Here is a 255,064-nt window from a genome sequence, read left to right as displayed (position 1 = left end):
TGCCACTATTCTCCTAACCAAACTTGTGCTTTCCACTCATATCATCCTATCTTCTACCTCTTCTTCCTTCCTCAGATCGCTGAGCTTCTTCATGAGCAAGCAAATACAACCAGTCCCTGCCCTGGCCCATGGCTGAACTCAAATACTCTCACATTTCCCCACAAAACCCCCTGTGATCTCAACAGCTGGCAGCTATCTGACACCAGGTCCCAGCATCACAGGCTGCACAGTGCCCTCAGGAATGCCCACCGCATATCTCCTCTGCTTTCCCTCTTCCTCCTGCTATTACCAATAATTATGGCTGAGGGTGTGACAAGGCCATCATTGTCCCAGCTCTCCAAGGACAACACGAGGGAAATGCTGTACAAACTCACCAGAGGTAACCAGTCAGAACAGGTACTTATTTCTACAGTTTAGCAGCAACAGGGAGAGCTCTTGCCAGTTTTACACAGCTAAAAAATGGTTTGGATTCTTAGGAAAGTGGTCACTTTAAAACCTAGGAGGGGAATAAGATTTGACTTTAGCACTCAAGAACATGCCTACGGTGAAATCAAACAGTGGTGTCTCCCTGAATTATAGACAGGCAGTGTCCTACTGATGCCCCATCCCTGGAGGTGCTCAAGGCAGATTGGATGCCCCCTGGGCAGCCTGATGTGGTGGGAGGCACCCAGCCCATGGCAGGGGTTGGGGCTGGGTGTGCTGTGAGGTGCTTCCAACCCAAACCATTCCGTGATTCTATTAAGTGGGAAGTACTGCAGCTCCATTGGCTCACTGAGACAGTCTTTGAATTGCAGCATCTCGCCCTGCAACAAGACGCTGTGCAGGAAGTGGTTCCATAGCTTTTGTAAGGCTTTAACAAATTGCTATGGGTTGGTAACTGGTAGAACTCGAGCATTTATTAAACTGCTATAAGGTAACTGTTCTAGAACTTTACTGCCACTTTAAAAAAAAAAAAAGAAAAAGCTCTTAAACTGATTGAATAAATGCTTGAAGGATGGTGCTTCAGCAAACCACTACAAATGCTGTCACAAGGCAGTGGGAATACATCTGTTTGCTGCAGGAATGCTGAGCCATCTTTTCTCATGATAACAAAAGAAGCATAAGCTTTTAAAGCGCTGTCAATATTAGATAGCACTTCTTAAGTTGTTTTAGAGAGATTTGATTTGTGCTTCATATATTTTCCACCATAGTATTCCTCTGACTTCTTACATGATGCTACTGCTATGTTTTGCAGGAGAGAACCATCGTTTATTTCAGCTAAGGCAGCTTTTTGACAGACCAACCTGCTCTGTAGATAATGAGCCTTTCCAGTCGTCCATGATTTATTGTGAAAACAAAATGCTGGATAACATACTGGAGAAGCTCAGAAGGAAGACTTGCAGAGTGTTTGTATTTCCAAGGTATACAAGGGAACCTGAGGCCAATGAGGTTAAATAAATGCTCAGAGTCAGCGGGGCATTGGGCAAAAGAGGAAACCCAAGCCCTGCACGCCCCTATATAGAGCAATAGCAGCAAGTGCTGTCGGATGGATAACCTGGGTTAGACTGATTTCTAAAGGACCTTTTCAACAAAAGTCTTCTGTCAGGAAACAAATGTCAGGCACCCCCCCCTGCTAGCTTCCTAAGCTTTCACACTGCCAGAGAGAAATTGTTCTCTTTGACAAAGATTTCAAATCCATTCAGGCTGAATCTGCTTTCCCTTCTGGATTTCAGTTATTAAGCATTATTTTTTTTTATCTCTGGTGCATCCAACCACCATATGTTCTTAAATAAAGCCACTTTCCACTTCTTCCCTTTGTGCTTTGAGGCAAGTAGAATTGCTGGAAATGTAGACACGCAGAAGGGTGCCCCTCCTTTGGGAAATGCAGGATTTCTAGGTAAATCTTCAGCACAGAGTACCTCTCATGCAGTTCTTGAAGTGCATGATGTACTGTGGAGTGTCTTTATATACCATTTACTTGCAAGCGTGTAATGAAATATCCTTTCTTTGTCCCAGCCTGGTTCCAATTGTGTCACAAAGACATAAAAGTATTCTGATAATACACCCATCTCTTATCTGGCACAATAGCAAGGTTTTAATTTTGAATGGGATGACTAAAGGTGCTTCATTAGCCAAAAGGAAGAGCTGTTATATGTCCTGGAGAAGCTGAAATGGAATGGAATACTCCTACAGCATGAAATAAGCATTTATAAATCTATCATAACCAAACACAGCTCCAGTCTGCTTCTTCCAGCTTCAACTGGCAAGAACTGGCTGCCATAATGGGGATGTTTTAAAAGTGGGAAGAAAAAAATCTCATTTTTCAGTTCCTCTTTGCTCAGGTACCAATGAGCCACCCCAGAACAGGCTGCTCAGAGAGGTCATAGAGTCGCCTTCTCTAGAGATATTCAAAGCCCACCTGGATGCTTTCCTTTGTAACCTCCAGTGGGGAACCTGCCTTGCACGGGGTTGCACTGCAGGATCTCCAGAGGTCCCGTCCAATTCCTGTGATTCTATGAGGAAAAGTGAGCCTTGGAAACACAATTTCTGACTACTTAATGCTGTGTCACTGTCTCAGTTCTGTTCAAAATTCTTTGGACACCATTCCGGAGAGAACTGGGACTACATGAGAGGAGGACTGGTACAAAAGGCAGAAAGCTGCTGCTTTTGTGGCCTAGCTTTCCACTATTTACCAATCAAAAGGGCAGAAATCAATGGAGTAGTGCACCGAGCACTTGACTTTGAGACTGCATTTATAGGGTCTCTCTCGGTGTTCTTAATAACATTGAGACCACTGAAACTCAGCAGCTGCAGCCCCGTGCTAACAGTCTGTGCCCAGTAACAGTGCATGTTAAGAAGCCCAGCCCTGCTGAAGCTTTTGATACCGCTGTTGCACTTGACAACTCAGACACTGAAGTGGCGCAGGAAATGTCTCTGCCAGGCTCGCTAATTCACGAACTGCCTCCTTGCACTTAGAGAAATGCCTCTTGCAAGCACATACTGTGCAAACACGTCAGTGTTTATTAACTCGGGGCCTAAGATGTGCAGCAGCCTCAGCCTACTCCGACAGCAAGGAAGATGATGTTCCACCCCCTGCAGGGTCAGCTCTTAGCCTGTAAATCAAGCTATGTTCTCGTCCCTCATCAAGTAAATTTCCTTTCTCTGGCAATTGCATGCCCTTGGAGTGGTGCCAGCCTTATCTGAATGTGCCTCATCCCCTGGGAAATTTCCTTGTAGCATTTTCTCTCACAGGAATGGGAAAGCTCGGAATGATGACACGCTGTATTCATACAAACGCCATACAACTGTTAACAGCAAACCATGCACCAATCCAGGGAAGAGCCCCACCATGCAGCAGATGGGAAATGGTTGGAATAGCAGTAGCTCTGAGAGGACCTACAGCCAGAGGTTTCTGGTGCTCAGCATCTTCTTGTATCATATCAAATGGCACAGGTTGTCCTGAGAGGTGGTGGACGCGCCATCCCTGGAGATACCCAAGCTCAGGCTGTACGGGGCTCTGAGCACCTGGTGGAGCTGTAGGTGTCCTCCTTCACTGCAGGACTGGATGGCCTCCAAGAATCCCTTCCAACTCAAATGACTCCATGATGGTATGATTCTGTGATTGTATTAGCTGCTCAGTGTTCTGAGGATTAAAAGATACAGTTAGGAAGTTAGGAAGAAACATAGAAATAAGACAACAATCCAGGGGCAAGCAAATAATCTCACCAAGCCAACAAAATATTTCAGTTGAAGTACAGACACTCAGTGCAGTAAGGATCTCAGTTTGGACTGGAATTTCACAGATGGTTTTTGTATCTTTGGTCTTGCACCACACATGAGCCCCAGATGATCCAGGCTTTGGGGAACCTTGGAGAAGATGTTCCGTATCTCAGCCCTCAATTAAATATGTCACTGTATGAGCAGTGGAAGTTTCCCGTGGGTTTGGATTCTGCATCTCCACATTCCACTCCCAGCTCTCCCATTCCCCTTTGCCTGGCCAGGAGAGTGGCAGCATCTTCTGTGCTGTGTTGAAGTTACACCTGGGCTGGCTGGCCAGCAGTTCTTGCTTCTTTTTACACATAAGAAACTGAAAGCCGTATTCCCCTTTGCGAGGCTGCCCTGGGAACATGGAAGATAATAGCTGCACATGCCTTTAGGATGATATATCTGGGGGATCTCTATGTCTGTCAAGCAGAGTCGAAAGCAATCATTGGGGTAAAATCGTTCTTAGCAGGTCACTGAAACAAGGTGACTGCATAGGTGTTGGTTTTCTTGGAATGCTGCAGTGTTATAGAAATCAGCTGGATCAGCTTACCACTTTTTTAGTACTTTATTAAGTATATTCTGCATCCAAGACCTTCACTCTGAACACAGGATGTGATTACTGAATAGCAGTTGTTCACATTACCCTTCTGACAGAAGCAAAAGCAGCAAAACCCTTGCCATAGGCAGGGCCACCAACCTCCAGATCTGGTACTAGACCAGGCTGCCTGGGACAGGACAATATGTTCTCTGTTACCCACTATTTTTAAGGCTATCCGGAGAGCTTCTGGAACTAATTTGGGGATATCTTGATAACAAATGAAATGTTAAGAAGACAGTCAGAAAAACTGGGCTTTCCTAGGAGTAAATCCTATGACCTAAGTTCTAAGTTCTCCACCTCCTTTTGTCCAACCAGGATGGAGAAAGATGATCTCTGAGACTGCTGCTTATTCCCTGCAGTCATGCTGGGAGGACGCAGTCCCATTCGGTGTTCTCTCTCTTCCATCACCAGAGAAAGGTGGGGAGAGCACAGAAAACCCCTCGTTCACATACTCTGGGTCCAACTGCTCTATGAATGACAGTTAAAATTCAGGAATTTAATCACTCAGAGGCAGCAACAGTTCAGAGAAGACGCAAAGAGAGACAAGAAAATTCCATTCCTTTTCCCTGCTGGATTTCTCCAGCACAGAGTGGAAACCTGGATGATCCATGCACTCTGTTGAGCACCCTCATATTATGAAGAGGTCTACTATCACAACTACACCTCCACTGTATCACATTGCAGTGATAAGGAAAACTAAATTCTTTGGGACATTTTGAGGTAACAAGTGATAGAAGAGCGATGAGATATTGTTTTCTCCCCTGTGGTGATAGATTCAAAAGCCAAAGAAGCAGAAAGATAAGCTGTAAAAAAGGTTCACAAGCTGCACTGTTCATTCAGATAACGTTAAAAAGCTCTGGATCAATGAGTACAAAAGCAGAATGTGCTTCTCTTGGCAAAACTTGCAATGAAATTAGATGTCTACTTTATGTGGTAATGGCTGCCAGAAAGCAGGCTCTGATCTTTCAGCTGTCATATTTTTGCTTGAAACTGATGGATGTATTCAACATCATCCAAAAGGTGAAAAGAAAAGGTAAAAAGAAAGAGGAGCAGGCAACAGGTGAAACGGTGCTGAACAATTCTGACCTACCAAGGACCAGCACCCAAACCAACCCCAAAGGCTGGCACTGCTCTTTGACACTGGCTGCCAGTGCTTCATTTTAAGGATTATTGGCAATCTGCAAACAATGGAGGCAGAAGGCAGAGGAAGTGGGCAGCCTCAAAGATCACAGCTTTCAGAGGCACAGAGAACCTGGGCACAGGGCACAAAGCTGCTAGGACATGCAGGGCTGGAAACCACGAGCAAAGAAACTGCTGCTTGTGTTTTTCCACCGCACTAGGGCTCTGTGGATAAAAGAAATCACACACTGGAAATATTCTCTTCACTCCATCAGCTCACCAGCAAAGCTCTGACTGCATAGCTTAACACCTGCGCTGGAAGGTGGAAATTGGATTTTCTTCCAAAACTTCAGCTGGGATAGTAAACTTTATCCTTCATACACATCATTATTAGTGATAAAAGCAAGGTCAGGGAAGGTGTGTGCCCTCTCTGGAAGGAAAATGGAGACGTGGTCATGAGGGATATGGGGAAAGCTGAGGTGTTCAATGATTGGAGCTGCAGGAGCGAGTCCAGAGGAGGGCCATAAAGATGATCAGAGGGCTGGAGCACCTCCTCTACAAGGACAGGCTGAGAGAGTTGGGCTCTTCAGCCTAGAGAAGACTCCAGAGGGACATTATTGCAGCTTTTCAGTATCTGAAGAGTGCCTACGGGAAAGCTGGGGAGAGACTTTTTATAACAGCACATAGCGACAGGCCAAGGGGAAATGGCTTTAAACTGGAAGATGGCAGATTTAGACTAGATATTAGAAATTCTTTACTGTGAGGGTGGTGAGGCACTGGAACAGGTTGCCCAGGGAGGCTATGGATGCCCTCTCCCTGGAGGCATTCAAGGCCAGGCTGGATGGGGCTGTGAGCAACCTGTTCTAGTGGGAGGTGTCCCTGCTTATAGCAGGGGGGTTGGAACTAGATGTACTTAAAGGTTTCTTCCAACCCAAACCATTCTACGGCTCTATGATTAAAGATTTAGTAGTTAGTTTGTCAAAACTGCTCCACTAAATCCTGAGCTGCTGTGGGTTATGCTGGGGGGCTCTTCCCCAGCTGCACTCCAGCAATGTGCAGGAACATCTTTCCTGCTTGCAGGTGTATCCCATGCTCTTGTGAGGATAAACCAAATTGCACAGTCTTTATCAGCTTACTTAGAGCCAGTGTGCAAAATGCTTTTTTGTAACTCTTCTAAGAGGCAACAATATATTTCAATGCAAAAATGTAACCCAGCTTTGCACAGTGCAGCATTACTTGATGTATTTCAAAGGCCAGGTCAATGCCTCAAAAACGCAGATGTTTCAAAAAGCCACCCATCAGAAGAGGCTGGAAGAGCTTATTCTGAGGAAGAAAAAAAGGGAATCAAAGGAATACTGGGGGAGAGTTGCTGAATGCAGTAGGCATACATATTGTATTTGCCTGTGCAGCCTGCTATAGGGAGCTGCTCTGCAGGGGGGTTGGACTACACGATCTCTAGAGGTCCCTTCCTACCTCTACAATTCTGTGATTCCTGTGGTAAGAAACAGACTTTTGTTCCATTTATTTACTGAAGTATTCTTGAGGAAAATACAGTTTTCTCTATTTGTGTTACTATATTCGTTGTTGGTAAACTCAGCATAGCACAGCAGTGTTCCAGCATTGGCACTGTGAATGAGCACCCAGAAATCACATATCTTCATGGCCACATTGGTTACAAAATCTGGGTTCCTCTGAAATATCATTTTCCATGGCAGATCCTCTGAAACAAGTCCCTCTGCAAGACCTCTGTGCTCACAGCTTTATCAAACACATTGTTTAAGAACCAGTAAGAACTGCGCAGATAAAAAAGCCAATAACCATAAAGCTGTAAAGGTTGTAAAGCTAATGAAATAAAGTTTTATTATACAGCAGGTGAGACTGCTTTTATTTTGCTTTAGCTTTCTCTGCTTTACATAAAGTTTATTTCAGTTGAAACATCTGGCTGTGAAACAAATTCCAGAGGAGGTGAGGTAATACTGAATGTGGTCATTGAAGAACAGCCCACAGTCCTTTGCTTTACAGGTAGGCCTGCCAGCAGAATGCTCTGCTTGCGTCATCCCACCATGCAACCAAAAACTCCCTCAATGATAGATCAGCAACCTTATCCCAAGAAGGCTTTGGAACCCAAGTGCCCAGGACCCCATGAAGGCCATCCAGAAAGGTGATTTCAATGTCCCCTGCATGCGGAAGGAGCTCAGATGTTACTGTGCATGAGAACATATGCTGATGAGAAGGCACTCCGTTTGCTGTGGTGCTGCATCAGTGCTGGTTTGTAATCATGGTGCTGTTGCTGTGAGACCACAGGCAGAGCTCTTCTATGAGCCCCCAGTGGCTCCCGAATGCTTTCTCAGACAGCACTGGGATGTGAGTTCAATGTGTTGATCACGGAGAGGGGCTCTCACCGTGATGAGAACCTTTGTGATCACACAGTGTCTGCATGCCGTATCATCCAGCTGTTTTTCACTTCTGTGTAAGTACACATTTGCCTATGCCCATACACGTGCATGTTCACTTTCTTGTAGAGAAGGCTTTTAGAGAACAAAATTGCTATTAAAATGACAGATTGTTGGACAGCAAAGACAAATTAGTGCTAGCTGCAGAATAATTATGTTGACAAATTCCTTGAGTTGTAAAACGTTGATTTCAATGCAAAGCCTCAGGGCCTCTGCACAAATATAACCATGTAGGGGAAACTGACAGAAAGTGAGGACCCAAAAGCAATTTTTGGAAATGTAAATACAACAATCATTTGGTGAATGGCAGCAGTTAAAGAATGATGGAGAGCAGAAGGATGGCTTTAACTCTTATCAGGCCTGCCATGCAGGTGAGTTGCTCCTTGGATTTCAGGATATTACTAACATTAATATTAAGTAGCATTCACAGAATTGGGAATGAAATGCATAATTAAGAACCTCTTGAAATCAAAGAAACCATAAATTGTAACCTCCCTGACATAGAGACTGCTTTTTCAAGAACAGTAATAACTAAAGATTGCTTATTTTTTAATTGCAGTTATAACAATTGTTCAGAACTGCACTAGTTTCAGCTGGGATGGAATTGTTTTCTTCAGAATGTCTGGTATGATGCTCCATTTTGGTTTTAGGAGAAAAACTATGCTGATAATGCACCACTGTTTATAGTTGCTGCTAAGCAGTGTTGTACACAGCTAAGGCCATCCACAGCAAAGGACCCAAGAAGCTGGGGGGGACAGAATTAGGACAGTTGACTTAAATTGGCCAAAGGGAAATTCCATACCATATAGCATCATGTGGAAGGAGTGTTGAAGGGGGTGGGAGTTCATCTCGCTCTCTTCCAATGTTTGGGGGACTAGCTGGGCACTGGTCAGGAGGTGGAGAGCAATTGCTTGTGCATCACTTGTTATAAACATACATATATATATATATATATATATACATACATATTTGTCATAATTATTATCATTTTCTCTATCTTAGTAAATGATTTTATCTAAGCCCACAATTCTACTATTTTTCCCCAGTTCTCTCCTCCATCCCACTGCAAGTTGAGGAGTGAGCAAATGACTGTGTGCTGCTTAGCCACCTGCCAGGTTAAACTCCATCAAGTAATACAGATACTTTAGATCTTAGATGTGTATGCAAGAGAAGACCAGCACAAATACTGCAAGAGAAGACCAGCACAAATATTCCAGTGAAGGGTAAAACCATATTGAGTTTTCCCAGACATTGTGAAGGCAGAACTTAAAGGTAACTGTGACTGATAGGACTGTCCTCACAGATTTTTGTTGACTTTATGCTTTGCAGATAAAACTGCAAAACTACTGAAATACAGCTGGTTCAAAGGAAGTTGTGTGAGTGCACTGCAGCACTCTGTACTGTTTACGTAGTGAATTTTCATAAATGTTGTTCCTGGAAAATTCGAATAATTTTAGTAGTACAAATAATTTTTCTCCCTAAAGAACACTGAAGTGTGATGCCATGCTTTGAGTTAACAATGAGGTAAATTAATGTTAGTTTGCTCAAAAGACTGGCTGTATTTTCTTAGGGATGAGGTTGAGCATTTTAAATAATTTAATTCAAGTAAAGGTAAGAAATTTGTTTATATGTCCTCACAGCAGTCAAATTAATTTCCTCTCTCTTTTGCTCCAGTTCATATAACCTTCAGACCCACCACCAAGCTGGTAAGTTCATTTTTAAAACAACCTACTGGCTCAGTCTAATTGCAAGTTAAAAAAAAGGTGTGGTAACTGAGTGCTGCTCAAAACCATAAAAGTACTTCATTTTCCTGTATTTATTTGCAGATTGAAAAAAAGACCCTGGCCTCAACAGTTTATAAAAACTTTCTGTTCTACACTGCCAATTGTCTTTAACACTGAAAACTAAATTTTAAAAATTATATGGATGATCCTTATTTTTGAATAGTGAAAGGAAAATGTATATGTTTCTCTGATGAGAGTACTGGAATTAAATGCTGTGGTGACAGACTAAGCTGACTTAGCTGCTGTGCAGTTGAGTGATTTAACTATAATAGTTTATCATAATAATGCTTTTTATCTGTAACATAGGGGATAGAGACACTGACAGCTGAGACCATGTGAAAATATAATTCTGAAGGGAAGCAAAAGCTGGCTGTGTATAGGTCTGAAATAAGACATGTCAACATTTCAAATCAAAGACACACGCCCTGAGAATAATTCTGTGTATTGAGATGTTAAGAAGTCAAATTTGAGTTCACACTACAGGGCCTAGAATTTATTTATTCATTGCAAAAGGCTGCACACAACTGTGTGAGCATTGCGTGACCCTATGGTTGGTCATCCTGCAATTTGCTGCTCATACAGCACTGTGTGTTTATGAATCATAGAATCATGGAATGGCCTGGGTTGAAAAGGACCACAATGATCATCTAGTTTCAACTGCTATGTGCAGGGTCGCCAACCACCAGACCAGGCTGCCCAGAGCCACATCCAGCCTGGCCTTGAATGCATTCAGGTTCAGGGCATCCACAACCTCCTTGGGCAATCTGTTCCAGTGTGTCACCACTCTCTATGTGAAGAACTTCCTCCTAATATCTAACCTAAACCTCCTCTGTCTCAGTTTAAAACCATTCCCCTTGTCCTATCACTATCAACCCTTGTAAACAGCCATTCCCCTTCCTGCTTATATGCTCCCTTCAAGGATATTCAAGCGGGGCTCCTCCAAAACTCCCTGGAACACCTTCAGCACAGATGGAAGCTATCTCTGGAGCTGCCAGCTCCTGAGAAGAACATGTTGGAATCAGAGCTTTCTTCTGTTTTTCTTCCCAAAGTCCTAAGACATTGTTTCTGTGACCTTTTAGACGTTTTACAGCCTTTGTGTCTTTCTGTTGCCCAGCTGTGCTGCCTGCTTGCAGTGATGGGAAGGACAACATTCTGGTGCCTGAACATGTCTATAATGTTACGTCACACCACCAAATTGCATCAGAGTGGAGTGCTGGAGCATTTCATCTTTTCTGGGTCTGTCCATGCAGCACCACATTGTGCTACAAAGGGAAAAAACAATCTCAGGAAACGATGCTGACTGCCACTCCGGATGGAGGTTTGCAATCCACAATGAGAGGTGGCTATGGCAAATCCAGGTGGCTGTGCATGCAGTTTGTGGGGCGTGGTGTTGAAGGAGTGTTCGGACATCGGCTCTGATCTTTCTGTAGTCCCATGTGGAGCCGGGAGTTGGGATCGATGATCTGTGTGGGTCCCTATGGTGGGTTGGGTTGGGTTGGCCAAGCCCTGCTGGCAGCCGGCTCACCTCCCCACCTGGCCGGGGCTGCAGTGTGTGAGAAACAGGGCCCTCTGCCTGCAGCCCACCGTGCGTAACCTCCATTTTAAGCTTTCTCTGCGGGGGCTCGGTGCCTCCCACAGCCCGCACCCACGGAGGACAAAACGCGGCTCCCGCACAGCTCTTTATTAAGAGGAATCGGTCGGTGGTGCCGCTTAAACCCGGCTCTGCGGTGCTTATGTTAACGAGGGGCGGCCGCCATTCCCTGCATTAGCCCAAGGCCTCCGCCCGGCTCGCCTCGGCGGAAGGCGGCCCCTCGCGCCTCAGCCTCTGCGGGAGTGCGCGGCCGCTGCGGTCCCTTTAAGACGCGGGGGCGCGCGTCACGTGGCTCTCGCCGGCTGCTGGGCGGCGGTGTAGTCCCTTGACCGGAGTGGCAACGTCGGCCGGCGGGGCTAACGGCGGCGGGCGGGACTACCGCTCCCAGGCGGCCTCGCGGCGGTGGGTGACGTAAACGGCCGCGCCCAGCGGGGTCTCGCGATGCACGCTGGGAGCCGTAGTCCCCCGACCCACGCAAGGCGCGGCGACGGGGCGCGAGAGAACTACGCTTCCCGGCGCGCCCCGCGGGGCGGGTTCCCGTCAGCGCGAGGGGGAGCCCCCCGACGTAAGGGGGGATCACTTTCCCCTTGTGTCCGCCATATTGGACGGTAACTCTGGTCAGCGGCGCTGGGGCCGAGGGAGTCCCCGTTGCCGTGACAGTCGGTGCGCTCCGCTCCTCGGCGCCCGGGGTGCCCCGTGCCCCGGCCCCGCCCGCCCCCTCCGCACCCGGGAGCTCGCCGCGGCCCCGCGCCCCTTCCCCTCCTCCTTCTCCTCCTCCTCCCCCCCGCTCCCTCCTCCCCGCCCGGGTGTCAGGCGCGATGAGTCCGGCCGACGCCAAGCGCGGAGCCAAGCGCCGGAAGAACAAGCGGGGCGGCGGCCTCGGCAGCAGCGGCGGGCCGGGACCCAGCGGCGGAGGCGGCGCCGGAGGCCTGGGCAAGGCCGGGGCCGCGGCGGGAGCGGTCCCTCTGCGGGCTGCGAGCCAGGCGGCGGCCGGCTCCTCGAGCGCGGTGGGCGGCCTGCTGACGGCCCCGGCCGCCGGCAGCGGAGCTCTGGGCGGCGGCGGCGGGGCGGCGGCGGGACACGGCGAGGTGAGGCGAGGCACGGGCCGCCGGGACGTCCGCGCGGCCCCCGGGTGCGATGAGGGTTGTGGGGGGGGGAAGGAGGAAGGGGGGCTCGCCGTGCCATCCGCCCTCTCCTCGCCGCTCTTCGCCGGCCCGGGGGCGGGGGGAGCCGGGTGAGGCCCCTGGGGGCCGTGGGGATGGGAGAGGCCCCGGCCGCTCGGCCTTTGTGGGGGAAGGGCGGCGCGGCGTCCTGCCGAGAGCCCCCGGCTGCGGGGTCCGCGCCTCGGGCCCCACCTTCACGGAGAAGCTGAAGGGACGGGCCTCGGGGGAGCGGAAATCGTGCAGGAGGCGGCAGGGAGCGCGGAGCTGAGCCCTGCTGGCGGTGGGCTGCTCGGTTGGGCGTCGAGCTACCTTGGGGGTCGGACTGGGGCCTCAAAATCGTGTAGATCTGGTCCGTTATTCCGTAGGATGGTGACATTTACTAGGAGCAGTGTAGGGTATAATTGGTTCTTTTTTTTCCTCCCCTCGAGAAATTGCTCGAGGATTAAACCTTTAGAAAGGTGTCCGATGGCTCGAGTAAATAAGAGTAAAGAGTAAATAAGTTGACGTGCCTTTCCCTTATAAAGGTTACCTCAGGTTTTTATGTTGCCCACACAAAGGTTGCATTGAGGTATTATACTGACAAAAGGATTTCCTGCTGACAGCATCTTCAGCCGGCCATGTGTGTCACGCAGCCTGCTCTGCTTCCTCTCTCGCCCTCGTGAACTTGTACACATGGGGGGAAATAGAAGAAATGGCTTTTGTGCTATGGGGTGGTTGAAATGCCACCAAGTAACTAATGCTATTTTTCTTTTTTTTAACTTTCTATGTAATTTTTCCCACCTATTTTGCTGGGTCAATAAGCAATTTGGTAATTGTAGCTGGCCATTTTTTTTTTTTCTTCTTTAAAGCTTGTCTTTTTGTGCCATCATATTTTAGTTACCTGGGTCTTGCAGAGGTTCAGAGGAACCATCTGTGTGTTCTAATCCGATGCTTATTTCAACTGTCATTTCTGTTTGGGACAGTACCACTAATATGACTTCTTCAGAATATCATTATGCATAATGATGAAGACATATGGAAGTTCTTTGTAACTATGCAAATTGTCACTGAACTGTGTTTTGGTAAAACCTCTTGCCAGGAGATGTATCTTATTGTTTGATGTCTTAGAATGCAAGTTCTTCCTGGCACAGGTTCCTGGTTATCACTGGAATAAACATGATAACGGCGAAGGAAAGAAGCAGTGGCGTGATGAGCAGAGCAGCACATGGATGTGATTCAAATGGTGAAGGCTCCACTATCCCTGATGTTTTGATCTCTTTGTGTCTTGTGGTTAAGATACAGTCCAGGACTTTGGTTGGCAGCTAATTGTACTCCATCAGATCTTCTGCTGAAATTTGCCTTAAAAGGCAGCAGCACTTCTAGATTTTCTACTTCATGTTTCTTCTTCATTTTGGAGTAGGTGGTTCTTTATAAGATTTCTGAGTCTTCAGGGGTCTTTGATTGAAGAGTATAAGTTGCACTTCCCAAATTAAATGCAGTATTTCAGCATTAAATTTCTGGAAAAATGAAAAATACTTTTGTCTATTACTTCTACTAATACGTTATTCATTCTCTTCCAAGTACGTACAATGTTACTTTGAAAACACTTGTCACTTTGTCCTAGTTTTTAAGGTTTTTTTTTTTGTTTTGTTTTTTTTTTTTGCTCAGATGTGCACATGATTTCATCAGATGTTTCTGTCTTTTAGTTGTTAGCATGGTAGGAGTGATCCTGAAGGCTGGTGGACAGATGAGGAATTAAGAAATTTGTTAAATAAGCCATTTAGTTAAGCTAGAATAAACCTTTGGCAAAGATCATTTTTGATCAAACACTAAACGTTAAAATTGGTTCATAATGGGAATAGGTAAATCCCTGTGCTCAGTTTCCAAAGGGTAAATGCCTGTGCTTAGAGATGCACCTTTAAAGTTGGCATTACCTTCTCCATACTTGTTGCAGTGGCTTTTTCCTTGGTGTTTCCAATACCTCTCCAATGGTGCTGAGGCACAGGAGTTGCCAATATTTAACAGTTAAATGATGGTTTTGTTTCAGACATGAAATCTCAAATCGCCATTAACTTGTTACTTACTTGTAAATGTGATATCCTTAATAGTTAATAATTTGCTAATTAAGGGCACGTGGTCAAAACAAGAGCGCGTTCTGTGAACAAAGGACTAGCATATGTTGCTTCTGGATGAAGTTAAGAAAGAAATCTGTGTATTTTAGATGACTGATCACTTCTAAATTAGGTGCAATGTTTGTTTTGGCTGGATGGAAAGTAAGCAACCCTCTAATAGCTGTGAAGTAGTAACCAGACTTGCTTTACTTGCATCTTACACAGCACATTGTAAGGTTCCTGTTAGTGGGCAAGAAAACCAGCAGCCAGTTCTCTGCTGGACCCGTGTATTTGGAAATATAAACAAATATATGTATATGTATATGTATGTATATAACATGAAAACAGAAAACATGAAAAAAGAAAAAAGGAAAGGAGATTTTCATATTTTCTGCAATGTTTTTTAGTCGTTTGTGTGCTTTTCTGTTCCATCTTCCCTGAGCTTAGGGCATCTGTTCTGGGTATTGTAGGCACATTCTTCTATTGAAGTTGCATTAAATGTTTCTCCCAAAAGTTATCTAAAATGTGGAATGAAAGAAGAGGTTTAAGAAGTGATCCAGTATGTGTTCTATGTCCCTCTCTATCCATAATTGTTTAGAATTAAGTATACATTAAGTATCTTTTATAAAATGGCTTTATATGACGTTGAAACTGGAGGTGTGTATTCCAGAATTGACATTCTAGCTGAGGCTGTTGTAGCTAAGTAATATATTTCAACTGAGCCTCTTATACATCATCTTTGGAGTATTATTTTTAAGAGCGGAGGCCTAATTGTGTGTTAGAGTATGTGCTAAGTCTTGCTCTGAGCTTCAGGTGGGCGACACCTAATGGAACCTAACTGGAAGCTACCTTGCCCCGTGCTTAAGAGCGTTAGAATTCACTCTTTACAGCACTAGCAAATGTTTTAGAATGATAGTGACATGAAAGATGCTATTGCAGTGTTTCAGTCTAAGGGAGTAGCTTCGTATTGGGAACCTGTAGCTGTGTCTAATGAAACTGGAACTGGAAACCAAGTTACTTATTCTGGTGTGGTGCTACTGCAAAGCTTCCCTAAGAGTTGTGTTTCTTCTTGCAGAACTGATCACAGCAGCGTTAGGAAGAGTCAAGTGTCCTATCAATGATGGTCGTTTGTAATCAGAAGATGAAGTATTTTGAAATTTCATTTATGTATTTAAAGAAACGGGCTATCCTGTCTGTTTTGAACTGTTTTAAATTCAGTAATACGTTGCATTAGGTCTTCTTAATTTCTTCCTTTATGTTTTTGGACGTTGGTTGGATTATTCATGCTGTAAGGAGCACTGGGCTGTCTTAATCAACAACTGCACAACCTGAAGTACTGCTGTGGGCAGGTGGGCTGTACTCAATGTGCTGAGGCACGTGGGGGTGAAGGGCTGCTGTCCATGGCTGCCCTGCTGTGATGGGATCTGCTGCAGCCCTGGCTGTCTTGTATTCAGCTGAATAATTCAGAAGCCATTTTACCATTTTCTTGTTTCCTTTTCTCAAAGTTTATATTGTTTATATCTGTCAAGTGTAGCAATGATTAAATCTTGCATTTGAGAGCGGTCATAATTTTCATAACATATTTTGCTGGACTTTTCTTGTCTTGTTTCTTGAACAGATATGCTATTCATAGCGGACTGTACGTTGCCGCTCTTAGAGCAGGTTTGCTCATCAGCTTTGTAGTTCAGTGCTCCAGTTGATTGCATTTTACAGGTATCTGTGCTTGATTTGTTGCTTGAGGTTTTCCCTTTTCTCTCTTTCCCCCTCAGTGATTCAAACATTCAAAAGAAAAGGTATATAAAAGTGAGCTTTGTCAAGAGCTCAGAAGTTGATTGAATAGCCAGCTTTTGTACTTCTATGTAGCCCTGAAAAAGGCAAATGTATTTTGATCAATTTTTATTAAGGTTCAGGTAAATTAGATAGTTCTAATAAGTAGTGTTGTAACTTCAGGTTAAGGAAGCAGATATTTTTATAAACTCAAAATACTTATTTTATGAAAAAGAGTCTTTGGACAGTCCAGGAGCACATTTATTCCTCTAAATGCAATTCAGTCTTTCTTTTCCTTTAGTTTAAATGGAGGTGCAATCTCTGCCTTGAAGAGCCTATGCTCTGCTTGCTCCTTAATAAAAGGAGATACAAAATAGCAGATGAAACTATTAGGATTGGTTTTAGGTGGTATGGTTGAGTTAACTTGCTAATTTAGAAGGGGACTCTATTGCGACTAAAAGTTTGAAGTGTTCTAGTTAGATTCATTTAAAACAAGCTTAATGGTTGCATAACATTCACATTAATAGCTCTTTCTTAGCGTCTTCTCATGATCAGTCGAGGCATTTTTCTGCTAATAGATGTGAGGCCACAGGCATGCCTATTAGCTGGTGGTTCAGATCGTGTAATGCCGCTCCTGGGAAGCGTGTGCCTGCGTGTGCTCGTGACCTTGACGTATTTCCAATCCCCGATGGCTCCATTTCTCCCCCACCTCCTGCACCTGCTGTATCATGGTCAATTGATAACGAGAGTAATTGGTTGTGAGCTGTGAAATGAAACGTGGGGAAAGTGTGTCCAAAAAAATTGCATCTGGGCAGTGGTGCCTAATCAGTACTAGAGGAGTGTCCTACTATGGCTTTGTTATGAAGGCAGTGGATTTGTCTTTATTGCTACATTGGTTACAAAGTGGTTGAGAGATTAAAAAGATAGCTTTGACTGTTTTAAAAAAAAAAAACAAACAAGTAACTCCATTCCCCTCTCAACTTTTGCTTCCTGACTGTAAATGAAACCCTGTTGATTTAGGTCAGAGTTTGATTAGCATGAGAAGTTCCTCTTGAAATGGGTGCATATTGGTGACAATATCCAGCGTTCAGTTCAGTCTTGCCTTTTTTAATTGATCCAAAATAGTACCTGAAGTTTCATTTTTTTGTATTTAATCTTGTATTTTTTTTTGTTACTGCGTTTATCCGTAGTGGCATCCCACCATGAGGGGAGTCCTCAGATCCCTTCTTGTTTCCAGTTCCTGTATGGAAGGGATTCTTCTTCTTCTCTGGCATTGTTGAGTGCGTGTGGAATTTCACTTTGGTGCCACTTGGTGCCTAAATGGGTAATGTTTACTCCCTGGTGTGTATTGAGCAAGGGTGGTCCTTAAGAAATACAGATTTGCAGCAGTTGTGTTGTTAAGAAGTTATTAGGAGAAATAACTGGAAGTCATCTTGCATTGCTTAGGATATACAGGGCTTCTTGTGTGTGCCAGGCAGGGTTCTGGTATATGGATCCTGGTAATCAGAGAAGATGTTGTATTTGTTGGGGCTTCTTCAGTGTAGGGAAAAGAGGCCGCTTGTCATCTCTTACTTGAGTTATGAAAACTGTTCCTACACTTTCCTTTCTTGTGGTGATTTTTTATTTTAGTGGTGACCAAGGTAGCTTTGAACAGCTCTGTTCTGAGGAGGAACAGTCTATATGTGAAAGCTTCATAGGGTATTTAAAATAAGGAAATATTTGAGTTAAATGGATAGATGAATGCTGCAGTCCAATTCCTTGTCTCTGTTAATAACTTAATCTACAAATTTCTCATGCTGTAAATGAAGAGTACAGCTGGGAGATGACATTTATAATGCTGCCCTTAATGTTATTATGGGAACTGCCAAAATTGAGGCTTGTCAGGGGATGCAATAAAATAAATACACCATTATTTTTTTGACATGAGAGTTATTTAATTTTATATTGTTAAGATTCAAGGCAGCCTATGACATTATTGACCTTCACCTCATAGCCGTGTGAGCAAATAAACCAGAAATAGTATGAAAGCTATGTCTGAGCAGCATAGTAATTCTCCTGAAGTATATTTTCTCAGGGCAAATAATTTGGTATAGAATGTACAACTGCTCTAGTGGTGCAGAGCTTAGTCTGAGCACCACCTTAGAAAGGGGAACAAATCACTGGGGTTGCTTGTGAGCTGTTTGAGGCTCTGGAACTGGAGCTGTTTGTGTTTGGTGATGGTGCTGGAGAGAGACGTCCTTGGAGTGTGAGCTTTAGCCGTGTTCTTATTATAATCAACTTAATTTCTTTTGTACAAGCTATGTAACTTAGGGAAAGTGTAGTTCTCTCCATTCCAATAATAAGAGGGGACACTTGCATACCCGAGAGAGAGGCGCTTCAGAATTGTGCTGTGGAAGAACCATCTCTCTCCACTCTTTGTTATAGAAAGCCCTAAGGGAATTTGGTACAAGCTGGGTGCCCGGAGTTGGAGAGGGTGAAAATCTCTGTAGGAGCCTGTATTTATCCTTTGTCTCTTCAGTTATGGCTTTCTCATTAAAAATAAAATAGAATTGGAGCTCAGAAGGGTTGAGATCTCGCTCTCATCTTAACCTTGGTTGTTTTTTAAAACTGAAAAAAAAAACCACCACAAAAAAAACAACCTTTGTTCACTTTTAAGAAGTAAGAAAGGAGTTCACTGGTCTGTGAGCTGTGAACAGATGGAGGATGTGATCAGCTGTTGGGGCAGTGTTTGCTGCTCTAAATAGCTCTTGCTTGTCTTCTCCAGGGAAAAGGTACCAGGCTGGGTAGGTGTGTCCAGTTGGCAGCCCAGGGGACTTTGCTGTTCTAGATCTAAATCTTGAGATACACATCTTTATTCTTCTAGATGCTAATTGTGCCTATGCTATCCAAAGTGTTGGTTAAATGATGCCTTGCAGCACAATGTCAGTTATGGCAGTGTTTACCCGTAAGTCAGTTGTTGCTCATTTTGGAAATTAGAGCTTCTCTGCTTAAAAATTAAAGCAGAATCAAACAGTGTAGAGACAGTGATTGGTTTATTTCCCAGATCTGTGCATATGCTGAAAAGGTAAGTTTTCTAAATACTGTGTATGAAATCGTGCAACTCTGCTGATTGGTATTGGTTTACTAAACACTAGTTGCTACATTCCCCATAGTGAATAAATACAGTAGTCATCCTGTGAGTCTGTAAAGCCCTGTAAAGGGCTCCACGGACCCATATCAATGTATAGCTTCTTAATTAGGAATGTAAACACTACCAGCTTAAGTCTGCACTAGGGCTTTTAGCACTTAGACTTCTATGGACAGCAGTGAAATAATTGAGAGATGTTTTTGTTTTCTTTTTCCTCCACCCCCTAAGGTCTGTTAACTCACCTTCTTTGGAAATCTGCACAGTAGAGGTAACCATTGTAATTATTCCCCAAGCAGAGTATTGGAGATTAAAGGATCGAGTAGTAGGCATGTTCCTCTGTGGAAGCTTTAGGATGCTGATAGTGGTGGGAATCCCATTTAGTTAATAATACTCAGCTCTCGGGGACAAGAACAGATGTGGCACATTGTGTTAGGACCATCCATTTGGTGAGGTGGCTTTTGTATAAAATTGGCCACTTGAGGTAAGAAATGATCTGGGTTCGTGGTACTAATCTGTCTCTCAGGTGGACTTGGCACAGGTTTGCAATAACATGGCTGTCTAGCTGGTGTGGAATAGCCCTAAATGATCTTCTTGTACTGCCATTACCACCACTAACAACTGTTTAGGAGTTGTGAACCTGGGTACATATCAAAGAGACCAAGTTCTGACCAAGACCCAGAAACAGCATCTTGATGCAATTTGTATATAGCAGAATATTCCCATCTCACGGATTGGGGTTGGGTTTTGTTGGCGTCCTGCTTATCCCCAGCTGTCAGAAGAAATGGGTGGCAATTACAGGTCTGGTAAGTTAAGGGAAGTAAAAGTCTGTTTTGTGGTTAGTGAATGAGGAAGGAAAGAATAAGACCAAAATGGTATTTCTTTTTCTCCTGTGTGCAGTGGGAGAAGAGTTCATTTGGATGAGGAGAAAGAACTGTAAAAGAGCAAACATTATTGATGTTACATGAAAAGAAGCTTAGCCTTTTGAGATACGTGAATGAGTCGAGGAAGGAAGGAAGGACTCTCAAACATCAGCTGGGCACGACTTTATGTAACCTGCATCTATTGAACTTGACTAATAAGGTTTTTTTTAAAACCTTATTATCTTTATCCCTAATGACAAACACTCAAAGCCTACGAAGGACATGACCAAAACTTAATTATATTGGCATTGTAAAGTGACACAAAGAAGGCAGCCCGTTGTATCCCAGCTATGGAGGAAGACCATTAATGCAAGCCGCGAGTCTTCAAAATATGCTTTTCTTTTTTAATTAAAAGATACCTTGTTTGTAGCAGTGGAATTTGGAGAGTGCATTCAAAGTAACGTACGTGTAATGTTTTGCAGAGTGCTGTGAGGCTTTACCTTGACTCCTGTTCTGCGTGAAGCTTTGTACTGTCAGGCTGTCAGCGGCAGCTCCTCACAAACAAAAGCAGCAGCTTTAAGCAGAGGTGCCAGACTTGAATGCACGCTGCCACCCGCTTCTTGTCTTTGATGCTTCTTTCAAAGAGAAGCAGTGCACACAGCTGCGTGTTGGTGCCGTTGGTGTTGGTGTGCTGACTGTGGTCATTGCAAACTTTTTGTTTTCTTCTATATTTTGGGACTGAAGTAGTTTTGCTTTTCAACTACGATTTTTCTTCCTGCTTACAGGAATGGTAGCAGTAGCTCCCAGGGCAGAACTCTTTAAGGCTGCGAAGGTGGTGCTACAACTGAGTCGTACACAAATATTCTTTAGCTATTTCTTAGTATTATGTGGTAGCTGTTTATTTTTCTTTTTATTTCTTTTTCTCCCATGGCCTAGTTGCAGCAAACTAAATTTTAGAAATACTTGGAATTAATGGAGTTACCATAGCGAACTTTGGTTTGGATGTGACTTATAAAAAGTTAGGGAACCTCTTTCAAGTTCTGTAACCTTATAGTTGGCTGCTTCACACTTGTTGTAGGGAGTGTTCCACAAAGTATGCATTTGGATAACCCTAACGTTGATGTGAGCCCACAGGCTTTCATGGACAGATGCATGAGTGAGAGTGCGTGCATGTAGGTATCTCAGCTCTTTAAATATGGCATTCTTGAACATGGATTGATGATGCCGCTCTCAGTGTGTAGTTGTGCTTGTTGCATGGAAATGTCTCTGCATTAGGAGAACATGTATGTATGTGAGTGTGAAGGCTGCTCATAGTCCTACGTAAATGTTGAAGATATTTTCTTTTAACACTGAGTTGCATAGTGAAGCCAGTCATTTAGGAGCACAAATTTGCCTGAAAAAGCAGATCAGAGCTGCAGTACAATTTTGCCAGCCTTTAGTGTTTAATTGGTGTGGAGTTAATGACCAAAAGATTTCTTAATTGCAGTAATGCTTCCAGGCTGCTTATCTTCAATAAGCCGCTACCACAACAGATGGCAGGTTAGTGGTTTAGCTGAGGTTGACTGGAAGTTTTTCACCACTTGATTGGCCATAACTTATGTGTGTGACTATAGAAAGTATGTAGTTGAGAACAGAATCTTCATTGGAATAGATATCAGATGAATTTTGTGGTTTTTTTTTTTTTTTTTTTTTTGTCACAGCAAAAGATGGAAAGCTTCTGTACTGTCAGAAGGAGCTTCATCTGTGTGATCATCTGTATTTCATCTTTGCTTCTTTTTCCTGGCTATTCCCATGATTCTTCTCCACTGACTGTGTTTCTGTGCTCCTTGTTACAGGCTCTGTGGGGAATTGCCCCGGTGTGTGCTGTGATTTGAGGCAGCTCAGGGCAGTGGGCTGGGGCTGATGGGGCTTTCTGTGAGTGCTGTGCTGGCTGAGAGGCTGAAATGAGGAGGAGAGGACAAACTAAAACTTTCATGATGTATAGGTACACATTACTTCAAACAAACAAAATGACAACAACCTACGTTTTCAATGTAAAAAGGTAATTTATTTCTGTCCTGGAAGCTACCGTACTTGTACACTTCTCTCTCCTAGCTTGAATTTTGAAAACTTAAGTAGGAGAGGCAGGAACTTTGTACTGAGGAACACTGCATTGTAATGAAGTTAAATATTAATTACTATCTAATGTTTTAGGAAGGGCTGTTGCTGGCCACCCAACATACTGACTGGTTTTGAGAGTTATGGATGAAATCATGGCCTTAATGATGCATATTTTGAATACTATGTCTATTGCATTTATTTAAACCTGACTGGCACATGTTTTATAATGAAAATGAAGGGGAATAATCTTTTGTAGATGTTTCAAATTATTCTGGGCCTATATTTCCATTCAATTTATTTTAATTTTACACCATTACTTATAACTGTTCCATGTCCACACTTTACATTTTGAACTTCATGGTAGCTAAATAGGCAGCCTTGCTGCTGGTCCGGAGTAGCTGCTTACTCTGAAAATGCTTTGCTACAATCTTACCCAAATACTTGTCTTCAGTCTCACTCGGTAATAAAGATACTGTTGCTGAATAGTTGGGAGGTGCGTGGTTGGTGGGTGTGGGTCTTGGAGGCTTTCTTGTGAAGGAGCCCTTTAGAATTTGATGTTTTGTTCTTGCGAGGTATTTGTATATTGTGACAGAATTCCCTTCAAGTTCCTTTTTCATAATCCAAGCTTATTAGATTCTCAGTAACTCTCAGTGGGAGCTCAGGCTGCTGGATAGGCTTTTGGTTCCTTCTGCACTTCAAAAATTATCTTCCTGTTTCATACCAGGCCTGAATGTAGCGTTCTAGAATCTACCTGTGCTGTAAGATCTTAATTTTGAGTTTCATTCTCTCTTATCTCATTCATTTCTCCGTCTCCTGGCCAATGGAGGCAGCACTGGTTACACTTGTCAGCTGTTTGCCTATCTGTTCTCATAATGACCTTATTGATGGAGATGCCGGAACCTCACCCACCACGCAGCTTATTTTTGTCCTGAAATGCTTTACTGTTAGTTTTCTGTTGTATGATCTGACTCTCCCTTGCTGCAATTCAACTACTTCATTGCTTGTTCTGTTTGAGAACTGAACTGTTCCTCCCTGCACTAAGCTGGGTGTCCCTGCTTCCTTCAAACCTCCCTGACAGGTAATATTGCTTGGATGTCATATTTGTTCTCTTGCAGTGTTTCTCCATGCTGTTCTTGTCTGCCATGAAGAACTGTGCTCAGGATGAGTTGCAGTTCTCCATCTAAGACTTTCTGGAGCAGTATTAGGTGGAAGGATTATGTCGTGTGTCACATAAGCTATTTGTCCCATTGTAGCATTAGCCTTTTTCCAAGTCTGACCTTGCTGACTCTCATGCATATATCATTTAGAAATTCACAGCAGTTCTATCCAGGTCTTGATTTTTGTGTGTTAAACAGTTTCCTGAGTAAGGCTGTCAAAAACTTGATTAATCAAGTCAGTCATGACGCTTTTTTTTTCCCCCTTGTTAAGTCTATAATGGAAAAAAAGATGTACTGATTTGACAGTGCTTGCTTTTGACAAAACCAGAGTGGTGCTCCTCTTCTCAATATCATCAAAGTGTTTAACAGTAATAGGTTCAGTATACTTCCCTGACTTTTCTGGGAACTGAAGCAAGCAGAGTTGTTCCCCAGGTATTTGTTCTTCTTATTCCTTCTTTTTATTTATTTAGTTAGTTAGGTGGCTTGTTCCTTTTAAAGAAAGGGTCTATGCTCACCTTAATCTAAACTTCTGGTATCTTGGGCATCCTCTGAGTTTTTGAAGATGGTGTTATTGATTTCAAGATGACTTGGGGGGCTTCTTGAGCAACTCGGTTGAATGTGATCAAATAAAGCCAACTTGAGGAAGAAAAAAACAAAAACAAAAAAGCCGCATGATATGGCTGTTCCCATAAGCTGACTCTGAGTGGATATTTTTCCTCATTTGTTGGTACTGATGGTGTGAGTCATGCACTCACTACAGTCCTCCTTCTGTAGTGAGGACCTACTCTTCTTAAATATGTTTTTTCCTCTTCAGTAATGGACAGATTCTTTCTCATTATTACTAATGTACTCAGCGTAGCAGCCTTAAACTGAGAATTATTTCATTTTGTGCCTTCAGCCTTTTTGATTTGTCCCCTCCATCCTCTTGCTCTTGGTATGCATGTTATTCATTTTCTCTGTGCTTTTTCTGAATCATTATTCTCTTGCTCTGTTTTCTGTTCTCTCGTTGTGCTTGGTTGTCTTGGCTTTGTATCTTTTATGCCATTTGAGACTTAGCTCTTCTCTGCCTTAGACATAACTTCTCTGAGTTCTTATTTAATGATATTAAATCTGTCTGAGTTTCTCTTGCTGTTCTTTTTTCCTTTCCTCTTCAATAACCATTGCCTTTATTGTTGCTTCTAATGAAACTGTCTCTCAGTGTTTACTGTCAACCACTTCTTTCTTGCTATCTGCAGCTAAAGGGAGACTCTCTGGTTGCTGTATATGTTTTAAAACAAAAAGTCAGCAAGTTCTTCAACTTCTGGTGGAATTCTGTGTTCTGTTTCCAGCAGGTGCTTAAGTTCTTACTTCCTTGTGAGAAGAGGTCCTGTGCTTTTCTTCACTCTGCCTTGTGCTCAGGAGAGGTATCATCCACTCATGCACTGTTTGGGATGGTGTGTAGTAAGCTCACAGCTTGGTAGTGCTCATGTGCTTTGTGATATTTATATTCTTTAGTTACAAGGCTTAGCATACCTGGGCTTTTGGAAATAGTTTGGTATTTGTTTCTTCTGTGAACTGATTGTATCCTCTTTCTGTTAGCCTTGCAGCTGGGAATAGACTTTGAGGCAGTAGATCATAGCCCTGACCATGTGCGAAGAATTGTCTCCTTTTCTCATCACACAGTAGTGTGCACATTGGTAACACTTGTGGGTTGGTTGCTTGTTTCACATTAACTTGGTGTGAATAATTACATTCTCTTACTTCTTTTGTCTTTTGTTGGGTTTCCATTGCTTATCTTGAAACATTTGTGTTTTGCTTGTGTAAAGAAGAAACTTCTTTACTGAAGTTAGCAAACAAGACAGGCTTCTTTTGTCTTAATTCCTTGAAATCTTTCTCATTCTTGCTTTTCAGCCTGCGAAGCCTCATCGTAGGATCAGAGTAAGCAGTTTCTTTCTGATACCATATCCACACATGGGATTGGGGTTATCTGCATGATTAATTAGTTCACATCTGAGTTGTGATATGAAGGGCTGGTTGGGAACTTTCAACTTCAGCCTCTGCTTTCAGATGTGTAACTGCTTCTTACCTGTTCCCGATCTGTGTTAGCAGTGTGACCAGTACCTGCATGAACAAGCAATCAAGAGCAGTAGCTGATGTGATGGGAGAACACTGAACAGACACTGAAGAAAGTACGTATCTGCTTCTCTTAGGAGCTGCTGCAGTGAGTTACTTGGGCTGAAGGAGGGCAGACAACAGCTAGAAGAGTGGAAGGTGAAGCACAGCAGATGTTATGTTTCAGTAGTGTATTTCATTTGGCTATGAGAAAATTAATAAATGGTATGATGTATGAATGTACAGTGGACATCTTGAGCTGGGCAATTTTGGGATAATGAGGTGCAAAGATAAATAGTCTGATATGGATGCTAGCTCAACTTGCAGTTCATTAGCTCTGTGTTCCAAGTAAGGCCTCTAACTGGTTGTTACAATTCCCATGTTAACACTTAGTTGCTGTGTCTTCCGTAATTCTGATGATTGTTGTTAAGTCTGGCTATTATTCCAGGGCTCTGCATCTTACCGATGCTCGTCTTGCAGAATTAAAGAGAACTTTCTCTGCCTTAATTGTCTGTTCCTGTCCAAATACAGCATGTGCCATTTACCTCACAGCTTCGTTTCTCTGTTGTGGGGGGAAAAAAAACATAACTGGTTTCAAATATTGTATTTCATTGGACCTTCTGAAAATGTTTCTTATGCAAGACTTTCCTTCATGTCTCAGGAGATCTTGCTGTCAAGAGTGAGTGTGGTTAACCCTTTACCAGTGTGCCTGATTAATCAGAGAAGGCCAGTATCTTATAACACAGTTCCTGTTCTAGGTTGTATCTGCAGTTGTATCTCTGAAGCTATCTGGTCGAGTAATTAATTCCTAAATCTTTGTGTTTAGTATCTTAGACTTGCATTTGAATAAGTGCAACTTATTTTTTTGGAGGAAAAGGCTGATGTTCTCAGGGGTTTTGTTTTGCATCAGTCCTCTTAGTTTTATGTATTTTTTTGTTTGGGATTGAAGTATGAGCAGCACATTAAAATCTGATAGCTCTGTCCTAGGGGAAAAAAAAAAAGGCATATGCATGGTTGGTTCTTGCCAGCTCTGGTTGAGAGAATTCTATGGTGCTCTTACTACCTGCTCAGAACACTTCTGGCTGTTATTCTGCAGGGTGAACAAGTGCTTGAATCATCGTTATTGGCTTTTGATATTTCTTTAGTATATGCTGCTGTGTATCTACTATGAAACTGTAGGACATCATTCTACGAGAGGGAAGGCAGAACCTGAGAGGAGGTGGATTGACTCTGTTGGCTATTAAGTTCTGTTATTCTGTATTCCTGCTGCCAGGAATAAGGGAATAAGTGAACTAGGGAACAGCGTTTAATGCTTGCAGGGAATTCTTAAGACACAACTAATTAGTGTATTTTAATGAGTAAAAGCCATGATTCTCCTCCTTCTCCTATCATGGCTTGATGTTAAATTTGATTTTATTTCAGACTTTATCTTTCTGATTGTCAGTACTTTTACAAAACTTAAGATAGTGAGCATTTTTGAGGGCTGTGAAGCAGCACTGATACTTTCCAATGTCTCAAAATGCAGCGCAGTGCATCCTGGAATCGTGTTTGCTTTTAGCAGCCTTTGGGATGAGCTCAAACCATTAGTATAGACAAATCCTTTTGCCTATTCTCTTCCAAATCTTGGTACAGAATTCATCTCAAAGTGTTTGGTTGCAAATACAGCAGGAGATGCTTGAAATCTTCTGAGTTATTTAATGCTCTTTTAAGATGAGAAATGTTTTGATTGGAGGGAGTTAGTGACTGAAAAACTTTGACAATTGGAAGTGTGAAGTGTAAGAAATGATGGGAAGAACTTAAGATGAAAGAAAGACAAAGTTATCAGTACAAATGGTAAAGTATGGACATATGCAGTCATAGTACTTAAAAATAAAATAAATGAAAACAATAAATAACCAGTTTCCAATGCTTGCTTTTCAATTTCCATGCAGTATCCCAGAAGGATGCATTACAAAATTTGGAGAAGATAATGGAAAAGGCTTTTAAAAAAAAAAAAAAAAAAAAAAAAAGTTAGGAAAAGAACTAAGATAGAATCACAAACTGGATGAGCGCAAACTTATGACTTATGTCATGGTTTGTGGCCTTCTGGTTTGTATGGCATTTCTACTTCAAAACACAGGGTTTTGATTCTTCTCGTCACTGCAAGTAGCAGTGAACGTGAAGATATCTCATCATTTTGTTCAAGTAAGCTGTAATACTTCTATGCTAAATTCCATTTTCACTTGTTCTCTCTCATTAAACTTAAGCATAGATTTTTATGAGCAAGATTAATGTTTTGTTCTGGAAGTGAGGTTTTTCTTCTGTTTGTGATGCTGTGCGAAAATGGCCCATAGGCCGAGGCTGACCAGTTGCACGGAGTGATGCTGTTGTTTAAAAAGGGAAACTTGGCAGTTGGATAAAACTACTTACTGTTGTCCCCCAAGGGCAATATCTCTCATCTGTTGCAGTGCAGTACGAATTTCACTATGGTAGATAATATTTCGCTAGTACGTGTTTATGGTTTTAAACGTGGTATCAATTATCATTCTGAGACTTCAAGCTCTCTTGTGAGCTGAGGCGGATGGCTTTGGGCTCAAAGGAAGGGGAAGGCAAGACCAGACCTGCAAGCAGGAGGCATTTCTTGTAGCATCCAGGACCTCTCGCTTTCTCCTGTAGTGATCCTTCCCTTCTGAAAGGCAATTAACCATTAACCACGGGAGGCTTGGGGCAGCACTGCTCACTGTGCCATTAATAGCCGTTGCTTGGAAGCCTGCATCCTCCTCTGGGAAGAACACGAACTGGGGCAGGAGAGCTGTGTCTTCTCTATAGCTTTTATCTTTTGGTCCTGGAAAGCTGTTGGTTATTAATTACTGTTGCAGTTGTAAGTGGGTTTGTGCCTGGTGGGTTCAGGGAACTGTAGTAATGTTGTGAACTTGTGGTTCTGTTGCCTTGGAAGAAAACATTTAACTTGATCAGTGAAGTTTCTAAAGAGCATTGTGTCTTGGGTTAAAAAAAAGAATAGTAAAAAGCTTTCAGACGATATAGGATGAACAGACAGTTTTGATGCAAGTGTGGGCATGTATCATGTAACCTACCTAGACAGACCTTTGTGCTTGCTGTGCTGAAAGCACCTACGTACAGATAGATGCACAGAATTTATTTTATTACAATAACTCCATCAAGTAGCCTGGGCCTTGAGTCTGTGACTCATAGTAGTACCCAAAGGAGGACGGTTATTTTGTATCTGGCTGTGAATTCTTCCTGAATACCAGCTCTTCTGACTGCTGGGTAGGAAGGATTACGATGGTGCTCCTGACTTCCAAGAGCCTGCTTTCTAACTTTGCTGCTTCTCTGAAGGAATAAACAGTTCATCAGATGGCAGTGTCTGAATACATGATGAAAGAAAAAGAAGTGATGGAGAATAAACAAATGTAATAAAATTTGGTAATTCTTTTAAGCCTGCATGAATTCTAGTTTATATCATTTACTTCTTGCAATCCTGAAATAGGGTTTTTGCTAGGTCATGTCTTTTGAGAAAGCCTCCAAGCAGGAATTAATTCAGGAAGATCCTTGGCCTTTGTTAGACAAATTTCCCATGGTAGGCAGTACTTAAATATTTTTAAGTACAGCTTATGTAGGCTTGCTTGTATTGGTGGAATTCAGCTTAGATTGTCTACAGATTTGGGCATCACTTCAAGTAGGATCTGGACACTTGATTCTACAATGCAGCTGTGTATTTAGTTTGTATGTTTGTTTGTTTTTTTCCTTAGGACAGTATTTGATAGTGATTAGTTATCACATCAGACTTAAGAAAAAGAGGCTATTGCTGTGCTTGACATGAGAATGAATAACAGCCATCTATAAGTTTCAGAGAGTTAATAGTTCAAGTCTGCATCACTGAGATTAGTTTCCAAGGAATACATTTCTCCTTGCTTAATAAATGAAAGCAAATGTAAAACTTCAGTATCTAAATTTCTAGCTTAGAAGTTAAATGATTGCTGGTCGTGGTATTATGCAAGTCTGATCTATATCCAAGTACCTTTAAAATTCTATATGAAAGCTTCTTATTCTTGTAGATATCATAGCTTTTTTTCTATATGCTAACATTTTCCTATTATTGGCACTATAACTCATGAGCTTCCTAACAAGTGCTAATTTCCTGAAGGATGTAATTCAGATTGATTCAGTTAAAAGAGAAATTGAGAGTGCAGGAGGAAGAACTCTAAAATATGGACATGGCTCCTTTAAAGCTCTGTACAAGATAGGGATATCAGCATTCCTGTGAAAGTACAGCTTCAAAGTTGCCTGTTGTAGATACTGTTTGAGAGGGGGAGGGAAAAAGGAAACCACCAAAACCTTTCCTAGAACACTTCCAGTATTCTTGCAGTGTAGCTCATGCCATTTAAGATGGCTGTTTCTGAGCATATTGTTTTGTCAAGGTTTGATGGATTTGTGGTTGGTGAGTTTAAGAGGTTGCTGAGAGTTCAGTCTGTTCTGATTACTGTGTTTAGAAATGTTATATCTTGACTCTGAAGACCTGAAGGAAAAAAATGCATCTGGTTAATAAACAATTCTGTGTACGTTCACAGGAAGTGTTTTTCAGGGGACCTGCATTCTTAAAGGACTTGAAGTTGCAAGGTTGTTTTAAAACTATTCTGCTTTGTTCAATGCTGTATTTCCTTCCTGCTATATTTCTGAGCTTGTTTTTCTTGTCTATCTCTATGTCATCTTAAAAGCAAAAACAAAACTTTAATTATGTGTATTTTTTACAGTGACTTTTTTAACCTATGTGTTTGATCTGTTTTCTAGCAGTGCATGGCTAGCAGTTTTCCAAGCAATGGAAAAACAAATGTCTTTAACGTTCCCAAATAATGAATCTTTATGCTGTATGTTGAACAGTGTGGCTGTGTACAGTTTGACTTCCACCTCCCCTCCAGCCCAATCTGGCTGGGTAACTAAGGGCTGAGTTTTCACAGGAGTATGGGGGGCTCATCGTTTTGGTTTTGGGTAGCCCTGCAAGGCAAACTCCAACGTCTGCATTAACTTTTCTGCTAAACCAGAGGGTGTTGGTCTCTCCAAACAAATCCAGTGTATGCCTAGTAATTCAATTTTTTTTCTTTAATATTTTCTCTCTGTAGGCTGAACCTCTGCAGTGATAAATGCTTCAATTGGAAAAAGTATTTCCTTTGTAATTATTTCAGCTTGTTGAAAAAATCTCTTAAATTTTTTCACCTAATGTTGAACATCCTAAGGATTCACTATTGGAAAAGAAGCACAAATTGCATCTGGCATCTTGGGGGTGGGAGAAGGATGCCACTTTGCAGGCGTTTTCAGTCATTCATGTTTCATGATCTACATGCAAGGTAGATCAAGTTTTCTTCCTAAATCTGCCTCAGTTTGTCAGCTTGTTTGACCTCTTTTATCATTGACACAAGTTTATTTTAGGTATATTCTTTACAGAGCCACGGAGTTAGTATTATTTACATAAATCCCAGTGACAAGTTTTTAGTAATAGGACTTGTCAAAGGGAAGCCTTCAAAGAACCTGTCTTGCAAGTTAGTCCAATTCTGTAATTTTAATGGCTAGATGAAGCACTGCAGGGCCAGCTGATGTTACTGCATCAGCTGAACAAAAATTGCAATAGAAATGTCACAAGACTGAAGTCTTGCAGAGTTGATAGCGTGTGAATAATGTGCATTTCTGAAGAAATTATAAGCAAAAAAACCTATCATATTGGCTAAAAAGAAGTTTACCTGGGATCACACAAACTGTTTTGGTGGGAGCATAATTTAAACTCGATAAAAGTCACTTTGCTTATAGATATTTGTAATGGAGGTACTTGGGTAGTGAATACCTGATTTTGGGTTAATGTGTGATTATGTGTTGTCAGGTATACTTCAGACATTTAATAGATTGCTTTAATATCTTTTTCCTAACATGCTGAAATGATACCGTGCTTTACCTTTCGAGAGTGAAATGAGTGACCTACTTGGCAACAGCCTTGTTAGCTTCTGGAACTGAGTGTTTGGTTTTGTAATTGAGAGCAGTACTTGAGCTATCTGCTCAGCGTTTTTCTGTCTTCTGCTTGTCTTTACAGACAAAACAAGTGCAAATTCTCTCAAGTTAAATGAATCATCTCTTTGTGATGCCGACATTGTCTCTCTTCCTCCTTTCCCATTGCAGCTGATTTCCCGTGCTTAGTGCTTGGGTACATAATTGCCAGTGGCTAAGCAGGATGCAGGGATCGTACTGCAGCTGGCTTGTGTGCTTTGCAGTCACAAGATGTCCAGCCTGCTGCAGCCACCTGTCTGTTCACAGCGTCTTAAATCACCATTAGTGCCATACTGCTGGTTGTCATGGCTGGATGATGCATCTTGCAGCTAATGTGCTGTTCTGCCACAAACCTCGTTTTGATTCCTCTTGTTTCCCAAGTGTCCTCTCTGACCTCGAGGGGTCCGTGCAGTTCTCTTGTGCTTCTCCTTGGCTGCCAAGTGGAGATTTGGCGATTTGTACTTGAGATCATTGTGGTGAGATGAAATGTTTGAGCTCTCTGACACACTATGATATGAATGATTTCTGTTAAGTACTATAGCTGTTAAATGTAGATGTGCTGTATGTTGGGCTCTAGCATAGGTATGGATTAACTGGACACATTAGCTGTATTGATGTGGAGAGCTTTCTGCCATCTGGAACCGGTGCCAGATTTCTCACTAATGCACTTGGCAGCTGTTCAACTTCTGGCAATTTCTGTTTCTCCCACTGCTTAATTATTTCAGAGCTAAGAGGTAGTTTATCTATATTTGAGAATAACATTGAGATTCGGTGTTTCAGATTTTGGGGTATAACGAGAGTCTCCAAAGCCTTATAACTTTCCTTGGAATGCTTACTTCTCCACAGGCTTCATTAATTGAGGTGGATTCACTGTAAAATTGCAAGTAGTCTGGTAGCTGTTGAAGGAATGTGAAGGGGCTGATGTGTCTCACTGACTGATTTATGGTTACTTTTTTCTTAATTGGAAAGTTTTTCAATCTCAACAGTTTGGACTGTGCTAAAATAAAGCTCGGAAAGGATCACATAGGATGCTGTGAGTTTGTGCTCTAAATACCATTCTTGGTAAAATGGATTAGTGATCTGCACAATTAATCAGTTGGCTGAGTTGATATAGATACTTGAATTTTGATTCTCACCACTTTATCTGTGCTTTCTCTGGTTTCTATTTGTAACTCTGAAATCCTTTGTAGGAACAAAGATAATCTTTTGTGGAAAACCTTCCCAGCATTACTTCTTGGTGCCTTTCAGCTGGTGACTCCTACAGCTCCTCAGAAATCACTTCCTCTACCCCCTGCAATGCTGAGGCTCTCTGGCAAGCCAGTGAGTGTGAACAAGCGTCACTAAAATGTGTAATTATCACATTCACATCAGGTGTTATAGTATCAGTTTCCAAAGCAAAACACTGTTACTTCTAAATCAGTGTTGGATACTGTGATATTTTGTTTTTATCCCTATAATGACCAAAACTCTTTGCAGGTGCTTATTTGTGTACAATTTGCCCCCCTAAAAATGAAGCTCAGGACAGTTTCACTGCTGTGTCATGTTAAATCATGGTTATGATTTATGATATAAATCATTATAATCCTTATGATTCTTGTAGGAAGGAACCTGCAAGCTCTTCACTGTTGCCGGTCACACATTTATACCAATTTGCAAGCTATTCCTTTAAAAGCTCTTAGGAATTAAATCCAAAAGGTTTTCTTTTTGTCTAAAACAAAAATAATTAACTCTGATAGCAATGCTCATGAAACTCAGGAAGCTGTGCTAATAAACCTCAAAGTGTGTTATGCATTGCTGATTACTCTCCTGCTTGTTAATTTCGCATTCACCATGCTCTTGTGCTAGGAAGAATATTTAATCCTCTTTAAATATTATTTTGGTATGGTTTCTTAAAAGGGCTTGACCTCTCACTGCAAAATCTCTAGTTATTTAACAAAGGAAAGCAAAATGAAGAGAAAGAAGTGTAGATATCTACTTTCTGTTACAAAAACTTTGCAGTCAAGAGCTTCTTCAGGATGGGATTTCCATGACTGTGGACAGGGAGTGGTGGTCACCTCAGGGAGGTGTATTGATGGTTTACTCTGTGTGTGTGTGTGTGTGTGTGTGTTTTTTTTCTTTAACAAAATTGAAGATATAGTGCAATATTGGTTAGCTGCAGAGGCTATAGTCACCACTGAGAACACTAAGGAGTAATGTTTGAAATGGATTGCTAAACAAAATTTGCAAACCTTGTTGTGCCAGAGGTCTGCCCAGCACGCTGTCCTGTCTGACAGTGCTTGGTACTGCAGGAATGGAGAGAGGAATGGCAGTGTGTGCATAGAATAGCCCTTCTGTGCTCTGTCCAGAGATATCATGCATCACGTTTGATTTAATCTCACGTTGAACCTATATCTCGTGCACTTTTAACAATCATTCTTTGAGGTTATCTGTGCACTGGGCTTCCATGATGCCCTGTCCTTTTATCAATTGTGAGCACGGGGCAAAGATCTGATTTCAGAAAGTGAAAGTTTAGGATATCTTCTTATCTGTCGAACGCTAGGCACAAAGATAACTTTCTGCATATCCAAAAATCACTTAGGATTTTGTCAGCTCCATTCATCTGCCAGCATTAGCTCAGTGACAGATTGAGCTGTGGCTTGAAGAGGAGGGGAACAGCTCAGCCTGGGTCTGGACAGCACCCAAGGCAGAGCTCTACTGGGCTGCACAAGGGAGGTGTGCACCCAGGGGGCACCAAGGCTGCCGTCTGCAGAATGTCTGCTGGGGGTGGGCAGCGCTGCTATGGGGAGCTGCAGTGCTGGGATGGGTGCTCCCCGGAGAGCTTGGGTGCAGAGCAGCTATGGGAAATGTTTTTGGTACAAGTGCAGGCAGGAAAGCAAGTAAAATGAATTTGATACTCTGATGGCTTTCTGGAGGCTTTTCTGGGAAGTGGAAGGGTGGTCAGGGATAAGAGCAGTGTGTTTCTTTGGTGTTGCTGTGACACTTATAGAAAGCAGAGGTTCAGGTGTTTCAACAAATGCAGTTGTTCAGCTCCCTATAAAAATGCAGGAATACACTGAAGTGGTACAGGGTACCTTTGTTACATTAGGGCATGTAGAATGAAATGTAAACTTAATCTGTGCTCAGTGACATTGCTGTCTCCAGTTTGTGTCATTCCTAATGCACTTGACAAAGTCGATGCTGTGTTTCCTATCTTTTTTCTGTAGGAGAAATTTGATTAAGTGCTGCATTTGGGACAGACTGCCCAGACATGTGATGGAGTCACTGTCCCTGGAGGTGTTCAAGAAACCTACAGATGTGCACTGAGGGATGTGGTTTAGTGGATGTGGTGATGGATTGATGTTTGGGATAGATGATTCTATTGATCTTTCCCAACCTTAAGGTTATGTGTTACTGTTTTTTTTGTTTTGTTTGTTTGTTTTTGTTTTTTTCAGCATCACATTGCTGTTGAATTGCTGAGGGCTCATTGCTGATGAGTTGAATTTAATTTATTATTTCCTCTGCTTTTCTTCTTTTCCTGAGTTTTCATGCGACTTTGCATCTTCTTTTCATGGAGTGTGACATAACCAGGCTTCCACTCCAGGAAAGCCTGGGGTGTGTTTTGAGTGCAGTAATTCACCCCTCAGCTCTGGCTTTGATTGCGACACACTGTTACAGCAGATAATGACTTTGTTTGAGTGTGTGCACTCTAATTGCTCAACCGGTTTGTCAGGGTCACTCAGGTGAGCTTGGAGTGTTGGTCATGACTGGGATTCTCACTTTCTTTGTACTTATCCTGTGCCAAACAGTCTGCCTATTTTCCAGAAAATTCAGGTTTTAAAGGGGTGACTTATAGTGGCAGCAGCTTCCAAGAAAGAGTTTGTTTCCCACTGTAAATAACAATCTATAGAAAGGACAGAAAGATTTTTTTTTTTTTTCAGTTAATGTACAGTGAAGGGTAGATGTGCACAGTTGCAGTTTTCCTGATCCATGTCAGATTTCTTTCTAGCGTTTACTTGCACAAAATAGTTTTTTGAAACAAGTAGTTTTACAACAACTAAAAATGGATATCCAGGTCTGACCTAAAAATATACATGTATGCACACACATACATATGTATCTTTTTTTTTTAAAGGAGCCTTTGGTTGTCCAGATATGACAACTGTCTAGTTTGTCTCTTACTTAAAATTTGTGCACACTGAATTGTATCTGTCAGCATATGGCCCAGTAACTAGGTCTTGTAAGGTCCTTCTGCCATCCTGCAGTGTCTTGAGTAGTGTGAAGAATTTGATGGTATTGGTTAACTTGGTCAAATAGGGACATTCTTGCTACAGGCTTAGGACACGGGAAGTTTCCATGCTTCACTTTGGGAACTTAATAAATATTTTAAAAAATGTATGTCCGTTGCTCCTTTGGTCGTGGTGAAATAGGAAATACGTGTTTTCATATTGTGGTTGTTACTGCAACTGCTAGATCATTAGGCTTCTCTAGGACTCTTGGTTGAATATCATCTGCTTTTGATGGCTAGTTCTTGTATTGCCCCCGCTCCTCTGAGCTGTGTCTTGCATGGAAGCAGGTTGTCCAGTGCATTCTTCATCAAGACTTTCCCTGGGAGAATATCGTTCAGCTCCTCCATAGCAAACATGAAGACCACGCTCAGTGTTTCTGCCAAGACTTAAGCTTGATTTAGCATTACCTTATGTATCTGTTGTTTGTTTACTTGAACCTTACAGGTCCTACCAGCCTGCCTACTCCCCATTATTACTCATGTGTCTTAAAGATGATGGTTGTAGTTCTCACGCTTTTTTCCTCATTTCTTTAACTCTGGGTATGTCACTGCATTTTTATTTTTTTTCCCTATCTGTTTTAAGCTTGCTATTGTTTCAGCCCCATTTGGACTACTTCTACAAGATTCTTCTAATATTTCTTCTAATATGCTATTCAGCCGCCTCCTTCTCCTCCCTATCATGTTATTGTTCCCTTCCTCCCCATTCCTAAGTCTTTGCTGTATTTTTTTTGTATTTTGTCTGTTTCACATAATGTTGTGAATCTTCTCATTGCTTACAGACATTTTACTCTTGATGATTCCCTCTGTTTGTTTTATCTTGTGTGGTAAAAAAAACAAACAAACAAACAAAAACCCACAAGCTTCTTACTTTAAATTCCTTCGTGTTTGTTCCTCTTCCAGATATTAAAATCATTACTAAATTTGGGGAGTTTCATACTAATATTTTGAATCAAATAATGCACAGTGCCTAAGATCAAGAGACACAATATTGTTAATAAAAGAAAAGGCACTCCTGACATCCAATATTGTCTTGCCATTTACTGGATATTGGAAACATCCCAAAATTTTTCTCTTGTCTTCTTGTAACGTTTCTGGGTGCTCTTATGGTCACTGAGCACCAACATGTTTAAATACTACGGCTGATGTTTTTTTGTGTGATTGCAGTCTTGAGTGTAGAGAATGTAAGTGTATTTTCTTAATGACAAAGTGGGGATGTGGGACAAAGTTGTCCACTAGGACTTTCTCAGAAAAATATTTTTGGAGCTTAATTCTAAATTTTAAGCTGGTTTCTGTGTTTCTAAAGGCACGTATAACCCGCTGACCAGTCAGCCTACTGGACTTGGAAGTTTTCTTTCCTTGAAGAAACATTTCTTTATTTGAAAGACTTTCTTTTTTTCTACTTTCCAAAAAGTGAATTAACAAGTTCACCTTGTTGTTGTTGTTATTATTATTATTTACATTGTTTGTTACTGTCATTCCAGACCTTTGTGTTGTGGGAGGCTTCATTTTAAGTTCTGGGTTTGTTAGCAGGGTTACAGTATTGTCTGATGTGTCCATCTGTTACAAAACATGTGGAGGTTCCCAAGTTAAACAGGGGAGTTGCTGTAGCTGTCTTGGAAGGAGTCTTAAAAGTAACATCAGACAGTCGTAGGTAGAAGAAGGGAGAGCAAAAGAGGTTACCAAAGGAGAGGTGGAATGGAAGCATGAGTTAAAGTGTGTCGGAAATTTGAGTGATGAACAAGTGCTTACCAAAAGGGATGGTGGGAGAGGAGGTGGGGGGGAAGAAAATCGACTTCCTGTCAATTTGGGCTCCATCAAAAGAGGGGTGGCCAGCAGGGACAGGGAGGTGATTGTCCCCCTCTACTCTGCTCTTGTGAGGCCCCATCTGGAATGCTGCGTCCAAGTGTGGAGCCCCTAGTACAAAAAAGACAGGGAGCTGTTGGAGAGGGAACAAAGGAGAGCCACAAAGATGATCAGGGGACTGGGCACCTCCCCTGTGAAGACAGGCTGAGGAAGCTGGGCTTGTTCAGCCTGGAGAAAAGAAGGCTGCGGGGTGACCTCATTGCAGCCTTTCAGTACCTACAGGGAGCCTACAAACAGGAGGGGAATCAACTCTTTGAAAGGCTTGATAACTGCAGGACGAGGGGAAATGGTTTTAAGTTGAGGGAGGGGAGATTTAGGTTGGATGTCAGGGGGAAATTTTTTACAGAGAGAGTGGTGAGGTGCTGGAACAGGCTGCCCAGAGAGGTTGTGGATGCCCTGTCCCTGGAGGTGTTCAAGGCCAGATTGGATGGGGCCCTGGGCAGCCTGGTCTGGTATTAAATGTGGAGGTTGGTGGCCCTGCATGTGGCAGAGGGGTTGGAGATTCATGATCCTTGAGGTCCCTTCCAACCCTGGCCATTCTGTGATTCTGTCCCCCTCCCTCCCTTTTTTTTCAATCAGATGCCTTTACATTTCTCTTCACATCAGTGTGGTCTAGGGCTCTTTGCCATCATCAACTTCGGTTTGTATGCTGTCTTAACTTTGCTCTTGTTCTAGTGTCTTCAGATAATACTCTATGAAAACACTCGTGGCTTTTGAAAAGCACTTCATCTCTATCTGGTGTAGTTTCTGTAACACTCAGTGCAGAAGAGATCTGAGAGATTTCTGTATGAATTATAACTGGCGTAGGAGGAAAGCTTCTGCATTGCAAAAGCTGGATGCAATTCTGCGGCTTCCTATGGAAGTCTTCCTTGTTAACATCAAGTGTGTTTCTAAGCTGTATTGTATTCAGCTTTCTAAAGGAGGGAATCTTTGGTAATTGTCTCAATTCACAATAGAAGCTTAAAGGCAGAAAGCAAACAACCAAATACAGAGGGGAACGAAGTTGTTTTGCTTGTGTCTTAGTTTTTCCTAACTATCAGCTCTTTCTGATCAGAGTTACACTGCTAATAAAACAGTTGTAGTGCAAAAGCTTGAAATACATAACTTGTTAACTTTTGCACCTGTAGAAATTTATTACTAAAAGTGAGTTATTCATGTCTGCAGTCAGTCATTGAAATTTCAGAAGCTGTTTTATCAGCCCTCAGATTTGGGGTATGATTATTTTTTTTAATTTTTTTTTTTTTAATTTTAATGCTGTTTTTAGCATAAAAGTTGATTATTGTAACCATTTTGCTACTAATTTTTTTTCCAGGTTTCGCTAAATGGTACACAGTTTACAGACAGTTCTGTTGGATCAGAGTTCACAAGTGTTTCTCAGGTAAGTACAGCCAGATTTTGTGGGTGTGGATAGCAGAATGATGTTAATGGGAGAGAGAATTACAGTGACATAAAGAGGAAAAATCTTGGAAATGATCTGCAGTTCTGTTTGCATTAAGGATTTTGCTAACTGAAGTCAGTTTCTGATCACTTCTCAGTTCAAGCTTTAAAAAGCAGTGAAAGCAAAGTTTTATTGTTATAATAAGCTTGAAATTGGACATGGGTGTGAAAAAAGCTATGCAGTTTTATGGTAATAAAGCTATTCTTGGAAAAAAATCTAAATACATAGCAGAGGCAGTTATTTCTGTTCCAGCTTGTCCTACTTCCAACCTTCCTTTATGAATGTTACATCTGAACATGTTTCAGAGAGAGAAAGTGAGACTGGATGTTTTCTTGCAGAGATCCATCTCTTTTTAAGCTTGACTGGTTGAAAAAGTCTCTTGCTTTGTTTAAAATGTACCCTTATCTCTGATGATGCTAAGGAAAAATACAAAATGTATGCATGACCGAAATCCATGCTAATGAAAAAGTTGATTACTGCTGTTGAAACGTTCACGATTGTTCACTGCATTCGTAATCTATTAAATACAAAAGAGCAATTTGTAGCTTGCTTTTAGCATGACAAAGCTATTACAGAACCTGGTCATCTAAATGATTTTTATCATGGTGTCATTTCCAGGGAGGTGGTTGAGTCACCATCCCTGAATGTGTTTAATAACTGTTTGGATGCGGTGCTCAGGGACGTGATTTAGCAGAGAGGGTTGTTAGAGTTAGGGTAGCATGGTTAGGTTGTGGTTGGACTTGATCTTTAAGGTCTTTTCCAACCTGAGCAATTCTATGATTCTACGGTTCTAGCTATCGATTTTATTAGGATTAAACTACTTAGTGAGAGCACTTGGACATGTGACCATCCCAAGTTCATTCTTAGCAGTTGACTACATCTTGCTTTAGGAACCAGCTCTCTGTTTGGAACTTAGAATCTTTCTTTGAAGTTCTTTGTTGTGAATATCAGCCCAGTTGGGAGACTCTATTAAGATTTTACTTAGTGAGTTAATAGCCATTAAGGTGGTGGTTCCTGCTCTATTTGCCATTGTGTGTTTTTGTTTGCTTAATGGTACTGATTAAAACTTGCATAACTGAAGTTGCAGCTTCTAGAAGTCCTTGCAGTGTATCTGGGGTCCGTTTACCTTGAACCTTACCTTACTAAAAGTGTCAGGTTGCCTTCACTTCTGGATATTTACATTGTTGTCTTCTACTTTTCCTCCTTGTTGGAAGATGTTTTGCTGCTGATGTTTGTAAGATTTTGCCTTCAGAAACTGTAAACTGTTTTCCAGTATCTAAAAGGAGCCTACAAGAAAGCTGGAGAGGAGCTCTTTTTATCAGGGAGAACAGCGATAGGACAAGGAGTAACAACTTCAAGAGGATATGTTTATATTAAATATTACGAAGAAATTCTTCAGAATGAGAGTGTTAAGGCACTGGAACGGGCTGCCCAGACAAATTGTGGATGGTGCCGTCCTTGAAGGCGCTCAAGACCAGGTTCTGTGCGGTTTTGAGCAACCTTATCTAGTGGAAAATGTCCCTGCCCATGGAAAGGGGCTGGAACTAGATGGTTTTAAGATCTCTTCTATCTCACGTTTCCATGATTTTGAGGTTTGCATGGAGGGTGTTAGTAATTAAGGCAGAGCTAGTAGCTGTCACATGGGACAAATCTGAGATTGTGCCTCTATAAGATCATAGAATCACCAAGTATGGAAAAGACCTCCAAGATCATTTAGTCCATATTTTGTTCCGTCAGATATAACTTTGAACTCCTGTGAAGTTGTTTGGCTTGCTCTGCCTGACATGTTTTAGAACATCAGTCTTGATGAGTAATCATAATTTCAAGTCTGCACCGCAATTTCATGCACAGTAGAATCTTGGAAGGGAAAGTAAATTTTTGGTTGCCCCTGTCCTCATAGGTTCATTTTATTCAATAGTTGATAGTAGATTTTAAGGCTTCGTTGATTGGTTTTGTTAAAGCGAAGCTAAGCGTTTCTTTAGCAACAAGCTTAGCTAAAAGTGTTTTTGTTTCAACACGTTTCAAAAGGGAGATGACACTGACCTTCAGAGCTGCTTCTTTCCCTTTCAGTTCTGAGAAAGACAACAGTAAAATAAATTATCCTTTTTTTCACTTAAAAGTTGTTTTTGCTCTTAGGCTGAATTATTTTAGAAAGGAAAGCTGTATCAATGGAAGAATTGCTTCTTATATTGAATTTATTCATAATCACAATTGTTTGCCAGACTGATACTAAGACTGCAGTATTTGATCTTAAGACAATCCAAATATTCACCATTGAATGATGACAATCTCAGGATTGTTTTTTTTTTGAGTATGTGTTCTGTGAATAACCAGTTCTCCCTCCTGCCATTTATTTGTAGACACCATTTACCTTTGGCTTGGGCCAAAGGGCACCATATACAACTGGCGAGCATTGTCTTCTTTGTAGAAGTGAACGAAAAGATAGTTCGCTTTCAGAGAGCGGAATAAAAAATTCTAGCAAAACAGCACTTTCCACATCTCCAAAAGCAAACAATATGCTGCATCTTCCACTGTGGGTGTGTCCAGACTGTAGGCGAACAGTCGAAAAGGAGGAGAGGCATGCTACAATAGAGCAATCTCTTGTGGTAAGTTGAAGTACTTCAATAGAATAGGATGATGTGCTGTGAGATGCTGAGCGCTACTTTGTGCTTTGGAACCACTTCAACTGCAAGTGCAGAGATGACATTTTAGTTGGTCGTGAGTTTTTTTCTGTGAGCTAAATGAAACAGGTGAGTTTCACGTGTTTGAAAAATGGGGAGTTTCAAGTCTGAGATTCAGGTATCTCAATAGAGAAGTTTCTCGTGCTGTCGTTAGTTATTGTTTCTTTTTCCTTAAGAAAGGACAACTTTTTATAGTATGCATGTAACAATAATTTGTTTGCAGCACTGCAGACACTGTTTTAATATCCAGTGTAAATATTTCAAGCTGCGTTACTTGTTTAGTGGTTGGTTTTTATTAATTGTTAAAATATGTTCTCAAAGGAGAACTCAACCTCATAAAGAGTTGTCTTTTCGTGACAAAGATACAGAAGTTTGATGTCATGTCCAGTGAATTCCATTTGATTTGAACTGCAGTACTACACCAAAAACCCAAATCTTCACATATGATTTGGGTAGCCTTACATTTCTGTATAATTTTATTCTGATAATAGCCTGTAGGCATATACAGACTTTATTTCAGTAAGCAAATCAGTGTGAAATAAGATTGTTTTTGTATAGCATATGCTGTTAAACTCATATTAACGTATGAATTCCTGTGGATTATAATACAGAAGATTTAAGAGTATCTTACTTGTGCTTACAGTTGAAGATTGCTAATTTTCTTACTGTTAACTGGTTTATGAAAATTAATCCAAAAAGATTATATCAAAAGGGGTTATGTTGGTAGCTGGATGGTAACATTCTAGAGATGCCAAAGAACAGCTGGACTGAAGCACATTATTGTTCAACTGAGTAAAAAGTTCTGGTGCATTTCACTGTAACTGAGCTCACATGGAAAAGAAATCATCCTGCCATGCAAGCAAGGCAGAACTTGCTTTGTAAAAGTCTTGTTCAGTTAAATATACTCTAGATAAGATCGAAGTGGGTGTTATCTGGCACGAGGAATTTTTAAAAGCAAAGTATCCTACAATTCCAGCAACTTTAAAAAGCACCTAACTGGATGAAATGGCTAGTCACATTTGGAAAAAACAGCTGGGGGGAAGGTGGGTGGGAGAAAGCTCTGAAATCTGTTCAGTCACTGCGAGCCAGAGCGTGAGTGGCTTGCTGCAGATGTTCTTGTGCTCAGGCTGCTGTTGCTGTCGTTGCCTTGATGTTCTGATGCTTGATTTGCCTCAGCACCAGCCAGAGTAGCTGCTCATGCTGTTGGCGGTGGATGTGTACAAGTTTGTTTTAATATCTGTCTTATCCTGGTCCAGGATCTGGGGTGAAGCACAGAAATCCGTTCAGTTCTGCTCCTAATCTGAGAGAGGTTTCTGCCTGGCATCACAGACGGGTGGTGGCAACCTGGGGAGGGTACAAGAGGGGCAGTGTGGCTCAGTGGGTGGAGTGCAGTGGAGGAACAGAAACTGGAGACTGAAATACCAGCAGCCTCTGAAGAGAACTGTGTCATTTGTTAGCAGTGAGCAGCACTGCGCACAGGAGATGGAAAGCTGCTGTTACTGGGAACTGATGCTAACATCCATTATGGTCAAGTAGTATGTCTTGCTGTTATATACAAGGAGATTTTATGCTTTCTGTAGAATGGATTGTTAAACTAAAAGAGTCAAACATACTGTCAAATAAGAGACTGAAGAGATAGTGCTAGTTTATGTGGTTAATTGTGGATGATGCAACCCTTCTTTTAGCTTAGTTCATTGTTTATGCTGGAGTGCATAAAAGTGATAATTATAACCAACGTGCTTCAGTTATTAGAAAGAAACTATTTACATTGCTGGCTTTCTCAGTCCATCTTGTGCATTTATTGGACTTTTCAAAGATAAATCCTTTGAGGCCAGTTGAGTCTTCTCCCCAAAAATATTCAGCACTAAGAAATGCCATGTTATTTGCCTGCATATTAACATTTCACACTTGAATCTTGCAAGCCAAAGTTGCTACCAGTTTTTTTTTTTTTCTTTCAGAGCCAAGATTTCCTTTTGCACATGCCTCTTGGAAACAGTGGATCACAGCAGGAATCTGTAGGAGGAGGAAGGATAACTGTTGGTGCGCAGACAGTGCCTGCTGCCGATCTTAACAATTCCTCTCCTTCAGACATAGCATGCAACTGTGAGGCCTGTAATGAGCGCAGGTAAGAACTGAATTCAGACTTAGAATAATGCCTGTAGTCTGACTATCAGCAGTCTTGTGGCTTATTTGTCAACATATGTGTAAACTACTTAAATGGGGACAATAGCAGTAACTTAGGGATGGTGGCTTTTATTCAATTTTTGATTTTATTTTCTGCATGTACTCTTTGGGCTGTTTTAGACGTGATTTTCCTGAGAAGAGTCTTCAGAATAGTGGGAGTAAATACACCTGTGTGATGTAAAAATTGAGAGGGTTTTTTTTTTTGTCATTGTTTGCAGAGAAATTTCAGCAGAGACTGAACGTGAATCTCAGCAGCTCCAAAATTACTGGTCAGAAGTAAGATACATGGTTCGATGTATCTATCGTCAAGCTGGGACCCCTTTGGCAGACGACCAAGACCAATCTTTGGTACCAGATAAAGAAGGAATGAAAGAGCTGGTGGATAGGTATAGCACTTCAAAAAATCTACTTATTAAATACTAGAAGGTGTTTTTTAATGAGTACTAAGTTAGTTAGTGTATTTCTTTTTTACCAGAATTTTATTTACCAGCTCTAAGTCTGATGGCTTAGAATGATTGTCTCTCCACTAGAATGAGAAGTTATAGAGGTCAGCTGTATTCCATGCAGGATTTTAAAGTGCTGGATTGAGGGCGTGAAATACATGAAAAATGTTTGTATGCATCTGCAATAGGGATATTAGTGCATAATTATGAAAAGATCCCAAAAACCTTAATCCTCAAAAGATATTGAGATGATTACTACCAATAATAAGACACTGGCTTGGATTTCCCCCACGTGAAACACCTTACCTTGCTGAACTAACTTGATTTTATAATAGTGATTGCATTCTATAGTAGTTGTAGCAGCTAGAAGTTAGAGAAGGAAAAATTTGGACTTTGATCATTAGAAGAGGCAGATTATGAGAAGTTTGTTTTCATATCAGAAGTTGAAAGTGCATCTTTTTCTAGATGTAAGTCAAGGATGTGCTTTTGAATTCTTTGGTTGCTTTTTTTTTTTCCCTTGGGAGACAGCCACACTGTTTTCTTAAGTGCTCCAGCATGTTCATTTCATTTTCTGTCCAGTTTATTGTGTGGTCAAAGAGTAAGTTCTCTTATTGACTCTGTACTTACAAATTTACAAAGGTCTGACTGGACTAAGCAACCATAGTTCTTAAGCGGAGTTTCTACTTGAGGCAATGCTGGTAAGGTAGAGAAATTTTTTTTGAAAGATTCTAATCTAGTACAGTTCTTTGTGGCTATATTTCTGAATGAATGTTAATAAATAATTGAATAAGCTTTTTGTGCTTCTGCTATAAAAACTGAATGCTCAGTTTTGAACGTGAGTTGTATAACTGTAGAGTAATACAATATGCCTTCCTGTTAGTCATACTTGGTTTATTTAAACTAAGCGATCAAAACATGCAATATAGCTTTTGAAATCAAAGATTCTTAAATTGTAATGTGGTGTCTAATTAAAACTGAATCACAGCTATAGTTTTCCTTAATGGAAAAGCTTTGAAAACTGTAGTGCTTATTTTGGAGCTTTCTTATGTACATAGGTGTCTTTCTCTAGAACTCCTTGTCACTGTTGAGAAACATGATTAAAATATAAAAGGCAAGAAAAAAGATCCCAAAGAAGAAAACTTTCAATATTGCTATGTTTTTTTCACTCTAGAATTTCTTGTGGTCTTCAAATAACGAAATAAAGTTAGGATGCTTGGATAGTGCAGACACTAGTGAGTCCAGTCTGTGATGCTGATGTCACACAAAAATTGTCAGTGTAGGTACTGAAAATGATTTTTGTTTTTAAAAAGTAATAGTGGGAAAAAAAAAAAAAAAAGATATAGGTAGCATGCCACATATGCTGTGGCTAGTTTAAAAGGCGAATTCCTTATTAATAACTTAATACTCAGCTGTGTTAAATGCAATTGGCAAGAAAAAAATTGCCTACTTTTGGAAAGTAAGCAGGTGCCAAGTACTGTCCCTACTGTACATGGTAGCAGTTCACGACAGCACGGTCGTACTCTGTTTTATAAGTGATGAGGGAGGAGCAGGGACTAGACAGCAGTGAACTTACTCATTTAATCTCTTTGTTCTTCCTCACTTCTCTGTGCTCCAAAAAACCTCTGTGCTCCAAAAAACCTGAGACAAATGCTTAAACCCCAAGCCACGGGACTTTAAATAGTACAATTTCACTTTTAAAGTGCTTCAAAGCAGCCATCGTGTCCAGTGGCTCGTTCTGAGTATTGCTTTGGTAGAAAGCTGAAGATTGCTGACTGAGATCATGTTCCTGCTTTTAACTTAACTGCCCACTGAGATTATGAATTATGAAGCCCTTTTAGAGGCTGGTGACTAAACCTTTGTTAAGTATGAGAACTCTCTTAATGTATAACTCTTCTTCTGTATGCCAGTTTAGGCTTGTGTTATCTCCCCCCACCGAGTAGTTGTGCCCAGACACACCATCAGCAGGAGGCAGCCCTTGTTGGACAGTGTTCGCATGGTGCTTCAGCTGGAGTACAAAATTCTAGAGTGTTGGAACTTTTGGTGTAGTCACCAAAGCACCTGTCCAGGAGCCAGAGAACCATTTTCCTCTATGTAAGGTGGTTCAAATCCAGGTCTCATTTCCAGGACAGTATCAGACAGCTCTGTGCGGTCCCTTGCAGGAGGTCCTGACCCTCTCAAAATCTGTGCCTTTCAATATTTGCGATGCTTCTTACTGTGTGACTGAAAGAATGCATAGAGGGCAGTGTATTTCTAGAGCTTTTATGTTAGTCTTCTTCCTTAGAACAAACAGCCCCCAAGTTCTGGTCTTACCCTGGGTTCAAAACAAAACTGAAATACAGTCACCTATCACTTCTAACGATTGCAGTGTATGTGCTGAGTAGTACCGTAAGTCATGTTCTGCGAAGGACATCATTATGGCCCTGTGAATCCTGTACGTGTAGTAACATACTTTTAATAAAAGTGTAAAAAATGTTTTTGTGCAGAAGATCTGCAAGTTAGGCTAAGAGACTTGATGAAAGAGAGTTTAATGAATGAGTGCGTTAAAAATGTGGTTGTTGTATGAGTTGTCTCTTTCAGTTGAATTTAACAATAGAAGAGTCACACGAAGCATTCACTGTTGAGTCCAGTCTGGCTGGTATGTGTTTAGGCAAATGCTGACTGCCTAATGTGTCAAGCTTCTCCAATGGCTTGAGGTAAAGGAATGTCCTACATACATTAGTTGAGCCCAGATCTGGCTGTTCTAAGTGGGACATTTATTAAGGCTGTATGGAAGAATATGAAGAAGTTCTAAAGAAGTATGTCTGTAAAGCTGTATGCCAAATAAGTAAGGGTTTTTAGCTCACAACTAGTAGTGAAGCAGTGAGGTCCTAGATTAATTTGTTCCTCAGGTGCAAATGTCCTTTCCTAGTCCTAAAGCTACATAGGAGTTGAGTTCCATAGTGTAGAGTTAGGGAACTGTGCTGTGTTTTCCCAAACCCCAGGTAGTTCTATAAACCCTAGTTATTGTTTCTTTTTTTGTAATAATGATGATGATAACCACTAAATGTTTTTAGGAGACTGAAAATTGTTGATTAGATATCTTTTTTTTAATCACAAATATTCTAAAACTACAGGCTTTGTGAAAGAGATCCATATCAGCTTTACCAACGGTTGGAACAGCAAGCTAGAGAATATGTACTTGAAATGAAGGTCCGTCTGCTCAGACACTTGTCACTGGGATCTAAAGTTGCATCAACATTAGCAATACAAGGGCCACCGCAGGCACATCAGTTCATCTCACTCCTACTTGAAGAGTACAGTGCTCTCTGTCAGGCAGCATGCACAATCAGCGCCTTCCTAGTTACTCTGGTAAGACTGAGAAAACAACTTGCTAGGAGTGATGCTAGCTGAGCTGTTTCTGGGTTAAGAAGTCATCTGTGATTTGTGAAATGTAAGGTCTGTGTGCACATGGATGGAAGTGAAGGGCATTCTGAAAATGCAAATTCCATTTTTCACAAATGGAGGTCAGACATGTCCTAAAATGAATGCAATGAAAATTGTGTGAAGGAAAAGGTGGCATGTTGTACTTGTTCTGAAATCTGCAAAATTTTAGATAACTCCATTGAAGAGTGATTATAGCATTTGTCTGTTGATTTTTCACTCTTCTCTTGAGAGTCTCATTTAAAGGATGCAGACTTTTACGTGTAACACTAAATCAAATTGTTTTAATGTTTTTGTGTTATTTTCCTTAAAAGCAAGAATTGCTACTTGGAAAGATGACCTTTTCTCAGGAATTAATATTCTGTCTAATTGTTTTTGTCAGGTGACTGTGCTGAATTGTACTGACAGGTAGAAAATGAGCAGTAGCCTGTTCTTGTTTAACTGTCCATCATGTGCAATTAATACAGTAAACAAATGGTACTGTTGATTAATAACCTTGATCCTTAAACCTTTTCCTATACATCCATTTCCAATAGCTGTGTCCAGTACTTCCTTTTTCTTTTAAGTGGTGAAATTTTGTGTTGCCAATTAGCTAAAAGTGATTGCCTAGGGATGTCAAGAAAGGAAGAGGGCAGTAAGTAAGAGATTACAGATAACAACGATGAGATGGAGGGGAACCTGTGTGTCACTTCTGAGGAGGGACTGTTGTGAAATGGAAGTGACCAAAGCAGGAAGATGTTTCTGTGTAGAAACACAGGCATATTTGTTACTTTTTCCTGTTGTCAGTGGTCTCTATTTTTTGTTCGCTGTATTCTCTTTCCCAACTTTATCACTTGGATGGAGATGTGTGGTCACTGCCATTTCCCATTAATTGGCACCTTTTAAGTCATCAAATCTAGGTGCTGTAGAAAAAGTAACTCTTCAAGCTGAGTGGCAGGGGACCTTACGAATTTTCAGCTGCAAAGCAAATGGATTACAGTACAAAGGTTTGCTTTATCACATTAGATTCACCAGTAATGAATTCAGTAGTGCCAGAATTATATAGCTGATCAGAAAATAGTCTTCTCATATTTCTCCTCTGGTGCTTATTATCAGTCAGTGTTCAAGAAAACTTTGCAGCTATAGGAAAGTGAGATGAAGACTTTGAGACAGAAGATGCCTGCCTTCTCCAATGTTTCCCTTTTTTTTTTTTTTGACAAACTTCAAAGTAAAGCAAAAGGCTTCTTGTCTTACAAATATTTTTAAAAAAAGCATTTTATAGTAGTTGTGAATATTTTGAAGTTAGAGTATTCAAACTGATATGAAGGACCTCAAACTTCTCAATTCTATTTTTAAATCATGATATTTTAGTATTGAGATCTTATATAAATACATATTAATTTTTTAAACCACCATGCTAAACAAAACTTTGAAATTCTGAAGGACTCTTTTATTTCTGTCTACTCAAGGCTGTAGTGCTTAGGCCTTGCTTGCTGATCTGATAGAACAGTTGCATTTAACTTTGCTGTGTGAGAGAGTCCTGCTTTAGAAAAAACTGTTTACTGCTATCTGTGTATGGGAGAACTTAACTTGAAAGAAAAATTGTTCCTGTCTTTAATGATATCATAATAATAGATTTACTTTTTAGGTCTTGAAATTCAAGGCATTTGTATATTAAGTAACCTTAAATAGAAAAACACTCTGCTTATAAAAAGTGATCAGTTGGTCTCTTGGCTATTTAGAAAACATGCATTTTTGAAGCAATTGCACTTCGAAAGAACTCTCTACTTCGCTTATGTTAATTTTAAATAAAAACTAGAGCTTGTCACTGTATGTCTGTTACTAGATAGGTGAAAAGAACTGAGAAGCAATAACTGATTCATGAAATAAATGCATGCAGAAAAGAGTGGAAGCTTTCAACTGCACAGTCTGTTTTTGTTGTTTTTTTTCCCAATCCATAACAATTTAGAAAAGGTATGAAGCTACGTCTATTTAAATCACTGATCATTAAACAACTGTTCCATATTTTGAATATTAAAATGAAGTAATATCTCAACGGGATAATGCAGCCTGTTGGTTGATGGGTTTAATAGAATATATATATTTTCTGACATGAGAAAAGCATTTCTTTACTTTGTGTTTTATGATCTGAGCTTATTTGTGGTTGTTATTCATTTTAGGAAAATGAACATTTGAAGAAATTTCAGGTGACATGGGAATTGCACAACAAGCATCTGTTTGAAAATCTGGTATTTTCTGAGCCACTCCTGCAGAATAGCTTGCCAACATTAGTGTCACAGCTAAGGTAAAGATTTAAACTTCATTTTTGTAATTTAAAGGAGAAAGCAAAATCTATATTTGCAACCACCACTTTAAAAAAGTAAATAAATAAAAATAAAAAACACACACACAAAAAATCAGCCAGCAACAACAAAACAAACAAGTCTGCTACTTGTCCAGTTTGATATGTAAAAAGTCTTGTTGATCTGTTTTCAGTTGAGCAACCTGCTGTCATGACTTGCTTGTCAGAATTACTACTCTACTCTCCTTCACTTTTGGGTTACCTAATAAAATGACAGTGTCCTATTAAAATGCTGATTATTTGTAATGCCCTCACTTGTCAAAAGGCACTGGTACTGTTTCCTTTCCTCTACAAGTGAATAGATGGCTAGAAGAAAACACACACAAACAAAACAAAAAACCCACCCTTGCTTTGTGCTTGTAGATTGGATGGCATATTGCATTTCCTAGGACTTTAGAATGTATGCTTTGTTATCCAGATGGTTCTGTTTGTTTTGTGTACCTGAAAGTACTTGTTTTGTGCAGGAAAAGTATTATTGATGTAAAGAAATATTGTTATTCATCTTGAGTTTTGTTTAATCTTCGTAAAGTACAGCCATGCATTGCTCATGTTGACTTCTCAGACTTTTTCTGAAGAAGGTGTTACTACTCTTTCTATATTTGTCCCAAGTGTGTTGTTTTGGGTATTTGTTTCCGAGCTACGAGAACAATTTGATTTAGCATCTCAATTGCAAGAAATATTCCTTGTGGCAAATGAAGAAACTTCTAGGTTATGCTTTTGCTAGCAATTGTTCGAAAGGAAAGCAGGAAAACTTAATTGTCACTGGACTCAGTACTGGGTTGCTACCAAGGCTCCATTTTTCTCTTTCAGGCAGGTAATTCTGTCACTCTGTTAAACAACATGTTGTTCAGTTGCATGTTTCCCTTTGATCTCTTTGATCTGTGCTTGACTTTCCATTACTATTTTCAGTGATGCTGTCTTCAGCCATCTTGAATGTTTTTTGCCAAGGCTTCTCTGCACTTCTTGATCCATCAGTTTCTGGTTTATTGAGGCTGTTGATACTTTACTTATGGAGATGAGAATGGTCTTAAGTGAAACTTAGAGTCATTTCTTAACAGAAGTGTTGGAATGCTTGTGTTTACCTGTTTACCTTGTTCTCAAATGCTACTGGAATTCAAACCTAAGCTAGAGAAGTTGTTTCCTTACAGATCTTCACTGTAATAACAGCTATCATCAAGTTTTAAAAACAGAATCCTCTGGAATTCCTTTCTGGATATGTCTGTGTTCCCTGGGTAGTCTTAAGGGTGGTTCAGTTAAGAAACAATGGTTTTGCCAACATTGATTCTCTCAAGCCATTTTGAAAGGAGAGATTCAGCACATATTTCTCCTATTCCATGATTTCTATCCTGTTTCTTCTGTAAGCGTAGACTATTGCTGTTACTTTTCATATATCATATGTTTTTTACTCATGAGCTTTTTAGGCCTTAGTCTTTCCTAAAAAATGAAGTAATTTGCTTTCTATTAGGAATTTGGTATCTTATACAATAGAGGAATATCATAGCAGAGACCTCACGTGGGCAAGCATCAGAATCAGTCTAGCTTCCTGATTGTTTCTTCTTGAGTAGCAGATGAGTATTGGCTTTTTTTCACTGTTTGCTGCTGCTTTCAAACTTTTAAGAACCTTTCTTTGAAGGAATAATACCCAGCTTACAAACTGGGTTGCATTTGTGCAGTGGTGATCTGTAATGTGTACACTAAAAATTCCCAAGGAAGTGAGAGGTTCAGCCATTTCAAAGAGGGAAGATGTGAGTGGTTTGTCTCTAACAGATGCCATAGATTTTGTAGCTAAAATCCTTTTATACATGCTTATATTGATTTTTATTTTTATTTTTTTGAGAGCCCTGAGGTTCCTTAATCACCTTGCTGGTCTTATTTCTAGATGTTGCATCTATTAGCATTTCCAGAAACAGGGTCTTACTGTTTTGCTAGTTCACAAAAGAGGAGAAAACTTCTTGGTTGGGATGGATCCTTTCAGCTATCACAGAAATATACCTAAGCTCAGACATCAGTAGTTCTGGAAACTCTATTTGATATGATACAATTACAATAAATACTCACATGTTAATTGTTCCTGTAGCTGTTGTGAAGAGATTGCTCTGTCTGAAATGTTAAAAAATTTCAGACTCATTTGAATAAATCTCTTACTGAATCATTGCCTTAAGCACATAGTTCAATTTAACTGCAAAGCGCTGGAAAAGTCTTTGAAGAGTTTGCAGGAGTATCATGTAGTCTGCTTTTTCTACAAAAAGGCATTTTGGACTTCATGTATTTTCTCAACAGAAACCTATTCCTCTTATGAATTCTAAGAGTAAGGACCTGTTTTCTCTACTTATTGAAGTACAGGTAGTCTTATTCCTTGTCTAGGATGCAAAACGGACTTTTTTTTTTTAACCACAGTCCAGATTCCTGGTTAGGCAGACTCTTTCACTTCTTCCCACCCCACACAAAATAACAAATGGCAAAAAAGTTGTCTGGAAGGGGTATTCTTCTGGTTGTAATCCTAATTGACATGTAACCCTTCTCAATTTTGCCTTGATGTGGTTAGAAAGTCTTTCTTTTAAGCAATAGATAAAGTGCTGCCCGGGTTCTATGACAGAAGACATTGGCTTCCTTGTTTTATTCTTCTCAAGATGAGAAATAGTGTTGTTTTGGCATCTTAGCTTCATTTAGATTTTGAGCATTCACCCCTTTTTTTCATCCCTTAGCTAAATTACTACATCATTTGTACATCTCTGGCTTTTTCAAAAGACTTGGAATTATCACAATACACCAACTAAAATATTTATCGATTATGTTTGACATCTGTAAGATGTTCTCTTATAGGCAGTCTTGGGGGGGAGATGGGTTAACTAGATGATACAAGGTTAGCTGTGCCCAGACTGGTCATCTACTCAGTGTGGACTACCACAAGTTGCAGCATGTTCTGCTGCCTTTGGTTTCTTTAGGAGTTGCGTTGAGTTGTGCAATCTGCAGACCAGCAATAAGAACTGCCTATGTGCTTAGAAGCAATTAATCAATCAGAACTTTTAGATCAGACACTATAATTCAGAAGGGTTTATTTTCAGTATTTAAAGTAATCCTATCACCTATTCATTTACACATGCCTTGGGGATTCCAATACATTCAGTGACAGCGTGTAAATGTGTTGATCTGTACTCAAGAGTCACAGTACAAATTGAAAGTATTAACTCTGCTCCATTGTTAATGGAAATTTTTTAAAAAGAGTTTTACTTGTAATTTTAAATCCTACTTACGTTAGGTTTTGTGCGGAACTGATCTTTGTAAGAATAGTACTATTCAATAGCAGCTCTGAGAACAAATTTGACTCCTGTGAAGCAAGGATCAGAATTTTGCATAATATTATCATATAAAAAAACACAGGCTTTAGGAAAAGGAGTGAATTGTGATCTAGGATTAGGAATTGTCAGTGCTTGCACTGATACGGAGGAAAAATCATGAAACATTGATTCTTAAAATCGCCATATGCTTTTGAAGTGGATTTTGCACCCTATCATAGGAAGATTTCCTGAGTTCCTAGTGTACAGAATTGTTCACATAGCCTTCTAAAGTGGTTGTGTTGCAGGTTCTAGGCAAAAACAACAATATGAAAATTGAGTTCGTTGGTGAAATGATATTAAGGGCCATAATTTAATGATTGCTGAGTTGTCTGTTCAGCTTGTTTATACTTAATTGCCACCTTAAATTTAAGGGCTCATAGGAAGGGTGATAGGTTCTTGTTTTGAATTAGCATCCTGTTGTGGTTGAAATCTGTGACAGATCTTCCAGAAATGCTGGATCTTGGCTTTAATGTCAACTGTTAAGATGTTTGGGGTTTGGTTTTGGCAGTGGCTTGTCAAACCCTTTGACCAATGTACAACCTCTGTGCCTAGTTAAGTGTCAACTGGTTTCTCCTTAATTACCCAGTAAAAGTAATGTTGAGAAGCTTTAGTCTGTACCAATTCATAGGTCATTACAGTTCAGTGTGCTTTAAGCTTATACCTAAAATAATTTTGACTTCTCCTTGTTTTTGTAGTCAAGATTTAGGGAGCTTGCTTATTTACTTGTCATTGTGATGATGTGCTTTACAGCAAATACCATAAATAAATAAATCCATTATGAAAGCCAAGTATTGGAAAGGAAATGAAGTCTTTTTCCTGTTTCTGGGACCCCTTTTGGGGACAGCCATCAATGAGTGGCATAAGTGCATTTTGAAGTTGATGTTGCATCTCAAGTAGATGACTAGTAGATTACTGCATACAACCAAATTATTTCTTTTGCATCATTCCACAGTGTTCTCCCCAACTGGACTTCCTGTTTGTCTAGTGATGTTTTTAGCATTGATCATGAGAGTTCAGATTAATGAGCTCCTGGCTTTATTTTTACAGTAACTATTCAGTAAATAGTCAACAGGTATATTTAGCCTGTAGGATTTGAAAGGATAAATATATCAAGAATCAAATTTTAAATAAGTATTGCTCAGAAAGGTTGACATCTGGTTACCCATGGGAAAGAGGCTTCAGAAAGGTTGCACTTCCCACATTCTTTCTATTATTGCTTATACAACACTGGAACAATTGTTGGGTATTTTTTGAAAAACGACTAAAAATATTCATTTTGAGATGCAAGCAGCTACGTGGGCCTAGGTGTGTCAAAAATTGCACTTAAACACTTTACAGGCTGGTAGAACTATGTGTGATTGTTTTTGTTGGTTTATTATTTTTTTTCCAGTCAAATATCTCGTGTAACAAGTGCTGCTTGATCTTGTAGGCTTGGAACAGCGCACGATTCCTGTAGTGAAGATATGTATAGTACCTTGCTACAAAGGTATCATCAGCTGGAACAGGAAATGGGGCAAGTTGCTGAAGCATGGCTTGAATGCCAGAAAAGAATAGATGATTACGTTGATGAACAGGTAAGAACTGTGTAAACAGTTTCATGACTAATTATGTTGGGAGTGGCCCTTGGAAGGCTGTGCCTCTGGTGATGAGTTTCTTTGGTATTGGTTTCCAGAGCTTTGAAGCTGCAAAATGTAACCTTTTTAGTGAAGTCAGTCTTTCAAAATAGAGAAGAACTCTAATATGCCAAAATGGAACAGTAATTTTACAGAAATACCATCAAGTTATTGAAGCAAGTTGTTATGCTGTGGCTTGGAGATAGTCTTTGAATATTTTTGAGTGGCTTTCGTCTATAAAACACTTATAGTGCATGAATATGAAACTTTCTTCCCCAGTTGTTACTAGGGGGAGAAAAATCCCTGAACACTAGGCTTCAAAAATAATTCCATTGAATGAAATTAATAAGAAGAGGTGGCTTTAAAATAATTTATATTTATACATGTTTTGTAGTGTAACAGTGACCTTTGTACAGCTTTCAAAAGCAGAACTTGTAAGTCTCACTACATAAGTATTTGAGACATCTGTGGTTGCCAGCTTTTTAATTGTGAGTTTTCACAGCTTATTCTGTGTCTATGCTGTGTTACAGAACATGGTGTAAGTATACTGATTTGTATATTATCAAGAGCTTGCTTTTAGGAAAGTTTGCTGTTTATTTGGGAAGTGTTTACGTTTTCCTAAAGTTTCTTGATTTTTGTCCCTAGTTCAAACAACTTGAGTAACTGAAGGTAGAGTTTTATAGATCTATTTGTATTTTAAAGTTTTATGAGCATTACACGTACGGAGATGTAATTTAAGTTTTATTAATGCTATGCTATTCTTATGGTAAGATATTTTCAAGTGTTAGGGTAACACTGTAATGTCCTTCAGAAGCTCTTCTGTGTGATGAAGATTTAAGTAAATTTCTACCAGTAGTAATTTTAGAGCCTTCAAGATGGAGATGGTGCATAACTAACTTTATTTTTGGAGATTGTTCTATATTTAGGGTCTGTACCACTGAGCTATCAGTTACCAAGTTTTCTCTTGGTCAGGCTGCTTTTGTACACTTAAATAATAGATGGCAGCTCAGTGAAATTTCTTATCTTGTGTTACTACAATTCATTTTCCCTATGATATCAGGGTGCTCTGGCTGTCATTGCTGCCACAGTAAGAAAGGGATCCCAATTCAGTTCTCATCATGTTGGAACTTAAATATGAATACATCCTATAAAAATTGATAATTTGCACATAGACAATTCTTGCTGTCTCTCATTAAAACCCATGTTGATGTCATCTGTGCATGGTTATTATACTTTCTTAATCAAAAATGTGCAATTCAGTATGACCATCTTACCTGAATTTGCGGTGATATTTTTGTGAAGTAGAAATCAGAAAGCCCAGCTACTATGGAAACTGTTGATCTTAACTGTGAATGCATGTTCATTTCTTGCTTTTTGGCTCTACAAAACAGTTAAATTCTATTGCTGGTGTATCAAAGGTAGAACACGCAGATCAGCACAGATAAATGATCCTTCTTTGTCTTTGGAAATATACCTCAATGTTTAGACAAGGAATCAATGGAGATAATACAGATCTCTCCTATGGTGTTTTGATGCTTGTTCTATACGAATAATGCAGTTTTTTAAAAGACTTTAAGACAGCTGTATCACACACGGACTTGTAGTACTAATACACTCTTCTTTCATGGGTGTACACTGTAATAAAATTCAAGCAAATCATTTGTTTGTATCAACACCTTTATTTGTGACTTGCTCAGGTCTGAGGAAGATGTTCAAAGTATCTGAAATACAGGAGTTTAAATACACGTAGTCTGTACCTCCAGGTCCTAGTATTTTCCTTACCAAATTTAGATTGTATTTAACTTGAGAAGTCTGAAATATATTTGGATCATTACCATAAGTAATGGCTAGATAATCATATGTACTTTGTGGGCATTTCCATTTTTAATACTGCTGGCTCCCACAGAACAAAGGAATACAGAGCTGCCTTTGCACAGCACCTTGAGAGCGCAGAGTTTCTTGCTCAGTTCTCTGTGTTGAGGTTGTGAGAGTCCTGGTGAGCAGAGTAGAAAATAATTTTTATATTTTACAGGTATATTTGTTGGTGTTATTTTGTTATCTTTTTACTACCTACGTAAATAAAAAAATCTCTTTTTGTTTTTGGACACAGAGTTTGTGATAAGAATTGATTTTTATTTCTAGTGAAACAGGGTAGGAAAGTAGATCAGTTTGACAGATGGAATTTAAGATGCTCAAAGGTACTGTCCAAATGTGATAGATTTTGAAGTATGACAGGATATTCGATGCTTCCAAATGCGTGCAAGCATCAGAGTTCCTTGTAGGAGATCTATTGTTATATGTCAGTTCTGACCAAACTTGGTTTTGTTTTACGATTAAATCTGTTTCAGAGGGAAAAAATACTTATTCACCTGCATGTCTCACTTAAGCTTGTCTGATTGATCTCAAATGCTTGTTAGCCTTTAAATAAACAGGGCAGAAGGAAGAAGCGTGGTAGTGGACATTTTTTTTTCCCATTGGGCAGCATTGCTGGCGTATTTGTTGCAGATGCGCAAGATTGAAATCTAAATTTTTCTTTTTGATACATCCGAATTTGTATCTCCCATGTCCCAAAAGATTTCTTGGGCATGAATCATATGGTTTGTGTTGAAGCTGCTTTTGTCTACTGAAATAACAAATATTCGTGGGTGGAAAAAAAAGATGGTACAAGTGATAGCCTGTTATTCATGGAATTAATAAGATACTTGCAGACAGGGCTGTAGGAAAGACTGCTAAGCTGGAAGTAGGAAAACATTAATTCCAGCTCCTTCTTCCATTAATACTTAAGAGTACTAAGAGTTAAACCATACTATTTTCCTTGTCAGTTTCTTGGCAAGCTTGATTGAGTAGGCAGCTCCCAGTTAATGCACTGGCAGTTTTAAACAAGTGTAGGTGCCTGTCTTTAATGGTAACATGTCTGGGCATCAAAAGCTATGAGTTCTGTTGGTTTTGAGTGGAGCTTTAAGGTGCTCAGATGGTGATAATGCAACCAAGATGAAATCTTTCTCTCTTCTGGTCTCAGGCTCTGCAGTAATTAGTAGTGTCTAAGAAATGGTACCAGTGCTTCAAGGGTATTTCATACATGCTGTTCTGATTAAAAAGGCACATACATGAACACAATTAACTCTTATTTTTTTTGGCTACTCCTGTAGCCTCACAGTACCAAGGGAAATCAAAATTCACAGTAGTAATTAGAATTGCATGCTGCTGATTGCATTACAAATTGATTGGGTGAAACTCTGCCACTTAACGCTGTTTCATATCCCCAGTTTCAGAACTTCAGTTTCCCCGGTAAAATAATGGTAGTAGCAATAACTCCAATTAATATTCTGTCATACAACTTTAGTTCAAGTATGAGTTTTGGGAGACATTTCTGAAGAAAAAAGACTGGAGTGGCGTAACCTACTGAACTCTGATTTTTTTTTCTTTAACAAATCTTTATAAAGGAGCTTGGTATATTCTATTGTTCTTTATTCTCTTTATTAACAAAATAAATGAAAAAAAAAAAAAGATAACCTAAATAGTTGCTTTTATTGACCAGCAAGCTAGTGCTCTTAAACAGATGCAACATACAATAAGAGAAACTTTTGTTCTTGTGTTTTGCTCTGTTAAAGTTCATGGAAATTTTTGGGTTTTGTCAGTGAGTTTGTTCACTAAATTAAAAAAGGTTGTTTCCATACAAAAAGTTATGGACTCTGCATTTACAGTGTAATTCGAGGCCTAGTAATTATAAAATATTTTTCCAGCTGTAAGTAAACCATAGGCATGAAATACACAGAGATAAAAGGAGTAGTGTTAATCGAAGTCACTACTTCATTTTATGTTTACTCTTCTAATTTTTTACACTCGGAGATTAGATGGTTAGTTCTACACGTGGTACATGGTTGGCACTGTGCCTGTGTTGAGGCCTTGCCAAAACTCTTGTCACTACATTTTAATGGATTTCAGTGGATTTGAGATGTGGAAGATTTAATGCCAAGCACGAGTTATGAAAAAATACTATGAAAATACTTAATTTTTGGAGAGGAAGAAGCAAATACATGCAAATCTTTAAGGAATAATAGTGGAAAAATCTGACTTGAAGTGTAAATGAATAAAAATTATTTGTTTAACTGTTCAAATAGCAGGGTTTAGGAAATAAGTATCGTATTGTCTGAGTGTGCAAGTGGTTTAAAAATGATACAGGTAAGTTACATTTCACAAAACTTTGATAAAACAACTGACTATAAGCGTATGATGTCTGAGGTTAAACCACTGAGTTTTCCTTAAATTCTGTTTTAGATGGCAATGAAAACAAAACAACGCATGCTAAAGGAAGACTGGGAATTTTTTAAACAGAGACGTTTTATTGAAGAGCAGGTAGGATTTTTTTAAACATTAAGTAATACTAATGCTCCATGTGTATTTACTATATTCAAGCATTTGCATTTTGGGTATTCTACTAGTTCTATATGATCTAATTGTATGACTATGCCAAGCTTTAAACTTGATCAGCTAAAATACAAAGCGAGATCCAAGAGGAGTACGTAAGCTTAGTTACTAAAAGATAAATGCATCATGGTCTTAGCACTGAATATGCAGTGTTAAAATTCTTGGTGCTATGGAAGGAGAATTCTCTGTGCCTCTGAGTGGAATCCAAAACATTGAACATGGAGCTGCCTTGATGTATGTGATAGGGAGTATTGTGTTTGAGAATGTATCCAATTCTCCTGTGTATGCAGAGCTGCGGATTGAGAGAAACAGCAGCAGGGCAAGATGATTGCATCTATTCAGACTTTGGAGCTGGGAACCCTGGAGATGGCTCTTAAATTTGTTCTGGGGGTAAAGCTTGAGCAGAGCTACCTGCTTGATTTTAAGCTGTAGCCAGGGAAGGGCCAGCTGTTCTTCCCTGCATCTGCTGTTTAAGACACACTCTATTCTCTAGCCTGAAATTGTTCAAATATGTATTATACTTTCCATAAGAGTATAGAGTGACTAGGCTAGAGCTAAGATTGGATCTCTGCTCATGTACCACTGTATGGAAAGCAATGGTAGTAATGAATTAGAGTGTATGATTATACGTTTTAATAAACTTAAGCTTAAATTGCTCAAAACAGTCATCAATACTTTTGTCTATATGGAACATAAGCATTTGTTAGCTGTAACTTTAGAGCATTGGTTGAACAGGGCTCCTCAGAGAACTTGAGGAAGAATCCTCTTTTTACTTGATCCTAATTGGGCTTAAGTGAGCTGTAAGCAAATTGCTGCTTAGGTAAGGGTCAGGTGTGAAGCTTAGGCACATCCTTGCTTAATGTAAGGTTTGTAGGTATCTAATGAAATTAAGTGCTTTCAGGATTAGACTTCTACCAATTGGGGGTTATTTGGATTTTCTTTTTTTCATTAGTGTGGTGAAATCTTGTTTTGGGCAGCTACTTCTTTGCTTGAGTTTATCCAGTTGTGGCTGCACAATTAGTCCTAACTTTTTTTCTTTGCAAGATAAGGATGAGTTTGCATTCTTTCTTCATTTGTCATCTGTGTCCTCTGTGCATACCATGAAACAAGATGAGAACTGCTCAAATTCAGTATGTGTCAGCAGAAATACCATGCAGGATGCAGTTACAAATGACTAAAGGAGGTGGACATGACTACTTTACTTTTTCATAGAAGAAACACATTTTCTTTGAAGTTTGAGTGCCGAAAGTGTGTTGTTTGTAAATTGGGATCTTTTAACTTGTGATTAAAACATTGCTTCAATAAAACTTTCTTTTAAAATATCTTGCCCAAAGAACCCTTTTTTATTATGCCATTTGTTAATGTGCTGTGCTATTGAATTGTTAATGGCAAGACTTGCACTACTAAAACAATGCCTTTATAATTTATTTCAGCTTAATAACAAGAAAGCACTAGCTGGGGAGAACAACTTCACAGATACAATGAGGCACATGCTGTCATCACGTTTGAGCATGCCTGACTGTCCCAACTGTAATTACAGAAGAAGGTGAGCAGATGTTTTTAACTTGAAATCATAATAAATGATTAATTTCTCGTGTTAGAGGAAAAAAGAAAACATTATTGCAAGAAAGAGTCTGGTTACTTCAAATGAATGCTTGAAGGTCATAAAAGTCTGTAATCTTAATTCTTGAACAGATGTACTTGTGATGACTGCAGCCTTTCACACATTTTGACGTGTGGCATCATGGATTCTCCTATAACGGATGATATCCACATTAACCAGTTACCACTGCAAATTGATTCTGCTCCGGATTATCTATCTGAGATCCGCCCACCTAGTATGTCTTCAGCAAGTTCAGGATCGGGTTCCAGCTCACCTATAACAATTCAGCAACATCCAAGGCTGATCCTCGCAGACAATGGTTCTGCACCAACTTTGTAAGTTCTCAGTTTTAAAAATTTGGAATACTGAATTGAACTTCAGAAGGCAAGTTATACAGGCTGACCATCATTAGATAATTCTGTTTTAACATCAGAAAATTATAAGAAAATAAGTTAATCCTGATACTGAATTCAGAAGTCCCCAAGTCCACAAGTATCTATTGTGGAACAAAAAAAATTCTGATTTTTTTTCAATTTTCCAAAGATTTGGACTTAACAGCACTGCTAGACGTACGCATCATATGTACTTTTCTGCTTTGAGATTACAAGGATGCTTTAAAGCATCAGTTTAAAATAACACATTTTCTTAATTTGAACAAGGTAAATTTGAGTAATGGTTGCTTATGATTTTTTTTTTTTTTAGTTCCTAAAAAGCATTTATTAGGCTTGCTGAAGGTGTGTTAACTGGAGAATTGCATCAAGAGTTCTCCCTGTCAGAAGCATTTGCCACCCTTTTTTATTTTATTGAGATCACGGTGAGATTTGAGGCTTTAGTCTAGTGGCAGACTTCTGCCTCTACCATAATTCTGAAAGTATAAAACTGGTTGACTGACTTTTGTATGTAGTTTGGGTGGAACTTGCCATCAGTCCCTCATCAGGTGAAATTCCAGAAGAATGTTTTAAAGAAAGAGGAGAAAAAAAAGCCTTCAGTTCTGGTGGGAATGCTACTGAAGTACATGATGATTCTTCAAGGAATTGTCATTAGAACTGTGTTAATGTAGTGTGATGAATGATGGGAGCACAGATGAATGGATGCTTCTAATTGAGTTTGACTTCACTAAGTTTAGTTTCCTGTTGCATCCAATGTGATGTATGGTTTACACTTCCATAACAGGACTAGAGTTTCTGTATCAATTTGGGTCATGTTTGAAAACAGGTTATGTGACAATACAGTTTGCTACATAAGCATGTGTTTTGCTATTTCTGTGAACTTTCATGAGCTTTGATGCTGAAATTGAAACAAAGAATGCAGAACTCAGAAAATAAACAAGTTGTATCCAAATATATACTGTAAGTAGTCTCTCTCTTTTTTTTTTTTTTTTTTTTAAGGGAAATATCAATGCTTCTTGAGGGAGAGGCATTTCTTGTATTGGACCTAACCCTACTTGTTTTGTTTCCTCGTTGCACATTTGAAACCTGACTTATGGTGCCATCACCTAAATTTTGGCGAAGTGTCTCATAGAATGTAAAAAGATACGGTGCTCAGTGTGAGAGCTGTTTTTTAAGAGCTTTGGATTGCTGTAAAAACATGAATTGAAGAATCTTTGCAACATTTCCCTAGAATGGGTACTAAAACATGCATGTTCTAGCTGTCTATAAACGTGGAGAGAAGACTTCTGTTAAGACTGAAAGCAGGTTAGCAGGAAAGCACTTAGGCGAGGGGTCATTCAGGAACTGATTGCAGTTGAGAAATTCAAGATTTACATTGATATGTTCAAAGTTGATTACTTACAATTACTTGTTTGACATACTGTGTATATATTATATTGTCACTTCACACCTTCTTTAAGCAAAATCATTGGCATTTTTCATCAAATTAAAGGTCATCTGTATCCTGTCATTATAAAGACAGTAGATTTCTTGGTCACAAGACATTGATGGAATAATATCCTACACAGAAATAGCAGAGAATCTTACTTTCAGTACCAATTAGCTGTTCTGGCATGAAGCCACTATATTTAGTAGGAGTGTACAGAGATTGCTTGATTTTTTTTATTTTTTTTATTTTTTTTATTTGAAAAATAAGGTCAGTTAACTCAAAAGAGAAGAGTTGAATTCCTAATTGGGATTTTTATACAAGTGATGTTCTCAACTTTATTTTTGGTGACTGCTTTCACAATAACTGAGGTTACTGAGCACTGGGATTTATCTAAGCCTCTTTTCCTCTCAGTGGTAGTGATGATGAAGATGTCGCACCATTATCAGCAAAGTTTGCTGATATCTACCCATTGAATAATTACGATGATGCAGAAGTGGTAGCCAACATGAATGGAATTCACAGTGAGCTAAATGGCGGAGATGAAAACATGGCATTGAAAGATGAGGTACAACACTTAGATTGTCTTCTTTTTTCTGGCATTTGGATCTTACTGCTGAAGTAAAGCTTGTCCTTCGCTCCCAGGTTAATGGGTTAATGTTATACAGTCTCCTCAGGTGAGCAGTACTAGCAGCAGCTCCTCAGAAGCAGATGATGAAGAAGCGGACGGAGAAAGTAGTGGTGAGCCACCAGGGACTCAAAAGGAGGAAATGTCTCTAGGAAAAAGGGCATTAAGGAAAGATGAAGCAAAAATGGATAGTCCACCACCTTCTTACCCTAGTCAACAGGTATTGTAACCTATGAAGAAAAAGATACAACCTTTTCATAACATCAGAAATTTGACTGCTTGAGTGATAATACATTTATATCTTCAACGTGAATTATATCTTTAACTTTGAATTTATTGAGTTATCAATAGGTAACTGTGATATCTAAAATACGTTTCAGTTGATTGTATATTGTCCTAGGTAATATTCTTCTTTTTTCACAACCTGAAACACATTAGTTATATTAAAGATGTTTTCAGTAGAAGTGATTGCTATCTTTGTGCTTATATGAATGAAAAAAAGATACTAAGAAATGTATCTTGGTGGTTTGAGCTTGGTCTTTGTTAAATGTTGTTATGTGAAACTGCTGTTGAGGGGATTACAATGAGAGCATGTTGTTAATGGGTGCTTTTTAATGTCACATCTGAGGACTAATTTGCCTTGCTGAAACGCTGTGTAGTAGCCTGTTGTATGGATAATGTGTGGGGGGTTTTTTTGTTGTGGTTTTTTTTTTTTTTGGTGTTTGCATGTTTTGTTTTGGTTTTTTGTTTTTGTTTTCTTGTTTTTGTTTAAGATTGTTGCACTCTCTTCTGTAAGTTCACTAAAACACACAGGAAACTTTACTCAGAGTATCTGCTCAGCAAGTAGTGGGGTCTGGTTTAACAACTGAACAAATAGTTCTGTGACCATCAAAATGATTCGTCTGATGGACTTGTCTTCGTGTTTCTTTCAATCTGAGTTATCCTACAGCTATAACATGGGTTTACCACTTTGAGAGGGGAAATATTACTCTAAAAACCGCTCTTATTGTTCAAAAGATTCTACAGCGATGGAAGTCTTTGAGGGGGTTTGATCCTCCCCCTCTACTTTGCCCTGGTGAGGCCACATCTGAAGTGCTGTTCAGTTCTTGGCTCCCCAGTGCAAAAAAGACAGGGATCTCCTAGGAGTCCAGTAGAGGGCCACAAAGGTGATTTAAGGGCCTGGAGCATCTTCCATATGAGAAAAGACTGAGTAACCTGGGCTTGTTCAGCCTGGGGAAAAGAAGACTGAGGAAGGATCTGATAAATGTTTAAAAATATCTAGAAGGAAGTGGGGGACAAATGGATGAGGCCAGGCTCTTCTTGGTGGTGTGATAGGACAAGGAGCAATGACCTAAAACTTGAACATAGGAAATTTCATACAAATATGTGGGAGAACTTCTTTATGGCATGGTGACAGAGCACTGGATCAGATTGCCCAGAGAGGTTCTGGAGTCTCCTCCTACAAAGACTTTCAAGACCTGACTGGATACCTACCTGTGCGACCTATTGACCTGCTTTAGCAGGAGGGTTGGACTTCATGAACTCTTGAGATCTCTTCCAATCCCAGCAATTCCGTGATTAGTTAATAGTCAGGGGGAGCTGCTGTTAGGTGTCTCCTGTGGTTAGCATGTCTGTAAGTCCTTTTGGTGGAAGAATTTTCTAGTGTCTTATGAGTATTAAGCTACGATTTCTCTCAGCAAGCTTGTTGAGAAATCTTTTTTCTATGTATGACTTACTGATGCAGTAATTAAATGTGCTGAGACATCAAGCTAACTGGAAACAGGTGAACAGATTTCACATTTGTGGTAGAAAATCAAATTATGCTGAAATTATATGTCTGCTTCCATTTCACCCTACAGTTTAGCTTACTTCCCTAAGATGTTATTTAATCCTTTATTCTGTTTACTTTGGGGGGAAAAGAAAATATTCTGAAGATTTTTTTTTTTGCCTGATAATTTTTTATCAAAGCTGAATATTTACTTTGTAATGCTGCATTCATGTGATTCATTTCACCAATATTTGAGATCATTTTGTATCACCTATTGGAATTTCTCATTTCCTGACTTCATTAGGCAGAGTATCAGCACTCAAAAGAGGTGATCATTCCCCTTTATTCAATGTTGGTGAGGCTACACCTGGAATGTTGTATCTATTTCTGGGCCCCCAATGTAAATCATGCAGCAAATCTTCCTGGAAGGCACGTTAAGGCATGTAGGAGATGAAGAGATGATCTGAGACAGTCAGCACTGCTTCACCAAGGGCAGATCATGCCTGAGCATTGTGGTGGTCTTGTGCACTGGTGGATTTGTGCACTAGCCTAGAGAAGAATTCATTGACAGCAGCCCTTTGGAGAAGGACCTGGGGATTCTGATGGATGAGAGGTTTGAAGGGAGGGTGCAAAGAGGATGGAGTCAGACTCTGCTTAGAAGTGACCAATACCAGATCAGGAGGCACTGGGCACAAATGAGAGTACAGAAGATTCCATCTGAACTCCGTAAAGTACTTTTCTGCTGTGAGTATGATGTAACATTGGCACAGGCTGTCCAGAGAGGCTGAGGGTTTTCCTCCTTGGACATTGCTGAAAGCTGCTTGGATGTGGGTCCGTGCATCCTGCTCAGGGTGGTCTTGCTGGGGCAGGGCTTGGCCCAGAAGTGTTCAGAGGTCTCTGCCAAGAGACCTCAATGATTCTGTGATTCTGTCATAAATTGATTCTGTCAATTTCTTCATTTCACTTCAAATTCCTTTTTCATACCAAGTACTCAAAGGTTGGTCAGAATCAGATTTTGAATCTTCTTGTTGCTTTTCTTCTTTGTTTTTCCTTTTTAATTTGTTATTAGATTATTACTAGTTGCTTTTGATAATACTTGTTTCAGGAGAAAGTTATATTTGCTCTTAATAGATATAATTCATTCATTTGTTTATTTGGTTTAAGACGTCTTCATATTTTGAAACATGCCTTGTGTCAGAGGCTGTAATACCTCTAAGTTAAGATGAAGTGTTATGCCTTTCTGAGAGGAAAGCACGCATGTTGCAGAGAAATGCTAGCTGTCAATTCTTTTCTAGAAAGCTAAGCTAAGAAGCTATTGTTGCTTCTTGGAAAAGATGTGTAAAGCCTCTTTACTAGGAAGAAGTAACAGCTGGGAGGTGTTCCTGTATTCCTTCTGGCAAAAACTGTCTTCCAGTAAAATGTCAGATGACAATGGTAGTAAAAAGTACTAAGCTGAGAGAAGAAAATGGAGATAGCTCTTTCCTGAATGTCTTTCAGAGTACCTGAGCCCTTTAAAGACTATAGACTCTGAAGATGCCTGAAGATCAGTAAAAGATTCCACTAAGGCATGCATTTATTTGTAAGGTAGCTGCATAGTAATTGAATTTGGAAGGGACCTCTGCAGATGGTCTAGTCCTACCGTCCTACTCAAAGCAAACTCTTTAGGAGGAGGTTGCTCAGCTCTGTGTCCAGTTGGATTTTTGAATATCACCAAGGACTGGAGGCTTCAAAACTGCTATGGGTAACATGCTTCAATCTTCAGCCACCTTCACAGTAGAATAAGTACATAAACACTTGGAGTGAAATTTCCTGTATTTCAATCCATGCCTGCTTCTTCTCATCTTTTCATCGGATACCACTGAGAAGATCCTCTCTTATTTGCTTTCCTCCTCTCCCTGAGTCAGGTATTTATGCCACATGGGTAAGATCCTCCTGAGTGTTCTCCTTGGAGGCTGAACAATCGCAGCCCTCTCAGCCTTCCCTAGATGTGTGCTCTAACTCCTGAATCATCTCTGTGACCCTTTGCTGGACTTGCTCCAGTGTGTCCTCATTTCTTGTACTGAGGACCCGTCAGTCCAGATTTATCTCACAAGCGCTGAGCAAAGGGAAAAAATCCCTTCCCTTGACTTACTGACCATGTTCTCCCTAAGTCTTAGGGCTTTTTCCAACTTTGTCAGCTAATCAACCCTTACCAATACTGTTGTGTGTACTGTCTTTCCATATACTTAGGAAATTGTGAAACATAAACATCCAATTCCATTTTTATAGTGGAATTAACCTAGCAACTATTTAATGTTATCAAGGTTTCCTCTTCCTGTCTGCCCTTGATAATTCAATATAAATTATCTTATTGCCACTGATGGTAGGTATTAAAAATCTGCTATCTAACTGTGTTGATCTTGAGAGCATTCCATGCTTAACTAAGATGAAGATCCTCCATTAGTACTTTTTAATTAATGTTTTTTCATGATGAAGGAATTTTCCAGATGCTCTGGATTTATTAATAGATGTATTCAAAAGTAAATTGTATTTATGATCCTTAAGAAAAAAGGATCTATGGAACTATCTGATTGTATTGTCAAGTACATTGATTGTATTTTATTGTGCACTTACAGGCTGACCAAGGTCCAAATGCTTGTGAATGTCATGTTTGCAAACAAGAAGCTTCAGGTCTGACAGCCTCTGCACTTGCAACTGGACGCCTGCCTGCTGGTCATCAGTTTATGAATCCTGAAAAACCTGCACATCCTGCACTTCATCTTTATCCTCATATCCATGGACATATACCATTGCATACAATTCCCCACCTTCCTCGTCCACTTATCCATCCCACCTTGTATACAGCTTCCCCCTTTACACACAATAAGGTAAGCCTGTCAAGGTAGATGTGTCCTGATCCTAGGAAATTACTGTATGCTGGTATAAATGAGCAGGTGACTGAGTATCAGTAAAACTGTAAACATTGCTTTTTAAATCGTTGTCTGTTTGGATTCTGATTCCCTTTTAGAGGGAATAGTGAAGTGTAAGGAATAGGGCATAGTCAGAACTGGAGAAAGGCTCATACAGCAAAATTAAGAGTAGTTTGCATCAGGAAGACTGATAATTTCCTTGCTTTCATTAGAAAGAATTTAGAGTCAAATGGGTTTAGAATAGTGGGAAGAGTAATGAGACTTTCTTCAGTATAATAGGACTAATTAAATCTTCATTTAATATATAGGAGGTCAAAATTTAATATTCCATTTTGGCGATAATGTTCTGAGATTTTTAGTTCAAAATGCTAGCACTTTTTTATTTTTAGACAGTTAGGTACAGGAGTCTTTTAAATGATTTTTGTGCTTTGAGAGAACTTGGTTTTTTGCAGGTTCTGCAAAATTCTTTTGACTCAAAGCATGTAATTAATGAAAGAGGTACAGAGCAAGGATTAAGACCTGGTGTCTCCTTTTGGAAGCATTAATCAAAAATTAGGAATTGACATTGATGTGGTGCCATTTCACATACTTCTTTCAGTTGAACTATGAGCCCTGCTTAAAGGAGCAAAGTCTGTGGTTATCATGATGCATTCCTCTCACCTTCCTTTTTTGATCCAGAGATCTTGTGGTTGCAAGAAGAGAAGATTAGCTCACTGTGATGACCATTAAGTAATTCTTAGCATCGCTATTAGCATCAGCTTTGTTTGTCCTATCTTGCTGTTATCTCTTCCTTCTCTGCTGTGTTGTATTGACATTTCTTAACAGCTTACAGCCTTTCTTCTGAAATCCCAAATTGTTGTACCAGCTTCTGCCGTCCTTCCTGCAGTCTTCCCCATTCCTTTGTAGCAGTCTACTCAGCTGCCATCCATGAGATACTCGTATCTTTGCTGTCATTCTTTTCAAAAGATCTTTGCATGGTGGAACATCTGCAGTGTATTTTTGAGGCTACACCAGCAGCCCCATGTGGAGTGGCAAGCTGCTAGCACTGAGTGGCTTTGTTATACTGGCCTGATCTACTAGTTCTGGCACAGCACCTGAACCAGCTGGGCTCCGTGTGTTTTTGTTATGTGGGAGCTAGAAAGACATATGTGGAAGCTGAAGCTTTAGGGAGCTTTTGTATTTGAACAGCCAGAGGAATTTGGCAGAGCTGGTAGTAAAGCAGCTAATAAACTCTGTCAGGTCAGGACTTGGTTCATTATATCATGGATAGGCTGTTCTGTCCCTTGGTGTTTCTTTTGTACTCATGTGTGCAAGTTTTCTTTTATGGAGGATGCTTGAGCTGCTTCAGCCTTCCTGATCAGTCAGATAATGAAAATGTCTGGATTAAAAAAAAAAAAAGAGCAACTGGGTGTATGATGAGTTTTCTTCACTGTGTTTAGATGTTAGTGTCTGAAATGTTACTGAACTCAGCTGATACTTGTCTACATCTGTATAGCTTTTCATTGCATTAAATGTAGTGCAGAAACAGAATAGAATCACTTCCCTTTGGCTTTTTTAAATGTGGTGGTAATTGAATGTAATGCTTGCATTGCTCAAGGACTCTGAACCCTGAGCAACAACTTGCCTTTATAAAACAGGAAAAAGTATTTCTGTGGGGTTTTTTTCTCTAGTTTTTGGTTGCTTTTAAGAACAGAAGGTTGCATTCATTGCCTGTGTATTTTTAAGTCAGGAACCTGTTAATACTTCTAGATGAGAAGAGCAGACAAATAGAACCAAGTTGAAAATGGTGCTTTCAGATAATAGCGTTTTGTTATTCTACTGTGCTTGTTTCCAATCCTGAAGTGTTAGTAATCCTTTTATCACAGCTGCTTTGTGTAGTAATGGTTGTCATGTCACGGAGGATTGCTTTTAGCATCTTGGGCTTTGGAAGGTAGTAATAATTCCTGTTAAGTTGTACATTGACGTAAATACTTTTTTAGATGAAAGATGAGGATCCACCAATATATATTAACCCAAACATTTTTGGAGGATGCTTTGTTTTGTATTTATCTGTTATCTGAAGGAAAAGCTTATGACCATAAAATACACACTTGTACATAAAATCTGTGTAATACATTATCTGCTTTTAAAAATCAACAGAGTGATCTTTTTATCATTCTGGGAAATAACGTTTATTACCCTTAGCTTTTTATAATGCCTTTCACAATTGAAACAATTTATGATTTGAATGTTGCTGTTGGAGTGACTGCGTAAGCAAACAGAATATCAATGAGGAAAATACTCTCTATTTTTGTAGGCATTACCGCCAGCTCCAGTTCAGAATCATTCAAACAAGCATCAAGTATTCAATGCATCTCTCCAAGATCATATTTATCCAAGCTGTTTTGGGAGCACTCCAGATTGGAATAGCTCTAAATTTATAAGTCTCTGGGGATCAGAGATGATGAATGACAAGAACTGGAATCCTGCTACGTTTTTGCCTGATACAATTCCTGGTGAGGTTTTGTTATTACTTGACACTGACTAGTTAAAATCCTTATGTCATGCAGTGGAATGTGGCACTTATTTCCAGGAATGATAGGTTTCATCATCATGTTCTTAATGAGATGGGATTCTGGCAGGGATTTGCTGCCATTTCTACTTGAGTGGGACTGAAAATTGGAAAATTAATTCTTACATCTTGAAAATAGAACTCCAAAGGGAAAAGAATAACAGCGTTTTTCACCTCTACTTATTGTAGAAGTATTTTCAGCTTAGAATGTTCAGGACTGCAAAGAAATTGGAAGTCAGGAGGAATTTAAGTTGCCACAAAAATCTGCTTATTTTCTATGAGACTGCAAGAGCACTGGTAATGTGGTACTGCATTCTCCTCCTTACCTTGCACAGAGATAAACCTTGTCATTCCAGTAGAGGCATATGCCTAGGAAGAGGTTGATTTAAGCCAGGAAGCTTTTGGAGATATTAATGGTTGAAGTTAAATAGAAGAGGTTAATAGAGAAATAAGTGTGTACATACCTTTCCATTCACATCATAGCAAAGAAGTAGAAAAACTCTTGTAAAATGTAACTTGTGTGAAAAAGGAAGCCTGGTTTTATGTTTGAATATTTTTCAGAGTGGTTTGCTGTTTGCTTGTATCAAGCTACTGAAGAGATGTTAAAAAGAAAAGAAGTGGAAAAACTTACAGAAAACCTCACCAGTAGTATAGCTTGTCTTTGTGCAAACATGGTTAGGAGTACCTTTTCTAAGGGAGGTTAGTGGCAAGATTCTATGGGAGGTCTGATCACAGAGGTGTTGCTGTAGTTAGCTGGAATCACCAATAATTAAAGATTTATTGTATCACTTTGATTGAAGAATGTGCTACTTCTTCATATGTTGCAATTGTTGCATGGCTAATGTGGACTTCAGATATTGAAGTTTACATGCTTAACATGTAATAAAGTATCCAATGTTAAGTCTTCAAGTATAAATGTATATAGGTCTGTAGCATCTTTGCTACTTGTTTACACATGTAGCAGGATTCTTAAAACTGTAACTTTAAGGTTATTGACTTCTGCTTTGAGACTCTGTAGCACATTTTATTACATCTGTATTCAGGGCAAGAGGCTGTTGGGGGGGAGGGGATCACTTTGCTGAACTGATTCAGCCAATGTGAACGAGGTGTCCTTGTTGGTCTTGTAGCATCGCATCTAAATTATTACACGTTTAATTCTGAGTACCATAAAGACAATTCTATAGTTCTGTGATATTTAATTATTCTGTGCACTTCAATTGAAGGGAATGATATATTAACGCCAGCACTCTCAGAAATAAGACCCGAAGCACTTCCTACCACATCTAGCAATGAAGGATCAGCAGTTACTGATGGCAAAGAAAAGAAAAATGCTGCAAAGAAGAAATGTCTGTACAATTTCCAGGATGCCTTTATGGAAGCTAACAAAGTTGTCATGGCAACCTCTTCTGCTACTTCTTCTGTCTCCTGCACAGCTACTACAGTGCAGTCAAGCAGCAACCAATTCAAAGTATCATCCAAGAGACCTTCATCAATAGGTAAGGATTTGTAATTCACACATTTCTTAGTAACTGTCTCCAGTATGTATCAAAGTTCTATGTATGTTTGCTGTAGTTTGTGTTATCTTTAGTTGGTGTTCTTAATACTCCTGATTTTAATCTCTATATTCCTAGCTTGAAGACATCTTAATATTAAGGTTTGGGACTCCTAGTAGGCAGATCAGGAAGTACTACATAGTTTTTAGAGAGGCTAAGAAAGTCTACCACTTTGAGTGACTGTTTGGGTAATTAATTGGACACCTAATTTCTTCCAGTTGTAATCTTTTTTTTTTCTCCTCCAAATTTAGGTGAAGTGTTCCACAATATTAATAAAGAGGACCATAGACATTCTGCTCCAGTTGCACCACGAAATAGTCCTACCAGTTTAGCATCGCTTCCTTCGCTGTCTCCTGCTGCACTGTCTCCAGCTTCTACACCCCATCTTCCAAACCTTGCTGCTCCTTCTTTTCCCAAAACTGCTGCAACAGCCCCTGGGTTTGTGGATCCCCATTCAGGTCTTTGTCCTACTACGGTTGTACCTCCTACTTCCACCACAGACAGCTCTGTAAGTGCCCCACCAAGTGTCTGCAGGTGAGTCTGGCGCTTGGGTGATAGAATCAGTAAAGCATTGATTTCTACAGAGTTGTATCTGTTGTTCCATAGCATGTGCTGTCTCGCTGTTCTGCTGGGCACTGTAATGCTAGCTCTCAACAGACAAGAGAAAATAGTAGGTGCATTGCTCAGACTGACTAGCCAGGAAGTTTGAGCTAACTAGCAGTTACCTGTTGTGTGTTATGTTTTCTCGTACTTTTCCCCTAATTAGAATACTGAATTTGAACAGTTTTTTTTTTCACTGTTTTGATCACTAATTTTTGATAAAGCTCCTTTTCTGGGGGAGCTGGAAGAGTGAGTTTCTTGCTTCAGAAAGAAGATGACATACGTTTTGGTATGTGAAAGGTTACGGTGTTTTCACCTTGCTAACGTATGAACAAAGAAGTAATAACACTAGATGAGATCTTCCTTTAAATTAAATACTTTACAGTTAGAGCAAGATCACATCTGCCATTCAGTCCTTCTGGAACCACAATATGTTGGGCACGCAGTTATGCAGTCCTTTGGAGGGGATAAAAAAGCAGGTCTCTTCAATAAGCAGTTACAGTTGTGTTTTTTTTTCCCCCCTCTCAAAAAATTAAGTGAAAAACAGCTTGTGGCAGCATCTTGTTTTTAGCCAATCCTGTATTTTTTAAGTTGAGGAAAAAAAAAATATCTGTTTAGAACCAGAGGATTTTAGGAATAAGTGTGGTATGAGGAGAGCTGTGCAATGCACAAGTGATAAGGCAGGTGACAGTTTCAAAACCATTCCGTATTAAAGCTAAAAATTTCTGCCTCTGAAACTATTTTTCCTGGCTTAAGACAAGAAAGAACAGTTCCACAACTCACTTTGTAGGCTACTGATCTAGTGAGTCACCCAATGAGTTTTTCATAATTCACTTTACCATGCATGATTTTTTTTTCTTTCTGCTTAGTTTTGAGCATCTCCATTTGAAAACTACTGTATGAAGGCCTTAGAATTTGATACATCACTGGTGATTGACATCCCAGTTTGAGAATCATTGTTCCTGGTAGATGTACATATAGCTGTATGCATTTTTGTTTCTTTTCTTTCAAACATTATTTCCATTTTTATCCAGAATTTTTTTTTTACCAACTTACTTAATTTCACACAGTGATCCTGATTGTGAGGGCCATCGCTGCGAGAACAGTAACACTTACGATCATCAGCAGTATGATGGAGAGGAGAGCCAAGATGAAGACAGCTGTTCAGAGCATAGCTCAAGTACCTCAACATCCACAAACCAGAAGGAAGGAAAATACTGTGACTGTTGTTACTGTGAGTTCTTCGGCCATGGCGGAGTAAGTTGCTGGATTTTCAATTTTATTTTGCTTTTTTTTTTTTAATGTATCATCAGTTGCATGGATCTTATTAGACTGCAGTTAAGTGGGGATTGTGTTGAAATTGGCTGAAGAGATAAGTAGCAAAAGGAAGTTCAGTGTGTGGGCAGAAAATAATTTTCGTCTTTGAAATGAAAAATCGAAACAAAACCAGTTGAAAGCAAATAAAGAGTAATAAAAATGGCTAAAAGATTTAGCAAGCAGTTGATTTGGATAATAGATCCCATGTTTGACTGCGAAACTGCAAATGGGCATTCTGCCACATAGATATCTTCATGAGTATGTGCACTTATCTTGAGTAGTGTGATTATTTATAATGTGGTAAGTTCAAGTAAAAATGCACTTAATAGAAAATGATTTATAAAAAAAAAAAAAACATTTGTAGCAGTTCTATCTATAGAAATCTCAGTTCTAGAAGTATTCATTTTAACATGATACAAAAAAAAAAAAAACAAGCACCAGCAACTATCCTTGAAGAACTCAGGCAGTGTAAGTTTAAATAACATTTTTATCAAAGGAAAACCCAAACAATACATTCTCTGTTTTTATTATTATAAATAATCTGCCTTACTGGAGCATTTTGGTAAGTGCTGACTTACATTTAAAAGGTATTTTAAAGAAATGAAATGTAAAAGATTATACAAAATCCTTTCTCTTGTGTTCTGTGTTTTAGTACTTAGAGATTTGGATGGAGCATCTTAAAGTTCACTTTGTACTCTTACGTAGCTTTCAATTTTCATAGTCCATTCATTTTCACAAGTAAAATGCTCAAAGCTATTTAAAGGTGCCACATTAAAATTTTTCTCAACTTAAAATTATATTTCATTGCTGGCCTTATTTTACTTGTATGTGTGTAGTCTGCTTTTAATAATCAGGTCACAAATGGAATTTGACTCTCCGGCATTTTTCTGTGTTTGAAGAAAAAGTTCAGCTTATTGGGCATGTATTTGGTTAGCATCTATTTCATCTTAAAGTTTGAAGTGAATTAAAAGGTCTTGCCCTATGGCTGAAAGGGGCGAGGAGGGGATCCCATTGCACGTTCCCACCACGCCCATGTTTCATCTGTTTTTGACAGCTGCCCATTGCACGGTAAGCTGTTTGATGTGCTGAAGTGGCAGAATGCTACAGGATTTTGTAGAAGTTAATAATAGGTTTAGTTTTGCTGGTGTAGTGAGTTGAACTAGTGTTGCCCCAAATCGATGGGCAGGCATAGTTTGGCGCAGGGGGTAATCAACCCAGAGGCCCATGTAGCCCAAACTCTGAAAGACACTTGATGGAAATTGAAAGCAGTAGCAGATGTTTGCTTTTTTAAATCTTCAAATGTGATACACCAATCAATGGAAGATACCAGAGTCTCTTTTTGCACTGTTAAAGGCCTTTGTCTTCTCACTTGTGTACTTCTCTGTAAAATCAGTCATTCTTCCAGTTGGAAAATAGTCTTCAAGCTAGCAACAAGCCTGATAGGTCTGTTGCCTGTTAAATACACCTTCATGTACACCTACAAACAACATGGAATTCAGTGTTCTGGTTTGAACTCCTAGTTTTTTTTAAGGTCTCTACAGTTTTTAAATCTTGTGTTAGGTCAGTGAAATTTAGATTTAGTCACGAAATATTTCTCTGATGTCCTTCAGCCACCAGCTGCACCAACCAGTAGAAATTATGCCGAGATGCGAGAAAAACTTCGTTTACGTCTGACCAAAAGGAAGGAGGAACAGCCCAAGAAACCAGATCAGATCTCTGAAAGGGAAAGTGTTGTTGACCATCGAAAGGTGGAAGACTTGCTACAGTTCATAAACAGCTCTGAAACCAAACCAGTTAGCAGTTCTCGGGCAGCCAAGCGAGCGAGACATAAGCAAAGAAAGGTAAGATAAGAGTGTGTTTATCCTAAATCCTCATACATTTGAATCTGTAAGCATGTTTTGTGACCACCCTGTAAGTATACGACCATGTGCTGACTTGATAATTGTGGCCTAATTGTTTTGTTTTGTTGTGGGTTTTTTTGTCATTTGTGATGGTTCTGTCTGTTTGCTTAAGTGAGGCTTGCTTACCTTTTCCGATGCTGTCTTAGAAGTTACTTAGACTAGGAAGAGTTCTCACAATGTTGCTATCATGTTCCTAGTCTCAGGTCATCTTTATGTGGGAATTTCCCACGCAGTTATGAAGTTTCAGAAATAAAAATCTGATTGTTGTACTGAATGGGCATTTTAGAAGTGCGGGAAATTAGAAAATTAGTGTTTCTTTATTGGAATGATGGTTATGATGGATGACTGTAGGAAGCCAAAAAACATGAGATCAGTGCTTTCATGAAAATGGAAAAGTCAAGTTTTGATATTTGTAGCGTGATTGCGTTGGGCTCCTTGAAAGGGGTTCATGATGACATGAAGAGCCATCATAAGTCAGAGTGAAGTGCAAAGCTGCAAAGGAGTGGGCAATAAAAAAGAAAATGTCACTTTCAAACGAAAACTGGCAAAATCATGTAAAACAAAAACAAAAAAATTACCTTTTAAATTTAATAAAGAAGTTATTTTCCAAAAACATTTGCTGAGTTAACAGAGGAAAATGATTTTTTTAAGTTGAACAAGAGGAAAAATTGCTTTTCTTATTGCAATTTAGTTATCAATTTTAAGTGTGAAGTTTAAACTGTTTAAACCAACTGAGGTTGGCTACTGAAAGTTTATGTATTTTGATACTAATGTTATGTGACTTCACAGTAAATATTTTGTGATTGTGGATTAGTTTGTTGGCACTAAGTCTGCATGCTATAATGCTTCCATAGGTTCGGAAGACCTGGTATTCCCTTAAGAGGGTGATGGGGCTTTTTGCATGACTTCTATAACTATGGAAAAGGAATCATCTGTAGATGCTTTGAAATGTGTGAGAAGAGTGTGTGAATACAATTGTTCTCAGCGTATAGCTTTCATTTTGCTTATCGTGCAAGATAAATGTTGCACAGTTGCAACAGTTGCAGTAACAGTTGGTAAAAGTTCTTTATGTCTTTGTTATATGTGGTTGTGAGCTTACAGGTAACAAAACATCACCATCCTTACTGTTCTTGACAGCTTTTAATGCATCTCAGATGTGCTTGGTGTTTTGTTTTGAGTTGCTTTTAATGATCATTTCTCCTAATGTTAATAAACACTGAAACAGAGTAGCTGCTGGCATACATAGCAAGAGAACAGATAAATGATGCAACATATGACACAAGCTTCGGTTACCTCAGTAATACACAAACAGATGAGAGAATTAAGTGAGAAATTTCATTTTCAACAAGTTCTTGTGATTATAGAAATCTTTGGTATGAAGTTAAGCTTAGCAGTAGCAAAGAGAAGATGAACAGTTGGTACTGACAACAGTCAGTACAGGTGTGTTACAGAAACATAGAAGTTCCAAAAGGATTTCAATGTACTTTAAAAGGCAGCTTTTTCTTTTACTGAGTTATTTATTTTTTGCTGCATGCTTGTGGATCAAATAAATTGGTTATGCTAACATTCTGAGACTTAAAATGTTCGCACAGAAAACTAGTAATGATAGCTAAAACTCGTTTTCAAAATCTGTGTCACTTCCAGTAATCTAATTGTTATTTTGTAGCTTGAAGAAAAGGCTCGACTTGAAGCAGAAGCCAGGGAAAGGGAGCATCACCAATTGCTTGAAGAGCAGAGGCGGCGAGAGGAGGAAGAAGAAGAGAGGCTGAAACAAGAACTACAGCGGCTTCAAGAACTTCAGCAGTTGAGGGCTGTAAAGAAAAAGAAGAAAGAGCGAACAAATAAGGACTGTCAGAAGGTGGACGTGCTTACTCAAAACTGCCAGGCAGCAAAGGAATCTGTCCCAAATGCACCCGAAGACATTCAGAATGGTACACTTGAGCAATCAGAAAAGATAGAAACCTCCTCTGGTTCACTGTCAAGACACATGAATCACACAGAACAGAGGCCGCTTTTGGAGACAGGCTGTGAACCATCCAATGCTGTGAACACTAGAGACTCAAAACTGCTTTATCAGAAAGAGGGGAGCGTAAAGCAGCATGAGCCCCTCTCTTTTCTGCTTGATATTATGCATCAACATAAAGAAGGAAACAACAAACAGAAACTAAAGCAAATAAACAAACCGTGTGCTGAACAAGTGAAAAAGCCTGTTGAATCCTCCAAAGCAGCTGAGATCCAGACTAAAACCAGAAACCAAATAGAATCCAAAGCAAAAGCAGCAGAGCTCCCAGTGCTTGCAGAACCTAAAAAAGAAGAGAAGAAATTAAATAACAACAACAAAAAACAGTTGAACCACATAAAGGAAGACAAAGCACCCATCACAAGTGAATCCCCTTCACCAAGTGAGCAGCAGCAGAATAATAAACTAATACTTGCAGATTCTCCTCAACCGAAAGGCAAGAACAAGAAAAACAAGAAGAAAAAAGGGGACAAAGTCAACAATTCCATTGGTAAGAAAAATGAAGTTGCTTGTTCGTTTTCTTTTTTTACTGTTACTAAATCCAGAAGCTTAAAATCTTTCTTTACTCAATCTGGTAATGTAAAAAAATCCAACAAAAACCCAGAGAAATTGGTGTCTGGAGAAACTCGTGTCGCTGTAACTTCAGTTTGTTTTTCAGGGTGCTTGCTGGTGATGCACAATCTGAAGATAGCATTTTCCTTTTAGGATATGTGTATATACTTCTAGTGAAGAAATGTAGGAGGCTTTAAAGCCTGAGTAAGGTAGCATATGCCTCTGTTTTGTAGGCTTTTGTCTGTTAAGAAAGTCGTCTGTAAAGCCTGTGTTTGTTAAGAAATATTCCATATATTGAAGCAACTTGAGTTCTATTCTGAACTTGTAAAAGCAAGGATGTTCCTCAAATAGAGTTGAATTTAGTCTAAGATTGGTCTTAATCTGTGCACAAGAATTATTGGATTCTGTTGTCAAAGAATGATTTATTTATCAGTGGTAATAATTATTTTCATATACTATTTACATTAACAGGTGTAGTAAACTGATTTACTATTTTTTTTCATTTGCCAGTGTGAAAATTTAGTGGAATGTTGTTTAATTAAATAGAGTGTTTTCTCCATGTGAATATCAGCTTGTGCTGGGAAATGGATTTTATACATCCGATAAGAATAGTAAAAGCATAGAAGTTTGAGTGAACTCGAACAAGTTGCACTGACATAATTTTCTTCCCATTGCATTCTTTTGTTTTATTTTCCTGAAAGCCTCTAAGGCTGATACCAAAGCTGATGAACGCATGCATTGCTAGCTGATTTGCCTTGGCAGCATGCTGGTCTATCTGCTGGATCTTTTCCTGAGTGCACTTGGTCCCTCTTGGGGCTGGTGGTCGGGCAGCTTTGTGGTACAGAAATGTTTGCTCAGAGCAGACAGGTGAGCAGCAGCAGTGCACAAGTGAGGTGTTTGCTAGAATGACTTAACACTGCAGTTCATGTGCTGTGCTGCCTGGTAAGCGTGTAACACCTCAATCCTCCAGTGGCAGTCTGTGCCCGAGTACAGCATTGAACTTCTTTCTCCTATACTTTAGTTCTTCTGAATACTACATTATCATGAGGTTTTGTTTGCTTTGTTGTTGTTTGTTTGTTTGTTTTTAATTTACAGAGAACAGTGTACTCCATTTGTTTAAGTAAGACAAAACTCCAATCTTTTCTGCATAGGGGTGGTATACTGTAGGAGAAATTTAGGTCGCTTCTTGCATCTTCTCTTTTCCTCTGTGTATGTGGATACATACACAGACACATGCTTTTTCTGCTATTAATACAAGTATATTTAACAGTTTCTGAAAGCTATTGTTCAAATGTAGGAAATGTAGGAACGTGAGTCTGATTTTATAAAGAGGTAATTGTGCAACTCTCTGGATCTGGGCTGGGTACCCACTTGGAGTAGTTGTCTTTAGAACTAAAAGAAAGTTGGTGTAATATGCAATTTTTCTTTGGCTGTAATTTCTTCAAGATACTGGGTTGATGGACTAAACTAGCAAAGGCACAAAAGATCAGCTGTGGAAAAATGTACAGGTATCGTAGAGGCAACAAAGACTTTGTTTCCAGAAGAAACATTAAGCCATCAAACACTGATTCTGGTATGATCTCAGTTTCTTGACGAAATAGTCTGGCAGAGCATTCTGACTCCTCTTTTTGAAGAGGTGGGATATAGTGAGCACAGGGCTTTCAGGTTCTTCAGAAGTAAATTGTGAGGCAAATATACGTGATTTTTGAGCTGTCAGGAAAGTCTTTAGGGAAGAGTTATCTGCTCTCATAGTTCCAAGGATTCTGGAAAGTAGTGATGTGTGCTAGGTGTTTTCAGCTGCGTGCTTGTCTCTTGAGTCTTGCTGTCTTTGGAATGTGTTCTGAGTCTGCCTCAGAAAGGAGAATGGTGCAGGATGCAAAGGGAGACTTAGACGAAAGAATTCTCAAATTGGTTTCTGCTGCAAATTACATCTTCTGAAGAATTTATGATAGAAAGTACAAGAAAAAAGTGCTGGGACAGTATAGTATACCAGTAGCTACAATAGCTGATGCTCAATTTTGACCATGTTAAAATATCAGAAGAATGTTTGAAAAAGAATCCTAATTGCAAATAGCGTGACTTGTACAAGCAACCTGTAATGTCCCAGAGGGGATATTGAAGTTCTACAAAATCAGAATTCTTTAAGTTTTTTTTCTTCAGAAATACAATTTCTTCAGTCTTTCTAAACCTGCCTTTATAGTAGCAAGGCTATCAAAATTCAGGCAGTCAAGCACGATTCATTTCCTACCTGATTCATCATGCCTCTTCATATAATTCGATGTTTTTCGTATGTATTCCAGGCTTTTGGCATCTTTTGCAATCCATGTGATTAGTGAATTCTGTTACTTTGTCTCTTCCTTGTTTCCAATGTAACTCCTTAAAAGATTGAGCAGAGATAATAGTATGAGGTTTTTAAGAGCTCATTTTCAATTACAAATTTGTATTAATTCAGCCTAAATATGAATAATCACTGGTCTAAAAAGCTCAGACAGTTCTCAAAAAACAAACAAACAAGCTTTTAATCCAGCTTCTTTCTTTCTCCTCTCTCCTTCCCCCGTGGAATCTAATGTAATGTAATCCTTCTCCCTTCGTAGATGATGTTTTTCTACCCAAAGACATTGATCTAGACAGTGTGGAAATGGATGAAACAGAGCGAGAAGTGGAGTATTTTAAAAGGTAAAGTTCTGTAACTCCTGCATGTAAAACTGTTGTGGTTCTTCCAGTATGCTTAGTGACCAAATCCTGGGTTTGTCTTTGTGTCCCCCACGTTCTCATCAAGATTTTTCAGAATATCCCCAGCTATCTTTTTTTTTTCTGTAAGCAAAATTTGAGTAGTTCTTTTATTATCCACGTGGATAAAATACAGACAAAATACTTGCTACTGTTTGAGTTTTTTTAATGTGAAGATGATAAACAGTATGTAAGGTGTTACTTATTGAACAAGCAACTTTTACATTTCAGATGCTGTTTTTCAATGTTTCATGAGTTTTATTTCATGAGGTTTTTTACATGTCTATGGGAGCTATTACTTTGGAATTTTATACTGCACATAAAATAGAGATAGCCCAACTGCAAATATTAGTTTCTACTAATGATAAAGAGGAGATGCTTATGCTAGTGCAGTGACAATAACAATAAAATGAACTGATACTTGAGACTTTTTTCATTTTGGTTGCTTCTGGAGTTTGTTATTTATGTTTAAGTTCTTCAAATAAGGGCAGACAGCTCATAGATACATAATACAGCGTGTTCTTCCATGGGACTGTAAACTACTCAAATTTATGTTCTTCACTTATTGGCTGTGCTAGTTGTCCATGAATACTTCTTAGTCTTTTGTCATGATTAAAAAAAAAAAAAAAAAAAGAGTTATAAATAAATAAACTTTCAGTAGTTGAATACTTTAGAATCGATGGTTGTTTCACAAGACAGCTAAAGCCCTAAAAAGTAGGGCTTTCTTTGTTTTCAAAATCAGGCTTTCCATATAGGTATTGAATCTTTTCTGAACTTACATACTTTTGATAGTCTGTGTGCCTGGGAAGTAATATACACATCTGAATCTTGCAAAGGACGGCTTCTTCTGTGTGCTGAGTATTTCTGTACAAAATTTGTATGTTATTTAAATCAGTGTTAGTGTTTTAAAATATCCAGAAATACTCTTGAATGACTGACCAGCTGACAGATTTTGTAATTTAGATTGAAAGGTTTTATAGTTGGAACGTGACATATATTAATAGTGCTAGTGAAGAAATGCGTTCTTTACATGTAAAAGTGTGGCTGAAATTTATACAAGAGTTTGCCATACATGATTCCAGATGAACAGCTGTAAAACAGTACAGTTATGAGTGTTAATCAACTCGATACGATCTATTTAACTTTCATCTGTGAAGAAGTTTGTGTGACTGTACAGTTTGCACGCATACCGATTTTCATGTTTAGATGAGATGCCTGAAATGCCCCTATAAATGCTGTTCTAGGCAAACACCATGGAAACACCTTTAATATGTGTCATTTAATAATTTCCAATGTAATCAACAGCAAGCTAGCAATATTGCTTGTTCTTCATGGCAGTAAGCTCCACAGGAATTCATCTTTTTACTGATTTTGTTAATTTATCGCCCTTTCTTGTTGCTTTGGAGCAGAGTGACAGATACATTATTACACCTTGACTTCAGAATTAATTTTGCAAACTGCTTCTAACTTTGGCATGGAAAGAACAAAAGAAATCTACTTGACTGTCCACTGTACCCTTCCTATTTCTCTCCTTCTGTCTGCTCCCCTTATTTGGTTTTCATTTCTTGGAGAAACCATGTAGCCTTCCATAGAGGGAACTCCTTCACATAGGAGTTACCTTGATGCTGTCATGGAACTTCTAGCCCAAACAAGCTACATCAGACCTCGATAAAGGACCTGAGCATGAATTAACAGTCCCTGAAATGCCTCTGTCTTAGTGCATGCCAACCTTTTCCAAAAGTTCTTCCCTAAGTGTTCATTGTGCCCAGTGGATACAACTGAGTGGATTTTTTTGTGCTAAGGATTCTTCTTCTAGTGTGTGGACTATTTGTCTGCTGTATTACAAACATCCTTTCCTGAATTTTCAGTTCAAATGCCACTCTGCTGTAGTCAGACTGGTGTGAGGAAAGAGCAGTGTTCTGTGCCCTTGACGCTTGTGCTTTATCAATTACCTACTACTCATTCTGGTTGTTACAGGGGTTTTGATAAATACAGTTTATTCTGTATTTAGTTCTGGTTTTGGTTAACACCCAACAAGCTTCTGTGCTGATAATTATGCAGTATTCCTTGTTTCTTCTCCCAGTTGCTGTTGCCAATACAGTGGTATTTAAAATAACCGGTTTCTAATCTACATGGGTAATGGGCAAATCATTTTTTTTAATAAATTTTTTTTATGAAGTTTTGCCCTTCTGAATGGGAACTGCCCTTCAGAAAAGGGGTGCCATCAGTGGTGGGTTTTTCTCTTTCTTTTTTTTTTTTTTTTTTTGAAATATATTGGCTTCACTTTATCACCTTTTTTTTTTTTTTTTTTTTTCAGGTTCTGCTTGGATTCTGCCAGACAGACAAGGCAGAGACTTTCCATCAACTGGTCCAATTTTAGCTTGAAAAAAACCACCTTTGCTGCACATTGAAATGACACAATATGGGGAGGGAATCCTGCAGGAATCAATGAACGACAACTCCACTTACCTGTCCTGCTGTGCTGAGAGCTTATCTGGTCTTGAGCCAGTGCTGCCTTGCCTTGTCCCCAGTGCTGTGTGGATCTGCACTGAACCCTTTGGCCTGATAATTCTTGCGGACTGAAAAATTGCCACTTTCTACCTGAATTTGTTAGCTTGTGTGCTTGTAGTCTGTGAGTGAGACTTACTTGATTGTAGCTGTATGCCGTTGGAGATGAAACAATAGCTCTTTTCCATCTCCTTCTGAATGCCTTGGCCTCAAAGACTTTAAATTGCTTAGGCTTGGGTGGAGGCCAAAATACTAGTTTGCATCATCTGCAGTGGCTCCTGTCACTTCTGCATCTAGCTATGTTTTGTCATTCTGACTCCTGACAAAGGAATGGACCTAGTCAGTTGTGCTTTCATCTGCTCCAAAATTCTCCTGACATGACTTCATGAAAAAGAGGCTCTTACAGGACAAGTATTTCCTCAGTTCTTTCACAATCTACTGTTTAAGAGTGTACAAGTTACGCTATTTGTGTTTTGATTTTTTTTTTCCTGACTTGTAGCCAGCTTGTGTAAGAATACTTGCAGAATGAGAAAATTTAAAAAAAGAACAGTACTCACACTATCGAATCTGTTATAGAGTGTATAATTGTATTAACACTGAAGCCTAACTGGCTACTTTTTTAACATATTGTTAAGTAATATTAAAATCATGTCTTTCTTTTTGAAAGATGGAATACATTAGTATGGCAGAAGACCTGTGTCTTGCTTTTTTCTATGTGGGTGGGGTGAGGGAAGAAACAAATGTACTTGGATAGAGTGGTATTCTAAACTAAATCTAACCTTCTCTCAGGATTGGTCAGTGAGTGCTACTTAATTGTAGCATGTTTCTCTAGGAACTCTTGTTTTCCACCTCACATGATGGGAAAAGCTGTCTGCTAGTGCAGCAAAGATTCCTGCTGAATGCAGGAGTTGTTTGTGAATTCTGTGAATTACTATAATGCTTCTATTTTAATAGATACTTTGAGAAACAAGGTAATACAAATATTTCCAATGTAATATTAGTGTAGAAATGAAGTAGGTAGGCTCAGTATTACTACTGTGTAAGTATTTAACAATTTAGTGGTGTTTTACAGATTGCATAGTACTTTAGTCTTGATCTGTGTAAAGATAATGTACTTAGAAACATTTTTCTGATACACTACTATTTAGAATAGAGCTACGTTTCATTTGGATGGCTGTATTTACCTAATTTATAAGGCCAGTCTTCCGTTTTTATTTTCCTTACATAAAATTTATTTTCGTTACAGAAAATAAAACTTCCATTCAATATATATTTGAAAGGACAATGCAGTTCCAGAGCCCACTAGTTTCCTTCTACAGAACCATTCCCATGCCTTTTCTTTTTCTTCTACTTGCTAACATATTTTGTGATATAGCTGCTGAGCTTGAGACTGCCTTGCAAGACAGTACAACTGCACTTGGCTTAAGACTTGAGAATGTTGAATGAATTGTTGCCTCCATTTCCCCTTAAAGGCCAGTATGTAGCAGGAGGGTTGGCTTGGCTACAAACCACTGAGATACCTACAATTTCATATCCCTTTTCTGCCAGTCCTGGAGTTCCCATCCTAGATTGTGCTGCTCATTCAGAATATAGTTGCTCAGTTTACATTCAGCCATTGTAGGTAAATGAGATTTCAGCCTTCCTTATGTAGAGGAGGGGATGATACAATACCCATTATCAAATTACTGACCTGGGGCTTAAAGGGGAAAACTTTTTTGTTACCCTTCAGGTTCAAGATGAGGAGGAAAGTAGTTGCATAGCCTCATTGTTTTTTTAATGGAGTATCATAACATATAATGGAGTAACTTAATATTTTTTTTTTTTTTTACCTGGGCTGAAGGAAGAGCATCTCAAACCTAAAAGCTAATATCAGTGCCATTGAGCTTTTGCTGTCTCTGCAAATACTGTGTACTGTTCAAAATACGTGTAACAATTGCTGGAGAAGAGTGAGCTTTTCTGTTTCTTGGGGCCATTGAGACTTGCATCTGTTGCAGCCTGAGTTCAGTCTTAGTTACATAACAGTTTAGATGCGTTTAGTATGGCACAGCAGCTGTGAAAAATGCTATTAGAACACCTGAAGCTGGATGTGTTGGGAATCCTTGCAGGCTTTCTCAGTTCTAAACTATAACACAAGGTGGCAGTGTATGTCATCACTTATACCCTCTATGTTTGCTCTAAAATTGGGGCATGGAGTGGAAAAATGAGTTGATGTCATGTGACCAAACAGTGATGCGGATTCCATTTTCTCTAGATTAGGAAAGCTTTGAAGAATATTGAGTTATTTTTAATGGGGTTAGAAAACTCCTTATAGTTTCCACTAATAAATTGGGGGAAAAAGTAGTCTTTGTTCTTTGTTAACAAAGATGTTATGAATGGTACATGATTATGACATGCTTTTCTTTATTTTGAAATCCTCAATTAGGAGAACAGAAGGACTCCTTTGGAAGTCCTAGGGAATATATGTCTGCATTTATTATCTTTTTCAAATATACTTGCCTGAAGCTTCATCTATTATCAGAATAGCTGATGTGAGCGCATGCAGTGCACAGAAAGCACGAAGAACAAATCTGAATGGATCTGTTGTTGTTGCACCTTGATGAGAACTTAAAGGCAAGTCTTGTTTTTCGCAATTCTTAATTAAGTGAAGATAAGTGCAGAGCCGTCTGGGAGGCATGAGATTTAAAAGTAATAAACTAAGTTCTTCGGTTTTGTGGCCTTGGGCAAATGAGTTAATTACTGCCACTTTGCTCATTAAATGGTTTTAATAAGGATTTGCTGAATTATGAGCATGTTTCTCTAGTGCCCAAGTAGCGATGTGAAATATGTTGAAATGCAACGCTAAGGCCTCTTATTGGACACAAAAATGCTTTGCAACTTCAGATGTGTTAAATCCAGAGACAGTACGTTCAGGTATAATTTCCAGTAGAGGAGACCTAAATACATTATAATGGAGTAAATTTTTTGCTGTTGCTCTTTTCTGAGGCAACTGTTGTTCAAAGGAAGATGTCTTCTCTATTTTCTTTTCCGTTTTTCCAACTGAACAGAGAAATAACACCAGACCTCTGGCATCATTTCTGTTCTTCACATTTGTGTGTTCAGTTTCAGCTTTGCTGCAGCTTTTAGATGTATTGTTGGGCCTCCTCCAGCCAGTGCTTAGAGATATTGAAGAAAGTACCTGTCGTTGCACTCTGAATCTACATAAGCTGATGAAAAATGCATCAGGTAAAGCTTTGTTTTTCTATAACTGTACTGTCTAGAAGAAATATTATTGTTCTGCTTACAGAGATGGTAGTTAAAAATAGGATTTTCAAGTGGCTAGTGTCCAATTTCTATCCTGTGGTTTATAGAAATTGTAAAATGAAAATTAGAGAAGGTGTATATTGATCATCTATTCTGAGTTTTCCACAGTTATTTTTTTTTGTGAACCTTCTACCAGTCAGAATGTATTTTTTTTATCAGGAATATGTAATAATATTATGTCATTAGCTATTCTTTATGCAGAGTCACCAGGAGAGCAGTTGCTATGAAATCTGGCTCTGTTACCTAAATGTTCATTCCAGTATATCTGCGTGACAGTACAGCAATCCACAAATCTGCATAGGTGCAACATAGCACAAGAGAACAACTTGACAGTTCTTCTCTAGAATCCTCAGAAGACTGACTTCTGATAAGTACCTGGTAATCTTGTGTCAACACCTACATTCATTTTCTTCACCACTTTTCCTGAAAGCTAAACAGAGAATTCAAGCCAGCATCTCTTTGGCAGACCCTAATAACCATAAAATAATCATTTCAAATATGTTAATGGTAAAGAACGTATAGGAAGCTAACATTTTTGCTGCAAAAATAGTTACATTCAGCTTATCCTTATTATAAAAGGAAGCAGTAGGCAGATGTAGTACCTGTGGAGGAAAAAGGGGTGCGTAGTATTACATGGTAAAATTAATAAAATACTGTAGTAATTAACTCATGATTATCTGCAACTTATATTATGTGAACTAGCATGCATTCCACATAAAGTATGTCACAGTTTATACAAGTCTGATTTTTCTGAGGAAAAGATGTCTAGACTTGCTTCCCAATTTTGTTTTCCTTTAAGTAGACAGCCGACTCAAGTTAGTACAACGGTTTGGGATGGTAGTCTTGTGCATGCAAGCAGCATGATGTTGTCTAAGGGTGCTTTTTTCTTATGTCTCAAGTACAGGATTTAAATCCAGGGCTCTGGAGAGTGGCAAGTTGGGATGCTGAACTCATCAGACCGGATAACCTGTATTGCTGCCTGCTGTTGCTCCAACAGATTGCATGCTGCAAACCATTCATCTACATCAAATGATTTTTTGTTAACTGGCAGTATCTAAACAGTAATGTCCTCTTCTTCCATGAAAAGAAAAAAGTGGGAGGAGTCGAGTCACTTGGAATAATGTATTTGGATATATAAGCCTTATCTCACACACTCTGTATTCAGGACGTTTTGCAGCTTTTTTGTCCATTTGTTACTTGACCATTAACTGGATTCTACAGTGCAGCTAAGAGCAATTTAGATGAGGTTTTCTGATGGGGTTTTTTTTTTTTTTTTTTTGGTCTTGTTTTCACAGGATCAGGTTTACAAAATGGCTGAGAGTAGCTTGGGTCTCTAGTTCAACTCCTGCCTCCAACAGAGCCATCCAGGGCAGGGTGTCCAAGCTCCCGTGCCCAGGCAGCTTTTGAAGCTTTTCCAGAAAGAGACCTCACTCTTTGGGTCCTTGTGCCAGCTCTTCATCTGCATAGTAAAGAAGCATTTCCTGATGTTCAGATAGATCCTTCAGTGCTTCAGTTTATTCCCTCTGCCTGTTGTCTTGGCACTGGGCACAACTGAGAAGAGCCTGATTCTGTCATCCCTTCAGGTATTTATAGGCACTGATAAGTTACGAGCAAATAAGAAATAGCCAAATTCTAAGAAAAACAGCTCCTCTTGGACCAACTTTAACAGACTAAGGGGGAAAGACAAATTTTATATAGCATTTCATCACCTTATTCACTGACATATGTTGATTATATCAGGGTATAAGTTCTTTGCTCTAGTGAGTGAGTTTTCATGACTATAAGTGAGACCACAGCTCTGCAGTCCTGCTGTCTGCGAAAGATGTGATTGCTTGAACTGTTTCTTGAAAGTGGGAGTAGTGGTACTCTTGCCTTCCTCTACTCCGTTATGCAGTGTCATATTTTCAATTTCTTAATTGAGTTTACTCTTACTTTCTGTAGCAGCCAGCTGATTAAGTCTTTGTCTCCTGGTTAGCAAATGAACAGACTCTTCTGTTTGAAAAGCATAATGGAAACACGGCTTGCTGTCATTCATCTTATGTGCAGCTTCTACTTGAATCTTTCTTTGTCATCCATCTTACAAGCTTTAAAAGGTAGTCTTCCTTTCTGAGACTGAGGGCATATCTGAAAAGTCCCTTTAAAGAATTGATGAACCTTTTCAATAATGTAACTGGGTTGCATGTTACTTGCCCAAGCCATTAGTGGTCTATATTGAAACTGTTTCAGTCATTCATTCTCCCAGCTGCCTTTGATCTTGTGTCATTTACATTGATCATACTTTACATATTTCACCAGGTGGGGAAAATTTCTGAATGCTTTTCTGTAGAAAAGCTTATTCTTTCGATACCATGAGTTATGTTCCTTGAGTGAGAGGTATCTTCACTGTGTAAAATGGAGTATTGACTGTACATTTTTAAAAATAAAATAAACCTGGGAATGCCTGTTGTTTCTGTGTAATCTGTGATAAGATGGCCTGATGTTTCTAAGTATATAGAGAGTGGGTGAGAACAGAATAAAGGCAAAAGGCTTTAGTCTGATGTGTAATATGTTGCTCCTTATCTGAGCTATAACAGGTGTTAAACACTTTATAGCAATTTGTCAAACAACCTGCAAGAAGTAGGTTTTGAATACATCACTTATCTGCTTAGGACTGTATTTTACTGCTCTGTAAACTGATACAAAAGCATTATTGGTAGCTGTGCACTGATGATGAAAGAATTAACATAATGCACATGTAAAGTTGCAAGAAGTTTCAGATGTTACTGACATTTTCTAATAAGCTGCAGCTGGGGTTGTAATGCTACACAGGGAGATGAAAAGGTGAGAAAGTAAGAATTAAGCAGGTCAGTGTACCGATTGAGTGGTATGAGAAATAATTCTCAAGCAACATCAGAAGTGTTACTCTCTTACAAAATATTTCTTAATTTCAGTTCAAAGACCACCAGTTGTGATCATGATAGCAATGGCTTTTCTGAAATCCTTTTTAAGCCCCTCTTAATCATTGGGCATTCAATGTGCCACAGCTGAGTTACTAGAAAGAGCTGGCATCTTCTTATTTGGTCTGAATTTGCGGTCTCCTGCTTTTGTTCTGGTAGCTGGTGTTGGGTTTTTTCTTCATTCAAATACTTTTTTTTTTTTTTACATCAATCTATGCTTGTGCAATAGGAACATAATTTCTGCACGCTTTGAAATATCTTAGGCATAGAAAGTGAGGGAGTCTTGAATTAGGTCTGGATGGATTAGGTCTGGACAGAGATTCTAGTTCAAGATATTGCCAAAATCTGCATGGTGATGCATGCAAGTAGACTAAACACAGAAGAGGAGTCTTAAAATGAAGTCATTACCCATATAAAGATATGTTTGTCTCTCAATGTCAGTCTTTTAAATAATGTGGTGTAGGGGTTGGTCTGCTTGCCAATTCCCTTTTCTCATACCAGCAGTATGTGAGCATGTAAAGGTATGAGATTGTGGGAGCTGGAGCACAAATACAGTCTTAGATGTTAATTTCTGGATTTGGCTGGGTGATTCAGCTTATTGCTCAGTTTCTTGTTTAAACAAACAAAAACACTTATGCGTTCAAACTGGGAGATTATCATCTATACCTTAGATTCATTTTTGATAGCAGTTGACGCTCTTTATAATGCTTCTGGCAATACAGATTCACCCAAACAAAAGTAGCCCAATGAGGAAACAGTGCAGCTGGTTGAGAAATTGTGGAAGTGATAGTGTTTTGAAATGACTGAGGAGGAGAAAAGCAAAAGCCTAATGCTCTTTGCGTATGGTCTGGAATGCCTTCTGAATGTTAGATTGCAGGAGATAATGCAACATAAATGAGAAAAGCATGCATGTTACCTGTTTCAATTACGTGTATGAAAATTGATGTTCTGTTTCAGTGTGTGATTACATGGTGTAACAGGCCTGTGGTCTTAAAGATAACATTGTTTTAAATGTGTCGACTTTAAACATTGCGCAGAGATGTTGACTTCAGATCCTACTTCCTCTTTATATTTTTCTGCTTGTGGTAACATTATCTTGTAGGCCTAAACTTTATAAAACCCTTTATTTCATGGCTATGTTCAGCAAACGTGCACTGCTCAACTTAATTTTATCTTCTCTGAGAACCAAAATGAGGTAGCTGCGAGTAAATGAAGAAGGGGAAAAAAGATAATGTAAAAATATTTCTAAAATGTATACTAGCGGATTTTTTTTCCATCATGAAGTCTTTAGTAGTTCCTTTTTTTTTTTTTTTTTTTTTTTGCATTGTAGCTTAAATTGTAAAGCATGAAGAAGTTTTTGAGTGCAAGTTTTTATGGCTTGCAGCTTTTTGGAAAAGTTGTGTTGTTCTGTTAGAGGACTGATTTAATCCACTTACTTTCTGAAAAAGCTTTTGCTTCAACCTGCTGACAGTATTTCTCATTTACTGTTACTCCTGTATTTCAGTAGCAAATTGCCAAATTGAGAGTTGGTCTTTCATTATGATAATTACTAATGAATAGTTATATTTAAAATATCTCCAAACTGACTGATTTCCCAGACCAGTGTACAGCTGGAATAACTGGGGCAGGAAAGAGAGTGAGACACTTTCTTCCTTCTCTTAGCAACTCGTGCAAAGCAGCCCTTTGCACCCTGCTTTTTCTATGAGAATTTGAAAGACCAAACTCAGTTCAGCAGAGGCCTGTGGCTGTGGCTGGATTACTTGCCTGACTTATGTTGTGAGAGCTTGTAGAGGGTATGGATTTAAAAATTTTTAAAAGAAAAGAAAGAGGTGAGTTTGCACAGTGTAAAGCATTTGAGATTTTGGCTTCATTGTGTTCTATGTACCGAATGTTCTGTTCTTTTGTGCAACTTAAGCCACGTATCCCAAGCTGTCTCAACAATTGTCCCTTCTTGCTTTTAAACAGACCTTGTGACTGAGGTTCTCTGAAAGTACTTATGAAGAAATTGGGTTGTGTAAGCAATAATGTACTGTGGAGGCTTTGTGGCAATAGAACTTAGGAATTGGTACTACATTTTCTAGTTTCTTTGGTTAAACTGTTATCTCACACGTGCTTGTAAGGCTGTAATTATGCCATAGCACTTCTTATCATGTGTGGACAGATGCTTGGTTAAAACCAGATGGAGCAGCCTCTACTGTAGTCAGACCATGCTGTGTGAGTAAGCTTGTTAGGGTCAAAATGAAGTAAAATTCCTAGCTGTTCTCTACATGGTTGTAGATGAGGTCTGGTGTTTTTTCAGCTCCTTCATTCCAAGCGTAGTAAGGGTATGTGCTGGAGAAGATAGTGAGATATGTAGGAACTGTTGATTTCCTGGTCTTCTGTCATTTCATAAAGATTTTGATAAAGCGGGATGCATGTAACTCAAAGCTGTGACTAGGAAGTAATACAGACCCCTGGGTGCTTTGTTTTTCTGTGCACCTTTCCCTTCCTGCTCCTAGTTTTAAATTTGTCTCCTAGTTTTAAATTTGTCTTTTGTCTTACCACATCAGGGAATCAGGTTGATTTGGTTGCAGTTTTTCCTGTCACCACATTTCCTTGAGGGAGTGGGAACTGTGAAGTGATCTGAAAACTACGTATCACTGTTCTACACAGAAAGATGTTTTAATCATTATTAAATAGCTCTCTTATGTCTCTGAAAGATGCTTGTTTGTAGAACACAGAATGGAGGTATGGGGGAAATTTTCATCTGAAAGGTGTCACGCAAAATTTTAGCAGCAGCAGTTAAATGAGGCGATAGGAGCATTAAAAGCTAATTAGTGGTGTGGGTTGTGTTCTGGGGTCAGTACTGCATGGACTTAAATGCTACAATATCACCATCCTATGTACGAAGAAGTTACGGCTCGCATGTTGAATACTTTGGAAGGAGTTCAGCTATGGTATAAATGTGACTTCAAGCAGTGATTGTCTACTGTGTTGTACAGTGACAATTATATCTACCCACTAGAAATGAATTTCCAAGAAAGCACGTGACTTTTTTTGTTCACCTTACTTTCTCTTATAGAGAGAAACTAAGAACTTTCATTAGAAGCAGTAAGTTTTGTATTGAGTGAGGAGTCTTGTTTCATAGCAGATGTACTCATTTGCATAGAGTGGGCTAATTTCAGATGATCAGCTCAGAATGGATTCATCTAATGCAGCTACTAAATCTTGCCATTTCCCTCTGAGAAGTGTAGAGAGAATTGAAATCACCTATTGCTATGCTAACATGAGGGAAGGAGACAAGGAATATGCAAATAGTGTGGCAAGTGTATGTAGGCCTCCTGGTCTGGAAGGATAACTTTATTCCAGTAGAATGAAAAGTTGCCTCTTCAAGCTTTTTATTGAGAATTCAGTATGAAATTTGGCACTTGATTTACTCTTTAAAAAAAGAAAAGAAGTTTTCTGTTATCTTTGATTTTATGGAATGTTTAGTTGAGGAAATAATTGTTCTTTTATCCAGCAGTACAAAACTCTGGATACTAGATTTCTGCAAGGAGGGTGTGATGCTTTTAGAGAGTTGCCGTGATCTGAACAGAAGATGTGAGTGTACTGACTGCTTTACATTAGCCAAAGTGGGGTTACTGGGATTGCAGAAGCTGCAAGTTTTTCAGGATCGATAAGACCAAGTGGGTAATCTGAAATGTTTAAGTACCTTTTGCTGAAGTAGTGATGCTCATGTCAGTGATCTTCCATTTGCCCAGTGTGTAACCAAAAAAGTTTGGTTACACTGGAAGCTTCATCTTTAAAATACACTCTGTCTGAACATCAGCTGTTGGAACCACAGGAGTAATTGCTGTGGATCCAATCCTTTTGGAGTCTGGAGGTTACGTACTGTTCTTCCCCTAGGATGAATTGCTGAAATACTTCTCCTTTTTTTAGTAGAATTCTTGCAGTCCCTAGATGTAAGAGATGGCCTGGAAAGGAAATGCTCTGCCCATAGTGAGAGTGGTGTGGCCTGTACAGAAGTTCATCTGCTCTGCAGCCAAGTGAGCTTCCTGTTTATGTTCACAGTCATCTTCTGCTGTCTGCCATTGCCAGCAGTAGATGCTTTTTCATGAATAGAGATCAGCATCAGGACTATTTCAAATTTCATCCAGATTTTAAATAACTTCACAGAATCACAGAATGGCCAGGGTTGGAAAGGACCTCAAGGATCATGAATCTCCAACCCCCCTACCACATGCAGGGCCATCAACCTCCACATTCAATACTAGATCAGGCTGCCCAGGGCCTTATCCGATCTGGACTTGAACACCTCCAGAGACAGGGCAGCCACAACCTCTCTGGGCAGCCTGCTCCAGCACCTCAAATAAGTTCAATTTCTTTGTCCCTGTTATCCCATGCATGGTGTCTCAGTGCACATATCTCAAAGGGCAGATAAAACAGTGGATGAGCTCTTTGAGCATAGCATAGCAGCTGTGCTCTGGAGGGAGCAGGAAAAGTCTGACATGTCAGTTCAGACAATGAAAACATGACCAATGCAGTTCGCTGTTCCTGCCCAAGTATATGGGACAGCCAACTGGACATCAAAAAGTGTACTATAAACTCTGCCTGTCTCCTGAGGGCTTCTAGCCAGGAGAGGTGGGAGAAACCAGAAGACAAAATAGAATAGTTTTATGAGTTTGGCTGGAATTCTTATTGTGCTCTCCCTGTGTTAATTAAGAAAATGAATGTTTAGCACAGATCTATGAAGGCAGGTAACGTGCTCTAGAGAGCATTACTAGCTGGACTTGTAGCACAGCAGAGTGATTACAGATGGGAGAGTGGAGCAAGAGCAGCTGTACTGAGCATCCTGTGCCCACTCACTGCCAGCAGGGCTGGGGCTGGCTACTGGTGGTGCTTTTGGGCAGCATGGGAGGGTGGGGGAAAGTCTGCACTCAGCAGAAGGTTTGGCTACTGCTCGTCAGGAAATGGGCATTTTACAGAAGCTTTGGCTTCCCTTTCAGATTTTGAACTTGACTCAATTCTGTATGATTCAGTCTGGTTTGATAGTTCCAGGAGGTGGACTTAAGCCATGCATGCTGCAAGATGCCATGTTGCCACATCACTGCCTACTGGATTTGTAATCTAGCCCAATTGCAAACATGGAGCATAGGCAGCAATTTTCACAGTAGCAGTAAGCCCTGAAATCTGGTAGGGCACAGAAGTGTAACGTGTTAAGCCTGGGCATTCCTTATAGATGAAATCACAGAATCATAGAATATCCTGATTTAGAAAGGACCCGAAAGGGTCATGGAGTTCAGCCCCTGGTTCTACACAGGACCACGCAAAATTCAAACCATATTTCTGAGAGTGGTGTCCAAATACTCTTTGAGCTCTGGCAGCTTGAGGTCGTGTCCACTGTCCTGGGCAGCCCATTCCATGCCCACCACCCTTGGTGCAGACCCTTTCCCTAACCCCCAGCTGCCCCTCCCCTGACACAGCTCCATGCTGTCCCTCGGGCCCTGTTGCTGTCACACAGAGCAGAGCTCTGCACTGTGTTCCCATTCCCTGTGAGGAGCTGTAGCCGCCATGAGGCCTCCCCTCAGCTCCTCTGCTCTGGGCTGAACAAAACAAGGAACCTCAGCTATTCTTCACACATCTTGCCCTCTGAACCCTTCCCCATCTTTATAGCCTTCCTTTGGATGCTTTCTAATAGTTTCTTGTCCTTCTATTGTGGTGCTCAAACCTGCACCCACTGCTAGAGGTAAGGCCACACCAGGTCATCTCAAGCACCTTCCCTGTGCAGACTGTATGGCTGTTGCCAGCTCTCTGCTGCTCTCTCAAAGCTGCTGCATTACCTGGCAACAGGTGATCACAAGATGGCTTCTATTCTGCTGGGGAAAAAAGTTACTTGGTTACAGGGGGAATTTTAACTCTGAATGTTGCTTGTGTTCATGTCTGTATTGCAAGCCTTGAAAAATTGGATGGTCTCTTCAGTCAGAGGCTGAAACCAGAAAAAATCTCAGAATAGGAGCACAGGGTAAGATTTTTCAGGTCAGAACGGACTTGTGGAATTCTCTAATGCAACTGCTCAAAGCAGGGTTAGCTTTGAGAACGGATCAATTTATCTAGATGTTTACTCAGTTTGGCCTTAAATCTTTTAGGATGGAAGGTACGACCTCCTTTTGCAGCCTGTTTAATGACTTATTAGTTGTAATAAATTGGCATTTTAGTAATTATTGTTCATTTTCTAGATTTATCTCATTTTTTCATGTCACTAAGTTTTCTATTTGTATTTAAAAAAAAAAAAGGCACCTAAGAAAGTTCTGGACATGTATTAACTCTTGCTGTTAAAGGATTTGCAAATGAAGCAGCATTCCCAATTCTTCATTTTGTTCTTTCCACGCATATATATATATATATATATATATATATATATATTTTAAATCTCCACTATCTCTACCTACTTATTTCTCCTTTCATGGTTCCTCATCTATCCTTGTGATAATGGTAGAGGAAGGGCGGCTGTTTTTCATGTGTTCTGGGCTGTTTGGAATTATTTTAATACCTTTTATGTATCTCAAACCATGTGATGTTCCTTTTAGTGAGCTAGTTATCACAACTAGTGGTTTGGAACAGTGAGATGAGAACAGAATCCAGATCTCCTGTTTCTAAATCAGCAACTTTTCTTGACAATTTCTGTTTGAATAACTTGTATCTACTAATGAATGCTGGATGGTCACGTTCCTGGGTTAGCTCAGTCTTGAGGTAGAGATTCTGTTCTTACGGGAGGTTACACTATGTGACAAAACAATGTTGTAAGCATTGTGGTAAGTGCTTATTCTCGTCAGAATAGTGTAGCAACTGGCATGCAGTGTGATATGCTTGTCAATGTTGTTGTGGGCTGTTTTTTGTTGACACAGAATACTGTTCCACTTTGGGTACATCATGGTTGTTTCAGGCCTTTCCCTTTTTTGACTTACACGATCTGTGTGTTAAACAAAGAAAATACTAAATAAATGGCATTGGGTTTTCCCTCGCTGAAATTAGTTGTTGACCTTAGGCTACTATAAGCAACATTACTGAAAGCTCCCACTGATTTTCCTGGTGAGCTTAAGGACACCTCTGAGTAGCTTTTTGTGAGTTAATGTTTGGGGGAAGAGTGGAAGGGGTGGTGTGAATGCTAAGTTGCAGTGTGGGCTGATGGTTGCTTGAATGAGTGGACTTCCTGATTCAGAGGTAAAGAATGAATGGTCTCTCCTCATAGTTTCATTTTTATTATAAAAGGTACTTGAACAGCTCAGTGGTGTCTGCAGCCCTACGCAAGTGCTGCCTAGACAATCATTTCCATTGCAGAAAAAGTCCAGCTGCCACACCAATGGGAAGTTGAGGCTTTCAGTTCATTAAAGCAAGCTTCTATGAGTGCATGTACTCAGTTGTGAATGTGCAGTATCAAGAAGGGTCTGAAAGACTTCAACTTCAAAAGCTTCCATTGTCTCAAGACACACACTGTTCCAGCTCTGCTGTCTCCTGTTGTAGCACTGGGTGTAAGTGTGTAGTTGCAGTAGCTTTGCTTTACTACTTGAATTTGGAACATGTACATGGAGTTATCTTGCTGGTGGTTCAATTAAAGGGTCTGAGAACTGATGAGATGCTCCTTGTATTTTTATTCATTTTCCTAGTTTTTGTCTGGTTTGTTCCCTTTGCTGTGCTGATTCTCCTGTATTTCCAGGTTAGCTCCTTCAAACTGGTTATTACTATGATGTAAAATTAATATTATGTAATTAGTTTTGGAGAGTGGTTTTTTTTTTTTAAACCCTGTTGTGCTAATGGTTACTTTGGCATTACATCAAAACACTGCTATTTTACAAAGCAGCAGCAGGATGCTGATGATTTCTACTAAGAAACTTTTTCCAGGCTAACAGTTGCATCCAAGCTTTAAAGGAGGAGGCCCTGTAATACTGGAAAAGCTAGCAAAAACAATGAGTGGGATTGGGTGTCTTCCACATGAAAATTGTTAGTCCCTTTTTGTCCTAAATGAATTAGTTATTTTACTGTATTGTTGAAGCTGTGTACGTGCTTGCTGTAAGAGTTAGGGGCCTTTCAGTGTTACAGTATTATGGGAATAAAATTTAGCCACCAGATCTCTGATGTCAACCCTTGGTGATGGGGGGGAAGCAGTGGTGTTAACAATTTTTCTGATATCAAAGAATGAAAGAATAATGGAATGGCTTGAGTTGGATGGAACCTTCTAAGATCATCCAGTTCCAACCCCTTTGCCATGGGCAGGGTTGCAAACCACTTAATTAGGTACTAAATTAAGTTGCTGAGCACCCCATCCAACCTGACCTTGACTACCTCCAGAGATGGTGCATCCACAGCTTCTCTGAACAGCCCAATTCAGAGAAGTTCCAGTGCCTCACCATCCTCTGAGTAAAAAGTTCTTTCCTCTTAACATCTAACCTAAGTTTCCCCTCTTCCAGTTTAAAACCATCTCCCTTTTTCCTATTCCTATCAGACAGTGTAAACAGTCCATCTCCCCCCTGATTATAAGCTCCCTTCAAGTACTGGAAGGCCATAATGAGGTCTCCTTTGAACCTTCTCTTCTCCAAGCTGAACAAGACCAGCCTTTCTCATAGGAGAGGTGCTCCAGCTCTCTGATCAACTTTGTGGCCCTCCTCTAAACCTGCTCTAACAACTCTGATTCTTTTGTGCAGGAGGACCTTGGCCTGTATGCAGTACTCAGTTGGGCCTCACAAGGACATAATAGAAGGGAACAATCTCCTCTTGCCTTGCTGGCTGCCCCTCTTTTAATGCAGCTACTGTTCTGTTGGTCTTCTGGGCTGCAAGAGCATACTCCTGCTTGCTCATGTATGTATTTTTGCCCACAGATCCCTTAAGTCCTTCTCTGCAGGGCTGCTGTCAAGGGGGTTATCCTAGTCTGTAGGTATACCTGGCATTGCCCCAACCCATGTGCAACACAGTGCTTTTGGCTTTGTTAAATCTCATGAGACTCTTATAGGCCCACTTCTCAAGCTTGTCCCAGTCCCTCTGAATGGCATCCTTTCCTTCCATTATACCAGCTGCACCTCTCAGCTTGGTATTGTCTGCAAACTTGCTGAAGCTACACTCAGTCTCACAGCGTCATTGATAAAGATGCTGGAGACCACCAGTCCCAAGATGAAACCACTGGGGAACACCGCTTGCCATGCCTCCACCTAGATGTTGCACACTGACCACAAACCTCCAACCTTGACCACCCAACTGTTTTTTCATCCATTGAATAGTCCACCCTTCAAATTTTTCTCTCTCCAATTTAGAGAGATGTTTTAAAGAGCAACTTTGTGTTTGGCTGCATTGTGCTCTCAGCTGAGATGCCGGTGTCTAGAAGCATAGTTCTAGATTCTGGCAGTGTAATTTTTATGGTAAGAACTGTGGGTGAACTTAAAATGACCGTTTATAATATGCATTGGTATGTTAGGTCTTCTGTCCTTATGTGTAGCAGCTTTTCAGTTTTGTCACAGCTGTGTTTAAGGTGATAGACTGCCATTATATTAGTACCTTAGTTTTTCATTAGATTATCGAAGAATTTATGATGCCACCTGGGAAATTTTTAACTGGAATAACTCAGATTGGAAGGGACCTTTACAAGTCATCATCTCTAGTCTCCTGTTGTCTTTTAGGATGCCTAGTTTGCTGAAGTAGTCCCTAATCCATTCTTTTTCAGCTCTGGGTCATGCGTTGTTTACAGACTCAATATTCAACAAAGTCTAAGAGCGGACCTTCCCAGCAAGGTGAATATCTCATGTTTTTGGCCTTTTTTTACGCTCCTTATGATTGCACCAACATTGTCCTTGCTGCTGAGATGCCTTTTAATGCCTTCTGCACCCTGTCTGTGTTTTAACTCCAATGAAACTTTCACTTTCCTGTCCTATATGCTCAGACACCATATAGACATTTCTAATCTATTTCTTTCATATTATATGCAGCTTTTATGATACAGAGTGGTTTTGTGTATCTGTAGATTTATTTTGGCCTACCTCTTATGGTTTTGCCACTCTTTAAAACAGTTTGCAAATACACTAAATCACAGATGAAAAGCACATTCTTTCACCTACTTAATATTCTTGCATAAATGTATGTGTGTGTTCTGTTTCTGTGATAACTTTATTCAGACTTCTGGCAGATTTTGCTTTTCTTCAGTGCTTTTCAATGTGATGTATTGTGTCTGTCTGTCATGTAGTGGACTTGAGAATTAGTCCCCAGTGAGGAAGAACTAAAGAAATTTTTCTTCCTCTCTCCATTGTAAAGGAGCAGAATCAGATAGTGTCTGACCTGTCACTTCCTCCTTCTCTTCTCAGAAGCTGGAAGACTGCAGTTCCTGGCTCCCACATCCTCATCTGTACTCAGATATGTGCATCAACTATTGATAATTATAAGAAGTCCAGGGTTCTTCAGGTGAATTCCAGTAAGATTGTGATGGCTCCTAAACTGTGCCCTGACTATCTGAAGGGGAACTATCCTAGAACAATTATTAGGAGCTCAGTGTGCACTTCCCCATAGCACTTCTCCATAGCTGTGGAAGTTACTATGTGCTCACTTGCTGTAGTATCTCAGTAGCTGCTTCTTGTCCTTTCTCTTTGAGGGATGTCTGCTGTGCGTGGTATGAAAGAATCTTTCAAAAGAGAAACCAGCTGACCATTGTGATTTATCCCTTCCTCTTCCACTCCTTAAACTTCTGCCCACTGTTGGATGGAATTTCTTTTGTAAAAGCTTCAGCGATGGGTCCATGTTCTTTCACATCTGTACTTCTTGTGGCACAGCACTTGTCTGTTGTCACACCTATGTCTATGCTGTGTTCCCTGCACTATGCAATAGCTGTTGTCAGAGTGAGCTGCTGTGATCAAATTGCTTGGGTTTGTTCTCCTTCACTGTCCCTGCCTATAGTCAGAAGAACATGTCTTGCAATGCTTGGTTCTGGAAAAAAACACTGAAATAAAATAGACCAGAGACTGATGCAAGCTCTAAACCCTTGGGATGGAGTGCCTTGCCGTGCCATATTATTGTATACAGATACAGCATGAAGGTAGAAATAGTTTATTAATAGTGGAATCACTTTCAAGAAGGAGGTAGACCTTTTTTGTGTGCTTTACCAGAATATCTTACTGTAACTTTCTTAGCTTGTTGACTTGTGAATCAGATTCACCTGCGGGGAGCAGAGGAGGAGCAGCACAGCTGCTGAAGACTGTTTCAGTTTAAGGGAAAATAGGTCTGAGCTAGAGTTGGAAGCTGTAAGAATAAAGAGGCAGCTTGCAGCCAGCCAGTTAGTCTTCTGCAAGCACACTGTACCTGGGCTTCAGCCTTGGTTCGACTTGTCCTCAGCTGAAGGCAGTGCAGTGTTCTACCAGAGGCAGCAGCAGGGTGGAAGAGATCAAAGTATTGGCAAAGGATGAAGGATTTTTGTCATTTCTCTGCAACGTAACTCATAAAATCACAGAATCACAGAATAGCTTAGGTTGGAAGAGACCTTAAAGGTTATTGAGCTCCAACCCCCTCGTGGTTCCAGTTAGGGAATGCCTGGAGTCCATGCTATGCTTTGAGTGAGGCAAGGGTCTCCTGGTGATGATGTAAATATGCAGCCTTAGCATGTAAGCAAAGGAACTGATTTGCTGGAGAGAGCAACTTAATTCTGAGTGTGTTTATACTTGTAACCCTAATAACCTTTCACTGTAGTTTATGCTACTTAAACAAGTATTAAAAAAAAAGTGCTCTGATAAGATTATTTTACACTTGCTTAGCACTTTTCATATAAACATTCAAGCTGAGGGCACGCATGATATTCGTAAGGTCAACTGGAGATAAACTGCTAAGTTAAATGACTTGCTGAAAGTTAGAGTTGCTGAGTATGGGGCATCTTACCTTGTCTGCTGTCTCCTCTTCATGTTTAAGCCAGAGACTCATTTAGTCTTGGACTAAACAATTTTGTAGCAAGTGAAGTTAATGATGAATCAAGCTAGCAGCTGTGTTAGAAGTATAAACTGATTACTGTTCCTAAGAAGAAATTTCCTTCTCCCCCAAAGGCTTTATGGCTTTACTGTTCCACTTGGAGCAAAAAAACTTTTTAAAAGCAACTTTTCTTTGTTGAAGTAGTAGCTGCCAAAAATAAATAAATAAATAAAAATGTTATGTGATTTGAATGCAAAACATGAATATATTTGGAACTACCGCTGAAGAGGATCTGTCACTTGATTGAAAGACTAAAATGTTCAAAATATCTAAGGAATGGATTTATTATGCTTAAATATTCCATTTTGTTTTCTTTGTTAGATTGTCACCTGCTATAGAAAATTGCAGAGCTTTTTCACCTAATCTTGAAAAATGATAGCAAGGGGTGAAAGCATTCTCATAATTTCTGCAAAATGGTATTTTGCCTTTGTCAGATGAAGGTCCAGTTTTGACCAACTGATATTTCTTCATTTTTAGTGTTTGATTCTGCTCTAGCTCTTAGTAATCATAACTGGAAGTTTGTGTGGTGTCCAGCAGTGCGAGTGTGTAACATAAAGCTGGAGTTCAGCCTAATGAATGCAGCTTTGTGTTTCGTCACTGCTAGAGAATGAATGTGAACCATGAGGCGAGGCAGAGGGTAAGATGAGTTCACTGTCATTTGAGAGCCATTAATCTGATACAAATGCTTTCTCTCACCTAGCTGCTCTCTTTTTGAAATGCTGCCCAGTTTTAAGTGTCAAAAGCAAATGAAGTAGATGAACCATACTGCGTCATACTTATGTTCCACAAGCTACATGTTTCTCAATTACAGCTTTTTGAGCTGGAGCAAATATAGAGCATGTTAACACAGGCAGTGTTGAGGCTAACCGCTGCTCTTGACCATGAGGTTTTCAAACCCTTGTGGTAAAGGCTAGTGATGCTCAAAGAGAATCCTGCTAACAATTTCCACCCTTTTGTCCTCCCTGCTATGCAGAAGGCTTGCTTAAAATATCAGCATACCTCAACCACAGTTTAGTTGTGGTGGCTTAATCTTGCAGTAGTTCTGGCCAGCTTGGTGATTCCAGCCCACTGTTCATGCGTAGGTTGCTCTATTATCCTGGGACATTTCCATGCAGTGCTCGCAGGCTAACATTGGGTATCTGTCTTTGTTCCTGTCTTGAAGGATTTGTATCTTTGGCTGCAGACCCAGCTCCATGAAGCTGCTGATTAAATTTCTGTTGACTTCAGTAGGGCTTGGCATTTCCCACTTGTTGCTTCTTTCATGCCTGTGTTCATTCATCTCTGCTTCTGTGCTCAGCTCTCCTCTCTGGCCCTTCCTCCATCACTCATCTTAAAAGATGATAAAGGTGCGTAGAAATAGCACACTCTACCATCTTCAGAAAGGTTAATTTGTGGTTTCCTGGAGAGTCTAAGCTTGTGCCTAGCTTGCTTGTCAGACCTTTTTCATTTTTTTTCTTTCTCTTACGAAACTTGTGTTGAAGGCCCAGCCTCGCAGGAAACCATCTTTTACCAAACCACAGCAACAGAATTGTCACACAGAATTATCCCCCTCCCCAAAACTGTCTGAAAGATCACATAGGTGGCACAGTTTCACAGCCCTGAGAATTTCACTGCTTTGCAATGGGAATGCACACACTGAATAGGAAATCCCAAGATGTTCCACTGCCTCTGCCTCAAAGAGCCAGCCTTTGCTTAGTCTCATATCAATTCCTCTTAGGGTTTTTCATCTATGTGGGGGTGGGGGTGAGGGACTTGACTTCTACCTACATAACAATTAGCTCAAATAGCAAGAGATCTCATCCAGGCTGTGCATGTGCTGAAGAGGTTATACACTGGGGTCATTTTGACTTTTGATTAGATTGAAGTACAACTGAGAATGAATTGGAAACTTTTTCAAGTTATTTGTTGTCTACCTGTCATGATCCTTTTCTTCTTTCCAGTGCCTACTGTTTGGTTTGTTTGTTTGTTTTTACTAAAATGTGAACTCATTTCAGCATCAGAACAAAATCAGGGTTTGATTCATTTGTACTATTGGTGTTGTTCTAGTTGGTGACCAGTTTTGGGGAATTTACAAATTATCTGTAGTTGTGTGTTGTTTATCTTTCTCCTCTGCAAGTCTTAGCCTTATTTTTTTCTGCTAAAAGATAATGCTATCTATTAGACATTCTGCTAACATGCTATCTCTGATTTTAGATATTGCAAACAAATATCGCTGAAAGTATCTGTGTCAGTAATGGTCAGTGAGAGTTTCTTATTTGATTCAACTTGATGATTTTAAGTAATACTTTTTAACAAAAGATGTGAGTCATCAGTGTTAATTGGTAACTGTCCATGGGTCAAGAAAAACCTGTCTTTTACCTATGCAGTAAACTGTTGTATAAGCACTGAAGAAAAAAATCCACTAGTTGTGTGTTGTATTCACTATTCAGGTTGTTAAAGGATGGTAATAATTTGTTAGTTCAATTTAGTGGTACGAAGAATCATTTGAACAAGACCTAAGAGGTAACGTAGGTTACACACAATCAGAATTGAAACTGGAATTTATGTTGAAAAGCCTAGACGCTGTGTTGTCTAGAAGCTAATGAGCATCTGAAGCTATTCAAGTTTTCTCTCACATCCAAGAATTTTTGCACACTTTTTACAACATCCTCATGGAATAAAAACAAATTTTTATGTTGATTAAAAAGAAGAAAGTCTTGTAGATTAAAATAAGAATCTGTGGGTTTGCATGGCGCTGCATCTTGTTGGAAGTGTCTTCTCTGCAGTTCCTTTTGTTTAATTTGGTTGGCTCGGACTCCTCAGGTTTATCTGAGGTTTTCCAGCCCTATTTTTTTGCAATTCATTGTTGGGAATAATTAGGCTCAAGATTTGTAATAATCAGTGAAGGGTCAAATTCTGCTTCTGGTGTTGGTTGGCAAAATAGCCAATTACTACTTCTACCAGTTTTAAGTTAGTATTTATTTTCTATAGTAATTCATACCTTTCTTATAATCTCTTTAGGTCTCATTGCTATACTACATTTTATGTAGGGCTTAGTTGTTGGCTAAGGAAGCCCCATTCCCCCTGCTTCAGGAGGTCGTAACAGTGGCTGTCTGTCAGAATTTATGTGGATGTGGAGCAGGTCTGAAGATGGCTGTTGTCAATACACAGGAACTGCACCCACCAGGTTGCTGTTGTGTCCCCATGCCTGCAGGTGGAGGCTCGCCCATGTGCAGTGCCTGCATGGGGGTCCCCACACTTATCAGTCAGCATCTTCCAAAGGCTCCGAGGTCTCAACCTCTTACCTGCAGGCAAGGAAAAGGCCAAAAACCACTTGGATTTCATGCTTTAGAACTATCATGACAGAGTGAAGATTTAGGTGATATTGCATGTAAGGAGATTGTCATTCCGATCTTCTCTACCTCATCCTTCCCCTTGACTTTTTGCAATGTTGATGTTTGCTGCTGTGTACGTTTCTGTTTTGAACAGATGGCTTGTGCCAGAGTCAAGAGGAGAATTGTTTGAAAGTATTACAAGCAGGCTGGAGTGGGAGAAAGAAGAGACTATTATGGCAAAAAGGTGTTTTGATACAGTGTGAATTGTCAAGTGTGGTCACTTCTCTTTTGTCCATGCACTGCTTCAACATTGTCCTGCCTCTCCAAAGCCTTTACGCCACTGTGTGTCTCTAGGGCTCAGAAACACAATCAGGAGCCTAGTTGTGGTTCATGGATTGCCTACTAAAAATAACAAGAGCAGCCACCATTGTTTGTAAGCTTTTGGCATAGAACTGGTGGCTGGGGGACAAGCAGCATAAGGAACCTGTTCAGGATGGACGATGTGCCCCACATGGCTGTGAGATAAGGCAGAGCCCTGGTTGCGTGACTGCGAGATAACGTCTAGCACACAGCAGCTCTGACCGCAGGTACAGACTGCAGCAGTTGGATGGGGAGACAAGGGGGAAAACCCAAAAGAATTTGAAAATCTATTTGAAAAAAAAAAATGTCGTAGCCCTCTGGCTGCACATTAAGCTAGAAAAAACTGCATACGTAATGTTCAAGTAACAAGCCATAAAAGAGGCCACACTGCAAGATGAAAGATTTTTTTTGACGTGATGTACTAGTGATGAAAACTGCCAGAGGATGTCGCATTTGATGACTTAAGGATGGAATTTCCACATTGCTTCTGAGTCCTCTTGGTTATGCGGTGACGCCAGCCCTTAAGGGTTACTTGAACGCTGATGGTTTTGTAACAGCTTTTAGCATGCAGCCACTGCTTCTTATTTTGGACATTGGCCCTTTTATCTCAGGAGTGAATTTGTATGACGTTTCCATCTTTCTGTCAAGGAAATGTGAGAAATCCTTTCCTGTTCCTGTACGGTCAGAGGAGTCCAGGGAGAGAGAATGGCTTGGTTAGTTCTTTGAATGAATGGAAGTGCCCAGCGATGTTATGTAGTCTGGTGCATTTATGGATGCTCTTTGGAGTCCAAAGATGGACTTCATCTTGTGGAAATGAGAAGCTGTAAGTATCACTGTATGTTTGCAGTTCCCAGTAATGAGGCTGTGATTTTGATTCTGGTTGCTCTCAGCATAGGGGCAAGCAGACTGTACTGGTAGGTAGCAATGCAATAACAGAAAAAGTTGGCATTTCTGCAAGAGATTAATGTGGCTAGTAGTTTGCTTCAACTTAAAGCCTGAAGATTTGCTCCTCCTCTTCAGATGCATTAGGCCAGTGTGTTTAAAGTTATTTAAATGAGGCTGAGGAGGAGGTGTATGTCTTTACCCTTAATTTCACAATTTAGGTTCCTGGTGTTACTGGTTTCTCAAGGGTCAGTACTGAGGCAAGTCACCTGAGGTGATTCTTATTGTCACTTCTTTGAGGACTTGCTAAACTATTCATTATAAAGTAACACTTAAGCATTTTGGTATCACAGTGACACAGGATTCTTAACACTTTTGTTTCACTCCTGGAATGGTTTGCAACCCCTTGTCAAATATTAGATAAGACACGGTGAGTTTCTTTGTTGCATAAAGTTTTGTGATGTGATAAGTTTAAAAACGTGATGTTCTAGGAGGAGTTCATAGCTGGCAGCAGGAATTGCTTCTGTCAGCCCGAGTTTCATGATAAATTGAGGTGTTCTTGTGTGCATGTGCCCCCTGGGTCATGGTTATTTGCAAAACTTGTTTGAATAAGTTACAGCAAAGCATATATCAGACTTTCCTGTGCAGCTGTTATTCTTTGGCTCTGGTTTAAAACGTGTGCTTCTCAGCTTCCTGTGCAGTGTCCTTAGGCTCTGCAGCGTGTGATGAAATCAGGGAATTTCAGCAAGCTAGAGGAGGAAGTGAATGTTCAGTTCTCTTGCATGGTCATGTTCAAAATTACCCTGATAAAGTGTGTGTGTGGGGGGGTGGGGGGGGCAAGTTCAAATAACTCCAGAAAATTACTTTTGCTTGTGAAAATAAGTACAACATCAATGAATTTTTATAAGTAACAAATCTCCAACAGTAGTATTTTGTGAACCAAGTCCTAAGACAGTTACACTGTCTGCATGGGTTTTGAAGCAAATGCCATGGTCTAGAGCTGGCAGGTGGTTAACCAAAGGGAATTTCATTTTGCTATGGCAATAGGAAACCACAAAACATGCATCTTCCTCCAGGTCATGCAGTGGGCATTCAGCGAAAAAATCCTGGGGGTGGAGGATGTGGGGGAGATGCTAAAAATTCAAATTTACTTTGCTCTGGTCTATTCAGAGAGACTAACATATCTCCCAGGTGGGTGGAGAGTGATGTGCGGCACCACAGGTATCTTGAATTGCTATTCTGTCTTGTTAGCCAAACCAAGGTGCATTGTCAGATTGTACTTAAGTCTACCTATTGTAAAGGGCATTTCTAAGTACTTTCAACAAATGCTGTGCTCACTGGTGTGTTTGTTGCAAGTCAGTTAGAATGTCTTGCTCAAAAAGGTCCCTCTTAAAAAAAAAAAAAAAAAAATTGATATAGAAAACTTTTAGGCTACTGTGCTGGTGGTGTACTAGGATCCACTCTACTGAACAAACACGTTTACTTCTCCTGAACAGACAAGCTGAAGATGTCTTGCAATTAAATAAAAATCTAATTGTTACAATTGTCTAATTGTAAGATGTTTTATAATTCATGGGAGAAATTTAAGAGAAGAAAGCAGTGTAAATAAATGCAAGAAGCCAACTATCTGCTTGCTTTGTATCATAGGCATATCTATTCATTCAGTGGAATTGCTGCCTGGATTGGCCCTTTTTGGTGCATATTCTGGGAAAAATTGAGTAGGATCCATAAAGGTATTTTGTAACATCAAACTCTTGGCAATTTCACTTTGTCTTTCAAATAGTTGTTGCTATATGTGCACTAGCAGATAATTCATGGTTGTAAGAGTGACTTAAGTGACCTACTAATCTTTTGTTCTATCAGTTTTCCAGATATCTTGTTAGAATGAGCAGAACTAAAATTAATTACACAAATCGCCAAACGGAGTCCTTGACCTTGCAGTAGGAACCTTCCAGAAACAAAAAGCAGTTTGGACCATTGCTCCCTTTCTGTGCATGCTAATATAGAATAATCAAAGGGGCAATCCTTGATAAAGATCCTAGGGCTCAGCCTCTGGCAGAGGCCAGTAATGAGTAATATGGAGAGGACTGTTTGCCCTGTTGCTAATATAGCTTCCCCGAGGATTCCCTGCTGTTTTTCTTCAGTTAGTGGTTGAGGGACTTCCTCAGACAGATGATACATCCTCACTTGTGCTTAAAATCCAAAGACCTTTCTTCCTTCAATTCATCTATTCATTTTTCACACTACTCTTCCTTTTGCTACTCCAAACATCCTGCTGCAGTGAATTCCCAAATCTAATCTTTCTTGTGCAGTAATTCTGTGGGTTTTTTTTCCAGTGAATGCCAAATTCTTGCATTATAAAAACCAATGACTAATAATCCTCTGTTTACCTTCTTGTTCATTCATGGTTTTTAACTTAAAGCATCAGTCATTTCTCTTCCTACCTAAAAAGGCTGAGCTTACTTAGTCTTTGTTTGGCAACCTTACTGAGTATGTTTCTGTTTAGTTCCTTTTTGTGTGTTTTGTGTATTGTCTGTATCTCATTTATTGGAATGTGACGCAAGCTGTTCAGTTAACAGTGAGAAATGGATTTATAATTACCACAGTGTCTTTGGATTCCAACTCTGATCCTTTGACAATTCCCCACTCCACTTTGTCTTGCAGTGGCATCTGATCCCTGCCTTGATATCTTCAGGGAGCTTAGAACTCAGATCTTGAAATGGCAAAGGATGTAGCATTTCCTGGAATGGCTCATGACAGATATTCTTTCTCTGAGTACTAGTTTAGACTTACAGTGGAAGGAAATCCCAGTAGATAACAGTTAAGACATGGATCTGTGGTTTTTCTAAAGGTGGTTTACTAGTGAGGGAGAAGGTCTTTATATTGTTACTATCACAAGTTACGGTATCCATTGCCTTCAGATCTATGCCTGCTCATTTTCAGCTTTTTCTTTTATCCCCTCCCAGTTTCTGAGCAAAGGAGGGGAAAATCTTCCTTAAAAATGTTTATGTTCCTTTTCTGATTTCAAAGGAGGACACTTGAGTCATTCTTCATAATCCTGATTACAAAAATAAAATTGCCTTTTTTTTTTTTTTTTAAGGAAAAAATAGTTTTGATTTTAAGAAGAAAAGAGCTTTAAAAGGAAACAGGAAGCTGATGTTGGCAATCTGATCTGTGCTGCATGAGGAATCTGATTTCAAAAGCCCTCCCAAATGCAGGCTTAAGGGATGCAAACTGCCATGACTTTCGCAGCAATTCTGCCATTGGCTCTCACTGCTCTCTCTTCTATAGGAAAGTGAAAACGTAAGACTTGGTATGTCAGTGTTATGTGCTTATGCATTCTTGATCCTATGAAAACTGCAAAAAAACTACTACAAAAATGTCAGAGTCTACCAAGAGATGTAGGTGTTCAGCAGAGCTCTGGAAGCTAGCAGCAGGAGGAGGTCACCAGTGCTATGGCTGAAGCTTTTCATGAATTTCTATAGAATGCTGGTCTTATTTCTGAAACCATTCATTTTTTATCTCTTTTACAAATAACAGACTAGTAAAAGAAAACTTATTTGTACAGAGCCTTGTTTTGAAACAGCACATTTAAAAAAAAAAAAAAAAAAAGAGACTTCAGTCTGCAGCACTTGACTTGGATTTCTGAAGAACTCTGTCACCTTCCATCCACTCTGCTGTGTCTGTGGAGTCACATATTGGGGCTGAGGCAAATGCATATTGTTTTTCCTTCTATTTCACCGGCTTTTACTCGTTGTTTTCTTGGATGATTTTTTTCTGGCATTCCCCCTGAACACTGCTAAGGCACATGGAAAACAAACATGACTGGTGACAGTCAACATGGCTTCACTAATGGCAAATTGCACCTGACAAATTTGATGGCCTTCTATGACAGAGTTATAGCATGAGGTAAGGGAAAAGCCATGGATGTTATCCAGTTGGACTTACGCAAAGTGTTTGACACTGTCCTGCATGACATCATTGTCTTTAAATTGGAGAGACGTGGATTTAATGGATGGACCACTCCGTGGAAAAGGAATTGACCAGATGGTCCAAGTGGAGACCAGTGATGAGTGGCATTTCCTCAGGAGTCAATATTGGAACAGCCACTGTTTCATGTCTTTGCTGGCAACGTGGAAAGTGAGATTGAATGCAGTCTCAGAGTTTGTCAGCACCAAACTGTGTGGTGCAGTTGACACGCAGGAGGAATGGCATGTCTTCCAGAGGGACATTAACTGATTTGAGAAGTGAAGTTCAACAAGGGCAAGTGCAAGGTCAAGCAATACCAAGCAAAAATACATGCTGGGCAGAGGTTAGGTTGAGAGCAGCCCTAAAGAGAAGGATGTGAGGTGTTGGTTGATGGGGAGTATGCTCTTGCAGCTTGGAAGGCCAACAGTATGCTGGGCTGCATCAAAAGAGGGGTGGCCAGCAAGGAAGGGGAGAGGATTGTCCTCTTCTGCCCTCATTAGACCCTATCTGGTGTACTGCCTCCAGGTCTGGGGTCTCCAGCACTAGGAGGATATGGAGCTGTTTGAGCGGGTCTGGAGGAAGGCTAAAAAGATTATCAAAGGGCTGAAGCACCTCTCCTGTGGAAACAGGCTGAGAGAGCTGAACTTGTTCAGTCTAGAAAAGAGAAATCACAGGGAGTGTATTTTTTTTTTCACTCCTATTGTTTTGCCTTAGTCACCAGTGTTAATTAAAGCCCAATCCAAGTTATTAAGATGACTTCATTGCCAGAGTGTCAATAAGAAGGAAGGTGAAATAAGAAGGAGGGTGCTACAGCTGAATCTGACTCTGCATGTACAGTAGCTGTCCATATATCTGTCCACCCAAAGGTGGTGGTGTCTTGTGCAAGGGCCAAGAGAAAAGAAATGAAAGGCTCAGCCTAGGTATGTGGAGAAGGAAAGAGGTGGCTGCAGAGAGGAGCAGAGTAGCTGTAAGAAGGGATTCAGCTTCTTGAAACATGCATCAGAGGAATGACTTAGGTCTGCACAGCTGGAGGCTTGGAGAGGCTGGAAGAGCAACCTTCCCTGTCTTTTATTCAGTTCAGGCAAATAAGGAAGTTAATTTGCTGAAAGTCCTGAGTAGTGCATGGTGATACAAAATGTTCCTCTGTATTTTATACGAGTTTGAGGAAGCACAGCTTCCCAGCTCTTAGGCAGGCAACTTGCAGAACATGGAACCAAGTCATTTTCAAATTGCAGTATTTAAGGAAGCAATTAAAACAGGGTTAGATATTTGAAATAACTAAAAATGACAGGACTGGAAATACTTGTGAGGTTTTGTGAAGTTAGTTTTATCTTGGAGAAACCTGATCAAGAAGAACAAAAACATTTATTGAAACTTAACATCAGTTAAACTGTTGGCTCTGCCAGGAGAAAAGCCAAAAGAAAGCTCATGTGAACCAGGGAGTCGGGAGAGCCACGCTGACATTCCTTCCTGTGCCTATCAGTGTTGATGAGTTCGGGTCCGAACCAGAAGGCATCCCTGAGCTGCCTACTGGCCACAGTAGTGCCCTACAGAAGAAAAGGTTTGTGCCCTAGCACCAGCTGCAGACGTAAACTGACCCCAGACATGTGCTGTTGTGTTAACTTGCACATGTGGATTTGGACAATGCGTTGTGGGCAGTGCTGTGAGCAAGCATGGGAGGCAGTGCATGGCCTGGCTTCCTTTGAGTTCGGTATAGGAGTGCTGCGTGATGCATGCCGTGTCTGAGAAGGTGGGGTAGCAGCAAGGAGCTGCTGTGCTTGGTGTCAAGTGAAATGGAGGAAGGGATTTCTCCATCCTTGGGAGTGCCTGAAATGGGCTTGGAAGACACTCCTGCAGAGCACGTCAGGGCTATCAGCTGTCACAGGGCTTCACAACCTTCCTGGAGAAGGGTCATAGATCCAAGCCCAAGCAATGGCAGGAAAGAGAAAATTTTCCTGGAAAGGCTGCAAGGAGTTTTCTAATTGGGAAAGCTGATGAAATTTGCTGGGCTGGAAGGAGACTGTAGCTTCCATGCCTTCAGCAAGGGTACAGTCTGGCTTCCCTAAGTCTTCTGACCTGTTGTCAGTTTCTAATCTTTTTCTTAGAAACTCCTGTGTTCTTTTGTCTGTTTTCCCCATGTTTTTCTTGATGTAGATGTTTCAAAGCACAGTGCAGCTGCACTTTGCCAGTGCTATGTAGCACAGAGGGATTTCTTCATATCCAGCTGACAAAGCTCCTGTTTGTTTTCTGCAGTTTGATGTCTGACTTATTTGCAGCAATCTGTGACTCATTCCAGCCTCTGAGCTGCTCTAAGGAATTGTCCTGTTAATGATTCCTTGTCCTGTGTTTATGCAATTAATGAGTCCTGAAATTACCTAACATTGCAGTGTCCTTGATGAATTGTCTGGGTTTTTCAAACCAGCTTGCCAAAGCTGGTTTGTCAACTGTGTGCTAGCACCTTCTTTTAGCTTGAGATCTGCATGTGAATTTTAACATGTCTGACCTAGCTCCATTGGTGGTAATGGAAATATTTGTGTATTTGATCTAGGACCAATCTTTAAGTCACCTAGATGACATATTCTTCAACTGATTGGTTTTTGCGCACCTCAAGGCAATACTTTTGTCACTTGACTTATGGAAAATGCCATGTCAAAAAGGTATGGACACTCTCAGTTTCATGATTCTATGTTATGTTCTTTTTCCTTTCCCTAGGAGCTGCTATTCTATAAAAGGAGGAAACTACCAGTTTAACCATGAGTAGCTGCCAGCATGGATTTGTCAAGAATAAACTACTTCCTTGCTGTCAGGTAGATACTTGAATTCACATGCTTGCTCTTTTCTGGAGGTGAGGGATTTGAAGCTAGACAATTTTTTTCTTTGTTTTAAAGATGTTTGCCCTTTTTAGTCTTCTGTCCTTCATCGCTTCCCAAACAAGACCACATATGTTTGAGAATTCAAAAATTTAACCAGCTTCTCATATGTGCTTTGGTGATGAATAGTAGCAGCACAGCCATTTGGAAAAATTAATTTATCCCAAGACTCCCTACTTTAAACTCATGCTCCACCATTGTCACTCTCATTTGTTGTTTAAGTGCTGTTAACAGCTCACACACGCGAAGGAGGCAGAGTTGTACATTTCTTGTACAAAAATGTAGAAATGTACACATTAGAAATAATCACATTTCTCTTGGTTAGAGTCCAGCTTCTCCCTTTGTCTTCCTCTTTTAGTTTAATCCTGAATGTAATATGCACCCAAATGAGATTCAAATGAAAGCACACAAGATCATTACAATTATATATATATATATATAAAATAATATATATATATAAAATATAATATATAATATTATATATATATATAATCTGTCATTACGCTCAGCAGTTCATTAACACTGGTGCTGAGCAACACCCTTTCTTCACTGTAAGTATTGGCACTTCAGATCCTGGGTTAGAAAACCATGGCAGTTCTAGTTTCTGAGTTAGACAAACATCAGCATCACTGGGTCACCTCCGTGCAGCCTTGGAAAAGCACTCAGGCTGCAAGGCCATGTTTGTGATGCACTTGCAAACTCGTGAGAGAGTTTCCAGTGTGACTGCATAGTCTTAGTCAATGCAATCTTAATACCAGCGGGGGAATACTACAAAAACAGACAACAAGTGTAAGGGATTTTTGTTATCGCCCACTAGTTTGCACGTGATCTGGTGTGATTCATAGTCTTCACAAAGTAGGAGAGCAACAACAAAGGACAGTTTTAGAAATACCATCCAATAGAGTAGTGAGGAAATCAGACACAACAAACAAATGGAAATAGTTGTAGTACCCCAGGTTTACCATAAAACCTTCAAAAAATGCAAAAAATACAGAAGCTACAGACTGTGAAGTCAGAAAATAAAGGACAACTGCTTAAAAAAATGCAGTAAGGACAGAGATTTATAGTGAAAACATACTGTTGGGGTTTTACCTTGCTGTAATTTGGGGACCCAAGTTATCAGATAAGTACCTGCCTTGGACCTCAGAGTTTCAAGGCTCTCTCTTTGAATCAGTCTGTTAGCTGGGTTTTCTAAACAAGTCTGTCCATTGAGGAATTTATTTAGAGTCAAAAAAAAAAAAAAAAGTGATTCATTTATTTTTCTCTTCACTGTCCACCCCTGCCAGCAATGGGCAATGTCATGATTCTTACAAGCACTTGAATTAGTGTTTTTCTTGGAAACTATGCCAACGAAGCCATTTTTCAGATTGTTAAGCACTGATCCCTTTCTTAACTGTGTAATTTTGGGGTTCTGCTTCAGCTGAGGTTTTAGATATCTTCTCTGTGTATCCATAGTATGTGTATTTATTTGTAGATCTTGAATGTTGTGTGTGGCAGTTGAAAAAACAAATCTCTCTCAGGATGAGGTCTGGGTAAAGGAGAGAAAATAAGTCTGTTATTTATTGTTTTTAAAGCATAACAATTCACTGAAATCAGCAGGTGCTTCATTTTATTTTGTTTTGTGCTTTGTTGTTGTTTGGATGTTTTTGCTTGAACGTGATCCAGACAAATGAGGATGATCAAAACCAAGCTGGCTGCAGCCTTTGGTGACCTGCTGTAGGTGAGCCTACTTTGGCATGGGGCTGGATTTAAACCATCTGCAGAGCTTCTTTCCAACCTTCCTTCCTTCTGCCCAACTATTCAGTGGTTTTTGCAAACTTGCCATGGATTCTGACAGTCATAAATTTGATTTTAAAAAAATTATTCACATTCAGGCCTGCTGTCTTCATTCAGAAGTTCCAGTAATTTTCCTTCTGTATTTCACTTTGATGCTGGCTCTGTGCCACTGACCTTTTCTGTGAAGTTCAATTCCTATCACTCTCTTTGCATGCAACAGATTTTTCCAATATTAATTTAAGGAATGCCTGAAAACTGGTACACTGCTTATTTCCTTAAAAAAAAAAAATAAATAAAATAAAAAAAAATTCACAGTCACCCTAGCTTTTCACATCAGTGAACTTCTGTAACCTTTTGGTGTGTTTATATTACCCTCTTTTAATTTTATATTTGACTTCTCACTTGCAAAGGGCTGGAGTGGAAATCCTAGGTTCCAGACATGAGTACAAGTTGCCATCTTCTGAACCCATGGTCTGTGGCTCTTGTTTCACAGAGATTCTGGCTTTCCAGCAAAAGGAGCCTGAACTGCTTATACTGACAGCTGAGCCTGTTAGCTGCCTCAGCTCTAAGCCTTTTGTATAGCTAGCTCAGACTCCTCTTCATGCTTAAGTAATAGCATTGTTAATTGGAGTAGTTGCAGCTGTACAAGCAGTGGTGGAACTACAGGTTGTGCTGGCATGATGCACTGAAAAGCTGTTACAAGTTGCTCTCTGAACTCTTCAGTGGTTGAACTTTTGCTTTCCAAAGCAACACCTATTTGGAAATGCAGGTTAATGAGATGTTGATATGGGGCAGCTGCATCTGAATCACAGCCTGTTCAAGGCAAACAAGGAATGGGATGGTGTTGGCCATGCTGGAGATGTTCTTGTTCTGTATCTGGGGTTTCCAATCAACATAGCTTTCAGAGGTTCTCAGTGTACTTAAAAGTTGCTCTGCACTGAACAATCATTGTAGTTATTCAAATAAATAACCCCAAACATTGGCATGGCCTTAAACAGTAGTGGTGCGTCAGGCTTTAGAAATAGCCTCTTCAAACTGGGCACGTGGAATCTGCAACTGCCTGAAGGTGCAGGTGGATGTGACTACTTGCTGGCAGTCACAAAAGCCGACTGGGACAACTTGGGTGCAGAATCACATTTCACAGCTTGCTTGTTCAGTGTCTGCTGCAGGGAGGAAAAACATAGCTTGCTTGAGACCTGTGGGAAGAGGAGCCCCAGCAGAGCCTGTAGCTTCACTGTATGAAGTGGCTACACAGGTGGCACAAACTCAAGTTTTTGGCATGCTCTGTCGAGGACTTTCTCAGTCAAATCATGGGGTTGTTTCATTGAAAATGCATCAAAATAGTTGCAGTATTTGCACAAAGCTTGTTCTGACTTCTGTTAGCACACTGTCTATAAGAACTGCTGGATGCTTTTTTGTTTTGCCATGAAGCTCAGTGCTCAAACAAATCACAGTCATGTGTTTTCCTTGAGTTGAAAGCTGTACATACAGGAGGAAAGTGGAATTTGACTTTCCAAGTCTAGTCAAACCTTGACCACTTAGTATGAAGCCTTGTAGCAGTATTAACACCAGCTTGAAGGCCAACTGTTCCAAGATGCAGAAGAATCACTCTAAGCACACAAACCTAGCTTCTTATTTATGGGGATCCTTTTCTCTAGGTACAGGGGGCATTACGTATCCCTTTCATTAGGGAAGAGACTTCCCTATTATAAGTTATCTGTTCTGAGTATTTGTTTTTAAACTATTGCAGCAAAATAGAAATACTTGCAGATACTTTCAGTGCAAGTGAATCTTTGCAGGGATTCACTCCAAAGCTGACTGCAAGGAGGGGAAAAAAACAGCACTCAGCCTGTGAGAACTGGTTTTACTGCTTAAGTATTTCTCAATCTTATTGCTGCACCATGTGCAACAACTGATATTAGTGCATGCAAGAGTATAGCAGAGGCAGAAGGGAGTGTGTCCCCACGCTATTTTGCAACACTGCACTTTTGAAGTTCCTCGGCTGTGCTGAGAGGATGTGGTTATTCAGTTTTGCTGCTGTTTCAGGAAGGATGGAGCTCCAGTAAACTTTCCCTGAAAGAGTCACCTGGAAACCACATAGATAAATACCTGAGAAGGGAGATGCCACCAGTGGGAGATGGGAACACAGGGCTAGATTGAGCACAAATCCTGAGTTCAGGAGAATGATGAGACCAATGAAGTGGACCCTGCATGGGAGAACTGCACAGCACATGCTATTTTTGCCCTGAATGGTTATTCTTAGGAGCTGAAGCCTTTGACATTCTGTGGGAGGGGACACATCACCGTGCAAAGGGTATGTAAGTGCAACACAACAAAGCCTCAGAAGAGTTCACAAAATCAGTTGCCAGTCATTCTTGGGGTGATGGTGGCTGTGCTAATCAATTTTTTCCACTGCATGTTGTGCCTTCCTAGGAGCTGCCACTGTGCAGCAAGTTTTGGGGATTCCACGTCTGGTTATCAAAGGACGGATCTTGTGTGGGAGGGGGAAGCCTGCCTGCACCCCACACTGGCTGCTCATGTCAGCCACAGAGATTCATCTAAAAAGATGACTTAGTGTACAGAGCTGCCTTTAAAGCACTGTGCCTTGTCTCAGTGTCACCTGCTTTTCTTGCTGTCTCTTTCAGGCAAGTTTCACCATATTCTCAGGACTGGCTCCACTCTATGGCACTGCAGGCAGTGGGTGCAATGCAGGGTGTTGCAGAGCTGTCCTCTCTGCAGGATGAATTCCTGCCTTGCACATGGTAGTTTTCAGGTGTCAGAGGATGCCTATTATTTCCAGCACAACACTGGAACAGTTTTGGAATCTCTCTTCCAGTGACAGAAGACTGGCACTGGGAAGATGGAAAACTAAAGACTAAATTCCCTTTTTGTCTTTGCACAAGCACCAGACTTGTGCACATGCATCCCTCTTGCCTGATTTCAAGCCATTGCATTCCTCTCTCCCTCCCCTGTGGTGCCATGTTGCTTTCATTTTCATCCCATCACCTGCTCCTCAGAGGGCTGTATTTCATTTCTGAAGCTAGGCCTCATCTCACAGTTACAGGTGCTGTGTGCTGCAGCTTCCTGTCTGGGACACTGATCGGTGCTGCTCTTCTGGGTTGTGCTTGCTCTCTTAGGAGGCTAGAACTCATCTTAGCAGGGTCTCTACGTGCTCTGGACTCTTGTACCTCTTCTCCGCACAACATGCTCACCCAGCCAAGAGCATCCTGAACAAATAAATGCTGATAACTGGAGGGTTATCATTCTAAGAGCAATTAAGAGCATTAGAGTAGGTCACTGAGTTGTTTGTTTTTTTTTTTAATTGAATTCTGTAATTGTAGTCAATGAGGACTCCTGCAGCTGATAAATGAAAGTTTTAACAACATTTACACCTTGATATAGGCCTACCTTGTACATATTCTTGTTTCTTATGATGTCTCTGCTCTGCAGAGTGCTGCAGCAAAGCACCATCTTCCTGCACATCCCAGCCTCCTTGCTAGGGACAGGGGGACACATCCCTCACCCAAAGAATCATTCTAGCCATTCACAGTGGGCATCTGTTTGATTCAGAGATCCAGGTATAGGCTGTGCCTCCCAGGGTAGGGTTTGCTCACCCCATAGCAGGGGATGTATGTCCCTGGAGAGCTGTTTCCAGGAAGGAGACCTTCCCCACTGCCATGCCCAGGTGAGCTGTGGACATGGAGAGAGGTTGAAAACACATCCTTAGTTCGCACCACATGTGTAGCAGGTGCTGTTTAGGTGCATTGTTTACTTGCATGGAAATTACATGCTTTAGAGGTGATGCTATGTTGTAAGTAAGGTTCTGGCTGGGTGGACTCCAGCACCTGTGCTGCTGTCATCTTTTGGCTCTGGGACTGTCCCACTGCGACATGAAGGTTAGAGGTGGTCTTGTGCACCTGAATGCTGTTAAGGATGGGGACTGTTCTGCCTCTTGTTTTCTAGGCACCAGTTCTCCTCATGGGCTTGCTGCATGTCTCTAGCAGAGCAGAGGGAAGTCAACACTCAAGTAACAGTTACTAAAATGTGTGCAGTTTGTGCATCTACAGGTGACATGTTCCTGCTGGTGGGTTCAACACTGCTCCGGTATAGAGCTCAGACTGGGGCTGCTCTTGGTAGAGGGAAGGGAGGCCCCATTCAGGGCAGCCAGGACTGAAGATCCCCATCTCCCTTTGGAGGTGTCTGGTTGTCACCTGCAAGTCATTGCAGAGGGTGGCACTTAAGAAAGCTCTGTCCTTGCTACTCAGTGGGGCACAACCAGGCCTTGCAGGAGGTGGAGTGGGTACACCGTGCTGAGAGCCATTAAACTAGATCTGCACTTGTGGTCTTATGCCCTGCCTAGTTTCCCTGTCTCTTGGTAGATGATGTTCAATTGTCCATGGGCATGCCTGTGTGGATGCCTGATCTTCTTTCAGAAGTGATGGTGGCGGTGAGAGCTGTGGGTGGCTGAGCTCCTTTCTTCATTTGTTCCCCTCTTTTATGTGCTTCAGTGCCTTGCTCCAAGGAGATGTGGAGCAGGTGAGAGGGGCTCAACTGTGTCCGGAGGGAGGTGGAGGCCCTGCCCTGTAGCATGGCCTTGCTTTGTGAGCTTCACCTTGCTTCTCTGGGCTGGGGACCCAGGTGGCTGGTGCAGGTGGTTGCTGTGGGGTGAACTGCAGCTGGCTCTGACTGGGGAGGGTGTGGGGGCACAGCTGGAGCCAGGCACAGGCTGGTCCCTCAACCATGAGGAGACTTGGTGGGGCCAATACAGGGTTCACCTCATAACACGTGTGCTCCACCTGTGAAAGCTGCTTATGATACGTGTGTATAGCCAAGATGGTAAGTGCCTCTTGGAGGGGGGAGGAGATGCTTTTTGTGTCATTACAGATTTAGCAAAGAGATTGGATGCGTTGGTGTGGCACTGAGTGGGTGGGTGACAGCATGAGCAGTCAGTGCCATCCTGCTCGTTTTCCAGCCTGGTCCCTGGGTTGATGCCAGGAACTGGCCTGGGGAACAAGTGCCTTTAAGCTAATCATGTGCTTCAAACTCTATGTTTTTTTGGTTTGTTTTTTAATGCCTTCTAGAAATAAGCTTTCTCATAACTCCCCACTGGTTGTGTGCTCTCTGTGCTGTAATACCACAAGCTCCTGAGGGAGGTCAGCAGCCATTATAGACACCGGACAACTAGCACGTGTCATGAAAGGTTCTTTCACCAATGGCTCATAAATGTAAAAAGAAGAGGTAAAAGTGGATGTAAGAATGAGAAAAGGAGAGACCACACTGAGTGGCAGCAGGAGCAGAGATACACCAGTACCTCTGCATTGATGCAAATGGCTCAGAGCCATTTTTGAACCTTGGTGCCTTGAACATCCACTGGAGGAGGGGCTTCAGAAACTCTACTGACCTTCCTGGAGCTCTGACACCCCCAGGCAGGTACCTAGAAAGCTACAGTGAGTGAGCTCGGCTGGGCACTGCCCTTAGCTGGGGATGTGAGGTGCAGGTGAGAAGCCAGAGCATACAGCAGCAGCGAGAGCTGCTTAACCTCATATCTCTCTACTTTGCTGCTTTGACCTAATAATGGTAGGTATTTCTCATACTTTAGATTTTTAGCTGAAACTCACAGGCTGATTGCTACTGGAGTATGCTACTAAGAAATTTTACTACAACACACTTTGAATTCACATTGATTTTATAGAAAAAGAATTTGAGACTTCTCTTTTTTAGAATCAGAAGCACTGCTGTTCTGAGTACGATGGTGTGGCATGCTGTTTGGAATTTCCCTTGCTTTCTATATATACACATGCAGCAAAGCCACAGGAAATAGAAGTTTAAAAAAAAAACAAAAAAAACAGACATAGAACATAGGTATCTTCTTGAACAAATTTTATTCTTGTCATTGGTTTTATCATTAGTGAGCACTTAATCTTGGGCCATCACTTAAGGCTTGTCTTAAAAGATCTGATGCCCTATAAATCATTTGAGGGCAAAACGCATTGCCTTAAAGTTGCTGAAAAATGAGAGGATTTTTAGGCTCTTGGTTCTGTAGTTCTGTACTTGCTGTGCTACAGAAGGCAACTTTATTGCTGATCTTCTCTCTCTTGGGGCTTTTGGGGTGAGGAGTCACTGCTGAGTTTTCTCCCAGTTGTCTCTTCTGTGGTTCAGTCTTCCCTAAAGTTGCTGTCATGATAATGTGCTAAGAGCCTATTTCTGCATGGCAACACGCATAGTCTGGCACTGTAAGTAAACAGCATTTACTTTAAAATCCTATCTTAAATATGGTATCATTAAATCCAGCAGCCATGAAGACTAACTTGCCATCATTCAGACTGAATCTGTGGTCTGAAAACATTGTTAGTGAGAGAGCTGCTCAGGAGCCCTGAGCCAGTCCTAGCTCTGTACTCATGCTGCTCTGGAGAGCAAAACTTGAGGAGAGTGATTCTAAAGAGGGAGCAATTCCAGGAGAAGGATGGACTTAATCATGAAGGTAGTTGGACAAATACACCCAGGCATCTCTGTGTGATAGCACATTCATGCAAGGCCTAGAAGAGACAGTTACTCGTCTCCTTCCAGACTCCACAGACCTACAGGGGTATATCTGCCTGCCTTTTAGTACTGTTCTGTCTCTCGAGTGAGGGTACTGCTCATCAGTGCTGAGAGATTGACAGAAATCAGAAACGGGGTTTGGTTACGTTGGATGCCTTTGGCAACTGATGCAGTAAATAAGGAACTGAGTCCCATACGGTCATGCAGACTTTCTGCATGGTCTCAAGAGTCTATGCAATTTTACAAATGTGTTTTCAGTGAACATATGTCGTACAAATGGCTAATGAAAGTTCATAAAGTTTATGCTGTTCAAGTTGCTTTCATTTGACACAGTTCCTTTCTTACTCATGCACTGTCATTGCTTTCTTTTGGGAAAGAAGCTGCATTGCTTTCACCATTTGACCAAACAAGATGCACACTATATGGACAGCAGTCCAAGTGGCAGAAAAAAAAACTGCATGAGGCCAAAGGAGCTTTCCTTAATGTAAAGGGTTCAAAAATGGTGTGATTTCATGGCTGCTTTTACTTCAGCACTGGGGCAGTGGAGCTGACAATTCTTATTCGTTCCAGCCTACAGTTTGAGGAACGTGCACTGTGAATGTAGGCATTGGTTGGAATTGCTTGGGAAGTACTGACGTGTATGCTGTGCTTGCTGAGGACAGGGCAAAGCACTGGGTAACAGCTTTTTTAGGACAGATAATGTATGCCTTATAGTCTGAACCAAACAGCTGTAGAAGATGCTGGTAGTTTAGTTTTACAGTGTCTAATTGGTTTTTTGGTTAGCACAAAGACAGAGAAATAGGTAAGGTTCTTTTTACTACAGTTGGGGGAAAATAGGAAGTAGTAAAATAGCCCCAAAGCTGAGGTATTCTTATGCTGGAAAGTAGCTGGACTTTTGATGCTGGTATTCAAATTTCAGTTTTTTATTGTGTAGCTTTAGGTTTTAAGAGACTTGCTGCAACCTATGCTTGATCTAAAACTTCATCAGTCTGTATTTGCTGGGCCTCTTTGTAGGTATATCCAGTTTCCCAGCAGTCATTTCACCTCAGTCCTCCTTTTCCAGGATTTGCATTCCAACATCTGCTTTGACAGGGAGGGAACTAATTTACAGGACTTGAAACAATGAGAATATCAAGGGTATCTTCTCTTGATTTCTGTGTACTGCAGCTTCCTGTATCTAATTCTTCCATCCATATCTAATAGTCGTTCAGTCTGTCCAAGTATACCCAGAGGGCAGCATTAATGTACTTTAAAACCATAAACAAGGTTTGTCTAATGAGACGCTAGGCAAAAGAAATAAACAAACCATTGAGAGATTAGCTTATGCCACAGGAAGTTTAATCATATTTTTTTCAGCATATATTCTGTGTGCTGCATCTGATCTCCAAGACCTTAAAAGGCAATGTTTAAAGAAAACATTGTCTAAAGAAAAAAAAAAGAAAAATCTCTGCACATTTATGTATGCCATGATGAGAAAATCAAACTAGCAATCACAGGCTTACAATTAGTTAAAGAGTAGATCAGTAATAAAAACATTGCACCTGCACACTGCATGTCCATGTCTTTTTCTGGTGATTGCAATAAGGCAATATTGGCAGAAATCATCATCTCCCTTTGGGCTGTAAAAGAATTGTGGAAAAAGTAGAATTAAGATTTGCTTAGAGAAGATAGTCTTTAACTATTCATCCCAGAATTTCTTACATGTCTTGCTTGAGGATTGGCTCCAGGCCATGAGATGGACTACTGCTGTCCCAAGGAAGGGAAATTTCTTTCCCTCTCATCCAAGGAGAGCAGCTTTCCCTCTGTGTAGTTCTAGTTGTGCCAGCTGTTCTGCAACCATCCAGATGTTAATCATACAGACAGAACTGCTGTGGTGCTTCATTATGTATGTTGGGGAAAGAGTGTACCGTTTCCTCTTGTGCTTTTTGAACCTGGACCACAGCAAAGAACACTTTGCTCACTTATATGATGTTGAAACTACTTGGAAACGGAGAGGAAAACTGATGAAAATTCAGTGCTGCATGGAAAAATAAATTGGAGACTGGACTTAACTCCTAGCAAGCTGCTGTTCAGCAGGAGAAACTTTTCTGTATGGGAGACCAAGGGATAGTTGATGCTGTAGGAAATCCTAGCAATTACTGGAAATAAGGGGGGGGGGAGAAAAAGATAATACAAATATAGACTGAACAAATGCACAGTCCTTTTCAAGTGCACTACTGAAAAGGAACCAGAGCAGAAGATGGGTGGTGTTAAAGTAAGGGGGGGTAGATTTCTTTAGTATATTTGTCTGTACCATCCAGCTCTGACCTATTAAGAAATACTGGGATCTATGGCTGAGAAAAACCCTCCAGGCCCAGTGCGTAGACATTGTTATGTCTAATCTTTCTTCTCAAAACAACTTCCTCATACAGCTGAGGGACTGTCTCCAGTGTGGACACAAAAAAATTTAAGCTAGCAATGGCATAGCCACAAATGTTGTGCAGCAGGGTAGGGCATTAAATGTATTCTCATGCATCTGAAATGTCATTTGTCCTCTGAAATGAGTTATTTTCAACATATTTGAATATAGTTTGAGACGCTGGTTATCACTGCAGGAACGGAATAACTCATACCTGAAACCATGACATTTAGTTAGCCACTAAGTAACAGATTCTTTTACACTTAAATATTCTAAAAGATAGTTTTGACTATTAATACAGTAAAGCAACTTCACAACCACTTTTATTATAAAAATACTTAAGTGAAATTGGAATACAGTCAATAATTATACAAATACCTTTGCAAACGTAAATTATTTATGGCACAGAAAAAAAATAAATATCCCTATACATTGTTTCTGTGCAAAGAGACAGGCTAGTGTTAGTCAATAACCAGCCCTTGAATTTTTTCTTTACTCCTCCTGATTTTAGTTGAACACAAGGATTTTCAGGTAGGATGTTTGAAAGTTCAGTTTCAATCTCCAAAAAAAAAAAAAAAAAAACAACTTTCACTTTAAATCCAGATAAAGTACAAGAAGATTTTTCTTATCTTATGCCAAACTGTTCCTCCCACATTCTTCAGCATGTGCTGTTTGGAAGAGAATGATATTTTCAAGTTCAGTGACTTTTTCCACAAGCCTTCAGACTGTTGTGAACAATTAGATCAAGAGTCAAACTGCAGTCTAAAGCCAGCTACCACTACATTTTGTTTTCTTTAGTTTGTAGTAGAATTTGCATTATGCTTGCATTGCTCGCAGTTGTTAAATTCTTCACAAAAACATCTTGCTTTTTCCTTAAAGTCTTTCATACAGTCCACAAGAAGGTGAAATCAAATAAGAGGTAGATCCTGTTTGTCCTCCTAGTTCCTAATAGCTGTCCATTTGAATTACTCTGGTTTAGGACTATAGGAGATGGGCCAAGTTTTACTGTCTATAAAGTAGTGATTGATTTATGTGCCTTACATCACATCGTCATTGGCAACATTCCGTAACGTGCTTGAGAAATTCATCACTGAGTTCATCACTGAAAAATCTCATACAATGAGGACATCTAAGTTCACCTTGTGCCCTGCCCTCTGATCCTGAGTTTTCATTGTCAGCAGGTGGGGAAGTCTGTTCAGACTGTGACGCTGTTCTTCTTGCTCCTGGTTGGCCTGGGCTGCTGCCTCGTAGGTGTTCAACTTTTGTCTGTACATGCATATGATTTTGGTTACCAGTGTGAACTCTGAAACGACTACTTGTGTCTCTGGAGTCCTAGAAAGAGAAAGAAGAGCTCTTGAGAAAAAAGTAGTAAAAGAATATCTCCAAAATGGTGTTACCACCTTAATCTGAAACATGGTGTATGTCTTTACCTGAAGATCTGGAAATAGAATAGGTGACATTTTTTAAGTTTTATTAAGAAAAAAAGTCAAGCAGGCTTGTAGAAAACAGGACAGAGCTAGCATGATGCTTTAAGGACACTGCTGTTACAAAGTCAATTTTCCCTGTCTTCTTTATAACAATTCACAATTACTGTGGTCAATGAAAAGAGGGAAAATGGGCTAGAAAGAGATATTTATGTAGTGGGATGCATTTCTACTACTAAACAAAACTACAAAGCAATAGTTTGTGACAGCTGTACTGAACTGAAATGGTTTTAGAAGTACTAGGATTTTTTTTTAATGTTTTCTTAAAAGTACATTGTAGATGAGATGTTCTCATTTGAAAAAAAACTGTTGTATTGCTTATTTACCTTCTTGCCTTCTTGTCTTCTTGCTAGCTGGTGTTGCAGACATGAAACTTCTAGCTGAAGTTCTTGTATTTTACTCTGTGCTCGTTCCCTGTCTGATCTCTCTGATGTGAAATCATCTTTATAAACTAGGACCTGAAAAAGAATTATGTTAATAGTTTACTAAGAGTATGGCAGGTGAGATTAAATAGTTGAGGCTGAGATTATTTCTTCAAAAGCACTTATTTCCCAAATCTCAGTATGTTCATTTCTATCATATCTTTGCTTTAAAGGCAGTTGTTTTTCTTTTTTTACATCTTAGATTTTTGTAATATCTTGTAAGAAATAAAATAAAAATAATATTTTAATGGCAGCAGAACTGCATGTAATTCTTTAAGTAGGATTTCTTTTTCCAAGTGTTGTTAAGTAGCCAAATGAGGCAAGACAAGCAGCAAAAGGAAAAGATTTGAGGTCTGGATAGAAAAAAAAGAATTCCCAAATCTAGGGGAAAAAAAAAAATTAATAACCTGTTGCTCCAGCATTTGTATGCGCTCATTATCTCCTTCTCTAGCCTTCTTCACATCTTCTAATTCTCTCCTTGATTTTTTGCACTCATTCATTTTTTCTTCCAGCAGCTTGTTTAGCCGGAGTATCTCCTTTTGCATCAGCTCAGAATTGGTTTGTGCTGAAGGTGTGCTGTGCTGCTGCTCCAGCTGTGACTTCAGCTCTTTCAGCTGCAAGTGGAGTCGCTTCACATACTCATCTCTACTAGCATCGTACTTCTGCCATTTTGCATTTAAGTCTTCCACCTGAAAGACCACCCAGTAGCATCACAACACGAAGATGCAAACTTCTAAGCTTTCATAGATTGTCTATATGGGCAGGACTCTAATTTCTCTACATATGTAGGATATAATATGCTGACTCAACCACTGTGTATCAATTCCATGGGAGAGCGTAAGGTCATTATGCTATAAGCTGAGTTTTCCATCTGCCAAGTCATAGAGACAGTATTAAATCATATGGCATGGGAAGGGTTGGTAGCCACCCTTTGACTATTGCCATTCTTCTGGAGTGGAATATTGATGCAGGGAAGGAACAAGAAAGCCATTTCCTTCTGCAGTGTATTTTTAACAACAAAAATAGATTCAAAATAACACAATAAGCTGTTCTTGGCCAAGAGAACAAAGACTGCCACGCTGAAAGGACTAAAACAATCTGGGAATTGCATTAAACTGGCCTATAAGTTTGGAATGGGAGAGCCTAGTTAATCCAAATACCGTAATTCAAAATAATGAAATTTTTATTTTGTACAAAATGAAGTACTCACGTGTGCTACTTTTTGTTTTAACATTCTGTTTTCATCTTGTAGTTTGCAGATAAGGGCTTGAAGTGAAGTTTCATTGTCTAATACCTGTAACTTTCAGATAAAGAAAGTGTTATTTAGCTATGCTGTTAAACTGGAGGTAATTTCTTTTATAAGTACTTGCTATCAGTAACACAAATACATACATACTAAGAGGATAGCTTACAGCTTTTCATCTTAATAAGCACAATGTAATCAGTTTTTGTTTTTTTTTTTTTTTTTTTACTACCTCAGTACTGCTTTTAAATATGGCTGTGTGGTCTCATAAAATCACGTCGCACTCTAAGCCTCCTAAAGCAACAAGGCCAATAACACACACCTCCTGTGCCAAAGGGCCTACAGTGCTGACAACAGCACTTGGCAGTTTACATGAAGTTATTGGAAACTATTATTTGGAGTGGGGAAATGCATGACAAGGGCACATATATATCTTCATCTTGCTCTGCTACTACTGTCAATTTTGGCTACTACGAGAAAGTAAGCAGCTTTTTAATAGTAATTTCTAAGCTGACTGAAAGGATACCACTTTTTTTTTTTTTTTTTTACAGTTGTGACATCTGCTTTAAAAAAAGCCCCAGTGTATGTGAGTAATATAGAACACTTTTGTACAAAATTCCCTAGAATCAGCTAGTACTTGCCTCTGAAATTTCTCTTCAACAGGGAAGTCCCCGCTGGACAAGGTTAGCTAGTTATTACATACATCAAAGTCAATCAAGTTTCCTGCCTATCAATTATACCAAATATAAGAATACTGGAAGTTTCAAATCCCTTATATAGTCCTTTCTTCTTATACCAACTCCACCTCTATCTGTTTCTTAGAGGTAGTTTTAACGTGATTAAGTTTCCTTTAGAAGTGCTGCTTGTGTGTTCAGCAGAGTGCAAGTGACCTACGTATGTATGCATCACAAAAGCATTGGTCCACGATCCTCTGAGACACAGCCTTACCACTACATTACAAAATCATGCAACAGAACGATGCGTGCCATGCAGTGCTATAGCATCGTACTCATCCCATCTGGTTTTAGAGGCAGCACCTCTGGTTTTACTCACTTATGGTATTTTCATGAATTACTTCATCACTGCAACCCACCATGATTTCTGGAAGAGTGGAACAACACTCTTTACCCTATGCTGAAAAGCTTCAACTAAGGTGACGATGCTGTAAAGCCACAACACTATGTGACAAAATCCAGGTGTTTGCACCTCCCCCGCCCCCACCAGGGACATTTCTGCCCCTTCTCTATCATGAAGCACTTTGTCTAAACACGCCTGCTGGAGAGAAGCGTTATCTTAGAGTGGGAGGGCAAAGGGGAACCCCAGAGCAAAAATAGGTAAGACATTTTGACCTGCTCTTTCCTAACCAACTTTCTGTAGCTCTGTACTACTTATGCAAAGCCACGTGCTGTAGAGTTGTTAATAGAAATACTACTTCAAAAAAAATTATTCCTTATTTTGTGACTTAGATGCTTACAGCAGTCATCATGTATCACCTTCAAAAACACAGCACCATCTAGTGATGCACACGTTCTTCAGTCTCAGGAAGGTATCTGCCTGCTGTACATGCAGGAAAGAATTGCAGTCAGGGAGCTGCTGAGGTTGTAAATGCCCTCTTCACTTCATCTCAAAAAAACGTCAGAGACAGCGAGAGCTCAAGTGACTGACAACTGCTTCAACCCTCAACTTATGGCAATCAGTTCTTTAGAGATTGCCATTATAGTCTTTTCACCATGCAAAATTATCTGAAGGCATGTTTCTCACTGCTCCCTAATTATTGGTTATAATACAGTGTTACACCTCAGAAGCTAGCAGTACATGCACAAAACATAGCAGCTGTAAAAATACCTGATTAGATCTTTCAGTGGCAATCTGGACATCCAAATTCCCCTTCTCTTTTCTTTGCTTCTCTTCTAAACATTTTGCCAGATGTTGACACATTTCTGCTGTGGATGCTAATTTGCGTTGAAGTTGGTGAGTTTCATCAGTGAGTGACCGGCACAGAACATCGCTGGTGGCCTGAGCCTTCTCTCGCTCTGCCAAGCTCTTCTGAAGTCGTAAGATTTCTCTCTCCTTTTCATATGGAGGCTGGTTTATCATCTTCTCTATCTCTGCGTTTTTCTCCTCTAGCTGCTGATTCAACTTCTGCACTTCCTAAACATTAGGGAGGAGGAAGTTATTTAAAGCGAAGTGAACACAAAAGCCAAAGCATAAGATAGAATTTTAGATTGCAGTAGTTCCATATTGCTCCTATACTCCCTGCAAAGTACTTAAAAGGTAAAAATAAATCCATTTCTGTATAAACACTCAACCTTAGAACTGACAGGTCAGTCAATCAGTCAGAATCAGGAACTGCCCAGGCAGCCATCCAAGCACTTCCTGGTCAGCACAATGAACAACACAGAAACATGCAAAAATGCGCCAAGAGTTTATGAAACCCACTTGCAGCAGCTACAAACCAAAGATGAAACTTACAAGAAGCATACAGTTTAAAAGTAGTAACTGTGGTGACTGAGAAATGCTTACTAGTCCTGCATTCTAAGTGACCAGACTGCTAGTAGAGATTTGCCTCAAAAAAAAAAAAAAAAAAAAATTGGACCTAGTAAGTCATCTTAACAAAAACCAAGCATCCTTATTGCCTGGAACGAGATAAGGGCAAATCAGAGCAGCAGCTTTCCCACCTAGGAAAGGACAAGTGGTAAGGACAAGCAAACAGAAAGTTAAATCCTTGTGGCAGCAAAAACTATTGGCAATAGCTGGCTCCAACATGCTGACTCCTGGCATACTCTTATAAAGCAAACACGTATCTCACTGCTGCATGTTCTGGTTGAATCGTTGAATCAAGACTGTGGGTCATCCACATTGCATAGACTAGTACATTAGCATAGACTAGATGCTAACTTGCTAGGTTCTCTGAGAAGGAGGAAGGCAGCTTACAGACAGGTACGACCACCCTCAGGTAGCACGCATCCATAGTACACCAGTCCTGACTTTGCCAAAAGCAGCCTGTGCCCTTCATCCTCAAAAAGCAAAGGATGCCAGTGGGTGCCAGACTTCTGCAGAGCTGGCGCTGCCCTGGGTGCCAGCACAGAAACTGAGCAAGCAGTCGAGCTTGACTGCCCCAGTTCTTCAGGAGCACCAAAGTCAGAGGAAGCACTGCCACCACACGGGCCAATGACTTCAGAAAGTGTCTTTTTTGTTATTATTTTTAGTGGCATTGATTTCAGCATTTTGGATTAGAAATAAAGCATATACATTAAAAAATGTAAACACATCATTAGAAAACATCTAAAAGAAATAATTTTCAGTCTAACTTACAGAAATAGCACTCATTACTAACATTTACATTCTTTCACATCGTGCTGAATTTCCCCTTTGCTACAGATTAAAGGCATTCAGCATCAGACTTCAGAACGTATTTGGACCCCACCAGTCTTCACATGCCACTAAGATCATTTCTTACAACAAATTTCCAGACCTGAACGCATTTACATGCATTTTAGGTGAGTGTCATATGTGGAAAACGTTTTGTACAAACATTAGGTCAAGAGAGGGCTTATGACAAAAACACTTGTTTCAATTTTAAGTACTGCTTCTTAGTTTGGAAATTCCTCCTTTGTACGGCTTCATACAGAAAGAAACGCTTAGAAATTCTTCAAGCATTCTTAGGCTGAGCATGGGAAAGTCTTAGCGACAGCCCCAGAAATAGTGCCTGGGGGTGGGAGGGGGCACAGTTCTGCACTGCATCAGAAAAGAGATCCTATCTCCCCCAGTCCGCCTCATCACTATGCAGAGTGCAAATCTAATACCGAAGTGCTCTCATTGTCAATACAAACCAGCCATTGCTTTCACAAAAATAATGGAGAAAGCGGTGTTACCCATCGTCTGTACTTCATTTGTACCAATTCTTTCTACTTCATCTGGTGCAAGGAGTTCATACAATCTTTAGGCTTGGAAGGGAGCCTTAAAGGCCAACTGGTCCGACTGCCCTGTGATGCACAGACACACACAGCCCCATCAGGTGCTCAGAGCATGCCGCGGCTGTGTCCAGGGACAGCACATCCAGCAGAGCCGGGCAACCTGTTCCAGTGCCTCAGCACCGCTACTGTAAAAAAAACTTTTTGCCTTATATCTCATCTAAATCTCCCCTCTTTTAGCTTGAAACCGCTTTCCCTTATCCTACCCCAACAGACCCTGCTGAAGAATCTGTCCCCTTCCATCTTATACCCCCTGAAGGGCTGCTCTCAGGTCTCCCCGGAGCCTTCTCTTCTCCAGGCCGAGCAGCCCCAACTCTCTCAGCCCGTCCTTGAGTTAAGCAATACAGAGTTTCCACGTTTCAACTACTTCTGTTCTGCTTGCAAGAACAGTTACGCGAAGGCTGTCAGCGCCTCGCTACGCGTCTGCAGCACATCCTCACGTCTCACGATCCCGGCGGCAGCGCCCGTCCCGTCGTGCATCCCTCGGCACCGCCCGCCAGCCCCGAGCCCCCGCGCCGCAGCTCCCCGCCCCGCACGGCCCGCTGCTCACCTGGCTCAGCGCCTCCACTCTGAGCGCCGAGAGCCGTTCGTTGTCCCGCAGTCTCTCCCGCGCCTGCCCCAGCTGCTCCAGCAGGCTCTCTACCAGCGAGCGGGCGGGCTCGGCACCCGCCTCGCCAACCCCCGCCTGCTGCTGCTGCTGCTGTTGCCGGGCCAGGCTGCCCCGCAGCTCCCGCACCGTGGCTTCCTTGGCGGCGAGCTGCAGTTGGAGATGCTTCAGCTGCTGGGCGGACTCGTGGTACAGCGTGCAGAGCGCGTTGTAGCGGGGCACTTTGCTCTTCAGGCTCCTGTTCTCCCGGTGCAGCTTTTCCAGCGTTTCCTCCACCTGCCTGAAGCGGGCCACCAGCGGATCGGTGCTGCCGGCCTCGCTCACCGAGCACATGACGGGGGACGGGCTCTGCTCGCACCGCCGCCCCTTCTCTCCGTCCTCCGAAGCGAGCGGTAACCCGGCCAGCTGCATACAAACCGCGGGCAGGACCGAGTCGGCCGCCGGCGCTTCGCTCTTCCGCCTTCCTCGGCGCAGGAGGAGCCGCCCGCCTTTAAGGCCTCGAGTCCCGCCCAGCCGCCGCTTACGGAGCGGGGAAGCCCGCAGCGGGGCGGGCGGCGCTCTGGGCAGCGCTCCGCAGGGGCTGGAGCGGGAGGCGGGCGCGGAGTGGGGGAACCCCGCGGCACAGGGTAGCCGGGCTGGGACGGGCTGGGAGCTGGGGGTGAGGAGGAGAAGAGGGGATTGCGGAGCTGAGAGCGGCAAGGGAGCGGGGGGCTGCGGTTCGCCCCGCGTTGCGAAAGCGCAGCGCCGTCCCAGCAGGAGCTGCGGGGATTTCCGGGCGTGGAAGGGGACTTCCCTTCCCTTCCCTTCGCCACCCCCCGCACACACCTCGGCCAGCGCCCACCCCGCGGGAGGGAGGGCGGCAGCGGTCCGTCGTGCCGGTCGGTGCCCCGCCAGGAAGGGGCGCTGGAGGAGGCGGAAAGCGGCTCGCCGGGTGTCCGTGCGGTGGGTGGCGGTGAGCGGTGCGACCGCAGAGCCCCTCCGCCGCCGGAGCCCGTTCGTTCTGCCGCGCTCCTCGGGTGGATGCTGTGATCAGCACGGCCCCATCGCTGCTCAGACGGCAAGGGAGGAACGAGGCTTTGAGCTCTAGAGCAGTGAAGCCCTGGTCATGTGTGATTCGTGTTTGTGATGCTTAATAAATGCACGTCTGTGTGCGCTTGTAGAATTATTCAGCAAGGGTGTGTGTATGGACGCCCGGTTGCTGTAGGTTCGGTGTAAGCAAGCAGGCCCAAGGGCAGCGCAGGGAGCGCGCAGAGCAGCGGTGCGAGCCGTGTGAGGGAGGGCAGGGCTCAGTTGAGCACCTCTGGTAGCAATCACCACAAAGTCACGGTGAAGAAGAACTGGTGTGAAACACGTAGAAGAGGCTAAGCTGTGAAGCCCAGGTGCTCGGAGGTGCCAGTTTCACTTTAGCCCATTGTGAAGGCGGTGTCAATTGATTGGATGCAAAGGAAACATTTTCCCTGTGAAGACAACAAAGTGCTGGGAGGGCTCTGAGCAGCTAGGGACCTCCCAACCTGAATTATCGTCTGGGTCGGTAACAGAAAGAAAGTCACAATTTTGTTACCTCAATTATGCTAGAAAGGATTAAGCAAAAATTGGATGTGATAGTGTCATTGAGGTTGGAAAAGACCTCCGTGATCACCTAGTCCAACTTCAGCCCATCCCCGCCATGCCTGCTGCCCACATCCCTCAGTGCCTCGTTGACCCTTTTCTTGACCTCCTCCAAGGCTGGTGACTCCGCTACCTCCTCACGCAGCCCATTCCAATGCATCACCACTGTTTCCGAGAAGAAATTTTTCCTAACGTCCAACTCAAAATCATCAGTTAGTTTTGCTATTTATAAAATCACAAGTTAACTTGATGGAAATGGAAGACCCCGTGTGACAGAAAATGGTGGAACGCTTGCCCAAGATCCAGGTCTGTGGTACATTTGTTATTTCATCTTTTTTGTAATAGATGATACTCTGTGATTAGACACTGAAAAATGATATGTGCAGAAATGCAGTTCTTGACCCTTTAACTGAGGACAGAATTGTGTCCTACAGCCCTAAGACACTTTTTCCTAGGAAGAAATGAAATTTTCTCCTTAAAAATTCCAGTGTTTTATAGTTTTCATAATTGTTAGTAAGAAAAGCAAAAAGCAATGTAGACTTTAATTTCCATTTTTTGTGTTATTGTACTGCAGTCAAACCTGAGTGAAAAACTTGGAGCAAAACTACTTTTGTTGGCTGATGAAATTTGTTGTAGAAACGTATGGCAAAGTGCAAGTAATGGAGAAATCTGGTTTCCTGCCAATTCAGCTAGCAAACACCAGGTGCTTGCAGATGTGGCAGCAACACCTTTAGACCAACATCATGAAGTTTAAGTAGTAATAGTTTATTATGCAGTTGTGGTTTTTAATGCAGTATCAGTTTAAAATCTAGCACTGCATCTTGAAAGCACTGAAAACTTGATAAGAATAGATCTTTGAGTAAAGACAGAGGAAAACACCACTGGTTTGAGGGAAATTTGCCCTGCGTAAGTCCTGAGTGAGAAATTGATCCCTTATGTTCTTGGGAATGCCCTTGGATGACTGTTCCCTTTTGTCAGTTCTGAAATGTGAAGGAATTCTCGGGAATTCAGTGACTGGAAGCTGTGCCAGAACATGAGTCAGAGCCTGCTACGTGCTCATGGCGACACGGCTTTTCCTGGATTGCCTTTGGTTGGGCACGTTTGCTGATAAAGCAGCTGGTGTATTGAGTGGCATAGCTTTAGATAGTGGAATTATGGCCTGGTAAGTGCAGTAATTCTGATTAGCAAGCAATTGTGTGAACAGCAGGTATGCTCTGCACTACTTTGTGCAATACAAAAGCTTCACTTTCCATGCCTCACTTGTTTCAGCTTGCAGTAAAATGTGACATTCACTTCAACCCTTTATTCCTGTGGTATTAAAACCACAGGAGTAAAATTTAACCTCCTGTAACTTAAAAGAAATCTTAACAGAAGTTATTTAAAATCATTTTTTGTGTGTGTCGTAACCCACAATTAGAATTTCTGTATATGAACAGAAGTGATTAGGTGATCCCTAGAAACAAAAAGGAGATTAAGCAGATCTGGGAAAATTGCTAAGTGGGAAATGTGAACAGTATAGTCAGATTGGATTAAGTGTCTGTGGGCATGGGGGGGTGTTCATTTTTATTTTCCATTTTGAAACATGAGTTATTTGTAGAATTGGTAAGAAATATTTTTTTTAAATTATAGGTGAAAAGAATAATTCCTCTGAATATGGTAGTTACATATAACGTGAATATAACCTGTAACGTTTCTGCAAATGTGCTAAGAATCATAGAATGGCCTGGGTTGAAAAGGACCACAAAGATCATTGAGTTTCAACCCTCTGCTATGTGCAGGGCTGCCAACCAGCAGACCAGGCTGCCCAGAGCCACATCCAGCCTGGCCTTGAATGCCTCCAGGGATGGGGCATCCACAACCTCCTTGGGCAACCTATTCCACTGCATTACCTCCGAGTGAAAAACTTCCTCCTAATATCTAACCTAAACCTCCCCTGTCTGAGTTTAAGACCACTCCCCCTTGTCCTATCATTGTCCACCCTTGTAAACAGCCGTTCCCCCTCCTGTTTATATGCTCCCTTCAAGTACTGGAAGGTCACAATGAGTTTCCCTGGAGCCTTCTCTTCTCCAAGCCAAACCATCCCAGTTCCCTCAGCCTTTCCTCATAGGAGAAGTGCTCCAGCCCTCTGATCATCTTAGTGGCCCTCCTCTGGACTCATTCCAGGAGCTCTGTGTCTTTCTTGTTCTGGGGGCCCCAGGCCTGGACTCAGTACTCCAGATGGGGCCTCACAAGAGCTGAGTAGAGGGGGACAATCACCTCCCTCTCCCTGCTGGCCAACCCTTTTTTAATGCAGTCCAGAACACAGTTGGCCTTCCGGGCTGCAAGCGCACACTGCTGGCTCATGTCCAGCTTCTCGTCCACCAGGACCCCCAAATCCTTCTCTGCAGGGCTGCTCTCAAGAATGAATTTCTGTATTTAGAAACACAGCTCTGTGGGGTGCTGAAGGCTGTTGAGGTGAGTTATGCTCATCTCTGAAGGAACCTTCTTTTTCAGCTGTAAACGCCAGGTGTTGTTTGACCAACCACTCCAGATTGGTTGCAGCTGTCTCACATCACCACTAGTGGTCCTGGAAGGCAGGCTATGGCCTAATGGCACTCATAAGATGTTCCGGGCCTTTGGTCTGATTTAATAAACAGAACTAATTCAAAAGTAGCAAGCAATCTTCTTAATGCTGTATGATGTCAGATTAGCAGCAGTCCATGCTTCCTTTGCTTTTACTCTGCAGTGGAAAAAGGAGTAAAAAGCCAGTGCTGGCTTATTGGCCCCAGTGACATCCCCTGATATGCCTCTAAATACTCGTCACTACCAAAGATGCCCAACTCAGAACCCTGCGTGTGTTTGACAGCCTGATTTTTGTGCTAAACGAATACAAAGTTTATACTTGTGTGACTCATCAGTTAGCACTAATCTGCAGCCGTGTTTATGGTTCTTCTGTAAACATCCTTTATATACATTACTGTGTTGGTTGTTCTGTGAATTCACTGTTCTACATGTTTTACAGTTGGAATGGGAAACCTGAGAGGTTAATCTGGGGATGTTCAGTACTCCCAGGCTGGGTGATCTCACTGCTATTACGTATGTATGTGGTTATTTCTCTGCTTTGAGTTTCTGGTCTGGATTGCAACATTCTTTTTTCAGTCATGTTTTCAGTTTATACACATAGAATATTTAGCGTTGTTAGGAGAAATAGCGTGGTTTTCATTTATTTCTAGTGTAAGTTTTTCCATATGTTTTATGTCTGATTTGAACTTTGGAGGATGCCAAAACCAGAAGTGTTTTGCTGTCCAGGGCAAATTCCCAAGACCCATGTTCCTAATCACAGTGTGGCTGGAATAGCCAGAATGAGGAGCCATGAAATGGGACAGATCTGAAGCAATCCACTTGCTTTTCATTAACTCTTCTTTTTGCCTTTATTTGGACTTAGGCAATTCAGCCTCATCTTTATGGGTAGCAGTAGATAAGCAGGACACGCACTTCTGCATATCTTAGTTATGTCTTTTGATAGTTCTGTTCAGTGTCCAAACAATAGTCTTTCTGTTTTGTTCTGTTACAATTCGCTGGTTTAGATCTTTGCTGCATTTCACCTTTTGGTTCAGGTTTACCTGTCCTGTGATGGATATTACTTCTGCTAAGCAGTTGTTCTACTTCAGGCCCTGCTCTAGTTTCTTAGAATCATAGAGTCATAGAATCCTTAGAGTTGGAAGGGACTTCTGAAGGCCATCTAGTCCAACTCCCCTGCAGTGAGCAGGGACATGCACAGCTACATCAAGTTGCCCACGGCCTGGTCCAGCCTGGCCTTGAAAGTCTTCAGGGATGGGACATCGACCAGATCTCTGGGCAACCTGTGCCAGTGCCTCACCAACCCCACTGTAAAAGACTTTTTTTTTTTAATTCAACCTAAATCTCCTCTCTTTAAGCTTGAAGCCACTTCCCCCTGTTTTGTCACCACAGACACTGCTAAAGAGACTGTCTCCTTCTTCCCTGTAGCTCCCCTTTAGATACTGAAAGGCTGCTGTCAGGTCACCTCACAGCCTTGTCTTCTCCAGGCTGAACAGCCCCAGCTGTCTCAGTCTGTCCTCATAGGAGAGGTGTTCCATCCCTTGGATCATTTTTGTGGCCCTGCTCTGGATGTGCTGCAGCAGCTCCATGTCTCTCCTGTACTGAGGACTCCACATCTGGACACAGTACTCCGGGTAGGGCCTCATCAGTGCAGAGCAGAGGGGCAGGATCAACTCCCTCACCCTGCTGGCCACTCTTTTGATGCAGCCCAGGATCTGGTTGGCTTTTTGGGCTGTAAGGGCACATTGCTGGCTCATGTCCAGCTTGCCATCCACCAGAATCCCCAGGTCTTTTTTGGCAGGGTTTTTTTCTTCTTGCTGCCCTTACTTTTTGCAATGTCTCTTTTGTTTGCCCATGGCTCCGTAGTATCAGTTCACTGGATCTCTCCTTGCAGACTGCAGTTTATTTCTCGTGCCGATGCTCTCTCAATCGGAGAAGCTGATGCGCCACACTCAGTCTTTGCAGCTCTGTCATGACATAACTAAGTTTGAGCTGCAGTTTTATTTGTAGGAATGTGAAAATCTCAGAAGTTCTCAACAAGTTCTCTTGAAACAGCTTCCATGTTCACAGACTTACGCCACTACAGCCACCAATTCGACGTAGAAGCAAGTGACTTCTTTGGGCTTGTTTATTAAACTATGGGTTTTGCCCATCATATCTGTTCCTGGTGAGAAGTGCTGACTTGTTTAGATCATAGGACACTCTTAAAAACTGATACTCCTAACAAACCCTTTTCAGGTTGCTGGAAACTCCTCAGCCCTGACATTCTTAACATGTGATCCATGTTACAGATACTCTGGGGATCCTGTATAGACCGACTGAATTTTTGTGCTTTGATGAATACAGAGTGCTTTGAGCTGTCTGTTGCTGTTACCTTTCCTCAAACTCCATGCCATTTTTAAAGCAAAAAAAAAGAGGAAAAAAAAAAGAAGGAAAAAGAAATAAAAGAAAAAAAGATGTTTTATCCATGGCTAAATGCCAGTCACCCAACTGTGAGGTTGGAAACAAAAGGTTGCAGGTGAAAATCTGATTCGGTGTGAATTTGTTTTGTACAGTGATACCGCGTTATGAAGCTTTTGAGTGCAGGCTTCGTGGTGTCTCTCCAGACCACTCATTCTAATAAGAACATCAGTTAACATATTTCTTATCTTCAGTTTTTCTGACCCAGAGAAAAAACAGGTCCCTGGGGTTTGATGAGAGAAATGTTTGATTTACATGTTGTGTTTGTTTTAAAAGGATGACTGAGAATGGAATTTTCCCATAAGTAACCTCAAAAAAAAATCATACTTGAGTAGATGGCTCTCTGTCTGTAAGTCAGAATGGAGATACTGGAGGCTTCTTAGGATGTTCTTGTACTAGATGGTGCTGAAACAATGTTCAGAAATAGAATTCTGAAGAAGGGTTGGGAGGCTTTAAGTAAATGGAGCAAGAAAGTGGATGAGCCATTACTACATCATGTGCTCTCCCCCCCACACCATGTCACTTCCATATAAATAACAACATTTACCTAAATTCTCTTTAGTTTCCTGCCTCTCAGGAGACTGCATGGTAATGTTCTCCTGGTGCTCCATCTCTCATAGTCTCTGTAAAGAAGCAGTCATCCTGGCAGGATGGGGGTAAGCAGCATTCTGCTGTTTGAAGTTCAAGTCATTGATGTAGTCTTCTGCGCAGTAAAAAGAAGAAATAATGCTGTAGAGATAGATGTTGTTGTAAACCTTAACTCTCATTTGAATATATTTTGTTATAAACAAGAATATGTGTAATCATAGAATCATAGAATTGCTCGGGTTGGAAAAGACCTTAAAGATCTTCAAGGCCAACCACAACCTAACCATACTACCCTAACTAACAACCCTCTGCTAAATCATGTCCCTGAGCACCACATCCAAACGGTTTTCAAGCACATCCAGGGATGGTGACTCAACCACCTCCCTGGGGAGCCTATTCCAGTGCTTAACCACCCTTTCTGTAAAGAAGTGTTTCCTGATATCCAACCTAACTTACCCTGGCGCGACTTGAGGCCATTTCCCTCATCCTCTCACCAGTGAGAAGAGACCAACCCCACTTTGAGTTTATATATATTATCAATTTATAATATAAATATAATATAAATATAATATAAATATATATAAATATATATATTATCAATTTATAATATAAATTGAGAACTACAGCACTCATTTCTAGCGTCTCTTCCCCTGAGCTTACTGCCTGACTTTGAGTAAGTCTGTTAATTTTTATGTTTGCTTTGCCATTTGAATCTTGCAGAAATAATCATGACTTATTGTTGCAGATGGTTTAGAGGCAAAAAAGACTACAAATTATTGCATATCTGATCCACAGAATGAAGGCCATACTTGGTTTTCATTTAGACTTACTTAATTTTTAGACAAAACCTCCAAGTTTTTACTTAAAACTGATTGACAAAATTATCTATTATATTTTTTTATTGATGCCTTGCTCTTCTTATGACTGAAGTGCTTGGAGATCAGCAGTGAGAAAGTTAACTGTGGCATTCCAGTTCAAGTGTATGGAGACAGACAGACATCTAAGACATCAGAAACACAGGTTTTGAACTTAAAGGATATACATTGTAGACATGGTTTCCACGTCATTGATCAGGAAATATGCTTTTTCCTCTGAGAGCTGGTTGAAATACTGTCTCTATCTTCTATTTTCTGAAATCAGGCCATTTTTACATGTTGAAAGATGTTACAAGAGAGTTATAGTTTGGAGAAGGTTTTTGCCAGCTATATGGGAGCAGCTGTACTTCCTCAGATTAGTTTGTCTGTCTCTCCCCACAGACTTTTCTTCTATTATCCCTGTAGTCCATCATATTTGCACCACCATTACTGTCACTTCAAATAAAGCTACATTTTGTAGTAGTTCTATCTGAATTTCTGTAGCTATGGCGATGGCCATTAGTTGACCCAAAAGCTTTAAAAAGTGAAACATAATCTCTGTCATTTCTGATTTCCTGTGATCTATCCAGGAAGTGTCTCAGAATGAAAGAAAAGCTATGAATTTGACAGATAATGAATCCGACTCTTTGTTCGCGGTTCTTTCCTGTAGGCAAAATTATAGGCTTCTTGTAAACTTAAAGGAAGTGGAGTGAAGGAGTTTACTGGTGTGATAATGAAAGCATCCAAATGGTTGATTAGTGTTTGAGGAGAAAATTGGGCTTTGGGCATTGTTGGTTTTCGGAGATACTGTGGGGCACTCTACGGTTGACCCTTTGGTCAATGTGGATCAGCTGTGCTGGCCATGTCCCACAGCAGCCTCCTGCCCAGTCCCAACAGAGAAGGCCTTGATGCTGTACAGGGACTGCTCGGCAATAACTAAAACACCTATGCATTATCAACACTTCTTTGGTCATAAATCTAAAACACAGCACCATGTGGGCTGTTAAGAAGAAAATTAGCTCCATCCCAAGCAGAGTTACTCCAAAAAGAGATGGTGAAGGACATCGTTGTTTTGGAGCATCTGAAGGCTCTTACGATTTTCAGTTAAAAGAAGGTAATGTTTTTGGTGGTTTTTTTTCTCCATTCTAGAATGAGGAAAGCTGAAATAGTGAGAGAGCAAGAGATGTGTTCTCAGTCACATATGATATCAAAACAGCAGAAAGGCTTTGAAAAAGAGTGCAAAGAGGCAACTTTATGGATGTCAGATAGTAGGGCCAGAGTTCCTGTATGACTATTGCTGATAGAAAAAATGGTGGTTAGAACAGAATACAATTATTGCTTCCTCCCCAGGTTCACTTCACAGATTGATGTCAACCTGTACTAGAAGGTTATAGTTGAAGTAAAATTTTCAGTCTCTCCTTTTCCCATCCCTGGTAGTAATGTCTCCAACCTCAGCAAGCATCTCAAAAGTGTGTCTCCTACAGATCAGTGTAGCCAAATGGAACCAGATTCTGCAAGAACACCACCTTCAAAATGTATTGGCGTATTTCCATAACAGCTGCAGAATGTTTTTGCCACAATTGAACTGTGATGCTGTCATGCCAGAGGCTTTTCTGTAGCAATTCTGGCAGAGCAGATGGCATTCAAAGATCTGTTTTCCTAAGGGTCATCCCTGCGTGTTTATTCCTGTATTTTGTGGAGCAGTGAGGTGCTGTGGGTCGTACAGCTAGCAAATCCTGTGCTGCTGTCAGTACAGAGCTGTGCTGTGCTGGGCTGCTGCTGGCACTGTGGGAATTGCACAGACTGTTTCTCACTGATGCATAACAGCAAGAGGAGTTTGCCTGCACTGCTGATGCTGATATAGTCTGTATCTCTCACTGTGGCTCCTGGCTTGTCTTAGGCTGGGTAGCTGAATGAAACGCATTGCGAGATGTGGTAAAATGGTAAGTGGAGCCTCTTGGAAAGCATACCACACTCAGAGTGGTGGGGGATGGCAACGGTGTATTACTGCCATTAATTCAGAAGGGTGACGCAGGGTAATGTGAACAAATGTCTCCCATTTGAGTTGTAATTTCAAATCTGCTAGAGAGATGTTCTTCGTTTTCTCAGCACGTGCATCACTGTTTTGAAAGTGATACGATGTCGATGTTTGGGAAAGATAAGCTGGGCAGATGAGTGCGTGCAGCAACTGGTATGGAAGGAAAGTGGGAAATACCCACACCTCTTGTGTGAGACACAAGTATGTGCTTGGGCTTGTGGTGGTGATCCAAAGAGCACTGTAGGTGGTTAATACACAGGGCTGTCCTGCCACGGGCATGGAACAGAATGTGCCATCCTGTCCTACAGCCCTGAGGTGTTGAAGGTATCTGTTGTATCAAAGTATCCATGATAACGAAAGGGTTGCTTTGTGTCCTCTACGTTTGTTCTCACAGCTTGAGGCATGTAGCATGTTTCCTGGCAGATGGTTTTGGACCTGTATCTCCTATGCTCAGCATGTTCTCTTTCAGAAGAGTTGCTTCTGTGTGTTGCACTGGATTAGTGAGAAAAGATGAAAATTTGCCTTATGTATGAAAATGATGAGCCTGTGTTTACTGAGAGGATTGGCGACACTTATCACCATCACTTTTCCAGTACTTCACTTTCTAGAAGCTGCTGTCAGACATCACTAATTGTATGTCGGGAGGTCAGCATTTGTACATTGACATCCTGCCGTGTGTGCAACCTTCCATAAACGGCGCTCCCTCTGTAAAGAACATCTCTACTTGGATGCATTTAATTTTTCATATTAATCTGCAAGTCATGTTGGTGTTTGGTTGAGTGTCTTATCTCTGTGATTTACATGTGGTAGTAAGTCTATTTAAAGTCTGTTCATGAATCTGGGTGCATTGCTTCTTGGATGCTTACAGGGAAAATGAAGTACAATGCACTTGTTGGATGTGATGCTGGACTCCATTCAGTTTGCACTGTTCTGAACCTTATTTTCAATTGCATTTGTGCAGCAGAACACTGAGCACTCGAGTCTGCGTGCCAAGCAAGAGAAGCAGAAGCTGTAAGAGGGCAGCCCGAGCTCTGACGTTTCAGTGCACAAGAACATGTCACGTTTCTTTTTCTGGAGGTCCCCTGTTGAGCCCTTGATGTGTCAGGCAGGAACGTGGCAGTCACAGCTGTGCTCATGACTTTCTAAAATGTTCTCATCATTGAAAGAAGTTGGACTGAACCTGGGCATAACCACATCAATACCGTTACAGGAAACCTGCAGGGAAAATTTGGTATAGGTAAGGGTAGTGAGACTGAAGTACATACTGAGTCACAGGCTCTAGAAAATTTATAGGATGCTGTTTGTATGCCTTTCCCGTTTGCATGACGCTGCAAACTGAGAGAAGTGATTCCCCGGGCTGAGAATGACTCTGCAGTTGTATGATTGCTTTCCTAAGCTAGATGGGTTTAAAAATAGCTCTGCTTACTCAGATGCAGCTGATGATTGAAGAAAAATACCATTTCGTGGTAAGGATGGAACACGGTGTGTTTGTTTCCCATAACCACAGCAAACAGAAAGCAAAGTGAAAAAGAATTAAGGAGAGAACTCACAGCTTGTTTTTGGCATTTGGGTTGGGTCCTTTGTGAGAACGAACTCTTCATATTCCTTCTGACTTGTTCACCTCAAATGGCGTTAATGGGCACTAATGTGCAGTGTACAGAAGATCCCATTGCCTTAATGCATCATTCCCATACAAAGACAGATTTTCCCATAAAAATTAATGACAAAGCTTTTGAAAGAAATACTCTTCTGATGTAAAGATTTCAGAGTCGAAACTTTGTTAGAATTGCAGTTTAAATATATTACATAGAAATTACTGTGTCATCTTAGGAGCTGGTTTTATATCATTGGTTGACAGCTGTGTGCTTGCATAGACACACACAGTGTATGTCTTTCTGCGTGGTGTCTGCAAATATAGCACAGAAGTGGTCCACGTGCTGTAGGAATCTGGATCAGGAGTCCAGTTCTGTCGAGAACACTCACAAGTTTTTTGGAGGTTTCTCTGGAGCCAAGGATAATAATTGAACTATTGATGACTGAGTATGCTAATAATAATCTGGTTTTCTTTGGAACAGTTTCATAGCAAAACATTGTGGATCACATTCACAGTCCCTTATGCCCCTTTCCTTCAGATGCTCCGTGAGTTGCTACATTGAAAAGAAACTGAAATGGAAGTAATTCTACTGTGTTTTAGCTTTTTTTTTTTTTTTTTTTTTTTTTTACCCCAGTAACACTGTGATGATTCACAGAGAAGTCAGGAATCAGAGGCCATTTGTGTGTCCCTTGGACAGGACAGACCAAGCTTTCAGCTGACTGCCAGGACATCACATCATGATTGGTTTCAAGATCACTTTCTGGTTGTTTTTCTTCACAAATCAAAAGGGATGGGAAGATTACTGTAGATAGCAGCAGGAAAATGACTTGTGAGAAATCCTCAAGCTGAATTGGTACAAGCGTGAAATACTGGGTTGTATTTACCCACAGGATTTTACTGTTTACAGGAGCATTTCTATGGTAGTTCTTGGTGAGAAAAGCTCTGCTTGAGCTTCAATAAATGAAACAAGCAGGTTCTGGAAATCTAGATCTTTATTGAGCTGTCATCCTACTCAAAACAAAAAGAAGTTATTTCTTTGTTAATACAGATTTATGAGTGCTGTAATACAAAGAGGTCCTAATCATATTTTACAGTAAGATTTGTAAACATTTCCCCATTAGCAATTGTTCCTTTTCTCTGTCTCACTTTTGTACTTTTTGTGATCTAAATAGGGGACTCTGACATGTGTGGTTTTCAGTAAACTAAAAGGAAGTGCATGCAGTGAGTTTACCAGGCGTGTCACCTCAGGCTAGTAAGTTGACTCTCCTCATTGTTGTAGAAGCTGAGTTTTCTCATTCAGCATAAAAAGAAGAATCCTTATTGCCTAATTAATAAATGTGTTCAGTGGAGCCTTTTATAAAGTGTTGAACAAAGCAAAACATACATCATAATTGGTTCAGTTCAGGAAACTGCTACAGATAGAATCTATCACTCCTTAAATACTGATGTTTGTTCAAATTTGTGATTTATATGCAACACTAAAGTCAAGTGTTATCTGTTTATTTGGCTCAATGGAAATATACTGCAAATTGCTATTGTTTATAGCAATTATAGTGATAATGTTCCTTAGCATTCTTCATCTGCTCGTGAAGTTGCTTACTAGAGAAAAGTAAATGTATGTCAGCTCCTAAGTGTAACTCCTTTTAGTGGTAGTAAACCCTGGATGAAGAGAAATGAAGGGACAATTAGAAGCACAGGCAGAAGAAATCAGGTACAGTAAAACATAAAGCAGCCAAAGTAGAGAAGAGTGTTATCTACATATAAAATTCTGGAGGTTGGTGTTTTTCAGACCTAATGTAGTAAGCAAGAGACCAAGTGGAATGCTCTTTGGCACCTATTGGTTGTAGAGATCCATAGTTTTTCTTCATAAGCAAGTTCTGATAGTAGCACTCATATTCCTGTGCTACCTCCATGCGTTTTCTTTAGAAAGCAGATGTGAATCAGAAACATCGAGCCAGCTGAAGCTGGTGCGCCAACAGGACAGTGTGTTCTTCTGCAAGTTCTGCCTGTCACCATTTTCCCATAATAAATGTTACACTTTAGCCCTGCCTCCCACTTTCCTTTTATATTACCAGTAAAGGCTACCCTGTTTTTAGTAATGCTCTTTACTGTAGCCAATGTAGGGAAAACTTCCACTTTCTAGAGAGGAGATATGCCATATACCAGAGATTCAGTTCTTCCTCTCCCAAATTTTTCTTTCTCATCTCATTTCAAATAACCCCAACCTCTACTTCAGATCTGGTTAATTTAAACATAGCACGGGAAAGCCATTGAAAGTAGATTTATCGTTCATCAGAGTTGATAGTCAGCCTGTATCTGTTGTCTTTTCCCACAATCACTCAGGTTTCTGTTTCTGTCCTGCACTCAGCTCTGCCGCTTTCCTTCTGTTATTACAGTGTTACCAAAGCTGCTGGTGGATGTTAATATAATACTGATTTATTTAAGAGGAATTTCAAAAAGTCTCCATCTGATGGCTGAGAAATCAAACTGAGCTTATGGAAGGAGCTGAGAAGTGATGCTGTTAAAAAAAACCTCAGCTACCGTCATCGGTTTCATAAACTGCTGATCTAAAGAACATCAGGCAAAGGAGGGGTGTGCTAACCTTGCAACTGCTGATCATCTTCATTTGTAAGAGTGAGATTTTTCATTAAACATCCTTTAATATATTGGTAATGGAGTGCTACACCAAATCTCTTCTCAGCTTCCTTGCTTTCCTTGTGGATGGTGTCTCAGGTGCCAGTAAGCAGCTGAGACTGCTGGCAAAGAGAAAGGAAAGGGCAGGTAGCAGAGTGGAAATTCTGACTGCTCTATTTCCCTTCCTTTTCACAGCATTTCTGTGTTGCTTAGTTTGGAAATCCAGTTAATTTTGTATTGTATGTTTTTTTTTTCTGATCCATGGAGAAGTTCCGGGCTTTGTCCAGGTTCCAGGCATCTGGATGCTGCAGATTTGGTTTTCTGGTTCTTTCTTCTGCAAGGACAGCAGAGCCAGCAGGAATGGAGCTGTTTTGCATCTTCTGCTCAAATTTGATCTTAACAATTTTACATAATCAATGCTTTCTGTATGGTTTGAAGTGATTTTATGCGACTTACTCATACACAAATACCACCTAATTAATTTGACTCAATAAATGGAAAATAGAAATGGCTTTAAATGATAAGATGTCAAGTGGAGAGCCAAAGTACAAAATGCTGAGCAGATCAGTTCTCCTTTTGCTTCTTCGTGGCTGAATGCTGTAATTAGACAGATTAAATTTTCCTCTCTCAACTTAATCCTACCAGGGGAATTGCATTACCCAGCCAGCACACTCTTTTAGCTGGTATTGCAGATCTGGTAATTGGCTGTGGACAGAGAGAGAAGGCACTGTGTGTGCGTTTGTTCAGGGACTCTCAGATCCATCACGTGGGTCATCCGTAGGAGAAACCCTTTTGGATAATGCTCCGTTTGTCCATACATATTGGTGTGTGTTTTGAATTTTGCTTTGTTTGCTTTTCCCACACATTCATCAGAACTGCAATAATAAAGAGATCATCTTTCTTTTTTTCCTGACTTTTTATCATCATCCCTATTTTGTGTGCAGTGCAGTAGTTTTCTGGGGCTGCCCTTGTCATCCAACATGGATCCTCACCTGAAGTGAATTCCTACCAAGTTAGCAAAGTCACACCCCTGCCTCTGCAGTTTGTGTTTGAATCAGATGTGTGGTTTTTGTCTACGTTTGCAAAGTGTCCAAGGCTGACTTTCATGGAACCTTTGCAGCTGTACCAATTTGACACTGCATCATTTTGTACAGCTGTCATATGATTGGGGTGAATGTGTGTGGTAATGATTCTGTGTGAATGATTCTCTGTGGTGTTGTTAGCTGTGAGCTCCTCATTCACGTAATCAATGTGTGCTCATTTCTCAAGAGCTCTGAAACTGGAAAGTCTGATTTGATTGTCAGAATAATTAGGTAACTGGAGCAGAAGCTTCAGGGCTTTTGGTTTAAGACTGCTTTGGAGCACAGCCCTCTTCACAAAGACTTCCTTACAGTATTTTGTGGTCTCTCTGGCTACTAAAACATCTGTGCCCTTCGTTGTATACTCCAAATTCTCAGATTCTCTCATTTTTTGATCTATCTGCCTCACGTCTTCATTCTTCTGACTTTGAAGTTCACTGATTTGACATTGAATTAGTCCTCTACTCTACCAGCATCATTCCTTCACTTCCACCATTCCTTCTACCATTTTATCTATTCTTTCAGCTGCTTCTTACCATCTCAGGGAAGGTCTCAGAGCATGATGAAAGTAACGTCTGTGTCTCCTCTTCAAATCTTTGCCCTATGGTGAAACAACAGCAATAATTAATAGAAAGAACTGATCTAATCATTATCTTTCCTGGGGGAAAAAAAAAAAAAAAGGAAAAACAAGAAAAAAATTTGTTCCTCCCTTCTGTTTCAGCTGGGATTTTGCCCATCAAAATAGGCCTGCAGAATATGAATCATGAAATTATAGATAGGCTTCAATTTGGGTAGAAGTGGCCCATTCAAATTTATTTTGTGCTACTCAAAAGCATAATACTAATATTACGTATAAATAAGGGTTTTTGCAAGTTTATAAGGCTTTGATATCTGTGCTGATATTTTTATACATATGAAATTACATTTCACTTAACCCTCAGTTAAGGACAAATAAAAGCTTAGGAGGGTTTTAAATTGAGAGATCTTCCAGTCCAACCCCTCTGCTAAAGCATGTTCCCTGTGGCAGTTTACACAGGAAAGAGTGCAGGCAGGTTTTGAATCTCTCCAGAGGAGACTCCACAGCCCCTCTGGGCAGCCTGTGCTGTGCTCTGTCACTCTCAAAGAAAAGAAGTTCTTTCTCATGTTCAGATAAAACTGCCTGTGTTCCAGTTTGCGTCTTCTTGCCGGGTACCATTGAAAAGAACCTTGCTCCATCTTCTTGACACCCACCCTTTATGTATTTATCAGCATTGTTGAGATCCTCCCTCAGTCTTCTTCAGGCTGAACAGGCCCATGTCTCTCAGCCTTTCCTCATAAGAGAGATACTCCAGGCCCCTCATCATCTTTGTTGACCCTCCACTGATCTCTCTCCAATCTTTCTTGAACTGCGGAGCCCAAAACTGGACAAAAAGTGACAAAAAGAATCTGTACAGAACTGTACAGAAAGCTACAAACAAATGCTCCCATCCTTTCTCTCCACGTGGAACTGCTGATCAGGCAGTAGCACCACAACCAAAGGCCCTTTTCCAGAAGGATGCCAATTGCCTCTTTGAACTGAACAAAACGTGGCCTATTCCCAACCACCGTGCCCACACACAGTGCATAAGCACTGCAAGGATGTGCACATGAAGGCTGAAAGCCAAGCTGAGCAGCATTTTACTTGCACGTGTATGCACACACAAAGAGCATAGCCAGAGAATGAGGGACGAGCTCCGTTCCCACAGCTTTCTGCTGTGAAAGCTGTTTCCCACACCGTCTGTTTGAGGCCATTTCACAACGTGAGGCTTTGGAGGTGATGCCCGTATTCACTTCGCCATTCCGGCTGATTCATACTGAATGAGAAAAAAAGGGGTTTTCAGGAGGCAGGGCTTTGAGTATGAGTTCTCGAAGCCTTCGTTGCCCCCTAGTGACAGGCAGAGGCAGGCTGTGGAGAACAGGAGGAGGAAAACAGAGAAAAGTGAAAAGCTTTTTAGTGTCATTAATTTCCTCGCTGATTAGAAAGGATATCTATCATTTGTACTCAGATGACAACCATCACTGCAATAGCTAGATATTTGGAATGTTCTTGCTGTAACAATAACAAAACAATAACAAAGTAATGTCTTCTGTGCTACAGATGGGTTCCTAAAGATATCTTAAAATGTAGTGTATCAGGTCTTGGAGAAGACCTGAGAGCATCCTTAGAGTATCTAAATGGGGACTATAAGAAAGAGATTTAGGCTGGTTGTAAGAAAAGTATTTTATGACCAGGGAAGCACTGGAACTGATTGTCTAGAAGGGTGATGGATGCTCCATCCCTGGAGACACTCAAGGTCAGGCAGGACAAGGCTGTGACCTGATGGAGCTGTAGGTGTCCCTGCTCATTGCAGGGGACTTGAACCAGATGGCCTTGAAAGATCCTTTGCAACTCAAATGATTCTGTGATTCTATCTAAACACAGAATCATCATCTTTGTGATGGTTGATGCAGGGGAGATGACAGCTGAGACCTGCTGTGCTTGAAATCCTCATGAACCCCTTCCTTCCTTCTTCTAGAAATGCTTTGCAAATACTGCTTTATCGAAGCACCGACAGCAGCAAATGTGGATACATCTGATACACACAAAATGAGGCCAAAAATGCTTTTTTGCTGATATGATGTCATTTGAGTTTCTGAAACCTTACCGCCACTTTAGGTGGTATTTTTATATCACAACACCTGCATCAGCGCTGGGGCTGATACTGGGCTCACAGTATGTGAGTCAGTATGAATCACAGTCCCTAACCTACCTCACTGTACTGATAAAAGTTTTAACCACTGACAAGTTTGAAATTGTTCTTTGGACTGAACTGATTGCCACAAAGGAGTTTATATCAGTAACTGAGTTCTCTTTCAAGCAACCGTATGCAGATCTGCAGTGTGGCTGTAAGTGCATGCGATCGCTCAGGACAGAAACTCTGCCCTAACCACAGTGCATGTGCTTCTTATGCCATACTTCAGCCTGCCTTGTGCCAAGAACTTGAGAACATCTGGAGAACACTATCTAGCATAAACACTGTTCAACCTACATTTGATTTGAGCTTCTCTGTAATGAGATTATTATTTTGCAGTTTTTATTTTGTACTATCATGGAATAGTTTTATTTTCATTAGATATTCCTGCAGCATCCTGAGCTTCTGACTTGAAGCTGCATGTAAGCACTGACATTTGCACTGCACAGTGAGATGGTTGTGTCCAATACTTTAATCAGCAATCACCATCCTTGCTCTTGCACAGGCAAAGATCTCTCTTAGCAACAGAGCCCTCAGGATAAGACATTCAGTTACTCATAACCCTATATTGTTGTTCCTGTGAATGATAATTGCTTTGATACCACACTGATGAATGATGCTGATGACCTCCTAGAATGATACAGAAACAATTTTTTTGGCAGCAGCAGGGCATGCAGCATCAGAAGTTTCTGCCCCACCAAGGAGCCATTTCAAAATTTGTACGTCTTTTGACCTAGAACAAGCAAACTGCAACTACACTTGTAGGCACTTTTGGTGGGAAATCTCCATCTGCTTGCTAGTAATGGCAGGCCCCCAGTTATTATTTTCATTACACATTACCTACACTGCAGAAAATACGGCAAAAAAAAAAAGATATTTAATGTTGTATTCTTGCTTGTCTGCACAGTTTGAATTCCTCCTTGAGCTGTACATCACAGTCAAAAATTCTCATTTAAGAGCAAGGATTTTTTTGTTACCTCTCTTAATCTTCAGGATATTTACTTTTACATTATCATTAAGTCAACACACTCAGTAAAAAATTTTCAGTTCCTCATGAGTCATAACAATCATTACAGAGCTTCCCCTTTGACTGTCTGTTGATGTAATCATCACCATAGTCCCTGCAGTTATCGTCTTCACTTCTTAAGACACAGTAGCTCTTTACACTTGCCTTCGTCACTCACTGGTGACAAATCACAGAATGTCCTGTGTTGGAAGGGACTCATAATGATCACTGAATCCAGCTCCTGCCTCCACACAGGACCCAAAATCAGGTCATCTGTCTGAGAGCCTTGTCCAGATGCTTCTTGATGCAAGCTCAGTGCCGTGATCACTTCCCTGAGGAGTCTGTTCCACTGCCCAGCCACCCTCCCAGTGAAGAACCTTTTCCTGATATTCAGCCTGACTCTCCCCTGTCACAGCTTATGCCATTCCCTTAAGTCCTATCGCTGGTCCTCAGAGAGGAGAGATTCAGCACCTGCCCCTCTGCTCCTCCACGTGAGGAAGTCATAGGCTGCAGTGAAGTCTCCCCTCACACATCTTCCACTTTAGATCCTTCACCATCATCGTAGCCCTCCTTTGAACACTCCCTAATAGCTTTAATAGTAATCATCACTCCAAGCTTTTAGCTCTTTGCATGTCATTCTGCATGTATTGACTGTAGATACACGGAAATATCATGCTGCCCTCATTCAAAAGTTCACATGGGTATATGATCCCAGTGTTAGCCCATGCTTACTTCCACAGTAATAGTAATCATTTGCTAATGCTGTAAAATCCTAGGACTCATACCAGCATCTGCTCGTCTGACTGTGCACACCGGCTTAAAAAAAAACCCCAACCAACCAACCAAACAAAAAAGAAGAAGACACAACAAAGAACATGCTGGAGTTGGTTGCACTAGTCGCAGCAGCAAGAGTTACCTTGTCTCTGATGATGCAAGACTTTTCCTAAAGCTGCCTGAAGGAGTAAAGGCAGCTTTTTTTCACCAGTCCCACCCACACTGACAGCAACAAAAGTTCCTGGAGAGTGGAGTTTCCATACATGGGCTCAGATCACTGGATGGATGAATCCTCCATGCACTGATGTGCTGGAGTTCTGGGCCGTGACAAGTATGTACTGTACATTTTTTTCTGCATCAAAAAACAACATGTACAGGTGCTAATAGACTGTATTGGGTGGAGTGGCTGACACACTAGGAGGCTGTACTGCCATTCAGTGAGACCTGGACAGACTTGAGAGTCAGGCAGAGTGGTATCTTACTGGGTGCAACCAGGGCAGGTGTAAAGTCTTACTCCTGCAGAGGACTAACCACATGCATCAGTACAGGTTAGGGGATGACCTGCTGGAGAGGAGCCCCACAGGGAAGGACCTGGGTGCCCCGGTGGACAACAGGTTGGCCATGAGCCAGCAGTGTGCCCTTGTGGCCAAGAAAGCCAATGGTATCCTGGGGTACATTAAAAAGAGTGTGGCCAGCAGGTTGAGGGAGGTTATGCTCCCCCTTTACTCAACGCTGGTGAGGCCACATTTGGAGTGCTGTATCCAGTTCTGGTCTCCCCAGTTCAAAAAAGACAGGAAAGAGTCTAACAGAGGGCCACCAAGATGATTCAGGGCCTGGAACATCTCTTTTTTGAGGAAAGGATGAAAGACCAGGACTGTTCAGCCTGGAGAACAGAAGGCTGAGAGGGGGTTTTACCAATGCCTCTAAATATCTAAAGGGCCGGTGTCAAAAGGATGGGGCCAGGCTCTTTTCAGTGATGCCAAGTGACAGGACCAAGGGCAATGGCACAAACTAGAATACAGGAAGTTTTATCTAAACATGAACAAAAATCTCTGTAGTTTGAGGGTGACAGAGCCCTGGAACAAGATGCCCAGTGGGTTCTGGAGTTTCCTTCTCTGGGGATATTAATAAACACACCTGGACTCTTTCCTGTGTAACCTACTGTAGGGAGCAAGCTTTAGCAAAGGAGTTGGACTGGAGGATCTCCCGAGGCCCCTTCCAACACCTATGATTCTGAGATTCTGTGAATTAGCCTGCTTAATTATGTGGTAGATTTCCAGCTATCAGGAAGCAGGTGATCTTTGGAATTATAACCATGTGACAGAAGTTTATCTCATAGCTGTCCTGACTGTGTTGGTTCCAAATTTATCTTGTTCTTCTAATAAAGATGAGAGTACGAGTTACAAAATGGCAGCTATTCATCACTGTAATATAAAGCCATATGTTATAGTAGTCCATATATTTTATGTAGAATAAAAAATAACAGTTATTCCACATAATCATGTGATTTTTTCAGCAGTATGAATGAGAATAATCCCTCCTACTATACAGAGTTACCAAAACTCATGTTCTTAGAACAGTGTGTTCAGTGTTTTTGCTTTGAATCTTGCAATGCAATAGATGCACAGGGTAGAGTGGGATTTGCTTTCAGAAAAAAAACAGAAATGCAACTTTCAGGCTTAGCATATCCTGATGGAATAAGAAACTCTGTAAAGTCCCTTGCCCATTTCCTTCTGCTTTAGTGACTCCTGAGTAAACTTCCCAGTTCTCGATGGTCATATTTCTGGATAAATGTAAATATATATATAGTAGCAATGATCATTGCAGTTAAGTATTTTTCATCATAGGAACTCCCTACTCCTAGCTGATCAAAGGATACAATTGTGAGCAGCAGGTGTGGCTTGATTTACACGTATCATTTTGCATTTTGTTGAGTAGAACAGGGACAGAATCAGGAGAATAATTCAGCAGTCAGCCTCATTTCACACTTTCTTTAAAGTAATCCAGTTTGCATAACATATAAACACAAAGCCATTCAGGAGCTTGACCCCAAAGGTAGAAGCTCTGATCTCTTAATTATAAAGTGGAATATTTTGCATACAACAGTTAAGTTTTCCATATCTCATTTTCCTGGTTTGTCAAGTAGAGAAAATAATAATTACCTTCTTCAATTGCAGTTATGCCCTTTTAAGGAGCTTTCCCAGTAATTATGCAGCTTGGATGTCTGCAGCCCACAGGGCTGGAGTGCTCAGCAGGCTTTCTGACATCATTAGGATATATTACCATTACTCTGGTCACATTGCTGGCTGGTTGCTGGGAGTTATGAGAACTGCTGCCTTCACCATGGCAGTTGTGCAACTTCCTTTTGGCTCCTCAAATTCTCATTTCCAAGGAATTTCTTATGATTGCCATTAACGATTTGGTAAACAACAGGCTTTGATGGTACTGCTTCACCTCCTTTTTTTTCTTCTTCTTTTTTAATATTAATGACATGATAGAAGCAGTTGAACCACATCTTCCTTTTCCATGCAAGAGGGAACATAAGCTGTATAGGCTGAATTATAGCTACATAGCACCAAATTTAACAGTATGGGTGTTCATTGGAAGCCCCTGAAAACTGGTGTCATTTGTTGCTCCTCCAGGGGCTGGAGAAAGAGACTGGGAGCTAAGGCCAATTCCGTGAGCCTGCAGTTGGAGTCAAACAGGAGAGAAAGACAACACCTGGGCTGCCTAGGGAAGATGATGTATTGATTTTGTATCACTTCGATTCCTTACCTCAATATATATCACAGAATAAAAAAAAAGGGGAATAAAATCTGTCTCAGGTTCATGCGTTCCCCTTATCTCGACCCTCTCAATCCCCACACACCCCTGCAGACCTGATCCCAGCAGGGATTGGCACCCACACCCTATCAGAAAGAAGCAAGGACTAATAAGGACTAATGTTTGCATTCTTTAAAGCAATAACAATTAAGAACTGAAAGCAAGGTGGGCTTGGGAATACAGTGGCTATTGGGCAAAGGGAGGCTCCATCTTCTCTTACAGGCTCTGGGAGAGGAAAACCAGATTTTGGTGCTTGCAGAAACATTTGCTCTGAGCTCATGCAGGCCCAGCTGACGGGATTGAATCTATTTGTTTACCTTAACCTAGTCTAACCGGTTTTCAGCTGTTAATCGGTAATCAGGTTACTAATTATTGGTTGAGCAAACGATGAGTTTTTAATTGGCTGTGGCGATAAATGGCCCTGCAAGCACTCAGGGTGAGTGGGGTGGCAGTGAGGAGGGATATTTATGCTGTAACTGGGGGGGAGAGATGTGGGAAAATAATTAAATGATAAAACGCCTTCGGTAAGAAGCCCACTCGGTTCCAACCCCCCGCTGAGGGCTGCTGATCCCACCACCACCACATCAGGCTGCCCCACCCGGAACGGCTGTGAAGGCCTCCGGGGATGGACTGCAGGAGAGGCGGGGCGGTTGGCGGGCAGCAGGAGGCAGTCGGCGGCGCTGCGCTAGGCGGCGCTGCTGCCTCGGTGAACGCTGCGCTGCAGCCTCGCAGCGGGGCTCGGCGCGGGAGGAGGGCCGCTCGCCTTCCTCTCGTTCCAAGAGCTGCTTCGCCTCTGATAAGAACCAGTACCCGTGTTACAGCCCTGAGAGTGAAGCCGCCGCTACCGGAGACGGCGATGCTGGTGCTTCCCTTTAGCTCGGCTGTATTTTAATGAGTGAAATTAGGCACTGCGGCTAGACTTGATGAGTGCAGGGGTCCCATCGGGTAGCTGAGGAGTCAATTCTGCCCAAGTGACAGAAGCAAAATCTGCAGATAAATTCATGCAATGTATTGCATGTGCTGCAGGAGGCAAAAAGCAGCTGAAAAACAATGATTGAAACAAACTCCCTCCTGTCATGCAGTCTTCTTTCCAAACCTTCTGTTTACTTTAATGTACTTTTATAGGATATAAAATCAGTAGAATGTTTTAAAATTTCTTTCTTTTTTTGATTGCTCTGCCACTTTCTAGCTCCTTCTGCAGAATTCCAGGGCCTTCTGGTTGTACCGTTCTGCTGCATATTGCTCAGGGGTCAAAGTGGCATCAACTATTGGCTCACAATAAAACTATCTTGTGCCCAGTCTGTGTTATTAAAAATTATGGCAGAGCTACCTTTCAGAGACCATTTTGCTAAACGTTCTGGAATAAGAGCTCCCTGTCTGCTCTTTGAAGTCTATGGGACTTTTTAATATTGCCTTCATCAATGGCAGGATGAAGCCTTAAGGTTGCCTAAGTATGGGATAGGGCCAACCTTTTTGTGAATCAGTGCAGCTGTGAGTGAGTCAGTCAGCTATTTGGTGCATCATCTCCTTCTATATAAGGTATACATTAAAGCAAATGTCATCCCAGGCACAAGCCTAGGAAATTCCTGAGGCAGAAGGCTAACAAGTTCACTGAGTGCAGTTAAATATGTCTTTCTTTGTGCCCCTTTGTACCTATCTTCTCCTATAAGTAAGGAGTGCTGTGAGAATGAATTCTCCAATACTTACAAAAATCAGAATTTGTGCCACTGAAGAAGTGCAAGTGTTTATTGAAATGAAAACATGGAAGCAAAATACCATGCAGAGCTTAACAAACTGGAACATTTCCTCCAGCAACCTGAGGTCCCTGTTCCTGTAATGAGTGGAACTGAGTCATTTCATCGGAGATCAGTGGGCCAGCAGTCCTCTATAAATGTAATTAGTGCATATTATCCATTCAGCTCTTTGTGATGAGAGGTCCTTACTGAGCCAGAGTGGTGGTCAGGAGGCTTAGCCTCCCCACTGCATGGTTGTGGTGGCACAGAAACCTCTGAGATCTGAGGGTTTATCATTCCATGGAGAGGAGACTTGGGAGATGGACTTCATATGCTGCTCTAAGATAGAAGAAATGGTAGAATTGTTCTGAGTCAGTCATTAACAGAAGAGACTTTGCTTATAATTTAGCTGTGATTGCTTTGGTAATGTTGTAAATTTGCATAATTAGTCTCTCATTACTCATGAGAAACATAACTAATATGCAGCAATCTTCTTTAGCCTGTAGCTTAAAAGCAGGATAGAGAAATAGCATAGAAACAGTTTCTTTGATGTTGCATCTCCCTGGCTCCCTAGGATAGGGTGATCTATGCAGCCTTTTCTCTCACCTGTACTGGTCCCCTGATGTGACTGGAAAATTGCATTTCTTTTCTGAGTCCTTGGGAAATACTGTTTTACTTTATAGGGTAAACAGGTTGAAAATCTTAAATACAGCTAGTGAACTTACAACCTTTGGACTCACTTTTCTTTGCCCCTAACATTCTAGCTGGCATTATTTAAAGCAGAGTGTAAAAAAATATTGTGTGTGTATGTATGTATGTATATAATGTTTGTGTTCAACTGATCTGTGATGCTTCCTTTACCTTCTGATTAGCTTTTTTCAGAGGCTTTTGTCTAGCATCTTGGTGCATCTTGTGGTTGATTACCGAGATGCTTCATCATCTTCCTGCTGGCTTGTCATTAATGTTCCTCTTCTGCAATGCCTCCCCCAAGGAACAGGGCAAAGTCAGTACATTTACACAATTTGCTGTTGCACCAATTGCCTAATTATTTTCTTATACTGCCCCTCTTTATCCTTCTGCCATGTTTCGCTTCACAATTGCTTGAGGAACTCTTTTTGATTCAAGCACCTTTAGTTTTGATTGTACAGCATCTGGAAGAATAACATCTGAGTTCACTCTACTATACCACTACTAATAAAGAATTACGGGATTTGCCTGTCACTCATTTTGTTCTTGTTTTTTAATTGAAAGTTACTGTGTGCTGTGAAACAGTGTTCAAGAGCCTTTTACTTCATACCAGCACTCAGCATTGGTGCTGACTTGAATATGTTCAGGTGGGATCACTGCTGAAACTTATTTCCAGTTTTCTGAGTTAGAGCTGTCAAATCCATGTGTTAGATAGGACAGAAGCAACTCTACTTAATCCAGACAAAGATTAAATTTAATTTTTCCATTGTTAGGTGACTGTTGCTTCTTGCCTGAGAATGCTTTGACGTGTCAGAATTGCAAGAGTAGTTTATCTCTGTGGCTTCAGAGCTGCCTCTGAGATTTATAGTGAAGTATGTGTTTTGCACAGACTGTGTGCAACTCTCACCCTTAAACTAAACCAGAAGGATGAAGAAGCTGCCTGTGTCTAGCCCTTTCCATCATAGTAACTGAGAAGGTGTAAACGTGTTTGGTTTTTTTCTTCTTAATGTTTAATATTGATGGCATTATTGGTTTGTATTGCTCTATAATATACAGGAAGTAAAAATTCCTGATGCTCTCACAACTGCTCTCAGCCAGAAAGCTGCCACTGCCTGTGTTTTTTCAGAACTGCTCTCCCTGCTCAGTGCTGTGGCTTGCAAACACCATCCTTCTTTGAAGCCGGGCTTAATATCTGACCTGCTCTGTAGCTTTTTGTCATTGTTTAATGAAAGCCCCGACTGAGAGGATCATAGTCATAAATTCCTCAGGAATTCAGTTTTATTAAGCAATTTTCTCAGTCTTAGCAGAATTATATGGCACATGTTAATTAGTCCTTATAACAAGTAGAGCAGGCACAATGAACTATCACTGCCCTCGCAAGGAAGTCAAATCAGTCTTCATAGCTTTTGGTCTTGTGCTCAAGGTGTTACTGATGAAGTGTGTTCATGCGAGTGACTACATTGTCTGTTTCATCTTCCAGCAAAGAAAATTACTTTGGAAAGCATCGAGACCAAAGTGCTGGTGATTTCATGAGTTTATTGCCTGAGAGCAGCAGGCAAGTGAATCAAACTCAGGACACAGGCGATAGGTACTGAAGCATTTCAATAGTGAATGTACTGATGTCACTGTGGTGCAAAAATGTACAGCACTTTGTTTCCATTTCATTTCATCTAACTCCAAATTCAGCACTGGAAAAAAAGCCTCTCTTATTTTAAGCACGTTGATAGTCTCAGTGCTTTATTTTTATTTCTGATTTTTTCTTGTTGAGCTTGAATGACTGCTTGCTAAATTTAAAGAATATTTTTAAAAATCTGACTGTCAAACATTTCCTGGAACATCTTTTTGGTATTTTTTTCTCAGTAGATGTGTGTATTTTGTTGGTATTTCTTTCTGTGCTCCTCTTGGAAATATTTTTTTAATTCATTCAACTCAGCTTTCCCCAGAAAATGATGTATTTCTTTGCGGCCACCGTGATGCTTCTGTAGTCGTGAAATCTGAATTAGTTGGAAATCATCATTTAACATTAATTATCTTCATAACACTGTTGTGAATTCAGGTAGTGGTATGGTCTTCAAAGTGGGGTTAGGATATTAAGAAGTAGATATCAGGTATCAGATGATGATCATTTTGGATTCATGCCTTAAGACTTATGTTTGCATGGTGTTTTGCATTTTCAACATCTGTTTTCTTTAATGACGATGCTTTTATTTCTCGTTTCTGAAATTATTTGCCCATTCACTAACCATCATCTGAGGTAGGGATCCTACTAATTATACCACTATTAACTACCCAGACCTAGTATATTTTGTCTTATATCAAGGATGAATATCTCCCTTGTATGTCCAATAACACAAGTGAAAACACAATATTGTCATGCAGCTAAGGGCTGAATTACAGTGAATTTGCATGCATACACCTAATAAAATTTAATTCATTAAATTCATTAAAGTTTCTCAGCTCTCATAACCTTTGTATTTTTCTAAATTATTTAAAAAGTAATATCATGTTTATTAAAAATAAAAGAAAAAAATATATTACCTAGAATTTATTTCTATGTTGTCTCACCATAAAGTTTATTTTTATGAGTGTAAGCTGAATACCACAGGAGTCCTTTGGTGTTCATGGCCAGACACACATGTGCTTATACCCTCTGGGCTTCTAGCCTGATTTAGGAAGGGAACGTACTCCACAGGTTACCGAGTCTTCAGCTTATTAGAATCTAATGACCCATGCGAGTTTGAAATTAATGTCCCATGTTGCTGCTGGTCAGACTTCTGCTGCAGGCTGCTGTGAGCTGAAGTCCTTGGTCTTTGAAGCTCAGGCCCACAGCTGTAATTTTAAAACCAATCATAATCCAGCCTATCAACTCCTTCTGGACACCATTCAAAGTCTATTACGTCAGCCCTACTTAACATTGAAATCCAGGGCTGGCAAGAAGCGTGCAATTGAATTTAGGACTAAGATTGGATTTCAGATCACAGAGGGTAGTTATGAATTGAGATGGGGCTAAAGCACGTCCTGGAACTGAATTTACCACCCAATCTGACAGCCTGAACCAGGGCTGGGTCTGGGAATGGCTGAGGTGGCAAGCCTACAGGAAGAGAGCTGGATTTAAGGTTTGGGTGATGGGTTGGAGCATAGGGAAGCAAGGCCGGGAGCTCTTTGATTTTGAGGAAGCTGGAAGGGTTCAATGTGTTAAAGTTAGCGGTCTTAAACCAAGAAGCACAAGTCAGCCACATAATTACAGAAGATTTTATTCATTTGGAGCAGTTACAATCAATAATGCTGCTTAAAAGCATTAAATCAGTGTATTTATATTGTTACGTTGCTCTTCCTGAGGAACTGAGCAAGCTGATTCTGAACATCAGGGAGTATGAGGACACAGAGTGGCCAAGTTCAGGGCACCGTGGATGTATGAAGCTAAGCCATCACCCAGAACACACAGACAGCAGGAGGCTTCCTTTGTGGCCTGTGTGTAGCGACTGCAGCCAGTGAAAGTCCAGCTGGGCTTTTATGTCTGGAAAAGTCAAAACGAGCAGCTTGAGAAACAATGTGGGTCCTATTTCCACTACCAGAAGTTTAATGTGCAAGGCAACTGTTTATTTTTGTATGACACAGATGAACGTTTTGAGACACAGCTCAGAAATAGCACTTTCAAAATAGCACTTAGTCTGAGCTGATAATAAGATTTTTTTATTGGAAAACAAGGAAATGTATTTCGTTCTCAGAAGAGAGATGTGACAGTTTTATTCCCTCAGGTAATTCATATCAGCTATCAATAAGGCCGAAAAAGGTAGTGGAAAACCAACTTTCATTCTTTCAAATTAGAAGTGTCATTCACAGCAATTCACTTTTCTTGAGATCAAGGAATGATATGCAGAATACTACAGATAACAGGAAGAGGTTAAAAATAATGCGAGTTCTTTGTCCTTTGATAAAATGAAAAATAGTGATAGAGATTTGCATTGTTTTTGAGAGAGAGAGAATAAAGGTAAGCAAATATTCTCAGCACTATAGGGAAACGTTAGGTTCTGTCAAGATCTCAGTCCTTGTAATCCTACAGTGAGCTTTCCCTGAATCATATTTTAAAGACAACCAAGATGACGGGAAAAAGAACAACTTCTTTCCTACTACTAGTAAATGGTGTCAGACTAGAAGCCACAAACCATTGAGAAATTACTTACTTGAACTCTGGTGGATCAGAAAATCTATTGTGGGATTCTCTGTTCAAGGAGACTCTTTTGAGATGCTTGATTGATGCCTCTTGCCAATAGGAGATGCTTCTTCCATAGATGCAGGGCACAGCAGAATTCTACTACCTTGTAGATGTGCTGGACGATCATGAGGGAGCATGCACAGGGCCCTGCTGGTGTCTCTCTCTGTGAGCTCAGCTCAGTGATCGATTGGGATCTTCAGTTTTGTACTTTTTGACAGTTTGGGGAAAGAAATATCAGATAAAACAGCACAAGCATATAATTTTGATTAAATGAGATTCACATTGCTGGGGAGAACTGCAGAGGAACCCAGCTAATCAAGATTACTGGTCAGTGATCAAAGGAATGGTCATGTTTTCATGGAGTAACTTAACCTATTACTTTTTCCCATTAGTTCTGGTAGCTATTGTCATCGCTTACTAATTGCACCAGATGTAACCTTGGTTTGACTATGGAAAATGCTGCCCCAGTAGGGAGAACCAGCCAGAAAGGCTACCTAAATCCCTGGATGTGTAAAAGCTGGAAAATACAGTGCCCCAGTTCAAGGAATGGCTTCAATCAGAGTGCTTTTTGTAGTTTCACCAATCTTTGTAGAATACAAGATATGAAGAGAGTTATAAGTTGGGTAATGGAATTGGTTAGTCACGGGCATGCTGGGCATGGCCAAATACCACATGGTAGGTGCGAATGTGAGATCATCCCAATGATATGCTCTGATGTTCACGCTCTTGTACTTGCCTTAGGATTTCACCAAGGCCAAAAGTGTAGCAGGAGTCAGTGCCCAGAACCCAAAATGTTAAAAAAAATCCCACAGTGATAGACAGGATAGATGTTTTTGTTTTGTTTTGTTTTGTTTTCAAAGATATACAAACGCTTCAGGGCATTTAGGATTATCTAACAATGGAAATCCTGGTTATTTTTTAATTTTCCATCTGATGTTTTGTTACACCTTCCTCAAGTATTTAGCACAGAGTAGCAATAGAGAATTTAGTGGATCTAGTCAAGACATTCTCACGTAACTCTATCAAAATTCCTTTGATTTTTATTATATTGTTGAGATGAATAAATGGTTCACTCACATACTTATTTCCACGTACTTATTTCCAGGGCTGGGCCTAACTGCGGTAAAATGCCATCCTGTTATTTTCAACATGAAACAAGCAGTCAGAAGCTTGCACGCTTGACTGTACTTCCTGATGTTAACACTGCTAACCAAGAACTGGGCTTCTGCTTTGTATGTCTCACTGATCTTCACAAAAAACTGTCTCTGCAGAGAAGTGTAGGCGAAGTGGCTGAGAGAAGGAAGGAACACGAGTAGTTTTGTGTACAAAACATTCCTCCTACGCAAGTGGTACTCTGGGGGTGGCTGCTATCTTTAGACTCATTGAAAAGCCACAGTCCAAAAATAATAAAAAAGTGTTACTACGAATAATAAATGTGAGACCAACAGGTCAAATCTGAGCTTTTGCTTTTTTTTTTTTTAGAGTGGATGTGTGGGCTGAAAAGATTGATTGAGTCACTTTTGAGAATGGAGAAAAATACAAGAAACAAATTAGAAGTGTTTTAGATGTTGATCATTCTCTTTTTCATAGTAACAATTGAATGGAACATATTAGTAAAGCTTACATACTGCACACCTACACTTCTTATTTTTTAAAGTGTTTTTTGGTTGCTAAACCCAAGGTGCCCCAAAAGAACCTAGTGCTTAATTGCCTGTTTAAAAATGTGATCAAACATTTTATGAATTTGTATGCAACAAGGACTATTTCTGAAAGAAAATTAGCACATGGTAGGTTAAGGAGTGAAATTCTAGTCTGTTCTACACTTCCGTGAGGACACTTCTGCCCTTACCTGGAGAGCTCTTGCAGGAACTTCAAAGAGGTGCCCAATCCTCTCTGCTCTCATTCTTGCTTACTCTTACTCCACCATCATTTCCAGATATCAACCAAAACAATGGAATGATGGAACCTACAAGTAAGACTAGAAAGTGCTGGTCTGAGTCTCTGGGCACAAGCACTCATGTATAGCAAAAGATAGAACTGAAGAAAGGAGGGGTAAAATAAACTTGAATTAATAAAGAAAGAATATAGTTTAGATTCTGCTGTCTCTCAAGAGCTGCTCTGATATTTGTTTTGTTTGGCCTTTCTATCTCTTTCATGATACAAAACCCTACAGCTTGAATTTCAATTATTTCCCTTTGAAACAAGATAGTTTCAGCTTTCTGAAGACTGAAGGCTGGGCTCCTACCAAGGCCATGACTGTGGAACTGTGGATTAACTCCCAGTAATTTCATGAGTTATGTCTCTAGTTAGGCTTTTCACTACAGCATTATGTGGTAGTGTGATTTTTTTGTTATTTTACAATTGTGTTCCTGCTGATAGTGATACCTATGCAGAAAGGCATAGATTGACTCTTTGCACATTGAAGCCTTCTGCCAGCAGAGCTCTGCTGGAAGCACTTCCCAACTAGTCCACATCTTGTTCTTCTGTATAGTTTGGCAATGGCCTGAGTACATTTCCAGTATCTCGTGGTTGTAAATAATTCTGGTCGTTTCAGCAAGTGCTGCCACTCATCATATCTGGTTTCTTTGAACACTCAGCCTGTGAGGTCAGTGTAAGACTCCTGCATCCTGTGAGTGTTGTGACGTTTAAAGTTGCAGTGCATTAGTCATGCCCGCTCACCAACATTTAGTTCTGAGTGGTTCTCTCCCACTTTTCCTCAGTCTTTTTCTCACATTTTCTGTCTTTTCATTTCCAGGTAGACTTGATTTGGATGTTACAGTTCCTGTAAGCTTTGAGGTGGCCGCAACTCAACTGAAGATCTGAAGGAGGTCTCAGCTGTTGTCACTGGGCTGTGCATGCAGGCCAGCCTGCTGCCCATTGCACTGACAGCTACAGTGGGTGTCAAAGGTAAGAGTAGAAATATTTCTTAGTTTCTAGCAAGAAAGCTGCTTTCATGCACAGCACATGCATTTTTTCTGAGCAAAGCAGCTGTATTATCTCCAATCTTATTAGAAAACACAGATTTACAACTTCATGCTTCAGAGGTGAGGAAATCTCCTGTCCTCAAAGAGGGTATCAAAATGCATTGTATTTTGTGATGTTTTCGATATACAGAAAGCTTTCAAAAGCTCCAAGGGCTGAACTATTTTTCTTGTTAAAAATATCTCATTGTGCCTTATCTGTGAGCTTATCTTGTGGGTAAAACCAGAGATGCTGCACACAGATGGTTCTTACAAAAATACCTCAAAGATAGGTTTGGCTGATCAGTTTTCTCTCAATATTACCACGCAGTTTGATCTCATTGAAAAAGCCTATAATTAACATGTAGTGTAATTCCATGTGTATATTTGTATTGAGTGAGTTTCTCAATTTTCAAATGGGCATAAAATGTACGTTTCAGTGGATACCAATAATTTTTGTAAACCTTAGGCAAGTACAAGTACAGAAATACTTGTGGAGGTTGTGGCGAGGAGTGCTGGGCAAGAAATACAAGAGGGAAGTCTTCAGATGTTGCTGAAAGAAGTGGTGCTAATACTGTTTCCACTCCCTTCCTGCTCCTCCTGCCACCAGATGGGAAATGTGACGTCCCACTGAGGCACGGCTGCTGGCAGGGATGGCACCTCTGTGCTCAAGTCAGTCTTGCCTCTAGGGCAGTGTTGTTCACAGGCTTGTAAAAAATACATTTCGAAATGGATTAGAAGTGCAGAAGTTTTGCAGAGACATATTGCATGTGAAGGGAATTCCTATAAGAGCCTGGGGAAGAGACTGAGTGTAACAGATACCATCTTTTGTGGTTGTCTCTGAGGCATGTGAAACATGAAGGGCAGCAGAGCTCCTGGGTATGCAGGTCAAGAACCACCAACGAAGTGGTACAGGAAGAGATTTTTAGTGTTGATTAAGCATTTTTTCATTTGTTCACAGATGTTTTATGCTTTTTTTTTTTTTTTTTTTTTTTTTTTTGTCTAGCTTGAATGTTTTATGTGCATACTTTTTTTTTACTTCCCTTTATCTCTCTTCAAAGATAGGGTCAGTTTCAGGTGCCTGCTTATTGTTAAATTTTATTTTAAAGATGTGGTGATCCTTAATACTGGAACACCCCAAGCAAGTTTTCTGCTTCCATTACACTCGTCTGAAGTATCCATAAGCGAAGAGAATATTATCCTCAGGAGCTGCACGGGCTGCTGTGGAGGTCAGCAGAAGCATCAGTAGCTAGTGGCAGTGAGGAAGCTCTCTGACACGTGGCAAAAAAAGAGGAATTTCACCTGATCCCCATATGTTCCTGTGAAGCATTTTCTAGCTTTAAGGGACTGTGCAATATTACAAGTCTGGAAATCTCAGGACAGATTTGCCAAGAGTAGTCTGACACAAACAGTTGCCAAATGCCAGGTTGTAGAGAACACCGTTCACTGGCAGACTCAGCCCCTCTCTCATAGTGAGCAGGAGGAAAAGAATAAGTTCACAACTCTGTCAATGTGTGAAATGCTTGTGTTAGCCAATGGACCTGTGTCCTGAAACACATCCAGACTTGACACCTCCCTCAGGTTTATTGAGACATTTCTTCTTCCATGTAGAATATAAATCCAGTGGCTGCTCTAAAACCAGACGTCTGCAAACTTTCTTTCCAGTGTTTTCTTTCCAGGTGTTAGTGGTGGTAATGTTTGCAGTGACACTATGGGAAATCCATGTTCAAATCTCTCCTTTGTGTCTGAGATGACACAGGCCCCTGATGGATAGCTGCTCATCGGAAGAGAGAGACATGGGGGATGCCTGGACTGCAGTTTCTGCCTATGGGATTCTCCATATATTGCATCGTATGGCACTGCATGTGTACTGTGCCATCCTCCTGGAGCAGGAGTCCAAGCCTCCATACTATCCTTCCTCCAATAAGAGAGTTATCTTTATATGTATATACACACAGTGTACCTTAATTATAAGGACTTGATTTGTGGCAAGGAATGCATGCCTTTATGGCACAGCAGATCTTTAATTAGTAATATCAGCACTGGCTCTTGGTGAACAAGTTGAAGTAATAAAGCAGTATGAGGAGAGTCATAGAGCTCGGTGCTGGCTAATTTAGCCTGCCTATTAGCTGGACTAATTAGCCCAGATGGAAAGCAGTACTTAAGCAGTCACTCCACTACTGCTTTCTGAGCCAGATCATTCAGAGCCAGCTCTGATATTTCTACACAGTAGCACATTGTACTGTCTAAATATATTCTCAATGCTGCAAAGCAGATGGCCTTGTAGGGACCTTACCTCTCACATAGGCCACTGCTAACTCATAACTTCATATTGTGCTGGAGACCTCTCATATGAAATCTATCAGTGAGAGAGACATAATTTTCCCCGTAGTATCTACCAGCAGAATTTGTATTCTTAGCCTAGGTAATCTGGGTCATACGTTTTTTAAATTATTTTCAATAAGAAAATTCTGTAATGCTGCTGTGAGATGTCTTATATTTTGCAATACTAACATAAAATTTTTTATGTATGATTTCTACTATGTCAGTGATGTCAGCGATGTCTGTCAGTGATGACAAACATAGATTTCAGTGAAAAAAAAGATGAAATAAATAGAATATTGTACAAAGCAGACTAAGAACTAAAATGGTATTTCCAAACAAATTATCTTCACATGGACAGAAAGCATAGAGAGAAGAAAATAAAAAGCTGTTCATCAAAGCTGTAATCAATTACATATGGCTTGAGCAAGGATGACTAGTATGAGTAATTCTTCTTTTGACCTTTAGCTATCCTTTAAAAACACAAAATACAGTTTAAAAACAGAGCACTGGAGTGAAAATGCATAGGAAAGTCTGGTGGAAATAATTAAGTATGATTGTATGATTCTATTAAGTACACCCAATTTTGCTCCATAAAGAGTGTTGGTGAACCTGAAGGCTATGGGAGGAGGTGGAACAGCTGAATCTCTACCACAATCCGCTAGAGGAGGTGCAGCAGCTGTCCATCTGCCACCAGGGCAGAATGAATGCCTCTGCAGGAAATACAGACTGTATCCTTTCAGCTGTTTATCTGCCAAAGTTGTCGTACCTTCCCTAGAAGTGACTGCATTGACTAGCAGACTGCTAAGCAGATGGAAGCATTAGAGTCAGATATGGCGCTAAAAATGATGTGCTGGTGTCAAAGCCTTGTTTCCATGACATCGAATCCTGGTTTAGAGAAATCTATAGGAATTGGTCCCAAATTGTCTTAGAGATGATGATAAAATTAGATTTAGACAAGTATATCATCAGAAAAATTTCTCAGGTCCTCAGGTGCCACGCAAACATAACAAATATTGGAGGGCGGATAAGAAGATGTAAGTTCTAGGGAAGCTGCTCTGAGTTTTCAGTCAAAAGTGGAATTCTGTGCAATTGTTCATGTGAATATCAGCACTCATTCAGAGGAGTGGATAAGCACTGATTAGATTTGTTTATGTGATAATTGGTGCTAGTGAAGAGTGAAGCATATTTTCTGTTTGCCTTAGGCATGCTTACTAGAAAGGCAACCAGTGTTAATCTGCTGATATCAACAAGACAAATATGCCTTCCCAGCCAGTGTGCTGTCACTACTGCATACCCCGCATCTGTATGTGTACTTGTGCTCCATGCAGCCCAGATAAACTTATTGGGTTCAGCTTTATTCAGGACAGCATCTGCAGACTTTACTCATGGTTATTTTCTCTTTGTTTCTGAATCAATCATGGAAACATTCAGTCGTGTTAGTCCAGCGTAAAGCTCTGCCAGAAACATATCATTGGATGAAAAATCCCATGTAGACATCTTGGAATCTTTCAGCTGATTCTAAATCCATGCCCTGTTTGGACTACTTCTATTTTATAGTGCCACATTTGGATCAGGATGTTTTGGTGGATTGGTTCAACCATCTCACAGATTATTTTGCTTAAATATATCCATTGCTTTTATCAACTAAATTTAACATTTCAAGGAGAAAGCTGGTTTGTTGAAGACAACCATTTTTTGTTTGTGCTTTTTTCCCCGTAAATCATACTGCTGGATGCTGAATACTTACGCTTCCAGGTGTTTTTTTTCAATTTTGCTCTAGCTGCATTTGATATTCCTTATGCCAAAATGAAATGTCAATGGACCAAAGTTACTCCATAGCCTGCTCTTTTTCCTGGATACTAATAATGCAGGCTGGTTGATGTTACAATATTTATCCAAACAGATGCATTTTACCATCTGACTTATTTGCTAATTCATCATCTTCATGTGATATGGGTACATCATATCCCTTTCTCCAAATATAAACTAAAACTCTTAACTACTTCTGCATTTTTTGAAGCCATTATTAAGAGCTTTTTCATTTCCTTTGACTAATGGGCCTTCTACCATAGCTAGTGTTTATTCTCTTCCTTTTTTCTATCTTAACTTTACTCCCAATTTCATCTCTTAACAGTTTTCTGTACTTTACAGCAGGGCCTCAGTCACCTGTGACATGCACGAAGGCTTGGTAACTGCCGAAACTATGGGAATCTGTGTGTATGACTTTGGCTGTAGGGAAAACATTAATGTTCAAGTTCACAGAATTTAATATGTTACAGATGCGTGTGAGTGAGCTGCCCATGGTGCAGCTGGGTGTGCTTACCGTTCCGTGACAAGCTGAAGATGTCTGCAGTGAGGAGGCCACTTAGGCCGTTATGCTCCAGAAAGCTTTGAGGTCAGGGTATAGGTTTGCACGAGCCTGCCAGACTCTGAGAACGTGATATTCATCTCAGTCTCTCTGACTGCTGTTGAGGATGCAGTGGAGGGGCCTTTTTCACAGGCCACAGAAAGTAAAACAACAACCCAACCACATGAGGAAATGGCTAGCACATCCTATCTTCAGAACAGTACCGGATCCTGGGCTTGATTAAGTTTTCTTGTGTTGACTAAATTGATTCGTAGCAGGGAGGAAAGAAAAAAGAACACACAGACATATGAAACTTCTCCCAGTTGCTCTAAGATGAACACTCTGCAGTGCCCAGAGGTGGTTCCTGTGTCATACCTGGCAGCTCCGAGTGAAAGTCCCGGATACCTTAAGGCATCTCAAATGGCATAAAATGCAAACTTAACTGAATTAAGTCCCTTGAGTGGGAGTCAGACTAATGGACCTTAATTTTAGGTAGCTAAGTGCAAGTATCTCATTTGCAAACAAGGCTTCCTTCATAACCAGTGGAACTCTAAGTGAATGCTCTCTAGTCATTTGATTAAGCATGGGTGGTGCATTTGGACAAGCTCTTGTGCTCGCTTCTAGTGATCCATCTTATACCATATCTGTCTCTGCCTTAAGATTTTATGGGGCATGCACTGCATTTGTTATTTAAATAATTTTATCTATTGTACAACGTTATGTTCATTTATGGATGATGACATTGTCTTCAAGTGATGAGTCATAGAAAATGCCAGCTCATGTGTCTTCTGTTTCTTTATTCCCAGTTCAAGGCTCACATGATTTCATTAGGGCTGTCACAGTTTGGTGTGCAAACTTGCACTGAAAACACTGCATTTAAAATACATTTTTGAATCTAAAGTGGGGTATAGGGGTTTGTAGTCATCTGTATTATGTCTGTAACAGAATATGTGCTCTTCAGAGTAACTGCACAGCACCAGACAACTTCCCCATGGAGACAACACTCCTTTGTTCATTTCTGGCTGTGGTTTTTTGCGTGTTAGTGGAATTCTTGGCACAGTTGTTGGACAGATGTCTTCAGCAGTCACAATCACAAGACTGTTTTGGGTCTTCTGGTTGTTAGGTTTGGTTTCTAAGGAGCTTTCTGTTCTCCTTCCATTGTCTGTGCCCTTTTGAGACATTAACTGTCCTCTCCATCACCTTTCCGAAGGGCAAGGCAATTTTCTACATGTTTATATTTCTGAACAGAGAATGTTTTCATCCCAATAGCACTGCTATATCACAATAATTCAGTTACAATGCCCAGTGCACGGCCATTGCAGATTTCAGACATGGAATACTAAAATGACTCCGGCCAAAAAAAAATAACTCCAAACCGACAAACAAATCAAACGTACTACCTCTGCAGTGTTTGTGCTCCTTTCATCCAGGTCATACAGAAAGTCCCAGCAAAATCCACACTGAGCAGAGTAGGCGATGGATTGAGCCTGATAAAATGTATATGGCTCAGATGTTAAGAACCACCTGAAACTGATGGTACAGTGGCTGCAGGAATAATAGATGAGGAGACACTTTCACAATAACAGATACAATATACAAAGTATTTGGAGAGCAGTGCTGGTAAAGCAAAACAACTGCACTCATCATATGAAAGGTTCCTTGAGCCCAGTGTTTTTTTCTATGACACCTAGAAAGAAGTGATCTTTCTGGAGGGATAAGTGGTAGCTCTTTCTAACAGCAAAGGGTTGTGCTGCTGTACATTTGCCCAGACTCATTTCAAACCTGTCTGTGTGAGATCTAGCATTTTCAGCATCCCGGTGCCAGGAGACCTACAGTTAATCATTCAACCACCACATTTATAATGCTTGTCTCTATCCCTTTTGCATAAGGGAAAATAGCACCGCACTTCACTTCCAAGGTGTGAGGCTTGCTGGATAGTGCTCTTCTCTGCTTTGTTCTTGGTTCTCCTGCTAGCAAGTGCTGATGTTCTGTTTGCAGCTTGGCTCTGGCTAAGCACTGACCCACCAGCTTTTTGGAACTGTTGCAGCCCAAGAGTTTATTCCTTAGGAGTAGTAATCAGCTCAGGGCCCACCATTTTGTATGCTAAGTTAGGAAGATTTTTACAACTATTTACATGGAGTTTAATCTTGCTCTGTTGCTCAGTTCTGCTAGGTTCTTTCTCACAGTCAGCACTTATCTTTACTACCCTATACAACTTGATATCAGCACATTTTATTTTATTCCCTGCCTTCTCACAACAAGCTTTGCATTTCAGTACTTTTATCATATTGAATATGGCTATATTGAAATGCTTTATTTCCATGCCAATTCCCAACGAAGGAAAACACCTTTCCACACTGTGAAAACTCTGTGTTTAACTCCCACCTTCTTTTTCCTATCTTTTGACCTTTTTTTTTGCCACTGGTGCTCAACTTCCTGAAAAGTTTTTGATGACTAAGAGCACTGAGGGTGTATTAGAAATACAACTAGCACGTATCATCCAGATCTTCCCTTTCACATATTTAATGACTCCTTTGGGGAACACCAGCAGATTCACTTGTGAGGCATAATTTCTCTTTTTAAAAGCTGCCTTGACTTTCCCTTAACACGTTATTTTTATTGCCCATCCTAATTGCTTTAGTATGGTTTTTATTAACTCCAGGTCAGATGTCATATCTACCAGCCTGTAGATCCCTGACTCTACCTTGGAACCATAAAAAAAATGTCATCACATTTACAAGTGTGGATAGTGATAGGACAAGGGGGAATGGTTTTAAACCGAGACGGGGGAGGTTTAGGTTAGATATTAGGAGGAAGTTTTTCACTCAGAGGGTGGTGACACACTGGAACAGGCTGCCCAAGGAGGTTGTGGATGCCCCATCCCTGGAGGCATTCAAGGCCAGGCTGGATGTGGTTCTGGGCAGCCTGGTCTGCTGGTTGGTGACCCTGCACATAGCAGGGGGTTGAAACTTGATGATCTTTGTGGTCCTTTTCAACCCAGGCCATTCTATGATTTATTACCTTTTCCAGATAAAATGCTGGCTTTAAGCAAGAGGTCATACACCATAGTTGGAGCTATATTCTCTTAGAACTCTTTGCAGAATACAGTCCAGTTCTGGTGACTGACTGTTCCTCTTGTTCATTTAAGCCTTTTCTACTGATCCTTCAGTTTATCACAGATTCTTTAACAACTCTCCTATGAAGACAGAATCTTGCATGGAAACTTTCCTAACTCTTTTAGAGAAATAAGACATGTATTCAGCTTTTTTGTAATGTGCTGCTATGTCCTTATCTTCACTTAGTGTACTTTAATCACACATTGACTCTTGCTGATTTTCTGGTATCCATCTAGCTCTGCATGCATTTGGAAAAAGATTTACTTTTGTTTTTTATAATTTTTGCAAGTTGCTCTTCAGCAATAATTCTGGCCTATTTTACTAGTGCTTTTGAGTCCTGCCTGCCTGCCTTCCTGCCTTCCTTCCTTCTTCCCTTCCTTTCTCCCTCCCTCTCTCTTTCTCTCTTTCTCTCTCTCTCTTTCTCTCTTTTTTAACATTGTTATCTTCATTTGGATATGTGTCAGTATTTTTAGGGACGCTGTAATAGATTCATGATCATTGCAGGACAGATAAGCAAAAAAAAAAAAACACTCTGTTACAGTTTTGATCAGTTTGAATGGATGATTAGATGGAGGAGTATTGCCAGAAAGAAGCTTGAGGCAGCAGATAAGAAAGTCTTCATGCAGTCTGACAAAGATTTAAAGATAACTATGGGAGAACAGAGCAAACATAGCCCACATATGAAGAAAGATTTGAGAAGGAGCATAAAGATGTCAGCATAAGGAGTACATCTGTACCTTCAGTGGCAGGAAACAATACTGGGATGAACCTAAAAACCCATCTCTTGAACAAATGGCTTAGGAGTTGGTGCAAACGCAGGAGTTTTGTTTTTTTTGATCATGGGGCAATTTACTCGGCACCTGGCATGATGGCTGCAAATGGAAGCAGCCTGTCTCCATGGGGAAAGAGGGTTCTAGCCAAGGAACTGGCGGGACTTATTGACAGGTGTTTAAACTAGGTATGAAGGGGGAAGGAGACAAAATGAGGACCGCTGGGACTGAGGGGGCAGTTCGAGGCTCCAAACAGAACTTGATGGGTGGAGACAGTGGAGTTCAAAGGCTTGGAGAGGGGTGGGGGGATGCTGCTTCTCTTAAGTGCCTGTATACTAATGCGCGTAGCATGGGGAATAAACAGGAAGAGCTGGAGTGCTGCGTGTGGTCACGAGGTCATGATCTCATTGCGATCACAGAGACGTGGTGGGACAGCTCGCATGACTGGAATGTTGTCATGGAGGGCTATGTGCTTTTTAGGAAAGATCAGCTGGCTAGGCGGGGTGGTGGAGTTGCTCTTTATGTGAGAGAGCAGCTAGAATGTACTGAACTTCACTTGGGGGAGAGTGATGTAGCAGTGGAGATCTTATGGATGAGAATCAAGGGGCAGGCTGGTAAGGGTGACGCTGTTGTGGGGGTGTACTACAGGCCCCCTGATCAGGATGAGGAGGCTCATGAGGCCTTCCATAAGCAACTGGACGTAGCGTCATGTTCCCAGGCACTGGTGCTTATGGGGGACTTCAATTATCCAGATATTTGCTGGACGACCAATATGGCCAGGCACGCACGGTCCAGACAGTTCTTGCAGTGCGTTGAAGACAACTTTCTGATGCAGGTGGTGGAGGAACCAACGTGGGGAGGGGTGTTACTGGACCTTATTCTCACCAACAGGGATGGACTTGTTAAGGAAGTAAAGGTTGGGGGCAGCTTGGGTTGTAGTGATCATGAGATGGTGGAGTTCAAGATCCTGAGTGGAAGAAGCAAAGCAATAAGTAGGATTGCTACCCTGGACTTTAGGAGAGCCAACTTCGATCTCTTCCGGGACCTACTTGGAGCTATCCCGTGGGCTCGGGTGTTAGAAGGTAAGGGGGCCTCTGAGAGCTGATCAGCATTTAAACAGCTCTTCCAAGCTCAGGATCAGTGCGTCCCTGTGAGTAAGAAATCGGGAAAAGGTGGTGGGAGACCTGTGTGGATGAGCAAGGAGCTCATGCGCAAGCTCAAAGGAAAGAAGAAGGTCCATGAAATGTGGAAAAAGGGTCTGACCACTTGGGAAGAATATAGGAATGTAGTCAGGGCCTGCAGGGATGCAACGAGGAAGGCTAAAGCCCGTCTGGAATTGAATCTAGCTAAAGTGATAAAGGATAATAAAAAGGGCTTCTTCAAGTATGTTAACAGCAAAAGGAAAACTAGAGAGAATGTGGGCCCCTTACTAAGTGAGGGGGGGGTTCTGGTAACAGGGGATGCTGAGAAGGCAGAGATACTGAATGCCTTCTTTACTTCCGTCTTCAGTGAAAAGGCTCTCCCTCAGGTTTCCCACACCCTGGAGGTTAGTGAGAGGGTCTGGGGAATGAGAGACTTCCCTTTAGTCAGGAAAGAGGACGTGCATGAGCGCCTAGGCAGTACTAAGGTCCACAAGTCCATGGGACCTGATGGGGTGCATCCACGTGTGCTGAGGGAGCTGGCAGAGGTCATTGCCAAACCGCTCTCCATTATTTTTGAGAGGCCTTGGATGATAGCCAATATCACTCCAATTTTCAAAAAGGGCAAGAAGGAAGATCCGGGTAATTATAGGCCTGTCAGCCTCACCTCTGTCCCTGGAAAGGTGATGGAACAGCTTGTGCTGTATACCATCTCCAGACAACTGGGAGAAAAGGAGGTTATCAGGAGTAGTCAGCATGGGTTCACCAAGGGGAGGTCGTGCTTGACCAACCTGGTGGCCTTCTATGATGCTGTCATTATGTGGATGGGGGAAGAGCGGTAGATGTAGTCTACCTTGATTTTAGAAAGGCATTTGATACAGTCTCTCACGACATCCTTATAACAAAGCTGAGGAAGAGTGGGATAGACGAGTGGACAGTGAGGTGGGTTGAGAACTGGCTGACTGGCAGAGCACAGAGGGTCGTCATTGGTGGTGCAGAGTCTGGCTGGAGACCTGTGACCAGTGGTGTCCTCCAGGAGTCTGCGCTGGGTCCGGTCTTGTTCAACATCTTCATCAGTGACCTTGATGAGGGGATAGTGGCCACCCTCAGCAAGTTTGCTGATGATACGAAGTTGGGAGGATTGGCTGACACGCCTGAAGGCTGTGCTGCCATTCAGCGAGACCTGGACAGGCTGGAGAGCTGGGCAGTAAGAAACCGGATGAGGTTCAACAAAAGCAAGCGTAGGGTCTTACACCTAGGGAGGAATAATTGCATGCACCAATACAGGCTGGGGGATGAGCTGCTGGAGAGGAGCTCTGCAGAGAGGGACCTGAGTGTCCTGGTGGACGACAGGTTGGCTATGAGCCAGCAGTGTGCCCTCGTGGCCAAAAAGGCCAATGGCATTCTGGGGTGCATTAAAAAGAGCATGTCCAGCAGGTCGAGGGAGGTGATCCTCCCCCTTTACTCTGCCCTGCTAAGGCTCATCTGGAGTACTGTGTCCAGTTCTGGGCTCCCCAGTACAAAAAAGACAGGGATCTCTTGGAAAGAGTCCAGCAGAGGGCCACAAAGATGGTGAGGGGCCTGGAGCATCTCCCCTATGAAGAAAGGCTAAGTAAACTGGGTCTGTTTAGCCTTGAGAAAAGAAGACTGAGAGGGGACCTGATCCAGGTTTATAAATATCTGAGGTGTGGCGGCCATAGCGGTGAGGCCAGTCTCTTTTCAGTGGTACGTGGAGACAGGACGAGGGGAAACGGACATAAGCTGCAGCATAGGAAGTTTCGCACGAATGTGCGCAAGAACTTCTTCACGGTGAGGGTGACGGAGCACTGGAACAGGCTGCCCAGGGAGGTTGTGGAGTCTCCTTCTCTGGAGATATTCAAGTCTCGCCTGGACGCCTACCTGTGCGACCTGGTGTAGGGAACCTGCTTTGGCAGGGGGGTTGGTCTCGATGATCTCCAGAGGTCCCTTCCAACCCCTACAATTCTGTGATTCTGTGATTCTGTAAACACTCAGTGTCTCGTTGTTACAGAGGAAAGCTGGAAGCTGCTCTGGTTTCCATCTACACCAGCAACTTCAGTTGCCTCCTCCAGACAGAGGCAAGAATTCCACATTTTCTCACTTTAGAAAGATTTTGAAAAGATTTTGAGGCTTCTGCAACCACCAACCTTAGGCTGCATGTTAATTATGACTACAATCAGCCCTATTTCTGAGAGACACTGGTTTCCTATTCTTCTAATGATGACTGCATAATTAAACCCTTCTGCATGATATTGAAACCCATAGCCTCTAGGTTTTTCGGTGTTCATGCCTTTACAAGCATGTCTGGATGTGAACAGCTCTGAAAGGTTTTATGCATTCCTATGCTGGGTTTAATGCCTTGCCCTTTGCTCTTCTGGGTACAAACCTTCAGAGAAGGCTGTAGTTATATGAGTAGTACCTTCCTGCTGGAAACTTCACAACCGTGTAAGTTATTTTGCTGTGACAACATGAAAATAACGTTACTCACCACCAGCAGACTGGAATTGCTCTGATGATTTCTGTTACTCTGCAGTTTTCGGTAAGACACTGGAAAGAGTGGGAGGATGTCACAGTGTGGTGCACTCAAATCACGAATCATATGCTGGAGGTTTGGGATTCTCTGCCCCTGCAGCTACAGATAGATTTCATTTTTTCAGTTTTGAAGGGGGAAAAAAAAAAAAGCGCTTATCTAACGACAAATTTCATTGTTGCTGAAAGTTTGGTATTTATTGTGATTTTTCTTATGAGCTCAGAGTGAAACTAATTAACACATTTTGGATTGTAAGAAATATTCCTTTGGAACGTAGGATGGAAACCAGTGGTTTTCACCTATCTTATCTGAAGATGGATTAGCAGATGACGTCACGTGGGAGAAGTTCATAGTTTCTGCTAATGAGAGCAGGCAAATTTGGGAAAATGCCTTTTTCTGGTCTCAATAGTGGCCTCATCCTCCCTTAGTAGGTATGATCATCCAGGCTGAAAACTTCTGCTATCCAGTGTTGCTGTTTCCTCCAAAGGTCAAGTATGTGACAGATTTCTTTCTCAGAATTTTTATAAATCCACATCTCTCAAACACTTTTCATTTTCTTCCCTGATATTTTGTGCAACTGCAAAACATGTTTGTCAAATGGACATCCTTGCATTTCCCACGCCAAACCCAAATTATAACTGCTTCAGCACAAAACACGCTGAAAGAAAGTCAGGAGGTAGTGCTGTTTTCCAAAGAGAGGAACAATATAATTTGATTGCAAATGCAGTGCAGCAAATGTTGGCAGCAATAGGAACGACCTCAGACATATCACTTTCATCCTGTGTATCAGCAAGACTGTTATACTGAAGGAGGGACATAGTAGCTGTCAGCCAAATATGTTGCAGAAGTATTAGATTATTTCCTTAAAGCTTCAGCAGGAGATCATGGCAGAAATGGGCAAACTGCCTTCACAGACCCTGCTTTTTCTGGCATACTTCCTCCAGCCATTAGGAATTATTCTCTCTCAGTGGGGATACAGTTGGGACCTGGAATAGATTATGTAGCTTAAATTAATTACGGTATTTGTCAGCATTAGAAGGGAAAGAAAAAAAAAAGAGAAAAAAAAACCACTACAGAACAAAACAAACAAATAAAACCCCAGAGGCTTTACTTTTATCAAAGGCTTGGTAAGAGTCCTATAAACAAAACGGAGAATGTTGTTAAGGAAAATGTGCTCTTTTTTTGTTCTCTTTATCTTTGGAATTTAAACATTTTTAATGTTTCTCTGACACTTCTAACTAATAAAGGTAAGTACCCTCTCTACACTAAGTATGCTGTCATTTTGAAGCGTGCCTCTAGGGCAGAGTAATCAGAATCCTTGTACATCTCAGAGCAAATGTTATTATTTATGTGTAGTGCTCTTCCCCTCACAGGCCCCCATTAGGGCCTCTTGTGATACTGTCTCTAGAGCCGGACTGTGATTGCAGTCTGCATTCCCAGCTTGGGACAGCAGCTAGGAGCCACAGCAGCACGCATAGTCAAAGCTGGTTGTGATGCTGGGGTAAAGCAAGAGACTGAGTCCCGTAGTGCTCAACTGAGAGCAGCTCAGAGCCAACAGCCCTGGGAGATACAAAGCACTCAGCTTTAACTCCATTGACTTTTGTTAACAAGAATGTAACCGAAAAAGCGCGCTTCTAAAACCTTGTTCTTTGCATAATTCTGCAGATTTGTATGAATGAAGTTCAGTTCGCTTTACTCAGCCAATATTTTAAGTTAGTTTTAAAGCGTTTAACCTTTGCAGTGGCATTAGAATGGTTTCTGTGGTCAGAAAGCACAGCGGTGCGGTATTTCCCATGAGTGCCATTTATTAGCATTTCTCTTCATCGTTCATAAAATTTTGAAGTATGAAGTAGCAAAAAGAATCAATCGCTCTTCTGAAGAGAGAAAAAACATCTGAGCATACTTAAAGCATTAGGTGTGTTGCATATTTAAACAGGTAACCCAGTTCACAACCTCCAAGTAGGAAAGCCAGGTCACAATGCTGGGGAATCTAGTCAAGCTGAAAATCATACGTTATTTTACAGAATGAGAAATGTGCAAATTCTGCACTTAAGAAGGATAGAGGTGAATTCAGTGTCACAGGTACGATCCTTTCTGTCTGATTGTATGTACAGATTTGAAGAAAAAGTTATTAAGGATGTAGAGGTAAATGGGATAAAATTGAACTTTTTTCTCCCTAGAGTAGGCTGTGCCAGACCAGTCCGACCATTCTCTCTGATAAGAGTGTGATTTTTAGATGAAGGTTATGTTACTAACAAAATGAAGTTGAGCTGTTTCCTCGCTGAGAAGAGTATTACAATTCAGAATATCTGGGTAGCTTTTATGATTAGAATAATGTAATTTTAACAGAATCAGACAGTTGTGAGCTAGTGAAGGCTCCAACTGTAAGTAATGAGCTTATCAGTTTGAGACAGCTGAGAAAGTGCGAGCTCATAAAAGAATTACCATTTCTTGGCGTTACACAGCTGTGATCCTAACAGACTTTCCAGGAGGAATAATTGAGTGTTCCTGTCCTCTCAGCTGGAATGCTGCCTGCAATTTAGATCACACAGAGAGCTTTTCTGGTCCAAAAAGAAAATACAGCTGAGAAGAGAGCTGGAGAAGGGCCTCATACCTTGCCACAGTGTGTATAAGGGCTTGTCAGTTTAGCTTTCAGCTTGGGGATGCAGAATGTTTTCCTTGCTGAGGATCAAATAAATTTTTCTAACATATTTGGCAGGCGACATGTTGACATGCTCTGCTACTCAGTAATAACACACGCTCTAAGTTTAATCATATATAAAATGAAATCACTGGGCATATTCAGCTGACAAAATAAGGTTCCCCACACCTGCTTTAGCTTAGTGCCTTTAGTGTAGTAATCTGTCTTCTCTGGAGACTGAAAGCTTTGGATTTAGTCATACGGGAAAATAGCTGCTGTTATTTCCACCAACAAACTCAGGGTGTTCTGACACAGAACTGAAATCAGTGATAGTGATGCACACAAGCCACTTTCCCACTTGCTATCTTCCTACATGGCTTACATTATACAGCCTGCCTACAGTGGTTTACAGCCATCTCCATGCAGCAGAACACCACAGCCAGGGTAAGGCTGGTGTTGCTGCAGCCAAGATTTCTGTTGTGGGAAAGGTTAAGAAACATCATTTTCTCAATTGCTTTGCCAGTGCAATTACTCCCTTGTACTTGAAAACAATATTTTTCTTTACTTAAAATCTCCTGCAAATCCAGGTGTAGGTCTTTACAGCACAGTACTTCAGCTATGAGTCCATCAGAGCTCAATGCTAAGCTGTATTTCCTAGCCAGCTTTTGGTAGTCTCTGCTGTACTTAAAACACAGGGCTTTATTTCACAGACCAGGAACCACCTTTTCTCTCTTCAGAAGAGCGATTGATTCTTTTTGCTACTTCATACTTCAAAATTTTATGAACGATGAAGAGAAATGCTAATAAATGGCACTCATGGGAAATACCGCACCGCTGTGCTTTCTGACCACAGAAACCATTTTAATGCCACTGCAAAGGTTAAAGGCTTTAAAACTAACTTAAAATATTGGCTGAGTAAAGCGAACTGAACTTCATTCATACAAATCTGCAGAATTATGCAAAGAACAAGGTTTTAGAAGCGCGCTTTTTCGGTTACATTCTTGTTAACAAAAGTCAATGGAGTTAAAGCTGAGTGCTTTGTATCTCCCAGGGCTGTTGGCTCTGAGCTGCTCTCAGTTGAATCCTGCGGGACTCCAGCATTTGCGTCCAACCCAGCCCATCCACCGCTTCCCTGGCGGCAGAAGCAGAGCGTTCAGGCTGCCCAGGGTCCTGCGGCCGCCCCATCCCTACGGGTGCTCAAGGCCGGGTTTGATGGGCCCTGGGCGGCCTGAAGTGGTGGGAGCACCCAGCCCGCGGCGGGGGTGGGACCGGCGGATCCTTCCAACCCAAACAGCTCTGCGTGGGTGGCGGTGGCCGAAGGAGGGCGGTATGGTCCCGGCAGCTCCCACCAGCGGAGGGAGGGGAGGACGGAGCGCGGCCAGGCCCGCCTCGGGGCGGCCCGCGGCGGCAGGTGAAGGAAGGGGAGGGCGCTGGGCGAGGCGAGGGCTGCGGAGCCGGGCTCGGTCGAAGCTGCCGCCCGCGGAGCTGATCTGCAGCCACGGCCGAGGTAAGAAAGAACCCGCTCCTCGCGGCGCCTCGGGACGGGTTCCGGGCAGCGGCCGTTCCTGCTCTCCCTCGGGACCCCGCGTTGCGGTGCCGGCGAGGTGCGGGAGCCCTCCTTGCCGGCCGTGAGGGTGCGGCTGTCAGCGCTCCGTGCCCGTGCCGCTGTCGGTGCGGATCGGAGGTCGATTCGGCAGCGGGAGCCCTCGGATGAGACGGTGGAAGGGCTCTCTGAGGAAACGTGTGGCTGCATGTCGTTAGGAGGGGAGAGATGAGAGTGCTGCTTCCCGGCGCCTTCGGTGCGATGTTGTGCTGTGCTGTGAGCATCAAAATTAGGTTCCTAGCGTCTTCTCGATAAACTGTGTGCAGAAGGCAGGGCTTCTTCGTGACGGAACGCAGGTTGCGGTGCGGCTTTAACGGCGGTCTCCTGAATGTTACCGTCTTCAGGCTCCTCCAGACCTGGTTCGTGCTGCCTTCTCTCTCTGTGCCCGTTCAGCTACAGGTGGTTGTGTACATCGTGGTTTTTATTTCTTGTGTTTGTAAGGAACAAGAAATTCGGCTTGCGCTGATCTAACTTGTCCACTTCTGTCCTGCAAGCGGTCATTGCAAATCGATAGCAACTCAGGTAGTACTGCCGGCCTGAATGAACTGTGGAAGTGGGTCCACGATTCCCTTCTTTACAACCTGTCTGCAGGCCCTTTGCTACAGATCCTGGTGATGCCAGCAGACAAGAAGTTGCAGTGGCGTTGAGCTTTGTCCAATTGCTGGCTGGGTGCTCTGAACCTCATCCAACCCCATCTGACAGGCGGGTGCTGCTGACAGAGTGCTCTGAGCCTCTCTGCCTGCCCTGAGCATGGAGGGGCCTTCAGGTTCCTGTGTGAAATCCATTGCACTACACTGTTACATTTCTTACTGCGAAAAGCAAATTTCCACTTTCACTCAGCTCTCAGTGGTTTATGGATATGGGGACAGGGTATGAAATACATTAATGTCTGATGAATTACATGCACCTTCTGTTCATTCCTGATTTTATTTGTGCAGGATGTGTATAGCTGGAATCTCTGCGTTTTATTTCATTCAGATATCTCCTTTGTACTACAGGCGAAGGTGAACTTGCTGTTTTGCTTTTAGGCATAACACATGTTCCTTTCCCTTCCTGTTACTGAATTTTGAAGCCATCTTGCTGTTGCAAGAGAGCTGATTAATAGGTACCCCTTGCCAATATTCCATTACTGAGGAGTCAGTACTGGGTCAGCTTAGTGGTGGGTTAAATGCTGTTTCCTGTTTGGATGTTTTAAGTTTTATAATCTCCCAGCTCTCCATAAACCTCTCCACAAAGCATAACAAATTTCGTACTAAGAAGTCCAGAAAACAAAGAGCTTTTCTTAAAAAAAAAAGTTATGAAGAAGGAAGATACAGAGACGCCAGTTCTGGAAGAGACTTACAGTTTTCAAACCGTTTGGAATGAATACTCAAAGATAAAGTCTTGCAGGCCTTGCACCTCTGGCAGGGCTGTCCAAGCAAGAACATTCTGATCAGCTGTGGAACTTGGAGCTGCTGCAGGCAGAGGGACCTTGGATTTGGAGGCTTTTAAGACCAGCCTGCAGTATTTTTCTTGGTAGGAAACTTCAGGTTGGCCTACAGAGAAAGAGGTAGCGTGAAAAGTCTCTTCCTTCAATTTTTACTGAAATAGACATGTAGTTTCCTTTAGTGGATATCTAAGCATGGTGGCCACTTTGGTAATGAGCAGTAAGTAGAAATGGAAACTCATTGAGGCTATTAACTTACTTCTTATAATGTTGAATGATGAACACAAATGATCAGATGTATAAAGCAGAACACGCACATACATTGGTCATTTCTACTAGGAAAAGTTGCATGGTGTGCTTTTCAACCTGTAGCCCTCAGACTGTTCTGCAGTACAGTACGGTAAGATTGCAGTACTGGGGGGGTATGAGTTGTGAGTTGACAAACTGACCTGGTGCTGGGGCATCTTCCAGATGCCAGGCAATGGGTAACTCTCACTCTTGTTAAATCATCCAGCCGTTCCTTGTGTTGTTTGGAACGTGCAACCCTGCAAGCATTGTGTCAGTTAGTTGCTGTTGGCTAAGCCTTGGTCTTAAAAAGTGCTTGCAGATGTGAGGAAGCCCTATTACTTGGAAAACCGTTCATCTGTATTGCTGTAGCATCAGGATCTTGGCTTCTTACTGCTACCAGACCTTGCAGGAAGCTCAGGCTCTCAGCAGAACTGATGGATAGCCCTGTAAATAGAAGGGTGAGCTCATGGGATTAATCAGGGGATTTCCAGAGTCAGTCGGTCTGTTTAGGTTTGAACATATTGATACAGTGATCCTGCCACAATGCCTTCAGTCTTTCAATGGGGATTTCTGAGGCAGGACAGAAAACAACCTTTTAGATATCTTTTCCTCTTCTGCGTAGCTAAGCATTTTCCTGGCCTTTTTTAAGGTGAACTTATTCCATCAATGCACTTCCTGATGACATTGCTTTGTGTTTGAACCTGTGGCGCAATGGAGCAGTATTGGGCAAGGAGGTAGGAGCCTGGGCTCAGAGAACTTGAGGCAGAAAGAGAGAGACAGTGTGTTTTCATCACGACAGTACTAAATGGAGCATGCATTTTTTTTACATTGTTTTCATATATTGATATGTCATTGCCAGTTCCTATTATATTTATGGAACTTTGCTAACTTTCTTGTTATAAAGCACTCATTTTACGCCAGAATGTCTAACAAGTTATGCTTTCTGCAATGCTTTGGAGAAGGAACTGAAGGCAATGAAGTTTTGGTCAGTTTTGGGTGTTGTTTTTTTTTTACTTACCCTACTGTGAACTAGAAGTGTGTGTTTCATGGTGTGCTTAGGGTAGGTAACTAAGTGAAAGCACGTTACAGCATTCTCAGCATGCTGCTTTTTAAGAGCAATGTGCTTCTCCACAGTATTTCTCCAAGACATTTGAAGGGTGTGGTTTTTTGTTGTTTTTTTTTTTCCTCACTCTTACCTCTTATCTATGAACTCCTATATTGAGTTTTTCTCTTTTTAATTTATTTTTTTAATTAAAAAGAAATGGAGTAGAAGAATCCGTGTTTCACTTAATGCATGCGGGAATCTGAAAACTGTTTTTCCTCAGCCTAGGGATGAATTCTGAACAAGGCAAAGTAATAATTAGGGAAGAATGCAGAGCCATGGCTTCCTATGGAAACAAACCTAAGTGTTGTTCTCCCTCTATCCCAACATACCAATGTAACTGAAATAATCTATTTATTTAATTGCATGCCAGCTCGTTTACAGTAATGACCCAGTTCTTATCTTTTCCTAGGCATAATTGCAGTATTTATGTATATCTGAGCATCTCTGGCAGAATACTGAAAGATAATTTGCAGTGCAGGAATGTCAGAGAAGGAAATTCAGAAATCACATCTATCCTTGGCAGTGCTTCTCTCCTCAGCTCCCACAGGCTGCTTTTTTTCTTTTATAGAAAAAACAACTGGCTATTTTTAAAGCTTTCTGGATTTTTATTTTGCTTATGCTGAAGTGTGATAGTGACTGATGAGCTGTACGTCATTAACCATGTGTGACTGGGATCACTCTGTTCTCACGGGGCGGTGGGAGCCCTTGAATCACAAGGTATGTTCTGTCTTCCAGGGAATGTGAGTGTGTGTCTTTCTTACTTTTCCTCCTCTTGTACTCTTCTACTGTGAATTTGTCAAACAAGGAACTTCCCAATTCAAGCTAGATTTGTATCCTTACAATATTGAGAGGTCAACTTTTTTTTGTGTGTGTGTAGTTAAATGCAGTCACTCTACTGTAACTTATAATAACGCATTGTTGGGATTGCAGACCATTTCCTTGGATATTTTAGGAAGATGGTGTTTGGGGTTTTGTTCTTTGTAGTATGACTGTCTCTACTGTATATTGTAGTGTGTGGGCACTCAGGTAACTGTGACAATTTCTAATTCCACGTGGATTTAGGTGACTGCGGAGGCTTTTCCAGCATGGAAGCGTCTTTCACTCACCTTATGGAACACCTGAGAACTGTACCTGCACACAGCTTTTAGATCACTTTACAAAACTTTACAGTAGTACATGTTGATCGTTACGATCGTTGCTGGTTAATGATGTAGCATTCATTTTTAACTAAACTTGGTGTACATATACAAAATGATCTTGTTTCAGCACACGGGTGCACAAAAGACTTGCAGATATCACTGTAAAACACTTAATTGGTGTTCTTGCTTGTTTCATTGCAGGGATATCTTGCAATCTCCAAATGGAATAGTTAGCAAGTATGTTTAATAGGGATGGTATTTCGTTATTTCATGCCCTTTGGCATCACTGTAATTGGACTAGTAGAAGGAACTTGGATTCATGCCCTTAATCATGAATTTACCTGTAAGGGCTCAGCAAACAGGCTTTGTCATTACAGCTTGTTCCCTCAAACACGGAGATGAAATTTCCAGCAGAACTTGTAAGAGAGCAACAGCTGGGCAAAATACTGGCTTTAATCAATTTTTAAGAAGTCTAGAGGCCTACTGAGTAATACTTCTTGTGTATGTGAATCCCTCAAATTTCAGAGTTCTATTATTTTTGGCATGAACACAAGGCATAGGTAATGATTGAGCTCTCTAAGAAGGAAGCTTCGTGTATTCCCTGGCCCCCCTTTCCCCTGTCCAATGCATATTGATGTTTTTGCATAGCTGTAGAAATGGTAACAAGCATAGATTTGAGGCTTCAGGCAGAGATATAGGGGTTCCGTTTGCTTTTTCCTTCTCTTGTCAAAATTGATGGTGTGATGAAGCTTGAAAATAGATCAACTCTTTGATCTTTACCAGTTATTTTTAGTTGTGCTATGCAGCAGTGCTGTATGTTGTTCATGTATGTGGAGCAGCGCTGCAGTAATGCTATAGAATTCAAGCACTGTGTTGGTTTCAGTATAGCTGTGTGTGTTTAAAAAAAACAAAACCAACAAACCACGGACCAACCTGTTCTTCTTGAGAGTGGAGTCTGCTAAAGGACCTGGAGCTTAGCATGGGGATCACTGCATTTATGTTACAACGCATCTCTTGTCTTACAGCTACCTTGTAAGCTTCCAACACCCTGACTGATCATTAACCCCTCACTCCAGTTAAGTGATTAGTCCCAGCTTGCAGTAGAAAAACAACTCTGATGTTGGAATTTGAGCTATTTTCCTCATTCTTGATCCTGACTGTACTCGGAAAGAAAGGTTGGGAGTGCTGAGGTGCAGTGTGCGTGTCTGGATCTGTTGCTGCCTTGGCAATCATTGTTTTCTCAGTGTTGGAGGAAGAGATGATGGGAAGTGGGCTGCAAGACTTTTTGTGAACGTCTTTTGTGAAATGCAAAACAGAGACATGACTAAAAGCAAAAGATTCCTCAGGAGTACGTGCCAGAGCTGAATAAAGAGAGGAGCAAGGATAGTAGAAGTAGGCAAGAAGATACAGGATGTCTAAGTTTAGCGCTTATGTAGTCAATAAATGAAGTGTCCTGGTTCATGGAGAAGCAGACTGCTTGTATGAGAGTTTTTCTATGAATACAGGAATTAGGTTGGGTTTAAGTGGCCTGCACTCCACTATTGCTCTGAGTATACATGCAGCTTTTCATTGCTCGGGGGAGCTGGAGCTGTCAGCACCCAAAGCTACTCTGCTTCAGCAAGTTGGAAAAAAAGGCTAGGTCTAGCTTAACTTGCAGTCTGACTGTTTAGATGAAAACAAAAACCGAGAACCCTTGGAGGAGGGAAATCCCACTTAGAGCATCAATTTCCACTTTCATGCTCAGTTCTGCGCCAAACAAGCTTTCTTCTCTCCAGTCTGATTTTTTTGTGCTGAAATCAGTCAGCACAGTTGATTCTTACAGCATTTTAGGGCAGCATATCAGATTCTGCAGCAGATCCTAGTGAACGTTCAAGTGTTTTCATTTTCATTCTTCATGCAATAATCGTTCAGTAACAAGAAAGCAAAGAGTCGGAAGTAGATTGTTTGAGTGCCTCAGTGCTGTCTGCTGAAGTATGGCTCATAAAACCAAAAGAGGAAAGAAAAAAGCAAAGCTGGGTAGGAAGCTTTTTTTTTCCCCTTTCTATTTTTACCTTACTGTTACTGTAGTGATAGAAATTAATCATCATTCTGGAAAAAGTCATTTTTATCAATATTTGCATATTTTCCTATTAAATAAATGATAGTCTATTGAGGAAGGAAAAAACAACGCAAAGCTCATTTTGACTTTGTGTCTCATGAGCTGCGATTTGGGGGGTGATACAATGCTGTAGCTACAGAATTAGGAACAAGATTTGATCTCCAATTTCTTCCCAGTGTTTGCATGCAAATCTTATTCCAAATAAAAACATCTTTCAGATGGTCCTTATTACATTTTATCTTGAAGTACTTTACAGAACTTGAGGTACTTCTTAACACTTTGACATACATAAGGGACAGTCTCTCTATTGGTATATTCACAACATTTATTAAAATTCTTCTATGAAATAAGTTTTGTTTTAAATGTTCCGTCCTTGAAAATTTCACCTCAAAGTCGTAGTTCCCCTCTGTTTTAGCAGAAGTTGCCTGTATGTGTGTGAGTGCTGAGCTTAGCATCCAGAACAGAACATAGCCTGCAGAGCTAGTTCCTACAAGCAGCACAAGCTTAAAATATTAGTCTCTAATCTTGTGACAACCCTACTAACAAGAGTAAATCATTACCCTAATGTTGCTTAATAGTAATTCTATTACAACATATCCCAGAATTGTTTTTCTCCTAGATCAAGGTGGAGTTTGTTTTTGCACTGTGAAGAAACAAAGTCTCATCTGGCAGACACACTGTTTTGACCTAGGCTCCTTGATAAACTCTATTTTTTTCCCTTATGTTAATAGAATTAACATATTTTTTTTTTCCTTCAGTGAAACTGTGCACTTCAGATACATAGGTATGTGTGAAAGCTGCTGTTCCTTTCTTTGTTTTATGTATCTTCCTGTATACCAAGGAGGATGAACGTTCTTCTGTTTTGTCACACTAATAATGCAGAGAAAAGTTTAGCATACAGAAAACTTGCCTGTAAGTCTAAAGGTCCTATTGACAGTGCTTTGAGTTTGCTAGATCAAGACTGATCTTATCTGTATACTTGACTCATGGAAATGAGTGACTTCGAGCAGTGTTCAGGCAAAAGGGTGACCTGATTTGCACAGCTGCTCAGCATTTCTGACTGTTCAGTGCCTCTCTTTAATCAAACAGGCTTAAACATTTAAGCTTTACAAGGAATTTTTCAGTCAGTTGATTTCCACTGTGATGCCAAATAGGTATGTTCCCCAAGTACTGCACAGCTTTAACTAAACAGTTCTGTGAGAAGAGAGGGGTTTGTGTTGTATGTTGTATGGCTTTCTGCTATGCAAGTGAGCATACCACCTGTAAGAGCATGAGACAATCTTTCATAGTCTTATTTGGATCCTGATTTCCAGCTGGAGACTTTCATTTAACATAAATAAGCTGGGCTCAGAGAGTGGTGTTGAATGGAGTTAAATCCAGCTGGCGACCAGTCACAAGTGCTGTTCCCTGGGAGACGGTATTGGGGCCTGTCCTGTTCCACCTCTTTGTTGATGACCTGGATGAGGAGATTGAGCGCACCTTCAGTAAGTTTGCAGATGACAGCAAGTTGGGAGGAAGTGTCAATCTGCCTGGGGGTAGGAAGGTCCTACAGAGCGGTCTAGACAGACTGGATCGCTGAGCCAATGAAGTCCTTCATTTTGGCCACAACAACCCCAGGCAACTCTACAGGCCTGGAGCAGAGTGGCTGGAAAACTATGTGGAGGAAAAGAACCTGGGGCTGTTGGTTGACTCTTGGATGAACGCACGAGCCAGCAGGGTGCCAAGGTGGCTATGAAGGCCAATGGCATTCTGGCTTTTGTGAGAAACAGTGTGGCCAACAGAGGCAGGGAGGTGATTGTCCTAATGTCCTCAGCCCTGGTGAGGCTGCAACTTGAGTACTGTGTTCATTTTTGCACCCCTCACTACTAGAAAAACATGGAGGCCCTGGAGTGTGTCCAGAGAAGGGCAACAAAGCTGTGAGGGGTCTGGAGCACAAGTCTTAAGAGAAGTGGCTGAGAGAACTGGGATTGTTCACTCTGGAGAAGAGGAAGCTCAGGGCAGACCTTATCACTCTGTATAACTCCCTGAAGGGAGGTTGTGGTGAGGTGAGAGTTGGCTCTTCTCCCATGGAACTAGCAATTGGATGAGAGGGAATGGCCTCAAGTTGTGCCAGCAGAGATTCAGGTTGGATGTTAGGAAATACTTCTCTGAGGGAGTGGTCAGGTGGTGGAGTCACTGTCTCTGGAGAATTATTTCGTTGTTGTACTGAGGACATGGTTTAGTGGGGAAATATTGATCATATATTATCGGTTGGACTGGATGATCTTAGAGGTCTTTTCCACCCTCGGTGATTCTGTGTAAGTAGAACAAGAATATACCCAACAGAACAGTAACCAAAAAGGGTTTTTGGAGGAGCCCAAATATCCCTTGCAGAAAGGGGTGAAGAGGTCTTGCTGTGAGGTTAGTAATTCATTCCAAAGAGCAAACTACACAGAAGAGTACCTTTTAGCCAATAGAATTGTGGTTGTGGACTTAGGAGAACCTATGCAAATAGTAGTCTGGCCCAATTTCATCCTGGTCCCAAACTTATCCCATAAGTGAGCTTGCACAGGTCCTTCTATTCAGGATTAAATAAGCACAGCAGGCTGCTGGGGTTATGCTAGGTAAGTTCTTAATGTGTGACTGTGCAGTGGGGGAGGGAGTGGGAGAAATGTGGAAGGGAAAGAGGAATACCTCAAGTGTACTTCTTGCATTAAGCTAGGAGAACAGAGGTAGAGAGTGTAACTGTTCTCCCTTCACTTATAGAGGAAATTATTGTATTCATTAGTAGCCATTACGGGAAGAGCTCACAGTGAAATTCTTTTTTCCCTCTGAGCTCAAGACCTCAGTGAGTCATTTTTAAAAATTTTTTCCCCCCAGGAAAAAAATCCCTTATTTCTGTGCCTAGGCAAATATCACAGCTGTTGTGAAGATGGTTGTAGTCTGGAAAGCGAGTGATCTGAGGCCTGAAGGGGCAAACTGAAACACAATTAGAGAATGTGGTTTTGCTGAATGTCACATACTTTGCTTTGAGGTACAGATAACCTCTCCAATAATAATGGAAGTGGTGCTGATAAGATGCAGTGCTGCAATTCTGAATGTGCACAGTACTAAATGGCATCCAAATGATTAAGTCCTGACGGTATCTGTTGTACTGGCACTGCGCTGACTGTGCTACTGCTGCCAGAGCATTCCTGCCCAGCACTGTGGCATCCTTTCTCCCACAGAGGAGAGCAGTCCACGCTTCTGCTCTCTGCAGGCTGGCAGCAGTTCTGCCTGGCAGAGTTGGTCAACGTGTGCTTTGTCAGCCCTAGAGGGATGGGAGGGGGTACAGGGCCTACATAAGGGGAAGGGTGCAGTGGTTACACCAGTGTTGTGCCATTGCACTGTGAGGTTTGGCTTCCCAGCAAAATTGGGCTGGCAGGTGGCAAGGGATTAGTGAGAATGCTGCTAATTCCTAAAGATGTACTAACGTCTAATCTAATGGATCTGCAACAATATCATGCTCCTTTTCTTAGCTTCCCACTGATAAGTCATTAGTAAGTTTTTCTTCCAGAGTGGAAGATTTTATTCCAAGGAATATTGCACGTCATGGACATCTTATCTCATTTTTATTGAGTAAAAGGCAAGCAGAAGGGGTTTGCAGCAGTGTCTGCTAAAAATGTGGTGAGCAGAAGTCTATTTGCTTGAAACTCTTCAGCTGGCAACCCTAGTCAATCCCCTTCCTTTCTGGAATGTTCTTTTTCATTTTAGGTAGGAAGGAGAAGATTAATTAATGGGTGGATCTGTGCCACTTCAACCACTTTGGTCAGCATGCTGGTTCATTTGGCTGCCATGTCTAACTTACCCTCTATCATTTTTGTCACCCTAACTAGAGGATACGAATTGTATAGGCCAGCAGCCTGGGAGGAGTTTGAGTGTATACTTCAGTCACAGTACTTTGGGTATTCTCTGTACTTTTCTACTTGATGCTTATTTTTTTCCTCATCCATTTAATCTATAACTATTGCAGTGCTTGCACTCATCACTTTTCCGTGCCAGTTACTGGTTCTCAGGTAGACTGCACAGGAGAGGAAAGAAGTGAACTTTTATTACAATTGTCTTTTGTCTAGATTTAAATGTGGGCAAGCATTATTGTGTCTTGTGAACAACTTGTCTTATTCTTTATAAAGTAGTCTACATTGAATCTGTAATTTATTGCCCTTACTACATTTTTTTTTTTTTTTTTCTTGCGGGAAAGAGATCTTTGGAGGAGGAATAACCACTTCTTTGATATCTTAATACTAACTCTTGCTTGGATGCAAATAAAAATGGATGTACTTGTTTATATAGTTAGAAGAAGTTGTCGCCATGTTAGAACTGGGCTAATCTAACCTCCATCTTTTTATGGTTCTTCCAAGAAAAATGAAATAGCTACGAAGACCATTGTTAATCAAAGCTGTAGTGTTATGCTGCTTTTTGTTAAAGGTGTTTGTTTGTTCGTTTGTTTGTTTGTTTCTTTTTTTCCAAAGAATGGATTTTATTTGTAAGTACATGTACATCCACAATATGAACATGACGGAATGCCTTTCATTAAAGTAGCGCTGCACTGCTGAACATCAGATAAGTGGAATGCTTCATAGGGTTGTCCGGTGTTTTCTGGAGGAAGGAAAGGCTTTCTGGTCAGAGTAACACACTTCTCATACTTTTTAGCACATCTAAAGCTGAGAGTTCTTAACATGGCTACAGATATAAACATATTTGTAATACATATACACTTTGCTAGTTCATAAGTTCAAATTTTTTAGAGGGTTTTGTGTGTAAGTCTATGTTTCAGTTTTATGTAAAGTATCACATTATAATCATGCTTTAAACAGTGTGCAGAAAAAACAGTTTTTTAAAGCTCAGCACCTGTAGATCTTCTCTGTTGGGGTGCCAGTAACACAGGCAGCTGAACCTGTGCATTTCTGATATGCACAATCTGTGGTTTGATTTTTGTCTAGGAGAGCTTTTGATGTATTACTGCACAAGGAGATGTCAGGTTTTATTTGTTGGTTTGGAGCAAAACTAATCCTCCTGACCCCAATTCCTGAATTGTGAGATCTAGTTTCAGTTCTTCATTGTGTGCAGAAAATGACGGTGTGTCTCAAGAATAGCTAGGGTGTGTTTAGCAGGAAGATACCCTACCAATATTGTAAAAGCTTCTGCTGGAGAGCTTCATCACCCGTGTGTAAGCATAAACTTGAATTCTGTGGAGTACCAGAGCTTGCAAATGGAACAACGCTGCACAGACTCCTTGGAACTAATGGCCATTGGTTCTAGGCAGTGCACAAAGCATGAGAGTGTGGAGATCATAAGGAAGAGTGCATTTGTGCCATAAGCAGCTCACCTCCAGGAGATTCTGGCTGCAATGCTGGGAAGGAACTTTTCGAAGAAAGCTTTTGGGGAAGAACGGCACACAAGGGTGAGCTGGTCTTTGCAGCTCATCTTGCTAAGATTAGTGAGGTTGCTAGAGTCTGTTATACATTATTTTTATGAGCAAATATACATTGGTATATATAGATTTATTTTATGTAAACTCCTTGTTCCCCTAAAATTCCAGCAGTGCACAATCTCATGGCTACAGCTGAATTCAGTTTTTGTGCAGTAGTGTGAACTGGCAGAAATTCTTGCTTTCGGTGCATTAGAAAAAGAAGTTCCATTTACAAAAGCGTTGGAACACAGTGTGACCTTCAATCCTTGTTACTGTAATCCCTACTCCTACCTGTTTCAGTGCTTTGATTTAGACTTTGGTGTTTGGAGGTGGGAGTGACAAAATTCTTCTGCCTTACGGTATCCTTTAAGAGAAGTTTGTATTGTGATTTAAAAGGGAATTGTCATTGAAATTGGAAGAAAGAAACCTTTTTTCTGGAACATTTGCTTGAGGGTTTGGGCACAGTACTCATCTTCACACATTAAAGAGCTGTTGGCAAATATATTCTTTGTCCTCTTCTTTGCTTAGGCTTCAGAGCTTTTCTTGGAGGTGGGGACTGTGCATGAGCAATATGGCCTAGCTAGACCTTTTAATTCTATAAATTACACATGCATGGTTATTAGTTTGTTTTGAGATTCTGATTCCCAGTCAGTTTCCAAGTATGAAAAGAGATGCTTCAGTGCATTGTTAGTTAGAAACCAGCACTATCTACTGTGTTGTACAGCAGTAAAACATAGAAAAAGAGTCTTTTTGGTTGTGCTTTAAATATTATCAAACAGCCTCCTTTCAAACAAAACAAAAATAGAAAATGCTTGGTTTTGTTTTTGCAGGGTCTGGCAGAAGTTGAGCTTCCTCTTTGGTGCTGGTTGCAGCCACTTGCCTGCAGAGATGTATTTCCTTAAATATTTACTGAATGCCACCAGAAGAGGGACACACAGCTCCAAGGGCTGATAGATGACATGACCAAATGCTTACTCTAAAGCATGGCTTGCTGAGTGTGTTCATTATTCACTTAGTAACTTATTATTGGTGTCAATGATAGAATTTTACTCATTTCCCTTTTTTTGCTGATAGACAAACAAAAGGACTTGTTCAATAAGCTCGATGTGTTTTTGTAGTTGTTTTAATATCCTTTTTCAGGAATGTTTTAAAATTACTTGTATTCAATAATTTTTCTGCTGACTTGCATATACCCATGTGAGACATAATCTCCTTACCTGGCAACAGTAGTCCTGGACCTAAGTTTTGTTGATGTGTTGGAGGAACACAGAGTACAATGAACTGGTAGATGTCGTCTGTCTTTCCAAAATGCATTAGTGTCAGAAATGGTAGAAAAAGGTGAATGTAAATGCAGGTCTCACAGATTTTTCTTTTTCCCACTCTTAGCATTCTTGAAATTGATTTTGGTGAAATTCTAAGGAAAAAAAAATATATATTTGCTAACAGCAGGCTTAAATTTCTGTAATGAGAAATAAGGCTAAATAAAAAAAGCTATCAGGTAGCTTTATAATCTACAATGTATATTTGACTCTCCCTTGTAAGTTGCTAGAAAACCCTTGTTTTGGTGTTCATGTACTAAAGGCATACTGGCTTCAATACTGAGAGGTATTTTGGAACATAAGCAGAATTTATTTTGGAGTCCTACGGTGCTAGCTAAATCTTCAGTTGCAGAGTATATTGCTAATGGAATTGTATGTAGTCATTACAGATGAGCCAAGGAAATAAAATTGTGTCAACTGTAATTTCATAGAGAGGAAATGTTCTGCCAAGGAAATAAATAATTTGGGGAAACTCCCACTTTCAGAATATATATATTTTTGGGAACTCCCTTTGCATCTGTCAGCAGCGGAACTGTGTGCAGGAATAGGGCTTGATCCGTTGCATTTTTACTTCTCAGTTACATTATGATGATTATTTTTTAAACTATGCTAAATTGTGCCAGAAGCACTTGCAAAGGATAACATTTAATGATCAAATCAAAGTCAGTATGCCACATTCTTGTACTTGTGTCAAGTTTATTGGGGGGGAAAAAACTAAGAACAATTTACAATTTCATTTTAAAATTGATATATTTTTCCTCCTCAGGTGCATTTTAGATACTGTAGACTGTGTGTGTGTATTAATATACAGTTCTATATATAGGTACATATAAGTAGACCACAGACATATATTTCTATATATATATCATATTATTATAACTTCTTCAGTTCTTCCCCAGTAAGCAGAATGAGGAAATGATAGCAGAAGATTTAAGAACTGTCACTTATCTGGCATTGAAAGTGGATTTCTGAAAATCCAGGCTTCATTTCTTCCCCTTGTTACTGATAATGATTATTATTTTTGTTATTCTGCAGGTCACCTGGCAGAAATAATTCTGATGTATGGTTATTCTCATTTTCACAGGGCTGCCTTACCTAGCAGATGAAGTATTCAGGTGAGTAACTTAAACCAGTTCTTTTACAATATGTAGTTGTAGAGTATCCTGTTAACAAATGTATGTTCTCAATATACTGGATGTGTTCCCACTGTGATCTAGTATCTTGGTCTAAACTAGATTGGTTGAATCACTAAAACAATAAAGCTTATAATAATCTACTCCTGATTCAAGCTTACTAGCCAGTAGAGCAGAATATAGTTGTCTTTCCTGTCTTACTATACTACAGACTTTTACCAAAAGAGATAATGTATGAACTCTTATGTCACTCTGAGTGGAATCTGATCACTAGGACGGCTACTTGCTCTGGTGGAAGAGAAGTGGTCGTTGTGCTTTTCTTTTGTTCCCGTTGTTGGCTTGTTAATTTTTCTGCCTCATCTTTTGCTCAGTCCGCTTTTATTTGCGGTCCATTCTTGCAGTTTCCTGTAAATTGGTCAGTAAGAGGAAGCTCTCTTGCTGCAGATAGCTCAACACCTCAGCTGAACCAGTGCGTTAATACCAGTAAGTTTAGTATAGCATGAGATACATCTTTTACAGCTCTTGCTTTGGGCTAGCTGTGGTTACTTTTGACTGCGAGCAAGAGCACTTATTAACATTGGCAGAGATGATGATTGACTGTCTTTCACAAGCAGTGGTCCTAATAGAGTGAAAACCAAACATAAAGTTGCTTTTGATGTTTTGGTTCTTCCTAAGTGAGATCTCATAATGTCAGAGAGGTGAAGCGACTGCTTTTGGTTGAAGTTCTCTCTGAGCTGGGTTGGGTGCAAGGCCTCACTGATATTATGGGGATAAATAAAGGTTAGTAGTCTGAAAACTATATGCCAACATTCCTTGCAAAACTGAATTTTGCACTGTAGAGGAGGACTTATTTATTCCTTTTTCACTTTGTGACAGACATGTTAATCAAACCCATTACAGTTTTGCATCTATTCGGGCTCTGTATTTGTAGTTTTGAAGCACAACCCTTCTGATTAATGTTTGGAGTAGAAAACTAAGCTGAATTTTCATTCTATTATATGAATGATCATCTGTGAAACACACAAACTGTCTTTGGTGGTTTTGGTGTGTTTTTGTTCCTCATTAGAACACCAGCTTGTGCCTATGCACGTGTGTATTCATTCTCTATGACCATCTGGATAGAAATCACCAGAAAAATCAAAAGGGGATCTTGGAACTTGAAATGAAAAATTCTGTATTTGTGAATACTTATATGAAGAAGGCATCATCAAAAAGATTAGAATGGAAAAAGTAGTACTTCAGGAACATACTGAATGTATGAAATATTAATTAAAAATGAGACTGTGGAACCCAAAGAGCATTGTGTTACATCTGCAAACTTTGGTAGGGGTAAAACCAACATTAAAGTGTATCAGACTGATGTTTGGAATGGATATTCTGCAGTGTTACATCTACTCAAGCTCTGTCTCTTTTGATCATAGCTTTTTTTTTAATGGGGTAGAGATAAAGGCTGAAGGATAGTAATGCAAGCTTAGAAGAGTATGCTGGATAGCAGAAAACAATCGTAACAGCAGAAAATGGGGAGAGGAAGAACTGCTTTAAAACACCCTGTGTTAATTTTTGATATCAGTTGTCAATTTCAACTTCATGGTGTATGGGACAAATTAATTTCATGGAAACATAGAATCATCAAGATTGGAAAAGACCTCCAAGGTCATCCAGTCCAACTGTCCACCTACCACTAATATTTCCTCAAACTGTTTCCATAAACCATGACCCTGAGTACTACATCTAAATGTTTCCTGAACACCTCTAGACACTCAATAAGATCCCTGGGCAGCCTGTTCCAGCACCTGACCACTCCCTCAGAGAAGAAACTTCTTTTAATCTCCAACCTGAACTTTCCCTGTCACAACATGAGGCCATTTCCTTTGGTCCTATCACTCATTATGCAGGAGAAGAGCCAACTCTCACCTCACCACAGCCTCCCTTTAGGGAGTTGTAGAGAGCAATAATGTCTCCCCCGAGCCTCCTCTTCTCCAGACTGAACAATCCCAGTTCTCTCAGCCATTCCCCATAAGACTTGTGCTTCAGATCTCACACAGTTTTGTTGCCCTTCTCTGGACATGCTCCAGAGCCTTGATGTTTTTCTTGTAGTGAAGGGCCCAAAACTGAGCACAGCATTTGAAGTGCAGCCTCACCAGGGCTGAGTACAGAGGGATGATCATCTCCCTGTTCCTGCTGGCAACACTATTTCTGATACAAGCCAGGATGCTCTTGGTCTTCTTGGCCATCTGAGCACACTGCTGGCTCACGTTCAGCTGAGTGTCAACCAACATCCCCAGGTCTGTTCCTTCCACACAGACTATTCCTCCCAACTTGGTATCACTTGCAAACTTACTGAGGGTGCACTCGATCCCTTCGTCTAGGTCATCAATCAAGGTATTAAACTGGATAGGCTCCAATACCAACCCCAGGGGAGCACCACTCGTGACTGATCACCATTTGATTTAACTCCATTCACCACCACTCTCTGGGCTCAGCCCTCCAGCCAGTTCTTTACCCAGCAAAGAGTGTAGCTGCCCAAGCCATGGGCTGCCACCATTCACAAACTGCTGAATTGCTAATTCACAAACTGCTGAAATGTAGCATTCTTTGCAACTGTTGTTGAAAGATTTGTTAATTATACCACTGAGTCAGTTGAGTATTGGTTCTTATTAAAAAGCATCATAACGTTGTCTTAATATGCTGCTCTTTACAGCACACAGTAAGTGTGTGGTGCTTACTCTCTGCTCGCCCTTCTTGTACTGCCTGGCCTGGAAGGAGTCTATTCTGGAAGTAAGCTTTGCTCAGCGTGCTGGGTTATGTAAGTCTTGTCGATCATTCTGCAATACATGAGTTGCTTTTGAACTTTCTGGCACAGTGTGTGTTGGCTGATTCCAGACCAGAGAATGATCTGAATTCTTTTAAGAGCTCCAAATGAAAATAATAATGTGTAAAACAGTGGCATTTGTCTTTTACCATCAGCCGGTGATGCTTGTCCTGTAGCATCGTTGCCCTTATGTTGTAAACCCATGGATAAGAATTCCATTGTCTTGTGGTTTGTGTAGTGACAAATGTACAGACAGGGCTTGCTCTGAAGCATGTATATGCTGCACAGTCTTTCAGAACAAGCATTTCAAAGTTAGTGGGTTGAAGATGGAAGGACAAACTCCAGCCATAAGGGAGAAAAGGGAGATGATGGACTTAGCGTAGTTCTGTGGTGTGAGGCAAGGACCCGAAGCACGGCAGCATTTCTGAGCCATGCCTCTGCTGGTGCTGCCTGAACACACTGTAAGGGAGAAGGGCTACCTTCTTCTTCTCCCACGGGAAAGCAGTTGGTGGAAAGGTGAAGAAGAGGCAAGCAAGCACTGGAAAATCCCCCGCTGCGTGTCTTGCAGTCTCACAGAGGCTTGAGGTAACGCACGGCTTGATTTACAGCCTCTGTGGGATATTGGGAAATCTGACAAAGACTGTGCTGCCCACTGACTCTGGGGGGAAACAGGAAGTAACAAAGGAAACAAGTCATTGCCTAGGCGTCCCTTTTGGCCACGCTGCAGTGCAGATGTACAAGCAGTCGGGGCACAGCTCCTCCTTTGTGTGCACTGTAGTTATCGCCGCTGCTCTCAGCCTGTTTATACACAAAAAGGAGAGGAGCACAGCAATGTTCCTGTCATGCCTGAGAGGGGCTATCAGCTGCTAATGGCTTTGTCCTCACAAAGGAAACTATCATACGGTGAAAGCGTCAGCAGGAAAACTATGTGTCGATCAGGAGCGGTGACAAGGTGAGTGCATGCTTCTGGCTTGTATTTCTGTCATCTTTCCTCTTTTAGGTAGAGAGCAGATTAAAACTAAGAGAAGAGAACTGACTGGAGGAAAAATGCTTTTAACTTCTGCATCTTATGCAGAAAACGGCCAAGAATTGGATGGGGAAAAATGAGGAGAGTGTTGGTTGGAAACACTCACCTGATAAGAAAAGCAAGTTGAAGCGAGCTGAATGGAATGAGCATATTTATAACGTGCACCTCTGTCAGGCTTAGTTCTCTATTCCCTTTGTCCTTAAGATTTATTTCTTCTCACTGTTTGTGCTACGCTTAATTCTTCTGAGAAACTATTGGGACAGGGGCTGTGGGGAGTACTACAAAATGCGATGTGTAACTCAGGAAAGTGGGAGAAACATGAAAGAGTATTTCAGATATATTGGGAATATTTATTAAATAATGGAAACGAGACCTGAAATTTTTTGCAGAAAGCAGTTTTGCAGATGATAAATATGTAGGTGATTGAACTGGAGAACTCATTTTTGCGCAGAATTGTAGAAAGCACATTAGGAAAACTTTTATTACATTTCTCTGTATATGCTGTGCTGCCTTAGTTTTGGTTCAGCCTTTGAATGCTGAAATTTCAGTCATCTGCGTTATACCAGGAATGCATTCATTTCTGTAAGTTACACGCATATTTAGAAGGAAATCCACATCCTGCTTTGCTTGGTTTTACTTTCAAAACAGTATTTAAAGATCAGATGTTATGAGATGTTGTGGAATTAAAATTTTTTTCAGACATAATTTGCATGAAGACTCTTGTGACAAATCCAGAACAGATTTAATTTTTACTGCAATTCAGGAGGCTTGTGTTTTTGTTTTCAGCACGACCAAAGGGCCTCCAGTACTGACCATAAATATTATTATAACAAGTGAAAACTTTTAAGACAACTTTTGGCAGCCGTAGCTTCAGCGATGAGGTTAATGTGTCTTTAGACTTGTACACTGCAAGGCGTGGGGATGATCACATCTGCTATATGTTCTGCTGAGGTTCAGCAAGGAACAAGGACTCGTGGCTCTTCTAGGGTGCAACCCTTAGTTGGATCAGCTGTATCAATTTAATCGAGCTAATGCCAATAGCTCATAAGGCCAAAAGGAGTAATTGTTCCTTCATAACACATCTGGAACAGATTATGTGGCTGAAGGAGTTCCTTCTGATACTTTTTGAGAAAGGTGTACTTGTGGGATAGGCTTGGACTGACTTTACTGATAGTTCCGAAGTATGCTGCAAACTGGCTTGGTCTGCCAAACAAAGTCTAGGAGACCGGTTTGCATGTATGAATTAATTACAGTATTGATTGTATCATGCTCAGTAGTGTTAGCTACATTGCTCTGTCTTTCAGAAAACTCTGTTGAGTGATGAAGCAAGTCCTATTAACTGCTGTTCCAGTGTCTCCCACTATGTTTTAAAGTCTGTTGTCTCTCACAGAGTCATAGAATTGCCGTGGGGGTCATCTGAGAAAGGAAGTGGTGCAAGGCCTTTTGCTGCTGTCTTCCTCTGCTAGCTCAGATGGTTCATTTCAACAGTGTTTCAGGGAAGAGGAGGCTGATTTAAGCCTTGTGCTGCGTGTGGGACTTGATGGAGAAAATTTTAAACTATGTACTTAGTCCCTTGATGACAAGAACAGGAGGAATAAAGTATGTGGCTTTTACTAGAAGCTTGCACAAAAGAATTAGCATAAGTATTTTAGCTTGTGTCTTGTAACAGAGGGCTGCCATCAGACAGGTAGGGTAGCCTGGCCCCGGTGGCTTTTAGTGGATCTCTCCTATTATCTTCCTTGTCTGCTCAGTGAAGGAGGCTTTGCTTATGCACCTGGGATGAAAATATGTAAGAGGGTCTTTGGCTTGTAGGGCAAGAATATAATGGCATAAAAAAAGGCATCTGGGAAGTACCTTTTCATTCTTAATGATCACAGTGCTAATAGGCTCTACAGTGCCTTTGTGCTTGCTATTGACCATACTTGGTAATGGAGCCTTGATCTGTTCCTCACGTAATAGATTAAAAAAAAAAAAAAAAAAAGAAACTATCAATATCAAGAGTGGAAAGATCTGGAAAGATCTATTTTGGGGAGCTAAAGACAACTATATTATAGATGCTACCACCAGGAAAATCTTCAAGAGCATCAATTCTTCTTTCATCCCACCCCTAAAATAAAGATCCCATGGATATTTTGTTTTGACAGCTTTCTCCTAGCAGCAGGATGCAAAATAGCATCTTGTGTTCTTCAGGGTTGTTTTGTACTCTCAACAAAAAAAAAAAAAAGAAAATCTGTTTGGGAATAGATTCAAAGTACTGATTTAAGGGAGTTATTTCAAATGTTTCAATCCGGAATACCGAAGTCCTCCCTGTGTGTCAGTAACTTCAGCCCCAGCCTACATATGAGAATGGGAAGTGGGAAAGGTTACAATGAGATCCAGAAAATATGCATAGTTAAGCTGATTGGAAAGCTCTGTGTTGTAGGAGAAATATGTACTTGCCTGCGGGGAGTTCTGCCACACCTCCTTTATTCACGCAGGTAGATGGGGAAGTTTGAGGGTTGGTCTGTATTTTCAGAACTGTTTTATTGTAAATCTGCAGAGATAAGGAATGATTGTCGAGAAGAGGAAGCAGAACATGATACTTTGTTGTCCTTCCTTTTGGTTAAATCCTGTACTGTCTGTACTGTAGAACTGGATTCTTTACCTGCTTGTTTCTCTGCTTCCATGTAATAATTTTTTTGTTGTCTTCCTGCTATTCTGGCTTTCCAGCAGCTATCCATGCAGAAGGCTGCCATGACCTAGTCAAATATTTGTGTTTTCTGTATTTACCTAGGGAGGGATACCCTTGTCCCCAGTGTTTGCCATTGCCTTCCTAGAATCTCAGCTTGTGGTTGTTTTGGATAACCTCCCTGAGGTACTTAACTCTCCCTTTTCTGAAATGTTTTCAGTCTAAATACAATAACACTGAGATTATTGCTTAATTCCAGAGGGGAATTGCTGAAGTCCTTTCTTCTGCTCTTTGCTATTTGAAAACAAACCTGTGATGATCTTCAAACAATGCCAGTTGGATGGCATTGAGACTAATGCTAGAATTAGATGAAGGAATCTGAGATCAGAGTATATCTTGCTGAATAAAAAGTTTGCTTTTGTTTCATCTCTTTTTTCTGAATATAGTTAGAAACAGACTGAAATCACTTCATCATGAATTAGTTTCAAATGTTTGAATGTTGATGTACTAGCTCTTAAATTCAGAAGTTTACCCAAGACATGCCTTTGTGTTCCTCATTTCAAGGAAATGGCTCTTAGTACTGCAGTGTTGGTTGGTGTTAGCAGCCAGCTGATTAATGCCCTACTGCCCTTTGACTTTACTGTAAGATGTGGAAAAATTATTTGAAGGATTTGAAGGATATTTTATTTTAGACTTAATACTTTTTACTATTTTAGTAATTCTTAAATATTATAGGTCCACTTCTTGGACCTATTAATACACCACTATTGCTAGAAATTTCATTGCAGAGAGGAGGAGGAAGGCCCAACTCAGCTTGGGAAAATCTCAATTACCCGATAAGAACAGGAATGGATTAGAGCAGAGTGTTTTACGCAACTGGATTTTTAGCCCAATTCCGTTGCCAGTTGAAGAAAGAAGAGTCTCAGAGTGATACATCAGGCAGAAAAAAACTGCTGCTTTTAAAAGGATAGTTCTCCTGGTAACCTGTATAAGGTGGTGGCAGAAACAGTGGGAACTGCAAAGGCTCTTGGTGAAGCATGGCATTAGTAACTTCTGTGTGAGTGGAAGGCATCCTGCAGCAATCTGAGATGGATTTGATTTGCATTGTCACGTGTGGCGTTCAGTATAAGATTATACACTGACGCTATTAGTTAGAATAAAGCATACAAATGTGAGAAGCATATTATTAATAACTGCATATGGCTACTAAAATCTGACCATTGATTCCCTCACTGTACAGAAAGCTACATTCAGTGCCCATGTGTGGTATGGAGCTTTAGAAAAGAAACTGGTTTTCTTTCTAGTCTACGTATTATCATCTGATGCTGTTTTAAGATATAAATAGTAAAATAACATTTATTAAGCACTCTTCTATTGCTTTGACCACTGTCAGTCAGTTTTGAGAACTGAATAAAAATAAATTGGGACTTTCTGTGCTATGTTTTTTATACCTCACAAACTTCCTGGAACCTATGAGCACGCGTCTGTCCTGCATACTTGACTGCTGAACCATGTTAGTTGTTTGGAAAACTTGGTTAAGGAAACAAGCTTTGTTTCTCAATCCTCATTTCCTGAAGTAAAATCTAAGTTTGAAACTGCTCTTAATTAATTATTCTAAATTGCAGGAAGATGGCCTCAGAAGAACAGGTCTGGCCGGTCCCAATGAAGGCAATTGGAGCACAAAACCTTTTGACGATGCCTGGAGGAGTGACCAAATCGGGCTATCTTCATAAAAAGGGAGGCACTCAGTTGCAGATCTTGAAATGTAAGTTCAGTGGTTTTAATTTTTGCCTTTAGAGCCATAAACACGCTTCCTATTAATGGGCTCTTGAATCAAGCCAGTCTTCCTCTTACTTTTTCTGCATTGTAATACAATTTTACAGGAATATATGTATTAAAGACTCACATTGAAAGAATTTGCTTTAATTGTTTTGAAACTGTAAGTCTTAGATGACAAGTGTTATGATTGATTTTCTTGTATTTAGTTAAATCTTTTGTCAAGGCCTTAAGAAGTAAGACTTTAAGGCAGAAACAGATGGCAGAAACAATTTCGAAGATTCTTTTATAAAATAAATTAGTGCTCAGCTTTTTCTACAGTTGGTTTTTTAGTACTGGAAAAATATCCCCATCTCATGCTGCTGTTGTGGAATGGAAATTTTCTGCTGAGATTAGACTGTGCTTAGTAATAGTAATTACTTCTGGAATCAGAATCCATTTAATAGGATAAAATGTAAGACTTCGAGTTTAATTTGTATTCTAGTCATTTCCTATGCCTGTTTACAACTAAACTGTGTTTATACAACTAAGGGCAAAGATTACCATCTTTGATAAAGGTGATGGGAGAGTTGGCACTTAGCTTTAAGAGAAAAAAAGAAGCACTTTATTGCCAGCTTTATGCATTACGTACTGCCACCTTTAAGAAGAAAGGAGATGTTCACCCCAAATCACAATAGGTTGAACTAAATAGCTATTTGTAGCCCACGTTTACATTCCTCTCTTGTTTCAGGCTGCACTCTTAGGTTAGCTTGTTCTCCCAGAGAAGGAGCACAGGTGGAGGTCAGGCTTGCAGTCTCTGGGGTTTCTTTTGGAGAGCTTCATGTGACTGGTCAGCAACCAGCTGCCACTCTGCTGCTTTGTGCCCTTCTATAGGGATTAATGAAATTCACTCAGGCATCCTAACTTGGGTACAGCTACTGAGGATCGCACTGCCTTTGGATTTATATCTTACTTGTTTTTTTCTTTATCAGGGCCGCTGAGATTTGTGATTATCCATGAGGGATGCATTTACTACTTTAAGACCAGCACATCTGCATCTCCACAGGGTGCATTTTCTTTGAATGGTTACAACAGGTGAGTGCCAAAACTTAACACCTTAGGCCCTTGTACTTAATTGGGGTAGGAACTGCCTTTCATTTTGAGTAGTTAATTCAGCTATGTTTGTTGTTTTGGTCAGGCACTGGTCTCACATTGCAAGAGAAAATACCTTTCAAATTGTATATATGTTTCCAGTACTGTGCAAGAGTACATCCTTCATCTTTTGTAATCCTCTAGTAAAGCTTTTAAAATTGCACAGGGCTTACCACTGCAGTGGGTTGGTGCTTGTTCTTTATTTGATGTGGACTTTGCACACATAGGTATGGATTCCTCCAGACAAATTATCTGGAATTGAAGCAGAATATTTAAAGTTCCTGATTCAGTAACACTAATTGGTGTCAAAATTGAATCAACTATAGGAGTAATAAAATGAGAGAATACATGTGCAAAATGTCTGACTCTTTCCACTATACGTTATAAATTTTAACATTTGCTTTTTAAGTGGAAGACAAAAATAAATGGCTTTCAAGTTAACCAGAATCTCACTGAGTGCACATGTACAGGGCCTACTATTTGCACTCAGTATTAACCTCAGGAAATTGCTGTTGCATACGATGCTAAGAAAAGACAAGTAAGATACAGAATGTAGAGAAACAAACTATTGTTGGCCCTAACTGCTGCAGTTTTATTGTCTACATAAATGTGCTTGTTGTCCCTGCACTGCTTAATGCTCTCAGACCTTTAGGATAAGGAAATCTCTCTCACTGTAGTAGGAAGGCTTTTTAACTGACCACCACAACAGCGTATTTGCTGGGGATGCTGCTATAACATGGCCATGATACCAGCTTCTGTAATCGTGATATTATGAAAAATAGTGCGGATTTTGTAATTGCTAGAAACTCTCATTGCTTTTTACATATCTCTGTATCTGCAGCCATCTTGGTTGTAGAATTGGGACCAGCTCATAGTTAGTGTTATGTGTGGACATAAGCATTACTGGAAAAAAGCTTGAAGTGAAAGAAATTTTCATTTGTTAGACTGGGCAGTTTCATAAGAGTGCATGAAAACAAGTTACTCTAAGGCTTCCCTAGACTTCTGTTTTTCAGATTTCATTCAATAGCTTTTACATTTCAAGTGTGGACAGCACGTGAGACAGTGCTGAATGTTCTGGTGGCTCAGAATGCGGGAAACATTGCCATTCCTCCCAGACATATGATGGTTATTTTCCATAGTAACATCTCTATTGGTCTTAAATTAGTGAATGAAGTAACTTACAGTTCTTTTGTGGCGTAGTTCTAGGCCAGATTAAAAAAAAAAAACACAAAACACTGTGACTTACAATTTAAAATTAGAGTTGGAGTTCTAAAAAGATACCAACTTTCTGAAAAAACGTTGCGCTTTGCATTGTTCTTAGTGCCAACTGCGAGGTGCTGATTAATATCTTTTAATTATTATTTTTATTTTTGTTTTTCCCAAAATCATGTTCATTTGCTTTGGTACTAACCAAAAGTCAAAAAACCTTATTTGTAGGCTTACAAGCTACCTTCCATAAATAGGATGTACAGAAATACTGTGTTCTGTGAGGAAATTAGCGAGGTCAAAAGTATAGGAACAAGAAGAAAGAGAGCCCCAAAAACTTTCATTCATATTTCTCTATAGCTTGTGCTGAGTAAATCCTACTGGTGTTACTTCTGGATTGCACACAGTCTTATGATTTTAGTCTCCTTATTCTTTCAAAACATTATAGTGTGCATTTCTGAACAGGGTTCTTTTGTGCCTCTGTGAGGACAGAGCAGTGTTTTCTCATTTCAGAATCCCATGTGGAAAAAATAAAAGGCAGGAAACTTTTCTAATTTGGTTTGTGAAACAGGTTGAATTAAACTTTTTCAAAAAAAAAAGCTTATTAAAAAGTTTATTAGAACTGTTTATTGAAGAGGTCAAAACATCATCTACGTCTGGTGGATGAAGTGGTGCCTTTTCTCCTGTCAGCACTCTTGCATTATCCATGCTATTGCTTCAATGAAGGAGAACTACAATTATGCAGATTAGTGTTTTAGTGAGGTGTTGTTGCTGATCTTGGGGATTATTTTCAGCAAGGTAGAGCAGGCTGATAAAACTGCTTTCTGAGCTGTGACTTGCACAGCAGAATTAACTTTACGGATGAAGTGGTTTCTGTATATTGGTTCTTCTGTTTCCAGGGTTATGCGGGCAGCTGAAGAGACGACATCAAGCAATGTGTTTCCTTTCAAGTTAGTTCACATTAGCAAGAAGCACAGGACATGGTTTTTTTCTGCTTCTTCTGAAGATGAAAGAAAGGTATGTCCTACTCCAAGGGAAATCATATTGCAAGTGAAAAAAGTGGATCTTGGGCTTCCCTAAAATCTATGTGAAGTGGGCACACAGCTGTAACCAAAGTCTGTACATCTGGTTCTTTGGGCTCCTCTGAAAATAACGCCTGAAGTTTTAACTATTTGTGCAAATTGTAATTTGTTGTAGTGTAGGGAATGGCTATAAGTGGCATAGTTGATGTTACAGTTGTCTTCATATTTCTGGCTTTTAGCCGTGGAATTAATATTTGTATGGTAAACTTCTGATTAAGTATAAAAACTTGTTCAGTGAAATCTACCAATACACAGACTATGAGCAGGTGCATGGCTTTAGGAGTAACAACTGGAAATTCACAAATCAAAAGTTGAACAATTTAATATGTTCTTGTAGGATTTTCAATAGTCAAAACATTTTGACTAGTAAATCCTTTCAATACTTATATAAAGGTGTGGATAAATGATATTTCATTTACACAGTCAGTCTGGTCTTGCAGAAGAGAAAGATACTGTGCATCTTTGTGTAATAATTTAAAGATTAATGTGTTGGATGTTGTGGATTTATTTATTTAGAATTGGATGTTATCCCTGAGGAGGGAAATTGATCACTACCACGATAAGAAAGAAACAGTAACAGAATTCAGGTATGAAACTTTAATCTTTGTTTGCCTTTTCCCACTCTTCTCTTTAGCTCTCAGTAGTGTTGTTTCTTGGCTCTTGGCACCTACAAGTTATTTACTGCTAAGTATTAACAGCTGCAGTAGGCTTCAAGAATGAAGGACCTACCTAACAGATAGATTAAAGAGTAGCAGGACAAGTAAATCATTTTACTAAGAGAAATTAAAATGTTAGTTTTGTATAAAACAAAGAAAAATATCAGTGGCAGCAACAGATTTAGCTATTGATAGAGGAATGGATTGCTTCTGCTTTTCCAGTATTACTTTCCAGTGCTGCAGTCTTGCTAGCAGATGTCTTTATTTTTCCAAGACCTCTAACATAGTGATGCAAAAGAGACTCTGCCTTTTCTTTTGCAGTGACTCTGGTTCTGATGCAGACAGTTTCTATGGCTCAGTTGAACGTCCCATTGATATCAAGTATTCTCATCATTCAGCAGATAATGAAGGTGACAATTTTTAGACATTGATAAGTGATTTTTTTTAATCTTGTTTTCCTTCTGGATTCTGCAGGAACTATTCCAGTAGCTGAAGCAGACTGTCTGATCTAGTTTGCAACTGAGAACTAAAAATTATTATTTTTATGAGTTGCATAGAATTGTTGTAATTTGAAATCAGAAACAGTCTGTGTTGTAAAACCATCACTAAAAAATAAGTGGTAACTAAAGGAATTCAGCCTTGGCCAGGAGGTGTCTGAAACCTAATGCAATCTTAATATCACCCCTAATAATACAACCTTAAATTTTTAACTTACACTTTTATTAAGACCGCATGTTGGAAAGCTGTAGATCTAGCAGGAAGATAAAATATTTGAGCGTGTCCATAGGTCATAGTCTGGAGATCCATGCCCTGGGGAGAGAAGGGTGTTGGGGGAGGTACACCCTGAAAGCCTGTTCTGACAGTGTGGTGAAACATTGTGGAGATAGCTGCCTCTTAGCTAGGCTGTAAAAACAATTCATCTGTCCCAAGAGGTAGCAGTAATTCACTCTGGGATGTTGTTGCAGCTGTGCTGTAGTCTGCTTAGTGCAAACCAGAACTTCTCTCAGTTCAGGAAGATCTTGCATTAGACATTTGAATGGCCTAGGTGGGACGCATTGGATAACATCCTTCAATGACTTTCAAACTGAGTAACTTTTTAAAGTAAGGCTTGAAGTGAAGTCTTTCTTAGCATTCTTTTTTTAATTCTGTTTGATAACTTGCTGTAACAATTCTGGCTGTGTGTGTTGATTTTTTTAGATAGAAATGGGGATTTTGCAGAAAGCTTGTCAGATTGAGATTCACAGCATATTTAGCAACTAACTTCTTAGTCAAGAAACACAGTACAGTCCAAATGAGGAGACTTGCTTTGTGATCCTGCAGAGTTCCTTTAGTAGGCATTTTCTGCCCTTTCAGATTTCTCATGGTAGGGTTGATTGGAGCAAGAACTCTGATTTCCTGAAAGGAAATTCCTGACCATTTTTCCTGACTAAGACAAAAAAAAAAAAAAAAAAAAAAAAGGGAGTTTGTGTAGGAAATCCGGTTGGATTGTTGCAAAGCAGAGGAAAACACTCATCAGCTTTTTGTATAGGGTTGTGGTTTAGAACACCAGTGTTTATGGGAGGGAAAGGTTGTATACAATATGAATTATGTTTGGAGAGGCCTAGAAATCTAAATAAGGATAATTATTATAACAGTTAACTGATTTTTATCAGCTTAACCTTAGCCTTTTCCCCAGCCCCCACTGAACCTCTTTCTCTAAGGAAATACTGTGCATTGTTCTTAAGGCTCATATCACAGTCAATGATGAGAAATTACTGCCTGGAGGCAGCATGCTTTTCATGTCTTGATTATTTTGACTTAGAGACAACATTTAAGTCATTTGTTGTGGTGTATTTTGTTACCAGAGCAAGGCAAAAGAATTCATTGTTTTGCAGATGATGAGGCTTTCTTAGGCACCCATACTGCAAAGTCATAAAAGTTGGTATGGTAGGGTTGCTTTTGAGTTGCTGAGTTTTTATTTTTCCAACTTGTTTAGCAAGTATATCAGTTTGTAGTTGTGCCTCTGTAACTGATCTGAATTTTTCTGAGAAAGGCAATGCCACTACAAAGTGTCATACCAGAAGGTACATTTTAATTTCAAAGATGGAGAAAAACAAGTGTGTTATATTTTTCATTCACTGTTGTAAGCAATGGCTTTCTTGATTGATGTCAAAATTAAAGAAAACACATGCTATAAATAGCAGAGAGGTGGTTGTCTGAGTCTGACACACGGATTTTTACTTGCAGATTATGACCAGGAGGAAGATGATGAGTCTTACTTGCAACCAGATACTTCTGACATAGTGAAAGATGGTATGTGATTGCCTTTATTCCCTTCAGAAAATGCTGACAATGAAGATTATAGGATGTGGCAATGAAGATTGTAGGATGCCAGATCACCGTTTATGCTTAGTCATACCTAAAGCCCTGCAGGTGGCAAAATAACTGACGAAAGACACAGGTATCAAATCTTGAAAGGTATTTAGGGTGAAAAGAGCCTAGTAACAGCAGTAACAAACAGTTTCTGGCAAATCTGCTGCCCTGAAGGACCTTTATGTGGTCCTCCAGTCTGGAGGAGAGGGCAATGCTTTTTAAATAGCCTTTTTCCCTTTATTTCCAACAAAGGAAAAATTCTTTGCTAAGTTGACATAACCCACGCCTGAATAAAAATTGCAGGAGGTCAGTACGTGTAGTGTGCAGAATTGTGCTGAAAGTTGAATGTTTACCCAGCATTTTAGGAACTATCAGACCAAATTATAATGAATATATCTTAAACCACATAAAATAAAAGTCTAGTTTCTTGACATGTTTTGTTTCCCTGCAGTGTGCTATATTTGTGGGGTATTTTCTTTGTGCAGATATCATGGTTCTGCCCCCAGCCTACCCACCTCCACCGGTCCCTCATGTCAGAAAAGCTGCCTACTCAGAGTCGAGGTCACATTCCTTTAGTGGAAAAACTGCTGGGTCAGCAGCACCACCACCACCTCCAAAAAGGAGCTTACCTGAGATCAAGACAGAGGATTTCTTCAGTGTGAGAGAGCCCCAGTTACCGTGCCGAGCTGAACCTAACCTAAAGATTCAGTCCTCCAGCCGGAGACCAAGTGAGCAGCTGCCTCCTGTGCCCCCTTTACCTCTTTTCAAAAAGCCTTTTTGTGTCAAAGAACCTTCCTTACTGCCTCCGGAACCTCTGCCTCTATCTCACGTTCTCAATACTCCAGAAGGATGCGAGAAGCTAAAAACTTTAAACCTTTCACCACGGACTCCTCCTCCACTGCCAAGCAATAAACCCAAGTTGTCCCAGATAACGGAAAAACCAGTAGAAACCAAAGTGCCAAGAGAACATGGTAAACCAGCACTGTTTGTGCCACCAGTGCTTCCAAAGCCACCTGTGCCAGGCCACCAGCATCCTGTACTTAAACCTAGACCAGAGAAGCCTTCGTGTCCCCAATTACAGTAAGTGTGAAAATACATCCCAGTATCAAATTTTCCTTGGAGTTTTTGTTAATCAGTTCACAGACATCATTTGTCAGATTCACATTAATGTCTGCTAGTCTTCTCTGCACCATTCCTCTCATCCTCAGTACATGCTTTTTTGCCTGAGTATTTGTTATTTGGAGATTTTGTAATGAATTTTACTTTTGAAATAATTCAGAAATAAATAGATCACTTGGGGGGAAAAAAAACAAAAAACAAAAAACAAATTGCCTTTTTTTGTAGTTTGCTTTGGTGGGTGTCTTAAAGACTTAATAGCCTTTAATCATAATGAATAAGAAACCTTTGTGTCAGAAAGTCAGTGAACCACAAAAAAATGGTTTTAGGCCTCTGTGAAATATTTCTTATGTTAAAATCAGCTTTAGTAAGGGATGTGCAGCTAGTTGTGATGTTTAGACAGTTGGAATTACTTTTGCCAGATCATTCAGTTTTATAGAAAGAATGAACAACGCTTTAAATGCAGTACAAGAGAGAGAGATTGATTTATGGGTGTGAGTCCTTCCACCAAGATGTTTGGGCACATGATACATGAGTAGAGGCTGAGAGAATTGGGTTAGTTCAACCTTTAGGAAAGCTAATAGGAGATGTCACTGCTGCTTACAGCTACTCAGTGGCAAGGCAGGGAGAACACAAAACAAAGATCTGCAGTGACATGGCAAGAGGCAACAGACAGAAGTCATGACATTGGAAATTACGATGAGATATAAGTTATGTTATAATTTCACCTTGTGGATGGCCAACTCAGAAAGGCTGTGGAATCTCCATCCTTGGGGATACTCAACCAGACACAACTGCCTGAGCTATTTGGACCTGCTTTGTGCAGGAGCTTGGACCAGATCATCTACAGATATCCCTTTCAACCTATATTATTCTGTGATTCTAGAGCTGATAAGTCCTAAACTGAAACTTTCTCTTAAGTTCTATTTTTATTATCTCTTTAGTGGTTGGTATATTTGTTTTGTTTTCAGTGAAGATGTCCTTCAGTTTTTGTTCTGTTTCTGTCAGGAGATCACCACCAGATGGGCAGAGTTTTAGAAGCTTCTCATTTGAAAAACCAGCACTGCCCTCCAAGCCAAATCAAGCGAATGATGATTCTGATGATGACTATGAAAAAGTAAGAACAAACAGATGATATATTCTTTAAAAGACCATTTTTCCTGCTTTCTCTGTGGGAGAGCTTTGGGACATGTTTCGGGGGAAAAAGAACCTTCTGAAAATGCAGTTCTGTGTGATTTATAGATTTAAGGAATGCCTTTATAAATTCTGGTAGTCGTTGGTATACAGGAGGAAGAAACATAAGATTAAAGCACTATTAACAAGTTCAGATATCAACAGCTGTAGCTTGTTTGGATAACATGTTAGTAGTTTGAGTTTTCATTGTTCTTCATGGTCACTTAATTTCTTTGTATTTTCCTACAGGTTGAGCTGCCTACTTCAATATTTATTAATACCTCTGAATCCTTAGAAGTTGAAAGGTAGATGTGGCTTTTAAAAAGTTTCTTAAAATCCTACAGATATCTGTATTGAACAGTAGTTTAAAAATCATTTTGAGATATATAATTTGTGTTTAAAAACTTGGGAATATATCTAAATCACTTTAATGTGGAAATCATTTTCCAGCAGAGATAGTTAAGTGTTCATGTATCACTTGAGAAAACAGAGTGCTTATAAAATGATTTTACCCCCTCTGGAAATAATTGTTCTGCTAGGATGCTAAGGGGACAGAAAGCCAGATCTTCTGTGACACATTGCTGATTGATATGCTAGAACAGTAAAATTCTGTCCAATATGATGTAATATAAATTATTACAACTGAAACAGATTTTTAATAAGAATTGCCAGCAGTGTGCCCTTTTGGCCAAAAAGGGTAATGTTATCCTGGGGTGCATTAAAAAGTGTGGCCAGCAGGTCGAGGGAGGTGCTCATCTCCTCCTACTCCACTGTGGTGAGACCATATCTGGAGTGCTGTGTCCAGTTCTGGGCTCCCCAGTTCAAGAAAGACAGGGAACTTCTAGAGAGTCCAATGGAAGGCTTCAGAGATTGTAAGGGGCCTGGAGCCTTCTCCCTTAAGGGAAAGCTGAGATATCTGTGTCTGGGGAGATTCAATTTGGGTATTAGGAAAAATTTATTCTCAGAAAGAGTGGTAGTGCATTGAAACAGGCTGCCCAGGGAAGCAGTGGAATCGCCATCCTTGGAGGTTTTCAAGAAGAGGGTGGATGTGGCATGTGGCTTAGAGGGCATGGTGGTGACTGGTTGATGGTTGGACTTGGATGGTCTTAGAGGTCTTTTCCAACCTGAGTGATTCTATGATTCTGCAATTAGCAAGGACTATAAATATTTAAGGAGCAGAAGTGGATGGAGCCAGGCTCTTTTCAGTGGTGCCCAGCGACAGAACAAGGGACAACGGGCACAGACTGGAACACAGAAAGTTCCATTTGGACATGAGAAAGAAGTTATTTACTGTGAAGGTGACAGAGCACTGGAATAGGCTGCCCAGAGAGTTTATGGAGTCATCTTCTCTGGAGATACTCAAAACCTACCTGGACATTTTCCTGTGCAAACTACTTTAGGGAACCTACTTTAGTAAAGGGGGAGGGGAGGTGACTGGATTAGATGATCTCCAGAGGTCCCTTCCAGCTCCTGTAATTCTGTGATTACAGGAATCTATATGTTAATGTTTTCTGGATCATAAGCAACATATGTAATTATTGCATTGTTTTTATTTTAGGATATTTAAAGCTACTAGCCCAAAGGGACAGCCACAAAATGGATTATACTGTATTAGGAACTCATCTACTAAGGCTGGAAAGGTAACTTCCAATTGCAGAATCTGCCCCTACAAAAACCTTTTGGACTTAGAGATGCTGTGTTTTTACATGTTAAAAGTACTTAGATTTTCTTGCTTGTTGTTAAGTACTGAAACAATTGCTATTATAACTTCAGTGATTTTTTTTTTTTATAGGCTGGTCAGTTGATTGTAAATAATTCCTTAATTATGTATTGACTTTGAGCTTATTAGCTTAAACTGATTTTGTTGCGCTTTTCATTGTTAAGGTATTAGTTGTATGGGATCAATCTGCAGAAAAAGTGAGAAACTACAGAATATTTGAAAAGGTGAGTGCTCTCCTGTATATGAAGCTTTTGTGCATGTTTATAGATGTATGATATCATGTACATATAATGTGCAAGTATATGCATATGCATCACAATTAACAAGTCAAACTTACCAGAGTCCTAAAAGTAAAAGTATGCTGCTTTACAAGTATTTGTTCCAGGATGAGAATTCAGGTAACTAGATCTGGGCTTTTTGATTGCTGTACTGTATAGAAGATAAAGTAGCTGCAAATGTCCAAATCTAAATATCAGCCCCAGTTACATTCTACAGGAAGGGCTACAAAGTTCTTGAGTTTAACTTGGACTTAAATGTCTAAGTGAGAAGCTTGCAAAGCAGCAGCTTGATGGAAAGATCTTGGTTCTGATAATGTATTTTACTTCTTGTTGTCAAGTGTTTGTTGGGTGTTTTGTTTTTTCTTTTTAAACACTGAGTAGGAAGTATTGCAGCCAGTGACTGTGTTTGTTTCTGTTCTACCATAGGACTGTAAATTCTACCTGGATGCAGACATCATGTTTCTGAACATGGGGAGTTTGGTTGAATACTATAGCACTCATGTCCTACCTAGTCATGGCAGCCTGATTCTTCGGTGTCCTTATGGTTACTCTAAACCAAGGTGACAGGGCCGGCATAATTCACTGACACTGAGGAAAAATGGGTTCTCTGCTGTCTTGGAATTAAATGTGGACTTCTGCCATTGTTGGATTTCCCGTTGTTTGCACACACAACCTGAGTTTATTTCAACCATTTGTTCTCATGTGAGCTACATCTCCACTTAATGAACTCTTGGTAAAGTTTTGTAATGCAGATCAGTGGATTTTGTGCCTTTCTCTCAGAAAGATCTGAACAGACTACTCTGTGAAGGCCATCTGCAACACCTGCACCTTTTTTTTTGAAACTGCTGCTATTACTGATCTCCTTGGAATGTGGAGGAGAACAATGTCCACATGAACAAAGAAGTGTTGTGAATACAACCAAAACGGAAGAGGGAAACTTCTGAAAATACATCAGAATTCATTTGTGGCAGGGGAAATACTAATATTCTGACTTGAAGGTTTTTACTCCTTAAGTCAGGGCTGGTGCTGAACTTGTATTAATTGTATAGTTGATGTGTAAATAATGAAGTCTTTTGTGCAAATAATTTGGTTTACTACAGGTAAAGACTGGAAAAGATTGGGAAATGCAACATCTTCTAAACCAATTGATACATAAATGTAATTTGTGATTAAAATGTCCACAGTAATCAGTACTGGGGTACTGTCCAACAGATAGGGTTATGGAATCATATATATTACTTAAGAACACTCCAAGTAGGTCTAGGGCAATGCTGATTTGGTTTTAATGGGAGTCCCATTCTTTATTTCCAAACCAGAATGTTTTTTAAAACACAAGAAAAAGCTACAATTATTGTGATGTTACAATTGTTCTATAAAATTTCATGGTCAGTTTGTGAAGACCAGGTTGTCAGCCAATTGCATTCTCTTCTGTTCCAGTGCAAAGCACTCTGTTCTAGTCTACTTTTTGTAGAACTCCACTAATTTTTTCATTATTAAAATCTCTATTAGATCAAAGCAAATGCAATGCAAACAAGATAAAATTAGTTTTTAATGTACCATCAACACTATCAATTATAGGTGTTTGCAGGGTGCTTATGTTTGTTCCCTAATAACACAAGGGCTTGGTGGTTCTGGTATTGCCCTACTCCTGAATTTTTGTAAAGAGAAAGCTATTTATTTTATTGGCCTGCTACAATAACTTGGTTAATTCAAAACTACTGTCAAATTATCTTTAATAATGTTTATGAGACTTAATAAAAAGAAAGAATAATTTGCTATAACTTTTGAAATAGGAGAAGCTATCTGGTTTCTGTCAGTTTGAATCCATAAATTCCACTTTTCTGCTACCTTTACAGAGGTTATACATGTCAGGTTTAATCTTATTGTTATTAAATGGTCACAGCTTTAAGAACAATGTTACAGAATAAGAATTTCGTTTTATGAAAACAGTAAAATAGGATTTAATCCCTAAGGGATTTTTCTTAATAAGCTGTAATAATAGGACCTCACATAGAGCCAGCAATTCTTACCTTAATTCCTTCATTTTGTTTGAGACTGATATGCACAATATCAGTCATCTGCTTTCTGTTCCCACTGTAATAAACTTTTTTTGTGAGTGTAAATTAAAGAATGTGCAGTACTTAAATTTCAGATTCTGTTGAATATCGGATATATCAGATTTGTAATTCCTTTTATTTTAGATAAGTATGTCTGTGGTTCAGTGGTCTGATGTGATCCACTCCACAAAGAAAGCTCAGCCAACAGAGCACTCATAAAAACGTGGCTTTTTTAGATGCGCGTATCTGTATTTTAGGCAAGCTTTAGGTTGTTTTTTTTGTTTGTTTTTTGTTTTTGTTTTTTTTTTTTTTTGTTCTTTTTTACAGTATTTTTATGTACTGTTTACAGAGTAAATTCTTCTCTCTCTAGGAATAACTGACTCCATCATGACAGTCATACTTACAATGTGCTATGGGGCCAAATTCAGGTATTATTTTTTTATTTTTCTTTGCAAATATACTCTCAAGATTTTTGAACTGTAAAAATACTTGTGTAATCCAGTACATATAAACCATAACACTGTCTTTACCTGTATAAGACTTGCCAATATGTAAATGTTAATGTTAATTTTCTTTTTTATACAAATGTATGTATTTCTGAAGTGGATAAACTTCCAATGCCAACTCACCTATTTTGTGCAGTCTCACTGAACTTGCTGAGTATGTGCTTTAATATTTTCTCTTGTAATTGTGGTAAGTAGTGCTCTTCTAACTTCACAATTAGAAGAATTAGGTTTTAGCCCTCTTGAATCAATTTTTGTAAGCAACCATGTCAGACATTTGGCATTCTGGCCACCAGATAATGTGGCTAGAGATGAAAATTATCCATTTTCTATTTACTTCTAAGATTCTTGAGAATTGAGGACTGAAGCATTCATTTTATCTACGTGCACAAAACACAAGTGCAGCCATAATGAAAGGTACCTCAGAGGAACAGGAATGTGCTGTGCAGGAGAGCCAAGTCTCCAAAGGACTTCAGCAGCTTGCAGGGAGGAGAGGCCCTTTGCATTTCCCAGCACCTAACAGCCCTTCTGTTCAGCAATGTTGGCGTAACCCAGCAGGTTTCTCTGCCCCCTAAAGGCAAGTAGGAGAGGCAGATAGGAACACACTAAGCAATTCTTCCAGATGGATTCAAAAGAAGTCTGCAGTCACGCTCTCTTCTGAATCATCTTGCTCCTACGTACTGTTCTAGTCTGTTTGGTGGAGAATTAGATAAAGTTATGTTTCTGGTGTTTGTAGGGAAGAAAAGCACAGTTCAGAGCTCACAGTCTGTCTCTTGTGCCTCTTATGCATCTTATACACTCCAGTGCAAGCTCCTTATCTTAAAGTGGTTTGGGGAGAAGTGTAAAAGCAGTATTTGGCATGCCAAAATATGCAGTTTGTGAGTTTGGTAACATGCAAATCAAAATAATTGCTACTAATTTTGGATAAAATTCTGCAATTTCTGACCAAATTTCCGTAAAAGCTTTGTATTTGTGAGGAAGGGAAGAAAAAAAAAAACAAAAAACGAATGGTTCTGGAAATACAGGATTTAAAAAGGGACCACCAATCAATAGAGTGCAATAACGGAGCAATAGGAATACTAAAAGGGAATCTGATACTGAGCTTTTCTGTGAGACTGAGTGCTACATGCTGCTGCTTTTTTTCAGCTACCCCTCAGAACTTAAGACTTTTCAAAAGAATGTAAATAAGCAATGAGAATATTTGTGCCCTCTGTTCTGCCTCGCTTTGGAAAATTAGAAGGAATAGTGATTTCTGAAGCCTTCATGGTGATTAGTTTGAATTTGGTGACATCTGCTGGTTAGCCGTTTCCATGCAGGGCTCTACCCAACAGCAGTATCAACATGAAACGTACAGACGTCAGTTGGGTGGACATCATTCTTAAGTGACTTTGGATAGGAGCTAGTTTACAGCCTAACCCTAGGCGAAAAGCTGATGAGCTGTGTCTTTGAAGGTGAAAGCATCTTTTGGTTCATGTTTCTTACGTAAGTAGCAACACTGTTTAGCAAAATTAGTCATCTGAATGTATTTTAACCTGGATGACGATAGAGTAATATAAGCAAGAATATAAAATTCAAAACAACTACTTTGAGGTAGAATTTGCATAATCATGGAATTTACACAGACATCTGAGAACTACCTAAATACCTGACATAATGAAGCACTAAAGAGTTGTTCTGAACATTAAGTACTTCAGCTCGCCTAAGTGTCTGATGTTGTAATAGTTTCCATCTTATTAAGAAAACGTCTTGAACTGTTTTTTTCTATAAAGAGAAGCACTCTAGATGACCACGATTACAGCCTCTTAAGAGAACTCCGAGCTCTCATATTAAAAAAAAAAAAAAAAAAAAAAAAAAAAAAAAGTAAATACTACTAAAACCCTTGCAGAGCAGAAAGAATTTGAGTTAACTTTAAATTGGGGAAAACTGAAGCACCTTCTGAAAGTTCAGAAAGGTTAGTGTGTATTGTAACATAGTCAACCCTAAAATCTACTCACCCGGGACTTCCATTTCTGTGCCTTAAAATAGAGGATAATAGTTACTGTCGATTACCTGTACCTCATTTCTTACAACTGCTAGTTACAGGGAAGCATTTAACCCAGCCTCTCAGGTTCATAATGTATGTGACCATAACGGCCATATAAGAATTGTTCTTAATGTAATTTTACTTCCACATAACTCTAATGAAGTTATTTTGAACAGAAATGATGGTAGTAACTACTTGTGAAACTAAATCTCTGGAAATAGATGGGGAAAATAAATGGAGACCATCTGACCCTTCTTTGGGTTAGTGCTTTGCCTTTTAACAGTATTATATTAATTTCTTTTGGGCGTAACCTTGATCCATCCAGTTCTTGTACTGGGAAGCAGACGTGCACTTCAGTAATGACTTTTTTTCACAGCTGGAGTCTTGCAGTTGTGTTGAAGGCCATTGATGTGAAAAGTACATCACAGAAATAAAGAGAGTCTATTCCGTGTGATCAGGGTTTTCTTACAGGACAACTAAGGAGAAAGATGTTCCAGGTGTAGCCTCCCAGGCTGTCTGTTAGGGATTCAGTGATTACATTGTGCTTTGATTTATGCTGTGCTACCATTCATACCTACTTATTTTTCCAAGTAAATGGCAGCTACACCTTAACCGTGGGGTGCTGCTGAAAATTTGCCTTTTAAAAAAATATGATTTAAAAGACTTCAAAATTTGTTGCTCTAACATTAGAAAGCTTCTCCCAAGATAATTTAATTTTCTCTTGTATGTAGTAATAATTAATACAAAGCTTTAAAGGTTTTTTTCTTTTTTTCCCCTCCATGTTTCTCAGCCCTTTTCATTGCCTTGAACTTGCCCTAATATCTTCTTTTTCTTTCTTTCTTTTATTCACCGTGGTCTGTTTTTGAAGTCCCAGCTTTCAAAAGCTAAAATTTCTGACAGTGGCTCTTTTTCTCCTATTACTAAAGGATAATGTTAAAAAGCAATATAACTTTCAGCAGCTTTAGTAACTTTGGAACTAGCACAGAAGCAAACTTGTATTGAATATAAGCATCGTGTGCCTTCTAGACTTATGAAGTCATAAACTTTGCATTTAAAAGAATCTGCTTTACTTGGAGAAGGATTTTGGCAAAACAAATCCAGACCTCCACAAGCAGTGGTGTAACATTATGAAGAGAAAGCTGGTTTCTTGCTTTCTTATTGGCTAAAGCTATCACTGTATCTTCCACCTTCTCTTTTGCTATCACATGAGTTGTATTAAGAAGCTTATGCAATAACATAAGCAAAACTCTTAGTAACTGACTTGAACCATGAAGCTAAATTGATATTTAATCTGAATAGTGTACATTTTTGTGATTTCATCCTAAGCATAAAGTCAATATTTTTCAAACTTAAAGCCAAAATTAGCCTCTCAGTTTAATGGAGCGTACATAAAATCTCACTGTTTTGCCCTTCCCCCACCTGTAGCTTCAGTTCTCTTTTTTTCAGATGTGATTTTGGTTATGGAGGGAGATCACAGCAGACCAGTATGTGCTTTTCCAGGTAGTTGTTCCGTCAGATCTTCTCATCTATATATGCCTTAAAGAACAGGAAAATTATCCTTCCTTACATAAACAAGTGAAAATAAATAAGTTAAAAAAACCAAGCCTCCCTCATGTGAAGAATATAACTGCAGCCAGGACAAAAATAAACTTTCTAATGGTACTTTTGATATAAACTTACCAACAGTGACCAACTTTTATAATACTGCACTTAACTCATGATATTTTATTAATACTGTTCTACACAGATGAAGTTAAGACAATCCATTACTTACTTAAATCTTAATACTAAAATTTTTTAAAAAGGTATTTAAGTATAATAATTTCAAAGAAACGTTCCTCACAAGCTTTTCAGTAGTAGTGCTAGATGGGCACAAGCTCACTTGTACCAGAAGCATCCCATTCATCAGCAAGATTTGCAGGCCCTTCACAAGGACAATTGGTGTTTGCCACCAAGGGAAGCAAGTCCTGCCCAGAAACGCCCAGTACACAGACTGTCAGAAAAGAGAAGCTCAGGCAAACTAAGAGGGAGAGAGATATTTTGATACTGTCACTTACACTTTGTGGGTGAGAAAATCATCCTAAATCTGCATATGTGGAAGGGGCACACCCTGTATAACAGAGAAGATACATGTTTTAATGCCAGATTTGTGACTTCAACCATGTATCATGCTTCTTACAGGTAGCCAAGTGGTTGAACATTCAGGACTGGTAATGCCAAGGTAAAGACTTGCATAAAAATAATTGTGCAGTATTTTCTGAGGCCTGGTAATGTCAAACTAAAGCAGCTGGTGTAAACGAATATATCCAGATAGATTTTTTTTTTTTTTAATTTTATTTTAGATGCCTTGATATTCTGTAGTGTAGTACTGCTGATGACTGAGTCTGCACAACTTACTGCAGAAGAATCAGCAGCTGGTACATTTATACCAAATGAGCAGTGCCAAATTCTGATGCTTCTTGTCTGAATACTGTACTACCTGAAAATATCTGGTAGCTTTTTTTAGTTTTCCTGGGTGTTTTTTTTTTTTTTTTAATGGACCAGTGAGCATTATCCAGTATATGTGCAGATGTATATATAGCAAACAAAACTACAGGTAGCAAGCTTGTCTTGGTCATTCTGTAATATCTCTTATAGGTAGGGCAAAGACCATGAAGGGGTCAGATACCATGGCTAGAAAAATACTGTATGGTTCGTATTATTGTACCCTTGGTTGTAGCTGTAATCCTGTAAAACGAACTGGTAAGAGCTATTGAAGACAGACAAGCCTAAAATATCATAGCAGTGCTTTTTCAGATTCTCAGTGCCACAGTTCAGTAGTACTGTGTACTGTTTTAGTATGCTGAGCATGTGTGCGCCCTCTGTTACGCTTTTACTCACGAGACCCCACCTTTGCTTCTGTGCCATTGCTGACTTTCATGCAGCTCAGGAACCTGCTCAGACCAAAAACTGAATTGGCACGATTAATAGTGTCATACGTCAGCTTCGGCAGCCTCTGGCTACAGAGTGAGCTGTTTGAGCCTGCTGATTCAGCAGAAAGCTGATGTTGCCCCCTCATGCCCCAATTATTCCATCAGAATAGTTTGGTGAAATGATATATTCTTTGGCCTCAGTACTGTGCAAGGAGGTTGTAAGGGGAGAGCAGGAATGGTGACCTTGGGCAGGTCACAGGGTAGTACAGCAGAAAAAGACAGGATTAAAGAACTGCAGCTTTTTGATGTTTTCAAATGTTTCACCATCAGATCGAACAGTGGCAATTGATAAAATTCAGCCTCTGATCAGCCCAAACTGCTGGCACTGCTCCCTGTAGTTACAAACACTTTAAGCCAGCACTGCTAGCGAAACAAATGATGTTGCCCTTCCCTGGTCACCACTTCTGACTTTACCATCACCTTCTCTGTTGGCGCTAATGTTCTCATAGCCAGGACTAGAAAAACACATTATTTTAAGAGAAAGCAGTATTTTTTTACCAAATACATTTTTGTATGGGTGAGTTGTCCTATGTACTTCACTAGACAAGAAAAAGAGCTTTATGCGTTAAGAGGTGAAGAAGGTGCTGAGCTGAAGGGGAATTCTGACATAGTCACCCACATGCCATGGGGCAGGCAATGCAGAGGCACTGAACCCCACAGAGCACCTGCAGCCTTCTTCATTAGACTTTGAACCAGATGGAGAGGATGATCTTGTATGGAAACACACCGCTGGGTCTAACAGGGTTCAGTACCAGATAGAAGTGACTTTATTTAATGTGTAGGATTTACAGCAACAGTTCTGCCCAAAAACAAACATTCAAAATGTAGACACTGTTTGCTAATTGTTAGTAATTACAACACCAACTGGGATTAGGCGTGCCTACAGCCAGCAGTGTCTTGCTATCGGATTTGCAACAGTTATCCTGTCTACTTTGCAACCAAATCAGTTTCCAGCGGTTGAGATCAAATTCAAGTTCTCGTGTAGCTCTACAGCCTGCGTTTCAATTCTAAGCAGCGAAGATTAATCGCCAGAAAGCGCAAGCAAGGCTGGGAGTATCTTTCTATCGACCGCTCCTCGGCAGTTACTCGATTGCTGCCTCTCTCGCCGCGCTGCAGATAAGCTCCTATACCGTGCGCTGCTCCCTTCTGCAGCGAGCGATTTCCACACGAACCCTCCCTCCGCTCTTCCGAGGCGCGCACAGCCGCGCTCGCTCCACAGAAAACCCGCGGGCGCAGGTCTCCGCCACCGCGTCCCCTCACGCACCTCCCGCCCCACGGCCGCCTCCAGCCAATGGCGGAGCCGCTTGCTCGCCGCGCTCGCGCCCTCCAATGGGCGGCGCGATTGTTGGCCTGCGGCCCGGGGAAGCCGCACCCTGTCAGGCGGGGGCCGAAAGGGGGGTGGGCGGAGCTCGGCGCTGGGGCCAGCGGCGGAGGCGACGGGCTCGGAGGAGAGGTTGCCCGTTGCGGCCCCGTCTTTCTCCTTCCGTCGCGCCGGTGCCCCCTGCTTTTTCTCATCCGCCCTCGGGTGAGCGCTGCTGGGGAGGGCGGGAGGGGGCGAGGAGGAGGAAGGCGAGAGGCGCGCGCGCTGCGGAGGGGCGCAGCCGTTAACGGTCCGCGGCGGGCGGGGGCGCGGCCGGCGGCGGCGGAGGCGCGCGGGGCTGCGAGAGGCAGGAGAAGGAAAAGCGGGCGGCGTCGGTAGCGGCTCTCGTGGCCTCAGGAGGAGGGGAGGGGGTTGTGGAGCCGTCTCAAAAACAGACGGCGGGAGCGGGGGGTGGGAACGCGGCTGCTGCAGTCCGCTGCGGGGCGGCGGCGGGAGGTGCGATCCGGGTGGGATGCGGCGGCTGCGGGCAGCTCTGTCAGCCGGGCGCCGAGCTGCTGCTGCTTCCAGCTCCGATGCCCTCAGCGCCGCCCCCGCCGTCCTTCTGCCTCACCTGGCCGTTCTGCGGCGGGCGCTTGTTTTGTTTCCTGTGCTGGAAAACGGTGCCTGTCCGTGCGTCTGCTTTTTGATGTCGCTCGTCTTTCCGCACGTAAATACTCTGCAGTCTTTGGGGCGCTCTAAGGGTTGGTTGTTAATCTGCGTTGGCTTTAGGTGAAACCAGCCATTGGGGAAGGGGGAGAGATCCGGTCAAGCTGGAAAAATCCCCACGGTTGTGTTGAGACGAGCACTGGGTGGTATCTTCACGAGGTGCTGCCGATGTTGTTTTCCTCTCTGCTCTCTGGAAAGTTGCTGCTGATCATGAGTGTTATGTACCAAAAGCGTTTCAGGGGAACGTTTTTTGTATGGTGACATGTATCTATATGGAGCTCCATGGAACACTCCTACCTTCTGCTGGTGGGTTCTCGAATCCTCATCCTGCAACAACTGCCAGATATTTCTATATGCCTTGCAGAAAGCTACAGGTATGTCTGAGCATGGATCAGAGAATCCTTAGAGCTGGAAGGGACCTCTGAGGGCCATTTTGTCCAACTCTCCTGCAGTGAGCAGGGGCACCACAGCTAGATTCCCCAGGCTTGATCCAGCCTGGCCTTGAAAGTGTCCAGGGATGAGGCATCAACCACATCACTAGAAAACCTGTGCCTCTGTCTCGGCATCCTCGCTCTAAAAGACTTTTTCCTTTTATTCAACCTAAATCTCCCCTCTTTGAACTTAGAGACCATTTACATTTCTGGGCTTTGTAACATGACCAAGTGTGTTGATGGAACTCAGTAGTTCTTAGCTGTCCCAAGTATTATTCTTGCTGGTAGAATAAAGATTCAATTTTAAAAATAAAGAAATATAAACTTAGGCTTCTATTTCTTTTGTCAAATTGATTGATGTAAGAGCTGTGTATCTCGATTTTAGAATTGTATTCTGTCCCCATTTGTTATACAACAACGGACTGGCTCCTCATTCTACAGCAGGTGGCTTTACATTCAGCAAGCCAATTTGATGTGATCATATAGAAATAGGCTTAAGTGAACATAATGTCTTATGGAGTTTGCTTCAGAATTTAAATTTGGTGGTTTGCTCAGAGTTTGCAGGAACTGAAAGTTTTTACATCTGTGCATCAGAATGCTTTCATGTTTAGGTATTCTGTAATTTTGCTGGCTTCCTATCTTCTATATGAGGCTCCATGTGGGATATACTTCTTTAGCCGAAAACAGTAGTGCTGCCTGAGTGTTTGCTTCTTAATGTTGGTGAATAAAACATGGTTTGGGAAATCTGAATATCACGCTTCATCTGAAACAAGCACTTTTGCCAGCATGTTGTGCCAGCGAGTTCATTAGGGTATGGTTCGCTAATGCAGTAGTGAAGAAGGTCATTTAGTGAATCAGTATTTTTCTGTGACAGTTTTTTCAGTGTCTCCAGCAGAAAATGACTCATCTCTGTTCTCATTCTTTGAGATTCACCGCTAGTGTTGGATGATATTTTGTAGGTACAGAATCAAGTCATTTGGTGACGATATGTGGCCAAACCCATTGGAGTACTGAGAGGCTTACATGGCATGAAGCTGCTTCTGACCCATTTGAGTCTGGTTTTGAAGGCTGGCTTCCCAGCATGGAGTGCTTTTAACAAATCTCCTTTACCAGCATTCTGTGAAATACCATGGAAGAAAAAAATTCGATTTCCATTTGGCTAATTTTGTTAAGGAATAGAGTAAAATATTATAATGGGAGGCTTCAAATGAGGAGAACCACATTCAACATGTTGGATGCTAGTAAGCGTCCAACTTCTGTGTGACAAGTACCTTCTAAATCTGGAGAAGTTAGGCAGTAAGCCTTTACCTCCTACTTTCTGGAGTTGTAGAAGTAGTTTTTATAATTATTTAAGAACTAGCAACAGTGAAGATTAAGTCATTTGTAAATCCTAGTGTCTGTACAATGACTGACTCCTGCTTAGAGGGGAAGAATAAAAAGAAAACATCTCTGTGCCTTTATGAGGGAGTGTATGAAACAAATGTTGCCTCAGTGTTCTCATATTTCCTGTGTCCTCACTGCATGGCAAACTAAAAATAATGCTAAATTTCTGATGTTAATGCCTTTTAGACACTTTTAGAGTTTTTGGTGCTTCATATTTTAAAGCTGATTAAGGAGATATGCTGCTGGTTCTGCTGAGCAGGGCATTTGACATTTGCTGAAGATACTGTCTGAAAGTCTTCCGTTACCTCATAGAAGTATGTTAACAGATTCAAGAGCGCTAACTTCTTTTTAATAGTTGTCCTTCAATTACATGACTTTTGGAGTTTTCAACCATCACATCTATGCCTAGTCTTGCCTTTTATTTAACGTTTCTCTGCAAGAGCATTCTTTTTGTGATAGGGCTGAGAATGGCAGCTATACAAACCTGTTGGCTAAGGAAGTTTGGGAGTTTGAATCATGTAAAGCAGTGCACTTGTTGAGGAAAGCTTCTGTTCATTAGAGATGGTGATCCTTAAAAAGTGTAACTTGTACAGATATTTCCATTTATGATAATTTTGGACCTAAGATTACTCTTTTATTTAGAGAGGTAATGGAATGGAATGTTCAACATGACTTTGATGACATCCGTTATTATATCAATCAATTTGTGCTATTTATTGAAATTCATCCTTGTAACTTTTGGTCAGACGGAGGAAAGCAAGCAATGTTTGCATCAGTCAGAGCATGTTGTTTACTGCAGTCTTGTCAGCCCAGCAATCTCAGTGCGGTTAGTAGTTACAGAAGTTGTAGGGGCTGAGGGAAGAGCAAAGACTGTGGGAAGCATCATTTCTAGAATTATTGTTTCCTCAAACCAGGTATGAGCTGAGGTAATGTCATTTGTCACAAGGGCTCTGGATTAGTGTTCTGACCAACCACCCAGGTCTTTAGTACAGTTCAGGTATTACTGCAACTTGGGGAATTCTAAAATTTATCTGCTCATCATTTCAGGGCAAACTGAATTTTGGAGCAGAGCTGGATTTGAGCAACTGCTGCCAGTTGGGCTGGCTCAGACGTCTGTATGCTTGCAGGCTTTGGTGGGTTGGCTCTTTGACCGTTAAGAAACTGAAGGTGTTGTCCTTGTAGGTGTGGCTAAAGAGGACAAGAACTGCTTGAACACCTGCCCAGCTTCCTCCTTGCAGCCTTGCTTCCTAGGTTGTGTTTTGAGAAATGATTCTTCCTGCTCTGGGTGCGCTTACATTCAGTGGCGGATCCACCTCTCAACCTGCGACCAGTTGCGCTTGCAAGTGAGACTTCAAAGAGTCTTTCACTGGCGGCTGAGTAGCTTCCCTGCAGATTAATTAAAAATGAAAATATGTGAAGAAGAGCACATTTCAGGTCACTTTTAAAACTGGAGTATCAAGAACAGCTCTTCAAAACTGAGATTTGGAGTTTCTGTGCTCTTCAGATGGGTCAAATATTGCTTTCAATTTGTAATTGACAAATGCATTGTGTTTTCTTTCTTTTTCTAATTACTATCTTTTACACCATGTGCTGTGTATTGTTTTCTGATCTTGATTAAAAAAAAAAAAAGGGGGGGGGGGGAATAAAACATTTCAGAGTTTTGAGATTTTCTTCCATATAGCGACATGAGTCACTGAGAAGATGCCACGGAAAACATAAGTACTAAAGGAGTAGTTAATCAGTAGCTCTTTATGGCATCTTCGATACTTTCTTATCAGAAGAGTGGTTGAATCATGGTACTTATCCATTCACACGCAACAGATAAGGGGAAAAATCAAATTCGTAAAATCTTTTTGATTGGAGATCGTAAGCATTTTAAAACAACTTTGGGGTAAGAAACTATAATTTGACTTGCAGTGAAAACTTGGTTTATTTTAGATTTGCTTTCTTTTTCTATCTATGTGTCAGATTTCTGTGGTGCTATCTGTGCTTTTTATCTTGGTTGTGGTTCAGATCTTACAAGGTCTGGTACACAATTTCAGCTTTGTTCTAGTTAATGAAGTTTTGCCAGATGGAACAAGCAAGTGTTTGGGCAATCCTGAGCACATGAAGGTTGTTTGTTTTTCTATTCTTTTCTGGTTGGCTGGTTTGGATTTTCTGGTTTGTGTATTTTTAAGGTTACTTAGAACTGTGCATATAATTATTGTCCCAGCATTCTTACTGTGAAGGTGAAAGGTGCAGAGTACTCAGTGACTTTAGTTCTCTGCTAATGGATGATACAGTTTATTTAATTGTCACTACAAAGTACTGCTGAAAGTAGAATATGCTTGCATGCAAAACATCCATTCCATGTAAAATTAAGGGCTATGGGGCATTGCTGATGCCATGCATTAACAGAGATATGCAGCATACTTAGTTGTGCTTTTTCTTCTTCCAGAAAATCTTGTCTAGCGCAGCTTTGCTTATTAATTTTGAATGAGCACAGCTTCAAGTATTTCTAGAGCACAGGGCCTTAGTTCCTCACGCTGTCACTTCAGCTTCTGAACACATAGCTGCGTTCAGCCAACTTTAAGTAGTGAAGCAGTTACTTCAGGAGTACTGGGTGCCTGATGTCACGTACTGATGACCTGAGTCACACCCTTGTGCCCCACAGATCACAGAATCACAGGGGCTGGAAGGGTCCTAAGGAGAACAAGTCCAACTCCCCTGCTAAAGCAGGAACCCTGCAATGGGTCGCACAGGTAAATGTGCAGCTGGGTCTGGAGTGTTTCCATAGAAGTAGATTCCGCAAGCTCTATGGGCAGCCTGTTCCAGTGCTCTGCCACCCTTAATGAAAAGAAGTTGTTCTGCGTGTTAGTGCAGAACTTCCTGTGTTCAAGTCTTAGGCTGTTACTCCTTGTCCTATTGCTCTGCACCACCAAGAAGAGCCTGGCTTCATCTGTTTGCCTCCCACCTCCCTTTAGATATTTATAAACGTTTATCAGATTCCCCCTCACTCATGTTTTCCCCAGGCTGAACAGACCCAGGTTACTCAGTCTTTCCTCATACAGAAGATCATAGAATCATAGAATGGTCTGAGTTGAAAAGGACTTCAAAGTTCATCTAGTTTCAACCCCCCTGCTGTGGGCAGGGTTGCCAGCCATTAGTCCAGGCTGCCCAGAGCCTCATCTTGTCTTGATACTCCAGGCCCTTTACCATCTTTGTGGCTCTCTGCTGGACTCCTTCTAGGAGATCTCTACCTTTTTTGCTCTGGGGAGCCCAGCACTGGACACAGCATTCCAGATGTGTCCTCGCCAGGGCAGAGGGGGGAGATCTCCCCCATTGATCTGCTGCCCACACTTTAATACACCGCAGGATACCGATGACCTTCATCACAGGGGCACACTGCTGGCTTATAGCCAGCTTATTGCCCGCAAGGGCACTCAGGCCCATCCTTCTCTGCAGAGCTCCTCTCATGCAGGTCATCCCCTGTACTGATGCATACAGTTATTCCTTTCCAGGTGCAAGACTTTACACTTGCTCTAGTTAAATCTCATCAGGTTTCCCCCTTCCCAACTCTTATGCCTGTTCAGTCTCACTGAATGGCAGCACAGCATTCAGGTGCATCAGCCAAACCTCCCAGCTTTGTATCCTCAGAAAACTTGCTGAAGGTGGCCTCCATCCTTTCGTCCAGGTTGTTGATGAAGATATTGAAGGAGACTGGACCCAGCACCAACACCAACACTGCTAGTTACAGGCTTCCAAGCAGACTTTGCAGCACTGATGAGCACCCTCTGAGCTCAGTCAGTTCTCAATCTACCTCACTGTCCACTGATCTGTCCCTCGTTTTCTCAGTTTCATAACAAGGAGTTGTGGAAGGTGGTGTCAAACACCTTGTTGAAATTAAGGTACGCAACATCCACTTCCCGCATCTACCCAGCCTGTGATGGCATCATAGAAGGCTGTCAGGTTGGTCAAATGTGATTTCTCCTTGGTGAATCCATGTTAACTACTCCTTTTTCTCTTCCAAGTGCTTAGAGATAGCATCCAGAACAAGTTGTTCTATCACCTTTCCAGGGACGAAGGTGAGCTTCATATAGTTTCCAGGGTCCTCCTTCTTGCCCTTTCTGAAGACAGGAGAGACATTGGCTATCCTCCAATCTTCAGGCACCTCTCCCACTTGCCAGGACCTTTCAAAGATGATAGAGAGTGGTTCAGCAATCACCTCCGTCAGTTTTCTTGGCACAAATGGGTGCATCCTATTGGGGCCCATGGATTTGTGTGTGTTAATTTTGGCTACGTGCTCTCTGACCTGATCCACCTCAAGCAAGGGAAAGTCTTCCTTTACCTGGACACTCTCTTATCTCCAGAGTCTGGGATTCTTGAGGGCTAGTCTTAGCATTAAAGACTGAAGCAAACAAGGCATTCAGAAGCTCTGCCTTCTCAGCATCCCATTACCAAGGCACCCACCATATTTAGTAGGGGACCCACGTTTTCACTACTCTTCCTTTTACTGTTGACATACTTCAGAAAAACCATTCTTGTTATATTTTACATCCTTTGCAAGGTTGCATACCTACAAGCCTTATATTCTTATACATTCTTATATTTTTCCCAGGTGGACAGGCCCTTTTTCCACATTTAATGGACCGCCTTCTTTCATTTTATCCACAAGTTCCTTGCTCATCCACACAGGCCTCTTGCCACCTTGCCTCTGTTTTCTACTCTTAAGGATGCACCAATCTTGAACTTGGAAGAAGTGGTGCTTAACACAACCTGCTGTGCTGGGCCCCCTTACCTTCTAACAATCTTGCCCATAGGAGACCTCTAAGTAGGTCTTTGAAGAAGTCAAAGTTAGCTCTCCTGAAATCATTCTTCCACACAGGTTCTTGAACTGCACCATCTCATTATTGCTGCATCCCAAGCTTTCCTCAGTCATCACATCCCTGACCAGTCCTTCCTTGTTAGTAAAAACAAGGTCAAGTAGCACACCCCTCATCATTGGCAGCTCCACCACCTGCATCAGAAAGTTATCAATGTATTGCAGGAGCTGCATACACCTTGTGTACCTGGTTATTAGCCAGCAAATAGCAGGATGATTGAAGTCCTCTGTGAGAACCAGTGCTGGGGATTGTGAGGCTCCTTCCAGCTGTTTGTAGAAGGCCTCATCCACTCCTTCCTTCTCATCAGGTGGCCTGTAGTACACATCCACAACAGCGTCACCTATGTTAGCCCACCCCTTGATTCTTACCCACAAGCTCTTCACTTGTTCATCATTCCCGCCCCAAGTGGAGCTCAGTGCATTCTAGTTGCTCCCTCACAAAGAGCAACTCCACTTCTTGCCTTGCCAGCCTGCCTTTCCTAAAGAGGACATAGCCATCCATGACAGCTTCCAGCCATGTGAGCCGTCCCACCATGCTTCTGTGATCACGGTGAGATCGTGGCTCTGTCACTGCACATGGATCTCTAGTTCTTCCTGTTTGTTTCCTTCGCTGCCTGCACTTGAGAGGAGAGGGTGCAGGTGTCTCTAGAGGGATGCAAAAAGGTTTAAGCTGGGTCTGTGCTCAGGTGGATGGAGGAGCAAGGACAGACGTGTAGGTCCTTTGGAAGAACATGAGGACTTGGGATAAGGAAGGATAAATAGGGAAATGTGGGAGAATTCAACTGATAGGGAATCATGTTTCTTCATTTGTCATCATTCTCTAGGTTACAGAAGATTTTAATCATTTTTGGGTAAAATTCTAAACAAACAAAGGAATTGCTTCAGTTTTTAATTGTGACTTTGAGTTTCCAAATGATTTGAACAGATTCAGTATAAGGCATGAAATTCTATTTTGATTCCAGAGTATTTTTTTAATATAATTTTTCTGCCCACTACTATATATAGCAAGGTGGTTGTTTTTCCACCCCTTCTTGAGCTTAAAGTAGAACTTATGAGATGGTGAGTTTTCAAAGGTATTTTGTGATACCTGTGATTATAACTGAAGCGTTCAGTTTTGTGAAGAATAATGGTCTTAGATGTTTGTTTAGATCTCAACTATACCTGCGAAATAAATCTTTTTTGTTTCCTTGTATGTGAGTATAGGTGGAAGTTAGTTTATTTTGGCAGCAGTAAATTCTGTAGAGTTTTCCCAAGGGAAGTGAATGTCCTTTCGGAGATCAAGTGCAAAATGTTCTGGTGCTTTTTTGATGTTGGACTTGATAACCTTAGAGGTCTTTTCCAACCTTAAAGCTTCTATTAAACTGTATATTACTATTCTGTAGATCTAGTAGTGTACATGGTGTGAGAGGAAAGACAGATTAGTATAGGTATGTATTTAATCTGGTGGTAAGTTATATCTTTTGAATGTCAAGAAGAGGTGGTGGAGTTGCCTTGCTGGCAGAGGACCCTCCTGGACTCTTTGCTGTTGCTGCCTGTATCCGGATGGCTGCTGCTGTGCTTTTCCCACGCTGCTTTCCATCTCCTTGTGAACCTGTGCTAATCCTTCCAATGCTGAGTTATGTGGGTCATCTTACACAGAGCTGCTTCCCTCTCTCCTGGAAGGAAAGGATTTGTGATTATAGCACTGAGTAACCATTTTGGCAACTGAGGCTTCCACTTCTACATCTGCCATAGGCTTTACTGTTGATCTAGGACACACTCTGATGCTGCTCCATCTCTAATGGGGATGGGCAGTGCGACCCCAGTAAGGTAACTGTACCTCTACTTACTCATTGCTTTTGGGACAGTACTCCTTCCAGTAGCTTCCAGTTTCCCCTCGCTGCAACAACGTGGACAGGAGCCAGGAGCAGAGAACTGTTAGCAGCACAAATTAGAGGAAGATAAAGGGTATTTTGGCAGCTGCTCGATGAAAGCCAGAAGTGGTGAACAGAAGGTTGGGAAGCGTGGTTAAAATCTGAATGTCAGCCAGAAAAGCTGGACTCTAGGCTGTCTTGCAAATTATGAGGGCAGCCTTATTAATGTAACATTCTGGCTGGTGGAAAAGTTGCCTGGGGCAGAGTCTTTATGGGTCAATACATGCTACTGAAGTGGGGAGGCAGCCCTCTGGGCCATAAGCATCAAAAAGAAACCTTTGTAGCTGCATTCTTACGTGGTTTGGATTCCTTTCTAACGTGAGTGGGCCAGTGAACTGAAATAGCTGGTCTCCCAAAAAGACTGAGACTGGTCTCTTTCTCATCCTTTCTTTTGGTCATTAATGTACTTCTTTATTGATGTTGGAATAGTGTCTAACTATTTATATAAGCATTGATTACTCACCCGAAAATATGAAGAATGCTAAAGATGGCATAAAGAAAAGAGATGAGAGTAATTAGTTCCTTATAAACACAAATCCAGGATATCCTAATGTCACCTTTTTAAAGAGCTTATTTCTGCATTCCCAGGTTTACAGGGCATTAAGTTTACTGTGGTCACATATGTTGTTGAAATATATAGGTGACTTACAGAACTAACATTTGGAAATTCATGACAGCACCATGCCTTAGAGGGCCATGGTATTGCTCACTTTCAGTAGTGTAGTTACTGGAGGCACTTAATTAAGAATGAGGCAGATTTTAATGCATCCTGTCCTTTGCAGACCTTTAATTAGTGCTAGAAGCCCTCTTTGTTACACAGAGCATCATTCAGAATATTGTGACTTCTTATACATCAGTTACTGGTTTGAAGATGTGTCCTAATAATCAGATATTAACAGTAGAAGGAATAAGCAAGGTTGTTCAATGTGAATTTATTTGTGACTTCTTGTTCTACAATTTCTTGTTTAACTTGGTTTTTAATCTGATATGTTAAGCGTTAATGAATGAGGTAAATTTAGAGTTATTTCATTTGGCAAAGACTAAATCTATTCAAGCAAAGATCTGATGAACTGAGTGTGTAATCTGGTAATCCCTTCCCTCCACCCTCCCCTGTTGCTATAGAAATCCTAAATTTGAACCTTATTGCTGCACTTTTTATTTAAACTGAGCTTAGTGATAGCTGCAGTGCAATGTGTTCTCAAACCAAATATTGATAATGGTGTTTTTTTTTTTAATTTAGAATTAATATCAGAAGTAAAAGAGAAATTAAGTATCCTTAACTTGTTTTCTTTTGCTGTGGCTCTGGGGAGACCTCATGGCATTAATGTTTTCCTTCATGTTTCCAGCAGGCATCTTTGGGGGGTGAGTAAACAAAGACCCAACTAAACCATCCAACAAACAGCCACAAAATAATAAAGAACAAAAAATAAGCCCCAGAAACTCAAACCCATCTCTGAGCATCTCAGAAAGTCGTTAATAATTGCAGTTATAGGAGGGAACACTCATAGTGCAAAGGCCAGAACTTGATTTAGCATCCAAATGTTCTTGCAGTTCCAGTTCTGTAGCAATGCTCAGGGCTGTTAGATGAGGCACTTTCAGCTCTTTTGGCATCGCTGGACTTCTGATACAGCAAAACGTGCAGATAATTCTGGCAAAATAATTGTTCTCTTACCAAATTCGACTTCTTATTATACAGAAGTATGACTTCTTTTCCTAGTGGAAATGCAAGAGCTAGTGAGGTTAATAGCAAATTGAATAAGAACATGAGGAATATGCAGAAAATTGAGTAGGACTGATCTATCTTGTCAGGAAGCATGGAAACAGTGAAAGAAGGCTAAAAATGATATAAATATGGATGAAAAACTGCATGAAAGGTTTCCCTGTCTCTAAAGATGGGGCATCAACCACCTCTCTGGACAACCTCTTCCAGTGCTTCTCTACCCTTATCATTGAAAACGAACAAACAAACCAAAAAAACGCACAACTTGATATGCCATCTAAATCTCCCGTCTCTTATTTGAAACCAGTTCCCCTTGTCCTGTCACAACAAACCCCGCTGAGGAGTCTGTTCCCTTCTTTCTTACAGCCCCCCTTTTCATACTGACAGGCTGCTCTCAGATCTCCCTGCAGTGCAGTGTGGTTCCATTGGAAAGCTAGAGTGACGTTTATGTGAAAAATCCTGGTGTCAGGATTTGTTAAGTATGCATTGAGCTGGAAACCAGAAGGTAACGTATTGAATGTATGTTGGTAGTGGAGTTTGTCAAGGATCAGCTCCAAGTCCTTGTCATTAATCATTGATGCATTCCTACCAATGCCATCAGATGCCACCAATACAGAAGGTTTTGCATGGAGGGAATTGAGACCTTGGGACATGAGTAGTAGAGAGTATTACCTAAATTCTTCTCAACCATCATCGAGGGGAGAAAAATGAGAATTTAGAGTGACTGAGAGAATCGAGAATTATCTTCATAAGGGTGCCTGAAAGCTTGTCTTTTTTGAACCCATAAAACAAAGCTTGAAGAGGTTATTCTCCAGAAAAATGAGTGAAATAACGCAGGTGGGTAAAATGAGCTTCTTAAGCTGAAGGTATGAGAACAAATGGGTACAAACTGTCCAAGAATAAACCAAGTCTGGAAATTAGAAAAGATGGTTCCTAAGCAACAGAGGCAGAAGAGCCTGCGGCATCCTTCCCTTAGGAGTAGAGGCATACAACTGTCTTTAAGATGGAGCCAGTTAGCTTATGTAAGGGGAGGAGGGGGTGTAACATGTAGTTTTCCACAGTGCCTGGGGGTCTGGATATTCCTCTGGTTGGTCTTATCAGTCACTGCTACAGTTCCTTGACCAGAGACTGTAGGTGCATTGGAGAGCTGTTTGTTGGGCTGATAGAAGGCTTGCATTCTGGTGTATGTAAATGCTTATATCAGGGGATAAAAAAATGCGTAGGCAAGTAGGAAGCTTTAAATACTGGTTTATGTAACACAGTACGTTGTATCTCATGTAGTGGATATATGTTAGGAAATTCATATTTTCACTATAAAACCCCAAGTCAACAAAGTATAAACAGACTTCACCACCCTGAGGTGGTGAGACCTTGTTTGCGTATTGAGATGTTGTGCTGCTGTTCCTGTGGATTGCCAGTGTGTGAACTAAAACTGTCCATGTCAAAGCTAACGAGAGACACTCGTGTATCTCTGCACAATGTGAGATTGGGGGTTTTGCAGAAGACTTGCAAAGAGGAGGGTTGTGCTGCCTTCTCCCTGCTTAATGGAAAGATACTGATCTGCAGACTGGGGAATTAATGGTGCCTGAGGTCAAAATAGCTTTATAAGTTGTGCAGTTATTATGACACACTAAATCACACTTTAATTCCTGCTGAGGTATTTCAGACCCAGGGGAGAACTTGTAAATGCTCATAGATACCATTGTTTTGCTTGTATCAATAGTGTACATTATTGGATGTGAACAGAAGCAGAGGTAGAAATATAGCATCTGCTTTATATTCTTCTATTCTAACTATTTTCTGTAAATGTTTTTGTATAAAGCTTCACTTTTGGAAGGAAATTCAGGCATGGAAAGTAGTTTGGTCAGAGCAGGACAGAAACGTGATGGTATTTGAAAGGTTCCTTCCTGACCGTGTTTAATGTGTGTTATTGACTTCCCTTTAGCTGTCAGTTGAATTTCCTGTTAATTCTAGGTAGAAGTAATTTCCAGAGCAGCGTCCAGCAAGTGACCTGTGTGCTTTTGGTGAGATGTTTCCATTATTCATAAACTCAGTGTATTTTCATGTTTTATGAACAAATGTATTAAACTGTGTACTAGATCTTAGTCCTTCAAATTGCTTCAAATAATTCCTTAGCCATAACGTCAGGGGCTTAAATGGCACTTTGCACACACTTAAATGTTGAAGTTAGCCAAGTTACATTCCAGAAATGGAACTCAATGGGAAAAGTGCTTGACAGCCTATATTTCAAAAGTAAATACTATTTTAAAGGTAACCTTGTGTGTGGCATAGTTTGCTATTATATGAGCATTGTTAAAATTATATTTAATCTCTTTTTTTAATGAAGACATTCATCCTTGTCATTTACTGTTAAATATATGTGAACTAGAGACAGCATCAGATAATAAAAGGAAAAAAGTCCTATGTAAGGCTACAACTGTTTGGCAGTCGTATCCAGCGATTGGATGACTCAGCAGATACACTGCAGCTCTTTTAGCAAGGAGAATGTATTGCTGCTTTGACATAGTCATGTGTGAGCACTAAGAAGGCTCATGAATGTCTTGACATTTTGTTCTTAAAGCGTGTTTTAGCTCATCTAGATTAGAGATTCTTATGTACATGGGACAAATTTGTAATATATAGGGTAGGAATTATAACTTTCATAAATCAGAATAATTTAAGTGAGATGTGGTGTGAATTAGTGAACATCTTCATAAAGCTGTCTGATTTTTGTGGTGTTCTTTAAGGTGCCTGAAGTTAAGGGAAGAAAACACTGAAACATTTCCCATTCCTTAGTTAGCTGATAGACCTCTGTAATTCTGTGCTGAGATCAGGAACAAATAGGAAAGAAAATAGTGGACAAGTCATGAGAGGTAGGTTTAGTTCAGGGAAGAGAAATGAGAAAAATAAATTGAAATAGAATTAAAAAATAAACTGATACCATAAGGGCAGGAACAGCCTTAAAAGTCTGGATTAGATTACATAGAGGATTATCACTAGGATATTTACACAGAATGTATCTCAAACACACCGTTATGTCACACGCTGTGTTGGCCAACGTTATGTTCAAGAGTTTAACTTAGTGTAAAGATTACACCCTCTGGATCAGTCATATGAGGAATGTTATAACGTGTGTAATTTTTTTCACAGTCTGAAGTAGAACACCAGATCTCTGCAGATGTGTGTGTTAGTGATGGTGTTCTTCAAACTGTGCAGCACTGGCCATATCTATGGGAGTGTTTGAAAAGTTAAGCCCCTACTTTGGCTATTTGGCAATTTCAGTCCACTCAGGCAAACACCAAAACTTAGTCTATAATACCCCAAATAGTGTTTACTATGGCAGCTACAGAAAGCATCTCTTCCTCATGAAGTCATGAAGTTGGAAGTAATGGTGGGCAGCTGGCTAAGTAAGTGATAGACTTAATACTTGAGCACTGGAATTGACAGGCTTTTGTTTCGTTATTAACAAAACCCTAATAAATCTGAAGAAGTGACTTGTTGGGCTGAAGGTAGCTGAGGTTAAATAGGCTGTACGAAGTGCATCCCTTGCAGGGGAGGCTTCTGGGAGAGATGTGATGAAACATGGTGGGATCTTGATACAGATAGAAAGGTAACAGTTTAACATTAAAATGATGTAGTAAGTATAATTTATTGTGTGTCTATATAGACTGTAACATAGAGTGGCAGTAGGGCTTCTAGAAAGAGTTCCTTCGACAACATGGGTGCCGATGATTCAGGGTCATTGTCTGACTCCCAACAGGTTTGACATGACTCTTTATCCTTGATGGTCAGTAATTTAACTTAGATTTCTATGCCTAAGATGGTAAGCACAGCTCTGGCTTGTGTGATTTTTAGAACACAGTGGAATTGAGAAATATTTGGACAACGCTCTCAAATAGAGTTTGAATCTTGGGTGGTTCTGTGTGGAGCCAGGAGCCCGACTCCAATCCTTGTGGGTCCCTTCCAACTTAGGATGTTCTGTGGTTCTCTCTCTGATTTCTGGTTACTGCTTGGCAAATATAAGCAGATGTGAGATGGGAGTTTTTATCACACTACCAGAAGTCTTCTGTGTATTAGTGGTGGCAGCAGTAGTGCTGAAAGATAGAGAACATTTTTTTTTTTTTTTTTTCCATGGATGGAAATCACTTGGATAGCATCTGAATAAAGGCAGTGTGAGTCAGTGGAGTTGGTTTTAGACAACCAAAAATAAGACATGTAGAAACATTTGATTTTTTTTTTTTTACATTTAATCTTCAAATGCTTGTTATCTACAACAATTCCAGCCTAAAGATGTCATCCTTCAAGGATGGATGGCGTTTAGTTTGATCTAGAAGCATGGTCATGTGTCAAGCAGGAACCTTCCATGTTTTATATTGTGACTTGAATTCTGCAAATGCAGAATGCATTTGTTTAGTTTTATTCTCTCAATTTTAATAATGGTTGTAATTTAGTTTTCAAAATTGTACATATCTGTGCAAAAGCTTTGGATATTTGGGCTGTTCAGGGCAAATATGCACCTCTGCGTTGCCGCGATGTTGAGGCTTTCCTTGGAGACTTGGACTTGGACTGCTTCTATCAAGGCTGCCCATCCCACAGGGTCTCAGGGTGCTCAACGTATGTGCAGCCAGTGCAGGCTCTTGGGTGAGGGCTGCCTTCATGGATGGACTCGCTGCATACAGCAGAGCAGAATGCGGGCCGTTCTTGCAGTTTACCAGCTGATGTGGGAGAGGCTCCATTGCAGTAACTGAGCAAGTATCAGGCTTGCTTTTGTCCTTCACTTGTCTTCCTGCTGTGACTTGTTTTTCTGTATGCTGTCTGTTCTCCTTCATTTGGTTGATTAATGTCACCCTCTGGAGATTAAAATGGTCCTTGTTAAGAAACAAATAAATAGTCCCAGTAAAAGTGAGAGTGGTCGGGCTTCCTGAAATGAGGAAGTCTGGGCTTCTGTAGATGCCTGGGCTTCTGAAGGGAACTTAGCTAAAGTGGGCATAAACTCTGTTAGTGTGATTTGTAGTGACTGCAGAAATGGGATTACTTCTCCCCAGTTTGATTCTGAAACGTCAAAGTGCAAAAAGTGCAAAGCAAACACTTTCTCTTTTTTTTTTTTTTTCACTTGACAGTGATAGTCTTGGGTGGAAGGCCCGAGTTTGCTTAATGCTGCTTTGTGAAGCCATATTTGCTTGTGCAATAGTTGCCTGACAGGGGAGATGGCATCATCAGGAGGGCTGTTTCCTCGTGGTGTTTCATCTCTTGCCGTGTGGGTGTGCTTGACCCCTGAGGTTTACCCAGAAGTAGGAAACACGACTGCATAACTTTGGAGTTGGGAGCATGTTCACACTCCCCTAGGTAAAAGAAAAACAGAAATGAGTTGCTCCTAAAATAGAATTCATTGGGGCATTTTGACATGCTGTTTCCTCCTATGGAACAGATGACAATCTAGTGCAGGAAAATGAGTTCCAGTAACATTTTTATGCATAGTTCATGCCTTTCATCTTTAGATTAAAGCTAAGGCTGCTCTAGGAGAGCAAAAACAACACGCTCTTGGATTTGGGAACTGTGGAATGTGGTGAACTTTGTCTTGCAGTCACTTCTAAGTCGTCTTTGAAGACGGTGTTAATGGCCTTCATGTATGACGTGTGTACCAGACAGTGCTCCGAAATTTTCAGTGTAGGGCTGAAGAAGAAGAATGCAAGCCATGTTATCTTCCTATGCTTCTGCATTTACGTGAAGGACTTAGAAATGCCTGATTCACCACCTCCTGAAGGAGGTGTTTTGAATTTAAATAAGCTTGGCTGTTAGCTGGCTTGGAAATAGGATGATGATGCATACTAAGGGTTTGCATTTGGATCAGTTTTCATTTGAAAGTGCAGTGAAAGTCTCACAGGGAAGATTTGCTTCAAAATTTGTCTTTAGGTTTGCATTCTCCAGGTTTCCTACATGGTTTGGAAAGATACAGAAAGATACTTCAATTCTTGAGGATAAATTTTCAAGTATGTCAGATTGTATCACATTGATGTGTGTTTTATAGTAACTGAAACAAAGATACTTATTTCCTTCTGAGTATAGGATTTCAACATTCTTTCCAAATCTACTGCATCAAAAAAACTAATTTGGTATTGGATCTTATTAGGATTTCTGTCCTTTCCTCCCTCTCCCATCAAAATTAGGAAGCAGTTTAAAAGCACTGGGAGTGCCACCTACAAAAGCCTCAGGTAAACATGAGGAGACACTCATGAAAAATTCAGGATCTCTACCATCTTCACCTGCCTGATCTAAGCCTGCATGAAATCTCCAGTCTCTGTGTTAGCATCTACCTCATTTATGTACCCTAATTCTCTCTTCGAGCTCTGGCTGATAGCACACCCATCAGCAATGCCTGTGCTGCTTGTGTATCAAGCCTGCTGCTTCCAGCATCATGTCGGCACGCTCTCTAATCACTGCAGCAACTCCTGAGTCACTTGCATTCTCTGCCAGAAGGCAGTGGCTGAGGTTCATGCATCTAGTTGCCATGCATATTCAGGTAGTTCCTTCTCAAAGATCTCAACCTGCCGGTCTTATGACCTAGGATTACGTTTTCTTGGAGGCATTTGTTGCAGGATCTCAGGATCTTCAGGGGTACATCAAGCATGAACTCAGGCTTGCTGCTTCTTGCTGGCTCACAGCTCTGTTGCCAGGTGGTGATACACCTGTTATTTGGCCTCTTGGTCCTTCTTTGTGTGATTTCATGATCTTCCAGAGCTGCTACACTAATTGCCTATAACTTTCTTAATATTACTTTTTTTTTTTTTTTTGCTAGAGTTCGTTACTTAATTGTAAGTAGCAATGAATGTTACCAGAACCTATTTCAGATCTATGATGTCATTGTTCAGCAAATCCATCAACAAAAATGGGATATTGTAAAACACAGACATTGTTCTAGTGTACCTCTATTTCAGATATAAGATGCATATTGAAGGATAAGCTCTTATTAGAAAAAAGTCTGAGTGTATGTCATGTCAAATTCTCTGCACATTCAATTAGTGCTGTGGCACAGTTGGTTGATCTGGAAGTTAGGTTCTGCCCTTCTGTCCTCCCAAGTCCATGCAAGTCCTCTAGAGGAGAAGACAGAGCAACAGACATATTAGCAAATGGGATTTTGTGACATAAATAGATATTGTTTTGACAGTCTAACATTAGTGACACTGTTCTTTGTTGTAGGGACTGTGCTAATAGTTGGTTTCAGCCTAGAAAGCAAAACTGATATGCTTATGGGATTTCAGCTTGGCCTTGCTTTAATAAGAGCCTCTTGTCTCTAAAGCAGGATGTAAGAGCTTATGTAAGACCTGTCAGCGAGGTTTAATAATTTCTGATGAATGAAGAAGTTGAACTTAGAATGTTTGTGATTTTTCAGTCCTTTCTGAGGAACTCTTTATAAGTCTCTAAGTTCACTGTGTCTGTAGAGGTGGAATTAACTGTAAAACAATCTACTAGCTCATGTGCTTGATTTTTATAAAATGAACTGGCTGTGGTAAGTCTAGGGCTGTCTTTGTGTAACTGAGGAAGGTGACTACCTACTGTTTTCTCTCTCATAAACAAGATACAAAATGTAATCTAACTTTTCTGTTAAAAGTGATTATTGCAGAACAGTTCAAAAAGTTAAATGCCGATCTGTTTGTTGCCAGCACAGCTCTCAAATCTCATTCCTCACTATTGAGTCTTTGCAGAAATATCTGGATCCTGCCCAAAAAGGGGCCACTTAGCCTGCACTGCCGCATTTCAGTCGGTCCTTATGCATCATATATCTAATGTTTCAGACACTGAAATTTATTGTCTTTTTAAAGTGTCAGGAAAGCATTTATGTTCCTGTTCAAAAATGGGTTTTGAATTTCTTTGTCATCTGGAAGAGCTTTTGTTATTCGCAGTGATTTTGGAAAGCACAGGGCCTGGGTGGCATCAACAGTAGTGGATGTTCCCAGTGGTTTAATATTTTAAAGCAAGATTGTTTTTATATGTATGATAACATTGGGTGTGTGGGTGGGGTTTTTTGGTTGGTATTTTCTTTTCCCCAGGACACTGGCATACCCATTTGTTTCCAAAACATTTTAAAATAAGTAGATTTTCCTGTCTGATTTTGGAATGTCCAGCCTTCTTCACTTAAAACCAATTTAGTACCACTAGGGTTTTAAAATTAGTATTTCCTATATAGGAAAAGTGAGGAGATGCTACTGTCATCATACTGCACAGCAGTGGGATCTTGTTAATTTTGGATGTTTTGCTGAACCCTGAGGTCACAGAACATCATGAAGGAAGAAGAAAGGTACTCTTTCTCAGTCTTTGGTCTTTGCAGCCAGCCCACTGTTATTTAGGGAACCTGTAACTTGTACAGTCATGCATTCACATAAGCACAAGAGTCTTCTGCCTCTGCTTTATGTTTCTGCCTAAAGCTGCTTATGAGCTCCCTGGTTCTCATGCAGTGCTGCAGCCTCTGTTCTGCAGTGGGGAAGAACCCTCACTGTTCCTCTTCACATGGTCTGTTAGAAGAGCCCCCAAGTTACTGATGGACAGTAGTAAAACCTTGTCCTTCATACTGGGTCTGAAGCCACCTGCAGTGACTGTGTGTCTCCTTGGGCTTGCAGTTCTGTGAGGCAGCAGCAGGCTGCCCTCAGGTGAGTGCCACCTCTGCGTAAGCAGAGGGCTTTCCTTCCAAGGGACTGCCTGGAATACCTCTGAGCGATTTGGGGTCTTTCATGTCTTCAGATCTGTTCTTTCCTAGGAAAACTTGATTTCAGGTGTGTGCATATTAAAACTGTAGATTGATTTTTTTTTTTTCATTCCAATTTATTACATTGGCAAATTAAATATCTATTTTTACTTCAGCCAGCTTGGGCTCTTCCCTTGATAAATTGGATGTCAGGGGGCAGTTCTTTACAGAGAGAGAGGTGAGGTTCTGGCACAAGCTGCCCAGACAGGCTGTGGATTCTCTGTCCCTGGAGGTGTTTCAGACCAGGTTGGATGGGGCTCTGGGCAGCCTCCTCTGGTGATAGATCTGGAGGTTGGTGACCCTGCCTGTGGCAGGGAGCTGGGACTCGATCCTTGAGGTCCCTTCCAACCCAAGCCGTTCTGTTATTCTAAATGATGTATGCATTTGTGGTTTCAACAATTACCTTTAGAATTGAAAGCCTAGCAGCTATTAGCAACTTCATTTTGAGTCCAGTGTCTGTTTTTGAGTCAGACACACAGATGGGTTTGTCTCAAGCTTTCTCAATACCCATGGCATAAAGCCGGGGCCCTGCTCTTAGGAGAGCTGGAGCTCAGATTTGCCCTGTGCTCAGAAATGTGTGGGCACAGCTTTATTGGTGAGTTCAGCACGAGGCCTGGGAAGTGCATGTGGGTTCACAGAAACCTAAAAATAACAGGACTTGGGTTAAACCTCTTTATTTGTGTGGGCTTGTGACCCTAATTGCAGTAAATGTACACAAGCTTTCTGGTGTTACCACCATCCATGAATACTAATAGTGGGGGAAAAAAAATTAATATTGCATTGGCCACAGATGCTTTTGACAAATTAGAAGATGAAAAATGAAAATCAGTGATAGCTATTCCTCTGTTGTACTGGGGGGCTGGTGTAGCTGATCCTGTATGACATCAGTGGCAACATGTAATGCAGCAGTTAAGCAGGGCTAGGAAAACACTTTTCACCACTGCTTTCTGTTCAATAAACATTATCGTTTTGTCAGTAAGACGGAGAGGCGTTGTGTCTACTGCAGCCACTTTTATTCTACAGGCTGTTCAGCTTCACACAGCTTTAAAAATAAAAAGGGAGAAACAAAAAAGTGAAATGAACCTAAGGAACTCTCTGGACTAAACAGCTAAATGCATCTGAGCAACCAGTGAGACAAGTGAAGGTATTCAGGAACGCGCATCCTTTTGGTCACTGAGATTGGTTAGGTAAGATGAACCTGAATTATTCTGGTGGCAGGGTTGCACTTCATTAAAAAGAGATAGAGATGCCGTACCTGATCTTATGGAAAGTTTGTCCTAATCACAGGTTAGATCAGTGTGACCTGAGCACAAGAGAAGGATTAAGGAGGATTTTTGGTATCTTCTGCCTGACATTCAGTCTCCAGCTGTCACCAGCCTACCCTCAGGATAAGGTGCTGTATGAATAAACAGGAGGCACTAGAAATGCTTTGGAAGCAGTAAATAACATGAGCACATTGTGCATGTAGGAACTTTCTTTTTTTCCCAAAGCCTAAGAAAGAAAGCAGATTCAGAGATTTCAGAAGCAGGCAGAACTCTGATCTCAGCACAGACACAGTAAGATGTATTCTGGAAGCTGATTAAAGCTTGTATTTTGAAAAGATTCATGAAGCAAAGACACAGAATTCCAGTGTCTGTGGATAGGAAATTTCCATCTTGATTCAAGGCTAAATGTTTCTGACACTTGCTCTCCAGCACAAAATCTCTCCATGTTTTTCTTGGCAGGACAGACAGGCGCTCACAACCCTGTGAGCAGCTCATCTTTCTGTGTGCCCAGACAGGTGGGGCTGCTCACCCTGCCGAGGTAGTCCTTTACCCTCTGCTTCATTTCTGTAGCCATTGCACTTCTGTAGTATTTCATGTCCTTTTTGAAGTGTGTATAGAAGGACCAAAATGTATATCTTAACAGCGTTTTTGTTTCAAGGTTAGGGAAACTAATTTTGCTGCTTGATATTCTTTATTTTATTTGGTGATTACTGTACGCTGTCTGGTCACAGCACTGTCTTTGCACCTCCTGGTAGTGATTTATGGTTGGTCCAGAATTCAGATCTTACCTTTTCAACACTGAGTAATTCTGGCATAATTTTCACCTCTGGCTGCACTCCTTTGCATTAGCTGGGCTCAGCTGAGTTTTGTGGTATTATGTTATTAATTTGGTAATTCTGAGGTTTTTAGTTGAGAAGCTTCTTAAATTGGAACTCAGGTTTTCAAAACAAAATTGCATGCAGATCAGCCTCTTGTGGTGTTTGACAGGTTTTATTTGGCAGTATGAGCTTATTTGATGGCTCCGTAAGTCCAGGTTCAGTGAGCAGCAAATTCTGTGTCAGTTCCAATGCAGGAACAGCTTCATAAAAGAAACGTGTCTGAAAAGCAATAGTATGATTCTCAACCTCAATCCTGAGGCCTTTGTTGTTCACTGAATTGTAAGGGGTTATTCTAGGGATAACCACAATCCTCAAAAGCAGCCACCATGACCACAGCTGCTCCCCTGGTTCAAGGTGTTTACGTAGGGAGTTTTTCTGTTAGATGAACAGTATAGCTTCTGATGTTATCATTGAATCCTTAGAGTTGGAAGGGACTTTTAAAGGTCGTGTAGCCTAACTCCCCTGCAATGAACAGGGACATCCACAGGCTAGGTTAGTTGCCCAGGGCCTTATCCAGCCTGCTTTCTGCCATCTCTGTCCTTAGTCATTCATGAATTTATGCACCAAACCGTTCCAGAAATGCAATATCAGAATCACTTGGAAAAAGTTACTGAATCCAAGAAGTGAAAGCAAGGTAATTTTTCTGCTGAATAGACATTTTTGGTCATGTAAGCTTAAAAAGAAACTGCTTAGCAGAAAGTTAGGATTGGGAAGAAAGAATGCGGAAAAGCAGACCTGTCCATCAGGAGATGCAAGTTCTCAGTTTCAAGAGTCATCCCTTTTTTAAAAATCTTCTTCCTTTCAAAAGAAAAGCAATTTATGACAGTCTTTGTGTTTTTAAGTGTTATCTTTATTTAGAGCTAAACCAGTTCTGTATGCTGTGCAGTTGGGCGTTAGTCTGTTAGAAACATTTGTCTTGTTTAATAGAACAGTTGCTATAATTGAGACCAGGTAATAAGGAAGGACCTCAAGGTTTTTATTTGGGTGGGTTTGTTTCAGTTTTTCCCATGAGCTGGCTACAGACAGAGACATGACAGGTAAAGCCAGAGCTTATCAGTGGAAGCTAAGATCAGAGAAATCTTGCAGTGTGCTATAAAGCACTGTATTTTGTTTGAAATAATACATTCAGTTTGGTCCTTAGTCTGAATTGCCAGTTTTGAGACTGTGCTGTGACTATAGCTTTTAGCAGTGACATTCTTTCACTTTTCCTGCTGATCTCTTCCCTAAAGCAGTCCTGTTTCATAAATACAAGGAATTTGCTTGAATTTGAACTAGATTATTGGCTTTTTGCATGTTTGTAATCATTCTAAGAGATCGTTTTAATGTAAGAATTGAAAATGCCTTTTCCTCTCATCCTGCTTGTTTCTTAAATTACTGTCATAGATACTAAGGCATGATATTATACGTCTGAAACACAACATTTCTCGAGAGATAAGCATGCAGTTGGTTTGCTCTGTATTTTGAGAATCCAATATTTAACTGGCAGCACCTCTGTTGGTGAGTGGGATGGTGGAGACTTCATTCAGTACAACATAAAGAAGTGTTTGTGTTCATAAAGTAGTCTCTTCCTGCTCAAAAACAAAAAGCAGTGGAAATTTCAAAGATGCATGAGCCAGGAACATTTGGTAAAGAAAATAATTTGGTTATTCATGATGCAAAGTACATTGTCTGTTAAGAAGTACAGCCATGATTTACGTTCTTTGTTCTTGCACTTCCTATGATAGCGCCAACTTTTCCTCTTCAAAGTTGAGTAGGAAACATTTGAAATGGAAAGAACAAATCCTGATTGCTGGTGCCAAAATGCTCTCACTGAACATGATGGAAAGTGTAGTGCAAACAATAAATCATTTATTTTTGTATTATACCAATAAAATAATTTATCAGGGAACAAGATGGACAAATTTTATTCTCAAGGAAATGAAAATTGTTAAAAATACAGAAAGCATCAGAATATGGGGTGAAGTAGTGATAGCATAAGCTTGCAAGCAGCTCTTTGCACAGAAGCTGACGGATCCTTGCTGCCTGTAGGTGGGTGTTCAGACTCCTGACCATTTCCCTGCTGCCTGGTGTTGGTGCTGTCAGTGTGGCACAGCTGCTTGGTGACCTTGAGTGGCACTGCCAGCAGCAGCACGTCACCCCAGCCTTCCCCTGCTCCCTTCTGCCAGTTCCTGCTCTGTACCCAGCTTTGCACAGGTCCACAACTCCATTTGTTTTGCGTTCCCTCCTCCAGGAACTTCTCGTCAAACCTTTTTTCTGTGCCACAATTCTGCCTGGTGCTGGGGTCCCCATTTTAGGAAGGACAGGGAACTTCTATGAGAGATTCCAGCAGGAGGCCACAGAGATGATGAGGGACGTGGAGCCATCTCCTTCATGAGACAAGGCAGAGAGAGCTGGGGCTGTTCAGCCTGGAGAAGAGAAGGCTGAGAAGGGATTTTATCAATGCTTAATTATCAAACAGGCAAGTGAAGGGGGCCAGGCTCTTTTCGGCAATGCCCAGCAGCAGGACAAGGGGCATTGGCTACAAGCTGAGACACAGGAAATTCCATCTAAACGCAAACAAATGCTTCTTTACTTTGGGAGTGACAGAGCACTGGAACAGGCTGCACAGAGGGATTGCAGAGTCTCCTTCTCTTGGGATATTCCAGACCCTCTTGGATGGTTTCATGTGCAACCTGCAGTAGGGAACTTGCTTTAGCAGGGGGTTAGACTGGGGGATCTCAGATTGCCTTCAACACCTCTGATTCTATGAATTCTGGCACAGGAGGAGAGAACTTGTTAGGGGAACCGTCAGAAACAAGTGGGTGCAAAGGAAATTATTACATCGTTGTTCAGCTATGTGCTTCAGCCTTCTTTGCCAGTGACTGGAATTGTAATGGTGGCTCTGGGCTGAGAAGAGTTCTGCTGACTCACTTTGCAAGTTGGACACACTCCCCCATACGAGTGTTTTGCTCTCAGAGCATTTTGCACAGGGGATTTGTAAGCTGCCAGGACAAGAACAAGTCACATTCTATGATTCTACGTTTTTGGTGTTCTATTTTGTAGGGGTTTGTTTTCCTCTTTGAAATGATTTGATGTTGCAAGATTTTGGATCAGATAACTCTAAACTTAAGTAATAATAAAAATAAATGAAATAACTGTATGGCTCTGTTTTTATGGTTTGTTTAAGGAGGAGAATGGAGTGGGTTTCTTTTTGCACGTGTGCTGTAGAGCTAGCAGTACATTTAAAATTTCGTTCAAGTCTTTTGGGCTCCCTTGTCTTGACACAAGCTCCTTCCTGCTTCTCAGAGTGTTTTTATTCTCAGTTGGCCTCAGCAGACTCAAATTGATCTGCATTGATGTGAGGAGGTGTGGTCCGTCCTTCTGTGGCAGCGAGCCCTTGGATTAGATCAAGTCCTGTCTGGTTGCAGCCTCAGCAAAAATACTTTTCCTTAGGATGTGGAGGAACAAAAATAGCTCATTACAAGTGAATGCTATTGCTATTTGTGATAGCAAAAATAAAATAATAATTGAAAAGAAAAAAAGACAACAGAAAAAGCACAGCCTCTCCCCAGCAACGAAAAGCCACCCGACCTTTAAGTGATTGCACTGTTCCTCCAAGAAATGCAGATAGCTGCCTTAGCTGAGAGCTTCTCGTGAGCCATTACAGAGCTCCTCAAGCTCCCCATGATATTCATGATGGTGCTACAAGCTAAGAAACACCGAACCTATGAAGTCTGAAATATCTATCCCAACTTCCAGGTATTATTAGGAGAAATATTAACATTTTAAATATGTTTATTTAAAATGCACTCATCCCAAATGCACTTGGTTTTGAAAATCTGTGTATTTTTTAGTTTGGAAGTGTTACTGTGCCCTTGAGTTACTTGGATTCTTGTTGGCTGTTACTGTCTTAACGTGTGTAGAATTATCGAACTGGAAGTGCATCGTCTGCTTCTCCTTACAGAGTGCTGAGGAACATGAGCTGTGTAAAACACTGACATTTTTCTTCTTTCTGGATGTTAAAGGAACAGTTTTGTGCCATTCCTCTTCTAAACCTTTCTTCTTTTGTTTGAGTTTAACCTCCTAGTACTTCCCTTAGGTGAATGGAGGTGAAACTCTCTCTGTAGTTATAATAATGAAAAGAAAAAAAAAAAGTAATATTAATCCTGAATATTAATAATAATTTCAGGATGTGTTTGACAGCAGTGTTTGTTGTCTGTAAATGCATTATAAGTTGTATAAAGCTGCTTTCCTGACGGTCATTTCCTGACCATAGCTGTGCATACAGCAACCAGTGAGTCCCATATGCTGAGAACTGGCTTGATGGCTCTCATTTGATGCAGTGTCCTTTAAGAGATTTATAGCTTTTATGCATACATGTATATGAGATAAATGGATTTAATTGCTTCAGTGACTGTAAGCTGTGATGTGAGTTTCATGGCTTTGCCCCTAGTGATGGGTGCTGTTCCTCGTGATAATCTATCATTGAATCATGGAGTGGTTTGGTTCGGGAGGACCTCACAGCCCAGCCAGTCCCAAGCCCTGCCATGGCCTGGCTGCCCCCACCACATCAAGCTGCCCTGGGCCCATCCAACCCGACCTTGAGCACCTGTAGGGATGGGGCATCCACAGCTCTCTGTTGGAAAGTTCCTGCTCACAGAGGAAGGCTTTTTGTGCACTGAGCTTCCAGCTGTGGCTTTCAGTTAAGGGTGTGGTGTCCCTGACACACTTGTGCCGAAAACAACAAGTAGCAAGGCAAAAAGTCCATTGCAGCTTATCTGACTTCCTCTGCTTAACTGTTCAGATTCCTTTTATTTTTTGTCTATGCACGCGTTTCTGAAGGTCTCACTGCAGAGTCCATCTTGCCTTCCTCTCAAAGGGTTTTTGAGGAAATTTGTGGATAAATTTCAGTGGCTTCAGTGGATATCTGTAGGACTGAGCTATGAAGTGGATGTTTAACTCTGCTATAAAAGGACTGCCTAAAGATGAATGCTGAATTTCCTGTTGATTATTGCATTCCAGATCCTTCTCAAAGTCCAGAGTAGAATAGGAATAACAGAAGCTTAGTGCAGTGCTGTGGTCCCATTTGGGGATTGCCTTTGTGAGGTTGCTGGGAGCAGCATGGAGCCAGGAGCGCAGATGTGCTGTGTGCTGGGTCTGTGCTGGGCCATGATGGGGGTAGTCGGGTCTGCAGAGCACCTGCTTGGGTCTGCAAGCTGTTGCAAGCTCTTTTACAGAAAAGAGTCAGAGACATTGGGATTGTAATAGAGCTCAGAAAAGAGGCTGTGGAATGGGGTAGTGGGTGTTGGGTGATTTGTTCACTGTGTTTTGGAATGGCAGGCAGACCTACTTTCTGATGTGAGAATTAGAGGGGATGAGATCTACTGATTCTAATGTCTCAAAGTAGATCATTCTTTTCTCTGCACTGATTTTGTTCAACGTATTTTGCATTTCAAAATAGCTTACTTTTTCTGTGTGCATCCACATCTGTGGTGGTTTTAGCTAATAAATATGCAAGGAAATGCCTAATTCAGTTCACAGGCAAGCACAATTCAAGACAAGAAGCTAAGGAAAATTTTAAAATAGAGGTGTGTGTCAGTATTTACCACCTCTAACGTGCAGCAGGAGAATCATTATTTAGATGATGATACGTACAATCTCTCCCGCTGCATCAGAAAAAGAATTGCAGTAACTTACAATGTCAGCAGATTCTGATGGTACAAATCCTTACAAAACTGAAGGTACGTAATGAAATGAGTAGCTGAGATTGAGTTTTTCCTGCCTGTTTGAGTCCCTGGCCTAAATCGGTATAACTGAAATGAGTCTGTTTGATCTCAGTGGGGCAGGGAGCTGGAGGCTGATACTGAATTTCCTTTATCTATTCCTGTATCTGCAGGAAAAGACCTGCAGGTTCACTTGGCACATTTATTGGTAAAGTTGCTAAATACCACGAGGGTACAGGATTTCAACTTGACATATTTTACATGTAAAGTACATCATTGCAGCTTGCTGAACAAGTTAAATATTTGCAGTTCTGTGAAGTACAGTTTGCATTGGTGACATTTTACTAATCATGTGTGATGTGCAAAGAAAATTATCTTTTCTGAAAAAGTTGAATTTGATACATGATTGGGAATGAGAGATCCAAGTCTTAAGGCGTTGCAGGGGGTGTTTTATCAAACTGTTAAGCTTAGAAGGCTTCATGAAATCTTCCAGTTTTTGAAAATGGCTCATTATAATCTTCATTTTTGAATGAAGATTAGAACTGCTGTGAAAACTGGGCTAATGTTACACAAAAGGGTTCTTGTGTGTGCAAGAAAGCTGCATGGATGAGCAATGCCAGCTGTCTGCAGGCTTTCTGGTAGATACCTGCAATTGTTCGTTATGTGTAAAGCTGATGTGAGCCCTGGCCAGTGGGCTCATTTCATTGGCTTAAATGTCTGAAATTTAAAAAAAGATACAGTGAATGTAGACATCGTGTGTTGTTGCAGTGCTGTCTGTGACAAGATTCGAAAGACTTTTGTGCTTTGGAAAGCCATGCTTTGGAGTCAGCTTCAAGAGCTGGATGTGGGTGTTCTTATGGTGGTTTGTGTAGCATGTGTCCACATAGTACGTTCAACTTGTGTGTATATTAGCTACATTTCTAGTCACATCTTTTAACACTGTTTTTTCTTTAATTTACTGCTATTCAACTGCAGAAACGGGGCTTTTGAGTTGGGAAGGCCATTCTAACTGTAGGTGGATTTGAACTTTTTCTCTGAAACAGGAAACACTTACTGAGCTCTCCATTATTTCCTTGTTTAATTTGCTCATCTTTGTCCTCTTCAGGTTCCATAAAGCTGTACTATGAATGGTGATTCTGGTGCAGCGGTGGTGACCTCACCACCTCCAACAACAGCCCCTCATAAAGAGAGATATTTCGATCGAGTTGATGAAAATAATCCAGATTACTTGAGAGAGAGGAATATGGCACCTGACCTTCGCCAGGATTTTAACATGATGGAACAGAAGAAGAGAGTCTCCATGATTCTTCAAAGCCCAGTAAGAAAAGAAAATCACTCCATCTAAGTGATTAATTTATTATCTCTATTGTTTTAACTTTCTTCTAAAGTTAGTAGCCCAGTTTTTCTCACATTATCTGGTTGAAGTTTTATTGTCTGCTCATGAAGAAGCCTCTCAGACTTGGTTTCAGAACTCTGTATGTAATCAGTCACCATTCTTTTCATATCATCTATGTACTTATAGTAAAACATTTTTTTAAATTGTTTCATATTTTAACATTCATTTAAGTATTGAAATCAAGTAACTCTCCTAAGAGTAGCTTATGCAAACCAACTCTGTCCTGCGTTCAGTTTTTTGTCATCTGACATTGGGAATATTATTATACATCTCTTCCAGAAAAGGTGCACAATTAGAAGTGTTGAATAATTTGAGTATTATAGATACTTTCCTCATGGAGAAAGTGCACATAACAAAGCTTATTTCATAACATTTATTCCTTTTATAGTAACTGATGGGTGACATTAGATATAGAATGTGTTATGATCTGTCTTTAGCAAGAACAGGGTTGTGGTGATATATTTACTGGTTTTCATGTGGGACCAACTTCTTTGATTTATAATTTACCTAGTGATAGGAATACTTCTATTTCAATTTCCAGTATTCTTTTTAAAAGCAGCATCTACTAGCAATCTAAAATCTTGTTTTCCTTCATCCAGTGGCAAAGATACACATGCATGCACAGGTACAAAGTAAAGTACTGTTTTAAGATGCAGTGGCCATGTGTTTCTGCATGCCTTCTTGACTCAGTTCCCTCTGAACCACACTGATATATTCTTTCTCTTCCAACTACTTTGCTTCCAGATTTTGTTTTCTTTGAAGTCGATTGCATGTGTTACTTGGAGAGAGAATATTGAAATTCCCATTTACAAAAAAATAAGTTTCCCATATCGCTGTTGCTATAGACAGCATCATTTTCAAATGAAAGCATGCACCCAGTAGTACTATGCTGAGCTGTTTTGGAGAAGAGTTATAGCACCTTTTCATTTAGGCGTTATATAGAAACTGTGTTTGAAAAGCTGAAGTTCATGTGTATGTGCTTTACAATATGCAATGTCCTGTTGGCAGGCTTTTTGTGAAGAATTGGAGTCTATGATCCAGGAACAATTTAAGAAGGGGAAGAATCCAACAGGTTTATTGGCTTTGCAGCAGATTGCAGATTTTATGACAACAAATGTGCCAAATGTCTACCCAGCAGCACCACAAGGCGGAATGGCTGCGTTAAACATGAGTGAGTGCACATGAACGTAGAATAGTTGAATTCTCTTGTCTGAAAGGCTTAACATGAAGACAGTGTTGAATGCTGTGAATTTCACTGTGTTATGTGAAGTTCACATACTGCCCTGTTCTCTTATTGGAACGCTGCAAACAGAAAATGAATGGATTTGTTTCCAAATTTCGGTGATACACAGTGTAATTTGTGTATGTGATTTATATCAAAAGCCATCTAAAGAGGAATGTCTTAATTGAAAGAGAAACCTGATAAGTGAACATTAATTGAAAATACAAACGTTTAAATGTTTACCAGCTGGATTGTCTACAGGAAGATAAAACTCAGTCGTAGTCTGGTAACAGCAAAAGTCTTTGGAAACTATTTTTTGCAGTTGAAATACTATTCACAGCTTTCTTCTATGAAGTGAGAAAAGAAACATCAGAAAAAAGAAATAAACAAAAAAAAACCAAAAACGCACACATGGAAAGAAAAAACCACCCAAGTATGTGTGAATATGTGCACACACAGGTTTTGTGTTAGGATAATACAAATCCCTGCCTGTGCACCAAAATAAATCTGTAATTGAGATTATATCATGTCAGATTCTGCTTTATCCCAGCTCCTGTGAATCATGTTTCTCAATGCACTGTAACTAGACCTATGGTAACTGTAATGCTTTACTATAATCCTCCTCTATTCAGCTTGCATTTATTATTTCTTAATTAAATGACCTCACTAGGTGTATAATTCTTCTTTCCAGTGATAGAAACCCATATTCAAAAAGTGGAATATTTGAGGTTACAATTCTCTGTTATCAATGAGTAGTTGTATTTATATGAGATTGGTGGGGGGGATTTTGCTAAAGAATTTATTGCCACTTTAACCCCAGTTAACATTAAGAAAGGAACTTGGGCTGGCTCTACTTAAGATCTTGTCAGAGATCTTAATTATATTGATGTAATATACATTAGGACACTATAGTAATTAAATCTTGCTCTTCATTTCTAAGGCTAATATGTTGATATTAACTAGCAAGAAAAACCATTGTAACTGTGATGGCTGTTACTGTGTTCTAGCTGACACTGAACACAGCTGCCTTGTGCTTTCTTCTCTTCTCAGGCCTTGGCATGGTGACACCAGTGAATGATCTCAGGGGGTCTGATTCCATTGCTTATGAAAAAGGGGAGAAGTTATTACGATGTAAATTGGCGGCTTTCTACAGATTAGCAGATCTCTTTGGCTGGTCTCAGCTTATTTACAATCATATAACAGTGAGTATTGAATCAGCAGAGAACTGAACCAATTGTTTTAGAATACAAGTGAACTGATTCCCTCCCTCATCTGTCTTTTTCTCTTTGTGTGGAAGAAGAGCAAAGTGGTATTGAAAGCAGTATAATAGTGAAGAGATTAGTCATTGCATCTCAAGAATAAGAACTGAAATAGCTTGGATGTCAGCTACGTAGTCTGAATAGAGTCTTAGGAGAGTGGACGTGAAAAGTCTTACAGTGAATTTAAGGTTCTTAAAAGACTGAATCTTTTAGTATCTTAAATGGTTTGAGTAATTCTATGTATTATTCTGCAAGGTGATGTCTTCATTTTCTAAGTACTAAGCCATCTTTTCATTGGTAATACTATTCAGTTTCATTGACAATTCTCTACAGACTTCTTTGTAAAAGAAACCATAGTATTTCAGAACATGAGTGGACTGTTTAGCTTAATGTTGCATACCAACAGTTTTCTTTGTGACTGAGTAATCACTGGCATCCGTAATAAGAATGACAAGGAGGTCAAATCAAGGAGGTTTTATGTGCCAGAAGAATGATCAACATGAGTCTCATGAGTGAAGTCACAGCTGTGGTGTGCAACTCAGTCAATTGTTTTCCTAACAGAGCTGGATTGTTGTAGGGTTTTGTTCCCTACATGGTAAAGGTGGTCCTTGATGTATTTTCAGTTTTTAATTGCAATCTGAATGAAATACAGTAATTTAATGATTTCTGCTTTTTGAGATTTCAAGGTATATTACGAACTGCTGAAGATAATAAGCGATATGAGTAGGCGCAGGATCAGGC

At 40.7% G+C, this 255,064-nt stretch overlaps 5 protein-coding genes across 28 annotated transcripts in view; 4 read left to right on the top strand and 1 right to left on the bottom strand.

The window, feature by feature from the left end:
• Positions 1 to 11,851: 11,851 nt before the first annotated feature.
• Positions 11,852 to 84,833, top strand: FAM193A (family with sequence similarity 193 member A). 2 transcript variants are annotated; one of them, XM_085223587.1, is made up of 22 exons: positions 11,853 to 12,377; positions 39,114 to 39,179; positions 41,600 to 41,845; positions 43,879 to 44,045; positions 44,323 to 44,490; positions 47,661 to 47,895; positions 50,127 to 50,251; positions 55,076 to 55,220; positions 59,538 to 59,615; positions 61,121 to 61,233; positions 61,383 to 61,625; positions 63,520 to 63,673; positions 63,774 to 63,953; positions 68,117 to 68,368; positions 70,707 to 70,905; positions 72,185 to 72,457; positions 72,766 to 73,048; positions 74,185 to 74,371; positions 76,042 to 76,272; positions 77,999 to 78,842; positions 81,499 to 81,580; positions 83,952 to 84,833. In XM_085223587.1, the coding sequence occupies exons 1-22, from the start codon at positions 12,108 to 12,110 to the stop codon at positions 84,043 to 84,045; spliced, it is 4,635 nt and encodes a 1,544-aa protein (XP_085079713.1). In that variant the 5' UTR covers positions 11,853 to 12,107; the 3' UTR covers positions 84,046 to 84,833. The 2 variants fall into 2 exon arrangements, with proteins under 2 accessions (XP_085079714.1, XP_085079713.1); XM_085223588.1 differs by lacking the exon at positions 61,383 to 61,625 and having other exon boundaries at positions 11,852 to 12,377.
• A 138-nt stretch (positions 84,834 to 84,971) lies between these two features.
• Positions 84,972 to 118,190, top strand: LOC146544533 (uncharacterized). Its single transcript, XM_085223590.1, has 5 exons — positions 84,972 to 97,886; positions 100,067 to 100,133; positions 100,701 to 100,797; positions 113,583 to 113,677; positions 115,406 to 118,190. The coding sequence occupies exons 1-4, from the start codon at positions 97,782 to 97,784 to the stop codon at positions 113,629 to 113,631; spliced, it is 318 nt and encodes a 105-aa protein (XP_085079716.1). The 5' UTR covers positions 84,972 to 97,781; the 3' UTR covers positions 113,632 to 113,677; positions 115,406 to 118,190.
• A 5,174-nt stretch (positions 118,191 to 123,364) lies between these two features.
• Positions 123,365 to 133,037, bottom strand: TNIP2 (TNFAIP3 interacting protein 2). Of its 6 annotated transcripts, none has more exons than XM_085223582.1 (7): positions 132,128 to 132,863; positions 129,449 to 129,754; positions 127,571 to 127,654; positions 126,768 to 127,049; positions 126,265 to 126,396; positions 125,594 to 125,786; positions 123,365 to 123,675 (listed from the first exon to the last, which is right to left on the bottom strand). In XM_085223582.1, exons 1-7 carry the CDS (start codon positions 132,593 to 132,595, stop codon positions 123,512 to 123,514), a joined length of 1,629 nt encoding a protein of 542 aa, XP_085079708.1. In that variant the 5' UTR covers positions 132,596 to 132,863; the 3' UTR covers positions 123,365 to 123,511. The 6 variants fall into 6 exon arrangements, with proteins under 6 accessions (XP_085079708.1, XP_085079707.1, XP_085079712.1 ...); XM_085223581.1 differs by having other exon boundaries at positions 127,571 to 127,660; positions 132,128 to 132,806; XM_085223586.1 differs by lacking the exon at positions 126,768 to 127,049 and having other exon boundaries at positions 132,128 to 133,037.
• A 47,777-nt stretch (positions 133,038 to 180,814) lies between these two features.
• SH3BP2 (SH3 domain binding protein 2) lies at positions 180,815 to 216,657 on the top strand. 7 transcript variants are annotated; one of them, XM_085223579.1, is made up of 16 exons: positions 180,831 to 180,940; positions 194,927 to 194,957; positions 197,677 to 197,781; positions 201,588 to 201,668; positions 203,108 to 203,247; positions 204,230 to 204,332; positions 206,495 to 206,612; positions 207,194 to 207,264; positions 207,655 to 207,743; positions 209,560 to 209,625; positions 210,171 to 210,765; positions 211,810 to 211,918; positions 212,224 to 212,279; positions 213,533 to 213,614; positions 213,859 to 213,918; positions 214,399 to 216,657. In XM_085223579.1, the coding sequence occupies exons 5-16, from the start codon at positions 203,112 to 203,114 to the stop codon at positions 214,534 to 214,536; spliced, it is 1,623 nt and encodes a 540-aa protein (XP_085079705.1). In that variant the 5' UTR covers positions 180,831 to 180,940; positions 194,927 to 194,957; positions 197,677 to 197,781; positions 201,588 to 201,668; positions 203,108 to 203,111; the 3' UTR covers positions 214,537 to 216,657. The 7 variants fall into 7 exon arrangements, with proteins under 7 accessions (XP_085079703.1, XP_085079702.1, XP_010708764.1 ...); XM_085223580.1 differs by lacking the exon at positions 201,588 to 201,668 and having other exon boundaries at positions 197,677 to 197,753; XM_010710463.4 differs by lacking the exon at positions 201,588 to 201,668.
• A 6,256-nt stretch (positions 216,658 to 222,913) lies between these two features.
• The window catches only part of ADD1 (adducin 1), a 55,704-nt gene continuing 23,553 nt past the window's right edge, over positions 222,914 to 255,064 (top strand). For all 12 annotated transcript variants that reach the window (XM_085223569.1, XM_085223566.1, XM_085223563.1 and 9 more), the window contains exons 1-4: positions 222,914 to 223,052; positions 251,552 to 251,764; positions 252,851 to 253,013; positions 254,115 to 254,266. In XM_085223569.1, coding sequence (XP_085079695.1) covers positions 251,570 to 251,764; positions 252,851 to 253,013; positions 254,115 to 254,266 — 510 coding nt within the window. In that variant the 5' untranslated portion in view covers positions 222,914 to 223,052; positions 251,552 to 251,569. The remainder of the gene's footprint in view (positions 223,053 to 251,551; positions 251,765 to 252,850; positions 253,014 to 254,114; positions 254,267 to 255,064) is intronic.

Source organism: Meleagris gallopavo, chromosome 4 (assembly GCF_905368555.1).
Source record: "Meleagris gallopavo chromosome 4, MGAL_WU_HG_1.1, whole genome shotgun sequence".
In the NCBI taxonomy this organism is placed as follows: Eukaryota; Metazoa; Chordata; class Aves; order Galliformes; family Phasianidae; genus Meleagris; species Meleagris gallopavo.
The sequence above is the reverse complement of the archived record's forward strand: the minus strand, read 5'-3'. Positions and strand labels throughout refer to the sequence as shown.

Bases quoted from the DNA above. Each gene is read 5' to 3' on its own strand.
- SH3BP2 (XM_010710467.3), top strand. From the start codon at position 198,630: ATGCCTGAGAGGGGCTATCAGCTGCTAATGGCTTTGTCCTCACAAAGG. The intron at 212,280-213,532 runs GTAGATGTGGCT...TTTTTATTTTAG, and splicing joins GAATCCTTAGAAGTTGAAAG to GATATTTAAAGCTACTAGCC. The intron at 213,919-214,398 runs GTGAGTGCTCTC...GTTCTACCATAG, and splicing joins ACTACAGAATATTTGAAAAG to GACTGTAAATTCTACCTGGA.
- TNIP2 (XM_085223581.1), bottom strand. From the start codon at position 132,595: ATGCAGCTGGCCGGGTTACCGCTCGCTTCGGAGGACGGAGAGAAGGGG. The intron at 127,050-127,570 runs GTGAGTACTTCA...GTGGTCTTTCAG, and splicing joins TAAAACAAAAAGTAGCACAC to GTGGAAGACTTAAATGCAAA. The intron at 126,397-126,767 runs GTTATTAATTTT...ATTCTTTTTCAG, and splicing joins TACAAATGCTGGAGCAACAG to GTCCTAGTTTATAAAGATGA.
- LOC146544533 (XM_085223590.1), top strand. From the start codon at position 97,782: ATGTGCAGTATCAAGAAGGGTCTGAAAGACTTCAACTTCAAAAGCTTC. The intron at 100,134-100,700 runs GTGAATATCTCA...TTCTCTTCTCAG, and splicing joins GAGCGGACCTTCCCAGCAAG to AAGCTGGAAGACTGCAGTTC. The intron at 100,798-113,582 runs GTGAATTCCAGT...TCCTTTCCCTAG, and splicing joins AGAAGTCCAGGGTTCTTCAG to GAGCTGCTATTCTATAAAAG.
- FAM193A (XM_085223587.1), top strand. From the start codon at position 12,108: ATGAGTCCGGCCGACGCCAAGCGCGGAGCCAAGCGCCGGAAGAACAAG. The intron at 44,491-47,660 runs GTATAGCACTTC...CTAAAACTACAG, and splicing joins ATGAAAGAGCTGGTGGATAG to GCTTTGTGAAAGAGATCCAT. The intron at 73,049-74,184 runs GTGAGTCTGGCG...AATTTCACACAG, and splicing joins GCCCCACCAAGTGTCTGCAG to TGATCCTGATTGTGAGGGCC.